The following is a 288,358-nucleotide window of genomic DNA, read 5'->3' as shown; positions in this document are numbered from 1 at the left end:
GGGCTGGGTGGGGAGAGGGGGCTGGGGAGCATGATGGCTGGGGAGTAAGACTGCTGGGCATGGTGGGGTCTAGGTGGGGAGAAGGGGCTAGGGAATAAGACTGCTGGGGACTGGGTGGATAAAGGATCTTGGAAGCATGTGCATGAGAGCCCAGGATGTGCGCTGTGTGAGCATTTGTATGTGTGTGAAACAGACAGAGAGAGGGAGTGAGTGAAATCATGTGAACATGTGTGTGGGTGAGAGAATAAAGTTTGTATGGCTCCCATCCCCAATTCATGACAACCTCAGGGTGACTGGGAATCAAATATCCCATGTAAGGAGAGCAGGAGATTTTTTAAATTCTTATTTGTTTCATTATTGGATGTTTCATGCCTCTACTTTTTAAAAATATTTATATTGGTATTTTGTAAAATTTAAAAACATTTTTTATGAGGGTTAAATGATTGTTCTATTCATCAGCTGTCTTGAAATATTTATTATTTTTATTAGTATGGTTTTACTATTATGATTTTGTTTTATATTTCTGTCATTTCATTATTGGATGTTTCATGCAACTGCTTTTTAAAAATATTTTATTGGTATTTTGGAAAATTTATAAATATTTTTATGAGGTTTAAATGATTGCTCTATTCATTAGCTGTCTTGAAATATTTATTATTTTAATTAGTATGGCTTTACTATTATGATTTTGTTTTATATTTCTTTCATTTTATATTATGACTAGCCGTTAAGCCCGTAACAACGGGCTACATTTTAAAAAAAATTTTCGGTCCATTTCCTTCCCACTCCCTCCCCCTCATTCTCCCTCCCTCCCTCTAGTGTCCCTCCCCCCTCCCCACTCGATCCTCCCTCCCACCTCTCCCCTCTATTCTCCCTCCCTCTCACCTTCCCCCTCTATTCTCCCTCCCTCTCACCTTCCCCCCTCCCCTCCCCCTCTCCTCCCTCCCCCTCACTCTCTCCTCCCCCTCTCCTCACTCTCTCCTCCCTCCCCCCTCCCCTCAGCTCACTCTCTCCTCCCTCCCCCTCTCCTCACTCTCTCCTCCCTCCCCCCTCCCCTCACTCTCTCCTCCCCTCAGCTCACTCTCTCATCCCTCCCCTCACTCACTCCCCCTCTCTCATTCCCTTCCCCTTTCAGCTCATCCACAACCGATAACGGGGGCTGTCCCTCCCTCCCTTGCACGCGCCGCCACAGCCGCCGCTACTGTTCCTCCCGCTCCTGCTCGTCGTTGCTGCTGCTACTGCTCCTCCCGTTCCTGCTCGTCGTCGCCGCTGCTGCCGCCGCCACCGCTCCTGCTCCTAGCGACCCAGCGCCATTTTTTTTTTCGGGCACTCTGGCCGACGTGCTCACCCGCGCATGCGCGGTAGAGCTGCTCTCTACTGCGCATTTGCGGCACGTCGGTCAGGGCTCCCTTATCTAGTAGATTACATTTTATATATATATATATATTTTTTTGTTGGTCGTCTTCCAGTGTTCTGCATGTGAGACCAAGAGGAGGGATTCTGCTAGAGTTTCTGAGTAGGGATCTATAGCAGTCTGGCTTGTTATGTTTTCAATAGGAGGTGTATTGTTTTTTTAGGGCTTGTTGTAATATTTGTAGTGCTGCTCTTTCCAGGGTAAGGTGGTAACTATTCGAATCCTGGGAGTTAATGTTGTTTTGATACATAATATTTGTTTCTTGGAGTAAACTGTAGCCTTGGCAGGCTATGATAACTTATTGGACTGTGTATTATCCGAAAATACTATATGTGAACTATTGAGACAATGTAGAACCTGTCTTGTGAATGTCTCTATTCTGACATCTGAAGAAGAGATCTATATTGTTTTAGAAGCGTTTGTACAATGGTTTTAGATACATGTATTTTTATTTTATAGGTATTTTTAGGCAGCCTGACATGTTCTGTTTTCCTAACAGGAGGTGTATCGCTGTTTAGGGTCTGGTATAATATTTGCAGTGTTGCCTTTTCATAGATAGGTTAGTGTTGTTTTAGTATGCAAGGTTTATTATATTGTAATTCCTTATTCATGCCTTTCTGAGGGTTAAGTTTGCACCTAAAGCATGTTAAAATGGCCTAATGCCGTATGTGTTCCAATTCCAAATATCTTCTGTGTCTTGGGAAGACGGTGTTAAGGGAGTGAGACTGCAGGAGACATGGGGAGGGAGTGTGGAAGGAGAGAGGAAACTGAATAAACAAGAGTGCTGGTGATTCGAGGGGGGGTGGGTGCAACAGGAGGAGACTGAATCCTCTGCTATAAAAGTTATTGCACACCACTGACCCCACTCCCCATCTCTCAGCCTCTGCTATAAAAGTCACTGCATGCCACTGCCCCCACTCCCCGTCTCTCAGTCTCTGCTATAAAAGTCACTGCACGCCACTGCCCCCACTCCCTGTCTCTCAGTCTCTGCTATAAAAGTCACTGCATGCTAATGCCCCCACTCCCCGTCTCTCAGTCTGTGCTATAAAAGTCACTGCACGCCACTGCCCCCACTCCCCATCTCCCAGTCTCTGCTATAAAAGTCACTGCACGCCACTGCCCCCACTCCCCGTCTCTCAGTCTCTGCTATAAAAGTCATTGCACGCCACTGCCCCCACCCCTTCTCCCAGTCTCTGCTATAAAAGTCACTGCACGCCACTGCCCCCACTCCCCATCTCCCAGTCTCTGCTATAAAAGTCACTGCACGCCACTGCCCCACTCCCCGTCTCTCAGTCTCTGCTATAAAAGTCATTGCACGCCACTGCCCCCACTCCCCGTCTCTCAGTCTCTGCTATAAAAGTCACTGCACGCCACTGCCCCCACTCCCCTTCTCCCAGCCTCTGCTATAAAAGTCACTGCACGCCACTGCCCCCACTCCCCGTCTCTCAGTCTCTGTTATAAAAGTCACTGCACGCCACTGCCCCCACTCCCCGTCTCTCAGTCTCTGTTATAAAAGTCACTGCACGCCACTGCCCCCACTCCCCGTCTCTCAGTCTCTGCTATAAAAGTCACTGCACGCCACTGCCCCCACTCCCCATCTCCCAGTCTCTGCTATAAAAGTCACTGCACACCACTGCCCCCACTCCCCATCTCTCGGTCTCTGCTATAAAAGTCACTGCACGCCACTGCCCCCACTCCCCATCTCTCAGTCTTTCTCCTTTGCTCCCTTATCATCTCACACTTTCTCTCCTATATTTGTGTCCCAGGTATTTTTACATTGTTTTCCTCTCTTGAGCTTGTGGCTATATATTTATAATAAATGAGTGGAAGAATATATTGTTTAGGGTGATAGTTACAATTTTGCATTGAATTTGAAGTTTTATCTGCCAGAAAAAAACCCAAATCACCTCAGTATTATGCTATATTTTCTTAATGAATGGGTATTAATGATAAGTGATTATAAGTAAGTGGACAGAAGGTCAGCACTGTTTTCTTGAATAATTGGGAAGCAGTCACTTGACAAGAACACACCACTGGCATATATGATACAATTAAATTATTAGGTATGTTTGGTGCTTCAACATACAGAAAAATCCAGTTTCTAGTTTTGTCATTAGGGTAAGAAATTGCCAGCATATACATTTTGTTCTCTCTTGGGCAAGGGGGGCTGACTCTCTTACTCTAGGCTGGGGAATTGCCAGATCTGTGATGAAATTCTTATTCTACAGAATGCAGAAGTATATTTGTGGTTTTTCCTCTTCTTTGAGACAGAGAAAAAGCATCATCACCACATACTGGTTCTTCCCTCCTGCAAGCCCTGGAAGGGAATCCCCAGTCCATGGTGATTCTCTCTTCGGCAAGAAACAGAAAGTCTTGGTCTCTATGATCTCAATCTTTTCTCTCCTTCAGGCTAGAGAGAAATTTGGGAGATCTGAGGACCTCATTGGGAGATGGTAGGTTAGACCCTGAACCAGGGCTCTATCACAAGACTTAGGCTTTTGGAATGTACACCTTAAACTAAAAGTCACTGAGGTCCATATTACTGGCAAGGGGAACAGGTAAATAATCCATGGAAAGTTACCTGGATAATTGTACTTGTACGTTCAACAGAATGCAGCCAGTTATGTATTCCACTGAATATACTCCCATAAAATCCAAGTTATCCCGCTAGAACTGCTCCCTGGTTAAAGTTATCTGAATAACTTACCCAAATAACTTTGAATATCTGAGTTATCTGACTAACAGGACCATTCATCAAGCCGCGTTAGAGCTCTAATGTGCATGATATCGCATATATCGTGCGATATACACAATATTTTGCATATCCCCGTCCCACATCCCCACACCTATTACAATGTCCTTCTTTGCATGTTATTTGCGTATATGAATAATGCAAAGGGATGGCAAAGGGTCATTAATAGGCAATTTGATGCAAATATTTTATCGCAGCCGACTGAGAAAGTGGTCAGCCACAATAAGATAACACTTCCTTGGAAAGAGTTAGATTTGCGGCAGGATGCTCAGGATCCTAACGTGGGTCCCAAGGCTCCCACTGTACATTTAAAATGGCCAAACGGGGAGGTTGAGTGGGGTCAGTGCCAACTACCTGTTTCAATCCGGGGCCAGCAACACCCCCAAATTTGAAAATTATGCTGAAATTCTACGCACAGCAGTGGTGGAGGTGGCCCCCCCCCCTGGAAGTCAAAGCCCCCCACACCTGTTCCTCGAAGTGAAACACCGCCCCCAACCCCCCTGACAGCAACCACTACCCACCTCCCGGACCTCCCAACAGCAACCACCCCCACCCTCAGCACCCCAAAGTTTACCACCACCTATCCCTCTGTCCCCCCCCCCCCCCACCCAGACAGCAACTACCCACCTCCACCCCACGGGCCCCACAAAGTCTACCACTGCTACCCTTTTCAAAGCACCACTTACTTACATAAAGCAGGGTATTAGTGCATAAATTACTTTGAAAAGTAATTAAAGATTATGGTTCTTTTGATTTCCACACTTAATGCTAGACAATTGTTCCTTATTTCATATTTGGCCTTACACTTATTTTCTGTAATTCTGTTTCAGTCTTTGCTTTTCTAATTTGTTAACAAGCACAAGATACATTGGGGATCAGCTTCGCTCAAGCTTTTATCCTATAGACACAGAATGGGAAAAAATCATTAATGAATCAGTGCCTAGATTAGGTCAGTCTATATCACTCTATATCATTAGTTGCAGTAGGATTCCTCGCTTTCTATCCTACATTATGTCTCTCTATAGCCCTCTAAATTATGGGAAGCTATATTTGTCTTCCAATTCTGGTACTGCAGCAATTTTGTGCATGCACCAAGTGAACTTTTACAACCCATTTGCTGATCTGCAAAGCAATGTGACTTACTGGGCTCTACTTTCCAGTATCTCAGTTCTATGAGTATAGGCATCTATTCACACTTTCTTTTTCTATAGTAGTCATACAAATCCTGTGTCTGAAAATGCATTCAGACTTTCAACAGTTTAATATTTTATTACCAAATTAAAATTTTGAACATACAAAATGTGTATCCATATTAATATAACTTAATGTAAATTAAACCTAACAGATATACTATAAGAATCTAAATATCACCTTTCAAGTGTAGCTACATCTAAAATGTTCTGTACATAAATGACTTATTCAATATCTAAACATATACTGGGTTTCTGTATGGCATGCTTCTGATATCATAAAAACAATCTTTAATTTATATTAATACCAGGCAAAATACTATGCAGTGAATTCAGACGTCAGTGTATTCTTGTGGGTCTAGCATATGTGAAGTTGGGAGCTAGACACCACCAGTAAAAGATTATGAATTAACATCAACAGTAAGCTTGCTCCTTTGGTTCTTTATCATATACATATACCAATCCATACAATATTGATTGTATAAATTCAAAATTCACAAAAAATGTACTGAGTGGTTTTTCTACATTCTGTACCTCTTACAGTATTATTTTTAAGTGCTCTGAAAAAGATAGCAAGTGCAATATTGTTGCTTCACATGAAACGTTAACGCACAAGCTTTTGTTGTATTTTCTCATTGTCTTTATTTTGTAGTTCAATACTGTCTTGTCTTGAAAGCCTTCTTCGGAACTCATCAGTAGTAAAGTAGTAGATGATTGGATCTAGACATGAGTTCATACTAGCAAGGCACAACGCCACTGGATGAAATGTCAGTATTGTCTTCTTACTGGAACAGTCTTTTATTTGATTTGATTTAGCCAAGAAGTGCAAAGGAAAACTAATGTGATAAGGTGCAAAACAAATCAAAAACACCACAGTGCAGGTCAAGATCATCTTTAAAGCTTTCTTCTTCTCTCCCAGATCATGGGAAATCGAATTTGTTTCTTGTAATAAGCGTATAGTCTTCCAGGAACAATACAAAACTGTTAGGAGAGGAGTCACAAACCCAAACAGTTCACCTAGAGTCACCATCATAATGGAATTAACCGTTCCAACATTCTTCAGAGGAAGGTCCACAAAACATGTCTCATTGTTGTCACTTTTGAGTCTTAAAAGAGGGAAAGGCAAGCAGGCGACACAAACAACCACCCATCCAGCAATGCTAATATATACATCATATGTGCGTTTGCAATCACAATATTTGAAGGGGTAAAGAAGGAATAAAAGACGTCTTATGCTGATGCAAACCAAGAAGTAGATGCTTGCGTACATGTTTACATACTTCAAGTAGAAACAGAACATGCAGAGCACTTCACCAAATGGCCAGGAGTGATTCAGATAGTAAAAGATTCTCAGAGGTAAGGACAGAATTTGTGCTAAGTCAGCAACAGCTAGATTCATCATAAATATTACAGCTCTTTTAGTCTCTTTAATATAAGCATAAAATACCCACAGAGCTAATATGTTTCCAATTAAACCAGGGACCAAAATGATAGTGTAAGTGATTGCATATAAGAAGTTTAGAAAATGTGCGTCTGCTTCACAGATTACTGGAGATATTGTACTGTTACTAGTTGGCATTTTCATATAGATTTTTTTATGATAAGGTAATATAAATAATGAGGTTTTCCATGATTCTTCTCCTCTTTCTCCTAAACGGGTCTCCCACTCATGTGGGGTCTATGAAAGGTTTCCCATCATTGTTTTACCTAAAAATATTAAGAACTTTAGAAAAGTTATATCCAGTGAAGAATACTAATTGGCTTTGTTTATTTCTATGTATCGCCATGTTTTCTGGTGTGCCCATTATCAAGGACTTCCTTCCTATGTTAATTGGGATGCAGAAGCACATACACATTCACATGGCATGAGCGGATCTTTTCTAGGTGTGCTCCAGCACAGAAATCACAGTAATTCTGATTGTTTGGAGGTTGCCAAATGCATTATTACATTTTCCATTAAAAGAAACTCAACATTTAGTACAAAGGTCTCCTGAAATCTTCAGTTTGTGAAAGTCATTTCAGGCTTTGGTGTAGACTTCACCTTGGGATAATGCTCTTATACCATAGCCTTCTGTATTTCCTGCTGTGATTTTTTTTGTTGTTGTTGGTTTCTGATTGATGGCACATCCAAAATAATTCTAATTGTTGTTGGAGCTTGTAGACCATGTGTGATGATCAGAAAGAGAGACACTATCCTTTCCATGGAAGTTGTGCAGGATTATCACAGCATTAAACTGCATCATCTTAATGTCATCTCTAGAAGACCAAAGTAGAAAAATGCCAACAGAGCGAGACTGAAACAAAATGAAGGAAAATAATTGTCATTACAACTCATAATGAATTTTCTTGAAAATCAAAATAACTGTGTGCTAACAAACTTAACTTTGTTTAAAATTCAATATAAAATGAAATAGTGTGGCTGCCATGTTAGCCCACTTACAGGGTCATTTATCAAATTGCATTATGGCGTTTTCGCATGTGTTAAGCACCATAACGCATGGTGTGATGCAAATTTTTAAAAGGGGAGGGATTGGGGGTGGGATTTTCTTAAAAGTGAGCTGGCTTTGTGAAGACATAATGCATGGTATTGCACTGTTTCAATGCTGAAAATAACTACACCTTTTTCAATTGCTTTAAGCTGTGTGACTTCATGTGATATGCCCATAATGCAATTTGTGATGTTTAGGCTGGGGAAAGAAGGGAGGGAGAGGGAGAGAGAGAGAGAGAGAGCCTCTGGGGGGAGCACCATAGTAAGCAGCTATTTATGCTACTATAGGAGGTCCACCTAGTAACTCAAGGTGAGGTTTAGGTAATAGTGTAGGGGTTAGGGACCACTTTTACATGCACAGTGAAACGTACGAACAGAACAGTGCACTCTTGTGAAAATTTGATGTTTTTCGAAGTGAAGAAACTCACACAACAATGACATTTGTACAATGTTCTCTCAACCTAGCTTGATAGACTCTCTACCTGGGTAATAATCAAGCTAGGTTGAAAGAACATTGTACAAATGTCATTGTTGTGTGTTTCCTCACTCTGAAGGACATCAAATCTTAACAAATTGCACTGTTCTGTTCATACGTCTCACTGTGCATGTAAAAGTGGCCCCTAACCCCTACACTACTACCTAAACCTCACCTTGAGTTACTAAGTGGGCCTCCTATAGTAGCATAAATAGCTAACTACTACAAGGGCCTTGTAGATAGTCTCTCTCTCTCTCTCTCTCTCTCTCTCTCTCTCTCTCTCTCTCTCTCTCTCTCTCTCTCTCTCTCAATACTTTATATGTATATTCATTTAAATCTTACTAAATGTAGTTTTAACAAATACTCAATGCCCAAGTGTACTAAATTCAAGCAATCTGCTGTCTCTTATAATCTGACATACTGGTTTGCTGATGTTCAGTAATAATTATTTTATAACTAATTTAATATTTTGGGTTTTTATTACTAGCATATGAAAACAGTTCTTGTTATCAGTGTGCTTTGAACTAAGTCAATAGATTCAATGGTACAATTCTAACTTTGCTGTTCAGCACACGCCTTCCATTCACTGGAAACATAGTACTAATGGGTTGATTAGATGTTTGGAATATAAATCCTCACTTTCCAGGACATGTGAACTAGCCTGCAAAGTTAGTACTGAACTGAATTAATTATTGATCAGCCGATGAAGGCTGAGAATGCTGGAATCACAGATTGCCATATCAGAGTCAATTGCAGATGAGAAGGGAGAAACACCTGCAGCTTTACCTTCTGCTTGACCATAAGGAAACAAAGTATTAGGTAATCCAGTCACAAGTGAAACGGAGATACTCTCAGCACATCTACTCAGGGCACCATCTTGGATCCTTCTATGCATTTATAATAATGGATTTTATATGAAAAACACATTCAAAATACAGTTTTCTGAGGTAAAAATATCACTTACAGCAGTGAATGTAAATATAATATACATATTGTATATCAACTAGAAAATCCTGCTAAAAGGCAAAATGATCTGGAAAGGAATATGACGAGTGAAGTTATCAAATTTGCAGATGATACAAAATTATTCAGAGTAGTTAAATCACAAGCGGATTGTGATAAATTGCAGGAGGACCTTGCGAGACTGGAAGATTGGGCATCCAGATGGCAGATGAAATTTAATGTGGACAAGTGCAAGGTGTTGCATATAGGGAAAAATAACCCTTGCTGTAGTTACACGATGTTAGGTTCCATATTAGGAGCTACCACCCAGGAAAAAGATCTAGGTGTTATAGTGGATTATACATTGAAATCGTTGGCTCAGTGTGCTGCAGCAGTCAAAAAAGCAAATTATTAGGAAGGGAATTGTGAATAAAATGGAAAATGTTGGGAAATGTTTTTATTCTCTTTGAGGTAAATCAATTGCAAGATTTTCTGAATGCTAGGATGCAGATATCTACAAAAGATGGAGGTGTAAGTAATTAGTATTGTTGAAACTTCCATGAATATCCAAATTATTTTTGATATTAAGTTTCTTATAAAAAATCTCTTCATTTACAAATTTCGTTCTCTTGGGATTACCCCTATGATGTTTAGTTTTGAACAATATGTATATTTCTTATTTATATTATTGTATAAGGATCTGAATTCAGAATGAATTGTTCAAAACTTTAATATTTCGTTTGCAAAGTTGTTTATTACTTTGTAATATTTTGAAAAAATTAATAAAGAATTTAAAAAAAATGGAAAATGTCATAATGCCTCTGTATCGTTCCATGGTGAGACCGCATCTTGAATACGGTGAACAGTTCTGGTCACCACATCTAAAAAAAGATATAGTTGCACTGAAGAAGGTACAGAAAAGGGCAACCAAAATGATAAAGGGGATGGAACAACTCCGCTATAAGGAAAGGCTGAAGAGGTTAGGACTTTTCAGCTTGGAGAAGAGATGGCTGAGGGGGGATATGATAGGGATCTTTAAAATCATTAGAGGTCTAGAACGAGTAAATTTGAATCGGTTATTTACACTTTCGGATAATAGAAGGACTAGGGAGCACTCCATAAAGTTAACAAGTAGCACATTTAAGATTAGTCGGAGAAAATTATTTTTCACTCAATGCACAATTAAGCTCTGAAATTTATTGCCAGATGATGTGGTTAGTGCAGTTAGTGTAGCTGGGTTTAAAAAAGGTTTGGATAAGTTCTTGGAGGAGTAGTCCATTAACTGCTATTAATCAAGTTGACTTAGGGGCGGATTTTCAGAGCCCTGCTCGCGTAAATCCACCCAAAACCGGGCGGATTTACGTGAGCAGGGCCCTGTGCGCCGGGAAGCCTATTTTACATAGGCCTCCCGGCGCGCGCAGAGCCCCGGGACTCGCGTAAGTCCCGGGGTTCTCCGAGGGGGGCATGTCGGGGGCGTGTCGGGGGGCGGGCCCGGTCGTCGCGGCGTTTCGGGGGCGTGTCGGCAGCGTTTTGGGGGCGGGTACGGGGGCATGGCTACGGCCCGGGGCGGTCCGGGGGCGTGGCCGCGCCCTCCGTACCCGCCCCCAGGTCGCGTCCCGGCGCGCAGGAGGCCCGCTGACGCGCGGGGATTTACGCCTCCCTCTGGGAGGCGTAAATCCCCCGACAAAGGTAAGGGGGGGTTTAGACAGGGCCGGGCGGGTGGGTTAGGTAGGGGAAGGGAGGGGAAGGTGAGGGGAGGGCAAAGGAAAGTTCCCTCCGAGGCCGCTCCGATTTCGGAGCGGCCTTGGAGGGAACGGGGGTAGGCTGCGCGGCTCGGCGCGCGCCGGCTATACGAAATTGATAGCCTTGCGCGCGCCAATCCAGGATTTTAGCGGATACGCGCGGCTCCGCGCGTATCTACTAAAATCCAGCGTACTTTTGTTTGCGCCTGGAGCGCAAACAAAAGTAGGCTATTCGCGCTCGTTTTAAAATCCGCCCCTTAGGGAATAGCCACTGCTATTACTGGCATCAGTAGCATGGGATCTTCTTGATGTTTGGGTAATTGCCAGGTTCTTGTGGCCTGGTTTTGGCCTCTGTTAGAAACAGGATGCTGGGCTTGATGGACCCTTGGTCTGACCCAGCATGGAAATTTCTTATGTTCTTATGAATTAGTAGGAATGATTTTGTAATATCAGTTCATTCTGCCACAGAGTCTTTACCACTTTTAGCTCTTATTAATTAACACTTTGGGCATATGCTCATTGCTCACTAGGAATTCAATTGAAAGCCACAAACTAGAAGAAAAGTCTTGAGGCTTGATCCAGACTTTTTGGTCGTGGGCATATCCATAACAAAAACATGATTTATATATTATTGAACAATTATTGAAATAATTTATATATTATTGAACAATTATTTATATATTATTTATATATTATATTTAATAATTTATTATTATAAATAATTATTTATATATTATATTTAACAATAATTTATATATTATTGAACAATTATTGAAACTGAAATATCCATAAAGAAAAAACCTACCACCAACATCACCAAATCCACGATCCAATTAAGAAAAACGTGCTCCATAGAAGCTCTCAGCAACACGCTCACCGAGGATCTAACTAACCTGGACCTCTCAAATGCGGACACCGCCATGAACTCCTGGATAACTATCACCCACTCAGCAGCTGATAAAATATGCCCCTTGACATCCAAAAATATCAATCCTGCCTGTTCCAACAAAAAACCCTGGTTCTCATCAGAATTAAGAACACTTAAACAAAACCTTCAACATAAAGAACAACAATGGCGGAAGAATCCCACCAACTCTGCACGGGACTCCTACAAAACCACAATGAGTCACTATAGGGCCACTATTCTTCATACCAAAAGAGACTTCTATGCCAAAAAAATACACGGCTTCCTATACGACCCTAAAACCCTATTCTCATATGTTGCCACACTCACCACCCCCATTCCTCCTATCATCCCGGAAGAAGAAGCACAAAACAAATCCACCGAGCTGGCAGTCTTCTTCGACAACAAAATAAAAAAATCTACTTATCCCGCTAACATCTCCTAACCCCATTCCCAACCCCAGTCATAACTCCCAGCCACCACTCGACCAAAACCACACCCCATCGACACACAAACGGTCTCTAGAATCTTTTGATACCACATCATCCCTGGAAATAGAATCTATCATCAAGAAAATGAAGCCTTCCTCGCACCCGATAGACCAAATCCCGACCAAACTCCTTCTCACAATGTCCAACATTATCGCCAAACCTTTGCCGACATCATAAATTGTTCTCTCACTAATGGAACAGTCCCAGATGCTTTAAAAACTGCCTCGCTGAAACCTTTACTAAAAAACCCCACCTTGGACCCATCTAACCCCACAAATTTTCGCCCTATTGCTAACCTCCCATTCATAGCCAAGCTAATGGAAAAATTGGTCAATACTAGGGATGTGAATAGTGTCCTCGATCGTCTTAACGATCGATTTCGGCTGGGAGGGGGAGGGAATCGTATTGTTGCCGTTTGGGGGGGTAAAATATCGTGAAAAATCGTTAAAAATCGTTAAAAATCGAAAAATCGAAAAACCGGCACATTAAAACCCCCTAAAACCCAAGCTGGCCAAAAGTTCCTGGAGGTCCAGCGGGGGTCAGGGAGCGATTTCCCGCCGCGAATCGTTTTCGTACGGAAAATGGCGCCGGCAGGAGATCGACTGCAGGAGGTCGTTCAGCGAGGCGCCGGAACCCTCGCTGAACGACCTCCTGCAGTCGATCTCCTGCCGGCGCCATTTTCCGTACGGAAAATGGCACCGGCCATACGCGTATGGCCGGCGCCATTTTCCGTACGAAAACGATTCGCGGCGGGAAATCGCTCCCTGACCCCCGCTGGACCTCCAGGAACTTTTGGCCAGCTTGTGGGGGGCCTCCTGACCCCCACGAGACTTTCCAAAAGTCCAGCGGGGGTCCGGAAGGACCTCCTGCCGTCCAATCTTTTTCGTCTATGGCCGCCGCCATTTTTCGGCGCCATTTTGGAAAATGGCGCCGGCTGAAGACGACAAGATTCAGAGCAGGAGCCCGTTCCGGACCGCTGCCGTTCCGGACCGCCGCTGGACCCGCAGGTTATTTAAGTTATTTGGGGGGGTTCGGGAGGGTGGGGGATTTAATTTAAAGGGTCGGGGGTGGGTTTTAGGGGGTTTTAGTGTGCCGGCTCACGATTCTAACGATTTATAACGATAAATCGTTAGAATCTGTATTGTATTGTGTTCCATAACGGTTTAAGACGATATTAAAATTATCGGACGATCATTTTAATCGTCCTAAAACGATTCACATCCCTAGTCAATACTAGACTAACAGACTACCTTGAATCCCACAACATTCTATATCCATCGCAATTCGGTTTTTGGAAACGCAGAAATACAGAAGCTCTCTTACTCTCATTAACTGACAACATTCTGTTGGGTCTCGACAAAGGTCAGTCATTCTTACTAGCGCTGCTAGTCATCTCAGCAGCGTTCGACACAGTCAACCACACAATCCTTATCAACCGCCTGATGGAAATAGGCATCTCAGGTGTCGCACTCCTCTGGTTAAAATCCTTTCTAAGCGATAGATACTATAAAGTAAAAATAATCAACAAAGGGTCTCACCCTGTAGCTGCCAAACAAGGAGTTCCCCAGGGTTCCTCACTCTCGCCAACCCTATTCAACATATATCTTCTCCCCCTATGCCAACTCCTCAATAATCTCAACCTCACATACTTCATCTATGCAGACGACGTGCAGATCCTAATCCCCATCAAGGAACCCATCTCCGACACTCTAAACTACTGGAACAGTTGCCTCCACGCCATCAACCTCCTTCTCTCAAGTCTCTGCCTCGTTCTCAATACGTCCAAGACCGAACTTCTAGTCATTTCTCCTAATGACAATAACCCACTAGCTTTCAATACCAATACACCTCTAGTAAACCAAGTGAGAGACCTTGGAGCCTTCCTAGACTCCAGAATGAACTTTAAAAAATTCATCAACAACACCACCAAAGAAGGTTTTTACAAACTACAAATATTAAAACAGTTAAGACCTCTCCTACACTTCCACGACTACCATTCGGTCCTTCAAGCCATACTATTCTCAAAGATTGATTATTGTAATGCGCTGTTGCTTGGTCTCCCGGCCTCTTCTACCAAACCTCTTCAAATGCTGCAAAACGCTGCAGCCAGGATCCTCACTAACTCCCGCCGCCTGGACCACATCACCCCGATTCTTAAAATACTTCACTGGCTACCCATTCGCTACAGAATTCTCTTCAAGACACTTACCATTATCCATAAAACATTATTTCAGGAATCCTCGCTCCAACTTTCCATACCCCTCAAACTACACTCCTTTACAAGACCCACCAGATCTGCTTATAAAGACTCCCTCCAGGTTCCCCCCAAAAAATCCGTTCTTCACAACACGATTGAAAAACGAGCACTATCAATTGCTGGTCCACATCACAGGAACTCTCTCCCGCCAGATCTCCGCCAGGAACATTGCCATATAACTTTCAGAAAAAAATTAAAAACTTGGCTGTTCACCCAAGCATACCCTTGAAGAAACCTTAGGGTCACCCACACAGTCACATACCCCACGATTGCTTCCCTTTCCGGAACTCAAAGGAACTGTATTCCGGAATTCAAAGGAACTGTATTTCGGCTAACTGCACTTTCATAAAAATTGCTTAATCATAATACACTATGTAAATTTGTAGATATTCTTACCATGTAAGCACTTGCTCCTACTTACATGCCTTGCTCTTCCAGTTAGAAATCGTTTTAACCTATCCTTTTCTAACAGCCCAGTTCCACTTTCCCTGTTATAATGTAACTTTTGCTTTCATTGTTTAACTGGTTCCCCCTAGTTTATTGTAAACCGGTACGATAAGACCTGGTTCTTGAGCATCGGTATATTAAAAGAATTAAAATAAATAAATAAATAAATAAATAAATAAATATTAAAAATGGGGAAAACTGTCAACAAAATTTCCCAATTCAGGCTTTTCCAGCCTTTTATTTGGATTTATACAGGGGATTTGGCCCTGCCATGAGTTAATAGTGGGTTAATCTAAAAACTACTGTCATAAAAAGGGACAGCAAAAATTTTGTTTCAAGGATCCAAATAAAGATATTTGGTGCGAGCAAGAGGCAGAGCCCACTCGAACTTTCCATTCGGGTGCTTTGCTCCACCTCTCCCCCTGCCCACAAATGGCGATTCACCCACCTAGATATGGCACTTTTATTTGCCTCCTTGGGGGCCTCTAGCTGAATATATTTAAGTCCAGCTGGCCTCCGGTTTCTCAGTGTAGTTCCCCATTATTTTCAAAGGAAGAAAACACTTATTTTTTCGTTTTATTTTTCCTCCCATGCAAAATCATCGTAGCTGGCCCATGGATTCAAGAAGAAAAATCTGTTTTTAAAGAGACAGCGTTGCATCGGTTACAATCCCTATGCCAGTCTTGGTCTGAAAAGAACGGCTGGAGAAAGAGCGGTGATCACTTGAGATCTCAGTTCTGTGAGAAATTGGGTGGCTGTAAGCGCTGTCATATAGCAATAATGCAACCAAAGCAAAATTAGATCAGTGTCAGGAAATTCTTTAAGGGTAAAAACCAGTGCCCGACTCAGGCTGAGTTTCGCCCATACAATGTGGGCTTCTTTAGGGGATATATATATATAAGAGCAACGTGAGAAAGAAGATGACCGTTCAAATAATGTTAATTCCTTCACAGTAACTGGTAGTGCAGCTACAGACATTAGCTAAGGCACAATAGCTCAGCGCACAGTCTGTAAACCGATTAACATCTCAGCAAACAGGAAGTCTACTGTATTTCATAGAGGTCACCCTGTGAACTTGTCTTTTAGTTTAATTTACTTGATAAATCGCTATTTCTTACTAAGGCAAATCATAGCAATGTACAATAAAACATTACAGCGTGCAGAAAATAAAATAAAAGTGATAAACAAATAGTGTACATAATAAAAATAAACTAAAACAAATTATACAGTAAGCCTGTAACATCGGAACTAAAAAATGGTAAAAATTGTCAATTAAATATAAATGAAAACCAATCAACCTAATAAATGAAGGTTGACCGAGGTGCCGCAAATGCACAGTAGAGAGCAGCTCTACCGCGCATGCGAGCACGTAGGTCACAGTGTGCCTCTTAAAAATAAAAATGGCGCTGTAGGAGCGGCGGTGGCACCGGCCCGAAGAGCTGGAGCGGCGGCAGACCAGGAGCGGCAGGAGCGGCAGCGGCGGCGGCCTGAAGACCCGGAGCGGCGGCCCGAAGACCCGGAGCGGTGGCGGCCCGAAGACCAGGAGCGGCAGGAGTGGCGGCGGCGGCCCGAAGACCTGGAGCGGCGGCGGCGGATAAAAAAAGTTTTTTAAGAGATTTTCTAAATTTCATATAATCTTTCTCTAAATGCAAGCTGAAAAGTAAAGAATTCCAAAATACTGGGAGCAAGAAAGGCAAAACAGCTATTTCTAGAAGTTTCCAGCCTAATTTCTTTGTGAGAAGGAATTGTCAGTAATTCTTGCTGACCGGAGTGCAATTAGGACAGTAAGGACTAATAAAATTAGAGAGATAGGGAGGAGAGCCACATCTGAAAGCTCTGAATGTTAGGCAGGCCGGTTTAAATGTGATGCATGCAGAGATGGGTAGCCAATGTTGCTTAAAGAGAAGCAGAGTACCATGATCAAGTCATTAATTTTCAAAAATGAGTTTGGATTGATGTATTCTGCATTACTTGAAGTCTTCAAACAGTAGCAACTGACAAGCCAGGAAAAAGAGTAGGGGAGGGAAGGGGGGGGGATTTTGTTTTCATTTTTCATTTTATTATTGGTGAGCTTTTTCCCCCACAAATTTAGTTTCGTGTAATGTTTATTGTGTTTCTTTAGTTTAAAAAAAAACCAAAATAAATGTTGAAACCCTACTTAAAATTGGGGAAAAAAAGAAATTGGGCCTCCCAGGGCTTCCTGTGCCCCTCATCCATCCCTCCCACCTGGAAAAATGCCAGGGCTGGGATCCTCCTGGTACAAAGACTGCACCCAGGCTCAATGCTAGGGCTCAGCCCGGACCTCCTCTTCTGCATCTTCTTTCTTCGGCTCTTCTTTGTCACTGATCCTATCCACTGAAGTTGCTGCACTGGAGCACACCATTTTCATGTACTGTAAATACTTCTATGACCCCAGCAGATGGCACTAGTTGACGAAGAAGAGCCGAAGGGAAAAGACACAGAAGAAGAGCTCAGAGGCCTATATTCCAGGCCTAGGCCTGATCCTGGGCTAAGGCCCAAGCATTGGCACCTGGCCTTTAGTCCAGGTGCAGTCAGGCTCTGGTGTTAGGTCTGGGTCTTTGCTGAGGACCCGGTGTCGGGACCTGACCTCTGGGCTGGGTCGCTGCATCGGGCCTGGGTCAGGATGGGGGAGGAGGATCGTCGTGAAATTTCCCAGACCTGGATCTTTGCTCGGATTCAGCCTAGGGCCTTGTATCCAGCCAGTGCCTAGGCTGAAACCCCAGCATCACGCTTGGGCGTAGGCACATGCTCCTTCGTTGGGCTGTGGCCTATGCCTAGGCAGCACTGGAGTCATGCTCAGGCGTAGGCCAGGATCCCTGATTTGAATCTCGGCCTTCTACCTAGGCAAGGCCCCAGCTTTGGGATTAGGTCTAGGCCCAAATGGCAACTTATTCTTTTTTTAAGTAGGTTTTCAAAACGAAATGAGATTCTGACTAAATTTCATCAGAATTTAACTCATTCCATTTTGAAATGATCTGAAACAAAATAAAAAATGTCATCTCATTTCCTATTTCTTTTTACCTGAATCCCTAAAAAAGAGCATTGCAGTAGTCAAGTCTACTGAGAATGAGTGGATGTACTAAAGTTTTGAGGTCTTGGCTTCCTGAAAAAGGTCACAATTTCTGAATGAATCTAAGAAAATATAAGAGGTTTGCATAAGATGAGAAATGTGAACTGAAAATTTCAAATCTTTGTCAAGCTTAACATCTAGAGTAGTGACTACTTCTTTGGGATTGGATGATTGTTCATAACCACACATGGAAAAGAAGAAGAACATTTGTTAGTGAGCATTAGAGCTATTAGATCATTCCAGAGGGTAGAGGGAGAAATAGCTAGCTTTAATGAGTTCTCTGTCTTCAGCTGTATCAGCTCTTATCTGGAGGCCATACTTGCCTATATGCCTGACTATGTCCAATATTCCTGTACTGTGCAGGTGAGGAAGAAGGTACAAAGGAGCTCATAATGTCATGGGGGAATCGATTGCACTCCAATGGTTTTGGTTCCTCCAAGGAGCCATACTAGAACCAGGGACGATAACTTTTAATTGGGCATGTGGGAATACATGCACATCGACGTGCACCCAGAGAAGCGGCAATTTTATAACATACTCGCACATACATGCGAATGTATATTATAAATACGCCCCTGGTTCTTTAGCCTGCACGTCCCCAGTTACCCCAGATCCCTTAAAACCTTCATGGATGTCTGTATTTTGTTTTGTTTTTTTGATTTACCCCTCTTCCATAGCAGAGGTAATCTTACACAACATTGGAGCTGGGTGCACTCCCAGGTGCATAGGGACTTGCGTGCACATCTCTTGGCCCAGCCCAGAATGCCCACATTCCTCCTACACTATGCCCATACCACACCCCTTTTTTGTTCGCATATCGAGAGATGTGGGACATGTGGGAGGCTTAAAAAAATCAGGTGGACACACGCATGTCCCAATATGCGCACGCATCTCCCAATTTTGGCTTGTGCCTGACTTTTCAAATTCACCTTATAATCATTACCACAGTTTGAACACCCAGGTGTTTAGTGGCCATTGATTACTAGGGATGTGCAGAGGGACAGCATACATTGCATTCGTAATTCGTATTCATCGGGGGGCAGATACGTTCCATTCAGCAAGAGGGGCCCCTGATACGTTCATGCATTCATTCTTATTCGTTTCCCAGCTAAAATTGAATTAACTACAACCCCCCACCCTCCTGACCCCCCCAAGACTTACCAAAATTCCCTGGTGGTCCAGCGGGTGATCTGGGAGCCGTCTGCACTCACGCCGTTGGCTGCCGGTATTCAAAATGGCACCGATAGCCTTTGCCCTTGCTATGTCACAGGGACTACCGATGCCATTGGTCAGCCCCTGTCACATGGTAGGAGCACAAGATGGCGCCGGCCATCCATTGCTCCTACCATGTGACAGGGGCCGACCAATGGCACCGGTAGCCAACGGGGTGAGTGCGGGAGTGCAGGAGATGGCTCCCGGACCCCCCGCTGGACCACCAGGGAGTTTTGGTAAGTCTTGGGGGGGTCAGGAGGGTGGGGGGGGGGTTGTTTAAATTTGCTCCTTTAGATGGCCGAATAATTCGGTGAAGATTCATTGTATTTGTGGGGAATCGCGAAACATTTTGCTTCCCCACGAATATTGCCCTATAAGTTGCGGATTACCAATACGTTGGAAATGAATGCACACCCCTATTGATTACCGATGATAGATGGGGGGGGGGGGGGCAAGTTTCCTAGTTGTGCCATGATACCCATGTATTAAGTCAGAACCCCTCTATTACTTTGTGTGCAAGATCCAGGAGACTGAGTTCTTCTGGATAAGTGCTGTAACTATTGTAGCCTTTGATGGTGCTAGTGATGTCTTCATACCTCCTAGCATTAATGCCGTGCCACTTTAATTCTGTGCTTATAGGTGATAATGGGAAGGTTCCCTTGTTGGCATGACTGCTAACTAGAGATGTGAATCGTGTCCTCGATCGTCTTAATGATTGATTTCGGCTGGGAGGGGGAGGGAATCGTATTGTTGCCGTTTGGGTGTGTAAACTATCGTGAAAAATCATTAAAATCGTGAGCCGGCACACTAAACCCCCCTAAAACCCACCCCGACCCTTTAAATTAAATCCCCCACCCTCCCGAACCCCCCCAAATGCTTTAAATTACCTGGGGATCCGGCGGTGGTCCAGAACGGCGGCGGTCCGGAACGGTCCCCTCAGTAGAATCGTGTTGTCTTCAGCCGGCGCCATTTTTCAAAATGGCCGCCGCAAAATGGCGGCGGCCATAGACAAAAACGATTCGACGGAGGAGGTCGTTCCGGACCCCCGCTGGACTTTTGGCAAGTCTTGTGGGGGTCAGGAGGCCCCCCCAAGCTGGCCAAAAGTTTCCTGGGAGTCCAGCAGGGTTCCGGGAGCGATTTCTTGCCGCGAAACGTTTTCGTACGGAAAATGGCGCCGGCAGGAGATCGACTGCAGGAGGTTGTTCAGCGGGGGTTCCGGACCGGGGGTGGGTTTTAGGGGGTTTTAGTGTGCCGGTTTTCCTGCCCTCCCCCTTCCCCCAATTTACGATTTTTTAACGATAAATCGGGGGAATTGGTATTGTATCGTGGCCCTAACGATTTTTTGACGATTTAAAATATATCGGACGATATTTTAAATCGTCAAAAAACGATTCACATCCCTACTGCTAACTTCCTTCTTTCATTCCTCCTCTGCCTCTGAAAAGTGATACTACTGTACCTTTGCTCCACCAGGTCCTTGATCAAGCAACACCTTTGGGCTAATGAAAAGCCATTCTCACTCTGTAGAGCTCACTGTAGGCTTCCGAACTCTTATGCCAGTAGAAATCAGCACGATGTTAATTTGTGTTTCCATTACCATCTTTATTGGCGAGAGGAGGTAACTGTGGAGGCAGAAGAGATAGATACTGATGAGGGAACTTGGAATGGAGAAGAGGCCACTGCAGATGCAGCATCAGAGAGAGCTTGCATTCTATCCCAATACTTCAGCTAAGAGCTCTTTGGAAGGTGTGTGGTGTGTAATAGGGATGTGCATTCATTTCTTATGAATGCCAAAAATGAGGGAGAGGCATGGCGAAGGTCTCCGGGGGCCAATACATTTGCATTGCTTCCCTCTTGTGCCCCACCCCCACATCCTTCTTATAATAATGCTTAAGGTTACAGAAAGTCATACTAATACAACCCCCAAAAGAAATTAGCTGACAGACTGTTGTGAACAGCCTATAGGGTGAAAGCTTCCCTGAGCTCAAAGTGATAGGGCTGCTGATGAGAAAAGGGGATCACTTCCACTCCTAGGGTGAAGGTTGACCTCACCCTAGAAATCCCTGGTTGGTCACCCTGTAGGGGTCCACATAAGAAACAATTCCCACCTTCCAGCTGGTTAATGAAACATGGAAAAATCCTACTCAGCAACTGGTGCCTCAGAGGTTGGGAGGGAGGATTGAAATTTGAAAAGAAGACTGGAGAAAAGATAATGGGGAGTGATCCCCTTGAAATAAGTGAAAAACAAGACCCATCAAGTTCAGCCTCTGTGCACAGAGGGAGCGCAAGGGGCCACTATTAGACTGGGCCACTGCTAGGCAGAACTAGATACTTCCCAATATTAATGTATCATTAAGTCACTTAACAGTACTCAGATAAGATGAATTTTATTATTTTCCAGAACAGGTCTCTGCCACTGAAAAAAGAAGTAGTGATTTTTCCCCCCCCCAATAAAACAAGGAATGTTCAGTGTATGCTGTTTATTATTAATCTAATAATGATTATACCATGACCCACACAAGCCACAACCAATAAAATCATTCCTGGAGGTCCAGCGGGGGTCAGGGAGCGATTTCCCGCCGCAAATCGTTTTCGTACGGAAAATGGCGCCGGCCATATGCGTATGGCCGGCGCCATTTTCCGTATGGAAAATGGCGCCGGCAGGAGATCGACTGCAGGAGGTCGTTCAGCGAGGGTTCCGGCGCCTCGCTGAACAACCTCCTGCAGTCGATCTCCTGCCGGCGCCATTTTCCGTACGAAAACGATTCGCGGCGGGAAATCGCTCCCTGACCCCCGCTGGACCTCCAGGAACTTTTGGCCAGCTTGTGGGGGGCCTCCTGACCCCCACGAGACTTGCCAAAAGTCCAGCGGGGGTCCGGAAGGACCTCCTGCCGTCCAATCGTGTTCGTCTATGGCCGCCTCCATTTTTCGCCGCCATTTTGGAAAATGGCGCCGGCTGAAGACAACAAGATTGAGGAGCAGGAGCCCGTTCCGGACCGCTGCCGTTCCGGACCGCCGCTGGACCCGCAGGTTATTTAAGTCATTTGGGGGGGGTTCGGGAGGGTGGGGGATTTAATTTAAAGGGTCGGGGGTGGGTTTTAGGGGGTTTTAGTGTGCCGGCTCACGATTCTAACGATTTATAACGATAAATCGTTAGAATCTCTATTGTATTGTGTTCCATAACGGTTTAAGACGATATTAAAATTATCGGACGATAATTTTAATCATCCTAAAACGATTCACATCCCTAACGGCTATGTTCAAAGGCTACACTTAGCCAGATAAGTCACTTATCCGGCTATTTTAGATGTATAAGTCAGGAGCAGGGAATGGGCAGAGCTATTTATCCATCTAACAAATGGATAAGTGCCAATGTTTGGATTTATCTAACTTAGACCTAGATTTATCAAAAAGCTATAAATATAGCAAAAATAGCATCCATGATTAAAAAAGGGCGGGTTAGGCTAATTTCAGGCTCCTGCTTTGCATAGGTAAATAACACACAGCACATTGTGTCAGTGCGTGCCGCGTCATTTTATGAGGCTAGCGTAAATTAGTGCATTGTGTGTTATTTTTCAGTTTATATATCCCGGCTTCCTGCAGCTGCCTCTTTGAGGGTTTGTCAAGTGTGGGAGAGAGAGGAGAAGAGAGATGGTGAGTTGGATGGTGGGAGTAGGAGATTTTCTGATTTGATTACCTGAGTGCATTGTCGGGTCTTCTGTTGCCATCTGTTTCCCTTTACCTTGGTCTTTTGTCTTCTTTGTTGGAGTAAAAGTTTTTGTTTGTTTGTCCAATGTTTCTGTCTTTTGGTGTGGAGGAGTGGTGGAGTGAGAAGGAGTGGTGTAAGTGGAGGACTGGTGGTGGAGGAGTGAGGAGGGAGGAGTGAGGAATAGTGTGAGTGGAGGAGTGAGGAGTGGTAAGGAGTGGTGTTGGTGGAGGAGTGAGGATGAGAGGTGTGAGTGAAGGAGTGGTGTTGTGGAGGAGAGAGGAGGAATGGTGTGAGTAGAGGAGTGAGGAGTTGTGTTGGTGGAGGAGTATGGAGGACTGAGGAGTGTTATGAGTGGAAGAATGGTGTTGTGGAGGAGTGAGAAGTGTTGGTGGAGGAGTGAGGAGGAGTGATATAAGTGGAGGTAAGGTGTGAGTGGATGAGTGAGGAGTGGTGTTGGTGAAGGACTGTGGAGGAGTTGTGTTTGTGGTGAAGAGGTTGGAGCAGGAGAGGCGTGGGGAAAGAGGAGAGGAGAGACATGAGGAAAGAAGGTGGGAAGACGAGGGCAGGAGGAAGAGGAGGAAGAGGAGGAGTAAGAGAAGGGACAGACGTAGAGATAGGCAGGAGGGAAGGGATAGGAGGAGGTGTGAGGGGGAAGGGGAAAGAGGATAAGCAGGCAAGGATGGAGGGAGGAGGATGGCAGGCTAGGGATATAGAGAGGACAGAAGTGAAGGAGTTGGCAGGGCAGGGGCAGGGGCAGGAGGAGGGAGGAGAGGAGAAGGAAGTGGGAGGGAGAGTGAGAAAAGGGAGGACACCTCTCCAGAAGCAGAAGTGCCACCCCCTTCTGGCAGGCAGGCAGCAGGACACCCTCATCTCAGGGCTATCAATTTCAGTGTGCAGGATAATGAGATGGTTATTGCAAGGGTCCTGAAGTATTATGCCATGCTGTTTGGCAACCGGGTGGCCAAGACCTCAAAGGCATCCAAGGGCCAGATCTGGCGCAACATAGCCCAGGCATCTCCAGGCACAGCAGAGTTCAACAAAGCAGAGAGCAGGTGGCCCACAGGTACTGGGAACATCAGGGCACAGTTGAAAGCCAAGGTAGTGGCCAGAAATAAATATATATGGCAGACAGGAAAAGGAGTCCCTTGTCCCATCATCCTCACCCCCATGGAGGAGCGCCTTGTGCAAAGGCTGGGACCGGATGTCTTCGAGGGCATGGCCGAGTGGCTGGACACCACGCAAGTCACAGCCGGTAAATTCACCTCACCTGTAAATGGGCAGGCTGCAATGGGTGTACACATCATTTGGCATAAGATGCTCACAATGCTTGAGAAGCAAAGTGCACCTCTAATGCCAAATGAACAAAGGATACTTGCTGCCATTTGTATTTATGTTTTATGTTTTGTTTCCACAGTTCTCGCCCATGAAGCTGCTGGTCCCAGCCAGGAAGCCCCAGGGTCCAGCCAGCAAGCCCCAGGTACCAGCAGCACAACAGCCCTTTTGCACAGGGCCTTCCTGATGGATGCCCAGACCCAGGTGAGCGAGGAGGAAGATGAGCAGCAGTAGCCACAGGCTCAGGAGGCATTGCACATGCTGCAACCCCTGGGTTCATCCAGCCCACTCAATGTGTCCCTCAACCTCTCTGGCTTCATTGAAGAACCTAGCCTTCAATGGGAGCCAATAGATTCCTCACAACCTCGAGCCAGCACACCACAGCACCAGCCTGAAGCACCACACCCTCAGCAGGAGCAGCCCAGAAGCCCCATCATGCCACATTTGGAGGCCCAAAGTCCTTCACTCTGCACTGCCACCCGCACCAGCACCAGGCCCAGCACTAGCACCAGCATCAACAACATCTCTGCCACTAACAGAGGAGTCCATGCATAAGCAGCTGGACCAGCTGGAAAGGAGGCATGGGGTACACCTCCAACGCATGAAGGCAGAGCTAGTGTGCCTCAGGAGGGCTAGTGTGCCTCAGGAGGTAGAACCAGATCTTGCGAGATCAGACAGCTGCAAACAATGATGGCCACAGCAAACAATAGCATGACGAACATGCTGATGCAGATCCTGCAAAGGATGCCTGAGCAGCTATCCGAGTCTTCCCCAGCATCACTGGAGGTCATACCCTGCAGCAGTTACCAGGCTGACAAAAGCCTGAGGGGTAGGACCCCAAAAGACATGACCCCCCCCCCCCCAAGTGGCAAGCCACGACATGGCAAGAGGCCATAAAGGACAAAGGTGATGGCATCGAATGCCAAATTAGAAGAGTTATACCAACAATCCTGGGCAGGCCCCCCTACAGAGTACCTGTGCCAGCTAGATGGAAGAAGCCTGCTGGCTTGTCCTCACTACAGGAAATCTCGCAAGGGTTCCGGACCTTGCTGAACGACCTCCTGCAGTCGATCTCCTGCCGGCGCCATTTTCCGTACGGAAAACGATTCGCGGCAGGAAATCGCTCCTTGACCCCCGCTGGACCCCCAGGAACTTTTGGCCAGCTTGGGGGGGCCTCCTGACCCCCACAAGACTTGCCAAAAGTCCAGCGGGGGTCCGGAACGACCTCTTGCGTCGAATCGTTTTCGTCTATGGCCGCCGCCATTTTGCGGCGGCCATTTTGAAAAATGGCGCCGGCTGAAGACCTCACGATCTAGTGTGCCGGTTTTCGTGCTCTCCCCCTTCCCCCGATTTAGCCACGGACCGCCGCTACGGAGGACTCCCAGATAATTTAATGCATTTGGGGGGGGGGTTCGGGAGGGTGGGGGATTTAATTTAAAGGGTCGGGGGTGGGTTTTAGGGGGTTTTAGTGTGCCGTTGGACCACTAGGTAATTTAAGGCATTTGGGGGGGGGGGGGATTTAATTTAAAGGGTCGGGGGTGGGTTTTAGGGGGTTTTAGTGTGCCGGCTCACGATTTTAACGATTATGACGATACTTTACACACACAAACGGCAACAATACGATTCCCACCCCCTCCCAGCCGAAATCGATCGTTAAGACGATCGAGGACACGATTCATATCTCTACTATGAATGATGTGTCGGCAGTTTTTCACAAACTCACGTGCCACACATGCTTCTTTTAGTTTCACTATGAGGCAGAACATATTATGGCAGCTACATATATTTTATATCATCTTTACTTTCAGAACTGTTTTTCCAATACACTGAATGGCTCCATTGTCAAAGCGAATCCAGAGTAGGCATACCGTATATTTTGCTCCATAAGACGCACTTTTTTTCCCCCAAAAGTGGGGGGAAAATGTCTGTGCGTCTTATGGAGCGAATATAAAAAAAAACTAAAAATCTAACAACCCCCCCCCAAGACCTGCCAAATTAATTTACTATAACCCCCACCCTCCTGACCCCCCCAAAGACCTGCCAAAAGTCCCTGGTGGTCCAGCGGGTGTTCAGGAGTGGTCCGGGAGCGATCTCCTGGACTTGGGCCGTCGGCTGCCGGTAATCAAAATGGCGCCGACGGCCCTTTGCCCTTACTATGTCCCAGGGGCTACCGCTGCCATTAGTCGGCCCGAGTGACATAGTAAGGGCAAAGAGCCATCGGCGCCATTTTGATTACTGACAGCCGACAGCCCTTTGCCCTTACTATGTCACAGGGGCTACCGCTGCCATTGGTCGGCCCCAGTGACATAGTAAGGGCAAAGGGCCATCGGCGCCATTTTGATTACTGGCAGCCGACGGCCCAAGTCCAGGAGCTCGCTCCCGGACCACTCCTGAACCCCCGCTGGACCACCAGGGACTTTTGGCAGGTCTGAATTCTAGGTGCGTCTTATGGTCAGGTGCGTCTTATGGAGCGAAAAATACGGTATGTGTTTTCTGTTACACAGTGACCCAGACAGAGAAGCAATGAGAGAAAGAAAGATGACAGTGAGGAGAGCAGCAGCTAACAGACTACTGGCCTCCCTTCCCTGGAAGAGGATGTGGTAGATGAGGCCTATCAAGCAAAGTAGCTGCCACTCAGCGGGCTGTCCTCAGCATGTGCAGGGACATATGGGGGATCCGAGGGGAAATCCAGAACTATATCCATTCGTAGTCCATGGCGAATGGCGAGATTATGGAAGACACAGCAGGGCAGCACTATATCTGCAACTTTGGGTGGGGCATACATTAAAGTTCCACCCGTCTTGTCCAAACAGCAAAATCTACTTTTGAGAATTCTGAAGGTACATTTGATAACACAGCGGGTAGCACATAAGGCCTCATTGTACCTCATCTCTGACAGCATGTTGGGAATGTCAAGGGGGTTGAGAAGCCAGGTCCTGCAACTGTACCCAGAATCTCCTGCGGCAAAGACAGATTTAATCATAGCATTGTCACTTGCAGATCTGGCTGCAAACCACAGCATCCTATAGGACTGTATAAAGTAGCCTGTACCTTTCCCTGAGCCTTAAAGGCTGATTTTCCTAGCCTAAGTGCATGTCACATTGTTCTGGGCCAGCATATGTACAGCATAGCAGTAGCCAAAAGTAGCTCAGCTCTTCAGGACTACTAAATCACATCTGGGTATTCCAACAATTGTGTGCCAGGCCCTCGCAACTGACCTAAGGCTTCTGGTGTGTAGCAGGCTTCCGACCTTGAAGCAATATATAAGAGCTGCCACACCAGTGTTATTTGAAAAAACGGTACCTCATGGTGTGATTGTGAATATCCCTGCCGGCTCTGCAGTATGTCTTCCATAGAAACCAATTTGTGAGCCCTGACACAGGGAATAAGCCAGGCCCCCAACTTGCACAGACCATTGCTTCTGGTTCAGCTATGTGAGGGTCAAGACAAACTGTGGCAGACAATCTGGATGATGCGTCATTAACCAGCCACACGTGATCGTGCAGTACCACAGTATGGACACTTCAAGCTTGTCATTATCCACTGAGTTTTATAGTGCCTGCTCACACACCAAGCTTTAGAGTAAGTGCATTGTTTCACCCTCACAAGATTAGCAGGCCTCTGCAGCATGGGGAGAAAAAGCCAGGCCCCAGGGCAATGGCCTACAGTCGTAACTGTTCAAGCCACTTGTCATGGCAGCGATGCTGTTACTTTCCCCCCCAGCTACCTCCCATGTCCATGCCATTTGCCACAAACACATAGCCAGAGATGGAATACAGAAAGAAGCGTCTCTCTTACCTATGAGCCAACTGTCACCATATAGGCTGTCCTCAAAATTTTCACACAGGCCCAATTGCCTAAGTATAAAGCAATTGTGCGCTGTTCCCGGGTACCTGGCCACCATGTCAAGGATGCACATTCGAGTGTCGCTGACCACTTGCACTTTGATGGAGTGGAAGAGCTTTCTGTTGTGGTTCATCTCCTCCCTGTCACGGGGTGAAATGAATGCCATGTGAGTTCATTCGAAAGCTCCCAAAAACAGTGGGAAAGTTTGCAGAGGCATAAAAGCCTCTCTTCAAGTCCATCAAGTCCTGCCTGTCCTGAGGAAATGCGATGGTAGCACTTAATGCGGTCAGAGACTGCTGGGATGACCTGGTCCAGACAGCGGGAAAATGTGGTTTGGGACATTCCCCCCACGACCTCTACTGTTGTTTGGAAGGAGCTGGTTGCCATGAAATGCAGGGTGGCCAACAGTTTGGTGAGGCCAGGCACATCATGGGACTTTTCTGTGACTGGATCCAAAAACCCCTCGGATTTCTTCATATAATTCCAGGATAGCCCGAGAACTGAGGTGATACCTGCAAAGCACATAGTCCTCTGGCATCCCCAGCAAGGATTCATGGAGGAAAGATACACTCCCTATATTTCTTCCTTGGTAGCCATCTGTGCGCCAGGCGCTGCCCTAGGCCCTGACCCTGCAGGACCCGTGCCTCTGCCTGCGGTGCAGGGACATCCCTAGGAGGGCTTGGAACTGGCCTTGCCTGCTCTTAAGGTTGCTGTTGTTCCGCTTGTTGTCTGCGGCGGGCCTTCCGAAGCATCCAGTATCCCCCAACAATTAAACTTGCCACAAACATTATGGCTTTAGGAGGCCAGACCAGGTAAGAACAGGTGTTTTTATTGGGGCAGGAAGGCCTGGTAAGTTTGTCCGTTATCATTCCTCTTTTTATCGCGCTTGAAAAATCGCTGTGATAATATCCCAGCCGTGGGAGTGCGAAAAATATTTTTTTCACTGTATTTTAAAAAAAGGTGTTTTTTTCTGGCGTTAAATCCCATGATAGAGTAACGCAAACTATCGCACTCCACTCCAGAAGACCCTGATTTCCATTTAAGAACATAAGAACATAAGAAAATGCCATACTGGGTCAGACCAACAGGATGCTGGTCATCAAGCCCAGGATCCTGTTTCCAACAGTGGCCAATCCAGGCCATAAGAACCTGGCAAGTACCCAAAAACTAAGTCTATTCCATGTTACCATTGCTAATGGCAGTGGAACTTAATAGCAGGTAATGGACTTCTCCTCCAAGAACGTATCCAATCCTTTTTTAAACACAGCTATACTAACTAGGGATGTGAATCGTTTTTCAACGATTAAAATTATCGTCCGATAATGTTTATATCGTCTTAAATCGTTATAGAACACGATACAATAGAAATTCTAACGATTTATCGTTAAAAATCGTTAAATCGTGTTAGTGCGCACTAACTCGAGTTAGTGCGCACTAACGGGGAGTTAGTGTGCACTAACTCGATTTAGTGCGCACTAAGGGGTAGATTTTCAGAGCCCTGCTCGCCTAAATCCGCCCAAAACCGGGCGGATTTAGGCGAGCAGGGCCCTGCGCGCCGGGAAGCCTATTTTACATAGGCCTCCCGGCGTGCGCAGAGCCCCGGGACTCGCGTAAGTCCCGGGGTTCTCGGAGGGGGGCGTGTCGGGGGCGTGTCGGGGGGGCGGGGCCGGTCATCGCGGCGTTCCGGGGGCGTGTCGGCTTCGTTTTGGGGGCGGGTACGGGGCGTGGCTACGGCCCGGGGGCGTGGCCGCGCCCTCCGTACCCGCCCCCAGGTCGCGGCCCGGCGCGCAGCAGGCCCGCTGGCGCGCGGGGATTTACGTCTCCCTCCGGGAGGCGTAAATCCCCCGACAAAGGTAAGGGGGGGTGTAGACAGGGCCGGGCGGGTGGGTTAGGTAGGGGAAGGGAGGGGAAGGTGAGGGGAGGGCAAAGGAAAGTTCCCTCCAAGGCCGCTCCGATTTCGGAGCGGCCTTGGAGGGAACGGGGGGAGGCAGCGCGGCTCGGCGCGCGCAGGCTATACAAAATCGATAGCCTTGCGCGCGCCGATCCAGGATTTTAGTAGATACGCGCGGCTCCGCGCGTATCTACTAAAATCCAGCGTACTTTTGCTTGAGTCTGATGCGCAAGCAAAAGTAGGCTGATCGCGCTTCTTTTAAAATCTACCCCTAACTGAAAATGATACAAATAAACACTTTCCAGGTCACTGAAGGTCAGTTAGGAATGAATATGTGTTCCTATTGGCTGGCTGCCCTCTTATCTATTGATATTACCAAGGTTACCACTGAGGTGATGGTTGGGGGGATGGGAAATGGAACTGGAAACTAACGAACACCAACAGAAAATGAAACAAAGTGTTCACACTTCCCAGGTCAGTAAAGGTCACTTAGGAATGAATATGTATGTATGTATTCCTATTGGCTGGCTGTGCTCTTATCTATTGATGTTACCAATATGGTTGGGGGGATGTGAAATGGAAACAGTTGGAAGCTTGACAAAAAAAGTAATGTAATGATCAGCACTCACGTGACTAGAACTTGTTTGTTTATTATTTTTGTTAGCAGGCACCTGAAATGCTAGTGCATGTTGAATTTGCCAATCACTGTGCATTTTAGAAAGGTGGTCCTGGCTGGAACTGTACACAGTTCAAATATATGTAATTGATTGTTGGTAAGTGTATTTTTTAAGTAGCCACACTGGCACCAGTATGTTTACTTTTCCTCCTACTTAACTCACTAGCTCAGCTTTGTAAGAAGGGCTTCTCTGCTTGTGTGTTGTTTTTGTTTGGTGTGAGGAGAGCAGAAACATCAGATCTTTATTCAATCTACTACAGTCATCTCTTACAGTGCCCTATCCCTATTAATACCAGGAGTGTTGTGATCTTCCTGCACACAGTGCCCTAACCCTGATACCAGTCTGAGACAGCTCCCTCCCTGCATTACTAGTGAGAGGCTGGCTTCACAGACAGGGGGGAGCTGCCTGACCCTCACTCCTGACTTCCCCCATGTCCCAGCTAGTGAATGGTGTGTGGGTGAGGGGGGGGGGGTGGATGGTGAAGTCTGAGACAGCTCCCTCCCTGCATTACTAGTGAGAGGCTGGCTTCACAGACAGGGGGGAGCTGCCTGACCCTCACTCCTGACTTCCCCCATGTCCCAGCTAGTGAATGGTGTGTGGGTGAGGGGGGGGGGGGAGGATGGTGAAGTCTGAGACAGCTCCCTCCCTGCATTACTAGTGAGAGGCTGGCTTCACAGACAGGGGGGAGCTGCCTGACCCTCACTCCTGACTTCCCCCATGTCCCAGCTAGTGAATGGTGTGTGGGTGAGGGGGGGGGGGGAGGATGGTGAAGTCTGAGACAGCTCCCTCCCTGCATTACTAGTGAGAGGCTGGCTTCACAGACAGGGGGGAGCTGCCTGACCCTCACTCCTGACTTCCCCCATGTCCCAGCTAGTGAATGGTGTGTGGGTGAGGGGGGGGGGGGAGGATGGTGAAGTCTGAGACAGCTCCCTCCCTGCATTACTAGTGAGAGGCTGGCTTCACAGACAGGGGGGAGCTGCCTGACCCTCACTCCTGACTTCCCCCATGTCCCAGCTAGTGAATGGTGTGTGGGTGAGGGGGGGGGAGGGGAGGATGGTGAAGTCTGAGACAGCTCCCTCCCTGCATTACTAGTGAGAGGCTGGCTTCACAGACAGGGGGGAGCTGCCTGACCCTCACTCCTGACTTCCCCCATGTCCCAGCTAGTGAATGGTGTGTGGGTGAGGGGGGGGGGGGAGGATGGTGAAGTCTGAGACAGCTCCCTCCCTGCATTACTAGTGAGAGGCTGGCTTCACAGACAGGGGGGAGCTGCCTGTCCCTCACTCCTGACTTCCCCCATGTCCCAGCTAGTGAATGGTGTGTGGGTGAGGGGGGGGGGGTGGATGGTGAAGTCTGAGACAGCTCCCTCCCTGCATTACTAGTGAGAGGCTGGCTTCACAGACAGGGGGGAGCTGCCTGACCCTCACTCCTGACTTCCCCCATGTCCCAGCTAGTGAATGGTGTGTGGGTGAGGGGGGGGGGGGGAGGATGGTGAAGTCTGAGACAGCTCCCTCCCTGCATTACTAGTGAGAGGCTGGCTTCACAGACAGGGGGGAGCTGCCTGACCCTCACTCCTGACTTCCCCCATGTCCCAGCTAGTGAATGGTGTGTGGGTGAGGGGGGGGGGGGGGAGGATGGTGAAGTCTGAGACAGCTCCCTCCCTGCATTACTAGTGAGAGGCTGGCTTCACAGACAGGGGGGAGCTGCCTGACCCTCACTCCTGACTTCCCCCATGTCCCAGCTAGTGAATGGTGTGTGGGTGAGGGGGGGGGGGAGGATGGTGAAGTCTGAGACAGCTCCCTCCCTGCATTACTAGTGAGAGGCTGGCTTCACAGACAGGGGGGAGCTGCCTGTCCCTCACTCCTGACTTCCCCCATGTCCCAGCTAGTGAATGGTGTGTGGGTGAGGGGGGGGGGGTGGATGGTGAAGTCTGAGACAGCTCCCTCCCTGCATTACTAGTGAGAGGCTGGCTTCACAGACAGGGGGGAGCTGCCTGACCCTCACTCCTGACTTCCCCCATGTCCCAGCTAGTGAATGGTGTGTGGGTAAGGGGGGGGGGGGGAGGATGGTGAAGTCTGAGACAGCTCCCTCCCTGCATTACTAGTGAGAGGCTGGCTTCACAGACAGGGGGGAGCTGCCTGACCCTCACTCCTCCGGGGTATTGTGATCTTCCTGCACACAGTGCCCTATCCCTGATACCAGGGGTGTTGTGATCTTCCTGCATGCAGTGCCTTATCCCTATTAATACCAGGAGTGTTGTGATCTTCCTGCATGCAGTGCCCTATCCCTGATATCGGGATGTGTGCAAGAAGATCACAACACCCCCGGTATCAGGAATAGGGCACTGTGTGCAGGAAGATCACAACACCCCCAGTATCAGGAATAGGGCACTGTGTGCAGGAAGATCACAACACCCCTGGTATTAGGGATAGGGCACTGTGTGCAGGAAGATCACAACACTCCTGGTATTAATAGGGATAGGGCACTGTGTGCAGGAAGATCACAATACCCCTGGTATCAGGGTTAGGGCACAAGTTCTAGTCACATTGACTGATCACATTACTTGTTTTGTCAAGCTACCAACTGTTTCCATTTCCCATCCCCCATATACTGTCAGTAGGAAACTTGGTAACATGAATAAATAAGAGGGCAGCCAATAGGAATACATATTCATTCCTAAACTGACCTTAACTGACCTGAAAAGTGTCAAATTGTATCATTTTCAGTTAGTGCGCACTAACTCCCAGTTAGTGCGCACTAACTCCCGTTAGTGCGCACTAACTCGAGTTAGTGCGCACTAATCGGAAAAAACGATTTTTAACGATTTTTTAACTAAAAAATCGTGCCTAAGACGATTTTCTTGCCCTGCCACACGATTTCTATCGTTAAGACGATATGGAAAACGATTCACATCCCTAATACTAACTGCACTAACCACATCCTCTGGCAACAAATTCCAGAGTTTAATTGTGCGTTGAGTAAAAAAGAACTTTCTCCGATTAATTTTAAATGTGCCTCATGCTAACTTCATGGAGTGCCCCCTAGTCTTTCTACTATCCGAAAGAGTAAATAACCGATTCACATCTACCCGTTCTAGACCTCTCATGATTTTAAACATCTCTATCATATCCCCCCTCAGTCGTCTCTTCTCCAAGCTGAAAAGTCCTAACCTCTTTAGTCTTTCCTCATAGGGGAGCTGTTCCATTCCCCTTATCATTTTGGTAGCCTTTCTCTGTATTTACTCCACCCAAACTCCGCCCACTCGAATATTCAATTTTTAATTTGCATGCGCATTTTGCATTACATTATTTATCGCGTGTGTTATGGTGTGCTTGCACACATTACGGTGTTATCGTATGCGATAAGGCCCTACCGCGAAATAATAAATGACCCAGTTAGATGGATAAGTTAGACATGCCCTATAGCAGGTCTAAAATTAGCCAGGTATATTCAGAGGCATTGCCGTGCCACTGAATATCCCATGTAAGCTAGTGGGATAAGTCTTATCTGGCTAATATACATAGGGCCTTATTTTCTAAATGTATCGCACGCATGTGATACCAAAATGGGGGCAGAGTCGGTCCCGGAAGAGGAGGAGTTGGGGCGTCACTGGGGCTGACTCCGTGAAGCCGCCACGGACGACGAAAAGGTAAGGCCCTTTTCGCATCCTATTTCGCTCCCAATAACTACACCTCCTATGGTGGCGCTACTGGATACGAAATCGGCAGCGATCGCACCGCGACAGTGCGATCACTGCCAGCTAGTGCAGGCCCACCCCCCATTTAGGCCCCCCACCCCTCATTTCCTAAAGTATCGCAGGCCTGTGATACTTTAGAAAATGAGGCCCATAGTCGGCTATCTTTAAATATTGAGCTCCTAATGATTTCATTTAACTAACAAAGGACTATTAAAGACCTTTTATTGCTTCAATAAGAGTAGTCTAGATTTGTAAACTAGAGTAAGAATTTGATGATGCCATCAGAATTTTTACAGTGTGATTATTACCAAAGCCAATTTTTTTTTTATTTTAAAGTGAATGCTTCCTGAGCAGACTTTATCTCAATATAGGATCCAACAAGAGGTAAAGCATGGTAGCAGTCATCCTTTCCAAATCATATTCAATACCAAAGAAGAACAGATGATGAGTATATTCTGGTCACATTAGTGTTACGAGCGTGACCTCCGTCGGCCATCACGCTCCGAGGCACGGAGGCGTGGTCGTCTCTAAACAGGGTTGTGAGCTCTTGGGCCATGGCATAACCCAGGGAGGAGCCCCAAGCCAAACCGTGGGAGGTGAGCTGGTGCGAGCATGGGTACATGGCAAGACATGGCAGACGCAAGGACTAAGATATAAGGTCTGACCCTCAACCAGACCTGCAAACCCCGGACAACCAACAACGTAATGTTGATTGATGAACAGCGCTCTGACTGTTCCAAGCCCTTTCAGACCTACCACTGGGTACGGCAATGGGCAGCAGGCCGGAACGAGGATGAGAGCAGACGGAGTCCTTGGAACATAGAAGACTTGAGACTATGACTGATGCGAAGACATCACACCAAGGCTGATGCGAGACATCACAGATGAGGGACTGATGTGAAGACATTACAGATGAGGGACTGATGCAAGATATGACACCAAGGTTGAAGTGAAGACATGACACCAAGGTTGATGCGAAGACATCACGGATGAGGGACTGATGCGACGGCATCACGGTCCAGCGTCGATGCGACAACATCACAAACGAGGGACTGATGCGAGACATGGCACCAAGGTTGAAGTGAAGACATGACATCAAGGTTGAAGTGAAGACATGACACCAAGGTTGATGCGAAGACATCACGGACGAGGGACTGATGCGAAGACATCACGGACAAAGGACTGATGCGACGGCATCACGGACAAAGGACTGATGCGACGGCATCACGGACCAATGTCGATGCGACGACATCAGAGACAAGACGAGGAACTTGAGGAAGTCTTGACAAGACGAGAAGCTAGGAGGGTAGATATTGGCACTGTTTCCCAGGGCGCCCTACACAACCCACCTTCACGGGCGGAACAAATGGGCTGGTCACGGACCACCCTGTCCCACTGTGTGCCCTACACAGCCTGAGGAGGCTGGTCATGGACCACGCGGAGAGCAGGACAAGCGCAGGGAAGAATCCAGCTGAGGCAGAACTTCGATGACGGAGCCATAAGTCATCTGGAGCTCCACAAAGGCTGGCAGGACAAGACGGCTCAGGAGCATAGGACACCAGTCCACTGCCGGCATCTCCCATGACGAAGCTGTGTCACCCGGAAATCCACGGCCAACAGAACAGAAGGCTCCGGAGCAAGCGCGAACACCAAGGCAGGCTGAACACCAGGAAGGCTGAGACATGAGGAAGCCTGGACGAGGGACCTCTGGAACATGAAGACATGGAACATCAGGTACCGGGAACTTGGAGACATCTGAAGACAAGGACAGGAGACGTCAGGAACCTGAAGACGCTGAAGAGCAGGACAAGGAACATCTGAAACATGGAAACAGCTGAAGACTCGGACATCCGGACTCGGCCGACACCAGGACTGGAAACAAGAAACATGAAGACACTATGAGACTCAATCCGAAGACCACGAGAGACTGCTGAAGAATCCCTTTTATAGGCCTGGAGCAGGAAGTTATCATGAGGTGGAGCCAGCAACACTTCCTGTGGCTGGCCCGTTAAATACTGTGAAGAGGCGCATGCCGGCGCCTAAGGAAGGCTGAAGAAAAGAAGCAGGACCACGGACAGCGGCACTATCCTGCACGCTGCAGCGGCAGAGTAGGGAAGGCAGACTGGATGCAGGCAGGCCCCGGGGCAGCCTCAAGGCTGCCGAACGAGAACCCCATTGATGGCATTGCAGCTCCCGGCCACGGAGGCAGGCTGAACAGGCCCCAGAAGCAGCCTCCAGGCCGCAGACACTCGCGGGACGGCCGCGGCTACCCCGGCTGCAGGGAAAGGAGCTCAGCGGCGGCACTCGCCGCAAGACACAGCTCCCGACAGTGTCAGCCCTGCCAAGCAGGGCAGAAGATGGTCGCGGCCTCCAGGCCGCAGCAAACGGTGCCAACAGCGTCCTGCCACAAGGGAAGGGAGATGGCCATGGCCTCCGGGCCGCAGCAAACGGAGCTGGCGGTGTCCAGCCGCATCAGGGGACCAGGTAAGGTGGCGAGGCCTGCTCACGGAGAGAAGCTCCACGGGCAGGAATCATAACAATTAGAAGACACTATTATATGGAAAATAAGAATATCACAACTCTCTTCAGCTGACAAAATGCTGTAAAGTGACTCAAGCCACATGGTTGTGTTATTGGTACACATTCCTGTTGCTGCTTCTTCATGGTCACTCACAAGTCTCTTCAGGAGTTTTGAAAGCTGTTTCTGGTGTTCAGCAGCATCTTTTAGATGCATTCAATTTTAATCACTGAAAGCACCCATTGGCATTGCCATGTCCGTCCATCCATCCATACATTGCTAGCAGCTGGGCTGCACGAGGATAGATTTTGATGAAATTGAAGATCAGACACTCAGTGCAATTCCCTGCTAACATGATTGTTTGGAGCTCTCAAATAGTAGATGCTGTTGCCTACAGAAGCAGGTTTTTTTTTCTATCATAAATGCACCTGCTGCTGGAGGCCATTAGCCTGCCACTACTGCAGAAGTTTCTGTGCTCCTCTGTTTATGGTGGAAAGGAATCAGCTTCTGTAGCCAAATATAGAAACATAGAAATGACTGCAGAAGAAGACCAAGTTGCCCATCCAGTCTGCCCAGCAAGCTTTCACACTTATTTTTCTCATACTTATCTATTACTCTGACCGCTGAGGTCAGGGCCCTTATTGGTAACTTTTTGGTGCTAATTTCCTTCCATCCCCGCCTTTGTTGTAGAGAGCAGTGCTGGAGCTGCATCAAAGTGAAGTATCAAGTCTAATTGGTTAGGGGTAGTAACCGCCACAATAAGCAAGCTACTCCCATGCTTATTTGTTTACCTAGCCTGTGCAATTTAGTCCTTGTTGGTTGTTGTCTGAATATAAATCCTCTTTTCTTCATTCCCCCCCCCCTTGCCATTGAAGCAGAGAGCTGCTTGAATATGCATTGAAAGTGAAGTAGCAGGCTAATTTGGTTTGGGGTAGTAACCGCTGCAACAAGCAAGCTACTCCCACACTTATTTGTGAATGCAAATCCTTTTTCCCACATTTCCTCTTGCCGTTGAAGCATAGAGCAATGTTGGAGTTGCATTAATCATGTGTATGTTTATTGAATAAGGTTATTAATCATCAGGTAGTAGCCGTCATTTCCGCGAACCACCCCCATGCTCTACTCTTCATTCACATCCTGAAGACTTTTTATGGATCCACAGTGTTTATCCCATGCCCCTTTGAAATCCTTCACAGTTTTGGTCCTCACCACTTCCTCCAGAAGGGCGTTCCAGGCATCCATAACCCTCTCCATGAAGAAATACTTCCCGACATTGGTTCTGAGTCTTCCTCCCTGGAGTTTTAAATCATGACCCCTGGTTCTGTTGATTTTTTTCCAACGGAAAAGCTTTGTCGTTGACTTTGGATTATTAAAACCTTTCAAGTAAATGAAAGTCTGAATCATGTCACCCCTGTTCCTCCTTTCCTCCAGGGTATACATATTTTGATTCTTCAATCTCTTCTCATAAGTCATTCGATTAAGACCATCCACCTTTTTGGTCGCCCTTTTCTGGACCGCCTCCATCCTGTCTCTGTCCCTTCGGAGATACGGTTTCCAAAACTGAGCACAGTACTCCAGGTGAGGCCTCACCAAGGACCTATACAAGGGGATAATCACTTCTCTTTTCTTACTCGATATTCCTCTCTCTATGCAACTCAGCATTCTTCTGGCTTTAGCTATCACCTTGTCACATTGTTTCGCCAACTTCAGATCATTAGCCACTATCACCCCAAGGTCTCTCTCCTGCTCCGTGCACATCAGCCTTTCTCCCCCCATCGAATACAGTTCATTCGGATTTCCACTCCCCATATGCATGACTCTGCACTTCTTGGCATTGAATCTCAGCTGCCATATCTTTGACCAGCCTTCCAGCTTCCTTAAATCCTGTCTCATTCTCTCCACTCCTTCTGGCGTGTCCACTCTGTTGCAGATCTTAGTATCATCTGCAAATAGACAAACAGATACCAGCCTTCCTTTTTTTCTGCAAAAGTCATCAGTAATAAACTTGAAGCCTGATTTTCTAAGGCTTCCCCCCCCCCCCCCCCCCGTGGGGAAAATACTTAGTAAAGCTGACCCTTGCTGTTTACCAGAGGCTTCAGATGCTAATATCTCTGTGAAACCTGAGTGGACAGATGTGTGCTGGTCTACGCTCATAAAGTGTTTGCATCACCAAGGAGGACAATTCACCATTTCTCCAGGGATACACCACTTCTCTGGGGGTTTTTTTTGGACTTTCAGTTACCACTTTTTAAAGTTACATACTACAGAGTCATGAGCTATTCAAAAGACATTTTTGTCACATTTAATTCATTAATATTGCTATATGTTTGTTTTAAAAAGTATTTCACTTGTAATGTTTATAAATTTCAAACCCTGATGCAGGCATAACTTGCCAAAACAAAGCTTTTAAAGTTCATTTTTCCATTTTGTATTTTTTTGTGTGTAATTTAAAAATTGTATTTTATTTTCATTTCCCATTTTTAGTGTGCTCTGTATTCGAGCCGCATGCACTAAAATGTTTTAATGTTCAATATTGGCACCAAAAGCTGACTGCTAGCCCTATCTTCCTGCCAACTACAGGTGCTGCAAAACAAACCAAAAAAGCTCCCCCACCAGGCTTGCCCCCATCCCTCTGAGAGCCTCCCTAGCATCTTACCCCTTCCCTTCCTGAGAGCAGAGTTTTGTTTTCATTGGTAGAGCTATTGCAGTTTGAGTCTTGGAGGTTAGAGCTATAAGGATACACTAGGTTTTTATAAGGCAACAAGCACCAATTCGGAATACGACCCAGACTGGGCAGGAGCAGCTGGAATTCGCTCCTGCCTCTCTTGGATCTCACGCATGGGGTAAGATGCTGGGAAGGATTCTTGGGGGGGGGGGGGGGGTTGGGGGTAAGCCCTTGGGGTGATGGGTGCTTTAAAAATATTTGGCACATTTAGTCAGCAGGAGAAGGGGAGGTTTTGTAAATGAAACAAAATGAAAAACAATTTCATTTGTTTATCCTTCATTTTATTTACAAAGGGGCCGATGCAATAAATTTTGCGGAAAGCGGGCGCTGACTTTTCAGCGCCCGCTTTCTTAGCGCATGCATGGCGCCGCAAAGGGCAGCAGGTTAAGAAAACTGACGCCGAGTTTACCGGCATCAGTCTTCATAACTCGGCGGTCTGCCGAGGTTTTTGTTTTTTTTTTTAATTGAAGAAGTACCGAAAAGCAGTTTTTTCTGCTTTTCTGTACGTATTCTATGTGCGCTCAGCTATTAACGCCTGCTCCAGGCAGGCTTATATATCTGAGCGATAAATGTGCGTTTGAGATGCACATTTATTTTTTTTTTAATGCGGAGTGAATGAGTAATAGCCTCATTCACATGCATTTGCATGTGATGAGCGCTAACTCATTAACTCCGCGTCGGACGCACATTAATTAGGCGCTAATCCCCCTATTATAGGGGGGGATTAGGGGGTGGATTAGCGCCTATTTAACCCGCGTCTGACAGCGGGTTAAACAGTGTGCTCATGTGAGTGCACTGTATTGCATCGGCCCCCAAGGAAATAGAAGGAAAGCACATTCCTACTTAGTACCATCAACCCAATCACTCTACTACTAGGCACCTGATGAAACAACCCAAAACCCTGAAAAAAAAAAAAATACCCACCACACTCTGCACCTATGAAGAAAACCTATTGTACCATAATAACACTAACACTCAGGAATCAAACTGCAACAGCCCTACTAATGAAAAAGCAACATTGCAAACTTGCAGATATTACAACAGGCACTAGAACGTCAATGGATCTCCTACTGGGAAAAGCACATTGGAAAACAAAACAAGCTGGATTCCTACTGCAACTGCGATCCCCAGTCACTCCTACCCTGCCAGGTCCCATTTTGAAAATGGCACCATGTGGCCCTCAGAGTGGAACAATGAATCTTGTTGAATGGTCATATATTGTGAGGCCACGCAACAAAATGGTGCCAACCTCCGGGCCAGCCGGCCCCATTTTGAAAATTAGACCCAGCAGAGCAGGAGCAACTGGGGATCACTCCTGCCTCATTTTGACTTCTTCTTGTGCTTGTGACCACAGGGATGAGGTATGAATGTATCCAGGGAGGGTGGGAGGATACAGGAGGTTTAATTTTTTTAAATTTGGTGGTGTCTAGAGTTTTTTTTTCCCTCACTTCTGAAATGAAACAGGGAAAAAAATGAATTTTGGTAGCATTCATTTTTGGTTTATTTTCCAATGAAACAAAAACCAAATGAGGTTTTTCGTGGCACATTTAATTTGAGAATAAATGCACATCTCTAATAGACTGTAGTGGAGAAAGATCTACTGGGAGACCTGTGAGGTGCAGGTTGCAGTGGGATGTAATGAGAGCGTGGGTAAGATTTTTGGTAGTGTGTTCAGAAAGAAAGGGACAGGTTTTGGTGATGATATAGTGAAAGAAACAAGGTTGAAATTCAGTGCTACTTTGCTAGATAGGTAGCAAAGTATCCGGTTAAGTGGTGACGGCTAAATGTAAGGTCCCATTCAGCAGCTGTCACTTGGTCGGATAAGTGAGTGGGAAATGGGCATTTCAGGGAAGAGTTACTTATCTGGTTAACTTAGCCAGATAAGTGCCGATATTCAGACTTATCCTGTTAAGCTAAGTTAGTCTTGTTTGGTGGAAGGTCTAAAGTTAGCTAGCTAAAACCTATCTAGTTAACTAATAATTGTTTTGAGCACATTCAGCAGCATAGCCAAGCTGCTGAATATCCCTTGTAAGTTAGCCAGATAAGTCTTATCTGGCTAGCTTACTTAACCGGATATCTTTGAATACTGATCCCAGAATTTTTAGCAGTTTTGGATGTGTATAGAAAAGAGAGAGGAATTGAAGATGTCCCTCAAGATTATGAGCTGAGGGGACTGGGAAGATGACAGTGCTATTAACAGAAAAAGCAAAAAGTGAGAGAAGGGAAGTGAGTTGGGGGGAAAGATGGCCACAATAGCACATCTTATGTTAAGACTACTGTACATCCTAATACAGAAAGTACACATTTGCAGAATGCCTCATTTCATGTAACATGTACAAAACACAGACAAAATCTCATCAAATGTGATATAAGTAACCACAAATTAGAAATGGAAACATGCAGATGAAAACTGAAATGGAAACCCAAGAAGTCAAGCCACAACCTGCCTCCTGTACTACACCAGAGAAATAGAAACAGAAATGTATTTCCTCCTGTACTATGCAAAATATAAAAAATGATAGAAAAAAATACAAGATTTTCCACAAAAGAATGGGCAGGAAAATGTTCTGTATGTTTTTTTTAATTTTTTTTTTATTTCAAGAAATAGGAGAAACAACCATTATTGTGTTGTATCTTGCTGCCCAGCTATAAACATAATTTGATCAATTTTTCAGTAAGCTGCCTAAAAGCAATATTCACAGGCACTCTTGCAATGAAACGGGGAGAAGATAGAGAGAGAAGTATGGAAATGTTATGTTATGTAATTTATTATTTATATTCTGCCCTTCAGCACTTCAAAGTGGTTTACATTCAGGTTCTGTAGGTATTTCCCTATCTCCAGAGGGCTTACAATGTGTGTATGTGTGTGTGCGGATGTGTGTGTGTGAGAGAGAGTGTGTCTCTGTATGAGACAGCGTGTATAAATGAGTGTATACTGTATGTGAGTGGGTATGCGAAAGAGAGAAATAGAAAGAGAGCAAGAGAGCGAAAATGATAAAGAATGTGTGTGCAAGTCCCTCTCTCCCACTAATCCATACCAATCTGGGGGAGAGAGGAAGTTCACGCCCAGCCCTCTCCCCTGCTAATCCACACCAGGGGAAGCCGTCGTTGCAAGTGGAGGTAGCAGCAGCAGGACTGCTGCAGGGATTGTCAGCATACATAAACATGTGCTCACTCATCGTCCCCACGGTGGATACTGTGAGCCACACTCTGCTTTTATCAGCTCCATGGTTTTTTGTTGTAACCCTGGCAGGTAGAGCTAACTTTGGGATGGTGCGGGCACTAAGGTGAATCAACTCCATCTTGCTGATGGGCATGACTCCACCCCAAAGCTGACAGGAAATTATAATGTTGGAGCACCCTTATTCATCCTGCCCCAGGATGGCCCTGCCAGTAGCTTGGATCAGATTGGTTGGCAGACCAGTTATGACTCATGGGCCTTAGTTTATGAACTCTGATGTACATAATGATGGGAATGGCTAAGTAGTAGGATCTTCTAAAACATTTCTCTTGTCTAACTCATCTATCATTTGCCTTCAAATAACTAGGCCAAGGTCTTATATTTGCCTTCAAATAGCAAGATGGGGTCTTTATGTTATTAAATAAGTTTGGCAAAGTGCATTCCTTTGGGAATACAGAGGAGAGACAAATGCCTTCTTGTAAGTCCTCCTCTCCAAACTTGGAAACTGGCTTTCTCTGGGTGCACATGAGTCAGTCTGCCTACACCTAGGTCAACTGGTACAACAGACTTACATGCAGAGAGGTTGATTTGTGTGTGCACGGAGACGAAAGGACACAGTGTACCCTATATGTGTTCTCTTTCTGAATTGCACAAACAGGCCGATGTAATACCATGCGCTGGCTACAGCACACGACTTAACATGAGATTGGACATGCAAATGTCCAAAAAACTATATGAGCGCCCGACATGCATATTTAAAAAATTAGCATCTGCCCCAAGCAGGCCTTAAGTTTTGAGGAGCCCAAAATGTTGACAGAAAAGCAGAAAATACTTACTCTGACTTAATATCGTGTGAAAAAGTGTGCCAGGGGTCAGGTTAAGAAAAAGGATGCTCAATCATGAGCACCCCTTTTCCCGCGCAGATACTGCATCTGCCTGAAAGAGCATATAGGAAGTATGTCTTATTTTCCTAATATTGTCTCTGATTTTCTCCTCTCTCTCTCTAGCTGTTTGTTTAGAAACGTCCAGAAGATATAGGCTGCCCTTTGCCTTCCTGGGCAGTTGTTTCTGTTGACAGGAATGGAGAACCTCTATTGTAAATAACAAAAAAAACCAACTGTAAAATAATGTGTGCTCCCAGGGTCTCATTTGCCTGGTCTTTTGAAGTAAGGAAGAAAGACACTTGGAAACGGCCACTCTTTTTTCCTCCTCAGGAAGTATTAGTAATTGGTTCTGTTAAGTGAGCTATTTAAAAATATCTTGTCAGCCCTGCTATTATGTGCTAACACAGACTGGAAACAATTTTACGGCTCTGGAATTAAAAAAATGCATTAAAATATATAAAACAAGTGTCTTCATTTTCATCAGCATATTCTTTCTAAATATCCAGTAGTGGTGTGTTATGGAAGAATGTAGCTTACAACTAGAAGAAAAGTATACTTCCATGTACATTTATTCCAAATAAGGTCTTTAAAAATGGTTTTAAAAAAATGATACCTTCTAAGTCACGATCTGTATATTAGACTTGTCGGGCACGCTTAAGAGTGCTGAAGCCCAATCTGACAGACTGAATCACACCTGACATACCCCAATCTGCCTAGGCAGCCATCTATTTATTATTGAGTAGAGCCGTTAATGCAAAAAAAAAAAAATAATAATAATATTATTAGGTTAGTATTTTTTTTAAAAAGTGCTGCTTGTAAAAAAAAAAAAAAAGTTCTTGTGTACGAATAGAAGAAAATTTGTAAAAAGTCCTCTAAAATCTAACTTTGCTACCTTTTAGTTCATAAAAAGTCTAAAAAAGATACAGTCTAATTATTATATAGTACTTAGTTACTCCCCCATAAAGCTGATTTCAGCCTCCATTTTCCTTTGTCTAAGCAAACACTGTAGTGCACGGCCCCACTGCCCATCAAGGGCACACTGAAACACCAGAATTTAATACTATTGAGCCATCCTCCACGTGCTCTCTTTTCTCATGAGAGCTGTTATCTAGGAGAAGCAGCTTGACTCGCTGGGTCTCGGTTTTTCATGTGCAACAGAAAAGCTTCAGCTTCACGGGAAATACTGTACTTGCTTTCATTGTCAGTGTCACTGTTGTGTAAGGTCGAGGACAGATATTTTAATGAATTTAAAAATATTTTACATGTTTTCTGTCAGGTCAAATGTCTGAAATGTGTTTTATTGCCAGGAAAGGGAATAGGTAGGTGATGCTGGTAACTGTAATGGGCGAAAACTCCGTTTCCTTCAGAAGGGAGTTGTGATTAAGTCTAAACGCCCTGGTTTAACTGAGCAGCTGTGTAGTGTCCGATCCAGCTGCCATCCCTTATCACCTCTGTCTGGAATGTATATCTTACAAGATCATTTCAATACAAATAACATTTTGCTTTCATCTTTATAAACGTATTATGGGCTGCTTTGAAACAGCTGTTGATCACTAGTGGCTCTCACGTAATCCAGTAACCAACACAGCATTCATCTTTTGCAACACAGAAAAAGCATCTGCTGACAGATTGGCAAAACTGTCTGGACCCCTCGCCATGCGTCTGCCAAACTCAAAAAGGAGCCCTGCGAGGCTTGACTGCCTTGGCAGTCAGTTACTGAACGTGAAGTCAGGCCGGTGTTAAAAATGTGTCATCCGACTATCGGTGCAGAACAAAAGTGTAACGGTATGACCCAAGGCTCTCTTACCTGCTCAGAGTCTCCCTTGTTGAAATCCTTGATCAACTTCCGCAGTCGGCGCCCTGGTCGCTAGTCCTCACGCGAAAGAAACTGCAAGTGCTGTGCACGCACAAGCTTCTCGGTTACACCCAGCAGAGTGAAAACGCAACTTCGCTTCAGCACGGAATCTGAAAACAGCTCAGGAGCTGCACAAGTCTACGTTTCCTTTTTCAGTAGGCAGCAAGGGCTGCCGGCACAATTCTGACAGCCTACAGTTCAAAGGATTTACGGTAGACGACATGCATGAAAATTTGACATAGAGAATTAGAAAACCACATTCTTTCCATTGACAGACCATTGTCTTTCAATCCCGCATACGTGTTCAATGCATAATGTCCTTGAGGGAAGAGATTGCACGCGCGCTTATGATAATTGTGATGCGATGATTCACTATGTGGTATCACACAGATTTATATACATTTTGATTGATTACACAGGCCATTGTCTGTCCAGCTGTTCCTGGACTGAGTATATATTATTTGGCAAGGACTGTGGGTCAGAGCAAAGAAGACTTAAAAAACAAAAAATAAATAACGTAGAACACTTTCTACTCTTTGCTTATGTGAGCAGTCTGTGATCTTTGATATGGAAATCTGAAGCTAGAAAAAAAGAATAATTCTGATAGACTGTATATTGGACAAAGTTCTCTTTTCCTTTCATTCATTTATCCTCTGCGCAGATAGATTAAGCAGTCCCTTCCGCAGAGAGGCTGAAGAAAAGTGAAAGGGAATTTGCATCCATTGTAATTACGGGTAATTGGAATAACAGTTCCTTGAGGTTTTTCAAAGTGCCTGTTCATTGTTATTTCTTTATTATTGTGAATATATTTGGGGACTTAGGAACACTTTTAATTTTGACAGTTGAAAAATAAACTTTTGTTAAACCTCCTTTCTAATAAGGGTGTGTGATATAAAGACAACCTGAGACAGCAGTAGTTTGCAGAGAACACAATTCATTTGGTTCTGATTATAGGTGATGGTGCCTTATTGCCTGTTCCCATAGACTAGAATTTACTTCTCTTCACTTGCAAAAAGGGGAGCATTTCATGAGTCATTGTTCACTAAGAGCTGCTGACTGTAATATTAAATCAAAGTGATGATTATCATAAATCTACAGAGGAAGGAAAACAATCACAATAACTATAAGGTAGGGGTGCACAGTCCACCCTGTCGCCAGTAACATGGTGGCGGGTGGGCATTTTACCCTCTACCTTATCAGCAGCGGTTTTGGCAGGGGAAGGACAGGCAGTTTTCCCTGGTGCCAGGGATAGCCTAGACGTTTTGGAAAAGGCTTGTGAGCCGCCCGATTGGTGGCACTCGTGAAGATCATCGGGTCAGTGGGCGGGTGGAGCACTGGGGTTTTGGTGCTTTTTTTTTTTGTACTTGAAGGAGGTGGGAAGGAGCTCTCAAGCCTTCATCGGTCAGGGTGCAATGTGTGCGGGATTTTCCTTTTCTGGTGTTTCGTGGCATTGAGGCAGTTCGGGAGCTGGCCCAAGAGACGGCAGAGAGCGGCTCGGGCTTTGGAGCGGTGCCCCATGTTGAAGCAAGGGGGCAAGTAGTGGGAGAGAGGCCTTTGGGTGGCTCTGGGTGCATCGTGCAATGCACGAGTTTGGAAAGGGGGGAGGCCTGCTGCGCGGGAGGGAGCGCTCATGTTGATCAGGTGGCAGGGGTAGTAGGATTGGATTCGTGGGAGAGTGCGGGAGGTCGGGGGGGGGGGGGGGCGCGTCAAAGGGAACAGTTAAAGAAGGAAGGAAGGGTAAAAGCAAAGCCATGAATTGAATATGAGGACCGGTGCAAAGATGGAAGATGAAGAGTCTGCTGGGGTTCGGGAAGTTGATACGGGGGGGGGGGGGGGCATCTCACCAGGAGAAGGGCGGCCATCGGGTGGGTAGCAGGTTTGCAGGAGTGTAAGAAAGGGGGAGGCCTACTTTGGGGTGAGGGGACAGCAGCCACTCCAGAAGAGGTGTTAAGAGAAAAAAAGGGGAAGAAGGACAAAGAGAGAGAGAGAGGCACCCAAAAAAGATCCCACATCGTTAATTGGATATTTTTTGAGGTTGGCAGTGTAGTGGAGCATTTTGACCCCTCCCAGTATGGTGCTCCTTTAGCGTATGCTAACAGCATATTAGGGGCTTTTAAAGATTACAAAGATTGGGCTTGGATCCCTAAAAGCTAAAGGATGGAAATGAAGAAAAAAGTGCATGGAGTAACTTGCTGATGCAGCGGTTACTACCCTTAACCAAGAAAACTGATACTTTGATGTAACTCAAACACTGCTCTCTGTTTCAAGGACAAGGCATAATGGGGAATTGGATTCAATAGAACCAAGGAGGGGCCCTGCCTTTTACCATGTGGGAAACTGATAAGCATGGGGTAACCTACATGGTGCAGCAGATACAACCATAAACTTACTGGGCAGACTGGATGGACCATTTGATCCTTTTCTACCATCATTTCTATGTTTCTAATCATGATGAATGGCTTTGGGATAAAATGGAGGGAAACAGTTTCATAGCTTGGGGCACACAGGACATCAATTTGTGGTTGGCACAAATGATGAACAAGGGGCATAGTGGGGAGAGTAAAGTAGAAGGAGGGGTAGTAAAAATGAAATCCTTTCGGGAGTCAGGGAGAGGTGGAAGGAGTAGCAGCAGTGCTAAACTGCAGTTGGGCAACTCCGACATCTCTTGGCGATTCAGTAAGACCTTGAGTTTGTTCTCTGATTGCAAATTCAGACATGCATGTTCGGTCTGTGGAGCAGGTCACCCCACTAACAAGTGCATCAAGCATCAGCCTGGGGGAGCACAGTTTGGGGGAGTGGTTAGGGGAACCAAATTGTGAGTTTTTGGTCTTGGTGGCATTGACATCGGTGAGGCTGAAGGCAATGTTGGGATGGTTGCAGAGGTACACTAACAGAGCGGCAGCGGATCTATTAACAGTCGGATTTGTGGGGGTTCATAATTTCTTATCGGGGCCAGGAAACAGGAGGTTTGCCAGGAATGCCCAATCAGTGAGTCGGTTAGTGGGATGAGAGCAGCAGTTCGAGAATATCTTTGGAAGTTTGCCCTTGGGAGAATGGGACATATTTAAGATGTCAGTGGTACCAGCAGCCTGGGCATCATATGTAAAAGGTAGAGGTGTTATTTCCTGTTTTTTATAAGCTCGCAGTGGAATGGGAGCCCAGTTCCAGAGGCAGCCGTTATTCAGTACATCCTTTGGATGAAACGGACTGGTTACTCGCTGCCGACAGTGCGGATACATTTGGCAGGTTTTTCTTTCTTCCAGAAGATATTAGGTTGGAATAATTCAGGGGTGAGATTCACTGTGAAACAGATGTTAGGGGGGAGAGGAGGGGATGCAGTAAAGGACAAATGGAGACCCATTCAGAATTGTTAGTTATTTCAGCACATTTAGTAAAGGTTTGTTGGTCATAGTACGAGGTGGTACTCTTCCAAATGGTGTTCGTGTTTGCCTTTTTCAGGGCCATGAGGGTAGGAGAATTATTAGCTGAGTTAGCTTTGTATCTAGGAAGAGCAGGGCTGTTGTTGAGGGATAATGTGTCAGTGATGGAGGATCAGGTTTGATTTCACATTCACAGATCCAAGATGAATCAGAAGGGCAAATGCCAGACAGTCATGCTGGGTTTTGCGGACCATGTGCTGGCCTGCCCAGTTTGTAATGCTCATGCTTTTTTGTGGGTTCAGCCGCAGATGAGGGGTCATTTCTTAGTGCACGATGATGGATCTCTTATGACTCTCTCAGTTTGCCAGTGTGCTTCAGGAAGTGATGATGCACCTGGGTTGGGATGCGGATGTTTATAAGACTCATTTATTTCACCTTGGCATGACCATGAGCGCAGCTGAAGTGGGATTGGTGGAAAGCCAGATTCGGGACATTGGGAGATGGCATTCAGGGACATTTGCCTCCTATGTTCATACAAGTTGGTGACAGCTTTGTCCCAGGAGTCTGTCTTGCTGCTGGGGGCTGTTAACATTTATATCTATTGTGTTTTTTAGGGATACAGGAGGGTTGCATCGACTGTGGGGATGCCTGGGCAGTGGGCCACTCATTTGTGCACTGGGCTCACAGGAGGGCACTGCTGAGGTCTTATGGCAAGTACTTGGGCATGGTGTTGGTGAGGAAGAGGACATGCTGGCTTAGGCTGCAAGCATGCACTGGAACCAGATGGTCCCTGTCCTGCATGACCTGCTGAGGAGTCTGTGTGTCCCAAAAGTCTTGATTCTTCATTCGGTGGTGGTGGTGGTGGGGGGGGGGGGGGTCAACGATCTGGGGGCTTGGTCCTGTAGAGATTTCGTAGGTGCAGCAAGGAAGGATTTGGGCAGTTTAATGAATACCATGCCGAACACCATATTTGGATGGTCTGATATAATTATTCAGTTCAGATTCCAGGATCTGCCTCTTTAGAAGTGAGGGGTTAAGAAGGTTAACAGACAAGTAGGTGGTTGGGTGGAGTCTCAGGGACGTTTTCGGATAAGGCATGAGTGGGTGGGGATGCATGCTCAGGGCTTTAGGGCTGAAGGAGTGCACTTGACTGATGTCGGGATAGACCTCCTTAACAATTCCCTCCAGGAGGCTTTAGAAATATTTTTTACCTAGGGGTAGCAGGAACATGATGTGGCAGATATAGCTGGGGGGGGGGGGTTTGCTACACATTGCAGATTTGTGCTGGGTGGTCTTCCTGCTTGGATGTGGCAGGGAGGACAGGTAAGTGGTCATCTGACTGCTCTATGGGGGGGGGAGGGGGATGGCTTGGAGAAGGGGCAGGGAAAGAGGGTATGGTGACATGCTAGGATGCGTTGGGATGCAGGGGGGGGGTGATGGGTATGGAGGGGGATTCTTGTGTTGATGCTAATGGCTTGGGTTACTTTATTGTTGAATAAACTGCAGCCTTGTGAAACCCCAATTTAATGTCAGTGTGTCTTATTGGGCTGAGGAAAAGGAGAGAATGCCTGTCGAGTCCCTGTTATGTATAATTTTAAGACTTTGCTTTAGCAAATCTTCAAGGCCCTTCCTCAGAGATGAGAGTAGCTTAAAGCCTGTCAGTGACTCTCTTCCTACCAATTTCTTACCTTCCTGTCACTTTCATTCCTTCTATACTATTATCTTCTGTGTCCCCAGTTTTCTTTCTCCTCTGTCTGTCATCCCCACTTCTCTCTTTTTCCCCTCAGCAACCAATTCACACAAATATACTGTATATCTATAACATTAAAGAAAACTTTCTCTGTTTTTCACAAGGACATATTTTATACAACCATTTTTTTAAATAGATCATTCATATTGTAATAGTAACATAGTAAATATGGCTGAAAAAAAAACTGTTTGATCTGTCCAGTTATTCTCTCCACACTGCTAAGGATACATCCTTGTTTGCAGGAAAATATCGGCCCTGGGATTTTTTCAAAACTAGCCCATGGGGTATAGGACGCCCTCATGCACCTTCCCTGCAGCGCATGTATCTTCCGGCTGCAGCAAGATGGGCTCTGCCATGGCCTCACAGGCCTCCAGGGACGGTGCTAGCTTTTTAGCTGCCCCATGTGAACAATTACTGGGCTGCCTCCCCACCCCGGCGTCATTCAGTCTAAGTCCCGCGCCCATCAAAAAAGCCCAGCTCCCTCCAGCAATCTATATTTTTAAAAACTGACACCCCCCCCCCCCAAACGGAGCCCATGGTCAAGCAAACCTTACAGCCTTGCACACATACCCTCTGCAGATGCACACGAACAATTCAATTATGCATTTATAACAGATTTTAAATGAAAAAAAAAACATTCAAAAGTACAGTCTTCTGAGAAAAAATATTACTTACAACATGCATATTATATTTGTATGTACTGCTGTGGTGCCAACCAGAAAATCCTGCAAAAACGATACTTGGAACTCCTATGGAATTACATTTTTTGTAAGGTGTGCTGGGTGTGGGCTTGGCCCTCAGAAAGCCATGAATAAACGGAATTACATTACAATACAGTAAACCTCCCATACCAAAACAACCCTAATTGCCAACACTCAAACAGTAACAATCTTTTCTATAAAAAGGTTACACTGCACATATTACACCATGCCCTAGAACACAAATACACTTCCTATTAGGAAAACGGATCAAATTAGACTGCTATAGATCACTTCAGAGCAGAATACCTCACCTTGGTCACACACGGAGAGCACAGACAGACCCTGACCAAATACAGAATAAAGAGACCAGAAAGTATAAATAGAAACATGCTAAGAAGAGCTGAACTGGAACCCACAATAAGCCAGCTCCTATATGCAGAGCAACAATGGAAAAAGAGAAACATTATCATTCTTCATAAAACATTAAAAAATAAAATCAAGAAATATAAAACATGAGCCAAGCCAGCGATGTAGCCAGAACTGAGTTTTTGGATGGGCCCAAGGTTAACAAGGGTGGGCAGTAAGCAAGCATACAGGTCCAAACCCTACTAGCAGTATTCTTATTGATAAATATTAAATAATGCCTTAGCATGCATCTTACAGTGGGTTCCTAAGTAGTCTACAACAGCTCTTATGCATCAAGAGTGAAACTTTTTAGAATATTTTAACTATTATTTCCAGCACTTACCAACATTAACAATTCCTTATTAATCTGTATTAATTTATTTTATATTTACTGCAATTAATTAAATAAACAAGAATATCAGGTAAAAAGCAAAGAAGACAAACATCAGATCCGATCAATTATGTCATAAAATAAATATCAATGTATTATTTCTCGAATCCTCTTTCCAGAATGGCAGAAATCACCATAACTGAAATACAATAGCAATAATCATGATAACTGGTGCAGAGCAAAACTACAACAGTTCGCAATACAACCCAACATGAAAAAAGCTATAGACAAATTCTGGGGTCACCTCACCAAAAAAAAAAAAAAAAAAGACCCCCTCCACTGCTAAACATTTTGGGGGTAATTTTCAAAAGGAGTTACATGCGTAAATGTAGCTACTATTGTAGCAATTTTCAAAAGCCATTTACTCAAGTAAAGTGCACTTATGTGAGTAAATCCTATAGGCACGTCAATGGTATATATTGTAGCAATTTTCAAAAACCCACTTACTCAAGTAAAGTGAATTTACTCCAGTAAACCTGGTTTTTACTCGAGTAAATGCTTTTTAAAATCAGGCCCTTAGGGCCCTTAGTGAAGTAACACAAACTCCTGCAAAAAAAAAAAAAAAAGGCACCTAGAACCTTTGCATACCATATAACAGAACTGATTCTTAGGACTCAAATAACAGCAACCTTATGAAAAAGAAGCAATGCAAATACTACACCAGTCCTAGAGCATTAATGCACCACCTACTGGGATAACAGAACAAGCAGATTGCTACAAATTTCTACAGAGAATCTACACACTAGCAGTAATACTGCACCTCAGTCACACACAGGCAGAACATAGACCGACCCTTACCTTCTCCACCATGGGGACAGGCTCCTGTGGTGGCCTTGTTTCGGCAGCTCTTCTTCACCACCACAGGGATGGGCTCCTGTGGCAGCCTTGCTTTGGCGAGTCTTCATTGCCCTGTGGCCTCACCTGCTACTGCTGCTCCCCTCCCAGGCGTGCCGGGAATTAAAAAAAAAAATCACGTGATGGGAGCGACCGGCCCACCAGAGGAACCCGATCCCCCAATAGGGCAATCCGCCCCGCCAGTGTGACCATGTGAGATTTTGGAATATAATGTCGTTTGGATTTGTCATGAAAATTTTAAAAAGTTCAAATCTTTATTATTACATCAACAAAGTAAATTGTTTAAACCCTTGTAAATTTTTGAATTTTTAAAATTTTTAATTTTGAGAGAAAAGACCTCAGAATTTGCAAAGTGTCTGATCAACCCAGATGCTTATGGGCCAGTAAGTTCAGTCACTGGTCAGTTCACAGGCCATCCATTGCTCCTACCATGTGATAGGGGCCGGCCAATGGCACCGATAGCCCCTGTCACATGGTAAGGGCAAAGGGCCACGGGCGCCATTTTGATTAGTGGCTGCCAATGGCCCGAGAATGGGAGATCACTCCTGGGACCCCCGCTGGACCACCAGGTACTTTAGGAAAGTTTGGGGAGGGGGTCGGGAGGGTGCGGGATTGTAAATAATTAGATCTAAAGGGTCGGGGTGGGTTTGGGTTTTTTTTCTCTGTGTGCCCTTTCTCTCCTCCCCCCCCCAAAACGATAAGAAAACCACACGAAAATTTCGTGGGGTTTTCCTATCATTTTTGGGGACCCCCAATATATGACGGATTTGAAAATATCGTACGATATTTTCATCTGTCAAAAAAATGATGCACATCCCTATTAACATCTGACATAGGCACAGCCTGTGAGTGTGAGGTTGTTTAGAATGACAGGCACAGGAGGGTGTCTGTGTTATTTGGAGCCTGTGTGCCTGAGTGAGGGTGAGTTTTTGTGTGTGTGAGAGAGGGAACCCATGTGAAGGGATGTATATGAGTGAGAGAAAGAGCCTTTGTGCAGGGGTTCATGAGTGTGCAAGAGAGAAATGGACCCTGTATGAGTGCCTGTTTGCCAGAGAGAAATGGAGCTTATGTGAGGAGGGAGAGGTATGTGCAAGAGAGAGAGGGAGTCTATGTGAGGGTGTGTGTATGTGTGAGAGGACAGAGGAAGCCTGTGTGAGTGGGTATGTAAATGTGACAGAGAGAGGGAGCCTGTTTGGGGGGGGGGGGGTTGTGTGTGCGAGAGAGGAAGCCTGTGTGAAGGGGTGTGTGTGTATGTATGTGTATGGGAGACAAATGGAGGGAGCCTGTGTGCAAGGGTGTGTGAAAGTGTGTGCAAGAGAGAGAGGGAGCCTGTTGAGGGAGAGGGGAACTGGAGATCGCTAGGGAAGGGGAGAACAGAGAAGTGAACCTTGGTGGGGGGTGCCAAAGGAGGTATCCACCCTGGATGCCAAATACTTTAGGCACAAAATTTGCACCTTTTTTGTTTGAAAAGAAACAATAGAATTAGGGGTCATGAAATGAAAATCCAGGGGAAAGACTCATAACCAACATAAGAAATATTTTTTCATGGAGAGGGTTGTGGATGCCTGGAATGCTCCCCCAGAAGAGGTGGGGAGGATGAAAATAGTAAACAAATTCAAAAAGGCATGGGCTAAACACTATGGATCCCTATAAGCTTGAGGATGATAATGAAGAAAAGGGTGCATGGAGGTAACCTTCATGGAACAGCAGTTAGTACCCTTAACCAATAGGCATGGAGGGATTACTACTAAGGATGTGAATTGTGCTTCTGACGATTGAAAATATCGTATGATATTTTCAAAGTTGTCAGAAATCGGGGGCTCCCCGAAACCGATAGAAAACCCCACGAAATTGTTCGTGGGGTTCTCTTATCATTTTGGGGGAGGGCGGGAAAAACGGCACACCTAAGCAATCCCTAAACCCACCCCGACCCTTTAAAACTGATCCCTTAGCTTCCCCCACCCTCCCAAACCCCCCCAAAACTTTATACAAGTACCTGGTGGTCCAGTGGGAGTCCCAGGAGCGATCTCCCGCTCTCGGGACGTTGGCTGCCACTAATCAAAATGGCGCTGATGGCCCTTTGCCCTTACCATGTGACAGAGTATCCGTGCCATTGGCCGGCCCCTGTCACATGGTAGGAGTAATGGACGGCCGGTGCCATCTTTAAAAATGGCGCGGGCCATCCATATACATATCACTAGGTCATGCCTTCTACTCTCTCCATTTTTAGTAACTAGACATCCTCTGTGTTTATCCCAATCTCTTACATTGTATTACAGTTTTAGCTACCAAAACCCATACCGGCAGAGCATTCTACACTTCCAGCACCCTTTCCATGAAAAATATTTCCAAATGTCTTTCCTCAGTCTGCTTCCTCAGATCCTCCTATCACGAGCCCTGGTTCTAGAATATCCTTTTCCTTGAAATTGGCTTACTTCCTATCCACTGCTTTCAGATACTTGAATGTCTCATTATGTCTCCTCTGTCTTGCCTGTCCTCTAGGGTATACATATTTAGATTTCTAAGTCTCATCTCATTGGACTTCTGATGCAGACCCTGTACCATTTTGGTAGCCCTTCTCTGGACCACTTCAATTCTATCTATATCCTTTTAAAAGTAAGTCATCTAGAATTGGACAGAATACTCCAAGTGAGGTCTTACTAATGACTTGTACAACGGCATAAACACCTCCTATTTTCTATTATTTATACCCCTTCTTATGCACTCTAGCATCCCTCTGGTTCTGACCAGCAGCTTGTCACACTGTTTCCCTATCTTGAAATGATAGGGTATCATCACCTTCAGGTGTATGTTAACACAGCTCTGATTGGCTAACAAAAAGCATACTAACCTGCATTACACTCATGGTATCTGACACATTAGAATCATCCCAAAAGGCTTCACTATGGGGTATATTTCCTAAGCTGTGATAGGGCTATAACACTCATTAAACAGCATTTATCACGTGATATCACTTGTTTTTTTAAACTACAATCTGCCCCCTATTACAATTAGCTGCTTTGCATGCATTTGCATGCATAAAATTGCATAATGCATGCAAAGCAGCTAATGCATAGTACATTTTTTATAAATAAAATAACACAGGACATTATTTTATCTTCACCTTTTCAGTTTTCATTATTCTAGTGTAGATGCACCAGGACCCTAAAGTGAGCCCTGATGCCCCACAAATAGAATTAGAGGGCCATGCAGCCTGACATGAACCCCACCCCAAAAGTGATAAAACAGCCACTATCCCAGGGCCAATTTTCGAGGTGGCCCCACAAACAAAAATTTTAAAAACACAGTACCCCCTCCTCCCCAAACTACCTCCCCATTAAATGAAATGTCGCTCCAGGTAAATAAAAGGCCCCCTCCTTTAATAAATCATCCACCCCCAAGACCTACCCCCACCCTCCACTCTTCATTAATAATATCCCAATGCAAGATCCACCTTTCTCCAATCCACAAAAGTGGCCCTGGTGGACTAATGCCCCCAAATCCTCTCCCCCCAAACCTTTAAAATGCTCATTGGTGGTGGATGAAAAGTCCAGGGTACCCCCTAGCCCCAGGCCAATGCAGTGCCATTTTCCAAAATAGCATTTTCCAAAATGGCACCGACTGGCCTTTGCCTCTACCACTTGGAGAGGCAATAGAAGGTTGGGAGAAGAAAGGGAATGTCTAAGACAGAGTGAAGATTCATTTAACGGTGGTTAAAGAGGATTGGTAATTATAGCTTTCAGAAATATTTGGGCTTATAAAAGTTTGGTGAAAGGTGAAATTAAGGGATATATTATTTAGAATTTGTGTGTGTCTGAGGTAATAAGCAAGCCAGAGATAGTTAATTCTAGTGTCTGTCTTTCCCACCCACTCAACCCTTGATTTTTAGGCACGAGACACTTTCTCATTAAAAATCAATCAGGATCTTATCTAAAACATACTATTGTACCAGCCTTTATTGAAAGTTTAATCATCCCCTTGTAGGACACTAGCTGATTAATTAGTAAATTCACCTGTAAATTTAAAGTACTCTCATTCCAATGCCCTTAGTATCCTAAACTTAACTAGGAATAAAACTAAGATGAAGGCAGCAGTCCAGCAGCAAGAGGGGGGCTTTCCAGTCTTTTGCATTGAGTGTCACATGTATGATTTTTTACCTGCTGGTGAGAGATTGATTGTGTGCACTCGGTGCAAAGAGCTCCTGGCTCTCAGGGAACAAGTCCGATCTCTGGAGGCTAGAGTAGCAGACTTGGAGCTGAGGGAGACAGAGAGGTACATTGATGAGACCTTCAGGGACATAGTAGCCAAGTCCCAAATCCAGTCTGGCAGCCTCAGTGCTGCCTTGGATCAGAAAGGTCTCCCAGTAGGAGAACATCACCCTGGTGTAGCAGGAAGTGATCCTGTAGCAAGGACCTGCTCTCCAGGTGATGTATTGTCCTCTCACACTGAGGACAAGTCTCCCAGGGCTACTGCCCAGGAGGGAAGGGTTAGGCCGGCCATCATAGTTGGTGATTCGATTATTAGAAATGTAGATAGCAGGGTGGCTGGTGGACATGAGGACCGCCTGGTAACTTGCCTGCCTGGTGCGAAGGTGGAAGACCTCACGCGTCACCTAGATAGGATTATAGACAGTGCTGGGGAGGAGCCGGCTGTCGTGGTACATGTGGGCACCAATGACATAGGAAAATGTCTCCCATAGGAAAATGTGGGAGAGAGGTTCTGGAAGCCAAATTTAGGATTTTAGGTAGGAAGCTGAAATCCAGAACCTCCAGGGCAGCATTCTCTGAAATGCTTCCTGTTCCACGTGCAGGTCCCCAGAGGCAGGCAGAGCTCCAGAGTTTCAATGCGTGGATGAGACGATGGTGCAGGGAAGAGGGATTCAGTTTTGTAAGGAACTGGGGAAAGTTTTGGGGAAAGGGGAGACTTTTCCGAAAGGATGGGCTCCACCTTAACAAGAGTGGAACCAAGCTGCTGGCACTAACTTTCAAAAAGGAGATAGAGCAGCTTTTAAACTAGAACAAGGGGGAAAGCCGACAGTCACTCAACAGTGCATGGTTCGGAGAAATGTATCCTTGAAGGATACTAATGAAACAGGAGAGTTACTGCATCCCAACAGAGAGGTTCCATATGCAAACATAGTCCATATGCCTATATGTAAAAAATCACCAAAGCTAATGATTTCTGAATTATCCCAAACAACTGAAAAGCAGGTTGTTAATACAAACAAAAAACACACTTTGAAATGCCTGTATGCCAATGCCAGAAGTCTAAGAAGTAAGATGGGAGAGTTAGAGTGTATAGCAGCAAATGATGAGATTGTCATAATAGGCATCACAGAGACTTGGCGGAAGGAGGATAACCAATGGGACAGTGCTATATCAGGGTACAAAGTATATCGCAATGATAGGGAGGATCAACTTGATGGGGGTGTGGCACTTTATGTCCGGGAGGGTATAGAATCCAATAGGATAAAGATCATACAAGAGACTAAATGCTCAGTAGAATCTATATAGGTAGAAATCCCATGTGTGTTGGGTAAGCGTATAGTGATAGAAGTATACTACCGTCCACCGGGACAAAATGGTCAGACAGATGATGAAATGCTAAGAGAAATCAGGGAAGCAAACCAATTTGGCAGTGCAATAATAATGGGAGATTTCAATTACCCCAATATTGACTGGGTAAATGTAACATCAGGACTTGCTAGAGACATAAAGTTCCTGGATGTAATAAATGACTGCTTCATGGAGCAATTGGTTCAGGAACCAACAAGAGAGGGAGCTATTTTAGATTTAATTCTTAGTGGAATGCAGGATTTGGAGAGAGAGGTAATGGTGGTGGGGCCACTTGGCAACAGTGATCATAACATGATCAAATTTAAACTAATAACTGGAAGGGGGCAATAAGCAAATCTGAAGCTCTAACACTAAACTTTCAAAAGGGAAACTTTGATAAAATAAGGAAAATAGAAAAAAACTGAAAGGTGCAGCTGCAAAGGTTAAAAGTGTTCAACAGGCTTGGACATTGTTTAAAAATACAATCCTAGAGGCGCAGTCCATATGTATTCCACACATAAAGAAAGGTGGAAAGAAGGCAAAATGATTACCATCATGGTAAAAAGGTGAGGTGAAACAGGCTATTTTAGCCAAAAAAACATCCTTCAAAAACTGGAAGAAGGCTCCATCTGAAGAAAATAGAATAAAACATAAGCATTGTCAAGTTAAGTGTAAAACATTGATAAGACAGGCGAAGAGAGAATTTGAAATGAAGTTGGCCACTGAGGCAAAAACTCATAATAAAAACTTTTTAAAATATATGCGAAGCAAGAAACCTGTGAGGGAGTCGGTTGGACCATTAGATGACCGAGGGGTTAAAGGGACTCTTAGGGAAGATAAGGCCATTGCAGAAAGACTAAATGAATTCTTTGCTTCCGTGTTTACTAATGAGGATGTTGGGGCGATACCAGTTCCGGAGATGGTTTTCAGGGGTGATGAGTCAGACGAACTGAACAAAATCACTGTGAACCTGGACCGGATGGTATGCATCCTAGGGTACTGAAGGAACTCAAAAATGAAATTTCTGATCTATTAGTTACAATTTGTAACCTTTCATTAAAATCATCCATTGTACCTGAAGACTGGAGGGTGGCCAATGTAACCCCAATATTTAAAAAAGGCTCCAGGGGCGATCCAGGTAACTATAGACCAGTGAGCCTGACTTCAGTCCCAGGAAAAATAGTAGAAACTATTCTCAAGATCAAAATTGTAGAGCATATAGAAAGACATGGTTTAATGGAACACAGTCAACATGGATTTACCCAACGGAAGTCTTGCCAAACAAATCTGCTTTATTTTTTTGAAGGGGTTAATAAACTGTGGATAAAGGTGAACCAGTAGTTGTAGTGTATTTGGATTTTCAGAAGGCGTTTGACAAAGTCCCTCATGAGAGGCTTCTACGAAAAATAAAAAGTCATGGGATAGGAGGCGATGTCCTTTCATGGATTACAAACTGGTTAAAAGACAGGAAACAGAGAGTAGGATTAAATGGTCAATTTTCTCAGTGGAAAAAGGTAAACAGTGGAGTGCCTCAGGGATCTGTACTTGGACCGGTGCTTTTCAATATATATATAAATGATCTGGAAAGGAATACGACGAGTAAGGTTATTAAATTTGCGGATGATACAAAATTATTCAGAGTAGTTAAATCACAAGCAGACTGTGATACATTACAGGAGGACCTTGCAAGACTGGAAGATTGGGAATCCAAATGGCAGATGAAATTTAATGTGGACAAGTTGCATATAGAGAAAAATAACCCTTGCTGTAGTTACACGATGTTAGGTTCCCAGGAAAAAGATATAGGCATCATAGTGGATAATACTTTAAAATCGTCGGCTCAGTGTGCTGCAGCAGTCAAAAAAGCAAACAGAATGTTAAGAATTATTAGGAAGGGAATGGTTAATAAAACTGAAAATGTAATAATGCCTCTATATCGCTCCGTGGTGAAAACGTACCTGGAATACTGCGTACAATTCTGGTCGCCACATCTCAAAAAAGATATAGTTGCGATGGAGAAGGTACAGAGAAGGGCAACCAAAATGATAAAGGGGATGGAACAGCTCCCCTATGAGGAAAGGCTGAAGAGGTTAGGGCTGTTCAGCTTGGAGAAGAGACGGCTGAGGGGAGAGAGGTCTTTAAAATCATGAAAGGTCTTGAATGAGTAGATGTGACTCGGTTATTTACACTTTCAAATAATAGAAGGACTAGGGGGCATTTCATGAAGTTAGCAAGTAGCACATTTAAGACTAATCAGAGAAAATTATTTTTCACTCAACGCACACTAAAGCTCTGGAATTTGTTGCCAGAGGATGTGGTTAGTGCAGTTAGTGTAGCTGGGTTCAAAAAAGGTTTGGATAAGTTCTTGGAGGAGAAGTCCATTAACGGCTATTATCGCGCGGGCATACCTAATAGAGCCGTCAACATGCATTTGCATGTTGAGGGCGCTATTAGGTGCTGCGGGTTGGACGCGCGTTTTCCTCCCCTTACTGAATAAGGGGTAAGGGAAAACGCAATTCCGTCGGAGTGCACTGTACTGTATCGGCCTGTTAGGGAACAGCCACTGCTATTAATTGCATCAGTAGCATGGGATCTTCTTAGTGTTTGGGTACTTGCCAGGTTCTTGTGGCCTGGTTTGGCCTCTGTTGGAAACAGGATGCTGGGTTTGATGAACCCTTGGTCTGACCCAGCATGGCAATTTCTTATGTTCTTATGAAGGAAATTTGGACCAAATCAGAAGGAAAGAGAGAGAAATACAATGAGAAAAATATAGATCCAAACAGAAATACAGTGCACACTTAAAGGCTGGTTCACTAAGATGCAGTTAACATTATAATATGGAAGGTGCATGTTATATATAATAGATTACATGTTATTCCATGAGCTCTATTCACCAATAAAACATATTTTTCCATGTTAAAAACACAGCTGACTAGTAAATCAGCCACAGAGAGCCTGCAGAAAGAGGAAGGCAAAAAAGAGGCTGAAGAAAAGAACAAAAGAAGGGAAGACAGGAACTTGAGAAGAAAAGTTACAATGGAATGAAGAAATAGAACTCAGATATCGAAGACCAAGAAATAAGAGCAACTGAGGCAAGGGTTGGAGCAAATGAGACATGCAACAAGGCTGGAAACAGTTATTTTACTGTTTAGTTGGGATTAAGTTCTTTTACTTTTTTACTTAATTTTTCTCTGATCCTGCTGAGCGCTGGGAGCCAAGCCAGGCTTCTCACTTTGATTCTGATTAAATCCGGCACCTGTACTGCCACTGCAAATCTCCCTTTCATATCCTCAGGGAAGTCACTGGACAAAATGGCACCTTGGGCAAGGATGGCGTTTGGCACCCCCTTATCTTTCGGGCTTGTGTGCTGACAGACTTGCAAAGTGGCTCAAAGGGCGGAGCCTCCTCTCCCTCCTCCACTGATTAGGCACCCAGGATGGTTGCCCTAGCAAGAGCATGCCACTTAATCCTTACATGCTTTTTTATCCCCAAGTTGTTGTTTTTTTTTTTGATAATATGACATTTCAGTGTGTAAGTAAGTAATTGCATTTATTAAAATCTCCCTCACGGGCATCATTTAACTTCATATCAACATTTGACATCAGAAGACGGTATTAATAACGTGTGTTCCCAGCACACCCTAACATGTCATAGCCCTTAAAAATCAAAACACACAAGCATTCAACAGTGTCTATTGACAACACATGCAAACGTTACTACAATATTAAGTCATATAATGCACGCTGCCAAATGCCATCTCATCATCAAAGTAAATCCACAGTGACAGTGGCTGAAATACTTCTATAGGACCTGAATGTAATCTGTTTTGAAGTGCCACAAAGCAGAAAATACTAAATAACAGCTGCACTTTTTTTTTCCAGTACTGATTCTGATTATTGCTCTTCACCATGCTGATTTGATATTAGCTACTAAAAGTGAAAATGTGAAGGCAACTTGAGACTGCAAATAAGCATGAACTACCATGGGACAAACATCCGTTTAGCTGGAGTGTGTGCATTTTCTTTTCTTTTCTTTTCTTTTTTTTTCACATGCACATCTACTGCTGCAGGTGCAGAATGGTGTTTTTATTTATTGAATTTGCTATTTTGTTTTCTTGCCAAACAAAAACACAGATCCCACATGATTTGGTTTTCAGGAAACAAAACAATGTTAGCTATTTTTCTCAACTAAGTCTAAACAGTTTTTATATTAAGCTCTCAACAATTGACTCAACAAGCATTCTCTACCTGGTATTAATAAAAATGCTTTCTGTAGACTTTTATGGCCTATTTCATTAATCATTTTACATTGTGAACTTAAATTCTGGACAGTTTCTGTAAATAAAGCAGTAAAATTATTTCAAATTATTGAATTATATGAAGAAAGGACATTTGTGGTCTCAAAAGCTTATATACAAGACTTCTTTAGCTTATTCATATGTTGGGCTCATAAAATCTATCACAGTTTGCAATGAATAAATTAAAAAACCAGGGACTCATAGCATAATTCCTATATTGTGATACATGATACTGAGTACCTGATTTTGAAAACATTTTGAACCATTTTGTGCCTAAAGAAATATTTTTTGCAACTGGGGTTCTGGTATTCTGTTTTGGCAGTTTTAACTTTCTCTATTATCAGAAAAGCTCATTGTAATACAGTGTGAAGAAAGCTAAACATAGTGGGCCGGATTTTCAAAAGGTTATGAGCGTAAATGCGGAAGTTTTATGCTCGTAACCGGAACTACGCGTGCCGGGCCTATTTTAAAAAGGCCCGGCGACGCACGTAAAGCCCTGGGATGCATGTAAGTCCTGAGGCTCACTCACCATGCTGTTCCTCTTCAGCCGGCGCGGCAGGACGCTGCCGTCGGCCTTCCCACGTGGCCGGAGCCGCGGCTTGAAGTTCCTCATGCGGCCCGGAGGCTGCCTGTGTTTCTCCTGGTCTCCGCGGTCGGAGCTGCGGCCTTCTTCGGGGCTGGGACCGCCCCCGATACTGTTCCCATCTTCGTGGCGCCCAGGCTGCCCTGGGGCCTGGTGCAGCGGCTGGAGCCGCTGCCGTCATTGAGGCCTGCTTCCCAGGCCAGCCCTGCGCTTCTGACATTGTGTGTCGGTGCAGGCCGCTGTCCGCGGTCCTGCACAGCTTCCTGCTCTCTCCTTAGGCGCCGGCACGTGCCTCTCTGCAGAATTTAAAGGGCCAGGCACAGGAAGTGTGCTGGCCCCACCTTCAATGGGACTTCCTGCTTCAGCCCTATAAAGGGCTGCTCCGTCAGTCTGTTCTTCGCCTTGTATTGGAGTTACTTCACTCTGGAGGTTCCTGCCTGCCAGAGCTCCGTCAGGTCTTCCATTGTCTTTGTGGAGCTCCTCATCTCGTCTTGTCTTCTCGTCATGCCACGTCATGTCTTCATAGCCTGAGGTCCTCGTCCAGGTGTCCTGGTGTCTTGATGATCTTGTACGTCCTGGTGTTCTTGCCTTCCTGGATGTTCGTTCCTGTGTCTTTGTCTTCAATGCTCCTGAGCCTTCTGGTCCTGTGGGCCGGACTCCCTCGGACGACGTCTTTCCCGGGTTGGAGTGGCCTGCAGGTGGACTGATGTCCTGTGCTCTCGAGCCATCATGTCCTGGATCTTTCCTGCGCTGTCCCATTCTCCTCATGGTCCGTGACCAGCCTGCAAGGGCTGTGAAGGGCGCGCAGTGGGACAGGGTGGTCCGCGACTCAGTTCCATGGGTGGCCTGAGTAGGGCGCCCTGAGAGACAGTGCCAATGGCCGCCTTCCCTACTTCTCGTCTTGTCTGGATTCCAAGTTCCTCGTTATGTCTGCACTTCAGCGTCATGTCTCTGATGTCGTTGCATCGACCCTGGTCCGGGATGCCGTCGCATCGACCACTGGTCCGTGATGTCTTCGCATCAGCCTTGGTGTCAAGTCTTCATCTGCGATGCCGTTGCATCGATCCTGGTGTCACGTCTTCAATAGTCCTGGTGTCATGTCTTCAACCCAAGTCTTCGTGTCATGTGATGCCGTTGCATCAACCCAAGTCTTCGTGCCATGTGATGCCGTTGCATCAATCTTCATAGTCTTGTCTTCGTGTCAAGGCCATCTGCCCTCAACCTCAGGCCAGGCCTGCTGCTCCATGCTGCTCGCAGCAGGTCCGAAAGGGCTCGGAATGGTCGGAGGACCATTCACCTTCCAACATCCTTGGATATTGGCCTTGGGAGCTTGCCGGCCTGGCAGAGGGTCAGACCGTCAGCCATGCGGAGCCACCGTCAACCCTTGGCTCGGCCCTGAAGGTCTGGGTCGGGCTGAGGCCCAAGGACATACTAAACACCCCCGTTCTCAACACACATGTTTATTAACCCCTTCAAAAAAATGTAGCAGATTGGTGAGGCAAGATTTCCTTTGAGTAAATCCATGCTGGCTGTGTCCCATTAAACCATATCTTTCTATATATTCTGTGATTTTGTTCTTTAGAATAGTTTCTAAAAGTTTTCTCAATACTGAAGTCAGAATCACTGGTCTTTAGTTTCCCAGATTACCCCCAAAACTCTTTTTAAAGATCAAGGTTCCACTGACCACCCTCCAATTTCTGATGGTAACTTTTAAACAGCCATGTGGGTATACATGTACGAGCGTATGCCGGCTCAAACGAATGGACATGGCTATTTTATAATGTGTATATGTGTGCATGTTATAAAATTGGCTGTACATGCATACATGCATGCGCAATTTTATATGACTGCGTGTATATTGACACAAATTCCGCCTCTACCGCGTAAGTGGGGGAATTTTGCTAGGCAAGTGCACTGATGCAAATACCTGTTTCTCCAATTTGTTCCCAGTTCACCCCGGTAAAGGATTGGACTTTCTATCCCTCCTAACTTGATAGCCTTTCTTTAACCTATTAGCCCCAACCCTTCAAATCCCGCTGACTAACCCTGATTTTTACATTTTAAAACTTACATGCCATCCATAGCAGAAGTAAAGTTATGCAGTAGGGGACCCCAGCATGTATCTGTGGGTGTAAATATTTTCATGTATACTTCAGGTTACAGAATGCCCATGTACTGTCCATACCCTGCCACTTTTTTGACTTCCTGATTTGTACACATACCAGGAGATATGCGCATTCTTGGGCGTTTCTTAAAATCCACTTGACGTGCGCTGGCCTGAGAGACTCGTGAATCTCCCGGCTTTGGTGCGCATAGGGCTTTAAAAATCTGCCTGTTTGTGGACAATGGATGATTTTCATGATAGATTACAAATTACTATTAATAGATATGCAGTTTCATTTTTTAGTTCTTTCATAAATCTTGGGTATATACCATATGGAATAGGTGATTTGCTACTCTTTACTTTGTCAATCTACCTGATTACATCTTCCAGCTTCACCATTATTTGTTTGTTTTAGTTCTTCTGAATCACCACTGAATACAGTTTCCAGTACAGATATCTCCCAAACTGTTGTGTTTGTGGCATCTTGTGGACCCTTAGTCGCAGTGGAGATGACTCCTCCCACGGGGAGGGGCCCCGTGGGGAACCACAGTGATAGGCTAAACTCAGAAAGCAGACACTTGTAGGTGGAAAGCTTTATTGTACTGCTCTAGATAGCTGGTATGAGGCAGGAAGGAAAGGCACTGAAGTCCGGCAAGGTGCCAATACATTCAGACAGTCTCAGATGAAGAAGTCTCACCCAGATGTTCAAGGTAGATAGGAACCCGCAGTGCGGGAAACACCAAGCCTGGTGTGTGGAGTTGGAGAACCGGATCGTAGAGGTATTCACAGGAATGTAGTGCGGGTGTCTTCCTGGTAATGGAGATGGTGGGACCGAAGGTCCATAGTGCAGGATATCTGGACTGATAGGCCCTCGAGGAGCGAGTACCTGATATCACAGGAGATCCTGAAAGAAATAGAGAGAGGCCCCCGAGGAGCGGTTGTCTAATTAGTAGAAACCCCGAAGGGTTGGTGAAAGTGAGAGGCCCCCGAGGAGCGGGTGCCTAGAGCTTCATTAGGAGCAAGATTCCCCGGAGGGTAGCGAGGTGTCTAAGCGAGCAGCTTAGAGCGGTCAGAGTAGCTAAACCGAAGTTCTTGCTAACTCAATGATGGTAGCGTAGTGGAGGCTTTAAATATCCGGAGGTATCAACGTCATGCGGTGGGGATGCCCCCGAGGTTCCTGCTAAGACGTGAACTTAAGCGTAGGCAACGTACGCGCGCGTACCCTAGGAGGCCACGGGATGGAGCATGGTGGACTGGGATGCCCATACTGAGTTGGAGACGCTGAGGGTTTCGGCACTCGGCACTGGAGGCAGCCATCTTGCCTAATGAGGAGGAAAAGGGTAGAAAAGAGGTAAGGCAGAGCGGTTGCAGCCGTCTGCAACCGACGGACACAACACAAACATCATCATTACAGTCCTTCAGCACTTAAAACTGCATTCACAATGGCATATCATGCTATCTATCACCTTTTTTCCACCCTCACATGCCCTCTGGAAAGATATACTTTCCCCTACTTATAAATTATAATCTCCCTTCTTCACTCAATCCTTAAATAATAGGGGTGTGCATGTAAAATATTTTGTCTTTTTTTTTTACTTCCTTAGTTTACCTTTTTTTATTTTGTTTGGTTTTAATAGCACACTTGGGGGTAGATTTTCAAAGGCTACATGTGTAAAATACGTGCGTAACCTGAGAAAATCTGTCCCTGCGCGCACCGAGCCTATTTTGCATAGGCTCGTTGGTGCGTGCAAGCCCTGGACGCGTGTATGTCCTGGGGCTTTCAAAGACGGGCGGGCCGGGGGTAAGGCAGGGGGCGTGGTGGTGGCTCGAGGTGGGGCCTGGGGCATGGTGCAATTTGGGGACAGTCCGGGGGCGGGGCCGAATCCTCTGGCACAGCGGCCTGTGCAGGGGGATGGCAAGCTGGCACGTGCAAGTTACACCTGCCAGAAGCAGGCATAACTCAACGAGATAAGGTAGGAGGGGATTTAGGTAGGGCTGGGGGGTGGGTTAGATAGGGGAAGGGAGGAAAAGATGGGGGGGGGGGGGGGGGCCTGAAAAAAGTTCCTTCCAAGGCCGTTCCGATTTCGGAGCGACCTTGGAGGGAACAGGGAAAGCCATCGGGGTCCCCTCTGGCTCGGCGCGCGCAAGGTGCACATGTATGCACCTCTGAAGTTGCTATTCATTTATGCTTCACTGTAATTCTGTCAAAACATTTTCTAAGGAAAGGAAGACTTATATTGATTCTTATGGAGCTATGTGGCAGAAACTGCTCCTAAAAGGGTTAAAATGAATATGTTTGGCATGAAACGTCGTTATCTGTTCTTGATTTCATATCCTTTCTCCTTGCTAGCATCAAAGTCTGAGCATGACCAGCTTGATTCCTCCACCTCATTCAAGATGTCCATGGTTTCATCTGGGAAATACACATTCTCAAAGAGCTAGAAATGGGTGGTAGCGTTGAAATAAGGATGACATGTATTGCATGGCTCCTAGTGGGAGCCTTCTCAATATTGAATTAACTCCATTTACAGTATGTTGCACTTCCCAGGAACATGCCTCCCTCTGACCAATGTATTTTTTTTTAACATAAAATACAAATATAAAATCTAGAAGAGCTAACTTTGAAAGAATGTCTTCCCAATGACACTGCAAAGACATTTATTTATCATTGCAATGAAAGTGCTTGTATTTTATGATTTTTTTTTCTTTGTCCTCTCTGTCAATATATTGTCTGATTTGCTGTAACATATTTCGGATTCATGATGGAAAAACTTGTGAAAAATACACCATGATGATGAATAAAATGAGAAAGCATATGAAGATTTATAGCTAACCTAAGACTTACGGACAATAAGATGTGCAAAATGACTATGTATTCAATGAACATGCTCATTAAATGTGTCCTTAGAATAAGTGTCCTGCCTGTCATCTAGGAACTAGCTGAAGCAGAATTGTAGATTGATAGGATAAAGGAAATCTTCAGGTTTGATATTAACTAATCAGTGTAGGATCCGTGGAGTTTCTATTTACCTGGCAATGGTGGATGCAAGATAACTGAAGATTAAGTCCATTGTTATTCCACAAATACTAGATGTGATTTTCCAGGTGATTTACAATGTAATTAATATTAGTATTTAAATTATCCAGATCAAATAGAAATAAAGAAATCTTTACAAAGGACAATTTAGAATTCAGAAAAATGCATTGGTGTGATTATTGAATAAAGGTATTACAATTGGATATATATGCTTATATTTTAAAATTTACCAAATGTTAATACCCTCAGTTGCTAAAAACGCCTTGAATTAAGGGCATTTTATTGTGGGGATTTTTAGTATTCTTTAATGTTTTGCTTATTTTGGTCAATATATTTCTGAGATATATAAGTAGGCTGATCTGATTTTTGGTGGTAAGTGAGTTTTAATGAAACTGTCACAATCTATGTGCACTTTGCATATACTATAAATGAGTCATGTTCATTCAACCTAGTCACTTATGACAATGTTTCCTTTTATGGTCTATAAAAAGGAAACAGAAAATGTTAATGTTCATATTGAAACATTAATCATACATAAAACTGACATACTTTACTTTTAAAAATATCAGAAAACTGGATGGGAAAATTTAGGGGAAGTAGAAGAGCAGTGGGCAAGACTAAAAAGAGATATTGTAAGGGTAGTAATCTTTTTGTTAGGAAAGTAAATAAAAGTGAGAGAGGAAAAAGGCTACTATGATTTTCCAAGGAAGTAGTTGAAAAAGTAAGAAAAAAGAGGTTGGCATTCAGAAACTACAAGAGATTGCAGAAAGAGGAAGACAGGAAACAATATCTGGAAAAGCTAAGAGAAACTGGGAAAGTAATCAGGACAGCGAGGATGCAAATGGAAGAAAAATAGTTAATAAGGTAAAATAGAGAGACAAGACTTTTTGAGATATGTTAGTGAAAGGAGGAAATGCAATGTGGTATTGTGAGACTCAGAAGTAAAGGGAGGAATATGTAGAGGCTGATGAGGAAAAAGCAGAATTGCTTAAAAAATATTTCTGTTCAGTGTTCATTGAAGATGGGCCAGGAGTAGAACCATATGAAAATGGACACAAATAGAACTGGAAGTTGGGCAAACCTCAAATAATTTTCAGAAGATTGTGTTCACGATGAGCTAACTAACCTAAATATAGATAAAGCAATGGGGCCAGACTGAATACATCTAAGGGTTTTAAGGGAATTTGGAGACGTTCTAGTAGCTATACTGGCTGACGTTTTCAATGCTTCTTTAGAGTAGGGAGTAATTCTGGAGGACTGGAGACAGGTGGATGTGGTTCCTTTTCACCCAAATGGAAGTAGGAGGAAGCCTGGAATTACTGGCTAGTTAGTCTGCCCGCAGAGGTGAGTAAGTTAATGGAATCACTGTTAAAACAAAGTATAGTGCAGTATGGCTTTACCAGAGGTAAGTCTGGTCAAATGAATATGATCAATTTATTTGACTAGGTGACCAGAGAATTGGATCAGAAGAGAGTACTAGTTGTAGTGAACTTAGATTTCAATAAGAGTGCCATTGGTATAATCCTTAAAGGCCTGGATTTATCAAAATGCACTAAATATCACATGTGATAGGAAAAGGGGTATGTTTTATGGTAATAGGCTGCTTATCACAAAGTGCACTATCTTAGCATAGGTATTAGTGCAACTGCAATAACTTTTTCACACTTTGTGATAAGTGCCAGAATTGTTGTATTTCTGAGAGAGAGAGAGAGAGAGAGACTAGCCATAATGCTCTCACCCTAGATAGATATTTATATCTCTATGGGAGGCCCACCTAGTGACTCGAGATGAGGATTAGGTATTAGTGTAGGGGTTAGGGGCCACTTTGACATTCAGAGTGCGATGTACGAACAGAACAGTGCACTCTTCTGAAGATTTGATGACCTTCAGAGTGAGGAAACTCACCCAAAGATGAGATTTGTGCAATGTTCTCTCAACCTAACTTGATAGACTCTCTACCTGGGTAACATGGCTTCGCAAATTGTGAAGCTGGCCCACTTTGCCAGAAATCCCGCCCCAAACTCCTCCCCTTTTCCTAATTTGCATTGCACCATGCATTATGGTGTTTTCGCATGTAATAAAGGCGTTTTCGCAATCGTTAAAGGTGCTTTTCACATGCGAAAATGCCATATAGCACTTTGATAAATGACCCCCTTAGATAGAAACTAGTTGAGTGGGAGTAGCAAAGTGCAGTACTAAACAAAGTTCACTATGAGGAGAAGGGTGTTACTCGTGGTGTGCCGTAAAGATCCGTTCTTGGACCAGTTCTTTTCAACGGTTTTGTAAGAGATATTGCAGAAGAACTATTGGGAAAGATTTTCCTTTGTGGATGATGCTAAAACCTGCAACAGGGTAGACAGCTAAGAAGGTATGAAAAACATGAGGAGGAATTTACTGAAGCTTGAGGAATGGCCTAGAGTCAGCTGCTAAGTTTAATGCTAAAAAGTGCAGAGTCATGCATTTGGGAAGTGAAACAATATAGGGGATGAAGTTATTCTGTGCATGAAACAAAAGCAGGATCCAGGGGTGATCATATATAATCATCTCAAGTGCTCAAACAGGTGGATAAGGTGACAGCAAAAGCCAGAAAATTGCTTGGCTGCATAGGAAGAGGAATGGTCAGTAGAAAAAAGGAGGTGATATATATTATTGCCCCTGTATAGGTTTCTGGTGAGACTTCATTTAGAATACTGTATACAGCTCTGGAGACCGCACCTTCAAAAGGATATAAACCAGATAGAATGGGTCCAGAGGCTGGCTACTAAAATGGTCAATGGTGTTTATTATAAAGCATACCAGGACAACTTAAATATCTAAACATGAGTATTCTAGAAGAAAGAGAGGATACTTTTAACCAAGTTACAAAAAGAAGCAATACCAGAGGCGTGTTTAGGTCCTAAGATGCATTTACAATTGTATGTGCTCTGTTTTGCTTGATCACTCATTCATCCACACAAGTTGCATTTGTACATGCATATTTGAAGTTAATTGTCAATAATTGTAATTATGTAGGTAGTTTCTCTTTCAAAATTAGCTGCAAGATGGATAAAAGTGTACATATACTTTTCATTATGTGGACTATTCAAAATTCCCCCATAATGGTTATAGTGACCTCCAGGATCAGAAATTTGCTTTTGTTAATGTCTTTGCAGGTTAAACACCTTCATTTTCCCTTGGGCTTTCAATTTCTTCTATTAGTACATTAAACTGATAGAACATGTCCTCTCAGTTGGTCAATGCTATTTTAAAGAAGTTAATAGAGAGAAATGAAAACTTAAGAAGTTGTCATACTGGGTCAGACTGAGGGTCCATCAACATCCTATTTTCAACAGCAGCCAATACAGGAGTCAAATACTAGCAAGTACTCAAACATTAAATAAATCCCATTCTACTGTTGCGTGCCCTGTCTGTGCTCAGCCCGCGCAAGGGCCTGCTCACCTCTCCAACTCCTCCGCAGGTCCTGGGTCGGCCTCCCCAGCAGCAGCCGCAAGCTTCTCCAGGCCTTGGCGTCCCACGTTAGCGGTCCTTGGGCCTTCCTCAGCGCACCAGGCCTCACGGCGGGGCTCGGCGTCCTCCGTGGTGTCGGCCCCGCCCCTAGGCGCACGCGTGCGGACTGCCCAGTCCCTTAAAGGGCCAGGGGTATGTCCTAGCTCCGCGGCGCATCCTGATTGAACGCAGTACAAGAGGAAGTGCCTGCCTGCACTTCCTTGCTTTGGCAATCTGGTCGACACCGAGTGTGTGCTAGTTTGCCTCCACGTGTTATCGCTTGTTCCAGCCTTGTTCCAGTCCTGTTCCAGCATCCTCCTGTTCCAGCGTCCTCCTGTTCCTACATTCCCCCAGGTAGTACCTCTTGGACCGACTCTCTGGTACTGACCGCTGCCTGTTCTTGACTACATTGATCGCCGCCCGGATACTGACCCCTGCCTGTTTACTCGACCACGTCTGACCTCTGGAACCTGACCTCTGCTTTGGCTGACTACTCTCAGACTGACCTTTGGAACTTAACCTCTGCTACTACTGACCTTGCTTCCTTGATTCTGGTCTTGATCCTAGCCTTGTCATCTCAGACACTGTTCTGGCCTTCTCTGGTCCCTCGGACCCCTAGCCTTGAAGTTGACTACCCACCCTTGATCCTGGTGGGCACACCACTGAACTTCCTTTCTGGGAGACCCTGTGAGGCCCACCTAAGTCCAAGTGGCCCGGGTCCTCAAGGGCTCAACTCGGGGGGGGGGGGGGGGGGGGGAACCGCGGGCTTCCAGTCGTGAAGCTCTAGCTAGCATCTGTCTCCTCATATGCTCTGCCTCCTGGTGGCAGGCGCTTCCTGGGCCTGACCAGGGAGTCTACCAACCTTGCTCCAGAACAAGGGTCCACCTCCAGGCGCAACATCTACTAATGCTGATAATAAGCAGTGGCTATTTCCTAAGTCAACTTGATTAATAGTAGTTTATGGACTTCTCCAGGAACTTGTCTAAACCTTTTTTTAAACCCAGCTATTCTAACTGCCTTTACCACACCCTCTGGCAATGAATTCCAGAACTTAATTGTGCATTGAGTGAAAAATAATTTTCTCTGATTTGTTTTAAAAGTGCTACTTGCTAACTTCATAGATTGCCCCCTAGTCCTTGTATTATCTGAGAGAGTAAATAACTAATTCATATTTACTCATTTTAGTTCTCGCATGATTCTTTTAGACCTCTATCATATCCTACTTAATGAATACTGTAACATTTGTGATGTTTATAATTTTGCATCAGGGTCAATGGGGTTTAAACCCAGGGCTCTAGGATTTTCTGGCAGTGAATCTGCCACAGCTACAGAGGCTGCTGGTTTGTCTAGACGTCCTAGTATTTGTATCTTCTACACTATGAAGAGCTAAACACACCTCTGCAGCTATCCAATTGGATCAGCACTGGGTGTGCCCCAAATTGACACCAACATGTAAGGAATGCTCCGAAGACACACAGTGCTGGTCCACCCAACCTTCTCAGCATCTACCTTGTGGAAGTGCCATCTATTTGGCCTTTAATCTTGCCTAGTGATCCTGTAACAGTGCTCTTGGCTCTTGTCCAGCCCTTGGGCTTTGCCATTGTGCCTTGGCCTTGCTTCTCCAGGTATGTATCTTCCCTTTGGGGAGGCCTCTGATTTCCAAGCCTTGATAACCCTGGCACTCTGGACCAGCCCAAAACAGAGGCAAGGTTTGGACAGAACAGTCCTGAAAATTCAAGAGACTTTATGGAAAGAATTTCTGGTCCATTCCCCTACCTTTCAGCAAAAGGTGATCCTACCCAGTAAATAATAGGGATGTGAATCGTTTTTTGACGATTTAAAATATCGTCCGATATATTTTAAATCATCAAAAATCGTTAGAGGCGATATTTAATAAGAATTCCCCAGATTTATCGTCAAAAATCGTAAATCGGGGGAAGGGGGAGGGGAAGGGGGAGGGCGGGAAAACCGGCACACTAAAACAACCCTAAAACCCACCCCGACCCTTTAAAATAAATCCCCCACCCTCCCGAACCCCCCCAAAATGTCTTAAATTACCTGGGGTCCAGTGGGGGGGTCCCGTTGTGATCTTCCACTCTCGGGCCACGGGTGCGTTGATGGAAATGGCGCCAGCGCCATTTTGGTTCCTGTCCCCTGACGTCACGAGCGTAGGAGATCGCTCCCGGACCCCCGCTGGACCCCCAGGGACTTTTGGCCAGCTTGGGGGGGCCTCCTGACCCCCACAAGACTTGCCAAAAGTCCAGCGGGGGTCCGGGAACGACCTCCTGCACTCGAATCGTGTTGCCGTAATGAAAAATGGCGCCGGCCGTACGGCAATATGGCCATATCTTTCCAGATTATGCCCCTGTTACTCAGAACAGGAGGCGTGAGTTTCTTGCGTTGAGACCCCAAGTTCTTGCTCTAGGTTTTACATATATCCTAAAATACCCGTGTAAATGTATGGTAAAATCTGCAACAGATACCTTTGCTTTCCAATATCCTGAGCAACTGAGATCTTTTTTAAACGCAAGGAAAGTAATTAATTTTACTAATACATAATATTAACATCTAAAGATGGATCATAAGAATATTAACACCTATATCTATGTTAAGCCAATACATGCAGTTTTTCTTTTTTCTTGCAAATTCTTCCTAAAATTTTCGTCCTCCTCACTGCTGTTTCGAGTGGGATACAATGTATAAATTGAATGTTGGAGAAGTTTGTTTTTTTTTTCTTTTACCTCTGTGTCTATGGGGGGTTAATTAAGATCATTGTATTCCTTTTCCTTTTTCTGAAAGTAAGTGATGGCTTGCTGTAAATTTTGAAAATTTAAAAATTAAAAAAAATTAAAAACAGTATACACATATATGATTATCCAAACAATCATATAAATGGTAACCCCAACCCACTTATCAATTAGAGTATATTACTGAACTATGTAACCGCAAATATTGGCACACCATGGATAACTTATAAACCAAACCTATTACGTGCCTAAATGTAAACCGTTGTGATGGTACATTACTAAACAACGGTATAGAAAAGCTTTTAAATTAAATTAAATTAAATTAAACCCAAGCTCAGATCCGACACCAGATCCTGGCTCAGAAGCCTCAGCCTAGGCCTGATGCCTGGGCCTGGTCTGGAGATCAGTTTCCATCACCAGGGCCTTGGCCTAGGCCCAGGCCTAAAACCAGGCCCTGGCCCAGAAGCTGGGGACCAGGCCTTTAGACTTCTTCTTCCATTGTCAGCCTCTTCAAAATGGCACCCTCTGCTTGGAGGATGTGCTAATGTGACGTTTCTCCACTACTTTCCTTCTGAGTGGAGGGTGCCATTTTGATGTACGCCTGTTAGAATGAATGGCCTTATATCAAATTAGCACTCTCCACTCAGGAGGAAGGTATCAGAGAGGCATCACACCGGTGCGTCCTCTGAGGAGGAAGTCAATGGAAGAAGATGTCTGGAGGTCTACTCCCTGACTTCTGGGTTTGGGCCTGGTTCTTTGCTGAGGATGAGGCCCCAGTAAGAGGACTTGGCTTCTCAGCCAAACTCTGGTGTCAGTCCTAGGTCAAAGCTGAGGCTTTGGAATTGGGATCCAGCTCTGGGTGAAACCCCAGCATCAGGCCTGGTCCCTTTTCTTTGCCTTGCCATTGGGACAAGGCCTCTGGGCCAAGCACTGGCATCAGACCTGGGCCAGGGCTTAGGCCGAGGCCTCAGCATTGTGTCTAGGCCTTGGGTGGGCTGCATCAACATGACACCCCCCCCCCTCAATGGATGGGTTTCATGGGGCTCTGGAAGGTTTCTAGCCCCAGCAATTATTTGGAGGTGGGAGGGATGGGGTACAGAGGTGCCTGGGGAGACCCATTTCATTATTTTTTGGTTTATTTTGGAGGGGTTTTTTTAGTGTTTATTTTGTTTCTGTGGTTTGTAGAAATGAAATAAACATTAAATGAAATGATACCCAGGACTCCCCCCCAAAAAAACAAACAAACAAACAAGAAACACATTTTTTTTTCCCTGCACATCCCTAGTTATCATGTCTAAAACCTGCTTTGTTTCATTCTTGTGGTAAAATAGGTTTTACCATGCTATTACTTTTCTGTTTCAACTGTATTGCATGGTATTATCTCAAAATCAAGGTAATTATCATCTGTCTGTTTTTATATTCATTATTTATAAAAGTCACTTTCAAAGTACATTTTCTTTAGAACTTGAGTTTAAAACCACAGTCTCCACTTCTCAGCATTAAAATGACCTAATGCTTGTTTTCTAATGAAAGATCAATAGTAATACGAAAGAAAACCTCAGAAGCAGCAACAAACACAATCAATCTCTATTATTCCTGGAATACAGTGTTCTGGGAGTCAATACTGGTCTTGAAGAAAACTGAATTTTGCAAAGAAACAAAGAACTTTCCGCAAGGGCTAAGAATGGAATAGAACAGCAGAAGTGAAAAAAAAATAAAAATAAAATACTGCCCTAAAAGTCGCTGCAGGTAACATGACAATGGAAGCATTTTTTTTTTTGAGATTCATACTTCAATGATCTGTACCACGGTCCACCACCAAGTCCAAGCTGCTGCAAATTTGTAATCAAATACCTATTCTATTTGTGCAAACCATGTAAGCAAATGTCAAAAATACAATAAATGCATAGCATATATAATCTTAGGGGTAGATTTTAAAAGCCCTGCGTGCTGGCGCGCCTATTTTGCATAGGCCGCTGGTGCGTGCAAAGCCCCAGGACGCGCGTAAATCCCGGGGCTTTTTTTGGGGGGGGGGTGTCGGGGGCATGTCGGGGGTGGCGGGTTGGGGGCGGCGCGGAGTTTGGGGCATGTCCGGGGGTGTGTCCAGAGGCATGACGGCTGTCTGGGGGCAGGGCCGAGTGCTCCGGCACAGCTGCCTGTGCTGGGGCAGGGAGCCGGCAACGCGCGCAAGTTACGAAATAAGGTAGGGGAGGGGGATTTAGTTAGGGCTGGGGGATGTTTTAGATAGGGGAAGGGAGGGAAAGGTGGGGGGGGGGACGGGGGACAAAAAAAGTTCCCTCCGAGGCCGCTCCGATTTCGGAGCGGCCTCAGAGGGAACGGAGGCAGGCTGTGCGGCTCGGCGCGTGCAGGCTGCCGATTTTGCGCAGCCTTGCGCGCGCCGTCCCCGGATTTTAAAAGATACGTGTGGCTACGCGCGTATCTTTTAAAATCCGGCGTAATTTTGTTTGCGCCGGTTGCCCGGACAAAAGTACGCGCGCGCGTACTTTTTAAAAATCCGCCCCTTTATGAATAGCAAGGTAGAGAAACTGTAGAATATGGCATGTCAAAGAAAAGGGAATGTATCACCCAATGGATCAAGTCGTGTCCCAACGCTGGCTGCTGTTTTGGTATTTAAGCACGCCTTCCTCAAGTACAGGTAAATCCTCTTCACAAGACTTCGGAAAGGTCATTTTCAAATCTGCTTTGTGCGAGAACTGGACTTTTTGAAAAATGCCTGCATACAGAAGTTTTACCCACAGTGAGAAGGTGTGCCTGGGGGTGGGATAGGAGAAAGGTTTGTATTTACCCTCAAGCTTCTGGAAATTTCACAAGTATGTGTGTATTTTTTTACATTGGAAAAACTACATGAATTAGCAGGTGTAAGTGTTCATTAAACCGTGTACATGTTAATGCAGACCCATTTCTGCAAAACGCTGACACTTTGGAGAGGTACAGTTATGGGGGTTTTTTTGTACTGTCTGCATTAATACAGATTTTAACAGATTTGTTTTGCCAAACTGGGCTGTTATTGTTAGATAAATGACATGCATGTTATCTCATTTTTTAGTACATTGACCTCTAAATTTGCTTTGATAGAAATGTCTTGCCCCAGGGAGAGCTTATTGCCTGGAGTAAATGGACAAAAGAGCTTTAGGAAAGTGATATTGTATACAATTACCCTTTCATTTAGGCAGCCTTTCCTATAGACTACCATCGCAATGACCTCAGAGTATATACACAAGGAATTTACAACCATATTTTACTTTGTGAAACAGAACCTTATGTAACCCCTGGGTGGAACGGATCCTTTTACTTTCACTCAGGGGCACATAACTGTTACGATTCCTCTCACCTTTGCGCTGGAGGCCGCACCAAAGCCGGGGACTTGCCTGGACAGTCTATCCCGGTTTTGCTCCCTGGCCTTTCCCCTATGAGGAAAGACTAAAGAGGTTAAGACTTTTCAGCTTGGAGAAGAGATGGCTGAGGGGGGATATGATAGAGATGTTTAAAATTATGAGAGGTCTAGAACGGGTAGATGTGAATCGGTTACTTACTCTTTCGGATAATAGAAAGACTAGGGGGCACTCCATGAAGTTAGCATGGGGCACATTTAAAACTAATCGGAGAAAGTTCTTTTTTACTCAACGTACAATTAAACTCTGGAATTTGTTGCCAGAGGATGTGGTCTGACCCAGTATGGCATGTTCTTATGTTCTTATGCTCTTCAATTTGGAGAACAGACGACAGAGGGGATATGATAGAGTTTTATAAAATCATAAATGGGTGGGACAGGGAATGATTATTTACCTTTTCAAAGAGTATTAAGACTAATGGGTATGCTGCAGATTTAAAACAACTAATCACTAATCTATCTATGGAATTTCTTGTCAGAGGATATAACCAAAAGGAGTATACAGAGTCAAAAATTAATTTCAGTTCATTCATTCATTCATTTTATAGGTTATAGTCATTTGTCAGGTTTGTCTCAAAGGAAAATACATTTTCATTTTTTCGTGTCATTATTTTTTTTTTACATTGAAGTCCATGGGGGAAGCAATCTATAGACACCATGGACTTCAATATAAAATAAAAAATGGCCTGAGACCTATTGCCGAGGTCCGAGCTTAGGCCCAGGCCTGACACTGGGGCCTATGCCATCATGAAGGCCTGGGCCTGATGCCACGGCCTGGATGAATGCCGGGTCACTTTGCCAAGGTCTAGGCCCAATATCAGGGCCTGGCCCAAGGGTCCTGTTGCCAAGGCCTGAGCCAAGGCCTAGGCCTGAAACCAGATTCCTATCACTGAGGCCAAGGCCTGATGCCGGAACCTGACCTGATGCCAGGTCTTTGCCTAAGGCCAGGTCTGTTGCAGTGGTCCAGGCCTAGGCCTAGGCAATGAGACCCAGGCTTGGACTGCACCCCACATCAGGCTTTGGGCAGGGCCCCAGCATCAAACCTGGGCATAGGCCAGGTCCTCAATGACCGGACCTAGCCTCGAACTGGACCCTGGCATCAGGCCTAGGCCTCGGCCAGGGCGTTGGCAAAGGCCATGGCCAACAGCTGCACCTGCTGGTGGCCTGCTTTTTCAAAAATTACCCGAATACCAAAATACCTGAAAATTTGAGGTATTTTAAGGCTATTATCAGTTTGTTTCATTTGTAACAAACCAAAAATGGCCTAATTAATCATGTTTTACTCATTCACTTAAAATGAATGCACATCCCTACTGATCTAGTATAGCTTGGTTTGAAAGGTGTTTGGATATGTCCCTAGTGGAAGAATCTGTAAACAGTTATTAGCAAGGTAGACATAGGATTGCCACCACTTATCTCTGGGAGTGAGCAATAAGGAATACATTAATTTTTCCTGATCTTTCAGGAACTTCCTAATGACCCAGATTGGCCACTGTTGGACCCTGGACTTGATGGACTTTTTAGTCTTAACCAACATGGCACATCCTGTGTTCTTATGACTGAGACTCCTGTCTCCCATCAGGGACTGTAAGTGTTGCTTATGTGACTTGACCTGCCAGGAGAGCAGAAGACCAAATCTGGGAATAAAACCCATGTACTCCGCATGGCGGTGCAAAGCCTTACCAGTGAGCAGTTTCCCTTTTGAAATACCATTATCTTTATTGGGTGGCTGCAAAACTCTCTATATATAAACAACAACATCTGAAATGACAGGTGCACAGGATGTGGCCAGACACCACAAAATCACCAGTTCCTACATTATTCCAGTACAGTTTGGAGAGTGACATATGCATATGTAAAATAACTCTCTCTTCATTTGGCTAAATGAGTCATTTATATTATTAGGTGGAAATAGATCATAGATGCCTCACATATAATTTGGCAAACTTTTATTTTCTTATTGCATTATAATGTGATTTTTCCAGTAGACTGTTTTTGATCATTTAGTTTATCCTTTGGATATAGACCATTCTTTTGCTTTCCAGTGAGACATTTATAGATATATTTCTTTGTTGCAACTGAAAGGATATGAAATACTTTATACAGATACTTGTTGAGTTGGCCCCTGATCTGATACTGGCTGTATGCCCAATTTATAGCAGCATGTCTCTTTCTACTTGATTCACCCAACTTTGAGGCTTAGAAAAAAATCTGCCACACAATGATATTCATTGAGCTCAGTGATTATTAAGATGATTCACTAAGGCTTTTTTTTTTCCCTTTCTATACTTTGCCTATTACAAAAAAGCTTAGCAAATCTGTCCCTAAACATATTAATATACTCTGTAAAAAAAAAAAAAATCACTGACGACAAGGGGGAGGACCCAAAATGGCCGCTTGGTAGCAGCGCGTTTCAGCAGCTCCTGTTCAAGTTTATTTGTTGAAAGCTTTCTGACTCTACAATATGCCCCCTAAGCAAAAAAGGAAAGTAAGGGTCTTTCCCTCAACACCTTCTCTCCCACCGGGACAACGGACCATCGCTGAATGTGCTCAACCTTACCCAAACAGGAGAGGCCGATCCCCGCTAACGAGTCTGGCAAGGAAGTCGCCATCTCGCCTGGGGAGCTTTCACTGAACCCTCCTTTACTAAGGTCTCCACAGGTGATCTCGTCAATTTTGCAGCTAGAATCTGCGTTAGAACCGCCGAGAGTATCAAGCTCGGGGGAAACCATGGAGGGAGCAGCAGTGAGCAAGGTGACTGGTGGAGAAACAGCAGAGCAAGGACGCACTACAGCTATGAGTTCACTGGAAAATTTGAATTCTGATCAGCATGGTGGTAAGACTGTTCTGTCTAATCCTAGAAATGCTGCTTTATTACTGGGGTCAATACAGGCACAGGAACAGCGGCCAGAACTGGTTTAGCCTGCCAAGCCACCTGTGGTTACTTTGGACTTAATTTGGGAGTTAATGACACACCAGAATCTGGCTCTTCATAGCTGTTTGGCACAAATAACCCAGATATCGTTGAGATTGGATATCGTGACTCAAGATCATAATATTAAGTTAACTGAACAAGGAATTAAGATACAGACGATGGAAGACCAACTTAAAGATATTCAAAAAGTACAGTTAGCCACGATTCAAGATTGTACGACTCTGAATAAGAGAACTGAGCTGCTGGAAAATCGTTTAAGACAACTTAACCTAAGATTACTGAATTTCCTCAAGGTAGTAGGAGAATTACCTAGGATCACTCTTCGAAGATACTTGAGCGAGACTTTACAAATTTCCTCGGATGATATTCCTCCCTTTAATAAGGTTTATTTTTTGCCTTTTTCTCGCTCAAGGGATAGTAATATGCAAAATCAACTTGATTTGGGGAATTTAACTCAATTATTAGAATCATCTACAGTGGAAATTGTGGAAAGAGCTACCTTATTAATCTCATTTATATATGAGCAAGATATGGGTCTGATTATGAGGAATTACTTCCAGAATATGGGAGCCAATTTTATGGGCCAATTTGTCTAGGTCTTTCCTGATCTGGCAAAAGCCACACAGGAGAGAAGGAAAGGTTTCCTTGCGTTAAGGCAGGAAACAAGATCTTTGGAGGCCTCTCTTATCAACTACGCTACCCGTGTAAATGTGTTATTAAATTTAATAACAATACATATATCTTTTTGACTCCTGAACAGCTTAGAGTATGGCTTAACTCCCAGAATAGGTTGATGAATATTTCATCACCTATTGAAAGTCCAATTACTTAGTTTGTGAATGAAGGGGTAAAGTCATACAAGCTATTGGCATTTACTTCTGTTCTTTTTGAATGTATATAGAATGTATGGCTTCCAAATATTTATTTTCCTTCTCCCCCCACATTATACTGGTGGACTGTTATAGAAAATTGTTTCTGAAGTAATATATGTGAAATGATTTAAAGATCTTTATGATCTGTTTTCTTTTATTTCTGTGCAAAGATATGAATGCTTTGTAATTATTTGAAAACCTAATAAAAAAGAAAATTAAAAAAAAAATCACTGACAATAATACATTGTAAACTAAAGGAATGAGGGGTAAGTTTGCAAACTGGAGGCCTTTTAAAGACAAGGCCTCTGGTTTGCAAACTTTTGAGGTGTGTACACAAAAAAAAAAAAATGATGCTCAGAAGTAAATCTGCACAGGAGAGAGATGAATTTCCTTTGAATCAGGCTGGATCTAATTTTTTGAGGAGGGGAAAAAAAGAAAATCCTCTGCGCTCAGCCATTGTAGATAGCCAATTTTGTAACTCAGAATTTTCGCAGAACTGAAGTCGAGAAGTTTCTATCAGTATCCAAGAAAAAGAAGTTTCAGCTCCCTGCAGATTGATGTTGAGTGTGAAACTGGCAGTTAGGCTGCAGCAACTGCTTTCCTCCACACCTCGTTGCAGGGAGAGAAGACTTGTGCACATGTAGGCCTGGGGAAATCCCTTCGCCCTCTGCCTTTTCCAGTACTTGTCATGTACTCCCACAAGCTGAAGATTTTAGACAAGACTGCTGTCATTCCTACATTGTTGGATTATCTTTTTATAGCTGGGTTTTTTTTTTAACCCAGCAGCTTCCTGATGCCCCTTTAGAGCTTCCTGCTGAAACGGAACTGCCCTTCCTCCTCTGCAGTGAGGTTATAACACGATAAGTCTTCAGCTGCAGCTATTTATAGGGTTTTCCTTCATTTTTATCGCCCTTCTCTCTTCCATCTAGCTCAGACAACACAATAACAGCCCTTGCTGAGGGACTGCAGACTGCAGTGTTCTTTGGTATCTGGGAAGCATGCAGCCTTAGCCTGGCCACTAGGTGTAACTGTTGTGCAATGACTGAGATCTGCTTCCTTCCAGGGAATGTGAACACCTCTTTGGCAGTATCCCTTGTTGTGCTGGTCCTTGGAGAAGGAGTCAGTCTCACGTGTGGAACCTGAGGTCTCCCACATGGGGCTAAACTCTTCCACTGGGACAGCCTCTTATGCTCATACTCTCACGCATCATCGGATGCTATGCCTCTCAGAATCTATCAGACACTCATATTTTACAGATTCTCATTATTAGAATCTGTCACACTATCTACTGCATGTATTCTCACAGATGCAAAACAAAGCTTCTTTCTCACAGGGATAATCCCTGTTTCTCAGTGATAGTATTCTCTCAGCTGTTAGCAGACACTAGTTATCCTATTTTTTGTCAAAGGATCACAATATGTGGGTATTCTAATCACTTCCTACTGTCTTGGCACATTCATATACAAGTTTATATGTTACCATTTTATTTGTTGTCTTAGATGTTATGTTTTTAATTATTATTTTTTAATTTAGTTATATATGTTCGTTTATGTATTTTAGGCCCTGAGGCAGCCCTAAATGTGAGGAGCAAAACTCGACCAGAGTCGGGCTCATTTATAGAACTACATCTCCATTGAATAAAGTATTCTGATTGGACATCTGACATCTATTTCACTTTGTTACTCTCAAGGCCTAGAATAGGCCACAGAGTCAAAGCAAGGAATTGCCTAGATAAGCTGCAAGGCAGGGTGAGGCCAGAGTAGGCTACAGAGCAAGGACTAGGAGTAGGAAGGCCTGAAAGTTACAAGGCAAGGCAAAGCCTGAGAAGGCCACAGGACAAGGTATAAGGAGCAAGAAGGTCCATAGGCCATAAGGCAAGGCAAGGAGCAAGAAGGCCTGTAGGCCACAAAACATGGAACAAGGAAACAAGGGCCAGGTCAGACAGCCAAGGGAGTCGCCATGAAAAAGCAAGGTTACACTGGCAAGGCTGGATTACAGAGGGCTAGAGCTTGGGTGTAGTATAGGCAGTGAAGAGGAGCTTAGCAAGGCTGAAGGCTAAGCTCTGTGAGGATTCCTGGTGGAGCAGAGGTTGTAAGACAGGCTGAGTCAAGTGGTCATTGAGGAGGTGGCTCGAAGAAGAGCTTGTTAGAGGCCTCTGCGAGTGGGTAGGTATCATTGCAGGATGCAGCAGGATGAGGCTGCATAGCAGGCAAAATCCTAACAGATGTCCTACAGTTAGCTAGATAAACTTATCCAGGTAACTTTAAGATAGCCCGGTATATTCAGTGGTGATGCTGTACCACTGAATATACAGCACTAGTTAGTCAAATAAGTTTATCCAGCAGAGTCGCATAGTGGCTGAATAAGGACCACATAGACAACTATGCACTTAAGATTAGTATGCTTAATAAGAACATTTACGTTGTACAAAAATTAGCATGTTATGCACTAAGGGGCAGATTTTAATACCTACGCGCGGGCATAGATTTCTGCATGGATCCTGGCACACACCAATCTACGCCCTATTTTATAACATGCACGCGCAGCCGCGCGCAAGTTATAAAATCCAGGGTCGGTGAGCTCAAGGGGGTACACACTTGTGCACCTTGCGCGCGCCGAGCCCCGATGGCTTTCCCTGTTCCCTCCACCCCCACCTTCCCCTCCCTTCCTGTACCTAACCTGCCCCCCCAGCCCTACCTAAACCCCCCCCCCCCCCAATCTCTGTTTTGCAAGTTGCGCCTGCCTCTGGGCAGACTTAGTTTGCGCGCACTGGCTGAGTGCCTGCGCACGATCCCAGCCTAGAGGCCCTACGGAGGCCTCTGGCCATGCCCCCGCCCCGGACCGCCCATGCCCACCCCTTTTTTCAAGCCCCGGGATATATGCGCATCCCGGGGCTTGTGTGCGTCGCTGGACCTATGCAAAATAGGCTCAGAGCGCGTAACTCCCCTATGCGCGTAAATCCAGCTGGATTTACGCGCATAAGGCTTTTAAAATCTGCCCCTAAGGTACTACCTGCATATAATGAAGGAATGTCATATACAAATTAGGCTTTAGCAGGCAAATGGTGGCCAATATTCAGCCATTATCTTCCTGAGTACGTTAGTTGAATAAACCTATCCTGTTAAATTGGTTGAAATATTCTGCAGCACAGCTGTACCACTGAATATATTCATCTATTTTTAGTTAACTGGCTAACTACAGGAAAGCCAAATAGCTGGATAAGGTTGAAAATCAGCATTTATTCAGCTAAGTTAGACGGATAAGTAACTTCTCTTCAGAATGCTCCTATCCCAGCTCGGGAGGAGAGAAAGTGAGTGTTGAAGGAGGTACTCTCCCTGTACCGAGTCCAGTTTTCGAATTAGTTCAACGATGCCCCGAACACCGATTCCTGACCCCGCCCTGTGACATCAGCAGCAGGGGACCAACAGAGGGGCTTTAAAAACAGCTCTATTGTGGCAAATAATCAGCTCGGGAGAAGAGAAAGAAAGTGAGTGCTGAAGGAGGCTTTAAAAGCAGCTCTATTGCAGCACGATAGACGCCGCCGGAGCATTGCCTAAGCCGCGCGTGCCAAAGGGGCGTACAGCTTTGTCTGGAAAACCGAAAAAAAATCTTCGGTAATCATCTTTAGAGGATATGATGCTGGATTGATACTAGGGGTGTGCATTCGTATTGAACATAAATGTAAAACGCTACTTTTTTTTTTTTTAACTTAAAAAAGTGATAAGACATAAACGATCGGATTTCCAACTTATTCAACATAGCTATGTTGAATAAGTTGGAAATCGCGATTGTTGATCCAAAATAAAAATTTAAAACCCCTCACCTTCCTTAATCCCCCCCCAAAGACTTACCACAACTCCCTGGTGATCCAGCGAGGAGTGAGGACGCCATTTCTGAAAGCCTTTCCGAGGAGCAAGTGACGTCGGCGCCACGTCGGAGTGACGCGGCGTCACGTGATTCCCCACGGGTTCATGCCGGAACGCTCGTTCGGCCCAAAAGAAACTTTTGGCCAGCTTGGGGGGGTCAGGAGGCCCCCCCAAGCTGGCCAAAAGTTCCTTTTGGGCCGAACGAGGGTGCCGGAGGGAACTCGCGGGGAATCACGTGACGCCGCGTCACGCCGACGTCACGTGATTCCCCGCGGGGTCGCTTCCGGGATCCTCGTTCGGCCCAAAAGGAACTTTTGGCCAGCTTGGGGGGGCCTCCTGACACCCCCAAGCTGGCCAAAAGTTCCTTTTGGGCCGAACGAGGATCCTGGAAGCGACCCCGCGGGGAATCACGTGACGTCGGGGCCACGTCGCAGTGACGCGGCGTCACGTGATTCCCCGCGAGTTCCCTCCTGCACCCTCGTTCGGCCCAAAAGGAACTTTTGGCCAGCTTGGGGGTGTCAGGAGGCCCCCCCAAGCTGGCCAAAAGTTCCTTTTGGGCCGAACGAGCGTTCCGGCGCGAACCCGCGGGGAATCACGTGACGCCGCGTCACTCCGACGTGACGCCGACATCACATGCTCCTTGCAAAGTTGGTCAGAAATGGCGTTCTGACCCCGCTGGACCACCAGGGAGTTGTGGTAAGTCTTGGGGGGGGGGGGGGATTAAGAAGGGTGAGGGGTTTAAATTTTTATTTGCACATATGGACATATACTCAACTCATTGAATTCTGTTTATGTCCATATTGACCGCAAATGGGACCCCCTTTGGACATATGGACATATGAACTTAAACTTTTGCTCTGCACATCCCTAATTGATACCTCCTCAAGCGAACTCCTTCAATCTCAGAAGAATAAGGAGACTTAAGAAGCGGTGTGCAAGCTGCAACTGCCCTGTCCTAGGTAAGCTTCTTTAATTATTTCCTTATTAGATATGCCCTCGAAAAGGAAAGGGAAAGTTAGAGTTTATCCCTCCACTCCAACGATCCTTCCAGGGCAGCGGACAATCTCGCAGTATACAGCATCCCACTCACAAATGGAGGGGGCAAATATCCCCATTGATGTGACTGGTGAAGGAGCCTCCGTCTCATCCAGGGAGGTCACCTTGAGCCCCCCCAGTCCTGAGGAAACATTTGTCAGCAAACTTGCAAGAATCCCCAGAAGTTGTTTTGCTAACTAATGAGCCAGTGAGCTCTGTTAGCAATGTAGAGGGAACAACTGGGGTGCCTGAGAGTTCAAAATCAGCGACAAATTTGGAGGATATGGTTCCTACAGTACAAGAATTGTTACCTCAATATACAGTAATGGAGAATCTCTATATTAAATCAACTGTAGTGACTTTAGACTCCATATGGGAGCTTGTGGCATAGCTAGGATCGGAAGTACAAAAGTGTTCTCTTCAAATTGCTGTTAGTGCACAAAAAGTGGACACTCACATTCAAGATTGTAATGTTAAATTAGAAGAGCAACAAAAACGTATTCAAGGGCTTGTAAATGGAGTAAAAAAAGGGCTGGAAGTACAATCCATAATAATACAAGAACAGTCAGTATTAAATAAAAAAATTGAATTTATGGAAAATCGTCTGAGATGCCTTAATCTCAGACTTCTTAATTTTCCTAAAGTTATTGGTGAACAGACCAAGGTGACATTAAGGAGATACTTAACTGAGGTCTTGAAAATTCTAGGGGTGTGCATTCGTTCCCTACGAATTGGGAATCCGCAACGTATAGGGCCATATTCGTTGTATTCGTGGGGAAGTGAAATGTATCGTGATTCCCCACGAATACAACAAATCTTCGCCGAATTATTCGGCCGTCTAAAGGAGCCAATTTAAACAAACCCCCCACCCTCCTGACCCCCCCAAGACTTACCAAAAGTCCCTGGTGGTCCAGCGGGGTCCGGGAGCGATCTTCTGCACTTGGGCTGTCGGCTGCCAGTATTCAAAATGGCGCCGATAGCCTTTGACCTACTGTGTCACAGGGGCTACCGGTGCCATTGGTCAGCCCCTGTCACATGGTAGGAGCACAAGATGTTGCTGGCCATCCATTGCTCCTACCATGTGACAGGGGCTGACCAATGGCACCGGTAGCCCCTGTGACATAGTAGGTCAAAGGCTATCGGTGCCATTTTGAATACCAGCAGCCGAGGGTGTGAGTGCAGGAGATGGCTCCCGGACCCCACGCTGGACCACCAGGGAGTTTTAGTAAATCTTGGGGGGGTCAGGAGGGTGGGGGGTTGTAGTTAATTTAATTTTAGCCAGGAAACAAATAAGAATTAACGTATAAACGTATCGGAGGGCCCCCTTGCTGAATGCAACCTATCTGCCCCCCCGACGAATACGAATCCCGATGCAACATATGGCGTCCCTCTGCACATCCCTAGAAAATACCACTAGAGAAAATACCATCTTTTAATAGGGTTTACTTCCTCCCCTTTCAAAATGTGAGAGGAGGAGATATTCAACATCATCAATTGGATTTACAAAATTTAACACAGTTTCTAAAATCCTCCACAATTGAAATTGTGGAGAGAGTCACCCTATTAGTATCATTTGTGTATGAACCAGACCTGTTTCGTAATGTGTACCTATTTTCAGAAATTAGGAGTACATTTTCATGGTGAATTTATACAGATATTTCCTGACCCAGCCAAATCCACTCAGGAGAGGAGGAAAGACTTCTTGTCTTTACGACAGGAAGCCCAAGCATTGGGGCAACATTCCGATTGAAGTTTCCGTGTAAGTGCATTTTGAAACTGAATAATGAAGTTTATGTTTATTTTTTCCCCGAACAATTAAAAATGTTCATAGATTCTCATAAAAGAATGCTCTCCTCCTCCTCCCCTCAAGTAAGCCCCATTAATCAGGTATAAAAGGAATTTGGGTTGGTGCATGTTATTGCTATTTCCTTGTTTAAACTTTTCTTTTATAGCTCCTTTATATTAGCTTTGTCTCCTAATTTCTACTCCCAGCGAATTGTGGTCTAGGTACATAATTATTGTTTCTATGTAACAGAAATCTATTCCTTTGATAATCCTTTGGATATTCCTTTGTTAATCCTTTGGATTTTCAGAAGGCGTTTGACAAAGTTCCTCATGAGAGGCTTCTAGGAAAAGTAAAAAGTCATGGGATAGGTGGCGATGTCCTTTCGTGGATTGCAAACTGGCTAAAAGACAGGAAACAGAGAGTAGGATTAAATGGACAATTTTCTCAGTGGAAGGGAGTGGGCAGTGGAGTGCCTCAGGGATCTGTATTAGGACCCTTACTTTTCAATATATTTATAAATGCTCTGAAAAGAAATACGACGAGTGAGATAATCAAATTTGCAGATGATACAAAATTGTTCAGATTAGTTAAATCACAAGCAGATTGTGATACATTGCAGGAATACCTTGTGAGACTGGAAAATTGGGCATCCAAATGGCAGATGAAATTTAATGTGGATAAGTGCAAGGTGATGCATAAGGGAAAAATAACCCATGCTGTAGTTACACAATGTTAGGTTCCATATTAGGTGCTACAACCCAAGAAAGAGATCTAGGCGTCATAGTGGATAACACATTGAAATCGTCGGTTCAGTGTGCTGCGGCAGTCAAAAAAGCAAACAGAATGTTGGGAATTATTAGAAAGGGAATGATGAATAAAACGGAAAATGTCATAATGCCTCTGTATCGCTCCATGGTGAGACCGCACCTTGAATACTGTGTACAATTCTAGTCGCCGCATCTCAAAAAAGATATAATTGCGATGGAGAAGGTACAGAGAAGGGCTACCAAAATGATAAGGGGAATGGAACAGTTCCCCTATGAGGAAAGACTAAAGAGGTTAGGACTTTTCAGCTGGGAGAAGAGACGGCTGAGGGGGGATATGATAGAGGTGTTTAAAATCATGAGAGGTCTAGAACAGGTAGATGTGAATCGGTTATTTACTCTTTCAGATAATAGAAAGACTAGGGAGCACTCCATGAAGTTAGCATGTGGCACATTTAAAACTAATTGGAGAAAGTTCTTTTTTACTCAACGCACAATTAAACTCTGGAATTTGTTGTCAGAGGATGTGGTTAGTGCAGTTAGTATAGCTGTGTTTAAAAAAGAATTGGATAAGTTCTTGGAGGAGAAGTCCATTACCTGCTATTAATTAAGTTGACTTAGAAAATAGCCACTGCTATTACTAGCAACGGTAACATGGAATAGACTTCGTTTTTGGGTACTTGATGGACCCTTGGACTGACCCAGTATGGCATGTTTTTATGTTCTTAATTTTTCTTTATTTCTGTGCAAAGTATATACTTTGTAATTAATTTGAGAAAATTCAATAAATAAATAATAAAAAAAAGAATGCCCCTATCCCACCCTTTACTTATCTAGCTAACTATTTAGCTGGTTAAGTGGTGATTGGCCAGTGCAGCTGAATTTTCAGACAGTAGCACTTAGCTAGCTAAGTGGCAATGAATATCAACCTCATAGAGACTAGTGTGGTATGCTCTCCTCCACACCCTATTTACTTTGCACCTAATATAGACTAAATTATAAACCTGTGTTAGTCCTGGTGTTAATTTTTTCATTCACAGGCTCAGCTAGCAGAAGCACTGGGGCTTAAAGATGGAGGAGATGTACAAGATATTTCACTTTAAAAGTTTACCTACAGATCTTTCAACTATAACACATCTTCTTGCACTTCCTTTTGGAAAAGGAAAAGACACCACCAGAAACGTTCACTTTAAAAATAAATCCACATTTATTTATACAACATAAATGTATTTCTAAGCAAAAGGGTCATAGAGGACAATTGTTTTTCAAACAGTGTTGTACATTCCAACATGTATAAGGCACAATTCTATCACCAATGGAAATAAAGGGTCATTCCCCAGGATTTTTGTCATTGCTATGATTGTCAACCAGCGTTTTACTGCAAGTATTCTATGTCCTGCAGCGACTCAGATGATCCCCACCATACTCAAGACAGGTACCACTGTGGAGATAAGATTACAGCAGGTAAGAGCTAAATCTCTGTCATGAATGTAAGCCCTTGGGCTGTGGCATGGTTGACACAGCCTAACCTGTGAACTGGCTAGGCCCATGCCGACTGCTGGATGGATTTGCTCTTACAGGGACTAGAACTAGAGCTTCACCTATACCAACCCTGTTCCCCACACGTTGAGCCTTTGGGTTTCAGGAGCTGGCAGGGCTTAGGTGAGAGTCCTGTAAGGAGTGGTCAGATGAAGTCAAGAGGAAAGCAGAGGACAGGGATGGCAGCGGGTTGAGGCAGTCCAGGTCCAGGCCAAAGGTCAGGGCAGACAGTGAGCAAGAACAAGGCCAGGAACAAGCAGAGGTCAGGCCAAGACACACAGGCCAAGGAGACAAGGGCAAAACTGGACAATGGGGGGCAAGGCAGAGGAACAAGAGGACTAGGATAGGGCAAGGCAAGACAGCAAGAGCACAGCAAGCAAGGAGCATGATAAGACAGACAAGCACAGGGCAGACAGCAAGGAACACGACAAATAGCAACACACACTGCAAACAAGGCAGGAGGACTCAATGTTGAGACAAAGATTGGGAGCGTGGCTGGGGTTTATATATCCAGCCACGCCAATGTTATCAGAGGGCGCCTGCCGGGTCTTTCCTGCCACGAGGCCTAGATAAGATGGAAAAACATGCATGCCTAGGGAAAGGCACTGGGGATGCCACCATGCCTTCTTTGATCAAGGAGGCGTGGCGGCTTTCCCAGTGCGATGGATCTGAGTGGCGCCTTCAGGGCTTGGTGGTGCTGAGCGTAAGTGCAGCCAGTTGCAAGCCTCCCTGCTGAAACATTACAGTCTCTCATAGAAGGTATCAAGAGGGAACTATGAGAGATGTTCAAGAGGAAGTCTCTTCCCACCAAAGCTGGGATGTTCCTCTACAATATTTCCACTTCTGGATAGGAGCTCCCAGAGATGGTCGCTCTCATGTGGCATGGAAGAAGCAGACATGGTGGAAGGGGTTGGAGTAGTTTTGGTGGCTAGGGCACACAGTGCAGTTGATAATTGCTTTTAATCTGTTAGCTGACATACAGCCATGGCCATTCCTGTCACTTCTGTGATTAGCGTATCCAATGACCACAGAAGGTGTTCAGAGCACTTCAGTATGAACAACTGTCAGAGTATCTATGGTTTCTTTCATCCCACCAAGTCTTCCAGTTGGGTGGGTTTGTGAAGTTCCTTCTCTAGATCTCTGAGGCCCTCACAGATTATGTCATCATACCATTTCTACACCAAAATTACAGGACGCTCATAAAGGAAGAATGCTCAAATGACTTTGCCCTCTTGACTCAGGGCTGGCAGGTTCCTTACAGACATCAATGGGTCAGATATGACGGGTCAGGGTCACACATGCACATATTCAGTTTGCCCCTTCCATGCTCCATTCTCTCCCCAACCACATCCTCTCAATTCACTCTTTCATGTCCCAAACCTAAACAGAAGACTGAAGGATAGAAACATGTACCAACTCCTTCACGCTCTCACCCATAGACCTATAACAATGGACAAACAATAGGAAAGTATTACATACAGACAAGGAATACAAGACATAAGACAAGCCTCTCAGGCATCATATTTATTCCCCTCTACTCATCCTCTCTGATCTCCTTCCACCTTCCCTCCTGTGATCCCATTGATCTTCTGCTGCTCCCATCAGCACTGACAACTAGTCCCCTTGATGTGCTTTCATTTATACTGTTTGCATGAAGGAGAAGGTGTAATGAGGAAAAGAGGACTGAGGGTGCCCTGTTTAGTGCATGCATTCTAATCTGTGCAGCTTCCACACATTATTTAGCATTCAGGCTAGATACAGCACTGAGATGCTATACTTTTTTGAAGTAATGTGTAAGCTAATACCGTGTACATATTATGGAGGCTATTTCTTTGCACCTAAATTTAGTGCACCACCCATTAAGTGGTCTTTTTAGTGTGTATGTTATATTTTTATTGGTGTGCATGCTAAACCTTTTTTAGCTTGAGTTTCAGAACATAGGCTCCATAATACCTTAATCTCTCACCGATATACAGGTACTGCACTTGTCAGATACTGATACTCCCTGAGGCTCCTGCCGTCCCTGAATACTTTCAGAAGTTGGTGGAGTTTGACTCATAGAATTTCTCCAGTCCACTGCTGAGCGTTCTGCCTCTTTATCACCAAAGACCAGCTGGATTTCTCGTTCCCTCTCCCTGATTTTACTGTCTTTCTCTGACCTGCACAAAGTGGGCAAGTTTAAAAACAGCAGCTATTCTGGATCTTTTAAGATCTTTCATTTTCAACAAAAATAAATAAACTGATTCTTACCAATAAATACCTGGGTTCATTTAAAAAAACAAAACATAGCTGCAGGCCCACAATATTTTCCAGTATCTCCTTCCCTAGAAGACTGACAGTGGGACATGCACAGAAACCAGGCCTGGGCTGCACATGCTGCAAAAAAAAAAAGGGGCAGCATGCACATGCATGCTTTAGTCATGACCGTATGCCCACACACCAGAAGGAAAAGGGAAGTTACTGGTTGACGAAGAAGCCAGAGTTACCAGTCGAGTTGCACCTGCCACAGCTGCTGGGGAAGAAGGCCAGAGTAACCACTGGAGCTGCACTGGAGGAAATCCCTGAGTTACCATTGGGAAGGAAAGCCAAAGAAGTCACTGCTGCTTTAAGGGGAGGAACAGGGAACTGTGCCCTTCTAGGAGAAGGGAGAGGGAGAGGGGGATGAAGGAGAAAAGGGAAATGCTGGGGGGAGAGGGAAGGAAGAGGTAAGACACTGGAGGGGGGAGGGAGGGGAGACCCTGGGCAAAGGTGGAAAGGAGAGATGCTGGAAGAGGGGAAGGACTGGGAGGAGAGGTTGGGAGAGACAAGGGAAGTCGATGGAAGGTGATTAACATTTTTTTTCTAGCTCTGTCAAGGATTTTGAAAGTTATGTGGCCCTCTTTGTAAAACGTTTGGGAGTCCCTGCTCTAGGATCTTAATCTGCTTAATTTATTGTTTTTACTGTCCTGCTTCTTTCTACTAAAATAAACTCTGATATTAATTCAGAAAAGTGATACCCTTTTGTTCTTGTAGTGAACACTAAAGGGGCCGATATTGAAAGACATGTACCCATTTCTCCAAAGACATTTTGAGTTTGTTTGAATATCGTTGGCATTTTTCGGCTTAGAATTTAGAAAAATAACAGTGGAGTATTTCAGAGGCGTTCCGGGGTGGAGCAGAGTTACCCAAATAACTTAAATGGCGAAGCACAATGTTTGGAGTTAGCCGAATACGTTTTTCAGCTGACTCTAACCATGCCATGAGCAGGAGAGTTCTCTGCGAATTTGCCCCAGAGAGATCCTGATGTTGGGGCCAGTGGGCCTGTGCCCCCCCCACCCCCAAAGTCCCCCAAATCTTAGCAAAACTATGGCAAGCCAAAAGGCACAAGGAGGCAACTCAGTCCTCTGTCGGCAGATCCAATTTAGTAAAAATTGAACAAGGCACCCCAACCCACCCCTTCCCCAAGCCAATCCCAAACATGCAGCCTGGCTGAATGGCCCCAGCTGCCGGCGCTGTGGTGCAAGCTTACCGCTCCTGGTGGCATCATGTGCTCTCATGAAAGCAATGCTGGTAGTGTAAGCTACCAGTGCTACTATAGGAAATACTCCTATAGCTTGCATTATTTATTGTTTTATCCTCTTTGCTAGTTTTTCTGCTGTTTGCGTCTTTAAGTGACTGCTGTCCCAACTTCTCTTAGATTTTACAGATATTGTCTCTGATCTCATTTAGTTTACGAATGCTAACCCTTTTTTTCCCTACTGTTTCAGCTGTATTTTAGAAAACCTTAGTGGCCATTTTTTTTCTCTTACCTTTGTTTACTTTCCTAACAAAAGCTATAGCCTGAGGCCTGGAGGCAGCCCTCGTCTGAATTTCATCAGGCCCGCGGCAGCAGTGGCCAAAGGAGCTTGATCCAGCGCCCAGCAGCAATGATGGAAAGAGCTTGATCCGGCCTGCAGGGGTTGTACTGGGAGCGCGTTCCACAGCTACCACCAGCTCAGAAACGTGACGTCAGACTCGCAAGAGGTAGCATGTGGGCAGAGCTTACTGTTGCAAGGCTGCTGTATGTGCAGATGGAGCCATATGGGCCAAAGACAAGGAGAGAGGCGGCAGCACAGCCACAAGGAGTTTTTTTGGCCTCTGTGAAGGACGGTGCAGGCCATGGGGAGGAAGGCACTGGGGTTACTAAGCCATAGGTTCTGCGGAGCTGCCAGGGAAGCCTGATAAGGATGGTGCTTCCTGGAGCTCCCAACCCTGCTGCCATATCTTCAAAACTGTAGGATAGGGGGCATGGACATTATCTTCTATGGATGCAGGCTCTGGAGGTGCACAGTGCAGAAATCCTCATTATTATAACCCAAATATCAAGTCTGAGTGCCTGTCACTTCCTGGATTAGAATCTCCAGAGGGGATTGTTTTGCTTGTACCTCAAATCTGGCATGTTGCAGGAAAAGGGAGGAGTGGGGGAAAGGAATGAGAAAGGAAAAGGAAGAAGAGAGTGAACAAGGGTGCATGGAGGTGTGAGTGAGAGAATGCAATACACGCATGCACACACATACACACACTCCCTCCTATATTCCCTCCTCACCCCCTACTTCCTTCGGGGGCGATGCAATAAATATGCGCAGAAAGCGGGCGCTGAACAGTCAGCGCCTGCTTTTTTTAATGCGGCCCAGGGGTCACCATGCAATATTTAAATTAGGGGGTCGCGTTAGTTAGGAGGTGCTAGGGTTGCTTGTGCACCCCTAGCACCTCCTTGCTAACGAGAACCCAATCGGCGTCGGCGGTCCGCTGGTTAGGAAAACTGACGCTGAGTTTATCGTCGTCGGTTTTCCTAAACGCAGCACAGACACACAGCCAGGGGGTTCAGGAAACAGACGCTTGTCATTCGAGCGTTTGTTTCCTGCACCCGAGTGCAGGAGGTCACTCCCGGATCCCCGCTGGACTTTTGGCAAGTCTTGTGGGGGTCAGGAAGGTCCCCCAAGACTTGCCAAAAGTCCCTGGTGGTCCAGCGGGGGTCCGGGAGTGACCTCCTGCACTCGGACCGTCGGCTGCCAGTAATCAAAATGGCGCCGATAGCCTTTGCCCATACTATGTCACAGGGGCTACTGGTGCCATTGGTCAGCCCCTGTCACATGGCCATCAGTGCCATTTTGTGCTCCTACCATGTGACAGGGGCTGACCAATGGCACCGGTAGCCCCTGTGACATAGTAGGTCAAAGGCTATCGGCGCCATTTTGATCGAGGCAGGCCTGAAAATCAGACGGCAAGGAGGGAGAAATCTCTCGCGGGACCCCGCTGGACCACCAGGGATGTTAGTAAGTCTTGGGGAGGGATCGGGATGGTGGTGGGGGGGTTGTATTACAGTGAATTTTAATGCTTTGGGTGTTTTTTATTTAAAAAAATAAAATGTGCTCCTCCCCCCGTACAAACCCAAAAAACTAATTTTCCTCATAGTTCGGGGAAAATCAGTTTTGGGGTTCGGGGCCCCCGACCCACGACGAATTAGGCAATTTTGTTGAAATTGCCTAATCCATGATAAACGAACCACATCTCTAAATGCTAATAGCCTCGAACACATGCATTTGCATGTGATTAGTGCTGTTAGACTCACTCCGTGCTGGAGGCGCGTTGAATAGGCGTTAATCCCCCTTATTGCATTAGGGAATTCATTCAACCTGCATCCGACTGTGGGTTATATAGTGCGCTCGGCTGAGCGCACTATATTGCATTGGCCCCTTAGGCAGGCAGATACTGGGGATAGGGGCAAGTAGGGGCAAAGTTGTTGGGGAATGTGGCAGGGAAGCCAACCTTGGAGAAATCTAGAAATATTGTCAACCCTCTGTCACACCCCTGCACGCTTGGGAACCCTGCCCCCTGCCTCCCCTCCTTTCCCAGCATTTCAATTCACCAAAAGGGCCCAACATGTTTCCTCCTTGGGAACCTTGCCCCCAGTGTTTGGGGCAGAGGCAATGGAATGCCTTTTTAGATTGGGTGGCCAAGCCAACTAAGCTCAGCCCCCTCCCCACCCTCTTCCCTCTCCTCCTCTACCTCCCCACTGATCTCTCTTCCCTTGCTCCTACACTGTTTTGCTCTTCTCCTGCCACTACCCCCTCCATCTCTCTCTTCCCCTTCCCCTACCCTCTCTCTCTCCCCCTCAGTACCTCCCTTTCTCTTCTCCTGTCCCACCATCCCCACCCTCTCACTCTCTCTGTTCCCACACCCTCTCCAGGAACTCCTTTCCCCCTGATCAGTGGCAGTGGCTCAGGCCACGTCCTCCTTCTCTTCTGCCACCGGCTCCGACTCCTGCTTTGGCCCTCATGGCTGTAGAGTCCCTTGCTGTTCAAAGAAGCAGTTGGGCCCAGAGCTGCAGAGGTAGAGGACGCGACTGATGACTCACCGCTTTCCTTCTTCTGCTGCCGAACAGCTGCTGCCTGCCTGACCTGGCACCGGATCACCTGCAGTGATTCTGTAGCAAGGGTCAGATTTTGGTGGGGCCATGTTCCTTACGGCCCACCCCATTCTGTTTTTGGGAGGCATCTGCATACAGGCACCAAGGGGCCGATGCAATAAATTTTGCGGAAAGCGGGCGCTGACTTTTCAGCGCCTTTCTTAGGGCATGCACGGCGCCCGCAAAGGGGGGGGGCGTGCCAAACAATATGCAAATTAGGGGGTCACGCTAGCAAGGAGGTGCTAGGGTCACTTGTGCGACTTTAGTGCCTCCTTGCTAACGCGACCCCGTGGCAGCTGCCGGTTATGAAGACCGACGCCGGTACTTTTCTGTACTACTTCTTCTACGTGCGCTCAGCTATTAACGCCTGTTCCAGGCAGGCGTTAATATCTGAGCGATAAATGTGCGTCTGAGATGCACATTTATTTTTTTGAATGCGGAGTGAATGAGTAATAGGCTCATTCACATGCATTTGCATGTGATGAGCGCAAACTGATTCACTCCGTGTCAGACGCGCGTTAAATAGGCGCTAATCCCCCTATTGCATTAGGGGGTGGATTAGCGCCTATTTAACCCGCGCTCAGAATTCAGATTGAAACCAACAGAGAAAGAGACAGACACAGGTGGGAGAAGGGAGGGAGTGGGGAGAGGATCATGCCAGCCAGGGAAATGAATGTACTGCAGTGTGGTGGGGGGAGGACTGTACTAAGGAATAATGACCATGCAGTGGGGATGAGGGTAGTGAAGAGGATCACACTGGGAGGTAGAGGGGGCGAGAAGGGGCAAGGCTGGGTGCACAGGATCAAAAAAGGGGGTGGAGGAGAAGATTGCCCTCGGGAGAGACAGAAATGATTGAGTGAGCTGGGGGGAGGGGGCCTGGCTCTGCAAAGGCTAATCTGCCCTAGGCTTCGCATTTCTAGTTGACCCTAATCATAGTATAATATCTGAGCTACTAGACTGCTCCGATTACATCTTTCCATCTACAGAATATTCAGTGTAAAGATGTCATCAATATAGGATCTTGTCTGAAACACACAGGAAATACTGAAAGAAGTAAATGCATCTACTAAGCAAAAAAATATAATATACAACAGCCATACAGAAAAAGACAATAGTTTCAGACATGTTCTAATGGATTGTGTAGCTACAGACTGCATAGGATAAATTAGATAATATGCTTCCAGGAAACTGTAATGTTTGTATAAATCAAATTAAGGTATAAGATGCTATTACTAATACAAATAACATGACATTATTGGGCAAAGCCCTCAGAGCTCAATGCAGAGTTTAGCAGCATACAATTATGCGCTGTAGGGGAGGGAACTGGACCGTCTTGTGCTACAAACAGGGTTCAAATTCTTGTTGCAGAGGCCAGTTTCCAGGCTCATCGCCTCTGCAGTTTCTGTCATGCACTGTTTTCAGTATGTGTGGGTGTGTTTGTTATGGAAGCCTTAAGAAAAAGGGCTTTGGTAAAAAGTAACCGAAATGTAAACATGCCTGCAATGCTCTGATGCCTCTTCAAGCCGCTAGATGTCACTGCTCCTTCTTTGTAATAGTAAAAAAAAAAAAAGCACATTTGAATGTTAAGCTAAGTACAATAGTGCTTATGCATCCTAATATACGGGGGTCTAAGGTAGCCCACGGAGAAAGTTCCTGGCTGAAGCGTTTGGGGACAGCACGCGCGTCCCTCGTGCTCTAGAGTTGGACCCTGCAGCTGTACGGGGTGAATGAGATGCGCTCACTGATTTGCATGCAGGAATTTCCCTGATACACATAACTGCACTCACATCCCTTTTTTTTTTAATGTACGTTTACCCACATTTATCGAACGCACAAAAGGAAAAAGTTTAAATGGTTTCGAATTATTTGTGTGTACAAAAACACTCTTGCCTTGCATTCACTGTGCCAACCTAAACTGGACCAAATATATTCATTTTTATTGCGGACCCCCTCAAATTTGTAAAAATGAAAAAAAAAAAAAAATCATAGCAGAGGCTATGTTTAGCTCTGAATATTTATTTCTTGGTGGCGGTGGTCGGACTGTAGGCGAGTTTTGCACCAATAGGTGACTCACTATAAACAAAGCAGCTGGTCCCACTACTTTAAGACGTGAGAGAGATCATGCAAAGATGAGAGCTCATGAGACATGCGCCTGCTATTGTGTCCGCTCAGCCACCCACTCAAACAGCAGCTGCAAAGCTCGAGGGCCTGTTTTAGAGTGCACGCTGTGCAACTGCCAATTTCATTTTTACGAGGAAACAACAGTGTGGGTTGAAAATCTGCAAAAAAAAGTCACATGTTAAAAGTACCCACATAGCGTGGCGCTCCATGTGCTATGCGAAAATTTCCCCTCAAAGTTTATTTTATTAATATGCATAGCTCTGCTGATCTTGAGAACGCAGTGTTTTCTCTGATAGTCCAATCCAAAAATAAATCTTAGGCAATCCGTGGTGCTTTAGGTGTGTTCAAATAGATTAGCTACCCAGTGATTTAGGTAGGCAGCAAGCAGGCATAGGATGGAAATCCATCTGTTTGCCCGCTGTCACCCGCCCCCACCCTAAACAAGCAAGCGGGAGCCTCCCTTTAATGAGGATAAATGTGTGCAAGCGGATGGAGCTGCCACGTGCTTGTAGCCGCATTTGAGGGCGGCAGTACTGAGTCAGCCTGGGTAAATACTAAATGTATATTGCCTTCTTCAAGAGGGGCTGCCAAACATTCAAAGATAACTAAGAAAAATAGCTTTTTTTGGTAAATCATTATCTTCATAAGGTGGTTTTATTGTGTTATGCAGAACTTAATTAAAGGTCCTACTGAAAACCAGTTTTTATGGTAAAAATCTTTAATGGCTCGATGCTAATGATAACAATAATGATATACCTTTAGGAACAGTGCTATAGATGTTCAGGTCCCATGGTGCTTTAGAGACAGGCTCTGTAATTATTAATACTCAGTGACAAACTCTCTTGGAAGAACAAAAGGCTTGGGTGATCAAGCTGGGATGGGAATCCATGAAGCTATGGTTTCCCACAGGTTATAGGTAGATTCTTTAAACAGAAGCCTCTTCCTTTCACCTCAAGAAATCGCATTAGCCTCGATTCTGGAAAACCCTCTGGCCTGTGCAAACGAATGAATTATCTTGAAATATTCAGCCCAGGCCATTTCTTCTAATGCTATGGGAAAAAAAGGTAATCGGTTCAGATATCTGACTCCGTTCTACAGAGATTTACTCCGGAGTATAATTCTTAGCGCACCCCAGAATTTGACATAATAGAGGCCAATGGAGCTACAGTTAGTGTTTGTGTAGCAAAGGTCAGAATCCGTTTTCTAGCCTTTCAGTTTCTCAGCGTCTTTTTCTGAAAATTTCTCTTGGGGGCTACATGTAGGAATTGTTACAAGACAAATCTCTGTGATCAGTACACTGCATAATAATTTACTCATGAACCTTTTTAACAGATGTTAATAAATTGTGATTTTTATTCCATGGGGCAGTTGTTTTCTTGCCTGATCACCTATTCATCACTGTGTTCAGAGTTGGATTGCCATGTCAGCCACCTTCCCACCCGTCCAGAGTCTATACCCTTGCGATGCATGCTAACAAACCTTTATAAACAGAATGGCGCTCAGTAATGCCAAAGCTTTACAGAGTCTTAATTTGCATCAATCATGTGCTAGGAAACATCTCTGTTGTCCTTAACAGGAAATACATGTAAAATTAGGACTCTTATTCCTTGACGGATGATGCACTCTCCTTGCTCATTAGGCGTCTACGCATTACAGTGCTTCCATGTCGTGAGATCTCGTCTCGAAACTCTGAGGCCATGAAGTAGTACAAAACAGGATCCAGGCAGCAGTTTATGCTTGCAAGGCACAAAGAAAAAGGATGAAAAATTATTGAGCTGTTACTTATCAAACAGTGTGTAATAATATTCAGGTTGACCAGCATATAGAAAATAAAGTTTATGTGATATGGAGTAAAGCATATGAAGAAAACTGCGGCACACATCAAGACCATCTTCAAAGCTTTCTGCTTTTCATTGCTTTGTTTAACAAGGTGCTCCTCATTTTTTAAAAACTGTCTTGTCTTCCGGGTACAGTACACAATGACGATGAGAGGAACCACAAATCCTGACAATTCAGCGACTGTCAGCATGGTGACAGAGGTTAAGGTGTTTATTTTCTTGATACCAAGATCTGCAAAACAGGCGGTTGCATTCTTTGATAATCCTGAGCTTCTCATGATTGGAAAAGGTAAACATGCTGCCCCCACCACTATCCATACAACAGTAGAAATAGCTACATCATACCTACGTTTCCAGTCTTTTGCTTTGAAGGGATTCCTGAGAAAGACGCAGCGCTGAACGCTTATGCAGGTGAGAAACACAATGCTTGCATACAAGTTGAGATACTTCAGATAGAAGCACAGTAGACAAAGAAAGTTTCCAAAAGGCCATGTATGTTTTATGTAATAGAAAATTCGTAGCGGCAATGACAGGACATGGGCCAGATCAGCCACAGCTAAATTTATCATGAAAATGATGGCTTTGTTTTTCTTGCTGATAAATCTGCATAGAATCCATAGTGCAATACTGTTTGCAAGAAGACCAGGTATGAATATTATAGTAAAGGTGGCTGCATAGAGGGAGGACTGAAATCCCACATCAGGAGAACTGCAGCTATTTGAAGATGTGTTGTGTGGCATCTTGGGCACATGTGTTCATTCATCTACACCAGTCTTTGAAGAATGAAGGATTTCTGTAGCCAACAAAGAGAAAAGAAAAATCAAGAACAGTGTAAGAACATAATGTGATGGTTCTGTGCAACCTATTGTGGCCCCTCCCCCCCCCCCCCCCCCCCCCCCCCCCCCCCCCCCCACACACACACACACACACTTGGTTCGGACTACAAATTACCCCTATGCTTAGGGTGGGGAATACAACACGAGAAATTATATTTACTAATGTGATTTATCTTCAGGTTCATAGTCTGAGTGGGGGATGAGACAGGGTCCTGGTCACCCTGATATCACAATTCTGTGTCCTTCCCAAGCAACCTCTCACTTGTGGCACCACAGACCAGATAAAATCATCAAACCGGAATACAACAGTAAGTAACCTTTTTACTAGTACTGTATAAGTAGACAGTAAATCCAACCAGGAAATTAAATGGGAAAAGTACAGTAGTGAAGCATAATATATACTTGCAGTTTTCTTATTTTATAGCAAGCAATGCAAAAACAACGCTGGGTATGGCCTGTTAGCCAAGGCAACCAACATACTCGTGTGGATAGTAAAAAGAATAAGGAACGCTAATGGAGAAAAGGCTGGAGAGAAAAGCAGTGAAGTACACAGGTTTCATAAATTCTTTACATCTGAGTACTAAAACAGGGGGTGGGGGGAACTGATCTACCCCAATGTCACCAGTTTGTAAAGGGTGCATCTTGTCCCAAACACAAAATTGTGTGGGGAAAAAAAAAACAAGCAAGAAAATGAAGAAGTCCCTCTTGTTTGTGGAGCTGGCTAGATGACAAACCAAATGGATGAGGATTGCGGTGTGTGAAAGCTCTCTCTCTCCTGGGGAGCTTCCCCAAATGGTTTACTTGGTACTAAACAGAAAGCTGGCCTGGTTTCAGTCTCTTGCAAAAAGATTACAGTCCACCAGTTTTTCTTCCCCAGCAAGGATTTATGCTTGGCTGAAAAACTGAAATAATTACAATGAGATATTGAATTTGGGGACAAAAGACAAGGAAATAAACCTTCTCCCTCTTCTGCTAAGATGCTCCCTGTGCAAAGTTTAGATTACTTAACTCAGTCTCTTAGGAGAGTGATCCATCCATGTGCTCCTGAGCCTGGATCGGAAAGGAAGTCTCTCAGATTCCCATCTCTTGGCTCTTCTATCTCTTGTTGGAATTTTACATGTAACTTGGCTATGAAGCAAGAACAGCTGTCTGTCTATCTATTTCCCCAGAGTGCAGACTTCTTTCTCTCCCTCTCGATAATTAGCTCTCTAGAACTGATTGCAGGGTTGTCAGATGCACTCTTCTCTTCCTGGCTCCAACTCCTGGCCATCCTTGCCCCCCACACACAGACAGAGACAGCCAAATTGTGCCTTTTATACCTTAAACGGTCTCCCAGCATTCCTTTAATTTCCTCCTCCGCTAGCTATGTAGTGCTGTTCTCTGGGTAGGCTAAATAGTACAGCCCTTTTCCCCATCTTGTATAACACTGTGAGTGCTGGATGCTGGTTCTTACAGAACATTTCTCATTCACAGGAGAGCACACAGGGTTTTTTTGATGAATTTTTATATTCTTTCACCTTGACTGCAGTGGCTTGCAGTTTCTGTAGGGTTGAACAGCCTTTTTTTGACAAGTCCAAAACACATCACTCAGATCCAGACACAGCTCGGTACACATTGTAAGGCTCCAACACATGATAAGCTCAAGAGGGTAGGAATCTGGTTTATAGTAGCTAAGTATTTATTTTTATTTTATTTAACATTTTTCTATACCGACCTTCATGGTATACCATATCAGGACGGTTTACATCGAACAGGGATAAAAATAATTAGGTAAAGGAAGAGACAAAGTTACATTAAACGAGGACCGTGAACTTGGAAGCTTAGGTAGCTGGAAGAAAAGAGATAAAGTTAAGTAAAGAAAAGAGAAATAACAAATTCCGGACTAGAGATAGTTCAGAATAGAATTAGTCCACATGTTAGAGTTGGTATCCATGCTGTCCAGGAATCAGATGAGGGGAGGTATAATTGTTCGTATAATTGTTCGTGAGTAGATAAAGTCTAATGTGTATCCCAGGGTTCTGGGAAGGCTAGGCGGAACAACCACGTTTTGAGTTTTTTTTTAAAAGTATCATAACTTAGGAGTATTTGTAGGTAAAAATATGTTACTGAACTGAATAAAAGTCCAAAGCCCCTTAGAACTTGTGTCTTTGGATATTTGTAAATAGTTTGTATCTGCATAATGATAACCTACAAATCATTTTGCTGGATTTGTATATACATTGCTATTATGTGTTGAAATCAGCATAATTTTTTAAAGTTAAAATGTAGAGTTTGGATAATATGAATGTAAACATGACATCATTTATATTAACTAAGAATTTTTCTGGGTAAAGTCAAATCTTTACTTTAGTTGTAACATATGTACACCTAAGATTAAGCCATTCTTTAACTCTTGATGAGATCCCTAACCATTATGAGATGAATGCAGATCTTTATTATGCAGAAATCCATATTATACTCAGAGACCTCATCGAGTGTAAGAGAATAAAATATTAAGACATAGTAGCTATGAAGCTCTCTTTTTTCTCCCCCCATTCCCTCTCTTCCTCCTTCAGTCTAGGAATGATGAACCAGGAATTATTCTCCAGTATTTGTGACCCGTGAATCAATGGCGACTAGGATTTTAAAAAGATATGGGCACTGTCACGGAAGCTATGCTCTATGGACAAAATGGCTTCCTGCTTTCTCAATAATAATTCTCTTTTTCTAAGAACATAAGAACATAAGAAATTGCCATGCTGGGTCAGACCAAGGGTCCATCAAGCCCAGCATCCTGTTTCCAACAGAGGCCAAAACCAGGCCACAAGAACCTGGCAATTACCCAAACACTAAGAAGAACCCATGCTACTGATGCAATTAATAGCAGTGGCTATTCCCTAAGTATAATTGATTAATAGCCATTAATGGACTTCTCTTCCAAGAACTTATCCAAACCTTTTTTGAACCCAGCTACACTAACTGCACTAACCACCTCCTCTGGCAACAAATTCCAGAGTTTTATTGTGCGTTGAGTGAAAAATAATTTTCTCCAATTGGTCTTAAAAGTGTTACTTGCTAACTTCATGGAATGCCCCCTAATCCTTCTATTATTCGAAAGTGTAAATAACCGAGTCATATCTACTCGTTCAAGACCTCTCATGATCTTAAAGACCTCTATCATATCCCCCCTCAGCCGTCTCTTCTCCAAGCTGAACAGCCCTAACCTCTTCAGCCTTTCCTCATAGGGGAGCTGTTCCATTCCCTTTATCATTTTGGTTGCCCTTCTCTGTATCTTCTCCATCGCAACTATATCTTTTTTGAGATGTGGCGACCAGAATTGTACACAGTATTCAAGATGCGATCTCACCATGGAGCGATACAGAGGCATTATTACATTTTCCGTTCTATTAACCATTCCCTTCCTAATAATTCCTAACATTCTATTTGCTTTTTTGACTGCTGCAGCACACTGAGCCGACAATTTCAAAATATTATCCACTATGTTGCCTAGATCTTTTTCCTGGGTGGTAGCTCCTAATATGGAACCTAACATCGTGTAACTACAGCAAGGGTTATTTTTCCCTGTATGCAACACCTTGCACTTGTCCACATTAAATTTCATCTGCCATTTGGATGCCCAATCTTCCAGTCTTGCAAGGTCCTCCTGTAATGTATCACAATCCGCTTGTGATTTAACTACTCTGAATAATTTTGTATCATCCGCAAATTTGATAACCTCACTCGTCGTATTCCTTTCCAGATCATTTATATATATATTGAAAAGCACCGGTCCAAGTACAGATCCCTGAGGCACTCCACTGTTTACCCTTTTCCACTGAGAAAATTGACCATTTAATCCTACTCTCTGTTTCCTGACTTTTAACCAGTTTGTAATCCATGAAAGGACATCGCCTCCTGTCCCATGACTTTTTAGTTTTCGTAGAAGCCTCTCATGAGGGACTTTGTTAAACGCCTTCTGAAAATCCAAATACACTACAACTACCGGTTCACCTTTATCCCCATGTGTTTTTTAGTTCTGAAGGAACTAAAAAATGAAATTTCAGACCTATTAGTAAAAATTTGTAACCTATCATTAAAATCATCCATTGTACCTAAAGACTGGAGGATAGCAATTGTAACCCCAATATTTAAAATAGGGCTCCAGGGGCGATCCGGGAAACTACAGACCGGTTAGCCTGACTTCAGTGCCAGGAAAAATAGTGGAAAGTGTTCTATTTATTTATTTAGCATTTTTATATACCGACATTCTCGATACAAATATCAAATCAGGTCGGTTTACATAAAACAAAACAGTCGCGGCGAGGCGTTACAATAAACGGAGTTTCAGAACATGAGGATAAATATTAAATAGACAACAGTGACTCATCAAATAACGAGAATATATATAGTAAATAACATGTAATAAAATAGATAATGGCGTAAATAACTAACTTGTAATAAAATAAATAATAAATAGAATAGTATAAAATATATATATATAGACAACAGTAACTCGTCATGATACGTGAAAACGTGTAGAAAATAACTAAAAATAAATGATGTGTTAATTTGGGATATACAGGTAACAGGGACCAATGTTTATGGGCTTGGTTATGAGTAATGCATGGGCTAAAGAGTTAGTGCATCCACAGGGAACAATCAAAACAGGTGGGCTGTCAAATAACGTGGATTCATGTAGAAATAACTAAAATTAAATGATGAGCTAAATTGGGATGTACAGGTAACAGTGTCCAGTGTTTATGTGTCTAGATATCAGTAATGCATGAACTAAAGAATTAGTGCATCCACGCGGGAGGTATTCACTACAAGTGGGTTGTAAGTGGGTTGTCCAGATGAGGTGTAATCGGGCCTTGAAGAGATGTGGGCGGTCGTGGAACTTGAGGTGAGGTCATGGAACTTGTAGTGAACTATTTTGCTCTTTGGCCCGTGTCAGAGTGTTCCTGCGATTCTGGAAATGCTTGCCGGAAGAGCCACGTTTTCAAATTTTTCTTAAAAGTTATATGGCAGGTTTCTTGGCGTAGATCCAGTGGTAATGAGTTCCAGAGGGTGGGCCCAGCTGAGAACAGTGCTCGTTTAGATCGTGAAGTTTTGATCGGGAGAGCATATAAGGAACCTTTGTAGTTGAATCTGATAGGTCTTTGTGATGTGTGAGGTCGGAGTTGCGAGTTTAGGTTTAGGTGTGCGATGCCCGTAATATCCTTGTGGATCATTGATAATGTCTTGAATGTGATTCTGGCTTTTATGGGTAGCCAGTGCAGACTGAAGAGAATTGGTGTTATGTGGGCTCTTTTATTTGTGTTGGTGAGTAACCTCGCGGCAGCGTTCTGCACCATCTGTAAGGGTTTTGTAGCTGTGATCGGTAGACCTAACAGGAGCGAGTTGCAGTAATCTAATTTGGATAGAATTATAGACTGAACTACTAGACGGAAGTCACTGAAGTGGAGGAGAGGTTTCAGATTTTTGAGCACTTGAAGTTTAAAATAACATTCTTTAGTTGTGTTGGAGACGAAGGATTTAAGGTTAAATTGATTGTCGAGACGCACCCCTAAGTCTCTGACGGAAGGGGAGTGGTTAATGGATGATTTTGCGAATTGTGATGTGCTTTGGGAGTTGAGGAGAGTATGGTTTTTGTCTGGTGAGATGATGAGGATTTCTGTTTTATTTGAGTTGAGTATGAGGTTCAGGCTGGATAACAGAGTGTTGATAGCTTGTAAGCAGTTGTTCCAATGTGCCCACGTTTTTTGTAGTGATTCTGTGATGGGAAGGAGTATCTGAATGTCATCAGCGAAAATATAATGCTTTAGCTTAAGGTTGGAGAGTAGGTGGCAGAGTGGAAGCAGGTAGATATTAAAAAGAGTAGGGGAGAGAGATGATCCTTGTGGTACTCCTCGGATTGATTTAATGGGAGGTGATTCTTCGTTGTTGATCTTGACTTTATAGAATCTATTCTCCAGAAACGATTGAAACCAGCTATGAGCCTCTCCTTGAATTCCTATATCGGATAGCCGCTCGAGAAGGATGGCATGATTGACTGTGTCAAATGCGGCAGATAGGTCGAGAAGAGCGAGAAGGTATGGTTGTTTTTTTTTCAAGATTGAGGAGTACGGTGTCAGATAGCGATGCTAGTAGGGCGATGCTAGTAGGGCGATTTCCTGAAGCCGAACTGGAAAGGGGAGAGTATATTGTTCTCCTCTAGGTATTCAGACAGTTGCTTGTTGACGAATCTTTCCATCACTCTTGAGATAAGGGGAAGGTTGGCGATGGGGCGGAAGTTTGCGGGGTCAGCTGTGGAAACATCAAAATCACAGAACATATAGAAAGACATGGTTTAATGGAACAAAGTCAGCATGGCTTTACCCAGGGCAAGTCTTGCCTCACAAATCTGCTTCACTTTTTTGAAGGAGTTAATAAACATGTGGATAAAGGTGAACCGGTAGATGTAGTATACTTGGATTTTCAGAAGGCGTTTGACAAAGTTCCTCATGAGAGGTTTCTAGGAAAAGTAAAAAGTCATGGGATAGGTGGCGATGTCCTTTCGTGGATTGCAAACTGGCTAAAAGACAGGAAACAGAGAGTAGGATTAAATGGACAATTTTCTCAGTGGAAGAGAGTGGACAGTGGAGTGCCTCAGGGATCTGTATTGGGACCCATACTTTTCAATATATTTATAAATGATCTGGAAAGAAATATGACGAGTGAGATAATCAAATTTGCAGATGACACAAAATTGTTCAGAGTAGTTAAATCACAAGCAGATTGTGATAAATTGCAGGAAGACCTTGTGAGACTGGAAAATTGGGCATCCAAATGGCAGATGAAATCTAATGTGGCTAAGTGCAAGGTGATGCATATAGGGAAAAATAACCCATGCTATAATTACACAATGTTGGGTTCCATATTAGGTGCTGCAACCCAAGATAGAGATCTAGGCGTCATAGTGGATAACACATTGAAATCGTCGGTTCAGTGTGCTGCGGCAGTCAAAAAAGCAAACAGAATGTTGGGAATTATTAGAAAGGGAATGGTGAATAAAACGGAAAATGTCATAATGCCTCTGTATCACTCCATGGTGAGACCACACCTTGGATACTGTGTACAATTCTGGTCGCCGCATCTCAAAAAAGATATAATTGCAATGGAGAAGAGAGAAGGGCTACCAAAATGATAAAGGGAATGGAACAGCTCCCCTATGAGGAAAGACTAAAGAGGTTAGGACTTTTTAGCTTGGAGAAGAGATGGCTGAGGGGGATATGATAGAGATGTTTAAAATTATGAGAGGTCTAGAACGGGTAGATGTGAATCGGTTATTTACTCTTTCGGATAGTAGAATGACTGGGGGGCACTCCATGAAGTTAGCATGGGGCACATTTAAAACTAATCGGAGAAAGTTCTTTTTTACTCAACGCAAAATTAAACTCTGGAATTTGTTGCCAGAGGATGTGGTTAGTGCAGTTAGTATAGCGGTGTTTAAAAAAGGATTGGATAAGTTCTTGGAGGAGAAGTCCATTACCTGCTATTAAGTTCACTTAGAGAATAGCCACTGCCATTAGCAATGGTAACATGGAATAGAATTAGTTTTTGGGTACTTGCCAGGTTCTTATGGCCAGGATTGGCCACTGTTGGAAACAGGATGCTGGGCTTGATGGACCCTTGGTCTGACCCAGTATGGCATTTTCTTATGTTCTTATGTTCTTATGTTATCTCTTGTGTTGAAGGCGGTCTTCAATATGTCTTCTGGTTGGATTCGTATAAGGTTGTACGCCCCTCGGAGATCCAGTTTCATAAAGATTTGTGCGCCCTGCAGACATCAAATAGTTTGCTAATAAGTGGCAGTGAATAACGGTCCTTACGAGTTACTGCGTTCAACCTTCAGTAGTCTATGCAGGGTCTCAAGCTTCTGTCCTTCTTCTTTACGAAGAAGAACCTGGCTCCTGTCGGGGAATTAGAGTGTCTGATGAATCCTTTATCTAAATTCTTTTTCATGTACGCTGACATGGCTTGGGTTTCAGGAAGTGAAAGGGGATAGGTTCTGCCCTTGGAGGGCCTGGTTTTAGGAAGTATTTCTATGGGTCAATTAAATTCTCGAAGTGGCGGCAGGATATTAGTGTTTACTTTGGAGAATACATCCTTGAAGTCTGAGTATTGAGCAGGTAATCCAGGTAGGGTTGTAGTGTTGAGAACGGTCACGGATGGAGACACTTGCCGTAGACAGTGGTTTCAACATTGAGGGCCCCACTGAGTTAGCCATGACAGATTCTTCCAATTGTGTACATATTCTCTCCATAGAAGAAGCCAACGCTTCTAAGATCCTTTGTTGTTCTCGGACACGATTAGCCAGACAAAGGATGGCCTGCAAGTCCATGGCCTTGGCAACCTGTTGTGCTGGAGGTGGACCCTTGGCCTGCTGCAGGATTGGTACAGACCTCTGGTCGGACCCAGAGTGCCTGCCACCAGGAGATGAAGCACACAAGGAGAAAGAGGCTAGCTGGAGCTTCACCGATAACAGTCCAGGATTTCTGCAGGTTGAGCCCTTGGGTACCCGGACCGCCTGGACTTAGGTGGGCCTCTGTTGGTCTCCCGGAGAGGTAGCGGAGAGGTGTGCCCACGACAAGCAAGGGTGCGTGGCTGATTCAGAGTGGATGAGCTAGACTTGAACCAGAAGCTCCTGAGACCTCAGGTAGGCAACAGTTCATGGATGTCCTCCGGGCAAGACAGGCAGCGCCTGTAGGTCTAGCCAAGTGGAAACCGCAGTTGGATTCCAAACAGGTTGGCCCAATGGTAACAGGAGGCCAGAAGAGAGTGTCTGAGTGAAGCGCAAGGGTCAGAACCAGAGTATCAGTCCAGGAGAGGTTAGCCAAAGCAGGGGTCAAAACCAGAATCAGTCCGGGCATAGTCAAGGCAAGCGAGGGTCAGTTCCAGGCAGCAGACAGTAGAATGGTCTGGCAGGTAGTGGTCAGTTCCAGGCAGCAGGCAAGAGAATGGTCAGGCAGGCAGTGGTCAGTTCCATGCAGCAGGCAGGAGAATGGTCAGGCAGGCAGAGGTCAGTACCAAAGGTCAGTCCGGAGAGGTACTACCTGGGAAGGATACAGGAACACACGGAGTCACTGGGAACGGAGGACACAGGAACACGGAGTCAATGGAACGGGAGACACTGGAATGGGAGACATTGGAACACAAAGGCAAACTCACTACACCAACGGTGTTGACCTGATTGCCAAGGCGAGGTCCTGGGGAAAGGGCCTCGCTTTAAATAGTGCATCTATGTGATGTCATCGGGAGGCACCCCCGCAGGTTTTTCCGCCCTGGGCCCTTTAAAGGGCTGCATGTCGGCCGCGCGCACGCTTAGGGGCGTGTCCGAGGACGCCGAGGCCGCGGAGCCGCAGCGGGAGCTCCGTCGTGAGGCCTGTGAGGAGGATGGAGAACTGGGAGCCCGAGGATGCCGTGAACTGGCTGCGGTCGCAAGGGAGGGGTGCCCGGAGCTGGTTGACGGAAGCGCGAGGTGAGTAGGGCTGGCCGCAGTGCCAAAGAGGCTGGGACGCGCAACACATCCAGCAAGTCACACACTCCAAACTGTTTCTGGATCATGTTAATCTTAGCCTCCTCTGTTCGAAGGGAATTGGGTTAGTTAAAAAAAAAAAATCACAGTCATATCAGCTTAATTCATATTTTTAACAAATGTGATATGAAAAATAAACCCCAGTTTGGGGCGAAATTACAATTCTTGGTTGTAAATCACCAAAGCTGGATTGATCTGTTTTTACTGCTGGCACAGTTGTCAGCTAGGAAAGGGCAACCCCCTGTTTCCTATTCCATTTCTCCTATCCAAATCTTGCTTTGAATGCATTGCTGATGCCGTCATCTTCTTGACTTTAGTCAACACGAGTGCATACTAAACTTTATTTATAAAAACTTTTCATCATAGATACAAAATGGAAGAAAATCCTTGATAAATTAGACCTACACTATGGAGGAAGTAATTTTAGAGGGATACCAAGTATCAGAGAAATATCAGTGCCATTATTTGACCTTTTATTATCAATCAGAATCATTTAAAGATTGTGTTTTTTAAATATTTACTACCTGAATAATATCTATTGAACTGAAAAGAATTGAATTGGTTTTACTTATTAAAGGGGATGAACTATTAAACACTGCTCAAAAAACTCTTCTTACAAATTTCCCAGAATGATCTTTGAATTGTAATTCAAAATGAAAATCACAGGGAGGGTTGGTTGTAAAACCCAAAATGAATCATGGATTGTTAGTCTGGAGGTTTGCAACTCACTGTCTTTGTATTGCATATTTTGGATGGGCACACAGTTTATTAAGGAACTGATAACAAAACACATTAAAAGTGCTAGCATAGAGGAAAATACCATTGAGGTGTTTGCTGATGAGGAAAAAACAAAATTGCTTAACAAATATTACTGTTCGGTGTTCACTGTGTAAAGGCCTGGAGCAAGACCACATAAAACAAACACAAATACGATTGTGTGGTTGTGAGGAGCTAGCTAATCTTATAAGACAATAAGGCTGGATGGGATACATCCGAGGGCGTTGAGGGAACTTAGAATCTAAGTCCTGGCAGCATCACTTGCTGACTTTTCCAATGCTTCGTTAGAATCAGGAGTAGTTCCGGAGGACTTGAGAGGGGCAGATGTGGTTCCTATTCATGAAAGTGGAAGTAAGGAGGAGGCGGCTGGGAACTATAGGCCAGTTAATCTGATCTCTGTGGTGAGCAAAGTAATGGAATCGAATCGCTGCTAAATCAGAGGAAAGAGCAGTTTCTGGAATCTAATGGATTACATGATCCTAGGCAGCATGGTTTTACTAGAGGTAAATCATGTCAGACGAATCTGAACAATTTCTTTGATTGGGTGACCAGGGAGTTGGATCAAGGAAAAGTGCTAGATGTAGTGTACTTGGATTTCAGTAAGCCTTTGACACAGTTGTGTACATAAGACTTATAAATAAACTGAAACCTCTTGTTATGGAACCTAGAGAGATTGATTGGATTAGAAACTGGCTGAGTGGGAGGCGAGAAAGGGTAGAGGTAAATGGAGTTTACTCTGAGGAGAAGAGCATTACTAGTGGTGTGCCTCAGGCATCAGTGCTGGGACCAGTTCTTTTCAACATTTTCATGAGTGACATAGCAGAAGGTTTGTTGGGAAAGGTATTTTCTTTTTGCCAATGATACCAAAATCTGTAACAGGGTAGATAGCCATGGGTGTGGAAAACATGAGGAAAGATCTAGTAAAGCTCATGGAATTATCTAGAGACTGGAAGCTAAGATTTAATGATAAAAAACATACAGCAATGCAAAAACCCAAGGGAGTAGTACCGTATTGGTGGGAAAATTCTTCTAAGCACATCAGAAGAGCAGGATCTGGGGGAGATTGTATCTGATGAGCTTAAGGTAACCAAGCAGGTGGATAAAACAACTGCAAAAGCCAGAAAAATGCTTGGCTGCATAGGGAGAGGAATAGGCATTAGAAAAATGGAGGAGAAATTGCTGCTGTTGAAGCCCACACCGTCAAAGGATATAAACTGGTTGGAGTCAGTTCAGAGTGTGGCTATTAAAATGGTCAGTGGTCTTCATTCTAAAGCATATGGGGATAGACTTAAACATCTAAACATGTACACTCTAGAGGAAATATGAGATCGGGGAGATATGATAGAGACATTTAATACCTTAAAGGCTTCCATGCCAAGGAGGCTCTAGAACAAGAGATCATGGGATAAGGATGAAAGGGGGCAGACTTAGGAGTAATCTTAGGAAATATTTCTTTACAGAGAGGGTAGTGGATGAACGGAATGGCCTCACAGTGGAAGTCATAGAGGCAAAAATGGTATCTGAATTGAAGAAAGCATGGGATAAATACAGGGTATCTCTGAGGGGGTGAATGGGATTGTAATGGCTACATAAATTGGATGGATGGGGAGACTAAATGGACGGGATGGTCTTTTGCTGCCATCATGTTTATATGTTTCTAAAATGATGGTGAAAACACAAATGTTAGTATTTTCTTTTAACATAGAATTTGATGGCAGATAAAGACCATAAGACCCATCTAATCTGTCCCATTCCATTGAGATATTTTCTTCCATCTTTCTTCCATTTCTCTATAATCTCACTTTGACACACAGCACCTCACATCTCTCTCTCACTTACTTTCTGTAACTGTTTTCTGTATGGAGTATGTATGTATATAAATAAATATAACACAGAAACAGAAAATGTCACCAGATAAGGATGGCAAGGCCCATCTAGGCTACCCCCTTTCTGATACAGCAACATGGAGATTCCCCGAGCTCGGCCTTTGTTCACACTTCCTGGCATCCAAGGACCCTCTGTGTTTATCTCACACTTTCTTGAATTAAGTTCCTGCTCTGGCTGATTTCCAAGTACAGTACAGACTATTTTGAGATCATTATGGGGCACATTTGAAATGCAGAGTGGAGCAAATGAAATGGAAAGTGGAGCAGTGCAAGTACAATGTGTGAACATGTCTGTGTGCGCACGCAAATAATAATTACGGTATTCCTTAGGGAATTTTACCACACAGCCAAGTTAGAAAGCCTTTAAAAAATAAACTATCCAGAAATAAACACTGTGGATCCATAAAGGCTAGAGGATGGGAATGAAGAGAAGAGCCAGGGGGTGGCTTACTGGAACGGAGGCTACTACCTGGTGATTACTACCCTTATTCAATAAGCCTTCACACGGTTAATGCAACTCCAACATTGCTCTCTGCTTCAACGGCAAGGGGAAATGTGGAAAAGAGGATTTGCAATCAGACAACAACCAAAAAGGACTGAACTTCGCAATCTGGGTAAACAAATAAGCGTGGGGGTAGCTTGCTTATTACAGCGGGTATTACCCTAAACCAATACATCACTTTGAATACATATACAGTGTTGCTCTCTGCTTAAATAGCAGGGATAAATGTGGAAAAGAGGATTTACATTAAGACAACATCCAACAAGGCATTGATCTGTGCAGTCTGGATAAACAAGCATCGGGGTAACTTGCTTGATGCGGCGGTTACTACCCTTAACCATTAAGCCTTATGCTCACCGTTGATGCAACTCCAACATTACTCTCTGCATCAATGGCAGGGGATGGCAGGAAATTTGAATCAGGGCCCTGAACTTGGTAATTGGTGAAACAGATAAGTATGGGAAAATAAATGTGGGAGCTTGCTGGGCAGACTGGATGGGCCGATTGGACTTTTCTGCTGTCATTTCTATATTTCTATGTTTCTATGTAAATGTTGCCTCTGTTTTCAGTGTTATAGAGAATGAGGCTCAAATTAAAAAGAAAAAAAATCAATCATTCCATAGCTTATGTTCTTAAGCTATGGCAAAACTCTTTTGCACATAGGATTCCAAGGTATTAAGTAAATTACCTTTCCCTAAGTAAGCAATTATTTGTGGATCCATTCTGTGACCTTGTGGCAATACTGGAAAGTAGATGTAAGTACAAACAAAAAATCATTAGGAAGTTAGAAGCCTGGCTGTCAGGTGACTCTTTAGCAACTTGGGGATCTTTTCCTTTAAAATCCAAGAAAAAAGTAGGGCTCAGTTAATAAATAATTTAACCCTCACCCCCACCCCCAACTAAATAGCGTCATAGTTTTTAGGAGCTGTGGCACTCTGTTGGGCTGCTGCCACTGCATTTGTTTCATGTTCTTCCAGTGGGAATCTGGCATCCTGGTCTCCTGACTTATTATGAGCTGATTTTATATTAGGTCACCTCATCGAGGTCTGGCAAGCTTTCTGGCAGCAATACTAGAGGACTTGTGCACTGAATACTAATTTCTAGCAACAAGTCAAAACTGTAGTTCATTTGTCTATGTGAAGCAGCCCAGTCTGCACAAAACATGGGCCATCAAGATTAGTTCTGCATTACTGGCAGGGCTGGTTCTTCCTTTAGGCAAACTAGGTGGATGCCTAGGGCACAGCAAAACTCCTGGAAAATTCCAGGGGCTGGGTACCCATTTTTAAGGCATGGATGCTGGGTAGAGGTGACAGAGATAAAGCTAGGTGGATAGGGAAGTTGTGAAGAGAAGGTGCTGGGCAGGGGAGGGTGGGGCAGAGAGAAATTATTCAGGGCGGCTAGGGACTTGAGGGATGGAGAATGCTGAGCACTGCAAAAAGGGGGCAAAGAGATTGAAGTCATTCTGGTGTTGCTGAGCAGGGAGTGAAGGGAGAAAGGGGAGGATGCTGGGGCGAGAATGAGCGAGGAGAGATGCTGATCAGAAGGTTAGGGAGAAGAGATGCTGGGCAGGAATGTGCATTCATGTTAAACAAATGTGTTTCTCGAACAGAATCAGGCCGACATTTTGTTTGTTTTGTCAAACCCCAAACAAATCGATAATGGCCATGAAACTTCTGAAAATGCTTATTCTTTTTTAAAAATAGCATGCACTATTTGAAAAGAGTGTGTGCTATTATCTAATGGCACACAGTATTTTCCAAAATGGATAAAATTGAACAATTAAACCCCCAGAAATGAAATTCACTCAAAAAATGGCCCGAAAACAAATGCAAGCTCCAAACTGAAAATGCTGGGCATTGTGGACAGGGGGCAAAGGGAGTGGGATGCAAAACTTGGCAGAGGGTGAGAGGAGAGTGGCATGTGGATGTTGAGTGGGGAGAGAGGGGGGGATGCTGTATTAGAATTGCTGCCAATAGGCAGGTGTGTAAGAGTGTGTGCAAGATTAAAAGTTCACCTAGGGTACCTAACATAATTGCACTGGCTCTGATTATTGGCGCAAAGTAAACATTGTTGCTTCTGGTACATGCAACTCTGAAGGAAACCCTGTTAAGGTAATCCTTGGAACAACCCTGTTGACCTTTGTCTATGCCAATGGGTGATCTTCAATTCTATTTTTTTTTTCATTTCAGTTTCTATGTGCTGACAGTCTGTACTCTAAGAAGTGCTTTCTCTGTAGTAATTTGGCTTGATACCCTGCACGCTCAGGTTTATGTCTGGTTTTCTTTGTGCTTAGTTATATGACAGCAAGACCATTATTTTTCAAATATAAGGCACTATTGAGTTTGAGATTCATAGCTCTGAGTTACAGTACAGAAAATTACACAGGATCGATCTGCTAAGGAGAAAACTAGCAGCTACCATGGTATAGGTTAACTTTTCTTCAAATGAGTTTGAAATGCATTCCATTTGAGATTGAAACACATTTCAGAAATACAGAAACATCAGAACACAGATATAATAAATCTATGCAGTCTGGCCATTTTCTCTGTCTGCTGCTGTACCTCAGACTCTATGGAACATAAGAAAAGCCATCGAATCCAGCATCCTGTCTCCCTTCCCTGTTGCTCATTCCCAGTCATAAGAGGTGGTGATCCCCATGCCTGCCTGGCTAATAAGTGTTAATGGGCAGTGTCTTCTGGAAACTTCCCCAAACCTTGTTTCAACTCAGCTATGCTGTTAACTTTGATGACATATTCCAGCTACAAATTCCACAGCTTAGTTGTGCATTGAATGAAAAGTTACCCTCTTAAATATTTTACCAGTTAGTGTCATGGACTGTCCCATAGGAAACTTGGTCCCTCACTGTGAAGGATTTTCTGTCCTGCTTTCTTGCATTCTGATCCCATTTTCTATTCCCACGTCCTCCATTTTAAGGCTGTTCCATGCGTGCAACCATTCTTTCTATGAATAATTACTGGTCACATTTCTTCGGAGTCTACTCCCTCTCCAACACATTTCAGACTTACTGTATGTGAAAGGAAGTTATTCTTTTACTTTTAAAATTTAATTATTCACCTTTTTCCAAATATGAGCTCAAGGCAAGTTACAATGCAGGTACAGTACTTATTTCCTTGCCCGAGAGGAATTACAATCTAAATTTGTACCTGTGACAATGGAATACGAAGCGACTTGCTCAAGGTCACAAGGAATTTCTGTGGTAGAAGCAGGATTCAAACAGTTGCCACTCTGACACTTAGACTACTCCTCTATCGTATGCCAAATAAAGACTATAGACAGATACAATGTCTAATGCTAATATTTTGAACGCCATACCTCTCACTTTAGATTGTATCACCTTTGAGACATCATTTTAGCAAGCTTAGTATCACTGAACTAATAAGTATTCAAAAGTACACAGTGTTACTTTGTGTTTGTATGTGTGACGAGAGGAAAGAAATACTGACATTATTTCTTACTATTATTATAACTATTATTATTAGCACTAATAATTTTCATCTTGATTACTGTGCTTTAATTCCTTTAAGCTCCAATATACTTATCAAGTATAGTTTTACTATTTATACAATTAGATTGGTTAAAATTAAGGCAAGATGTACTGCATATAATAAATTGCTAAGAAAAAGATAGTAAACTATCTCTGTCCCAAATTAATTTTGGTATAAAATGGCTCATAAAAGACTGAACTACCTCTTTTAACTTCTAAAATATACCCATCACTGCTTTACAGGGCTAATACTCATCTTAACTGTGGCATTTTCATGAAATAATTGCTTACTGTTAAGAATCATTTTGCTTGTCCCCCAAAATGCAAACATGAAACAAAAGTACATTTTTCAAAACTCCGCTCATTTCTCTTTCAGACATATGCAATGGTAACTATGTATTAGACTTATTCTTGTGCCCCACCCTGTTCCCTGTTCAGAAGAATTTGCTTCATATCTTTATAGACACAGAAAACTGGGCTTCCGAGCAAGAATTAGGAAATGTCCTTCAAAAGGGTACAAATTTCAAACATATTTTAGAAAATAGAATACCTTGTGATGGTTAACAAAGTTTGTTCTGACAACTTCATTTTGTCACCAAGCACCCTCAGATATCCCATATCTGTATGCTTTCAGCCAAATGGAATGGGTACGTGAACAACCTGTATGAATGGCAAGAGCACAGAATCCATTTCTTTAGGATACCAGGGCACCGTGTTGAAATTCTTTCTACCTTATTCCCCTGTAAGTTTAGAAATAGAGAGAGAAACCAACCTACTGCATCCTGCACTTCATTTCATCAGCACAGGCTGGTCACATATGCAACACATCCTAGCTGAACCACTTGCTTCAAAAAGCACACATTTTCCTTAAACTTACATTTTCTAAAGAAGCCATGCATCTTACCTCATCACAGTTTCCAGTCTTTCATAAAAGCACATCCAGTCCAAGAAGCAAATAGTAAAAATGCAACAAAAGCACAATTTGATGTTTAATTGCGGCAAAGTAGAATCATTTTGTTGAGTCTCAAGATATCCTGGCCATGCAATACTAGATGTTTTAGCATGACCTGAAACTTTAAGTAATAGTTTTCTGTGCTTGCATTATTATCTTCCTGGTAACAGTTGCAGATCAAAGGGGAAGTGTTAACGCCTGTTAGCATCTAACCACAGGAACCTAATATATGTGTTGTCGTTCAAGCTGTCTGCATGATTACGTCACTGGCTGAGTTTCATGCATGGGAGAACTGTATTGAGAGACAGACCTTGAGTTGTGGATACAGATTGTGATATGAGAGCTCATTTTAACTTACATGGAACTTGTAATTGGGATTGTTTTTACATCCATATTTTTCTTCTTTTGGTTTGTCTGAAAACAATCTCTCTGCTTTTTTTTGCTATTGCCAAATTTTTCCTTGCAAAACAATTTTCAAGGAACATGGAGAGAAAAACCAAATCAAGTTCAAGAAATAAGTTATTGAGAAATGCCATTCAGTATGTTACCAATAATAATCATGGTCAATGTCAGTTGATCAAAGCTGAACAGTGTAATTTTCAAGCATTATTTAAATAAGATGCCCACCATGGACGGGCCTAGTGGTTAAAGAAGCAGGGAAGCCAGGGTTCAAATCAACTTTCAGAAAGAAATTGAAAACCTGGCTTTTCGCAGAAGCCTACCGCTGAAGGATCTCCTCAACCATCACTGACTCTCACTCCCCTCCCCTCCCCTATCCCTTCCCCCCACCCAACCTCACCCTTTCCTTCTCCCTCTGGACATACCAGGCTAACAACTGCCTAGGACAAACCTATGTTTTGTATCTTACAGTTTTTGTTGATTTATATAGTTATCTCTCTCTAATTGTTTCTTAGTTTAAATTCTGCACTTTCTTCCATTGCCCAGGTTTTATGCTCCCTGTTTAATGTAACTTTACTTTCTACCTTGATGTTAATTGGTTTCCCCTCAGTTACATTGTAAACCGGTACGATAAGACCTAGTCTTGAGCATCGGTATAGGAAAAGAAATTAAATAAATAAATAAATAAATCCTGCTTCTCCCACTGATGCTTTACTTTGAACTTGTCCACATTAAATTTCGTCTGCCATATGGATGCCCAATCTTACAGTCTGTGATTTAACTACTCTGAATAATTTTATGTTATCTGCAAATTTGATCACCTCACTCGTGCCTCTTTCCAGATCATTTATAAATATATATATATATTAAAAAGCATGGTCCAAGTACAGATCCCTGAGGCAATCCAATGTTTATCTTATTCCACTGAGAAAACTGGCCATTTAGTCCTATTCTCTGTTTTCTGTCTTTTAATCAGTTTGCAATCCACAAAAGGACATCACCTCCTATCCCATGGCATTTTCGGGTTTTTTTAGAAGCCTCTGATAAGGGACTTTTTCAAAAGCCTTCTGCAAATCCAAATACACTACATCTACTCTACATGGTAAGAGAGAGATCAGATCTTGAAAGCCAATCACAGATAAAATGTTAGTCCAGTAGAGTGAAGTCACTTACCTGTAACGCCAGTCCTCATGTGAGTGAAGTCATCAAATGGAGCCTGGCACAGAACTTTGAATTCAAAGCTTCCAGAAGATTGAGCATGCCCTATTGGGCAAGTACAGTCATTGCCACCTCCCTGCCTCTCAAGCAGGGCCCCTTAGTCCATGAGAATGCTAAGACTTGGAGAAAATAACTTCAAGGAGAGTTGGGAGGGATTTTGTGAGGATAGCATCCTGCTGTCTATTGGAGAAGCCATGTTATCGGTAAATCTCCTTCTCTGAGGACGAGCAGGATAGGATGACAGTCCTCACATTGGGGGGGAGGGGGGGGGGGGTGTCCCAAGCCACAAGCCTCATACAAAAGGGGAAAATTAAACAGTGTCAACTAGTTATTAATATATATAATATATTAATAACTAGTTGACTTTGTTGTTTTGATATTATACTAGCTATATTCCCTTATTTTTGGTTGAAAATTAAACAGTGCCAAAAGCACTACTGTTTTAGGTGGCATCAGGCCAACCTCACATTTCTTTTTCCTTCTTTTTTTTTTTGTTTCTTTTGTTTTGTGATAGTTTGAACCAAACAACGAGTCCTAGGCGGGAAAAGAGTTGGGTTCTATATCTCAAAGAGACTTCATAGGATACACTATTTAAAATTCAGTTTCACATTGGGAACTTCTGCCAAAACAGGGAAGTGAGGTGAACATGTGGAGAAAATCCCACATTACAGCTTTGTTTCCGACACAGTTAGAGTTCCAGCATAGGGAGCTTTGATATGCCTTACCAGACCCAGGTCCTCCTGGACGACAGAAAAGGCACAATTCATTATGCAAGAGAATAGAGCTCTGGGCTGTGGTCATGCCAGATTTATTTATGTCAAGAAGAAAACCTGAGCAGACTATCTGGGACCCAGATCGCTCCATATGGAAGGCTTTGCATTACTTGTATCCAAAGAGTAATGAGAGATTGTCTTTACAGACTTATGCATGATGTTAGGCAGTGACTAGAAATGTGCATAGAGATAACTTACTACCTGATCAGATGTTATGCTAATAAGAATGCAGAGGCTCAAAACAGCTTCTAACCATTGGGTGAGCGCCATGTTGAAATCCCATGACAGAGAGCTTAGACTGAAGCCCACCCCAAATTAAGCAAAGAAAGAATGCCATATAGAGATGGATTTACCGTCCACATGGTCGTAAAAACACCAGCTGCATTCAAATAAAATTGAACCAACATGGGAATGCTGAAGGCAGTTGAACAGATTTCCCGTGAAACAGGGGAAAATGTTCAAGGACCCTTCCCTCAAGTCATACGGCAAGATCTTGTCGTTCCAAACCATGTACTTCCCTCCTGAAATCCCTTCTGAATCCCAGAAGATTAGGAGATATGTTACCAGATAAATTCTGGGGCTGCATGCTATGCCACTGCATCTGGGTTAAGAGAGCCCAAACCCAGTGCTGGGACAGAGTAGCATTCCCTAACCCATAAAGATCAATATTGGGGTATTCCCCAACCTGATGAGATCCCTGATGAACGTTCACCCAGGGAGCTCCTCCTGAATCATTTTCAGTCAATAAGGAGCTATGAGAAATGTAACATCCTAGATTCTTTTGGTATACATATGGCCTTGTAAACTGAGTAATTTGAAGAGAAATGTATCAAAATCACAGACTTTAGGGTATTGATATGCTGAAACAGAAGTCCAGGAATCTCTCCATTAAAGAGATGAAAACAAAACAGTACAACAGGATTTGCACATGTGGAATATCTGAACTTTATCCCTGAACAGGGATCATTGAGGGTTCCAGGCTTAGGTAAGGGGTCTGACCATCAGGACAGACTCCCTATCCACTTGATAGAGAACTTTGAGCTCTAGTGCTAAAAATTTCCCGGTTCTTCAACATCATAGCCTTCTGTTACATAAAGTAGAATTAATGTCTGTTTGGGGACAAGGAACAATTTGTCAGCCAAATGAGCCATCAAAGATTTTAGGTTAACACCTATTGTCCTTCTCTGAAGAAGGATAATGAAATTCCCTAAGCGATCCTAGGCACCTGGGTGAGGAGCCCCTTATGCGAGCTCCCAAACCAAAGTTGGACACATCCATAGTAAGGACAAGTTGTACTAGACAACTTTGGAATGAATCAGCCACCATGACAGAGTGTCCCTTGTGACTGAGTGCTGTGGATGTTGCCCAAGATACAGAGTGGATGGAACCATCAACATGTTAGGGGTCAGTATACAACTTGACCCTGATGATGACCTATCTTAAACAGACATCAAGTGACATGTTTATGCTCTACATAGCAGGTATTCCATTTACTATCCCCTTACATGGAAAAATTATATTTCCAGCTCCTAGGGAGTGGATTGCTAGTGGAGGAAATTCACTATCAACAGTGTGCTGCTTTCATCTCATGGCAGCACCCCATGTTGCTACAACAGTAAGGAACATCTGGATGTTGGTGCCAAGCTTCCTTATCTCTTTTCCTCAATTCAATGCTGTTTCCAAAAGGAAGGATGATTCAGGTAGAAAGCATCTATTCAGCAGGTAAGGTGCTTAGGGGGAAAACACCGCAAGCATTTCCTTAGCAGGCCATCTCGGATGGGACTGAGTCATTAACTTCTTCGGGGCCAGTGGCATATATGTGACCAGATTCCATTCCCATACCTGTGATGTAACTTATCCAGGCTCCATGAGCCTCCGACAGGGACATTCCCCAACACTGAAAAGCTGTAAAAGCATTTATCAGAGAGTGATTTGGAGGACTATCGAATATGAGTACTCTCCTCTTGATAACTCAGATAAATCTGATATTCTGGTTTTAGCTAAAATCTCTCATCCCCACCTCGACTGGGAGGTACAGTATTACAGAGATGACACTGGAATCTGGATAATGATCCCCTAATCCAGTCAAAACTCTGGGTCTGCTCCCAGCTGGGCTATGCTGTAGTTCTTAAGCCCTCCACTCTCTATCAGGAGAGTGAGCAACAAGCTGCTGATGGGGGGAGACCCACTCCCCTCACTATTTTGCCCTACCCTTATGCTTTGGCTGTGGATAGTAGGGCTATAGTGACAGTAGAATGGACCAGTAGAATGGACCTTAACACTAAGTCACATCTGCCTCCAACAAAGGAGTTCATTAATGCCGGGAACTAAAAATACTAAGGGTCTAACCGATCCTACGATTCCACTGCACATAGGGAGGCTTGGAAAGAGCTGCTCTAGCCCTCTGGCTGACTGTAGACTGTGCCATCATCAGATATAGCCACCAGTAAGAGAAATTTCACCTTAGAGAGCTCAGAATAGTAAAGTTCTTGGGAGCTCCTCAGTAAGTGGGAATCCAGGTCGTAGCTGACAGAGAAGAAATCTTCTGGAGGCCTTTCCACTACTTGTAGAGAAGGTGAATCAAGGCTCTGATCCATACCTCTACTCCCCTGATAATCCAGGCATGATTAGGACCTCACTCTTCTATCCAGGGAGCTCGGCTGAATATCTGCTGCCATGCCCAAGAGATGTCTCGGCACACTAGTAGTTAATGTTTTATGAGCACTAGTGCGCAATGAGCTGATGATGGTTTCCAATAGTGCAGCAGTATCCAACATTTATGCCCTGGCATCATTCTCCATCTGTGCAGCTGTGCACAATGTCTGCGCCATGGCCTCAGACACTGATGCACTGGTGACAGTGTACTGTGGCGCAGTCATGCCCTATGTTGATGCCTCCTGCGTGGCAACACATCTTCATTGCCAATGCTGCAGTGGTGCCAAATGCTGCTGGTGGCACCCAATGTGAATTCCATGGTGCCCGTCATTGATTCTGCTGGTCTCTTCTGGACTATATATACTTCAGGACTATATATACTATTCCGTCAACCGTGGAACCAGATAAGTGCTTACACAGTAGTTGCTTCGCACACAGTGTCAGCATTATTTGACTTCTCAGCAACCGATGATTAGTCAAGCCCAGTAGCTCACGGGCTTGCACATATAAGCCACATAGCTCACTGTGGCCAAGTATGATGGTTGCTTGAGAAAATATACAGAGTTCTTTATTCTTCTTTTGCCAAATCCTTATTATTTTGTTTGTTGTGTATTTTTGGCTATTATTGAGTCCTATTATATTACTATGGTCTCTTCTGTTCAGCATCAAATCTGTCCAGAGCTGATTCCATCACCACCAACAGCACCCAGCGCCCATTCCACAGTGCCAATGGTGCCTGGCGGAGACCAATACTATTGGCACCCGATGGCATCCCCCTGATGGTGTCCTGCATCTTAACTGCCTGGTGCCAACTCCGACGGCATCCTATTGTGCCTATTCTCATAGCACTGATTCCATCACCATTAAGAACATAAGAACATAAGAAATTGCCATGCTGGGTCAGACCAAGGGTCCATCAAGGCATCAAGCCCAGCATTCTGTTTCCAACAGAGGCCAAACCAGGCCTCAAGAACCTGGCAAGTACCCAAAACCCAAGAAGATCCCATGCTACTGATGCATTTAATAGCAGTGGCTATTCTCCCTAAGTCAACTTGATTAGCAGCAGTTAATGGACTTCTCATCCAAGAACTTATCCAAACCTTTTTTGAACCCTGCTACACTAACTGCACTAACCACATCCTCTGGCAACAAATTCCAGAGCTTAATTGTCCATTTCTTCTGGTGTCGTAGTGCCTCGTGTCAATTCTGCAGGTGCCACAGTGCCTGACATTGACTCCACTGCTGCTATGGTACCCAGTGTCAATTTTCATTGGTAGACTGTTCCTTGGATGTGCATAGGCATCTGATCAGTGTATGAGCACCGCTGATGCTCCTATGCTCAGCTTTCCATCTTCTCCATGAAGACTGCATTATGAGGCTGATATTCAGCACCATTTGTCTGGCTAAGGGGGTTATTTTCTAAAGCTAGCATACGTGTGCGATAGCTAGCTCGGGGTGGCGTCAGCCCCGGAAGAGGAGGAGTCAGGGTGACACCGGGCCTGATGCCACGAAGCCTGCGCCAACAGCGAAAGGTAAGCACCTTTATCGTTGTCAGTTTCGCGCCGAATAATACACCTTTTCTGGTGTAGTTATTTGGCGCGATGCCAGCAGTGATGGCACCGCGGAGGTGCGATCGCTGCCGGCTATCACAGGACCGCCCCCCCGTTCCCCCCCCCCCGCCCCCTGTTAGTGCATGATTCAGGGAGCCCTGCGTCATTGGTAAATCTAGGCCTAAGTTTGGAATTAAAAATCCTGCCACACTGAGCTGCTCCAAGTTAGCCAGATAACTTTTTATCCAGCTATCTTGCGGGTTGGGAAGGGGAGTTTTGCAATGGAGCTGGCTATCCAGCTAAATTAACCAGATAAACATTGATTTTCTGCATTATTCTGTAAACATAGCCAGATAGCCTTAGGATAGCTGAAGAGCTGTTGTAAAGTTAGCCGGATAAACTTATCCAGCTAACTTTAAGATAGCTGAGGACATTCAGAAGAGTGCACTCACCACTGAATATCCTTGCAGTTTTAGCTGGATATGTTTATTTGGCTAACTTTACTAGTCAGCCAGTTGCTCATTATGGATCTCTGTGTGTCTCTGTGCATACATCTGGTATGCACGTTACAAATGATTTATTCATTTTATTGATTTATTTTTGTTATTTATATTCTGCCTTGCATCTTTTCAAAGTGGTTTACTTTCAAGTAGTGCAGGTATGATAATAATACTAACTTATTTCTTCACCTTTATGTTATGCCATCAATGTAAAGTGCTGAGAATTTCATTTAAGTTTGCAATTCTCTGCCCTGAAAATTTATTTATTTATTTATGTTAAGCATTTTATATACCGAGATAAGTTGGGAACATCATCTCGGTTTACAGATAACTCAACATAGCAAAAAGCTTCACAGGGAATGGTTGTCAACAGAATTAACAAGGGACAGGACGGGGGGGGGGGGGGCTGTGAACAGGGTGAGAAGGGCAACATGTGCAAATATATACAAGAGATTTACAAATATATACAAGAAATTAACAATAAATTACCAATTTTCAGGGGGAGGAGGAGGTGAAGGGCTGAGGAGGATTAGGTGTAGGTGTCTTTAAAGAGCCAGGTCTTCAAATATTGTTTAAATCTTTTTGGGAAAGGCTCCAGGCGGAGGTGGGGGGCAACTTGTTCCAGAGGGAGGGACCAGCTAGGGATAGTGCACGTTCTTTGGTAGACTTCAGCTTTGCGGTTTTAGGGGAAGGAGTATGTAGCGTTGCACAGTGTTGTGCTCTGATAGGTCTGTTAGAGGTACGGATTCGAAGATGTTCTTTGAACCAGGGCATGTCAGGGTTGTAGATTGTTTTGTGCATAATAGTGAGGGATTTGTATAAGATCCAGGCACTGATGGGCAGCCAGTGTAGGTGTTTGAGGGCTGGTGTGATGTGCTCACCCCGATGGGCATTGGTGAGGATGCGTGCTGCTGAATTTTGGAGTATCTGCAGAGGTCGTAGGGTGTATTTGGGGAGGCCAAGGAGCAAAGCATTGCAATAATCAAGCTTGGATAGTATAGTGGCCTGGAGAACTGTACGGAAATCAGATATGTGAAGCAATGGTTTCAGTTTTTTTAGGGTGTGGAGCTTGAAGAATCCGTCTTTCAGGGTGGAATTAATGAATTTTTGAAGGTTGTGGTGGTTATCTAGTATAACGCCAAGGCTGCGAACGTGATGGGCGAAAGAGACAGTGGGGAGTGAGGGATTAGGAGTGGGGCTGTAGCAGTTGTGTGTGTGGGAGATGTATAGGAGCTCTGTTTTAGCTGTGTTGAGTGCGAGGAAGTTGTCTGCGAGTAGGGAGTTGATGGTGGTGAGGGTGGAATTCCATGAGTTTAATGCCTCTGGAAGGGTATTGGTTATGGGTATGAGTACCTGAACATCATCTGCATATATGAAGTGCGGAAGGCCAATTTTGGATAGTAGTTTGCAGAGGGGAAGGAGGTAAATGTTAAAGAGGCTGGAGGGGAGTGAAGAGCCTCGGGGAACACCTTGCAGTAGGTTTACAGGTTTAGATACACAGTGACCACTTTTTACTTGGTATTGTCTGTTGGTGAGGTAGGACTGGATCCAAAGGAGAGCAGAGCCAGAAATCCCAATTTCTCTAAGGCGCTCAATTAATATGTTATGGTTGACAGTGTCAAATGCTGAGGATATGTCCAGGAGAGCCAGAATATATGATTGTCCTTTATCCAGCGCCCTCAGGATATGGTCGGAGAGGGAGATGAGAAGGGTTTCAGTGCTGTGGTGTCTGCGAAAACCGAATTGGGATGGGAATAGGATGTGGTATTCATCTAGGTAACTTGTAAGTTGCGTGTTGATAATTTTTTCTAGAATTTTAGATAGGAAGGGTAGGTTGGAGATGGGACGTAGTTGGCAGGATCAGATGGGTCAAGGGTAGGTTTTTTTTAGAATGGGTTTGATTATGGCTTGTTTAAGTGGGTTGGGAACCGAGCCAGATGAGATAGAGCAGTTGATAATGTCAGCAATCGGTTTGGAGATGGTATTGGGGATGGTGAGAAGGGTTTTGGTGGGGATGGTATCTGAGGGATGTAAGGCGGGTTTGATTTTCTTGAGAATGGATTCTATCTCAATGTATGTGGTGGTTTCAAATGATTTGAGTGATGCTGGGGGATCGGTGGACTGGGATGATGTAGAGGTGTGTGAAGTGGAAGCAAGGAGAGTGTGTGAGGGGGAAGAGGGGTTTGTAGTGGAGTAGATGGTGGATGTGGGGGAAGGGGTGAAACGTGCCATGATGGTTTGAATTTTTTTGTGAAAGTAAAGGGCAAGTTCTTTGCATTTAGTGCTATGATCAAATTCAGGGGAGGGGGTAGTGGTGGTTTTAGTAAGGGAGGTAACAAATTCGAAGAGCGCCCGGGCATTGAATTTAAGTTGGTGGATTTTTTGAGCATGAAAGTCCCTTTTAGATTTGTCTATGGCTTCCTTATAGGCGTGGAAGTAGGAACGGAAAGAGGTACGGAGTGCGGGGGTTTGTTCTTTGCACCATCTTTTTTCTAATTTCCTGAGATGACATTTCATGGTTTTAAGTTTGGTTGTGTACCAGGGCTTCTTTCTGGTGTCAGTGGGGTTGAACTCTCGGGATTGCATAGGTCAGAGAGAATTAGCCACTGTGTTGGTGAGCTGATGCCAAGATGAAAGAGCAGACTCGGGGTCAGTGAGATCTAGATTGGCAAGAGAGTCAGTGAGGGCAAGAATGAGGTCTTCTGAATTGCATGTTTTCCGGAAATGGATAGTTTTTTTTTAGGGATGGTGGGTGTAGAGGTGTTGTTAATAGAGCATGTGGTTTCAATTTGGTAATGGTCCGACCAGGGAATGGGTTGGCATGTGGGTGTGTCCGCTTGGATCAGTGTGCTAGTGAAGATGAGATCAAGGATATGTCCAGCTTTGTGGGTGGGGTTGGTGACGATCTGTTTGAAGCCAATTGCATCAAGGGATGTGAGTAGCAGTTCGCATGGTGCTGTGAGGGGAGATTTGTCAACATGTAGATTAAGGTCCCCGAGTATAATGGCTGGGGAGTGTATGTCTAGGTGTTTGGTAATGTATTCGATCAGTGGGGATGGGTCTTGTTCAAGTAGCCCTGAGGGTGCGTAGATGAGACAAATTTGGAGTGAGGGTGATTTGAATAGTCCAATTTCCAGTTTGTGGGGGGGGGGGGGGGGTAGTGGATTGGAGGGAGAGATTTAGATTTTTTTGGCTGCTAGGAGGAGGCCTCCTCCTCTTTTTTTAAGTCTGGGAATAGAGAATAAGTTGTATAGGTCGGTTGGGAGTTGGTTAGTTAGAACTGTGTCAGAATTTTTTAGCCATGACTCCGTGATCGCGCAGATATCTGGGCTGTCATCAGAAAAGGATGTTGTAGAGAAGGCTGGTTTTTTTGACTATGGACTGGGCATTTAAGAGGAGGATTGTGAAGGTTGTTAGGCCTATTAATTGGATTAGGGGGCTGATCATGATGGGGATTAGGGATCGGTGGTGCTCATGGGGGGAGGTGAGCACCGGAGTGTGGATTGGAAGATGAAAGTGTTTGAGGATAGGAATGCAGTGTGGCAGCACAGTATAGGAAATAGTATAGTATGATGGAATGGGATGGGATGCAGGTGTGGCAGAACCCTGGGAGAGGGGGGTAAGGGTGCTGAGAGAATTGGAAGGGGGGAGATGGATAGGGGGAAGCTGACCAGGCCACAGTAGAGGGTAGGGGGAAGGGGGAGGGGGGCTGTAGATTTTATTGGGGAGGAGAAAAGAAAGAGGATGGAGAAGTATCTGGTGGAAAGGATTGGGAGGTCTAGGGGTAGGATACTGACTCGGATCCCGATGGGTCGCCCCTGCTGAAAGCAGCGAGCTGGGATGGCGAAGGCGGCGTCGAATCAGCTGGAAGAACGCATGGGGCGTAGAAGCTTGGTTGGTGGTCTCTGTAGGGGCGGAGAGGTCTGGTGGGCAATGGACTGGAGAAAGCTGATTCTGGGAGGAGATCAATGCCTTGGAGTGTGTGAGGATGTCAGGTAGCAAGAACCAGATTTAGGGTGAAAGTGGAGAAATCAAACTGGTCGCACGAAGGGGCGCACTAAGGGGCAGGCCCCTTAGGTCGCGCTCCTTCGTGCGCACGACGACCTCAATTTAAAGTCTGTGAGGCGGGCAGGAAGTGACACTGGCCGGAAGTGATGTTTGCGTCAGGCCGGCACGGGCGTTGGAGGGCCCAAGGTCCTGGACAGCGGTGGCGGTCGACTCACCTCGTGGCGGGAGGGAGGGCTCCGGGAAGGCGGAGGGCTCCGGAAGAGGCAGCGCAGTCGGGTCCGGTAAGGTTGATGGGCTGCGGTCGCAGTGGCAGAGGCGGGCCATGTTCGTGGCGGCGGCGGTGCAGGTGAGGCACAGGCCACGGTCGGGCACCCAGTTCCTGACCCCGGCGGGTCTGCGCCGATTGTGCGGAGCTGTAGGGAAGGTATGAGAGCATGCTGGGGCCGCCGACCTCAATTTAAAGTCTGTGAGGCGGGCAGGAAGTGGCGCCGGCCGGAAGTGATGTTTGTGGCAGGCCGGCGTGGTCATTGGAGGGCCCAAGGTCCTGGACAGCGGCGGCAGTCGACTCACCTCGCGGCGGGAGGGAGGGCTCCGGGAAGGCGGAGGGCTCTGGAAGAGGCAGCGCAGTCGGGTCCGGTCGGGTTGATGGGCTGCGGTCGCAGTGGCGGAGGCGGGCCGCGTTCGTGGTGGCGGTGTCACAGGTGAGGCACAGGCCGCGGTTGGGCACCCAGCTCCTGACCCCGGCGGGTCTACGCCGATTGCGCGGAGCTGTAGGGAAGGTAAAATTTGAGTTCAGAAAGCTTAAATAAAGTGATCAAGGTCACCCAGTCAAATCATAGGGGAACCAGACTAAGGTCTCCATGTTTCTTTCCAGCTCTGTACTCACAGCTCAGAAAGAGAATGAATGACATCCAGCAAATGTACTAATGAATTACAGATCCCTGGCTCTCCCTTCTCTCTATTGAGCTGCTGTCATATGTCACTTAGTATTTCTCCCCATTCATGCCATAGAGCAGGGGTGACAAACTTCGGTCCTCAAGTGCCACAAACAGGCCTGGCTTTCAGGATAAGCACAATGAATGTGCATGAGATAAATTTGCATGCACTGCCTCCATTGTATGCAAATCTATCTCATGCATATTCATTGTGAATATTCTGAAAATCTGGCCTGTCTGTACCTCTCGAAGACTGGAGTTGGCCACCCGCCATATGGGCCAATACAGTAAAAACATGGGAGAGCGGGCAAACCCGGTGCACGCACAGGCCACACTCCTGTGCACGCGATACAGTATCCTAATTTATTTAAATTAGGCCTAGCGGTAAAAAGAGGCGCTAGGGACACTAGCGCGTCCCTAGCGCCTCTTTTTTGATGGAAGCGGCGGCTGTCAGTGGGTTTGACAGCCAATGCTCAATTTTTCCGGCGTTGGTTCTCAAGCCCGCTGACAGCCACGGGCTTGGAAACCGGACACCGGCAAAATTGAGCGTCCGGTTTTCGACCCAACAGCCGAGGGCCCATTTTAAATTTTTTTTTTTTTTACTTTTTTACTTTTTTAAACTTCAGGACCTCCGACTTAATATCGCCATGATATTAAGTCAGAGAGTGCACAGAAAAACAGTTTTTACTGCTTTTCTGTGCACTTTCCCGGTGCCCGGAGAAATTAGCGCCTACCTTTGGTGTTGATGTAAAACATGGCTACCTGGTTGTCTGTGAAGACCATTACCCGATGACCCCGAAGGTGGGAAACAAAGGTCCTTAACGCGTATCGTATCACTTAGAGTTCTAGGAGGTTGATTTGATATGACTGTTCCTGTTGTGTCCACAGGCCTTGTGTCTGCAACTGGTTGAGATGTGCCCCCCAGCCTTTGCGGGAGGCATCCATAGTGAGAACGGCATTGTGAGGTAACAGTAAGAATGGAGCACCTTTGCTGAGCATCCGTGTCCGTAGCCACCAGGCGAGTTCACTGGACATGGCTGATGTTAGGGATACCACCATCATCAGGGACTGGGAATGTTGTCGCCATTGGCGTTTGAGATCCCATTGAATGTGGTGCATGTGCAGTCTGGTCGTGGCTACTGCATGGATGGCTGCTGCCATGTGTCCCAACACTGTGAGAATTTGCCGGGCCAAAGGCATCAGGGTGCAGCGCAAGCGTTGGAAGAGCTGATGCATCGTGATTCTTCTGTCATGTGGCAGGAAAACTCTGTGTTGCTTCGTGTCTAAGATGGCTCCTATGAACTGAATCCTTTGGGTAGGTTGCAGGTTGGACTTTTGGTAGTTGCTGTTGAGGCCCAATTGACCCAGGTAGGAAATCGTTTCGTGTGTGTTTTGTAGGAGCAACTGTGGGTCAGACACTATCAGGAACCAATTGTGCAAGTAAGGAAAAATTATAATTTCCCTGTTGACGGAGGAACGCCACCACCACTGCCATGCACTGGATGCTGTCGAGAGACCGAAGGGAAGTACCTTGTATTAGAAGTGCTAGCCATGAACTTGAAAGGATAGGTATTGCCAGGAAGAAGGATGCATTGGAATATGAGAGTACGCATCCTTGAGATCTATAGAACACATCCAAGCTATGGGTGGAATCTGGAGTAGTATGGACTTGAGGGATAGCATCTTGAACTTCTCCTTGACAATGAATTTGTTGAGGTCTCGGAGTTCCAAGATGGGACGCAAATCCCCCAACTTCTTTGGAATGAGGAAGTATGGGGAGTAGAACCCCATGTTGTGGTTGGAGGGAAGGAGGCGCTAGATTGCCTGTTGGTGAAGTAAGGATGATACTTCCTTTTGCAACTGCACGAGGTCAGATCTGGGCCCCCTTGATGTCAGGTGGGGAAGGGGCGGTGAGCTCTGGAAGGGGATTTGATATCCGGACCGGATGATGTCCAGAACCCACTGATCCGATATGATTGTTTCCCACTGCTGAAGATGAGCTGTTATGCCTCTGGCCAGAACCTGTTATGATGGTGGCGGAGCGAAGTCTAAAAAGATGGGTTGGACTTCGCTGTGGTAGCTGGTGGTTGTGCTGCTGGATGCTGAGGTCGTTGACGGCCCCTATGGTTTTGGGGAGCTTGCTTTTGCTGTCATGGAGGAGGTTGATACAACGGCGCCCTATAGGAGGTGTACGGACTGGGTAGCGGTGAGAGACTGCACCGCTACCGACTGTTCTTTGAGTTGCGCGATTGTCTCCTGGAATTGGGAACTGAAGATATTGTCTCCCTTGCAGGGCAGATTGGCCAGTTTGTCATTGACATCTGGTCTGATGGAGCTAGCATGAAGCCATGCGACTCTGCATGCCGCAATAGCTCCCGCCGAAACCCTAGAAGAGACCTCAAAAACTCTCATACACGGTACGCAGGAGATGTCTTATAGCCTCCTCGACATCTTGTATCAAGACTGGATCTGCTGGTGTTACCATGGTCCATACCGGCAAGGTTGCTCCCCGCGGCCCGCGGGATTCCCCTGCTGCCACCTCTGATCCCGCGACGCCAGCAGCGCGTCTGCGCTCCGCACGGGCTCGGCGTTCCCCCAGGACGTCAGCAGCCTACACTGACGCCGGAGGCAGCTCTCGCGCGAAATCGCGCCGTGGACACGCCCCCTGACGTCAGACGCCGATCAGCTGCGACTTTGCGCGGGAAGGAGGGAGATTTAAGCAGAACCTTCCTTCCAGCCCATCGCTTCGGCCACAGTGCGTTTTGGTGAGTGTCTTGCTGCTCTTCCTGCCTGTTGCTCTGCTCCTGACCTGGATCGCCGTTTTGGACTTTTCTGCCTGCTGCCTGCCTACCGGATCTGTTTGCCTTGGTTCTTTGTTTGCTGCCTGCCCTGACCTGGACTGCCTTATTGGATTACTCTGCCTGCTGCCTGCCTACCGGATCTGTTTGCCTTGGTTCTTTGTTTGCTGCCTGCCCCGACCTGGACTGCCTTATCGGATTACTCTGCCTGCTGCCTGCCTACCGGACCTGTTTGCCTTGGTTCTTTGTTTGCTGCCTGCCCTGACCTGGACTGCCTTATCGGATTACTCTGCCCGCGGCCTGCCCTGACCTGGACTGTCTATAGGATACTCTACAGACCGCTTCTCCAGCGTTACAACTCCTCGCTCCCGGAGAGGGTCACCTTCCGTTCCTGAGCGTCCCGGGTACAAGGTAAGCGGCCTCAACCTAGGTTCCACCATCCTGAGTAACAGTTGGCCGAAGCCATGGAACCAGTTGATTTGGCCGCACTTCAGGCAATTCCCGGAATGGCCAATCGCATTCAGCAACAGCAGGGGGTCCTGGATCAAGTCACGGGAGTGTTGGATCGTCTGGTTGCTCGAATGGATGCGTTAGCCCACACCCCGGCAATCCCCATAACCAATACTACAGCGAGTCCTGCTCCCATCAGGATTCCTCCTCCGCCTCGATTTAATGGCACTGCAACACTATGTAGAGGATTCATCAATCAGTGTCGGATGCACTTCTCGCTACAACCTGCTTCCTTTCTCAATGATAAAACCAAGACTACTTTATCCTTTCTCTATTGGAGGGACCCGCTCTGGCCTGGGCTTCTCCCCTTTGGGAGAGAGATGATCCTCTTCTCTCTAATCTGGAGCGATTTTTAAAAGAGTTCCGCCTCATTTTTGATGAACCTGGACGTTCGAACTCTGCAGCGAATGATTTACTTTACATCAAACAAGGGTCTCGATCCGTGGGTGAATACGTCGTCCAGTTCCGGACATTGGCCTCTGAACTTGCTTGGGGAGAGGATACTTTGCTGGCAATTTTTCGACAGGGCCTTGCGGAGAACATTAAAGATGAACTCGCTGGCAGAGACCCTCCAGAAACCCTGGAGGGTTTAATCCGTCTATCTATTAGACTGGATTTACGTTTCCAGGAGAGAACACGAGAGCGTGCGGCTTCCCGAAGAACGTTTCGTCTAGCTCCAACCTTTCAGCAGCCCCTTTCCGTTCCATCTGCGGCAGAGCCTTCAGGCGCGACTGAGGAACCCATGCAGATTGACAGGCTTTGCCTGACGCCCGAAGAACGTCACAGAAGGAGAACCAAGAATCTCTGTTTATATTGTGCTGGGGCAGGACATTTCGTCAATAAATGCCCCAATAAAGCGGGAAACTCCCGGACCTAGGACAGGTAGGAGATGCCTCCCTGGGTCCTACTGTTTCCTCTCCGCAATTACTACTTCCCGTTACTCTTTGGCTTAAGGAGCACGCACATTCTGTCCAGGCATTCATTGACTCGGGAGCGGCCGGTAATTTCATTCAGGAGCGGCTGGTTAAGTTATATCAGATTCCGGTCACACCCTTAGACGTTTCCCTCTCAGTCACTTCTGTCTCCGGACATCCTGTGGGTATGCGGATCTGCTACGTCACCGAACCTATCTTACTATCTACAGGGATATTGCATCAAGAACGCATTCAGCTGTACGTACTACCGTCCTCTGTCAATCACATCATCTTAGGCCTACCCTGGTTACGGATTCATCAACCCCGGTTGGACTGGGGGTCTTTGCAACTCACCTCGTGGAGTCCTTTTTGTTTTCAGAACTGTTTAACCGCTTTTCAAAAAACCGCTATCCAGACCACGTAACTCTCCCCCGATATTCCTGCTCCATATCAAGACTTCAAGGATGTTTTCAGTAAACAACAAGCTGAGACTTTACCACCTCACAGACCTTATGATTGCGCGATAGATCTTCTTCCGGACAAGATCCCACCTAGAGGGAGGATTTATGCGCTGTCAGAGCCTGAATCCGAGGCTTTACGACAATACATCAAGGAACACTTAGCTAATGGCTTTATTCGACCATCTACATCTCCTGCAGGTGCAGGGTTCTTTTTTGTCAAAAAGAAGGACGGGTCGTTGCGACCTTGCATCGACTACCGAGGTCTCAACAGCATCACTAGGAAGAATAAGTACCCAATTCCGCTTATTTCTGAATTATTCGATCGCATTAAAGGAGCCCAAATTTTTTCTAAACTGGACTTACGTGGGGCTTACAACCTAATTCGAATTCGCAAAGGGGATGAATGGAAAACGGCATTTAACACCCATGACGGCCACTACGAATATAGAGTCATGCCGTTTGGGTTGTGCAACGCTCCTGCGGTCTTTCAGGATATGATCAATGACATTTTCCGGGATATGTTGTACTCTCATGTCATTGTCTATTTGGATGACATTCTCATTTTTTCTGATACCTTACAACAGCATCTACTCCATGTTCGCCAAGTGCTTCAGCGTCTTCGGGAGAACAAGTTGTTCGCCAAATTAGAGAAATGTGTTTTTCATGTCTCCAAGCTATCGTTTCTTGGATATATCATTTCCAATAAAGGACTGTCCATGGATCCCGACAAACTGAAGGCCATTCTGGCCTGGCCACAACCTGTGGGACTGAAAGCCTTACAACGTTTCTTGGGTTTTTCCAATTATTATCGGCAGTTTATTCCCAACTTTTCATCATTAGTGGCTCCCCTCACGCTGCTCACCAGGAAGGGTGCCCCGACCCAAAATTGGCCCGAGGAGGCGGTACAGGCTTTCCTTCGCCTCAAACAGGAATTCACCAAGGATTTATGTCTCCGGCGTCCTGACTCCACCAGGCCTTTTATTCTGGAGGTCGATGCTTCCGCTGTGGGAGTTGGGGCGGTCCTTCTTCAAGAAACCAACGATGCTCATCTGGTGACCTGTGCGTTCTTTTCCAAGAAATTTTCCCCTGCTGAAGAGAACTACACCATCGGAGATCGCGAGCTTCTAGCCATTAAATTAGCCCTGGAGGAATGGCGGCATCTGCTGGAAGGCGCTCGACACACTGTTACGATCTACACAGATCATAAAAATTTGGCATATCTGGCTACAGCACAACGTCTGAATCCTCGGCAGGCCCGATGGGCACTTTTTTTTAGCCGATTCGATTTTGTACTCCATTTTCGACCGGCCCACAAGAATGTTCAGGCCGACGCTCTCTCCTGAAGTTTTGATCTGGACGAGACTCCGGACTCTCCTCGTTATATCATCGATCCAGCTCGTATCCAGTTAGCAGCTACTTTTACGGTTCCGTTGGGACGGACTGTTGTCCCTAAACGCTTACGCCTACGTGTCCTTCGCTGGGCCCATGATGCGCGCTTAGCAGGTCATCCTGGTATTTCCCGGACCAAGAACCTCCTCTCCAGACACTATTGGTGGCCACGTTGGGAGTCTGATGTCAAACGCTATGTGGATTCCTGCCCAGTTTGTGCTGCCCAGAAGACTCCTCGTCGAAAACCCTTTGGGTTGTTACAGCCTTTACCCATTCCCGATTCCCCTTGGACGCATGTTGCCACGGATTTTATTACGGATCTCCCAGCCTCGGAAGGCAATACTGTTATTTGGGTAGTTGTCGACCGTTTCTCCCGCATGGCACATTTCATTCCTCTACCGAGCCTACCCTCTGCGTCCCAGTTAGCCCACCTTTTTCTTCCCCTGCTGCCACCTCTGATCCCGCGACGCCAGCAGCGCGTCTGCGCTCCGCATGGGCTCGGCGTTCCCCCAGGACGTCAGCAGCCTACACTGACGCCGGAGGCAGCTCTCGCACGAAATCGCGCCGTGGACACGCCCCCTGACGTCAGACGCCGATCAGCTGCGACTTTGCGCGGGAAGGAGGGAGATTTAAGCAGAACCTTCCTTCCAGCCCATCGCTTCGGCCACAGTGCGTTTTGGTGAGTGTCTTGCTGCTCTTCCTGCCTGTTGCTCTGCTCCTGACCTGGATCGCCATTTCGGACTTTTCTGCCTGCTGCCTGCCTACCGGATCTGTTTGCCTTGGTTCTTTGTTTGCTGCCTGCCCTGACCTGGACTGCCTTATCGGATTATTCTGCCTGCTGCCTGCCTACCGGATCTGTTTGCCTTGGTTCTTTGTTTGCTGCCTGCCCCGACCTGGACTGCCTTATCGGATTACTCTGCCTGCTGCCTGCCTACCGGACCTGTTTGCCTTGGTTCTTTGTTTGCTGCCTGCCCTGACCTGGACTGCCTTATCGGATTACTCTGCCCGCGGCCTGCCCTGACCTGGACTGTCTATAGGATACTCTACAGACCGCTTCTCCAGCGTTACAACTCCTCGCTCCCGGAGAGGGTCACCTTCAGTTCCTGAGCGTCCCGGGTACAAGGTATGCGGCCTCAACCTAGGTTCCACCATCCTGAGTAACAGCTGGCATCTGAGGCTGAGACTTGGAACCTTGTTTAAGGCACTGTATACAGTCGTATATGTAATGAATGATGTATATGTACTGAATGATGATGGCCTATTTGGGTGGCTAACATCGAGGCCTGAAAGGTTCTCTTGGCAAAGTTGTCCAAAGATTTCAAGTCTCGTCCTGGTGGTGTGGATGAGTGAATCTTTGATTTTTTGGCTCACGCCACGGCGGATTCCACTACCACGGAGGCATGGGGTAGCTGAAAAGGTGTGCAGTAGGACAACTTTTGCATTTTAAACTTAAGGTCCGTTTTACGGGAGACTTCCAGCAGTGTGAAGGGTGACTCCCACGAACGTTCAAGAACCGAATCCAGCACCTTATGTGTTGGTAATGCTGTTGGTTCTGCCGGAAGGTAAAAATTTTTTAGCAACTCTAGGGTGTCAGCTCTAGGGTCTGGTATCTTTTGTATGTCAAGGTTGAGTGCCTTTTCTATCTTTTCTAGAAATTTGGGATAAGTAAGGTCCTCGGGCAGAGAGTACGGTTCAGTCGGCTGTTCTTCTGGCTCTGAGGGATATCCCGTCGACGAGTCGGGAATTGTAGTGTGACCCGTAGGTGATGTGGGATGGGAAGGAAAATCCTGTGGTGTCGGTATTATGGTGGGAACGGTAACCTTCACTGGAGTCGGTGGTGAAGGTGTCGGTGAGGCCAGTCTCGAGCATTGCGGAGATGATGGTGGTGTACTGGGAGAACTAATCGGCAACTTGTAGGTAGCTTGCATGACTTCAAAAAATCCCGCCAGAGCGGTTGATAAAGTGGAAAATGCCTCCTGTGTCTGAGGAGGCATGACCGGTCGGCATTGTGCCCTGATGCGGCAATGCTGCTAATAGTATGTCTGAGTCTGGCGAGGGCGTATGAGTATCCCTGATATGAGGCGAGTCTAACACCTTCCGTTTCTTTGCAAGCGGTTCCTGTAAACTGTGCCTGCCCGAGCGGGCTTTTGAGATGGACAACAGGTCCGAGTAGACCCTGAGAGATGAGGATGATGAGGAGTAAGAGTGGGGAGTCGGTACCAGAACGAGATCCTCACTGGAATCCGCCAAGAGCTCCATGGGAGGACATTCCATTCCATGGGAAGCATGATGTCTCTTCCGAGGCGGAGAGTTAATTGAATGTCCATCCTTTACCTTCTTCCGTGTCTTAGCATCTCCCAAAGGTGCTTGTTGCTTTGGTGTGGTAGACGCAATGGTTTGTGATGTTAACTGCGTCGATTGCATCATGATCTTTTTTGAGGTTAACTCAGAGGGCCTGCTTTTGCGTTGATGTGTCGACGCGGTGAGATGTGTCGAATGCGTCGATGTCGGTTGCGTCGATCGATGTGTCGACTCACGGCATGACTCTTCCGGCACCGTGGATGCATGTGTCAGTGGACGCGATGTTAGAGAGTGCATCGGCTGCGGCGCGTCGATGGAGGACATAGACGCAGGCTGCACCGTGGCCTTGTGCAACGCAGGCCTTTGAGCCCCATGCTCGATTAATGGCCGCTTCGTCAACGCAGACGACTCCTTCCGACCCTTCACTCGGTCCCGAGTGGGGTCCCTGCCTCTGCACGTTTCCAGGCGCGTGTCCTGTCTGGGATGGCCCTCAGGCCTCGACGTGGCCGGCTCAACCAAGGCCGCTCAGCGTGGCTGGGGTGGCGCTGTGGACACCGGTCCCGGTGATGATCGCACCTTGGAGGGGGCGTATGACCCTGCCCGGCTCAGTTTTAGGGCCTCTATCTTGTCGGCTCTCTACTGATGCGCCAGCGGAGACATCTTACTGCAGTGGGCACAGGTTGCTATCGGGTGGTCTGTGCCCAAACACCGATAGCACCTGTCGTGTTCGTCCATTAGGGACATTACCTTCCCGCAGGTGTAAGGCTTAAATCCCGAGGGATGAGAGTCCTTCCTATCGTTCATGTCCGATGTTGATTTTATGATTATCTTTCTTTTTTTTTGTCACAAAAACTGAGAAGGTCTGGAGCTCCATGTGCGATCCCTCGCGCGGATAAAACAGACTGAGCATTGCCGATACAGCTCTAGACTGGTTTACCTCCTACCTCACTAACAGAGAATACCTGATAAAACTCGATAACTTTGAATCTGCTCACGTTCCCCTCATGCAAGGCGTCCCCCAGGGCTCTTCCCTTTCCTCCACCCTTTTCAATATCTACCTCCTCCCACTCTGCAACCTGCTCTCTGACCTAGGTCTGGACTTTTTCTTATATGCTGACGATGTGCAAATTCTCATCCCTATTCAAAAAACCCTCAATGAAACCATCCTCCTCTGGGAATCCTGCCTAGTCGCTATCAACTCCCTATTAACTAACCTCCACCTTGCACTTAATGCTACCAAAACCGAATTACTCTTCATATCCAAGCAACCTCTGCATGCCTCCCCCTCTACACCTACCCCCTCCACCCCTCACCCACGCCCTACCCCCCTCTGTAAGAGACCTGGGAGTCACCCTTGACCAACACCTCAGCTTCAAGCCACACATCAAGTCCCTGCTTAAAGCAGGCTTCTACAAACTCCAGATCCTTAAAAAACTCAAGCCACTACTCCATACACAAGATTTCCGTCTAGTCCTACAGTCCACAATATTTTCCAAAGTGGACTATTGCAACGCCCTATTGCTAGGCCTCCCACAATCCACCATCAAACCACTACAAACATTACAAAACGCCATGGCAAGAATCCTTACTAACACACGCAAAAGAGAGCATATTACCCCCATCCTTGCGCAACTGCATTGGCTGCCCATCCAATTCCGCTCTCAATACAAAACCCTAACCATACTTCTCAACACTCTCTACAAAAGCAACCCCGCCTGGCTCAAGAAAATGCCCCACTTTCACACTGCCCATCGCCACACAAGATCCTCCCATACAGGCGCCCTACACACGCCCCCCCTAAAAACAGCACATCTCTCCACCACCAGGGAAAGAGCGTTCACCATCGCAGGCCCTGCCCTCTGGAACTCTCTTCCCACACACACCTCCGCCTTGAACCCTCCCTGACCAACTTCAAAAAAGGCATCAAGACCTGGCTCTTCAGACAGGCCTACCCTGAAACCAACCCCCCTGTAAACAATCCCCCCCTGAAGCATTCTCCCCCCCCCCCCGCCGCAATCCATTGCACGCCCACCAGGAATTATCGTTACCATGCCGCCTTTTAGACTGCTCTGACTCGCAAACTGCTGTAAATAAGTTACTATGTATAGAATTCAGAATGTAAGTAAGTTACTATGTATAACCCTCTCTTAGTTATCACACCTCTGCAGCCCTTCTGCTGTAACTACCTCTTCCTGTAAATACCTCCACCATATCTATGGCTACGTTCCTCTACTTTCACAGCTGCTATCCCTTCCTCCCCTTTCCTCTCCCCCCCACACCCGCCCCTTATTTTCTAGGCTACTCCCACACCCGCGCCCTGTTTTTTGTAACTTTCCTCCTTTCGCAAGTTTTACTGTAAACCGGCGCGATGTGCCCGCACGAATACCGGTATATTAAAAGCTGTTAAATAAATAAATAAATCCGAGCACGGGAAACCTCAGAGCATAGCTCAGACATTGCTTTGGAAGCTCCGCCTCCCGGACCTGATTGACAGTTCCCATGACAGCATGGCTAATTCAGCCCTGCTATCGACGGGAAAACTACTCCTTTATCTCTTGATTATATTCTATGTCATTTTGTCCATCTTGCCAGTGAGGAGGGCTATAGGCAGGAAAAATCAGGCCCACTGAGAGAGCCCCAAAGATCCAGGGTCCTATTCTCCTCCAATAGTCCATCTCAAGTTTATTCTAGCTGACATAATTACGCAATTGTCTTTGTTCTTACCATTTTTACAAACCTAAACAAAAATAGAACTGTGCCATCGCACCATTTAAAAATCTTCTGGCAAATCATATGGATACACCTTATTATTCTAGCTTGTATATTAAATTTCTTTTTGTATTCATTCAAAGCTATTCTCTTTGTTAGCATACTTAACAAGACTTGCATTCATTACTCAAATTGTATTTATTTTTTAAATTAATTCTGGAGATAGATGGGGAAGTTTATATACACAGATAATATTTCCAAGTATTATTTCACCATTTTAATATTTACAGTATTTCTCTAAATATATCCCTGAAATTTAGAACTTTCATATTGCTTATGTAAATGTAAATAAACAAACACTAATCATGCTCACAGGTCATCATGAGGTTGGCTCCTTGCCTCCCTCCCATGTTCCATTGTATATAGTAATTTATCTTCGTTCTCCCCCTCTTTTTTTCCTTCTCCCAGTTAAGGCTTCCTTGTTATAATGTAACTTTATGCTCCTTTAAATTGTCACTTGTTGATTGGTTGGTTATAGTTTCTGCTTAGTTCAATGTAAACCGAGTTGATTTGATTTGTATCAAGAAAGTCGGTATATAAATGCCTTAAATAAATAAATAAATAAATAAAATAAAAATTCAGGGGCCACATGATCTTGAGCCCCCGTTCAGCAAACCTATGAAAAATTCCTTCCTTTTAAAGCAGCAGTCCCATCCAGCCTATGCTTTTGGGCAATAATGTAGTATCAGATGTCACATGAGTATTGTTAAAATATAAACCGATCCGATATGGTTATCTACTATGAAGGTCGGTATAAAAAACTGCTAAATAAATAAATAAATAAATACCAATAAAGAAAAGTGTGTATGCACTCAAAATCCAAACCCAATCGATCGACCGTCATGCTAGTATTGCACATACTATTTATATTTTTGCCTTACATATAATCATTGGTCGACTTTAGCAATAGTTTAAACTTGCTGTTCTTAATCTCACTTCTACGCCTTGACAACAGTAGAAAAGATGGCAGAAGTAAATTGCGAATTCATATAGTGACCATCCCCCTGAGGAAAAATCTTATATTTGAAAATTAGAACTGTGTTGTGCATTTAAGTCAAGGTCACAGGCATAAAAGAAAATGCAGTGTTTAAGTATGGTGAAATGACATAAAACACCATCAAGATTAGGTGAGGAGCTCACAGAAGATACGTTACATTTGGATTTAAAATGGAAGGATAAATACTCAATCATGTATTGTATTTTAAAATTGTAATTGCATAAAAAATATTTCAAAAATAAATATAGATTAAGAACAGCAAGTTTAAAATGTGATTGAAGCAGACTACTGATTATATATAAGGCGGAAATATAAATAGTGTATGCAACACATTTTGTTGATACTTATTATGATGATCATCAAAGAAGTGGTTTGAAAAGGTTTTGATCAATTTGGTTTGGATTTTGAGTACATGAGTATCTGGGACATAAGTCATTCTAAATACTTATGAGTCAAGTGAACAATGGAAATTGATGCTGAAACAGAGTTGGCTTTGATTTTGGCAAGATGGCTTAAACCAGTTCAGATTTAATCCAAGCAATATGGGGAATGGAACCAGCCATGGCTCAAATTAACTCTGTACCAGATCATTTTCCTCACAGACCAGTTCTGATTAAATTTGAACAGATTCATCCTTTCTTAGGCTCAATTCCTGTTTATCCTTACTGGGATATAATCTGTAGTGATCAATTTTCTCTTACCTATTTCCCTCACATATATCTCTTTTTTGTTTTCAGTTAGGAGGTAAGATCATGTAGACTGCAAACTAGAGCTGGTGTTTCTGCCAATGTTTTACTAGTATTAGTAATCTATTATAGCTATGATTCAGTTTGTATTGTATTTTTATTGCAACATGGTTGTTTGATTTGGCTTTCATCTCTAACCAAACAGAGTAGTCACTATTTGGAAATTTTACATATATGTGCAATCAAATTGTGTTTTGGTTTCAATGTTTATGAAGATGATGAAAGAAGAGTTTTGATTCGCTTGAACATAGAAGATATATGTTGCCTGTTAAGACTATATTAGCCATTGTTTACAATTCAGATATAAAAGTATAGGAAATAATGAATTAGTCATATGGATAGGGTTGAAAGAATCAAGAGGAAAATGTAACTTTTAGTCATTGACAAAAGCAGTATTGTTAAAGTGCTTTCCTATGAGTAACTAGTAATACATTATAGTATACTGTATATTTAACTATTTGGTACAATACAATTATTTTAAAAGCATTTATTCCCTTTGAAGGTAAAAATAACTTTAAAAAAATGATTTAATTTTAACAGTTTGAGGGTACAGCACATCTGGAAGACAAGCATCCCTACCTGATGATAAGATAACTCACTATCAATAATGCCACATGCTGAAAGGTCCATGATAAGGACACCTGGCTGGGGAGCAAATCTAGTTCTTCATCCCATGTTACTTTTAAATATGGAAGCTAATAGATGTTTGTAAATGTTGTTTCTACCTTCTCAGGTTGTACAAGACAGCCCTACACTCCCACTGAACCACTTCAAAATGAGTCACATGAGAAAATTAGCTAATTGTAGGACTGAAGGATTCAGGAATTCAGGAAGAGCTTATATTCAATTAAAGCAGCATTTGAACAGCTAAATTTAAGCTCAGTTATACAAAAGTGCTTTTTTTATGGGGATGGGAAGGGGGTTCTTGTTTTTATTCTGCTCGGCAGCTTCTTTTTTTTCCTACTGAGTATCCTGGTAGGAAAGCGAGTAACAAACTCTTGTAATCAACAGGTCTGGATTTGCCAATAGGCACATTAAGCCCGTGCCTAGAATCACAAAATCTGGGGGCCGCAGGCTGGCTGAGGGGTTGCTGCCTTTCAGTTGTGCTGAATCTCACTCAGCAGAGAACAGACCTCTGCTTCGTGGTCCAGCTCCTGCCCTCCCAGCAATCATGTAGGGAATAGGAGGAGAGGGGGTAAGCCTGGAGCAGACAGAGTAAAGGAGGATCACTTTGGGGAGGTTAAGAGGGTCTGCATGGGGGATCATTGGGGAATGAGGCTGGGGTTTGAGAAGGGGTCTGTATGTGAGATGAGGGGAAGGGAGCAGTGTTTGTGTGCGCGAGAGAGAAGGGATTGGTGCTGGGGTGTGCTCGTGTATGTCAGTTTGGGTGGGATGCTAAAGAGGGGGTGAAAGGAGGAGCAGCACGGGAGCACAGCAGGGACACCTGCATCCTCCTCCTCCCCTGTCCCAGCTATACCTCACATCCTCTCCCTTGATCTTGAATTTTGTCACCTAGATCCTGGAGCCTTCCATCCTTCTCACCTCTCCCTTCTCCCCAGATCCTGGAAACCTCTTCTATTCCCTCCTCCCTTCTTCAATTCCAGAACCTCCCTCCCCCTTCCTCCTTATCCTACATCCCAGATTCCTGACCTTCCCCCCCCCCCCCTTCCTCGATCTTTCCCATCTCCCTTTCTCCCCATTCCTGGCCTTCTCTCTCCCTCTCCTATCCCCATCCCCAGACCCCTATCCTTCTCTCCCCCTCCCCCTATCCCAAGCCCTCTCACCTTCTGCTCATGCTCACCCCATTCCTGGTCCTCCTCCCGCCCTCTCCCCATCCCTGGTCCTCTCACTCACCCTTTCCTTCTTCTCTCCTCCTCCCTGAGATTTCCTCCCAATACTGATTCTTGACATCCTTTTTCCTCACACAATAAAAAAAAATAATTATTCAGACACAAGCAAGGTTGGAACATGACTTTACTTTTATAAAGTGAAATAAAAAGTGGACATTTTTGTCAGTGTGCTTCAGGCTTTTCAAATCCTTGGTACATAATCTACCCCTGAATGGTTGCAGTAAATTGTAGGTGCCTTACATAAGAACATATGCCATGCTGAGTCAGACCAAAGGTTCAGGAAGCCCAGGCTCCTATCTTTGACAATAGCCAATCAGGGTAATTAGGAAGTATCTGGCCGATCTTAAAGAGTAGCTCCATTCCTTGTTGCACACTCTCAGGGATAAGCAGTGGCTTCCCCAGGTCTTCCAGGCTAATAATGGTTTGTGGACTCTTCCTTTTAAACTTAGCTATGCAAAATGCCTTGACAACATCTTCTGGCAACAAATTCCATAGCTTGATTGGGTATTGAGTGAAAAAATACTAATATAACACCCCATTTTTTTGGGAGGGGGGTGTCTGTCACTTTCAAGCCCTGCTGAGCACTGATCCATTCTTTGTAGGGGACCTGGGTTCTGTGATGGGAACATGTTTAACCTGTAGGACTCTAAAGAGTATCACTCTTAACACTAAAATAGTTCTCACCAAATGTTGTGTTCTAAATAAACAATGGATTTTACTGAAGAGAATCAAAAGTTCAACAGGTACAAATATAAACCTAGTCCACAATACAAAAAGTCAAAAGCAGGAAACAGTTCTTTGAATTCTAAAATCACAACAAAACAAATTCAGTTCCCTGTGCTGCTTAAGTCACATTCAAAAGCATACAGGACTCCCTGGGTATTCACGGGGATTCTATCAGGGCCGGTGCTAGGATTTTTGCTGCTCTGTGCAGAAAAGTACTATGTTGCCCCCCTGCCCTGCCCAGATTCATTCAGTGTCTGTCCCGGGCCGATCAAATAAAGCCCAACTCCATCCTGCACGCCCTCCCCCCACAGAACCCATGGATAGGGAAGGATATGAGGGACCCTATGCAAACCTTACAGCCTTGCACACATGCCACCCACCTCCCACACACTCCCACACCCTTTGCAGACACACAGTATTAAATTATGCATTTATAACAAATTGTACATGAAAAAGAACATTCAAAAGTATAGTCTTCTGAGGCAAAAATATCACTTATAACATATATATTATATTTACATGCAGTCCTGTGGTGCCAACCAGAAAACTCAAAAAAAGACCCTTGGAACTCCTGTGGAATTAGACTTTTTGTAATGTGTGCTGGGTGTGGGCTTGGCCCTCAGAAAGCCATGAATAAACGGAATTACCATTGCAATACAGTAAATCTCCCATATCAAAACAACCCTAACAACCTTATCTTTGAAAAGGCAACATTACACATATTACACCAGGTCCTAGAACACCAATAAAACTCTTATTAGGAAATCAGGCTTTTATAGATCCCTTCACAGAAATTACATGCCAGCAAAATACCTCACCTTGATTACATATGCAGAACACAGAGAGACCCTGACCAAATTCGGAGTAAAGAGATCAGAAAGTATCAACAGAAACGTGCTGAGAAGAACTGAACTGGAACCCACAACAAGCCAGCTTCTATATGCAGAGAAACAATGGAAAAACAGAGACAGTACCAGTCTTCATAAAACATTAAATAATAAAATAAAAAAATATAAAACATCATTCATAATTGTAAAATCATATTCATAAAAAGAACATTTCAAACCAGCTAATGAATAGAATATCAAAATTTTGCCAAACAATAAAATATTTCTAAACATCTGATAAATAAAAAATCCAATAATTAAAAAATGTTCTATTCCCCCCCCCCAAAAAAAAATAAATTAAATATTTCAAAAGAGCAGATCATCAAATTACTTGTAATAATTAAACTAATAAGGATTAAAAAATATCCTGCTCTCCATACCTGGGATTTTCTGATTTCCAGTCACCTGAGACTGTCGTGGAATAGGGGAGGTAGGGCCGCACACATTTTATCTTCTTTCTCATACACATGGACAATAACACATTCATTCTCTCACACACTCCCTCTGTCTAACATACACAGACTCCCTCTCCCTTACCTTTACAGATACATTATGTGTGTGTGTGTGTGTGTGTCTGTGTGCATGCCTGTGAGAGCCTATATGTGACACACAGGTTATCACAGGCACACAAACATATACAAACACATAGGCTCTCACACAGACACATAGGCTCCCACATAGTCATATACACACAGGCTCTCATGTAGAAACACATACACACATAGGATCTCACACAGACACACACAAACTCTCAAACACACAGATTCTCACTCACTCATACACACATACAAGCTCACACACACACATACGTAAATGGTTTCCTGTTGTCATCGGGCTGGGTGGGATGAGCTCCACCATGGCCCCACGGCCTCCTGCTATCTGTGAGCCATGGTGGGATGACCTTCATCATAGCCCTGCGGGCCTCCTGCTGTCTTCGACCATGGTGGGATGAGCTCCACCACAGCCCCACAGGCCTTCTGCTGTCTTTGGGCTGTGATGGGACGAGCTTTACCATGGCCCCATGGGCCTCCTGTTGTCGTGGGTCATGATGGGATGAGCTCCACCACAGCTCTGCAGGCCTTCTGTTTTCTTCAGGCCGTGGTGGGATGAGTTCCATCATGGCCCTGAGGGCCCCCTGTGGGCCTCCTGCTGTCTTCGGACTATGGTGAGATGAGCTCCACCATGGCCCCATGGACCTCCTGCGTCTTCAGGCTGTGGTGGGATGAGCTCCGCCATGGCCACATGGATTTCCTGATGTCTTCGGGCCATGGTGAGATGAGCTCTATTACACCCCACTGATCTTCCTGCTTGGGGGGGAGGAGCGGAAGCTGTGCATGGGCGCACGCGTCCAAACAGAAGATGGGCCTCTCCTTCTTTGTCCACCGGTGGCCCCATGGCCTCTCCTGTTGCTGCTGACCTGCCAACAACCCCCCGGGTGTGCCGCCCCATCCTAATGCATGGTATGCATACCCTGTTGTGCTGGGCCTGGATTCTATATGCTTCAGTCTCTCTGAAATAATAGACTATTCTTGTTCTTCCCCAAAGATATTGAAAGATAACAGGTGTGACCAGACCAATCCTTTCCTTGAAATCTAAGATTTGGTTATTCAAGGAACTCTCCTTCCCTACAAATGCAATGGAGCCCCATAAGTCACTGTCTATCCTGTTTATGCTTATTGTGATATATGATATTAACATTTTTTAAAGATTTGTGTGACAATTTTTGTTTTTTTACTGTACATTTAAATATATTATATATTTATTATTCATCTTTTATTACTACCTTTAGTATCAGTATTTATTATTATGTATTTATTTTTTACCTCTTATCCTATATTGTTTTTTTTACTATTCTTGGTACATTTTTCCTTTGTGTATGTGTACATCACTCCTTCTCTGTTCCTTGTTACTGTGGTGTTTGGCATCTTTTGCTTTGTAATTTATTTCTGGGTTGAGCATTCACATGCAGGAAGGGACTTGGCTCTCCTATGAATACAATGGAGCACCAAGGCAGAGCACAATCCCCTTGTGCCTCTCTCCAGGCTGCCTCTAAGATGTCTTTATTGTCAATGTTTACTCCAAAAATTCCCCCTGGTTACTCACTGAAGAATCCTTTATTGGAGGCTTCTATATGTTCCAACTATATACCTGTATCCAATATTCCATTTTTTGCAAAGCTTTTAGAGAGAGTTGTTCAATCACAGCTGTCATCATTTTTAGAAGAGACTGGTGGTGTGGATCCAAACCGAGCAGGGTTTTGGAAGGGTCACAGTACAGAGATGGTTTTAGTCTCTGTGATGATGTTATTTATTGTTTGGATAAGGATCAGAAAGTGCTACTGGGGATAAAGTTAAAAGGAGCTACACGTGTAACATGCTATAGTAGCAGTTTTAAAAAGCCATTTACACGTGTAATGCGCACTTACACATGAATATCCTATGTACAATTCAATGGCATATATTGTAGCAATTTAAAAAAGCCCACGTACACAGGCAAAGTGCATTTACACGTGTAAAACCCAATTTTAAGAGTGTAAATGCTTTTTAAAATCAGGCCCTTAGATTTTATTTGATCTTTTTTTAGCTTTTGATTGTGTAGATCATGCCATTTTGTTAGGTACTCTGAGTTGGGGATAACTGTGACATTTTGTATTGGTTAATCTCCTTTTTCAAGGGTGGGACCTCTAAGGTTTGTGTGGAAGGCACCTTTTTTGCTCCTTCTGCCTTGACAATTGGGTTCCACTGGGGTCCCTGATGTTCCCTGTTCTGTATAATATTTTTCTGCAGCCTTTGGGTGCCTTATTTTGCTCTCTTAAATTGTGAGCATATATGTATGTAGATGATATCCAAATTGTTGTACCATTGGGTGCTGAATGCTGAAAGGTTGAAGACAATTTTGGATTTGAAATTGAACGTGGTAATGATATCTGCTGCAATCTGATGGGAGGGAATGCTAGGGGGCGCTCCCCAATGCAGGACAAGATGAGTGTGCCCTTGCGGAGAGACATACTTCGTCTGGGAGTGGAGAAGACCAGGAGAGAGTGAGCAAGAGGAAACAAATGGTCAGGTGTGGTCAGTGAACAAGCCGAGGTCAGTACTGAGATCAGTCTGGGTAACTACCTGGAGACGAGGTCAATGGAGAAGCAGTGGTCAGTACTGTGAGATCAGTCCGGGGCTACTACCTGGAGATGTGGTCAATGGAGAAGCAATGGTCAGTATCGTGAGGTCAGTCCGAAGGGTACTACCAGGAGACGTGGTCAACAGAGAAGCAGTGGTCAGTACTGTGAAATCAGTCTGGGGGTTCTACCAGGAGACGTGGTCAACGGAGAAGCAATGGTCAGAACCACGAGATCAGTCTGGGAGTACCACCAAGAGACGTGGTCAATGGAGAAGCAATGGTCAGTACCGTGAGAACAGTCCGGATGGAACTACCAGGGTAAGACATGAGGAGGAACTTTGGCCCCGTGATGGAGGAATCCCACCAGCACCCTACACACCCAGCAGGGGTGGTCGTGGACCACTGGACCGAAGCACAACCTACTCAACCCAGCCCGGCTGGTCGCAGACCATGCTGGGATGGGATGGCAGAGCCACAGGGAATCTCTGGACGAAGAACTTCAGGACATGAAGACATCAGGACGTGGAGACACTGGAACGAAGACAAGGACTTGGAACTTGTACATCAAGGAAATGGAGGCAAGTGCAAGGAGCTCCTGAGACGGGACTCGGAGGAAGCTCGGAGATGGGACTCGGAGCCAGGAATCCAGAGACGGAACTCTGGCCGGAGCACTGAGGCGGGACTCAGTGGAGGAAGGTTAAAAGCCGGGATCCACAGTAGACTTGAGCAGCCAAGGAACGGAGACTTCAGTAACACTTGGAACGAAGACATCAGGAACACCTGGAATGAAGACATCAGGAACACGGAACGAAGACATCAGGAACAAATGAAAGACGAGACGTGGAGTCCATGATGCGGAGGTGTCCTAGGGAGGACTAGTCCCTGATGACTAGCTCCTTGCCAAGGCAAAGATGAAGTGAGCTCGGAACCCTTTTATAGGGCTGGGAGACCAATGCCCAGGGAGGAGTCTCAAGGGGGGCAACACCTGGCTGGCCCTATAAGTATGGAAGAGAGCCGCGGGCCTGCCCCTTAGGAGGAGCAGGAAGAGAAAGTCTGCAGGACTCTGGACAACGGCCCTGCAGATGCTGAAGCAGGGAGGAGCTGGAGCTGGGCCGTGCAGGCCCCAACATGGGAGGCGGAGCAAGGCGGCATCCCTGCTGCTGCAGAACAGGCATCCAGGCCTGTCCTGGGGCAGCATGGGCGGTGGTGGCCCAAGCCACGAAGAGGACGCCAGGGGCCTCCTGCTGCAAGAGAGCATGGCGGGCAGCTCTTGCCGCTGAAGAGCAGGCCTTGGGCCTGCAGGAGGATGGCGGCCTCTGGGCCGCGGGGAGCAGTGTCGGGAGCTCCGGCCACGGGAGGAATCTCAACAATATCGAATTGTTTTTTGCAGAATAAGTTAAAGTTGAATATGAAGAAGACAGAATTATTGGGAATTGGGGGCCCTAAGATGGATTTTCTGTCCCTTACTCTTGAGGTTTGAGCAGAAAAGATGAACTTATTGGTGGAGGTAAGGTATTTAGGAATTACATTTCAATGGTATGTAACATTTCAATGGAAGATCAGGTATCACAATTGTTTCATAATTAATATTATAAGTTGAAAATTGTAAAGAGACATCACCTAATTTTTGAGACATCAGTATTTAAGATAGTGATCCAAGCTTTGATTACTTCTCAGTTGGATTACTACAATAGCCTATATATGGATCTATTGGAAGGACATATGGGTAGGCTACAGGTTATTCAAAACACTGTGTCTTGAGTAGTTACAGGGGCGTCTCGTAGGACTTCCATTCGACCAATATTGAATAGGCTGCATTGGTTGTCGGTAAAATTATGGTCTCATTTCAAGATTTTGACTGAATTTTTGAGTAAAAAGGGGCATGGGTCCTGATTATTTGGCTATGAAATTGAAGTGGTTTTGCCCACATAGTCATTATGATCTAGTCAAAGGGTTTTATTAGTAGTTCCAACTTTTAAAGAACTTAGGCATATTTGTTTGCAGGCCAGGATATTTTCTATCATGGCCCCTATATTGTGGAATTTTCTGCCAGCTGATGTTAGGATGGAGGGCAATTACTTGGATTTTTGAAAAAAAAGTAAAAATGTGGTTGCTTTCATAGGTATTGTTGATCTTTTGATAGGAGGTTGAAAAAACTGGGAATAAGATGGGAGCAGTGTATAATGTGGCAATGATATGATCTGTTGATTGATGTATGTTTGTATTTATGATTGCAAATGTTTATGTTTCAATGAACATTATACATGTCATTTGTGTATACCGCCAAGGGTGATATTGTATTGGAGAGAGGGGGTACTAAATTATGTTAAATACATAATTAAAAAAATATACTTCAGAATACTGACCCACCATTTAGGGAATGGACCCTCCTATCACTCCTACTTTCAATATACTCTTCATGAAACCCCTGTTATCCGAATGATCCTCTGTTAACAATATAGTGAGGACTAGTCAGCCCTACACTTATTTTTTTTACTCCCTGATGTCCAGTCTTATTGGGGTGAGGGTGAGAAGGGGGACACCGCCATCAGTGCCTAGGGGCAGCAAAATCCTAAATCCATCACTGGTAATAAATATATAAAATGATGCTATGCAATGAACTTTCATTCACAGCTATCCAGGGGTTTTATTCAATTTTATTTTGTTTCCCCAGCTATTTCTCAAACAATCCTCTGACTGAGAAGCACAAACTGCAATTTCCTTGAGGCACTCTTGTGCTAGCAAACAGGTATTGCTATAGAACAGGGGTGGCGAACTCTGGTCCTCGAGGGCCACAAACAGGCCAGGTTTTCAGGATAACCACAATGAATATGCATGAGATAGTTTTGCATACATTGGAGGCAGAGCATGCAGATCTATCTCATGCATATTCATTGTGGATATCCTGAAAACCTGGCCTGTTTGTGGCCCTCGAGGACCGGAGTTTGCCACCTGTGCTGTAGAATGATGTGATGACTGGGGCATGCTCCTTTCTAGAGACTGTGAATGAGTCCTAGTGACTTCAGGAACAGGATCTGGGTCGGAGAATTAAACCCAGGATTTTTGCTTGGCGATATATAACTCTGCTGGGTCAGTTCTTGAAGTACTGTTTCAAAAGATTTTATGTAACCCCTGGTTGGGATAAAACCCAGATACTGGACCCAAAGGTACACAATCAAGGATTTGACCCTACTTTCAATAGTTCTTCAAGATAGCTTATACTTTTGAGTAGTCCATAGCTCCCTGTGTGTGTGAGCGGGGAGGAAAGCAAAACTTCAAGGTCCTTGTGAATGAATCACAAATACGCAGTCCAGTATGTCCCTCTGCAAACAGCACTGATGATCTCTAAAGTCTGTGACAACAATTAACACTCTGGAAGCTGAATGGTTTACAACACTCTGGAAGCTGAATGGTTTACAACTTCTTTTACTGTAATAGCAGTTTATGGATTTATCCTCTAGGAACTAATCCAAACCTTTTTTAAACCAAGTTACACTAACTACTGTAACCATATCCTCTGGCAATGAATTCCAGAGCCTAACTATGTGCTGAGTGAAAGAATTTTCTTCGATTTGTTTTAAATGAGCTACTTACTGACTTCATAGAGTGCCACTTGGTGCTTCTATTATCTGAGAGAGTAAATAAGTGATTTACATTAACTTATTCAATTCCTTACATGATTTTGTAGACTTTTATCATATCGCCCCTCAGTCATCTCTTCTCCAAACTGAACAGCCCTAACTTCTATAGCCTTTCTTCGTAGGACAGCTGTTCCATGCCCCTTATCATTTTCATCACCCTTCTCTGATTTTCTCCGGTGCAGCTATATCCTTTTTGAGATGCGGTGACTAGAATTGCACACCATATTTAAGGTGCAGTCTAACCATGGAACGACAGAGGCATTATGACATCCTCCGTTTTATTTTCCATCCCCTTCCTAATAATTCCTAACATTCTGTTTGCTTTTTTGATAGCCACTAGAGATGTGAATCGTGTCCTCGATTGTCTTAACGATCGATTTCGGCTGGGAGGGGGAGGGAATCGTATTGTTGCCGTTTGGGTTTTAAAAATATCGTGAAAAATCGTTAAAATCGTGAGCCAACCCCCTAAAACCCACCCCCGACCCTTTAAATTAAATCCCCCACCCTCCCGAACCCCCCCCCCAATGCTTTAAATTACCTGGGGATCCAGCGGTGGTCCAAAACGGCGGCGGTCCGGAACGGCCCCCTCAATTGAATCCTTTTGTCTTCAGCCGGCGCCATTTTGCAAAATGGCCGCTGCAAAATGGCGGCGGCCATAGACAAAAACGATTCGACGCAGGAGGTCGTTCCGGACCCCCGCTGGACTTTTGGCAAGTCTTGTGGGGTCAGGAGGCCCCCCCAAGCTGGCCAAAAGTTTCTGGGAGTCCAGCGGGGTTCAGGAAGCGATTTCTTGCCGCGAATCGTTTTCCGAACGGAAAATGGCGCCGGCAGGAGATCGACTGCAGGAGGTCGTTCAGCGGGGGTTCCGGACCGCCGCTGAATGACCTCCTGCAGTTGATCTCCTGCCGGCGCCATTTTCCGTACGGAAAACGATTCGCGGCAAGAAATCGCTTCCTGAACCCCGCTGGACTCCCAGAAACTTTTGGCCAGCTTGGGGGGGCCTCCTGACCCCCACAAGACTTGCCAAAAGTCCAGCGGGGGTCCGGAACGACCTCCTGCGTCGAATCGTTTTTGTCTATGGCCGCCGCCATTTTGCGGTGGCCATTTTGCAAAATGGCGCCGGCTGAAGACAAAAGGATTCAATTGAGGGGGCCGTTCCGGACCGCCGCCGTTCTGGACCACCGCTGGATCCCCAGGTAATTTAAAGCATTTGGGGGGGGGGGTTCGGGAGGGTGGGGGATTTAATTTAAAGGGTCGGGGGTGGGTTTTAGGGGGTTTTAGTGTGCCGGTTTTCCTGCCCTCCCCCTTCCCCCGATTTACGATTTTTTAACGATAAATCGGGGGAATTGGTATTGTATCGTGGCCCTAACGATTTTTGACGATTTAAAATATATCGGACGATATTTTAAATCGTCAAAAAACGATTCACATCCCTAATAGCCACAGCACACTAGACTGATTATTATCTACTATGATGTCTATATCTCTTTCCTGGGTAGTAACTCCTATGATAGAACCTAACATTGTGTAAGTACAGCAAGGGTTATTTTTCCCTATATGCATCATTTTGCACTTGTCCATGTTAAATTTCATCTGCCATTTAGAAGCCCAATCTTCCAGTTTTGCAAGGTCCTCTTGCAATTCATCACAATCTGCTTGAAATTTAACTACTCTGCATAATTTTGTGTCATCCGCAAATTTGATCACCTCACTCATCATTCCCCTTTCCAGATCATTTATAAATATATTAAAAAGCACTGGTCCAAGTACAGATCCCTGAGGCACTCCACTGTTTACCTTTTTCCTCTGTGAAAACTGGCCATTTAATCCTACTCTCTGTTTCCTGGTTTTTAACCAACTTGCGATCAACAAAAGGAAATCGCCCCCTATCCCATGACTTTTTAGTTTTCTTAGAAGCCTTTCATGCGGGACATTATCGAACACCTTCTGAAAATCCAAATACACCACATTCACCCCTTCAAAAAATATAGGAGATTTGTGAGGCAAGACTTCCTTTGGGTAATAGGGATGTGCATTCGTTTGCAACGAAATAGGGAATAAAGACGATATTTCCTATTTCGTTGCATTTTGGGGGGGGCTGACAAAACAAAAGGAAAACCCATGAAATTTCATGTGGTTTTCCTATAGTTTTTTTTGGGGGGGGAGAAAGGGCACATAAAAACAACAACCCCCAAACCCACCCCAACCCTTCAAATTTAATTAACTACAAACCCCCCCACCCTCCTGAGCCCCCCAAGACTTGCCGAAAGTCCCTGGTGGTCCAGCAGGGTCCTGGGAGCAATCTCCCCCTCTCAGGCCGTCGGCTGCCAGTAATCAAAATGTGCCGGTGGCCCTTTGCCCTTACAATGTGACAGGGGCTATCAATGCCATTGGTCGGCTCCTGTCACATGGTAGGAGCAATGGATGGCCCGGGCCATTTTTTAAGATGGCGCTGGTTGTCCATTGCTCCTACCATGTGACAGAGGCCGGCCAATGGCACTGATAGCCCCTGTCACATGGTAAGGGCAAAGGGTCACCGGCTCCATTTTGATTACTGGCAGCTGACGGCCCGAGAGCGGGAGGTCGCTCCCAGGACCCCCGCTGGACCACCAGGGACTTTCAGCAAGTCTTGGGGGGGGGGGGGGTGTAGTTAATTAAACATTCGGGGTGGCTGAAAAAAATCATCCCGAACTGCAGGAAAACAAAATTTCCCGTGGCGGGCTGATAATGAAAGCTGAACCAAAAGGTTCAGCCGAATCACATCTCTATTGGGTAAATCCATGTTGGCTGTGTCCCATCAACCATGTCCATCTAAATGTTTTGTGATTTTATTCTTTATAAAAGTTTCCACGATTTTTTCCAGCACTGAAGTCAGGCTCACTAGTCTATAGTTTCCCAGATCACCCTTGGATCCCTTTTTAAATATAGGGGTTATACTGGCAAACTTTCAATAATTTTAATGATTGGCAACACATTTTTACTTATAGTTCTGAAATTTCAATTTTTAGTTCTTTCAGTACCCTGGGGTGTATACCATCCGGTGCAGGTGATTTACTACTCTTCAGTTTGTCAATCAGGCCTACCACATAAATTTGCAATTTTACTCTTCCAGTAAAAGTCTTAATTTAATCAAGCCAGTTCCTTAATAATTTTGATCTGTTTTTCAGTTATCTAGTTTGAAGAAAGCATAGTCCATCTTCCACCTCCCAAATGTTTATCAGAGTCTTTCCATTGTGAAATGGTCAGATTAGTGTTCCTAATTATTTAATAGAATGAAAAGTCCCAATTTTCATACCTCTTCTGAATGTCTTCTCTATTCCCCTAAATCTACTTCTGGTAAGACACTTCAGTCAGTAGTGAAAATACTTTTGAATGATATAACGCCTTCTCTCTTGCAATGAATGTGAATCTATTCCTCTGTTGTTATGGTTCAGCCTGCTGCACAGCCTCCCATTCCCTCAGTGCCGCTTCATTGAGTCATCTTGGCTAGTCGACCTGGCTGTCCTTGCCTTGTTATCCTACTTTGCCTTGTGGCCTACCTTAGCCTCCTGCCTTGTTTTGTTATTCTGTCTTGCTTTGTGGCCTACAGCAGCCTTCTGCCTTACCTTGCGGCCTACCTTGGCCTTCTGCCTTGCTCTTTGCCTTTCCAGGCCTTCTGGCAGGGGCGGATTGGCCTATTGGGGGATCGGACATCCCCAGGTGGGCCGGTCGTGCTAGTTACGTGGTCTGCCGAGCGTGGCCGTGACGGAGCCGCGCTCAGCAGACCACGTGGTATCTTCTGGGCCGGCCTGGGCGGCGAATCCCCGGGCCGGTCTTCATTGGGAATCTGCCGCTGCCTTCTGGCCTTGCTCTGTAGCATTTCAGGCCTGCCTGCCTTGCTCTGTGCTTTTCCAGGCCTTCTGTCCTTGCTCTGTAGCATTCCAGGCCTGCCTGCCTTGCTCTGTGCCTTTCCAGGTCTTCTGGCCTTGCTCTGTAGCATTCTAGGCCTGCCTGCCTTGTTCTGTGCCTTTCCAGGCCTTCTGGACTTACTCTGTAGCATTCTAAGCCTGCTGACATCACTCTGTGTCCTTTCCAGGCCTACCTGCCATACTCAGTGCTCTCTTGGGTTTTCCTGTCCAGCCTTGCAGCTTTACAGGCCTTCTAGGTTTGCCTAGCTAGCCTTATGCCCTGTTGTGCCTTCCTGTGTTTCGTTGCTTGCTCTTTCTAGACCTTGTCTTGCCCTTCCCAGTCCAGTCCCTTATATGCTATCCCAAGCCTTGTCCTTGCCTTTGGTCCCAGCCTGTACCATGTTCCAGCTCGCAGCCTGTACTGTGTTCCAGCTTGCAGCCTGTGCCATGTTCTAGTCCTGCCGATATCCAGCTCCTATCTGCCATCACTGCTTCCAGATTTACCTACATTCAGCTCCTGTTTGTCTTCAGTGGCAATGAAGCCTCCAGCACTGCCTGTATCCAGCTCCTGTCTGCCATTAGTATCAGCCTTGCCTTCAGCTCCTAGCCTGTGCCTGAATCCAGCACCAGCCATGATGTTCTGCAGAAGGCAAGTCCTACTGGACCCCATAACCCATGGGCTCAACATGCAGGGGAGGGGGCTGGTTAGGCAGAAGACCACCTACAGTCCTGCTCTGCAGCTCTGTGCTGCTTCTGCAGTGATGATCCCTGACTCCACCCTGCCAGACTGTGACCTTTGTGATGTTACAGTTACTCCTCAGTTCCCTTCCAGGTGAAATACACATCTTCTTTGTGATGATCCCAAACTGGGGCTCTGGTACCACAGGCACTTAGTCCAGGGAAAAAAAAAACAAAATATAAAAAAAATGTTACTCAAGGGGACAAACAAACAAGAGACAGGAAGGGTAAACCAAAAAACTTCCTTCTCCTTTAAAATGAGACAATTAGTCATAGAAGAAACAACTCAAAACTGGAAACTCCTCTGCATCGGGTCACCAACTGGTCCATGTACTGGAGGTGGGATAGAGAGCAGTGGATCAACATGCCTAACCGTGCACAGAGACTCCCTGAAGTCCTCTGGCAAGATGGGCTCATGCTTTTACAGAAGAGGGTTTCTAAAAACGGGCTTCAACAAGAACAAAGCAAGCAAAAAATAGGTCAGACAGGCTGAATACAAGAGGGCAACTCAGCAAAAGTATAACTTAGAATCCACAACTGTGGCCAAACTGAAATCCAGAACTAAAATCTACAACTTAAGTTGGTAGCAAGGGTTTAAATATACATTGCTAAAGCATACCATCAGCTGCTCCCACATGGGGGTGGCAAACCCCTATCCTCTATCACTAAATTCTTTGAACTCCTGATGAAGTTAGTACACTCCTTCTGGTAAGGAAAACCAAAAGTTTGGCTACATCTGTGTAATGAACTCATACTGCTCTCTTATATGTTTGTCTGTTATGTATCTTCAGGATTCTTTCATATTTAATTGGTTTTATTATTTCTGTGCTCAATTCAGCCCTGCTCATGATTCAGAAACCTTTTCAGGAAAAATGTATTCACTGCTCTGAGTAAATGAAATTACTCATTTATTGAATTTGAAAAATGTTGCCTAGAGGCTTCACCCTGAATAAACCCTATTTAGCAGGCTGTAAAACCTGCTTCCATTTTCTGGCACATAATCCATTATCAGCTTCATTACAATAGGTATATAGTTCATTATCAATTTTCAGATGTACAAAGGCACTCCACTGACATCAGCAACATAAAAAATAGGACAGAAGACCATCAAGCATGTTCAGAATCATGATGTCTGTATGAAGTATGATTAAAAGGCCAAAATCTCTTTTCCAAATGTCAATCTCATTAAACCTCATTTCAGTATCATTTGAATCATTTACGTAGTTCGACTCCATAAGAAAAAATAGGGAAAATCACTACAGTAAAACACATACAGAAAACCTTTTTATACAAGGCAATGGCTTAGAAAGCACAAACAACTACAATCTTGATAAACAGCTATATATCCAGACTCCAAAAGAAAAAAAAACCCCTCTACTTTCTCTTTATTTGCTGAATATCTCTGCTGCCCATAAAGGTATATTATCACTGGCTACTTGGATGGAAAAGCATACCTTCCTCATGCTCATAATTCAGTCAGCTCTTGCAGTGCTTCATCTGTTTGAACATGTTTCATGCTGCTGATCATCCTTAACCTCTTCTTCTTGTTCTGGAGTAGGTGCATTCATTGGCCTGCTTTATTAGCAAAAAAAATGCATCTAAATACATCTGCTTTTAATGCTCTTTTCCCTATATCAGTTAAGCATACCAGATACAGTTACCCCTCTGTCAGGCTTTCACTTCCAGAAAAGGCTTGTCCTGTCAATACTGAAAACTTAGAACATAAGATATGCCATACTGGGTCAGACCAAGGGTCCATCAAGCCCAGCATCCTGTTTCCAACAGTGGCCAATCCAGACCATAAGAACCTGGCAAGTACCCAAACTTTAAATAGATCTCTCAAGCTACTATTCCTTATTGATTAATAGTAGTTTATGGATTTTTCCTCTTGAAACTTATCCAAACCTTTTTAAAACCCAGTTACACTAACTGCCATAACCACATCCTCTGGCAATGAATTCCAGAGCTTAACTATATGCTGAGTGAAATAATTTTCTTTGATTTGTTGTAAATGAGCTACTTGCTAACTTGATGGAGTGCTCCAAGTCCTTCTGTTATATCTAACAGAGTAAATAACTGATTTACATTAACCTGTTCAAGACTTTTCATATTTTGTAGACCTCTATCATATCCTTTGTTCTGGTTTGCACCCTGTTCTTCAATGATTTTCTTCAGTGGCTTAGAATACTCAAGAGCAATGATGTATCAACATTAGCTCTTTCTCTCTTCCTCCTGGTCTTCTGCAAACTCAGTGCTGCCTTTTAAATCCCTCAAACCACCCTTTACTGAAAGAAAAAGAAGTTAAGTCTTACCTGATATTTTCCTTTCCTTGAGACCCATCAAACCAGTCCAGATGAATGGGTTATGTACCCCAACAAGCGGATGGGGACAAACAGCCTTGCTGATATTTATTTATTTATTTATTTATTTAAAATTTTTATATACCGACGTTCATCAGGGATATCACATCGGTTTACAGTGTAACTGAAACGGGCGCCTGGGATGGCGATTTACATCGAACAGATATAACGAATTAACATATGAACAAATGAGGAGGGGAGATAAAGGCGGGAACTAATCAAACAAAACTTATGAGCAAAATTTACAAATATATATAGAGTATCAATATATACAAAAAGTATTCATAAACAGCAATGCCATAGAAAGACAATTGTGTAGAGTTAGAAGAGAGAGGAGGGGGGGCGGGGAGGGGGTGGGGGAGGGTAGGAGTGGAGGAGGGGTGGAGAGGGGGTTAAAGGAGAAAGCGAGCTGAGAAATCAGGAGCAGGTAGGAGGACTGAACAGGTTGGGGGCGAAGGAGGAACCTAAAGGTGGGAGTGAGGAAAGGGGGAGAGGGTAGGAGAGGATGGGTGGGGAAAGTGGGGAAATTAGGTGTATGCTTTGGTAAAGAGCCAGGTCTTTAGCTTGCGTTTGAATGTTTTTGTGCATTCTTCTTGTCGTAGTTCGACAGGCATTGCATTCCAAAGGGTGGGCCCGGCGATAGAGAGCGCTCGGGCTCTCGTGGAGGTAAGTTTGTAGTGTTTGGGAGAGGGTGTAGGCATGGAGGCGAGATGATATCACCTTTTTAAGCATCCATACTGTCCTCAGCCTGGTTTAAGACAGATTCTATCTTTCTATCCTGTACATCTTTCAGAGCAGCCCCACCTTCCACTGGTATTATATCCACTTTCTGATACCAAAGCCTGTTCCTTTTCTTGTTACCCAGAGGATATAATTTGGCCAGGGAGTGACCTACCTTAAAGTTTGCCACTGGAGAGATCCAGTCCAGATCAACCAGATCTTTCACTGCCTGATGTAAGGGAAAATTTTGGAAGCCTTCCTACTACAAACCATAATAGGATCCTCTGACCGACTGAGCGTTTTCTCTTTTTTTCTCCTGTGCTATATTCAGTGTACTCAAGGACTGGGCAATCAAAGCCACTAACTCCTCCCTTCAGGGGATACTCCTCTTCTTCCAGATCCTCTACAGGAGCAGCATCTGGCAATGTCTTACAATCATCCAGAGAATCCTATGATTCAGAAAATTTCTCCTCCTCCAAATCCCCATAGGCCTTTTTTGACTCAGGTTTCTGCTCTGGAAGGAGCTGGAAAACCTGAAGTGGAACCAGGGATTGCATCCCGTGCTACCGAAAAGGCCTGCCGGAAATATTTTAAAACTTTCCAAGAGAACGAAACCCAGGCAACAGAAGAAGCATCCATTACAGGAGGAGCAGCTGCACCTATAAAGGCTGCAGTTTAATGGGAAGTCACTACAGAGCCCCTCCAAGAGTCTGTGATTTGGCACTAAAAGAAAGAAAGCTGAGCTCCCCGTCATTCCAATGCCGTCGCAAAATGGCCAATCCCTAATCCCCAATCCCCAAGGCCCAAAATAAATTCTTTTTTGTAGGACTTTCAAGTAGTCAGAATGTTCATACTACAATTTTATTGATAATTTCTTCTTTTTGTATCTTTTTAAATATCTTAAACACCCCAACTTTAGAGAAAAACCTTTCTTGCAGCAAAGCTCTCATTTCAATCTTGAAAGTCCTTTACTTCGCAAACCTTGTTCCACAAACCAGTCTTTTTTTCAGCAAACGCACATTTATATAAAGAATCACCCGCTGTCTTAATCAGCTCTTTTGTGCCCCGACATGAATCCACGTTTCGATTGTCTGCATCAGGGGGACCTTACTGCTTTCAAGACCGCGATAAAAAAGCTTCGTTTTAAAAAGGTTTTCGGTGTTTTATGGATTGGAGCAAACAGTCTTTCGTCTTACAAGAAAGTTTTGAAAGCACTTTTCATTGCTCCCTAGCCATACATTGCTTTGCAAACTTACTGAAACACTCCTCGGGATTTTAATACCATTCTTCATCCATGGGATTCCCTTTCTTGCCATCTCTTGCTCTTGCCATGGCTGCACCACTCCATGAACTGATTTCATTGCCCTCTCGCAGTTCCACTGCACTGTGCACTTGGGTAACTACCTACCTATGACATGCGGGACTTTCTCCGTGATACAATCATACCCTACTTGACTGCTGGAGCAGCCAGGTGTAGCCATAGTTTGACAGGAAGCGGCATCTCCCTCTACAGTTGTCTATATGTCCCAACAGAATGACTGGCATCTCCCATGCCACTCTGCCTTAATGCTATGCCCCTCATCCTACGCCTTCGGATCATTGGGCTGCTCGGCCTTGATGCCATGCGCAGATTTTACACTTTAGGGTTCTCAACATCTTTCTGCCTTTATATCTTCCTGGCATAGGAGATTTTCTTGCCAATCTGGGGTGCTGCTGTGCACCTCTTCTACGCCTTTGAAATCTTGATACCACCCTTTCTGATTCTTGGTCCCTTTATCTGTACCGTGGCATTTTTCCTGCCATACTTACTGCTTCATTCCCCCTTCATGTTGCCTTAAGGTGCTGATGCCACGTTGCCTCTCATAATGCCATCAAGTGTTCATGACACTATTGCTGGGCTGGTATCCTCTTTTTGCACCTTGGGTGTGTTCTTCTTCCTCTTCCTCCTTCTTTACTCCATTCATGTTGTTTTAGAGAACTCCTGCCAATCCTATAAGCCTGGTACCCCTTTGTCCCTTTGTGGGGCCTTGGTCTATTTATGCCACTTTTGATGCCACTTTGCCACATTCTAAATAGCTTGCAGTTCTTTCCCCTTTCTGATGATTTCTTCTCACAAGTTTCATTAGAATTGATTTAAAAAATAAAAATCACTATTCTGAAGCCCTAAATAGACTGTAATGCTTCCCCCATAGGCTTTAATGGAAAATGAATAAAACTAATGAAATGAATAAGCAATTTTTTTTCATATTAAAACTAATGAAATGAATACAGGACCCAATGAACAAAAGGAACAAACCAAAATTAATGTTTTTTCTTCTGCACATCCCTAATAGCCAGATATTTAGCAGCTACCATTATCCGGATAAGTCCGAGTTATCCGGCTAAGTAGTGTTTGAATATGTATCCCATTGTTATTTTTTTTATAAGGTGACCAAAATTCATCCCTTCCTTTCTAAAAGCATTAACAAACCCCTTATCTGTTGCCTCATCACCTTCCTCTTGTTCTACTGCAACCCTTTCATCTCCTACTCACCTACAAATGCATTCTCTCTGAAAATCCTCATTAATCCTCTCCTATCCCCCCCTACACCCTGCCTCTAAACATGTTCAACTTGCTTCTATGTATGCTCCTCTTCTCCATCATCAGCTCTCAGCTTTGTGCTTTCCACCTCGCTGCACCGTATGCCTGGAATAGACGTCCTGAGTTGGTGCACCATGCTCCCTCTCTAGTCATACTGAGGTCCTATTTAAGAGGTTGACATTCAAAAGAGCTAGGCAATTAGCTTAAATGATTAAGGCAACTAGATCTGCAGAAATACAAAGTTTACCCACTATGTGCTTCAATTTAGCCACCTGTTTTTACTAGGTACCTAAATTTGGAGCCTAGAAAGTGGTTAAGGACAGGATTGGGGGCCAGGGAGGTAAAGCAAGTTAAGAACTCAGCCCAAATTTACAATGCTGGGTGCCTAACCTTTCAAATGATTAAACCACATGGTATGTGAAAAAAAATCATATATTTATACGAATAAATATTTGTGCCTAAGACAACCCTCATATGTGAGCCAACATGCATGTATTTGCAACGTGTTTCGTGGCGTTCACTGTTAAGAATCAGTTTTTCCAAGAATAAGTGAACTGCTCACTACATATAATCATGGGGTTTGTCTTGTTAGAGTTCTTGGAACTCAATGCATGTTAACTTTTTTGTGCTTGTTTTCAATATTTCAAATCCAACACTTTACAGACACAGAAGAAAGCCACTTATCTTAATTATGCAGCATATGTTGGCAGCGATGAATTAAGTGTCCTGCCTGTGATTTCTGGTAAGCAGTAGGGATGTGAATCGGGCTTCGGACGATTGAAAATATCGTATGATATTTTCAAAATCGTCAGAAATCGGGGGCTCCCCCAAAACGATAGGAAAACCCCACAAAATTGTTCGTGGGGGTTCTCTTATTGTTTTGGTGGAGGATGGGAAAAATGGCACACAAAAATAACCCCTAAACCCACCCCGACCCTTTAAAACTAATCCCTTAGCTTCCCCCACCCTCCCGACTCCCCCAAAAACTTTTTACAGGTACCTGGTGGTCCAGTGGGGGTCCCGGGAGCGATGTCCCGCTCCTGGAACGTCGGCTGCCACTAATCAAAATGGCACCAATGGCCCTTTGCCCTTACTATGTGACAGGGTGTCCGTGCTATTGGCCGGCCCCTGTCACATGGAGGGAGCATTGGATGGTCGACGCCATCTTTAAAAATGGCGCGGGCTATCCAATGCTCCTACCATGTGACAGGGGCTGGCCAATGGCACGGATACCCTGTCACATGGTAAGGGCAAAGGCCATCGGCGCCATTTTTATTAGTGACAGCCGATGGCCCAAGAGCGGGAGATCGCTCCTGGGACCCCCACTGGACCACCAGGTACCTGTAAAAAGTTTTTGGGGGGGGTCGGAAGGGTGGGGGAAGCAAGGGATGAGTTTTAAAGGGTCGGGGTGGGTTTTTTGTTTATCGGCTCAGGCGCAGCCAATAAACAAAACTGCGATCGGTTACAGCTGAAATGTCGCCAAACTTGGGGTGCTTAGGTCAGGTGCTCAGTTTCTTTTCAGAATCATCCTCCATAAGCCTATCATTCGGAGGTTGCTTTTAAACCTTAACCCTGGCTCTCCCTGATGAGAACCATGCTGATTTTAATCATGTTTTCTGGATTTGGCCTTGCCTGTATGTTTTCACTAAATAGGGACGGTAGCTTTAAACAGATGTGCGGGCATACATGTGCACGCGTTTGCTGGCTTGCGCCAAGGGATGCAGCCATTTTATAACAAACGGGTGTATATGCTCACATGGTATAAAATAGGCTGAACACGTGCGCATGTGCACGCAGTTTTAAGTAGATGTGCATATGCGTACAAATGCTGCTTCTACCATGTAAGTGGGGAGATTCTAGTAGACATGCGTGCCAATGCAATAACCGGTTTTCCCAGTTCGTTCCCTTTTACTCTGTTAACCCCACTCACCTCTACAATTTTTTGTTTTTTTGACTTACACGCCATCCACAGCCGATGTAAAGTTATGCAACAGGGGCCCCCGGCTTGAGCTTCTGCGCGTAAGTATTTACATGCTGCTTTCATTGAGAGATCCAGGAACTCACATGCCCCACCCAGACCACGCTCATGCCCGCCCCTTTTTGAGAAAATGTTTTGTGTGCATAGCAGCAGATTCTCACATACATGGGAGCCTTTAAAAATCCATGTGGCACGCACTGGCCCAACTTGTGCTCATATCTCCTGGTTTTGGCATGCACCGCACTTTTAAAATTCACCTTTATAAGCTCCATGTGTTACGCCTGTCGGTTGCAGATGGCTGCGATCTCTCATGCTCACCTCCTTTTTCCCTGCACCGTCAATCCTAGGAAGAATGGAGGCCTCCGCCAACCAACGCCGACCTCCCCGGCGTCCCCGGGATGGTGTGGGCACTACCGACCGCCATCTTGTCTCTGGAATCACCTAAGGCGGGCGCAAGGGCCTCCTTTGTACACGTCATGGCTGGAACCTCGGGGGCGTCCCCTCCGGATGACATCAACTCGCTGCTGTACTTAAGCCGACCAGCCCTCTGCTGCTATGAGTTAGCAAGGAGTTCCCTAGTTGCTGAATCCACTCCATTCTTGGACTTCCAGTACCAGATTCCTCGATTGGCGTGTGGACGCTCTGGGTACCTGCTCCTCGGGGGCCCTTCCGCATTCCTGGCTATCCACTCCTCAGGACACTCTCCTGGAACTACCACTTGTGAATACTTTACTACAGACTTCAACGATACTAGCATTACTGAAGCTTCTCTATGGTGTACCCGTGCCTCGGGCTGCTGCTGTTTCCTCTTCAGTAAAAGTTGTTCCAGTATACCTTGAGCTGCAGGGTATTGCCGCATCAGTTACAAGATCCACTTCTGGGTTCCTGCACCTCAACCTTCTCATCATCATCATCTTCAGTACAGACATCCTCGGCGTACCCCGCTCTGCAGGTCACTACCAGATCTGTACTTCTGAGGTAATCTCTACTCATCTGAAGGGACTTCCTGGCATACCCCGCTCTGCAGGCCACTACTGGATCTGCACTTCTGAGGTAATCTCTAATCGTCTGAAGGGAATTCCTGGCATACCCCGCTCTGCAGGCCACTACTGGATCTGCACTTCTGAGGTAATCTCTAGTCATCTGAAGGGACTTCCTGGCGTACCCCACTCTGCGGGTCATTACTGGATCTTCACATCAGTGGTATCACCTTAGATATACCCCATTGCTCAGAACTGTACATATTTGCATCTCCCGCTCTATCTTTTCTTCCTTCTTAATAAAGTCTCTATCATACAGCTGAGACTGCGCCTACCGACGGTGATGCCCACAGAGCTCCTCCCTGTGGGTGAAGACACCTCTCATCTCGGCCCAGGGTTCACATCATTACAAAAACATAACACCATGGAGCAGGTACTATCTCTTATCTATATCCAGAGGGTGGCTACTAAAATGGTCAGTGGTCTTTGTTCTAAAGCATATGAGGATAGACTTAAAGATCTAAACATGTACACCCTACAGGAAATGTGAGATAGGGGAGATATGACAGAGACATTCAAATATCTCAAAGGCTTCCATGTACAGAAGGTGAGCCTTTTTCAGTGGAAAGGAGGCTCTAAAACAAGGGGACATGAGATGAGGGTGAAAGGGGATAGTTTCAGGAGTAATCTTAGGAAATACTTCTTTACAGAGAGGATGGTGGATGCATGAAACAGCCTCCCAATGGAGGTGGTAGAGACAAAAACAATTTCTGAATTCAAGAAAGCATGGGATAAATACAGGGGATCTCTAAGGAATTGATGCTAAATTAATTGGATTGATGGTGAAACTGGATGGTCCATATGGGCTTTTTCTGTCTTTCTGGTTTTCTGTTTCTGAATATTTGTGCCGCTTTGCATATGCCTAGCAGTGAGAAATGAAAAGCAGTAATAGAATGTCATCAACATAGGCCATTATTCTGAGAAATAAGAAAACCCTGAAGCTTTCCCACATGTATGTCAATAAATTCACCATACATGCAGCTCAAAGTTTAACATTTCATTGCAGGAGGTAATTTTCAAACAGCCTGAGAGGTTGTAAAGCATGTAAGTGCTATTAACACATGTATTTTAGGACCATTTTCATGTAAATGGCTTTAAACCTTTCCTCATAAATCCCACTCTTTGAATATTAGTTCAGCTGAAACAAACAGGCTACCTGTATTCTAGCACAAATACCTTGTCTTCACTTAGCCAAAATGTTTTCTTCTTACTTGGCAAAAGTTCCAGTACGAGACACCCCGGGCTTTGTAGTTTTCCTTCATTAGGGAAAACTGTCTTAAACAAAACTCTCCCTATTTTCAAAACCTTTAAAGTCCTACACGTGAATGTATGTTGGAACTGGCAGCATTCCAAGCCAAAATTAGGAGCTTCGTTCTCCACCCCTTGAATTAAGAGTTGTATTTATTTTTGTTGGAATAATGTGCACTCACTTTTGCAGGTGCATGCCAAGCAGCCTCTAATGGCTCGAATCGCCCAAATTCTGTTTTTTGCTTTTGGAGAGTGAATAGAACCAAAAACGTGAACAAAAACAGGAGACAGTCACAAAAAGGAGAGAAAATGGTCATATAGAACTGAAATAAAGATATTTGGAATACGCAGGAAGAGTTCCTACAGTTGTTCCATCAATGTCCTCCATGCCACTAACTAACCTGCTTACAATTAAATACCTGTTCACCCACATACATATACATTTTTTATTCACTTCTGGCAAACCTCAGATGAATGTATTTGCTTATGCCAGAGGCTGGTTTAACTCATGGAGGTCAGCTCCTATCTATGGGGTCTCATCATGGGTAAATTTCCATTATGTAGCCAGTGTTCCATTTCAGGACTTCTTTACTGCATGATAACAATAAGTCTTTCAATTTTTTTTTAACTTTTCAGGATTTTATTTAAAGGCCTGCATCCTCTCATAATGTCAATCATGCTTTTTGTCTATTTTGGTGCATTCATCCTGCCAGGATAATCACACAATCAATTTTTGCCATCTTCTTTCAAAAGACCTGATTTACTAAGCTTTTTTTTTCCCCAAAAACACAGAATGGGAAAAAAGTCTTAGTAAATCAAGTCCAAAGTAATGCAAATAATGCAATTGTTCAGGGTAAAACAAAATTGAAAAGGCACCCTTTGGTGTTTGGCCTTTCAAGTAGAGGCACCCACTAAAGCTACCTTTATTACAAACAAGGACCTAAAGGTTCAACACACCAATTAAAAACTACGGAAAAAGTTTGATTAATGCATAATTCCAAATTTTCAGAATGTATTTGTTTATTTATTTATGAATATTTGAAATTCCACCTTTTCCCAAAGCTGTTCTCAAGGCAGATTATGATAAATTTAAATGAACAGAGGCATTAGAACAGCTTACAATCAGATCAGAATTTGCAAGTAATGCAGCATTGGGATCCAGCATAGGAAATTCCATTTCTGAATAGTTTCAAGACCCACTTGTGTCCCTGTTGTGTATAACCTCATCAGGAGATCAGGAAGTTGGGCTGAAGATGTGAGTCTCTGGGGTAGGCCTAGTGGAAAATCCATGCCTTGACATTTTCCTGATCTTCAGTTAGCATGACTCCAGGCTTAGGGGTTAATGGTACTTTGTTCTAAATTTTTGGTGCATAACAACTGAAAGCATAGAATCTCATTCAGAATAATCTGGCAACGATCAGTTGAGAAGATCTTCAATAGGGCAACTATACAATATATAAATTGTGCTTTTTGTGGATGATATGAAAATCTGCAACACTTAGGGCCGGATTTTAAGAGGTACGCATGGGTGTACATTTGTGCGTGCAACCCGGTGCGCATACAAATAAAATCCAGGGACGGCATACGCAAGGGGGTGCACAATTGTGCAACTTGCGCGTGCTGAGCCGCACAGCCTTCCTCCGTTCTCCGTCCATGCGCGTGCACTACCCTGTGCACGCCCATGGACTCTTGATTTTATAACATGCGCCTGCAGGCACGTGCATGTTATAAAATCAGGGGTCAGCGTGTGCAAGGGGGTGCACAATTGTGCACCTTGCGCACGCCGAGCCACGCTGCCTTCCCCCGTTCCCTCACCCCTAGCCTGACATTCCCACCCCTTCCCCTAACCTTTCCCCGCCCTAGCCCTACTCTAACCTCCCCCCTGACTTTTATCTTGCCTTTTGCGCCTGCCTCTGGCCCCGCCCCGCCCCCGGACCGCCTCTTTTTGCAAGCCCCAGGACTTACATGCGAAGCAGAGCTTTACGTGCGTCACTAGGCCCGGCATGCATACCCCCCCCCACCACCACCACCACCACGCGCGTAGGGCTTTGAAAATCCGGCCCAAAATGTTTATTCTCTTTCTTTTTTTTAATTAACGCGTTAAATGTAAATACTATTATTCAGCTGTGGGGCTTCCAGCTAACTTGTACTGGATGTAACTTAACTGGATAATTCAGGGGTGGTAAAAGCAGCTGAATTTTCAAGTCCCACTGTTACTCCGGCTAAGTCCAGAATAGGAACAAACTGTTTTCATATTGACCCCTGCTGTTTCCAGCAAGATTTTACAACTTGCACTGCAGTCACTCCAGCCTTTCATAGCATCTCAATTCAGCAGTCAGAAAAACATGAAATATTCAGCCCATTAGTCTTGGTGAGCCTGGTAAACTGAATTAAGTCTCTGTGCATGTCTAACAAACTGCCAATTATATCATCTTCAAGATCTGACTGCCTTACAGGAACTTCTTTTGGCATATCACTTCTGCATCTGATAGATTCACAGAAATATAAAATGTGACGGCAGATGAAGACAAAGCCCATCTACTCTGTTTCTGTTCCTCTTCCTGTTGTATACCACAGGCTATTTGCAAACCACTTGGGTTTACTTTCAGTTCTATCCAGCTAAGAATTCTCTGTAGCTATTCCGTGCACTCTTACATTCTGATACTGTTTTTGCCTTCAGCACTTCCAATGAGAGGCTGTTCCACTACCTTCTCTGCGAAGAAATATTTCCTAATGTAACTCCTGAGTCGACCTTCTTTCAATCTCAGATAATGACCTTTTCCTTTAGAATTCCTTTCCACTAAAACAATGCTTGCCTTTTCAGTTTTTACAGTTTTTAGGTATTGGCATGCCTGTGTCATAACTCCCCTTTATCCTTCTGCCTTTGGTTTTTTTTTATAACTCTTTATTTAAAGGTACCACAGTGCACACATCACTGCGTTAACCAGCTAACATATAACATGTAAAACACATCTCTGTCTCTGAGACTATTACAACAGCACACAACTCACCTCTGTACAGCATTATAAAACTCCCAATAGTGTCCCCAAACTTTGTCATACAGCATAACTTTATCCTGCAATTGAGAGGTTAATTTTTCAATCAGTGCTAAAGCATGCACTTGAGTTCTTCAATGTCCCAATGTTGGCGCTGACTTCTACTTGGCTGCAGTAGAAAACTGTGCAGATGAATCATGTTCTAGGGATATGCATTCATTTCCTACGTATTGGTAATCCGCAACATATAGGGCAGGGGTGGGCAAGTCCGGTCCTCGAGGGCTGCAAACAACTGAGGCAGTGTGTATGCAGGTCTCTCTCATGCATATTCATTAAGGATATCCTGAAAACCCGACTGGTTTGCAGCGCTCGAGGACTAGAATTGCCCACCCCTGATATAGGGCCATATTCGTTGTATTTGTGGGGAAGCGAAACGTATCGCGATTCCTCACGAATACAATGAATCTTCACCGAATTATTCAGCCATCTAAAGGAGCGAATTTAAACAAACCCCCCACCCTCCTGACCCCCCCCCCCCCAAGACTTACCAAAACTCCCTGGTGGTCCAGCAGGGGTCCGGAAACCATCTCCTGCACTCACGCCCTCGGCTGCCGGTATTCAAAATGGCACCGATAGCCTTTGAACTTACTATGTCACAGGGGCTACCGGTGCCATTGGTCAGCCCCTGTCACATGGTAGGAGCAATGGATGGCCGGCGCCATCTTGTGCTCCTACCATGTGACAGGGGCTGACCAATGGCACCGGTAGCCCCTGTGACATAGTAAGGTCAAAGGCTATCAGCGCCATTTTGAATACCGGCAGCCGAGGGTGTGAGTGCAGGAGATTGCTCCTGGACCCCCCGCTGGACCACCAAGGAGTTTTGGTAAGTCTTGGGGGGGGTCAGGAGGGTGGGGGGTTGTAAATTCAATTTTAGCCAGGAAACGAATAAGAATTAACACATGAACATATCTGGGCCCCCCCCTTGCCGGCTGCAACGTATTTGCCTCCCCCCCGACGAATCTGAATCCCAAATGCAACATATGGCATCCCTCTGCACATCCCTATCATGTGCATTGTAAGCTTCTTTTTATATTTGACCCTCTCACTAACCCAACATGCAAATAACTGGTGTGAAAACAATTGCAGAAACCAGCACTTTGTTCACCATCTTACCTCATAAGACTGATGGCTCTATTCCCTAGGAAATGGGGTTTTGGCTGTTATGAGTTTCATCTCCATGTCTATTCATTCTTAGATTGTGAGCCCTCTGGGGATAGAGAAATACCTACAGTACCTGAATGTAATTTACTCTGAAGTGCCTGAAAATGCAGAATATAAATCAAATAAATAATAATAATTAATAAACACATTTATAAATAATCATAATAATTCTGCAGCTGATAAAGGTGTGAGCAGGACTGGCAACTGGTTTATTCCAAGCCTCAGTGGTGTCAGCATTTGCCACTGCTTCTTCAGCAGACTTCCGTTACAACTGTCTTCCTAGATGAGCCTTCTCTGCTGCTTCCTCTCTTCTGCAGGTCTCTGCCCTTACTTGCTGATCTTTTATTTGCTTTAATAAGGGTGCCCAGTTCTGACTGCTGCCTGCAGCTATGTCTGTGAAAACGAGGACTGTGAGATTATTTCCCAGTACTAGCTCTGCTCTTACCCCTTCCTGAGGGTAACTTTTTCAAACAAGAAGCCTGCCAAGGTATGAGAGCAGTAGCTTCATTGCCGGTTCATTACAGGGACTATGAGTAAGTAGCCAAAGCCAGGACCACCTAGCACAGCAGAGAAAAGCTGAAGAGGTAAGGGAAGCAGGAAGGATGCCTGCAGAAGGGATGATTGAAATGGATGCCTGCTAAGAGAGGGGGCAGGGATAGTAGAGGCCCGGGGGGAGGGGGGGGGGGGGGGCATTGTTTGCCAGCCTTTTCAACATGTGACCCTGTGCAATTGCCAGTGTTGCCTTATAAGCCATTCTGGTCCTGGGTGTATGCAGATAGCTGTTACATTTAGTCAACATCCTACGAAGTCACTGAAGCATCAAATTGTTAACATAGTGATATTGCCGATGTTTTCTTGTTTTGTGTACACTACTTAGCTTCCCTTTATAATTCCCTTATTAATTAGTTGTTGAGAGATTCTTAAATAGTTTCCATGGGTCTGAGCACAATGAAAGAATGATATTCCTTTTCCAAGTTCCTTTGCTTTTATCTAATTAGTTTTCTGTTTCCCTTCAAATTTGCAAATATAACAAATTTGATATTGGGGACTGATAGGTGTTTACACAATTTTGCAGTCCTGGCTTGAGAACATTATAATTTATCCATTGCTTTCTAATGAGATGAGCTATGTACATGATTTCTACTATACCACTACTGTATTTATCATTTTTAAAGCACTAATAGACAAAAGCAGTACTAAACATAAGAGTCAGCCCATGCTCCATGAAACTTACAATCTAAGGGCCGGATTTTAAAACACCTACGCGCGTAAAACCCGGGGTTTTACACGCGTAGGTGGCCTTACATGCGCCGGGCCAATTTTCAAAGGCCCAGCCATGCGTGTAAATCCCCGGGATGCGTGTAAGTCCTGGGGTTGCTGAAAGGGGCAGTCCAGGGGGCGGGGCAGGGAGGTCCAGGGGCAGAGTGGGGCTAGAGGAGCCCGGCAGAGTGACCATTTGCCGCTGTGCCGGGGGATCGCGTGCCGGCAGGGTGCTGTTTGAAGCAGGCGCAAAAGGTAGGTTAAGGATTTTGGGGGGAGTTTAGGATAGGGATAGGGGAGGGCAGGATAGGGGAAGGGGAAGGGAGGGCAGGATAGGGGAAGGGGAAGGGAGGGCAGGCTAGGGGGTTGGGAAGTTCCCTCCCAGTCTGCTCCTTAATTGGAGCGGACTGGGAGGGTACTGAGGTAGGCCCTGATACGTCGCCGCGCATATCTGCAAAACTGCTCCCCCCCTTGTGTGTGCCGACCTGGCATTTTATAACATGTATGCGCCAGCACACGCATGTTATAAAATCGCATGTCCATGTGTGTGCACTGGGTAGCGCGCGCACATCCATCTAAGTATTCAAGAGAAGAATACATGACAAACAAGAGTCTATGAGAAGTGTATTTCTGATAGAGAAGTACTTAGGGTTTAAATGTAGTTTCAAAAAGGTGAGTTTTTAAACTGGTTTTGATTATGGCTAGAGAGGGAGCACAACGAATCAACTCAGGGAGTCTATTCAAGACATAAGGAAAACACAGAGTTGGGAATTGGGAGTGGAGAAGGACACAGATAAGAGCAAATTGCCTGACGAGCAGAGTTTACAAAACAGGGTGTAGGAACAGAGAAGATAGGTAGGTAATAAGGAGCAGCAAAGTGAATGCATTTATAAAAGTCAGAGAAGCTTGACTTGTATATGGAAGCAGACAGAGAGCCAATGTAGCAACTTGATAAGAGGGGTTCACATGGTTATAATTAAACTGAAGATAGATAAGTTGTGCAACTTATCTATTTTCAACTTATCCATCTTCAGTAGTTTCCAGAATATTTAACTGAAGTCTGGGCAAGCATTTTTAGCTTCTTGCCTATATCTCAAGCTAAAATCATGCACTGTAGCAGATGTTGCTTAGATCAAGAGAGTGACTTTGCACATCAGGAAAGGGATAATGAGGCTCATACATATTGCAATGAGGCTGCTAAATGTATTTACATATTTTAAACAAAGAGGCAATGGAGCATGGACTGGTGTAAAAGCCCGTATTAGAGGACTGTCATGAAATCTACATGCTCCATAACAGAGGGGGGTGGGGCAATTTTAGGGCCAAAGAGAATCCATATAAGAAACTGTAGCACAACCTCAGGGACAGGAGACTGAATCCTATGAATAAAGTTAGACAATAGAAAAAAAAAGAAATGTATGCAAATTTATTTTCTACATATTCATTATGGATATCCTGTAAAGCTGACTGATTAGGTCTGCCTCCAGGAGAGGGTTGGGAAGCACTGCAGTAAGTTTTCAAGACCCAGTGAAGCCTTCCTGAAGTAAAGGAACTAAGAGAAGAGGAACCATGTGGGATAGAGAGGGAAAAGAGGGGAAAGAGGGGTGGTAAGGCTAGTGTAGAGGACCTCCTGGATTCTCCACCAGATGACCCTACTTCCCAGTCCTTGGGTAGAGAACTGCAGAGGGGCGTACCACTCGTTACAGCACCTCCCCCCAGAGGATGTCTGAAATGGAGAGTCCCTGAGGCACAAGGAGGACTTAGACTAGGTTAGAGTGTGGCAGTATAGGTTTGATATCCAAGGAAAAGCAGCTGTTTCAGTGTTTTCCAAATTAGGCCCCCAGTCTAGCAAAGAGAGGGAGAGACACTGCTCTGCCAGGTCCTCTGATATGACTGGTTGGGAAAGAGGGAAACAGAAGGAGTTTTTCTGGGTTTTTTTTATTTATTATTTTACAGTTGTGATCTATACCATTCCTGGCAGTGTATCCTGTGTACCTCTTCATCCAGACTGAGAAGAAGTTACAGTGACCATTCAAGTAGAAGAGAGAACTAGAACTGAATTTTCCACCTAAAGGGAAGGAAGTTTTTTTTTTCTGCTCCCTTCCTTACACAGAGCTGGAAACTTAAAGGACTGCTTCCTGTATTTAGACTTTCCTCCTGGAGGGCTGCAGAGCCAGCAGCTATTCAACTTGAAGAGGAATTCAGAGGCGTAGGACATCAGGTTGGAGTTTGGGATTCTAATTGGACTCCAGGTATTGTGGGAAGGGCTCCAGTCAGAGTTAGGATACCCCTGCCATCTTGGGATAATTATCATTCCAACTCATGGATTCCAAGCCCCTGCCTGGAAGGACACATTCATAAAGGTAGAGATCTTTTATATCCCCAGTCTTGTAAAGCTGAGGATCCTGGATGTACTTGGTTTTTCTGCATCTAGTCATTATTCTGAGATCAATCATTGTAAATTTTGATTTGAACACCTATCCAGTGAGTCCAGCCTGGTTTGTAGCTATGTCTGTCCTGAAGAGCTATGGCATCACACTCACACGGGAGTTCAAGTATGTCCTGGGCCTAGAAGGTTATCCTTCCCCCCAACAGAAAGGACCTACCCCTTGGGAAATGAAGATGGGGAAAGTGAGAGAAGAGATAGCCACAAGAAATACATTATCTTATAGCCCCTTGAGATACAGCTTGAGCTTCTCCTTCAAAATGGAATTACACTAACGACAACCGTCTCCCCTTTTCCATGGAGAGGGATCAGCTTTGCAGTTACTCAACATTTTATGAGGTAGGTTTTTGTTTCACTGTTTAAGGATCATTTGACACTTTTTGACTGACAGCCAAAAAGAATGTAGTCTTTAGGAATATAGAAACTCCTTCGTTTGCTACCCCCAAAAGCCTTCTGTTTGCGAGTTATTTCCGCTTAATCAGGGAGGATCTGGAACACAGTGGAAAATTTTGAAAAGATATACATTACTTTTCTGAGATATGCAGGTCCTCAGAGCGGCAATATTTTTAATATAGCATATGATTATTTTTCTTCAGTATAGTTTATGAACATCTTTGTTCCAGAACTTTTTCTATTTTCTAAATCTGAATGAATCAAACTTTAAATCTTACTCTTTACCAATCTTTTAATATTGATGAAGTGAAGATGCCTTATTTTGGTATTCTTAAATGTTGCATTGCCTTTTAAGATAAAGTTAGAAAAGTATGCTTTCTTATCCAAATATCAAGATATCATAAATGGACAAACATGAACATATTTTTCTAACTGAATAAGAATGGGTCCAAGTGTCACGTTATGAGGGAGAGTTCTTTGCTGGCACAGTTTAAAAACAAAATTAAATGTTTTCTTGATATGACCTTGTGTGTTCCGTACCATAAATAAAGGTGATCATTGCATTTTCTCACCCAATCTGGAACACTGGACATTCCCAAAACAGACTGCTCTTCTTTTGAGGGTTATATGTATGGCTCATATTTAATAGTCAAACTAATCACTTTGGAGCCAATTAATATCTCTCGAAGTCATGTGTATCCTTACTCTATGTGCTGGCAAAGGTCAAATAATCCAATCACAGGCCAACTTGGCTTCTTCTGAGGTGCTCAGCCCTTCCACTACAAAGGGAATATGTGCAGGCCACAAAGCTAGTTGTTTATTTAGAAAACCAAAACTGTAATCATGTTACACTATTGCCTAAGCAAGAATGATTAAGGAAATTACAGCGGCTTCTGTGTAATATCTATTATGTTTAGTCAAGCATGGGCAACATCCTTCCTCTCACGTTTATCTAAAATGTAGCCTTCAGAAGTTGTTCTAAGTTTATTTTCATTTACTTAGAAAGATTACTAATTAAAAAAAAACCATTCCTTACTACAGCACTGAGAAAAAGTTTGTGAACCCCAAGAATAATAATGATAATAACAAGTTCTTACCATGATAGCCTTGTTTAATTGAAGCCAATCTTTCCTTCTGCAATAAAACAGTATAAATTAAACAATTCCTTGTTTCTTGAGACACAAAGTACAAAGCAGGAACAAAGAGGACTTTAAGAGTTAAACGCATTTTGAATTTAAACATTTTCATGGCCTTACTGCCTAAATTTAGATGCATTAAACTATAAGGTCTTATAAATTATGGTACCTAAAAATTGGACAAGGGCAGAGACAGGGTGAAGAAACAAATTTAGGTGCTCAGAACTGATATTTAGCACTGAACACCCAAATCAGGCACCTTTATTTACGTTGTCCCAATTGCTGTACTAACTTTAGGTTTTGCAAGTTAGGACACCTAAAGTTACATTTATGCTGCTTTATTCATCTATTTAAGTTGCCTTAAACAGCTGAATATAGGAACATATATTAGGATCCTAAGTAAAGTGCCTTAAATAAGGTGCTGAATCCTCTTTTGAAAATCAGCTTTAATAAGACAAATTCAGAATCAGTACGAGTGTGAAATAGTGATTGAAATTCTAGTTTCCTTAGCACAGTTAATCGGCTAGTTAGAATCAGATGCTTACATAAATCGATAAAAAGCAATCCATCTTTCAGAGTGAAACTGCATGACTGACTTTGGGCTTCCTGTCCTATATAAAGGTCCAATAGATTTTGAGTTTGGTCTTCATCATAAAAATTAGTGGGAACTCATCGTGCCATGATCAAAAGAAATTTTAGAAGACCTACAAAAAAAGAGTAGTTGGTGCTTATCTATCTGGACAGGGTATAAGATCATTTCTAAACACCTGGGGCTCTGGGTCTACTTTTCTTATGTAGTCTTCCACTCCTAGTTAATTAGCTTCAATTACGTCTGCCATTACATAGTAGTTCCTTACAGCTCAGATAATAAGAACTTAAATTGTCTTCCTATTATTCTCTACTAGCTTCAAATACCTAATAAAAATCCTTGATAGAGCCTAAATTTTATATTACCTTATTTATTTGATTTAAGGAATTAGTGATAAATTAACAAAATGTATTTCATTCAATGAAACAGTTGTGGAGCTTATGTCCCAAGGCCTATCATTTAGAGAATTAAAGGCTGTCCCTTTTGCCTTCAGTTGTCTGCAATTATAGTAGAGCTCATTCATCGAAGGGAGGAATTGTCTAGATTTCAGTTAAACTCCTTTTCCTTGAACCATTCAGTATCTCACACCCATCTCCCACATGGAATGCAGAAACCCAAGAAAAAATGGTTTACAGTGGGCTCTGGTAGAACAAGACATGTGACAAACAGACACCCACCTTCCCTAACTTTATAGCATCCTGGGCATCAACCCCCACTCCCACAGAGATGTCAGACATCCAGGACTGAAAAAACAAGGAATAATTGGATAACAGTGGGCTCTGGTAGAATAAGGCCTGTGATAAAAAGACACCCACTCTCTCCACTGTTACTCCTACACATAATGCTTTTTCTGCATTGGGGAATGAAGAAACCTCAGCAATAGATATGGAAGTGATTTCTAAAAGTGAACTCACCCAGTGCACCCAGAAACCCTACAACAGAATCAAATGTCATAAGACAAAGCTGCTTCTGCTGGGAGACTCTGTCATTAGAGGAACCTATTTGGGAGCATTTTTTGATGGTGACACGAGTTAAATGAATTCCAGGATCCTCAGCAAGTAGAAATGCAAACCAGAGAGTCCAAGTCATTGAAGAAGAAAATAGAAATTTTGATATCAATGTTAGCATCTATCTGGGGACCAATGACACCAATAGAAATGGTATCCATGAAGTACAAAAAGATTTCCAAAATCTATGCAAGATAATAAGACACATTGCAAAGACTATTGCCTTTTCGGAAGTATTACCTATTCATGGAAAGGGAAATGAGAAGATATGCCATATAAATAATTTCAATTCCTGCCTCGAAACCTGGTGTACAGAAAATGGTTTTGGATATATTGGAGGCTGGGGTTGTGTATGGAGCAGTAAAAGGTTATATGGTAAGGATGGCCTACATTTGTCTGTAGCAGAAAGGAGGGTGCTAAGTGGGAAATTCAGAGCATATATAATCAGACTTTTAAAATAAAGAAGGGGGTAGCAGGAGATGGCCAATGAAATGGACATGTCACCCCCAAGCAATACAGGACATGGGAGGAGAAAATAACAAAAATCAATCAGCACAAAAAAGCAGAAAAGGTAGAAACGAAGTACAACAAATCAATGGAAATAAATTGGTAAGCTATGATTAGAAATGCTTGTAGTTTGAGCAATATAATCCCAGACCTGCAGGCCCTAATGGTGGAGGCAGACTTGGACATTGTTGCTGTCACAGAGACATAGTTCATGGATTCTCATGATTGGGATATGGCCATACCAGGCTATAACTTGTTAAGGAAGGACAGAGAGGACAGAGAAGGGGAAGGAGTAACTCTTTATGTCAAGAACAATATCCAAGCAACTGAATTGTAAGGAAAGTGGGGAAGAGAAAAAGCATTATGGACCATCCTAAAAAAAGATGATGGGTCATCCATTTTTACTGGTGTGGTTTACAGGCCTCCGACTCTAATGGAAGACCTGGACAGAGATCTGGTCGAAGACATCCAAAAGGTGGGAAAGAAAGGAGAAGTGATGATTGTTGGAGACTTTAATATGCTGGACATAAACTGGAGAATCCCTTCTGTGGAATATACCTGAAGTAGAGAGATAGTGGATGCACTGCAAGGGGCTCTCTTCAAACAAATGGTAATGGTAAAGTTCCTGGATGTAATAAATGACTGCTTCATGGAGCAATTGGTTAAGGAACCAACAATAGAGGGAGCTATTTAAGATTTAATTCTTAGTGGAACGCAGGATTTTGTGAGAGAGGTAACAGTGGTGGGGCCACTTGGCAACAGTGATCATAACATGATCAAATTTAAACTAATAACTGGAAGGCGGACAATAAGTACATCTACAGCTCTAACACTAAACTTTCAAAAGGGAAACTTTGATAAAATGAGGAAAATAGAAACAAACTGAAAGGTGCAGCTGCAAAAGTTAAGTGTTCAATAGGCATGGACATTGTTTAAAAATACAATCCTAGAAGCGCAGTACATATATATTCCACACATTAAGAAAGGTGGAAGGAAGGCAAAACGATAACCATCATGGTTAAAAGGTGAGGTGAAAGAGGCTATTTTAGCCAAAAAAAAAATCCTTCAAAATTGGAAGAAGGCTCCATCTGAAGAAAATAGGATAAAACATAAGCATTGTCAAGTTAAGTGTAAAACATTGATAAGACAGGCAAAGAGAAAATTTTAAATGAAGATGGTCATAGAGGCAAAAAATCATAATAAAAACCTTTTTAAATATATCCGAAGCAAGAAAACTGTGAGGGAGTCGATTGGACCATTAGATGACCGAGGGGGTTAAAGGGGCTCTTAGGGAAGATAAGGTCATTGCAGAAAGACTAAATGAATTCTTTGCTTCCATGTTTACTAATGAGGATGTTGGGGAGCTACCAGTTCCGGAGATAGTTTTCAGGAGTGATGAGTCAGACAAACTGAACGAAATCGCTGTGAACCTGGAAGATATAGTAGGTCAGATTGACAAACTAAAGAGTAGCAAATCACCTGGTCCGGATGGTATGCATCCTAGGGTACTGAAGGAACTAAAAAATGAAACTTCTGATCTATTAGTTAAAATTTGTAACCTATCATTAAAATCATCCATTGTACCTGAAGACTGGAGGATGGCCAATGTAACCACAATATTTAAAAAAGGCTCCAGGGGTGATAGGGGTAATTATACACCAGTGAGCCTGACTTCAGTGCTGGGAAAAATAGTGGAAACTATTCTCAAGATCAAAATCGTAGAGCATATAGAAAGACATGGTTTAATAGAACACAGTCAACATGGATTTACCCAAGGGAAGTCTTGCCTAACAAATCTGCTTCATTTTTTTGAAGGGGTTAATAAACATTTGGATAAAGGTGAACCAGTAGATGTAGTGTATTTGGATTTTCAGAAGGCATTTGACAGTCCCTCATGATAGGCTTCTAAGAAAACTAAAAAGTCATGGGATAGGAGGCGATGTCCTTTTGTGGATTACAAACTGGTTAAAAGACAGGAAACAGAGAATAGGATTAAATGGTCAATTTTCTCAGTGGAAAAGGGTAAACAGTGGAGTGCCTCAGGATTTGTACTTGGATTGGTGCTTTTCAATATATATAAATGATCTGGGAAGGAATACGAGTGAGGTTATCAAATTTGCAGATGATACAATATTATTCAGAGTAGTTAAATCACAAATGGATTATGATACATTACAGGAGGACCTTGCAAGACTGGAAGATTGGGCATCCAAATGACAGATGAAATTTAATGTGGACAAGTGCAAGGTGTTGCATATAGGGAAAAATAACCCTTGCTGTAGTTACACGATGTTAGGTTCCATATTAGGAGCTACTACCCAGGAAAATGTTCTAGGCATCATAGTGGATAATACTTTAAAATTGTCAGCTCAGTGTGCTGCAGCAGCCAAAAAAGCAAACAGAATGTTAGGAATTATTAGGAAGGGAATGGTTAATAAAATGGAAAATGTTATAATGCCTCTTTATCGCACCATGGTGAAACCGCACCTTGAATACTATGTACAATTCTGGTTGCCGCATCTCAAAAAAGATATAGTTGCGATGGAGAAGGTACAGAGAAGGGCAACCAAAATGATAAAGGGGATGGAACAGCTCCCCTATGAGAAAAGGCTGAAGAGGTTAGGGCTGTTCAGCTTGGAGAAAAGACGGCCGAGGGGGGATATGATAGAGGTCTTAAGATCATGAGAGGTCTTGAACGAGTAGATGTGAATCGGTTATTTACACTTTTGAATAATAGAAGGACTAGGGGGCATTCCATGAAGTTAGCAAGTAACACATTTAAGACTAATCGGAGAAAATTCTTTTTCACTCAAAACACAATTAAACTCTGGAATTTGTTGCCAGAGGATGTGGTTAGTGTAGTTAGTGTAGCTGGGTTAAAAAAAATTTGGATAAGTTCTTGGAGGAGAAGTCCATTAATGGCTATTAATCAAGTTTACTTAGGGGCGGATTTTAAGAGCCCTGCTCGCGTAAATCTGCCCGGATTTAAGCGAGCAGGGCCCTGCGCGCCGGTGCGCCTATTTTACATAGGCCTACCAGCGCGCGCAGAGCCCCGGGACTCGCGTAAGTCCCGGGGTTTTCCGAGGGGGGCGTGTCGGGGGCATGTCGGGGGGCGGGCCTGATCCGCGCGGCGTTTTCGGGGCGGGATGTAGCGTTTTGGGGGCGGGCCCGGGGCGTGGTTACGGCCCGGGGCGGTCCGGGGGCGTGGCCGCACCCTCCGGACCCGCCCCCAGGTTGCGTCCCAGCACGCTAGCGGCCCGCTGGCGCGCGGGGATTTACGTCTCCCTCCGGGAGGCGTAAATCCCCCGACAAAGGTAAGGGGGGGGGTTTAGACAGGGCCGGGGGGGTGGGTTAGTTAGGGGAAGGGAGGGGAGGTGAGGGGAGGGCAAAAGAAAGTTCCCTCTGAGGCCGCTCCGATTTCGGAGCGGCCTCGGAGGGAACGGAGGTAGGCTGCGCGGCTCGGCGCGCGCCGGCTATACAGAATCGGTAGCCTTGCACGCGCCGATCCAGGATTTTAGCGGATCCGCGCGGCTACGCGCGTATCTACTAAAATCCAGCGTACTTTTGTTGGCGCCTGATGCGCCAACAAAAGTACGCCAAATCGCGTTGTTTGAAAATCTACCCCTTAGGGAATAGCCACTGCTATTAATTGCATCAGTAGCATGGGATCTTCTTAGTGTTTCGGTATTGCCAGGTTCTTGTGGCCTGGTTTGGCCTCTGTTGGAAACAGGATGCTGGGCTTGATGGATCCTTGGTCTGACCAGCATGGCAATTTCTTATGTTCTTATGTACAGATTGGATTGCCTATCTCCCAAGGGTCTTAATAATGAAATAGAGTGGCATTATTTTGTTTGATACTACCATTCCTCCTGATGGACTGTAACATTCATCTGTGATTGGTCTAAAACCCACCGTGTTGGTGGTTTCCCATTGGTCGTCTGTTTTTTCGTACCATAACTTCAGACCTTTAAATTCTTGTGTTTGTCTATACTGTTCGCGCTCCTTGCTACTTGAATGTTGATCTGCATTAAGGTATGTACCGGCAACTTGTTCTACACTATGCCCCGGTAATCTATTAGTCCTTATGTATTAAGACATTGTTATTTTCTTTCTATGTTTATATCCTAGCCTTGGAATACATTTTGTAACAGTCCCTCCCGACGCAGCCTTCTGGCGAAACACGGGGTCCGTGTCGGGGGACCAGTTTGTTTATAGAGGATGAGCAATGGAGTTGCCTTAATGAGTAAATAATAAAAAATGTATTTCACCATAAGCTGATTAACATATGGACTGAGTTTATTTTCTGCATCTCCTTTTTTTTTTTTTGCCACAGCTAAATATACTTGCTTAGTGACACTAGAGTATATTTACCTGCTCTGAAGAGGAACATTTTCAACCAGGGGATTCAAACGAGATTACTCTTTAGCCTGATCTCTCTGAAAATTGTCCTGATATTGAACACACACTGAAAAAAAAATGAACATGAAAGATTTAAACTGAACAAACACCAGAGGGCAGTAATGAACCAAGCAATTTTTTTGCTGATTGCTAGTGTTTGAGAGAAAGGTAGGGGGACAGAATGTTCATGAGTACTGTCAGTTACAAGGTTCAAAGCCTGGACAATGGACTTACTGCTTTGAAGTTTCCAACTTTTTCCTTATTCAAACACTTTTCTATGTATGTTTTTATAACTGGATTAATCCACAATCGGAATACTCAGAGTTGACACATTTTGGATTCCACAATACTTTTTAGCTTTTTAAAATAGAGGTACATAGAAAATAGAATGGATGCATTAAATATACAGCAGTATATGATATGAATACCGGTTTAACCCTTTCTATCATTCTTTATCCTATGTTCTCTCTATTATTATTATTATTATCATCATGATTTGTGTACCACATACCAGATATATGCACACTATACAAAAACACTAGAAGCCAATATTCAGCTAGGGGCATCTAGCTAAGGCCCTGGAATTATCAAAATGCACTAAATATTGCATGTGATAGGAAAAGGGGTGTGTTTTATGGTAATAGGCAGTTTATTGCAAGGTGTGCTATCTTAGTGCTTTGGCATAGGTATTATCACAAATTGTGATAACTTTTGCATTAAGTGCCAGAATTGTTGTAATTCCTACCTCCAACCACTGGGAGGGAGGGAGGGAGGAGAGAGAAAGAGCACCTTGCCATAATGTGCTCCTACTACGTAGGTATTTATACCTCTATATGAGCCCACCTAGCTACTGGAGGTGAGATTTAGGTATTAATGTAGGGGATGGGGGCCACGTTGACATTCAGAGAGAGACATACGAAAAGAACAGTGCTCTCTTGTGAAGATTTGATGACCTTTGGAGTGAGGAAACTCACCCAAAGATGAGATTTGTGCAATGTTCTCTCAACCTAGCTTGACGGACTCTCTACCTGGATAACATCAGTTAGGTTGAGAGAACATTGCACAAATCTCATCTTTGGGTGAGATTCCTCACTCCAAAGGTCATCAAATCTTCACAAGAGAGCACTGTTCATATGTCTCACTCTGAATGTCAAAGTGGCCCCTAACCCCTACACTAATACCTAAACCTCACCTTGAGTAGCTAGGTGGGCCTCATATAGAGGTATAAATACCTATCTAGTATGAGGGCATTATGGCAAGGTGCTCTCTCTCTCTCTCTCATATTCATTCAAAACATTAAATTTACTTCACAAAATCAAGTGGACACCTAATTGTAACTGTATTCTCAAACATAGAATGACTAGCTACATGTATAACAATTCCCAGCTAGAGAACCACCTGTATCCCTGATTTTTTTTCTCTGAGCATGCTGTAATAACTAACATACAATCACCAAAACTGTCAACCGTTGTGATAGAAATCTTTTATGATGATGTTTAACTAACTCTTTTCTAATTACTGTAAACTGTTCTGATGGCAAAACCGAATGACGGTATACAAAACACAATAAGTAAATAAATATGAAAGGTGTAGTTAATGGCTTTGCAAAATTGTGAAGCCAGCCCCAAACTCCTCCCCTTTTCTGATTTGCATCGCACCATGTGTTAAAGGTGCTTAACGCATGCAAAAACACCATGTAGCACTTTGATAAATGACCCCCTTAGTTAGCTGGATAAACCTATCTGGCTAACATATTAGAAATTCAATGGCGTGGACATGCCAATGAATAAACCCAGCTATTTCAGGCCAGATAAGTGACACTGTTCCTGGAATGCCTCCAGGTTATCCAGTTAAATTTTAACCTGCTAACTACTTACCAGATAACTTGGAGGTGTTCAGTGTGCCAGAAATTTAAAACCCTGCCATTTGTCCAGCTGAGTGCTGAATTTAGCCAGACAAAAACGTTGAATTGCTCCTAAAATATGCAGTCCTTACTCCTTGGAGCTCCTGTGCACATCCTGCGTTCCTCTAGTCAGGAGTGATTAAATGTTCCATCCCTGCAAGAGGGCTTTTCCACAGCTGGCACAATCCTATGGAATTCTCTACCTCTGTGCATGCATCATGTTTAGGTTAAAAAGGCACTAAGAATCTTCCTATTTAAGGAGGCCTTTGAACCAGCTGGCTAGGTGACACTCCATTTTTCCTGACCATAGAAGTTACCATCTTTGGCAACATGCAGTTTATGATGCTTTATGTTCAGTCTATTGTTGAGTATTTTTTTATATTTTTATTTTTTATTGTTTAAACTATTATTATTATTTTATGTATGTTCTATTGTACCCTGCCGTGAAATTTGCAGTGTGCAGGTAACAAACATTTTAAATTTCACGGCGGGGTACCATAGAACATACATAAAATAATAATAATGTATATTGAAACCAACACTTGAACTAACCTCCTTCTCCCTCTTAGTAACCAACTAATTATGGCCCTTAGTGACCTTTGGCAAGTCACTTTACCCTCCATAGCCTCAGGTACAAAACTTAGATTGTAAGCCCTCTGGGGATAGGGAAATACCTACAATACCTGAATGTAAAGCGGTGTGATATCTCAGATTGAATGTCGGTATATAAAAATTGTAAATAAATAAATAAATAAAATAAATAAATCTAGTCAAGACACAAAGGCAGGGCATAAAACAAAAACAAATAGAAACTTGGAGTTAAGACAAAGGACCATAAATCCATATCTGTCCAAGCCATGCTCTGTCTCAATGCCCGGCACTAATGTTGGCTTTTCTGTGTAAAGATGTGCACTGCTGAAGTATCCATAGCAAATGTGAAAACATAGTACACATACTATTGGCCTGATTTTTAATCCCTTGCGCGCGGGGAAAACGGGGGTTATGCGTGCGGTGGGCCCTTGCGCATGCTGCATGCATTTTAGAAGAGGCCCGGCCGTGCGCTTAACCCCGGTTACACACACAAGAGCCAGGCCTCTTCCAAGGGATGGTCCTGGGGGCGAGGAGGGGGTGGTCCGGGATGGGGAGGGGTGGTCCAGGAGGTGGGGCAGGGCAGAGCTGGAGGCCGCCAGTACAGTAGCCATTTGCCGCTGTGCTGGGGTATCGCGCCCCAGCAGCCTGCCAGCGCAGGCAACTTACGCCAGCTCAGGAGCTGTCGTAAGTTCAAAAACAAGAAAAAAACCAAAAGGTAGGGCTTTCAAAGGGGTTGGGGAGGAGAGGGGAAGAGGGAGGGAGGGTAGGTACGGGGGTAGGCAAGTTCCCTCCAGCGAACTGGTAGGAAACTGGGGGAGGCCCGATCTCATCGCCGAGTGTAAAATTGCTATTTTCAAAACCCCCTTGCTCACGCCACCCCGGATTTTATAACTTGCGCGCACCAGTGCGTGCAGGTTATCAAATCGCGCGTCCATGTGCGTGCGCCAGGTAATGCGCACACATGGACGCGTGCATGTAGCTTTTTTAAAATCTACTCGTAAGCTTTTTACCTTTTTGGCAAAAATGTTGTGAAATATTTTTTAAATATTTTTTTCTGTTTTTTGGTCTTTTTTGACCAACTCAAGCACAGTTCCTGACTTGTCTGCAGGGGCATATATGACATTCTTGTGCATGAACAAACAAAACTTGCTTGGTTTGAGAGCATGCAATACTAATCATACCTGTCACTGACAGCAGCATAGGGCAGTCCAGAAGGAGCTGGTTAAATTCTCTGAAAAGATCACACACACATTCAGCAATAACTGGACTCTGTCACTGAAGCGGTACATCCGCCAGAACACCAGCTCACACAGTCTCACTGCTTTTCATCCTGTACTAGAGAAAGACATTAGATACCCTTCTCTCAAACCTCAAAGCTACAAAATACCACAGAGATCCCTGCCTCTCCTGGTTAATCAAGAAGGCCGATCTAAGTTATTCTACTGCCTCCTGCACATATACGTATCGCAAACGTAAGTTGGCTTATTTGTCAAGCTTTGCTCACTGATCATTGAAATACTGTAGGAAATTGTTCCTGTAAGAGCTTGGGGGGGGGGGGGGGGGGGGGGGGGACATGCCTAAGTAATTATCTTACAATATTAAAACACTAAAACAGTAGCTAAATGCTTTCATTACTCTTCTACTTCGCAGTGCCTAATTTCTTTATTGCTCTACCTCATGGTTCCTTACTCTAATATACGTCTCTGACGTATTTCCTATGATATATTTGTTTTGGAGTCCTTATGATGTATTACTGTGCATTAATTTATTTGAGATATTGAGAATATAAATTTTGACCTGCTGTTACACACTTTAAGTTTTCCTATTGGAAAACCGTGAAATAAACGATGACGATGAGGCCATCATATTTCTCAGCTTTGCAGACTGATTTCTTGCAGAACAGACAGCTGTAATCATTAATTTCCCTTGCTGTAGAAAACTTGTATCCTACAATACATGAATTCAGAGGAAATATGTTCCCAGATTGCCAGATAAGTCCACAGATATTACTTAAAATCTTTGAATCTTGGCATTAACATTTAATACTAAAAAAATGCAGTTGTGCTTTTAGGATGCAAAAACCCAAGGAAGAGGTACAGTACAGAAATAACATTCTTCTAAGCATGAAGAAAGAGTAGCATCTGGGAGTGTAAGAATCTATTGCCAAGTGCTCCTCCAACCTGCAGGTGGCACTGTGGGCTGCCTGGACTATGTGACCTATTTTTCCTAATTCAGTGCTCCCCACTTCCCACTGGCAGCTATTTTGGTTCCTTTATACATTTGTATTTGTACTGAGGCATTTTCACCAGTCAGTTGACAGAGCTTAGTCCTACGTTCTGGTCCTCGTAATCTGGCTCCATTTCTGCATGTGGAAGACTATTGCACTTTCGAATTCTACTTTCTGTGCTCCTGCTTGTTCTGCTTCTTGAGTTCCTGGATTCCTGGCTTGTTCTTGCCCCCTGCCCTACTCCAGGTCTCATGCTGCCTGTTTGTGCCAGGGTCTAACCCCGTTTTTCATGCCTCGCTGGCCACGAGCACTGGAGGGCTCAAGCCGAAGGAAGGTGGCTGACCTAGGCAGAAGTCTCTGTAATGATGGTCATATGGATTTGACTCTCCTAGCACTTGGACGCTCATTTCTGGGGCAATTAGCAAGTGAGCACATTTAGCAAGTTAGCAAGTAGCATATTTAAGACTAATTGGAGAAAATTCTTTTTCACTCAACGCACAATAAAGCTCTGGAATTTGTTGCCAGAGGATGTGGTTAGTGCAGTTAGTGTAGCTGGGTTCAAAAATGGTTTGGATAAGTTCTTGGAGGAGAAGTCCATTAATGGCTATTAATCAATTATACTTAGGGAATAGCCACTGCTATTAATTGCATCAGGAGCATGGGATCTTCTAGGTGTTTGGGTAATTGCCAGGTTCTTGTGGCCTGGTTTGGCCTCTGTTGGAAACAGGATGCTGGGCTTGATGGACCCTTGGTCTGACCCAGCATGGCAATTTCTTATGTTCTTATGTTCTTAATTCAGAGATGACAACCATCACAGGGGGTGATAGTATCTGATAATCTTAAGATGGCCAAGCAGATGGATAAGGGACTGCAAAAGTGAGAAAGATGCTTAGGTGCATAGGAAGAGAATGGTCAGCAGAAAAAGGGACATATTGCCCCTGTATAAGTCCCTGGTGAGACCTCATTTGGAATTCTGTGTACAGTTCTGGAGGCTGCACATTCAAAAGGATATAAACCAAATGGAGTCAGTCCAGAATGTGGCTACTAAAATGATAGGTGGTCTTTGTTCTAAAGCATATGGGTTTAGGCTTAAAGATCTAAACATGTATACTCTAGAGGAAGGGAGAGATAAGGGAGAAGTAATAGAGAAGTTTAAATACCTCTAAGGTTTCTATGCACAGGAAGCAGGCCTATTTCAACAGAAAGGAGGTCCTAGAATGAGGAGTAGACTCAGACAGTGTTGATAATGGATCCATTAGGGGTGTGCATCCGTTTTCCACGTATTTGTAATCCGCAACTTATTTTTTGCAATCTGAAAAATACGTGGGGAGGCGAAACGCATCGCAACTCCCCACATATTCAACAGATATCCATTGTATTCGGCCTCCTAAATAAACATTTAAACCCCCCACCCTCCTGACCCCCCCCTCCAAGACTTACCAAAACTCCCTGGTGGTCCAGCGGGGAGTCAGGAAGCCATCCCTGCACTCGTTTGCGGTTTCATAGAAACATAGAAACATAGAAATGACGGCAGAAGAAGACCAAACGGCCCATCCAGTCTGCCCAGCAAGCCTCACACATTTTTTCTCTCATACTTATCTGTTTCTCTTAGCTCTTGGTTCTATTTCCCTTCCACCCCCACCATTAATGTAGAGAGCAGTGATGGAGCTGCATCCAAGTGAAATATCTAGCTAGATTAGTTAGGGGTAGTAGGGGTAGTAACCGCCGCAATAAGCAAGCTACACCCATGCTTATTTGTTTTACCAGACTATGTTATACAGTCTTTATTGGTTGTTTTTCTTCTCCCTCCGTTGAAGCCGGGAGCTATGCTGGATATGCGTGATGTATCACGTGATGTATCACGCTATCCTCGTGATACATCACGTGATGTATCACGAGGATAGCGTGATGTATCAGTTTCCTCACGGCGCCGATAGCCTGTGTCACAGGGGCTGCCGGTGCCATTGGTCAGCCCCTGTCACATGGTCACCGGCGCCATCTTGAGCTCCTACCAAGTGACAGGTAGGCCATGTGGCAGGAGGTCGCTCCGGGACCCTCGTTGGACCCAACCGGAACTTTTGGCCAGCTTGGGGGGGCCTCCTGACCCCCACAAGACTTGCCAAAAGTCCAGCGGGGGTCCGGGAGCGACCTCCTTTCACCCCGTCCGTCCGATCCCAATACTCAAAATGGCGCCGATCGCCGCCATTTTGAGACTCAAAATCGCCGTCCCACCAATACTCAAAATGGCGCCGATCGGCGCCATTTTAAGTATTGGGATCGGACGGACGGCGTGAAGGAGGTCGCTCCCGGACCCCCACTGGACTTTTGGCAAGTCTTGTGGGGGTCAGGAGGCCCCCCCAAGCTGGCCAAAAGTTCCAGTTGGGTCCAATGAGGGTCCCGGAGCGACCTCCTGCCACATGGCCTACCTGTCACTTGGTAGGAGCACAAGATGGCGCCGGTGACCATGTGACAGGGGCTGACCAATGGCACCGGCAGCCCCTGTGACACAGGCTATCGGCGCCGTGAGGAAACCACAAACGAGTGCAGGGATGGCTTCCTGACTCCCCGCTGGACCACCAGGGAGTTTTGGTAAGTCTTGGGGGGGGGGGGTCAGGAGGGTGGGGGGTTGTAGTTAATTTAATAGTAACGTATTTACAGATCGACAACTTATTGAATTCGCCATACGTTTGCATTGAACGGAATTGACCCCCCATGAATACGTATCGCGTACGCAAAGAAAACCTTTTGCCTGCACATCTCTAGGATCCATGGAACAGCCTCCCTATGGAGGTGGCAAAGACAAGACCACTTGATTTCAAGAAAGCATGGAATAAGCACTGAGGGAGTGGTAAGGTTTGTAAAGCTGAATTAGTTGGTGTGGATTGGCAGAATAGATAGGCCATATGGTCTTTTTCTTCGTCATGTTCTATGTTTCTAATCTAATATTTGCTTGATTTTATTAATTCACTAGGGATTTTACTATAATCAGATAACATTTTTTAAAAACTAACAGGGTTTAGCAATGGATTTTAACAAGATAAATCCAGAATGATATCTACATGGTTTGATTTTGCAACAAACAAATCTGCATATCCCTGCTATTGTCTTCCTGGGCCTGCAATTCTATTATGAAATGGTAGAAAGGATACCTGGGATTGATTGCCTAGAATTCAGGTCTACACCAGTATAAAGAGCATTGTGAATGATAATTTACTTAGCTCTAGTAACCTTACTCTGAAAATCTTTCATTCTGAGCTGGAGGACAGGGAGGTTAAGAGACTTGTTCATATACACACACTGAGTGGAAAATAGGAATACTAAGCTCCTATTTGTAAATTCACAATTTTGTTTTAGCCACAGGGCCCCCATCCTACCCACCACCACCAATTTCTTTCAGCAATTCAAGGGTAGATACTGCAATAAACTTTCTGACATTGTGATACATGTGCACAGATGCATGCCAAATGCTGCAGATTGTTTTTAACTTTGTACACATTTTCCAACCTTTCTTATTTTGTGGATAATTAATTTTTCCATTTTTTCAGCGTGGGGAAAGATTTTAGTGATCAGTGCAGAGAAAGAGAAGGAGGAAAGGGGATTGGCATGGGAATGGGATGCCAGGAATGGGGGTGGGAGAGGTGTGGAGAAGAATGAGAAGGAGAGGTGATCTTAAGGATAGGGGAAGGGAAGGAGAATGCATCTCCCGGATGGGGAGGAAAAGGAGAGGGCATCTCAGAGATGAGGGGAGAAAAGTGAGGGAGGAGAAGATCAAAGAAGGGGGAAGAAAGAGGGGAAGAATAGGATAAAAAATGGGAGGGAGGATCGTATTTTGGGGGAGGGGAAGGAGGGAAGAATTGAATGGGTTCCAGGACTGTGGAGGGAAAGGAGATTGAAAGGAAAGGAAGGGTCCCTCTCATGTCTCCAGTCCATCTGGTGCAGATCCCATTTCACACAAACACACACACACACACCACAACACACACACAACAAAAGCCTCCTCACCACTCGCGCCACACACACAGAGAGCAGCTGTCCTCAATCCCCCCGCTCACCCTCTGCATACACATATAGCAGCTGTCTCATTCCCCCCTCTCACCCTCTCTCACACACATATATCATCTGTCCTCAATCCCCCCTCTCACCCTCTCTCACACACATATACATCTGTCCTCATTCCCCCCTCTCACCCTCTCTCACACATAGATCATCGTCCAATCCCCCCTCACCTCTCTCATACACATATATCTCGTCCTAATTTCCCCCTCTCACCCTCTCTCACACACATATATCATCTGTCCTCAATCCCCCCTCTCAACCTCTCTCACACACATATATCATCTGTCCTCAATCCCCCTCTCACACACATATGTATCATCTGTCCTCAATCCCCCCTCTCACCCTCTCTCACACACATATATCATCTGTCCTCAATCCCCCCTCTCACCCTCTCTCACACACATATATCATCTGTCCTCAAACCCCCCTCTCACCCTCTCTCACACACATATATCATCTGTCCTCAATCCCCCCTCTCACCCTCCATCCTTCACCACTGCCAATTTTCACACATCCTTCCCCCAAGGAGTGCTGATTAGCTGGCAAGAGGCAGTAAATAGAAATGCTTTGGGCCACATCTTCCTCCTCTGTTGCCTTTGACCTAACTCACAGTTTGAATTCTATGGAACTATGTACGTAGTGCTATGTGCAGGGCTGATGGAAGCACTAGGCGAGCTAGGCCTGGGCCTAGGGCGATGACAATTAGGGGGTGCGAGCAGCAACAGCAAAGAGGAGTGGAGATTTGAATCCCTGCTCCTCTTTGCCGCCGCCACTCTCGAGAGGTAGAAGTTGGGGCAGCGACTGGGGGGGGGGGAGGGGCAGGGTGGCAGAAGGTGCCTAATCCCCTTGCACTGGCCCTGGCTACATGGTTCAGACCCCAAGTTAGGCCCAAGGCAGCAGAGGGGGAGAACATGTCTCAAAGCACTGCAGGGGTGGGAGGAAAGGAGGCAGGGACTGTGTGCAACCGCTCATGCACTTAGCTTCCTTAACTGCTATCTTCAGGCCCTTGGTCTCCTGCATATACACAGGGGATTGCACAATTCCACAGCATGGGTCAAATTTCACAGCCTTTACTGTGGCTGTGGAATCACAGTAGACCAGGGGCCCTGGCTATAGCCGCTAGCTAATTTTGCAAGATTTTTGCATGACCCTGATGAGTGGTAATTAGTGTTCCTTAGATCCTTACAGCTCGTTTTTCACCTTTCTTAGCAATGACAGCAATTTGGCAGCAGTTGCCTGCCCAGCACTTGGCTGGCTATCCTGCTAGTCTAGCAGCTGCAGATCCAAGATGTACAAGGACTCAGCCTCTGTATCCCCTCCTTTCTTGTTATTTATCCTGTTTCCTCTCTTGCAGCTGGGAAAGTGGATAGACATTTCCCTTCCTTCCTTGCTTCTTAGGAAGGATGTAACATGACTCAGGCTCCAAGGCTGCCGGAGCACCTGGAGACAAGACCCTTAGTTCTGGGAGTGCTGTGCTGTGCTCTCTTTACCTCGACTCTTGAATAATTTTACCTCCAGAATCTAGCACATTATAGTATTTTTGAACACATGCAGACTAAAGTGTAATCCTAGAAAATGTTTAGAGTTTATCCTCTGCCTTGATTTCTTGCTCCTGTTCTGTACAGAGCTACTATCTAATGCCAGGCCTTGAGTAACACTCTCAGCCGGTCCTAGTTTGCTGCCTCTAGTCCAGTGTTCTTCATTGTAAGGCCTGAGAGCCAGTGGCAGCTCCCATGGATTCTAAGTACTGATCCTTGATTCTCTTCCCCCAAAATGCACTCTTCCTCACCCCCACCTTCTCCAGATTGTTGACGGCGCCTGCCTTGGAACAACTCTTCTGTTTTCTTCCCTCACCGCACAATTCTTGATGAGCTTGATCCATGCGGTGCTTAACTCCTGTACTCTTCTCTTCAGATTGTGAGAGCAGCGCAAGGGTTCAGGCAGCCCACAGCTTCTACTCACTGAAAGTCGTGCAGAACCGGAAGGGAACAGCTGTGCCACCGGTGGTGCTGGCAGCAACATGCCTCGGGAGAAGGTAAGGGTCGGGGACAGGACTAACAGACCAGGCGAAGGGTGTGAATTGATGGAAGTTGGCATGTGGGGGAGGGTAGCTGAGTGAAGAGTGTGTGTGTGTGGGAGGGGAAGGGCGGAGGAAGAGAGAGTATGAGGGAGCAAACTTCATTTTAGTTACATAAGGTGCTTGGAGTGCACCTGAGAAGCTGGACTTGCTGCATTATCAGGTCTCAGGGCAGCAGAAAATGTGTCCAGTGATAGTCCTGGTTCTCACACTGAAGGTTTTTTTTTTTTTTGGGGGGGGGGATTTGCCAAAGTGGTCTCTGCTTGAAAAATAGTGAAGAAAATTATTTTTCACTCAAGGCACAATAAAGCTCTGGAATTTGTTGCCAGAGGATGTGATTAGTGCAGTTAGTGTAGCTGTGTTTAAAAAAGGTTTGGATAAGTTCTTGGAGGAGAAGTCCATTACCTGCTATTAATCAAGTTGACTTAGAAAATAGCCACTGCTATTACTGGCATCAGTTGCGTGGGATAGACTTAGTGTTTGGCTACTTGCCAAGTACTTGTAACCTGGATTGGCCACTGTTGGAAACAGGATGCTGGGCTTGATGGACCCTTGGTCTGACCCAGTATGGCAATTTCTTATGTTCTTAGCACTGATCTAGTCACTCTGGGTAGAGAAAAGAAATTAAAATGGATCACTCTTGACTTGTAGTTAAGTAATAGTTTTGTTTATAAACATAAACATATGAAAAGCAAAAAAAAAAAAGCAACTATTTAGCAGGGTACTGGATATTGGGAGAATTCCATGTGCAATCTGGAGATAGCTGTGAAGCTAACAGGAGGTAGAGATTGATATGGCATCTCCTCTATGGAAACAGATGAGGGTGGCCATGGATATTGGGTGAGCAATCTCTGGCCAGTCCACCTTTTACCATTTTTTTTTTCACAAAATATATTTATCTTTATTCTATTCCTTCCTATTTTAACTATCTTCTTGCCTTCTTCACTTTTGCTAGTATTGTTTCCAGCCGTGGACATTAGGCCGTGTAGGCACCTGCCGAGGGGCACTGTATCTCGAGGGGCGTCGTGCTTACAGTTCTGTAACCAGACACACCAGAATGAGGTTGAGAGAAGCTCCTGCTACTCAGCTTCCAGAATGTATGTGTGCCGTGCTCGTCACCCCTGCACCCCAACATGCAACCAATGCTTGAGAAGTGGGCATTGACACAGGATTACTTCCAGGGTGAATCTTGCTGGCTGATACAGCATGCATCCATCTGCTCCTCTAAGGGTGAGCTTTGAAAATTTGGGCCAGCAGAGAATGGAGCAGGTGCAAATGTACACATGCTAAATATGCCCAGAGATTTTAAAATGCAATCCCGTGCATACTGTTCTTCTCTCATCCTAACTCTGCCTCTTTTTTTGCTATGGGAAGGGGGAATTTTCACTGCCTTTTTTTACTCAGGTAAACAGCTGTTCACCTGTGTACAAAGTTTTGAAAATTGCCCTGGTAACACACGATGAGATGAACAGTGGACTCGAGGAAACAGATGTTTTTAAAAAAATAGGGAGTTTGATTATAATGAGAGATGTTGATCTTGTTTTTTAAATTCATACAAACATAAGAAATAAATTGTACTAGGGAACAATAATGGAGAAGAATGCATACTAGGGATGTGCTGTCATTTGAAGCAACAACAGAAAGATCATTTCGTACCTCAGTTTATATCATTTAATAAATGAAGCAACAGAAAAACAAATTACATTTCCATTATCTGTCATTTTATTTATAGCCAGATCTGCCAATTAAACCCACCCTCCCTAAACTTAAAAAGCGCTCACTGGCTTACCATTAACCTCTCCCATCCCCTCAACACCACCTCCTGCATTACCTGAGCCCCAAGGTTGAAAGGGGGCAGAAGCAATCGCCAATCCCTCCTGCCCCACAGGGTGCCGTACTCAAAAATGGCACCCGCTGACCCGGGATAGGAGGCAAGGAGTGAGATGATCAAATTTGCAGATGACACAACATTATTCTAAGGAGTTAAATTACGAGTGGAGACCGGGGAATTCGGCATCAAAATGGCAAATCAAATTTAATGTGGACAAGTGCAAAGTGATGCACATAGAGAAAAAGTATCTTATGTGTTCATGATATTGGATTTCTATAAAAGCCACAGTTATCCAGCATAATTCCTTCACATACAAGGCATTACCACTAGGGATGTGAATCGTTTTCCATATCGTCTTAACGATAGAAATCGTGTGGCAGGGCAAGAAAATCGTCTTAGGCACGATTTTTTAGTTAAAAAATCGTTAAAAATCGTTTTTTCCGATTAGTGCGCACTAACTCGCGTTAGTGCGCACTAACTGGGAGTTAGTGCGCATTAACTGAAAATGATACAATTTGACACTTTTCAGGTCAGTTAAGGTCAGTTTAGGAATGAATATGTATTCCTATTGGCTTCCCTCTTATTTATTCATGTTACCAAGTTTCCTACTGACAGTATATGGGGGATGGGAAATGGAAACAGTTGGTAGCTTGACAAAACAAGTAATGTGATCAGTCAATGTGACTAGAACTTGTGCCCTAACCCTGATACCAGGGGTTTTGTGATCTTCCTGCACACAGTGCCCTATCCCTATTAATACCAGGAGTGTTGTGATCTTCCTGCACACAGTGCCCTATCCCTAATACCAGGGGTGTTGTGATCTTCCTGCACACAGTGCCCTATTCCTGATACTGGGGGTGTTGTGATCTTCCTGCACACAGTGCCCTATTCCTGATACCGGGGGTGTTGTGATCTTCTTGCACACATCCCGGTATCAGGGATAGGGCACTGCATGCAGGAAGATCACAACACTCCTGGTATTAATAGGGATAGGGCACTGCATGCAGGAAGATCACAACACCCCTGGTATCAGGGATAGGGCACTGTGTGCAGGAAGATCACAATACCCGGAGGAGTGAGGGTCAGGCAGCTCCCCCCTGTCTGTGAAGCCAGCCTCTCACTAGTAATGCAGGGAGGGAGCTGTCTCAGACTTCACCATCCTCCCCCCCCCCCCCTTACCCACACCATTCACTAGCTGGGACATGGGGGAAGTCAGGAGTGAGGGTCAGGCAGCTCCCCCCTGTCTGTGAAGCCAGCCTCTCACTAGTAATGCAGGGAGGGAGCTGTCTCAGACTTCACCATCCACCCCCCCCCCTCACCCACACCATTCACTGGCTGGGACATGGGGGAAGTCAGGAGTGAGGGTCAGGCAGCTCCCCCCTGTCTGTGAAGCCAGCCTCTCACTAGTAATGCAGGGAGGGAGCTGTCTCAGACTTCACCATCCTCCCCCCCCCCTCACCCACACACCATTCACTAGCTGGGACATGGGGGAAGTCAGGAGTGAGGGTCAGGCAGCTCCCCCCTGTCTGTGAAGCCAGCCTCTCACTAGTAATGCAGGGAGGGAGCTGTCTCAGACTTCACCATCCTCCCCCCCCCCCTCACCCACACACCATTCACTAGCTGGGACATGGGGGAAGTCAGGAGTGAGGGTCAGGCAGCTCCCCCCTGTCTGCGAAGCCAGCCTCTCACTAGTAATGCAGGGAGGGAGCTGTCTCAGACTTCACCATCCTCCCCCCCCCCCTCACCCACACACCATTCACTAGCTGGGACATGGGGGAAATCAGGAGTGAGGGTCAGGCAGCTCCCCCCTGTCTGTGAAGCCAGCCTCTCACTAGTAATGCAGGGAGGGAGCTGTCTCAGACTTCACCATCCTCCCCCCCCCCCTCACCCACACACCATTCACTAGCTGGGACATGGGGGAAGTCAGGAGTGAGGGTCAGGCAGCTCCCCCCTGTCTGTGAAGCCAGCCTCTCACTAGTAATGCAGGGAGGGAGCTGTCTCAGACTTCACCATCCTCCCCCCCCCCCTCACCCACACACCATTCACTAGCTGGGACATGGGGGAAGTCAGGAGTGAGGGTCAGGCAGCTCCCCCCTGTCTGTGAAGCCAGCCTCTCACTAGTAATGCAGGGAGGGAGCTGTCTCAGACTTCACCATCCTCCCCCCCCCCTCACCCACACACCATTCACTAGCTGGGACATGGGGGAAGTCAGGAGTGAGGGTCAGGCAGCTCCCCCCTGTCTGTGAAGCCAGCCTCTCACTAGTAATGCAGGGAGGGAGCTGTCTCAGACTTCACCATCCCCCCCCCCCCCTCACCCACACACCATTCACTAGCTGGGACATGGGGGAAGTCAGGAGTGAGGGTCAGGCAGTCCCCCCTGTCTGTGAAGCCAGCCTCTCACTAGTAATGCAGGGAGGGAGCTGTCTCAGACTTCACCATCCTCCCCCCCCCCCTCACCCACACACCATTCACTAGCTGGGACATGGGGGAAGTCAGGAGTGAGGGTCAGGCAGCTCCCCCCTGTCTGCGAAGCCAGCCTCTCACTAGTAATGCAGGGAGGGAGCTGTCTCAGACTTCACCATCCTCCCCCCCCCCTCACCCACACACCATTCACTAGCTGGGACATGGGGGAAGTCAGGAGTGAGGGTCAGGCAGCTCCCCCCTGTCTGTGAAGCCAGCCTCTCACTAGTAATGCAGGGAGGGAGCTGTCTCAGACTTCACCATCCTCCCCCCCCCCCCTCACCCACACACCATTCACTAGCTGGGACATGGGGGAAGTCAGGAGTGAGGGTCAGGCAGCTCCCCCCTGTCTGTGAAGCCAGCCTCTCACTAGTAATGCAGGGAGGGAGCTGTCTCAGACTGGTATCAGGGTTAGGGCACTGTGTGCAGGAAGATCACAACACTCCTGGTATTAATAGGGATAGGGCACTGTAAGAGATGACTGTAGTAGATTGAATAAAGATCTGATGTTTCTGCTCTCCTCACACCAAACAAAAACAACACACAAGCAGAGAAGCCCTTCTTACAAAGCTGAGCTAGTGAGTTAAGTAGGAGGAAAAGTAAACATACTGGTGCCAGTGTGGCTACTTAAAAAATACACTTACCAACAATCAATTACATATATTTGAACTGTGTACAGTTCCAGCCAGGACCACCTTTCTAAAATGCACAGTGATTGGCAAATTCAACATGCACTAGCATTTCAGGTGCCTGCTAACAAAATAATAAACAAACAAGTTCTAGTCACGTGAGTGCTGATCATTACATTACTTTTTTTGTCAAGCTTCCAACTGTTTCCATTTCACATCCCCCCAACCATATTGGTAACATCAATAGATAAGAGCACAGCCAGCCAATAGGAATACATACATACATATTCATTCCTAAGTGACCTTTACTGACCTGGGAAGTGTGAACACTTTGTTTCATTTTCTGTTGGTGTTCATTAGTTTCCAGTTCCATTTCCCATCCCCCCAACCATCACCTCAGTGGTAACCTTGGTAACATCAATAGATAAGAGGGCAGCCAGCCAATAGGAACACATATTCATTCCTAACTGACCTTCAGTGACCTGGAAAGTGTTTATTTGTATCATTTTCAGTTAGTGCGCACTAAATCGAGTTAGTGCGCACTAACACGATTTAACGATTTTTAACGATAAATCGTTAGAATTTCTATTGTGTCGTGTTCTATAACGATTTAAGACGATATAAACATTATCGGACGATAATTTTAATCGTTGAAAAACGATTCACATCCCTAATTACCACCCAGGAAACATATGTTGGAATTACTGTGGACGAAATGTTAAAATCTTTAGTTCAGTGTGTTCTCCTGCAGCCAAAAAGTAAATGAACGCTAGAAATTATTCGGAAAGGAATATAATAAAGTCTCTGTGTCGTTCTATGGTGCATACAAACACAGCTTGAGTTTTGGAGTGGAGAGGCTCCCTTACAAAGGAAGGCCTCTTTAGCTTGGAGAAGAGACAACTGAGAGATTTAGCAGATGTTTATAAATGTATTTGTGGTGTGGAACAAGTTAATAGAGATCAGTTATTTAATCTTTCAAATAGGGGACATAAAATGAAAATAAATGATAGTAGATTTAAAACAAATTTTGGGAATTTTTTTTTCACTGAACCTAAGCTATGGAATTTGTTACCAGTGAATGTGGCCAAGACTAGTAGTACAGCTAGGGATTCTTAGGTGTTTATAAATTGTAAATTTAGATGTTAATTTTCCATCTAATTAAAGGTTCTTTGAGACTACAAAAAATCAGTGTTAATCCATGTTTTCGTGGCACAGGTATTATTGCTGGGTACCTATTCCATTTGAATTAAATATATATATTTGTGTGGTAGAGGAATCATTAACATGCATAAGGCACAAAAACAGAGGGGAGGACAAGGCAGGGGAGAAAAGGAATAAATTAATACTACGAGAAGTTGTGTTTTTCTAGTATTTATCCAATAAACATCTTTTTCTTTATTTTGCTGTTAATCAGTTAAACCCTAAATTGTAATGATAATTTATTATTTAATATTCTGCAATACAAAATTCTATCACAACAGTATACATTCAAATATTTTAAATATCTCAATAACATAAATACATAAATCATCATAAAACAATACAACAATATGCACACTATAAAAACTTAAGTTTAAATAAACTAACTATACAGATAAAAATTGACCAAATCAATAAAGGGCAATCAATTACAGGTATTCAGAAGTCATGAGTTTGTTTGAATAGCCAGGTGTTTAATCTTTTCGGAATCTGCGCATTTGATTTTAGATAAAGATCTAATGGGATTTCATTACAGAATATTGGCCCCAAATAGCTGAAAGATTGGTATGTATGTTCAATCTAATCTGCACATGAGCAAGAATCTAGTGAAGCTCAAGGAATGATCTAAGGTATGGCAAATAAGATTTAATGCCAAATAACACAGAACAATGCATTTAGGATGCAAAAGCCCAAAGGAAATGTACAGTATTGGAGGTGAAATTCTAAGCACAAGGAAAGAGCAGGATCTGTGGGTAATTGTATCTGAAGACCTTATGGTTGCCAAACAGATGGATAAAGCAATGGTAAAAGTCAGAAAGATGCTTGGCTGCATAGGGAGAGGAATGGTCAGCAGAAAATGGGAGGTGATATTGCCCCTTTATAGGTCCCTGTTGAGATGTCCCTTTGAATGCTGTGTACTATTCTGGAGATTGCACTTTCACAAGGATATAAACAGGATGGAGTCAGTCCAGAGGATGGCTACTAAAATGGTCAGTGGTCTTCAGTATAAAGCATATGAGGATAGACTTAAAGATCTAAACATGTACACCCTAGATGAAAGGCGAGACAGGGGAGATATGATAGAGACATTCAAATATCTCAAAGGTTTCCATGCACAAGAGGTGAGCCTTTTTCAATGAAAGTAGACTCTAGAACGAGAGGTCATGAGATGAGGTTAGGCTCAGGAGTAATCTTAGGAAATATTTCTTTACAGAGAGGGTGGTGGATGAGCCTCTCAGTTGAAGTGGTGGAGAAAAAAAACCAGTATCTGAATTTAAGAAAACGGGATAAATACAGGGGATCTCTAGGGAAGTGATGAGAATTATAATGCTAAATTAATTGGTTGGATAGACAGACTGGATGAGCCATATGGTCTTTTTCTGCCATCATTTTTCTGTTTCTAATCTTTGTAGGAGATGAAATAACCAAAAGTGCCTGCTGAGATAAACATAACGCTCGAATAGAGCTATAACAGATTATTAAATCGGTTACTAATACTAAATAGGATAACTTCTGTGCAGACATTTAAGAACAATGGTTACAACCTTAATCTTAATTTGTGAAGCTATGAGTAACCAATGTAACTTGTGCAACACTAAAGTCACATGGTCAAATTTTTTAGCACTAAACCGAAACCCTAAGTATAAGGTTTGGACAAGTTTCTAGAGGACAGGTCCAGAAATAATTATTAGATAGACTAGGAAATTTAAATTGTAGCATATTTTTATGCAGATGATGTGCAGTCATGGTTCTTGTGGGGAATTAGATAAAGGAAAATAAAAAGGAGGGGTTGAATCACTGCCTTAGAGATGTTGTAGAATGGCTATTAAAAAATAGATTCAAACTTAATAGCGCCAAAACAGAGATACTTTGGGTTGGATGGGTTATCCATTCTAGCACGGGTGGAGGATATACCCTGCTTCCCTTCTGAGGGATGTGGGAAGCAGGTTGGATTTTGTGGAATCTCTGGAAGGGTAGATTAAACAAGTTAGTAGATGGGCTTTTGATAGGCTTCATATGGTTTGTCAGTTGCATTGTTTTCTGCATCAAGAATGCTTCGCGGAAAGTGCTGAGGACTATTGTAATGCACTTTGTATAGAGCTGCCAACGAAGCAGTTGTATAGGCTTCAGCTTGCGCAAATTATGGTTAACAGGATAGTGTTAAGAAAATCACAGAGGGTCGAGGCTTTGCTACATTTGCATCAGTTTCACTCATTACCAGTGGAATCTAGATTTAAAATTCTAATGCTGACTTTTCAAGCATTGCAAAGAAACGGTCCTTCATATTTGAGAGAACTGATGATATGGTACTACTTTCTACGTTCCTCTGAGGATCAATTATTAGAAATGCCTACACTTAGAATAGTGAAGCGAACTGGGTTTAGAAAAGAGCCTTCTCTTTCATAGCTCCTATGCTGTGGAGCAAGTTGTCCAGAGACATTAAGACAAAACTGAATTATTTACAGGTTAGAAAAAAAGTTAAATCTTGTATGTTACCTTATGGCTAAGTGGGATAATAGGTAGGTGTGGATGTGGAATAGTTCAATGAACTACTGCTATGGGGAGTTAATTTATTAAGCAGAATGCTAGTTGTGGTTAGTAGGGGCAGGTGAGGTGCTCTGATTATATTGGGCTGGAGGCAGATAATGCAAGCATATGGTAGTTCCTTTTAACTGGGAAATAGGATAGGTCATTTTTTAAATTTGCTTCAGAGGAGCTTTGGAAAGGTTAAATAGTTGGGCTGAGCTTGAGGAGGGATGAAATGATGTGATTTGGCAAAACCTTATGATAGTTTGGGGTTGGGAGTCGATGGTTGGCCTTTTAGGGTCGGCCTTAGCCTTGATCATGAAGGACGTTATGAGGGCTAGTGGCTGACTGTTTTAAGATCAGGCATAGTCCCATGCTCTAAAGATAGGCGCCTCAGTTTGTTTTTATGTTTATGCTGAGATGTATTTTTCTGCTTATGCTTTATTATTCTTGATTAGATCATGCATTAATAAAATGCAGCCTACCAGTATAAACAAAGGAAAGGAAGAAAGAGATCAGATGGGATTAAAATGAACTAAAGTGTTTATGTTCATAAAAGGTTTCTCTGCTTTTGTTGTGTGCGCTCTGTGCCGGGGTGACAGCTCCTTGTCGAGGTGTTCGTTCCAATTTATTTAATTTTCGATATCCACAAAGGCAGTTTGATAAAAGGCTGCATTCATCTCTGGCTTTTGCATGGTTCTCCTAGTAATCCTGTTCATCTGCTGCAAATTAGTATCCAAAATCAAAGCATCTGAGCCTGCACAGGGATTTACAATAGGAGAGCAGCTGCAGTATACAGTGCACAACCTCAGAAGTAAACAGGCCAAGTAGGACAAGGATTTGCTAAAATGTTACTTTATGGGTTTCTGAAACTGAGTTTTATTTTGTTTTTTGTATTTTTCGGAGTTTAGACTGTTCTCCTATAATGTCCTTGAACTCCCTGTTTAGAACAGCTTCACAAACTATCTCACACCATATCTCATTGCTCTATACTGACTAGAGGGGACAATTTTCAAACTATCCATGTGCTTACTTTTACTTTGAAACTTGCCATGGGTACGAGGCCTCCACTGGCATTTGCACCTGATTTCTCGGTGGGCACTTCTTTCATCGAAAAGTTTGAAAATGCAGTCAATGCAGCGCATAATTTTCTTCCCCGATGTAAGCATGCCCCAAAAATGCCTCTTCTAAACGTGGCTAAAAATAATGCAAATGCGTCCGCAGTGTGCAGGCTTGGAGCCACATTGAGGGAGGGCCATTTCCAGACAGCCGAGTCACATGCAGAAATTGCTGTTCACCTCTTCTCCGGGAATTTCGACTTTCTTAGAGGAGTCAATTGATATTATTAATAAAAGAGCTACTCTTTTTATATCATTTGTGGCTGAACAAGATAAGGAGAATTTATTCAAAAAATTTTTTTAGATCTAAGGATTTATTATTTTGTGGACATAAACTGCAGATGTTTCCTGATGTGGCTAGATCCACACAAGCTAGAAGAAAGTATTTCTTGTCATTGAAAGCACGTGTGCTTGCAATTGGTGCGACCTTTTTTTTTAAATTCCCCTGTTTATGATGTATTAATTATAGAGGGAAGAGATTTGCATTTTTAGATCCAACACACTTAGAAACTTTCTTGGTTGATAAAAGTCAAGTGGAAATATCAAGTGAGCATGCCCAGTAAAGAAAGCCTACCCCCCCTTCTCTTCATATATTGTTTCATTGTTTTGTTGTATAGAATATAGTAAATTGCCTTTCAGAATTGATGGATATATGGTAATGTTTACTTTAAGTCTCCCCCATTTATGGTATATGTAACAACAGTAGTAATAACGGAATTGTTTGATTTCTATATTGTTTTCTGTGTTGAGATACATATTTTCTTTTTCATGGTGTAAGCTACTAATGAAAAATTTAATAAAGATAAAAAAAAAAAAGAAATTGCTGTTCACCTGCAAAAAATGGCTTTGAAATTTGTCCTCATGGTGTCAGGGCTTCACTTTCAAGAATGGCATCCCCTTCATCCACTCTGTGCAGAACGAGGCACGGATGAAGCCTGAATGTACAAACGCCATTACAGCAGCAGTTTCTGTTTACAAAGGAACAAAAACTGGCCAGAGGGTTGGGTGGAGGGAGGGAGAGCCTGAAATGGATGTGACTGAGTGCCCTTAAAGGTCGCTACATTTGTTAACGTCTCTTTGCTTGTTTAAATTTGCAACAAACCTAAGCGTGGCTTTCCATGCTGATTTGAAAGTGACTGGAAACGTTGACCTTCACATGCTAAAAATGTAAACTGTTCGTACCTCCATTGCTTGTATGAAGCAGGCACAACGTTGAAGAGAGAAACAAAAAGAAAATGTTTACTGTGTTTCCTTCTGCCTCCCCCACTCTCGCTTGCCCATCTTCTGAGAAACAAATTGGTGTAATAGTTCTGAATATGCCGCTCTCGTTCCTGTGGTTAAGTAGTAACAGGACAGCAAAGCAGATGCACGTTGCGCAGCTGTAAAAGACTGACCACAGCCTGTGAGACTGTAAGGGAACACAGAGGCGTGCAGTACACTTTGGCAGGGATAGCAGGGACGTCCTGCAAAGGCAATACTCCCATGCATTACCACTGCCGAACGTCAGAGCTCGCTGCAAGCTGGCTCCAGTATCATGCTGCTCACCTTCTTCTATAATCGGGGCATTTTATTATACTGTCATTCAGTAGAAGACCTTTCAAGGAGCCGGAGTAGTGTCAGGACTTACATATATATAAAATAAAAACCCTGTTCAGCAGTGGGAACATTGCCTGATTCGGTGTGTGAAGCCTCTTGGAAAGGAGTCTCCAAGGTGGTTACATAGAAGCACAAAAGATAGTCAGGGCCATCAAGTCTGCCCCATTTGATTCCTGATGAATTGACATAGAACTCAATTAAGCTCTGGAATTCTCTTCACAATGAGGAATCCTCGGTGCCTCTTCTATGCTTTCAGGAATTCCATGACCTCCACTACATCCACTGTGAGGCCATTCTCTGCATCCACCACTCTTTGGTGAAGACACACTTTCTGATGTTACTGCTGACCTCATATGATGACCTCGTGTTCTAAAGCAGTTTTCCTCTAAAAAAGGTTTGCTTCCTGTGCATTATTTACACCTTTGAGGTATTTGAATGCCTTTATCCTATTGCCCTTGGCTTTTTTCTCCTCTAAGGGGGTACATAGTTAGGATCTTAAGTCTCATCTTGTGGAAACCTTGTTGCAGACCTTACACAATTTTCAGGCCCGGCACGACTGGGTGTGCATACCATGCATTTGCACACCCGGAGAGGCTGCAGGCCACCAGCGGAGCCTAACCAGTCGGCAGCCGAAGAGAGAATACTGGCAAGAGAAGGAGAGGCCCATGTGTGCACACACGCCCATGCACAGCTTCCACTCCCTCCTCCCCCCAAGCAGGAAGATCAGTGGGTTACAGAGGCTTACTAAAGGGTGGGGGGGGGGGGGTGCAAGGGAGCAGACGCATGGGTTCTGTGGCAGCACGAAGTAATGTGCTGGCAGGGTTCCTACTCCTCGCCAGCAAAAGCGATGTCCTGTGGTGCCACCGGCGTTTCCTCCAAGCCGGCAGCAGATGAAGAAGCCTTGCCATGCTGCTGAACTTTCCCCAGAGCCAGCGGCAGATGAAAAGGCCCTGCTCTGCAGTCAGCGGCTGAAGAAGAGGTCCAAAATGTGTGTGGGAGAGCAAGAGGTTGGCCCTGTGCGAGCCATTGCCTGTGTATGAGATGGTGTGTGTGTGTGTGTGTGTCTATGTGTGAGGGTGCCTGTGTGTGTGTGTGTCTATGTGTGAGGGTGCCTGTGTGTGTATATGTATATGAGAGCGTGTGTGTGTGTGACTGTGTAAGAGCTTCTCTGTGTGTCTGAGGGTGTCTGTGTGTGTGTGTGTGTGCATGTGTATGTGTGAGGGTGCATGTATGTGTGTGTGTGAAAACCTATGTGCCTCTGAATGTGTCTGTGTGAGAGCTTGTGTGTTTGTGTAAGTTTTGTGCCTGTGAGAGCCTGTGTGTCACATATAGGCTCTCACAGGCATACACACACACAAACATAATGTATATATGAGGGTGAGGGAGAGGCAGCCTGTGTATGATACAGAGAGGGAGTGTGTGAGAGAATGAATGTGTTATTGTGCATGTGTGCGAGAGAGAAGATAAAATTTGTGCAGCCCTACCTCCCCCAAACCACAAACAATCTCAGGGTGGCTAGAAAGCAGATCCCAGGTATGGAGAGCAGATTTTTAAATCCATATTAGTTTTAATTATTGGGTGTAATTTGATGAATCTGCTCTTTTGAATATTTTTTTGGAGGGGAATAGAACATTTTTAAATTTGATTTTTTATTCATCAGAATTTTGAAATTTTGTTTGGTGTGTGGTAAATTTTTCGATATTCTATTCATTAACTGGTTTGAAATATTTTTTATGAATATGACTTTACTATTATGGTTAATGTTTTATATTTCTTGATTTTATTATTTATGTTTTTTGAAAAATTATAATGTTTCTGTTTTTCCATTGTTGCTCTACATATAGTACTCCTGGGGGAATTCTTTTTTTTTTTTTTTATTTATAATTTATTAATTTTCTCAAAAAACATTTACATGTAATAAGAAAAGGAAAATAGTGTGTTACAAACGTAATACATAATTCCATACACTTCAACCATTAAAAAGAAAAGATAAATTTTTGTAATTAACACATACAGACCCAATAATCATTGGGGAGCCTTTCTTCTAGAATTATTTTAAGGAAATTATAGAAATTACAAGAATTCCATAAACTTGAGAGAAAAATCTATTCCATTATACCAAACTTTAACTCCTAAATAAGGGCTTTAAACCTCTCGGCCACTTTTGTCTTGAAGAAAAGTTTCTAAATGCCCTGGGTCCACGAAAATAAACTTATTCCTTTGATAGGAAATCATACACTTGCATGGATATTTTAGAAAAAAGGTGGCCCCTAGGGCCAAAACCCTCTGTTTCATTAACAGAAATTGTTTCCTTTTGTGCTGGGTTACCCTAGACCATCAGGAAACATTTGCAATGTTTGTCCACAAAAAACATAATTTTTATTAAGGAAATATTTCTGGAGAACCAAGTTCTTATGACTCTCTAATGCAAATACAACTACTAATGTAGATCTTGATTGGATGTTATCCTGGGGGAATTCTGCGCAAAAAAATTTAAAATTCTGTGCACAAAAACTTAAAATTCTGCAAACTTTATATTGGTCAAAATAACACAATTTACATGACAGTCTTTAAGTAATTACATTTTAAATTAATACAGAAAAATGATATTACTTAAAGATGCAGAATTTTAAATATTTTGAGCAGAATTTCCCTGTAAGAATGTCCCTTCCACTCGCTCTCCCTACTACCCTGGCCACTTTGCCTTCTCATGCCCCAACTCCTCCACCTGCCAGTATCTCTCCCCTCCACCTCTAGGCTCAACCCCTTCCACTCTATTGCCAGTCCCAGAGTTTGACCCCGTTCTCAATACTACCCCTCACACAGGCTCCCTCTGTCCCTCCCTCTCTCTCACACATGCTCCCTCTCTCTAATACACATACACAGACCCTCATACAGGCTCCCTCATTCTCTCACACACATACACATTCCTTCATACAGGGCCCTCTTTCTTGCATACACACCCACACAAGCTCCCTTTCTCTCTCTCACATACATCCTCACATAGGCTCTGTCTCACACATTTATTTATTTATTTAAAAAATTTATATACCGTTTTATAAAATGAGTTTTTGTCAAAACGGTTTACATGATTAAATAAAATTATTCAAAGAAATCAAATTAAAATAAGTTAAATATACAAAATTAGTTAATAGCTAAAATTAGCTTAAAGATAAATCAAATTAATTACTCAAAAACAAAATAATAAAAATATGTTGCCTTGACTTACTTATCAGGGGAAGGTAGGGAAGGGGGAGGGGTATGAAAAAATGGAAGTGTAGCTAATAAGAGGGGAATAGGGAAATGGTTAAAAGGGGAAGGAGTGAGATGATCTGATGGATGTGGAAATGAAAATGATGTGAGCAATTAAACTTGTTCTTGAGTGGATGTTTGAAATGCGAGTTGGAACAAATGTGTTTTGAGTAATTTTTTGAAATGAGATGGATTTGATATAGATCGGAGAGGATTTGGAAGTGAGTTCCAAAGGATGGGGCCAGCTACCTTCACCCTTACATACACATAATCCTTTTTTCATACACATGCGCTCCCACTCTCTCACACACATACACACGGTTTCACAATCTCCTCATATCGGCTTCCTCTCTCTGAAACCCACACTCAAGCATCCCCTCCCCCTGCTCTCTTACCTCCCATGCTCTCTCTCACCCTCCCCCCACACCCCTCCCCTCATATATGCTCCCTCTCTCTGAAACCCACACTCAACCATCCCCACCTCTCTTACCTCCCATGCTCTCTCTCACACCCTCCTGATCTCTATCACCCTCCCCTCCCTCACACCCCTCCCCTCTATAGGCCCCCCCCCTTATGAAACCCACACTCAAGCATCTCCCCCTCTTACCTCCCATGCTCTCTCTCACACCCTCCTGCTCTCTCTCCCCCTCCCCTCCCCCTCTCCTCCCTTTCACACACACACACACACACACACACACACAAACACTCTCTCTCTCTCTCTCTCACTGGGGCCTTCCATCTTTACTGCGAGCGGAGCAAACTCCATTCGCGGCACACAGGGGCTTTCCATTTCGTCACGAACGGCAAGCTGGGGCCTTCATTTTCGCCGTAAACGGAGACTGTCCCGCAGCGCATGTGGGACGTGTCCATTCGTGGCATGCCGGGGTCTCCTCTGCTATTTTCTGCGCAGAATTTGGCAGGGGGGGGGAATTATGCGCAAATTCTGCGCTCCACAGGAGGTTGGCTTGTTATGGGTTCCTGTTCAGTTCTTCTCATCATGTTTCTATTTATACTTTCTTATCTCTTTATTCTGTATTTGGTTAGGGTCTCACTGTGTCCTGCATATATGACTGAGGTGAAGTATTTTGCTAGGATGTAATTTCTGTGTAGGGATCTATAGCAGCCTGGTTTCCTAATAAGAATTTTATTGGTGTTCTAGGACCTGGTGTTATATATGCAGTGTTGCCTTTTCATAGATAATGTTGTTAGGGTTGTTTTGGTATGGGAGGTTTACTATATTATAATGGTGATTCCATTTATTCATGGCTTTCTGAGGGCCAAGCCCACATCCAGCACACATTACAAAAAGTCAAATTCCATAGGAGATCCAAAAGTCTTTTTTTGCAGTTTTCTGGTTGGCACCACAGGATTGCCTGTAAATATAATATGCATGTTGTAAGTAATATTTTTGCCTCAGACTGTACAATTTGTTATAAATGCATAATTTAATTATGTGTGTCTGTAAAGGGTATGGGAGTGTGTGTGTGTAGGGGGGGGGGGGGGGGGTGGCGTGAGTGCAAGGCTATAAGGTTTGCCTAGGGTCCCTCATAGCCTTCCCTATCCATGAGTTCTTGGAGGGGGGGGTTGTTAGTTTTTAAAAATATAGCTTGCAGGATGGAGCTGAGCTTTATATGATAGGCCTGGGACAGAGATTCATGAATTTGGGGGGGCAACACAGTAATTCTTTGCACAGAGCAGCAAAAAAATCTAGCACCGACCCTGACAATTTTGATAGCCCTTCTCTGGACCACCTCCACCCTGTCTAAATCCCAGTATGCCTGTCACTAAATGTAATCCCCTAATTTTTCCAGCTATGGAGTAGGAATGAGTTTGCATTTTGGACTCCTCCCCTTGCCAGAAGCCCACCTTTTTGGGGGATAGGCTTTAAGGAGGTATAAAATCCCTTGGAGCATGCTCAGTGCTTTAGCGAGTTAGGCGTAGCTGAAGAGGCCAAGAGAAAGGAGCTAGAGGTCCTCTTCCCTGGATCTCAAGAGAGAGGGCAAGGAGCTGGAGATCACCCCTTGATCTCGGAGCAGAGAGGAGAGCTGTGTTTGAGATTCATCCAAAGTCTCAACTAAGGAGAAGTGTTTGATTTTTGAAGATTTTTTTACTTCTTGGTCTGAAGGGAAGGGTTGTCCCTCTGTCTACCTGAGGATTGAGCTTCGATATCTTTTTGCCCAAGTGAACAGGCAAGCAAGGGTGGCGAGAGAATGAGAGACTTTTGAAAAGAGAATCAAGAGCCTTGATGTTGGATAATGGGATTTACAGTTTAAAGTTTCAGGAAGTTTGGAACCCATTTTTGATATTTTTGTATTGATGATATTTTTTCAACAGATTGGCTGATGCTGGAAGCCGCACTCTAGCTGTCCTGCCCCACTGGCGAGGAGACATTGGCTGAGGATGAAGATGCAAGAAAAGCCTATGTTTTATTTTGGTTATCTGCTGACTCACACTTTTTGAGGTTTTTGCCTGGATCCTGTTCTTTAATTTGCAGGAAAGGATTTATGTTGAGCACCACTTCTGAACTCCTTTTGAATTTTTTTTCCTGCTGATTCCACTGCAAGGGCTGAATGGATGGATATTGGATTGAGCCTTATTTTCTGCCTATTCTATTAAATATGTTTCCTTGCTTGTTTTCTGGATAGCATTGCCCCTTGGTGAGATTTTCTACCTAAGAGTGTGAGCCGTGCGTGAGCCAAAGAGTGATTGCGCCTAGGGCCCTGAGAGAGAAATTGTCCTCCCCACCCAGACTTGGACTCAGCCGCGTGGCTCTCCTAGATATTAGGATAAAGCACCAGACAGGGGACCTACTACACCAATGTCATATCCAAGAATGAAGTTTTGACAAGGCCTGAGATTGGCATAGATGGGCACCAGGTGGAGCAGATGTGAGAAAAGGGGGATGAATTCTTTGCCTTACACACACACACACACACACACGTTTTCACACTCTCATATACAAGCACAATGACTCTTACACATAAATTCATTTTGTCGCCTTTCCTTTCCGTTTCGTCTTCCTCCGCCCAACCCCAGCACACTCCCCATCCACTCCCTAGCCCTTTTCCAGCATACTTCTCACTCAGTGCCTGCAACCCAGCATCCTACCCCCTTCCTTCTCTGAGCCCTGCATTCTCCCCCTCCTGTTCCATTCCTCAGCCCCCAGGACTCCTCCCCTCCCTCCCCTGCCCGCCCTCTCCTCAGCTCAACCCCAGCACTTTCACCCACCCTATCTCTGAAGCTGTGGCCTTTTTCCGGTCCAGAAGTTTAAATATTGCTTTAATGTTTGATCATAGAAGTCTTATTTATGATATCATCCTTTCAAATGTGATTTCATATTACAATGTCTTTAAGTCTTGTGTACTACAATAATACAGTAAAAGTCATTTATTCAACCACTTTTCAAATCATATAGTGAAAAAGAGGGCTTTATTAGAGTTTTGTTCCAGTGCAAATATTGCTCCAGGTTTATCAGTGGATACTGTATATCCCAGTATTCTCAAAGGGGAAAACATAAGTGCAAAACTAACTCATTGATTATACTGAAGGAAAACGGGGGCAACACTTTGGGAAATAACACCTCCAGCAAGCACTACATTGTGCATTGTATAAACAATTAAAAAATAACTTGAAAAGTTCTTTAAAAAGACAAATATTGTTAGAAAAGATTTGCTCTCCATTTTTTGGATCCTACAGTAAAGTACAGTGGAGCTCTGTATACTCTGAATATTTAATTTTGAATGTTTACTGAATAGGTTATACCAGCTTTAGCTTCTTAGAAAGCAGTCATTGTATAGAGAATCCCACCCTTTCTTCTGTTAAATTGGCACTGGAATCAGTCTCTTTTCTCTGACAATCAAAACAATGTTTGGAAATGACTATAATCCCAGTAGAACTATCATGTTTTATCTCCCACCACTTCCATTACGCCCTAGGAAAGTTTCATAGCATTTGGTTGTTTGATTAGAAACAAACCTGCTGGAGAGCTTTTAGCATGACAGATATTGAACTCCAAATCTGTGCTTCCCTGTGCATTGGATTGATTTTCCTTAAACAGCATTTTGAAAGTTTCAGCGATCTTGGAAACAGTCCAGCTGTGCTGTCTTTTGAAGTCATAGTTTAACTCCATTTAGATCCTAGGTGCTTCATTTGCATTTGAGTCCCTTGATGTAATCCTCAAAACCCTCTCCATGTTTGTGTTTCATTTTCAATCCTCCTTGAGCACACTATCATACTCTCTCTCCTTATATATATATATATATATATATATATATATATATATATATATACTGGGGAAGGCAGATATTCAGTGCTACTTAGCCATATAAGCAATTTTCTTGCTAAGTACTTAGCCGGATAGGTGCTGGGCGAGGTGTGGGCATAACAAGTAGGAGTTACTTATCTGGCTAACAGGCATGGTAACTTTCAAACTGGCAGGCGGGTGTACTTTGTCGCGTGTGCACCGGCGTGCGCCCAGATATACGGCTATTTTATAGCTTGCATGTGTATGTGCACGCATGTTATAAAATAGCCTGACCATGCGCACATGTGCGCTGAATTTTAAGTCAGTGTGCCTATGCGCATAAATCTCACTTCTATGATGTAAGTCGGGGAATTTTAAAAGGGGCGCACAGTTTCACCAGTTCATCCAGCAGTTCACCCATTTAACAGCTAGGTCCTCCGAATTCCCCTGGATGAATAGCTGACACCTCCACAAACGCACTACTTTTAAATATTGAAAAGTATTGAATGCTGGATCTTTTCACACATTGTGAACTTGGTATGAAAGTGTACTTATTGCTGGAAGCCAAGCTAATATTGCGAGAGCTTCAACCCAAATAATTATGCTTAGTATCAGCAGCAAAGCTGTGGCGTGCCGTGGAGTATAGTATGCACTTGTGGAGGTGTCAGCAGAATTGCTTGACAAGAATATGCCGTATGCATTACCTGCTTTCTCACTGAGTGGAATCATTCCACTTAAAGTTCTTTCACACAGTAGCCCCTGAGACAGCTCCTTGAAGAGCGAAACTCGACCAGAGTAGGGCAAGATTTAATAAAAGTCCTTTTATATACCGATCCTCTTCTTCGTTTTTATCGCTGCATAGTTATCTTGGATCGGCTTCCACTTTGTTTTTTGGAACATACCCATGGGACTGCAAGCCTCATGCATAATTTAAAAATGGTATCCTGATGCCTTACTTTTTAGTTATAGCTGCTGCTAAAAAAAATTGTTTGTTTATTTCATTGACAATAACTTTATTTAGAATATTTAGCTGTTAAATCCCAAATTCCTGCTTTTTAGAAGATGGGATCATTTCTCAAGCAAACAAAGGAGAATTGCTTAAATACGTTTCTGCCACTCATTTGTACAGTCAAATTATAATGATTTTTCTGTTTGTTTGTTTTTTAATTTTGCATTAGATTTCATGATCCATTGCTCCCGACTTGGAGAAAACTCAGTTTTAAATCAATTAATTATGTTGCAGTTGAGCACAAAACAAATCAAAAAAAGTAAAGAATTTCACTTTCCATCCTTGCCCATGTGACATTAAAAAAAAGTTTGAACTTTCATCAACATAAATATTAATAAAAATTGGTAAAATGCCACTGATTAACTGAAACATGATGCTTATAGCGAGCATTACAGTTTCACAAAACGTTTCTATATCAACTGTGTTGTGTATGTATTAAAATAAAAAAAAATAACATTTTAGAAAATACTGACAATCTATTTTGATTGCACTCTTGTTAACTTTTTTCCAGTCATAAAATAGGTGCTGGTTATCACCAAAACAGATGGAAGGTCTCCTGGATATAATGCACCATGTGTCACTGAAGACCAATAGCCACACTTATTAAAGATTTTACTCTGATGCAAAACCTGTCCCAGATTTAGCAACAAAAACCTCCTGTTTCTCTCTACTAATTGCTGTTCTTTTCTACCCATCTAACTGCCAGAGCCTCATGATGTGGATTTTCAGTATTACGGGGTTATTTTCTAAAGGCTTATCACATGCAATACGGCCGCATCATGTGCGATAAGCCTCTATCACATGCAAATTTGAGTCGGGGCGGGGGGGGCGGGAGGAGTCGGCGGTGTCTTTGCTGCCGAGATTAACATTACCAACGTTATCGTCGGCAGTAGCACGCCGAATAGCTCCACCTTTCATGGTGGTGCTATTCGGTGCGAAAGCCGGCAGCGAAGACACCGCGGTGGTGCGAAGGCTGCTGGCTTTCGCAGGCCCGCCCCCCCCTGTTTTCACTGGATTCATCATTCTGTGATGAATGATGAATCCAGGCCTTAGCTTGGCAATTGAGAGCATCAAAGTGTGTCATGAGACCCTGGAGGCTTTGGATGGTAGTGAGGCATTGCCTCAGAAACAAAAGCAAATGACCACAGTTCCATGGTAATGTTTACTTGCACATAATGATTTGGGGTTTTTTTTTGTAATTAGCCTCAAATTATAGTTTTCATTGTACATTTTTGTTTCTCACGTTGTAAAGTGATTTTCTTTTCCCCTAATCATTCAAAGAAAGAAAAACATTCCAATACTGTCTAGAAGCTTTTGTCATACATGTTCTATATACATACAGTGCATCTTGTTAAACACATTAAAAGTATGATAATGCAATATTACAGAATTTACATATGTACAGTAATCAAAAGAATTCCACAGGCAAAGACCTGATAAGACAGTATTTTTCCTAGATATGAATTTGGGCCAGATATACTAAGCTTTTTTTCCATTGACACAAAGGGCTTTTTCATGCACTATGGATTTTTCCCTTTATAGAAAAGCCCGTGCTGCTTAATCAGGCCCAAAATGGGAGAAAACTCCTTAGCACGTTCTGTCTAAATAAAGTGTACCCTAGTCACACACATACCAGGTGCACAATCCTGGTGTAAAGCACATTTGTCTTTTTTTTCTCAGTCGCAGGTTTTCTCTGTATACGTTAAGCGTGTTTTTGCTGAATGCTTAGAACGCTGTGTTTACCAAGCCCAGGCTACCCCTAGGTATGATTATAAAGAGACTGCAGTATAAACAACGAATCTTACCTTCAAGGATAAACGCTTATTTGTAGTGATGCCCAACCTTCTTCAAAATTGGTTCTTCGAACATTTCAGCTAATCTGAAAATATTCTGAAGGTGCCTTGAACTACTTAGATGAGCCTTTCTGAGGCAGATTTGAAAAATCTTGATTTGAATGTTTTGAAAACCTTTTGAAATGGAATTTCATCGGGTGGCAGATGCGTGGCAGATTATTTGGAACAATTCAAATCAAGTTTTCAAACTCTGCTTTTGGATTTTTCTGATTTTTTTTTTATTTGCCCCAGTTTTCTTCTCCCCAAACAATCTACTTAAAAGTACAATTATTATCCTCACCAGATGGGGAAAATACCAAAATTCTGTCAAACTTGATTGGAACTAAAATCCTCCTAGTCCGAGCTGGACTTACTTATAAGCTGCTATTTATTTGAGCTAAAGAGCATTGTACTAAATTATCCAAGACCATTCTGTACTTCTTGTGCCATAGTCACAAAGAGTCACTGCATTTTATCCATCTTTTTCTAAAATTTAGATTATGGTCTAGATCGTTTGCAGCACTTTGGTTAAACGTTATGCAGGCATGGCTTGGTAGACTCCGCTAACTCCCTAGTGAATTGAACAAACCACATTATGCCAGCCCTATTGTCTATAACTCAATGTTCTTTCTCAGATGACACATAACCCAGAGGCTGAATTATCCCATCTTCCCACGTCAAGGTCCCACTAGGGAAAGTTCATGCTATAGCTCCGTGCATCATAATTAGTTTATGCACAACTACATTTGTTTTTACTTTCTTATGACTATAATCTTATACCGTAAAAACACAAACATTACATTTCTCTTTCAGAGCCAGATGTACTAAGCGCTTTCTTTCATTTTGTGCCTGGTTTCCTAAGGCTTTTTAGTCATTCTGGGGGCAATTTTCAAAGCTATTTACATGCTTAAAACATGGGTTTATGTGTGTAAATGGCTTATTATAAAATTGTGCTGGGGCTGTGCACATAAAGTGTGCATGTAACCCAATCCTGTGCATGCAGAAAATAGGCCTCCTGGGGATGGGGGTGGGGGTGGAACTGGGATTTCTAGGCTTGATTTTTAAAAAGCATTTACATGTTTAAAATTGAGTTTTACATGCGTAATAGGGGAAGGGAGGGGAAGGTGGGGGGGAACGGAAGAAAAGCCATCGGGGCTCCCCTAGGGCTCGGCATGCGCAAGGTGCACAAGTGTGCACCCCCTTGCGCGCACCGACTCTGGATTTTATAACATGCGCGCGGCAGCGCACGCATGTTATAAAATCGGGTGTACATTTGTGCGCGCCGGGTAGCACGCACAAATGTACCCCACGCGCGCTGGTTTCAAAATCTGCCCTATACGTTTCAAAATCCAGTTACACCATGCAAAGCGCAGGTGTAACTTTTCGTGGTTAGCTTTTGCATATTCTTGTGGATAATTTTTAAAGCAAACATGTGCATGAGTTCGCTTTGAAAATTAGCAAAATTTAGGAGTTTTGTGAATACATAGATTACGTGGATTGTTATAAAATGACCCTCTCTATGTCTATGGGGAAAACACTCAGTACATATGTATCTTAAGGGCCATTGTATTAAGTCATGTTAATATGGTACTTAAATGTGCCCTTTTAATATGAGTTATTTCTCATGGGATTTACTAAACTGTGGTACATGAGTACTGCACTTTAATAAATCTTGTAGCTGAAACTGTATGCCCATTCCCAGTGGTGGCAACATGCTATTGTGACCAAGGGCCACAATCTTTAAAGGGACACCAGTCCCAAGTAGCTTACTCCCCACCATCACAAATGTCATAAAGGAACCATGGACCAAATACCTTCAAAACCAGATTTATTCCCACCCCTACAGGAGCCATATTCCCAGCTTCAAACAAACCCCAGCTGTAAGCCACCCTCCCAATACACTGAAAATTGTGCCCCTCCATGAGGTTAGGCACCCCCATGTCCCCTTCCTCTGGATCCTTCCATATGGTAACGGGATAGCAGCAACTGGGACTGTGCTGCTGTTTGCTTTGTTTAGTGTATAACTTTTTTTAGCGTGGACTAAATCATATATGCACACACATGATTAAATATGTACCTACACATTTGAATTTATTGCACAATAAGAGGTCTGTATTCAAAAGCATTTAACCAGATAACTAAGAAGTTATCCGGCAAAATGAAAATTTAACTAATTATCTGGCTAAATTCCAGTTGGATAACTATTCCGCTGACCAGAATTTGACCAGATAAGTCAGGGACATATTCAGAGTTAGTTGGATAACTTATCCAGCTAGCTCTATACACCTGCGCTCTACACCTGCTCTATACACCTGCGCTAAAATTAGCCGGATAAACGTATCTGGCTAATTTTAGGTAAAACAGGTATATTCAGATGTGCAGCTGCGCCAGTGAATATACAGTGCTGGGTGGCCAGATAAGTTATCCGGCTAACTAGCAGAACTGCACAGCGGCTGAATATGGACCTCAACAATTTTTTTTATGTGCACAAAACAATTTAGTGCACTAAAACTAAACAACACAAAATGAAAAAAAAAAAAAGAAGAAATGTAAGTAATGCCATACTGATTCAGACTGAAGGTCTATGAAGCCCAAAATCTGGTCTCCCACAGAAGCCAATCCAAATGACAAGTACCCGGCAGGTTCCCAAAGAATAGATACTTATAACCAGGAACAAGCAGTAGGGATGGGCAATTAGAAGAAACAAAATAGGAAATGATCCGAAATGTCCTATTTTGTTCCAGATTATTTTCAAAATGGAACCAGTTAAACTCCGACGATTTTCATTGGAATCTCATTTTATTTTGAAACCCAATTAAAAAAAAGTCAAAAGTCGCTGGTCGAGCCTAGGTTTAGGCCCAAAGCTGGGGACTTGGCTAAGGAATAGGCTGAGACCCAAAGCAGGGGTCCTGGCCTAAGCCCGAATGCAACTCCGGTGCCTTGACCTAGCTCCCCCTGGACCAAATACCCCCAAACCCAGATTTATTCCCACATTATTTATAAATATATTAAAAAGCACTGGTGCCACTACAGTTGCCTGGGGCAGTCCACACTTTACTTTTCTCCATTGAGAGAAATGATCATTCAGTTCTTCTCGCTGTTTCCTGTCTACTCGCTGTTTCCTGAGGAGTCATTCATGAGGGACTTTGTCAAACATCTTCTGAAAATCCAGATACACTTTATCATCTGCATTCACAAATACACAAATTATCATCTGCATTCACAAATCTGCATACTTGTACCAGCTAGGAAGAAGGCAGGGGATTGTGGTAATCTCCAATCAGTAGTGGCTTTTGGATCCCATGTATATGCCTATGCATGAAGTACTGCTGAAGAAAAGACTTTGGACTTCTTAACTTCCACACACAAATGTGCAAACTTTGAATTCAAGATTCAAATTACATTAATTGGCTGAAATGTAAATATTGCTCTGTTCTTTCTCTCCCCTCTTCCAGTTCCAAGTTAATTTTTCCCTGTTTTATTGTAACTTTCTCACATCCTTTTTCTGATTCCCTGTATTTAAAAGTTCAAGGTTCTTATTGAGAATATTGTTTATTATGCTACGTTATGCTTTTCACACTTTGTTAATTGTAAACCGGGTTGATGTGATGCCTGTCATGAAACTCGGTATAACAAAAACAATAAATAAATAAATAAATAAAAATCTGATTTTCCCTTAACCATTTGTTTGTTAATCCCTTCAAAAAACCTTGCAGATTTGTAAAATAAGTTTTTCCCTTTGCTAAATCCATGTTGGCTCTGCCCTGTTTGTCTGTATCTATCCAGATGGCCAGTAATTTTGTTTTTCAGAATAGCTTCTACCATTTTGCCTGCTCACCAGTCTGGTTTTCTGGATCACCCCTGGAGCCCTTTTTAAAAATGGGCATTACTTTGGTTTCCCTCAGATCCTCAGGTACCGTCGCTGATTTCAATGACTAGTTAGAGATTACTAGCAATAAGTCTGCAATTTTATTTTTGAGTTCTTTTAGAAGTCTAGGATATATACCATCTGGACTCAGTGATTTTTTACTCTTTAATATGTTGATTTGCTCTATTACATCTTCCAGGTTCAGTGATTTTATTTAGTTTATCTGAATCATCACTCTCAATGTTCCATCACAGATACCTCCCCAAACCCTCCATTGCAAAGAATTTAGTTTTTCTGCTATGGCCTTGTCTTCCCTTTTATCCCATGGTCATCTAGTGGTCCAAACAGCTCCCTCACAGGCCTTTTGCTTTGATATACCTTAGAAAAAATTATTTTGAGGTTTTGCCTATCCAACAAGCTTCTTTTAAAATTGCCTTTTGGCCTACCTTATTAATGCTTTACATCTAACTTGCCAGTGCTTTTGCTGTTTCCTATGTTCATTTGGATCTACCTTTCAGATTTTGAAAGATATCCTCATGGAGTTAATAGTCTCCTTCATCTCACAATTTAACCATGCTGGCAGTCTTGCGGTCTTTTTTAATACATGGAATGCATTTAGTCCGGGCTTTCAAGATGGTGTTTTTAAATAGCATCCATGCCACATGTGAACGTTTAAACTTTGCAATCACCCCATCTAGGTTTTTTTCTAATTTTACCATAGTCTCCTTTTTTTAAAGTTAAATGTTGCTGCAGTACTTTTCCTTATTGTTCTCCCTTCAGTGATTATGTTAAATTTGATTACATTATGATCATTATTGACAAGCAGATCCACCAATTTACCTTTCACATCAAATCCTGTGTTGCGGTGAGGATTACGCTCTAGAGAATTCCCCCCTCTTATCTTTTCTAGGACCAGCCGTTCCATGAAGCAGTCATTTATGTGACCACCCTACCATGTCCCAATGAGACATTTACTCAGTCAATATTGTGATGGTTGAAATCTCCCATTATCATCCAAAAGGAACTCAAAAAAGACCTCAAAATGTAACAAACAAAACTATTTCAGCTGTGTATCTCTAGGAGGAATCTCCAATTGCTCCTGCCCCACTGGAACCAGAATCCAAAATAGTGTTGGCTGACCCGAGGCTCCGCTATGCCCCACATGGTGTCAATATTCTGTGGCACTGTGCAATATATTGGGTAAGGGCTCCTTCATTACATTCTAAAACTTGACTTAAATGCATGGAGACAGAGGACTGACATAAAAAAAGGGATTGTATCTCTCAAAAGCTAGTCACAAATAGATTTGGTTAGCTCAGTCGAAAGGTGAAATCTGCTTGCTGATCTGCAAATGAAGTTATTCAGAGAGAATGAGATTTACGTCTTGCATAAAAGCAGGGCTGAAAGAGCTTTCAAATCACTTTTGCTGGCACAGTTTTGAAGTGGTGCATCTATGGTCCAAGCAATCTAGGGAGCAATATTTAAACAGTCCAGACCACTGCAAACTACAAGCATACTTTGAACATGCCCACTTTCTGCAAAATTTCAGAGAGAAATTATATACTTTGTTTCTTATTGAAAATTTAGCAAGTACAAAGAATGCATATCAAAAGGGTTTGTGTACTTTTCACCTGGTCCTTTGTACACTGGCCTTGGAAGTGACAAAATAGCACATATACATTTGAAAGTTAACCATCCACACATTGTTTTCTTCCCAACCCAAAACACTCATAGGAACTCCTCTTCTTAATGCAGCTAAAGTACATGCACTATGCAACCATACAAGTTTTAGCGCTGGGCAAAAGTTCCATAGCGCTTCTTGCATAAGTCTTGGAATGCCACATTTTTTTCTGCTTAAAGTTGCAGGAAATTAAATTATGGGCAAAAGTTGCATGATATTTAAACTGTGCCAGAAAACTCATGTGCAGACTGTAGGACCATTTGTTTTTTTTTACTCAAGGCTTAAATCTGGTGCACAGCTCTAAGACACCATCAAAATGTGTGCTTCTTCTTCACAAATCAGAAAATTCAAGTTAAAGGAAATAGTGAACTGCTTCATGGGAACAACTGATGCTACATATATTGGGAAGGTGATTTTCAAAAGCATTTCCTTGGGTAGAACGCGCTTTATATGGAAACGGCCTGTAGCAAGACTGCCCGCCCAACATGCAGGCAAACTTCTGCATGTACCGGCAGTAAGCGTGAAATTTAGCCATAGTGAGCAGAGGTGTACCCAGGGATGGATCTGGAGCAGGGTTTGCACTTGCACCCACACTTTTGCATTTTCAAAGTTATGTGTGTGGATTTCCTTGAAAGAATTATGCGCATAAATTAGCAGATCTAATTGCGTGGGGATAGTTTTGGTGGGATCATTTCCAAAGGGAAGTTTATGCACATACTTTCCCATTTTGAAAACTGATGCTATATATATGCATGTATTGGAGAGAAAACTTGTGCAGACTCTTAACAAATTTACCTGCTGTATGTATAGATGTACAGACAGTCAAACTCAGACCAGGTTAGTTCTGATATAAAAATGCAGATTTCCCTGAGGTCTCCAGGAAAAATTCAAGAGATTTCATAAGTGAATTTCATAAGTGAAACTCCATGTCAACCTGAAGAAATCTACCAATATGGTAATGTGCATAGTAAACTGATGGCAGATAAAGACCAATTGGCCCATTCAGTCTGCCCAGTTATCTTTCTTTCCAGTTTTCTACTACTTTGGAAGTTCACACTACAGAACAAATGAAGTGTGCCTAGCAGGGAGGAAGATATCAGTGGACCCCACACACTTTGCATGGAATACTGCTGACTGCTCAACCCTGTTCCCCCACCACTGCCTGCAGTGCTAACTCTCCAAAACATGCTTATTGATATTAGGGTTACAACCATGTCCACTCCATGTAGGTTACTCTAGCTTTCTTGGAATCCTAGTGCAGCTGTATTGCTCATGTTAAGGTTGTAACCATCTGAAGCAGATTTGAAGAAATCTGCAGTGTATTTCATGAATCCATTTCAGAATTCACACAGATGCTGCAAATTTTGCTTTTGCTATAAAAGAGGTGGAATACATCTCTAGTTGTATTTAGAGGAGATGTAGAGGTCAGTCTTCCCTCCTCTACCCTTACTGTCATGTCTCTGAGATCCAGAGGCAAATTCAAATTGATCCTACAATACAAATGAAAGCTTTTACTTTCTAAGCTCATTCATGTCCAGTTGACCTTTGTTAGAAAAGTGCTGCTGCATATTATGTGGAATAACTTTGGATCTTATTTTTATTTACTGTCTAATCCTTTAGTTTTCCACTCTGCAAGAAAGTGCTTTTCTCTGAACTCATACTTAGGTTATTTATATATACAAACCATAAAAGCATCTACTCAGTATACACAACCTTGAAAATTAAAAAAATAAAAAATAAAAAAAACAGATGCAAGTGTTAGTCTGCATCTGATCTTTGTGGAATTTAAAAGCTTATTAAATTACTAGATAATGGATCCTTTCAGTTGGTATTTTGGCATATGATGATCACTTTTTATTTTTATGTGAGGATATCCACCACAGGTCTCCTGCTTGCTCTGAATGCAAATAGAAACTTGTGAGCATTGGCAGTGGCTACGCTTAGAAAAAAGACAGCCATTATATTCTCATCACAGTTAGGCTGTGTCCATGAAGCTTGGATGTTATTCAGTCATGCACACGCTATTTCCCCTTCTTTTTTTTTGCCGAACCATGAGGTGACTAGACAGTGGTCATTGAGTGATTCCTATGGAAAATGCATTCCGTATTATGCAAATGCACTGGCACAAGGTCACTTTAAGTAGAATGAGATCTTTCAGGACCATTGTTAATAAGCTTAATTACGTGATGCTTGGTGTGTGCTACACAGAAAGGAGCAACTGAATACTTGACTAAAGACCAGAAATTTAACATTTCTATGTATTTCCTGAATAAGCAATATAGCAGTTTCTGAGAACTGGAAATTGAAAAAAACTAAAGCTCTCTAACATCTGCATTTCTGCTTTTGCCTTTCTTTCTTTTTTTTTTTCGCGATCCTGGTATAAAAATAAGGCATCATTGACAAAACAATACTTAGCCATGGATTCAGCTGCATTTCATTCAAACCTAACTTGAGTTTTTCGCTTTTAAATAATTTCACTGGGATGGGTTAATCAGGAACACTGCTGGCAATTTTATTTTAATATTAGCTTAGAATTATATCTATTATATTATTAATTTGATGACATACAAGGTTTGAGGTTCCTTGGAAAAACACAAAGGGATATTAGGGACAAAGGGAAAGGATCAAAGATAGAGTAAACTTGAGACAGCACAGGGCCTTAGGTAATGAGACAGGAGTAGAAAAATGTGTGCTGTATTTCAGCACACATTTTCTTAATGCACTCACTAAAAAATTTTTATGCCCGATGCAGTAAGCAGATAGTATGGAAAGGCATTAGGAATTAAGAAAAAGCGTGTAAAATGTAAGCAAAAAAAAGGAATCAAACTCACCATTCACATTTAATATGCACAAAACATGGTTTATGCGTATAAACATGATTTATGTGCATACAACATACATTAGGAGCACAGATATCCATATTCACTAGGCCTAGTGGTGGATAAACATCCCGCTGAATACACTTGCTTAAAGTTATCCTGCTACATGTAGCCTAATAACTTAAAATCCTAACTGGCTATCCCCCTCATTTATCAAAATGTGCTAAGGCCGAGAGAGAGAGAGTGAGAGAGTGCCTAGCCATAATGCCATCACCCTAGATAGGTATTTATATCCCTATGGGAGGCCCACCTAGTAACCTGAGGTGAGGTTTAGGTATTAGTGTAGGGGTTAGCGGCCACTTTGACATTCAATGTGATACGTACGAACAGAACAGTGCTCTCTTGTGAACATTTGATGACCCTCGGAGTAAGGAAACTCACCCAAAGATGATATTTGTGCAATGTTCTCTCAACCTAGCTTGATGTTACACTTTTCCCATCACATGTGATATTTACCGCATTTTGATAAATCCAGGCCTATGTTTGAATATAACAGTTTTAGGTCTTTAAGTTATCCAGCCTTGTGTGGAAACATTGAGGACACAATGGGCAGCCACAAATGGGCAAATAGGAGGAGCAAGTGCTCTTTAACTGCTGACATCTTCTGTTTTAGATTATTGCCAATAAGATGGATTAGCATCACAGTAACAGTGTCATATACCTAGCCATTTTTGGTGAAATTTGAGTGAGTCAGATACTGATTTTCTTTCTCTATAGATAAGTAATTCAGTTAATTCTTTCACTCACATTTTATCATAATTAGTGGAGAAAACACATTCAAAATAATCTCTAGGGACCACTTTAAATATTACTACTAGTGCACTCCTCAAATGTTTTGTTTGTTATTGTTTTGGGTTTTTGGGTTTGTTTTTTTTTTTACAATTTCTAGCCATGTTTAAATAATAATTAAATAATATAATTTGATGACTGGGAAAAACAGATTATGCCCAATGCCTTGTTTCTAACTGGGTCCTGAAGGCACAAAGAGACTAATATAGGACTACAGAGAGCCAGTGACAAATTTTTAGCTCATAGCCCAGAATTTCTCCTGAACCATAGGCTACTTCTCCTTATCTTCTGCATCACAGAATCTCAGTTTCTATTGATCAAACAAGAAGAACGGAGAGAGTTGTTCTGAGATATTGTAGACATTCTAGTTAAAGATGAGAAAGATGTCGAGAAGCCCTGATCCTAGGAAGACTTACTAGGCTAAGACCATAAGGCTAAAGATATATCCCAGCTACCACCCATAGAGTGACCAATTAAAGATATCAATTATTATCCAAAGATGTCATCTTCCTCCTCTATATTTCACCATCTTGCATACATAAGCAAACATTTCCTATTTAGTCCACACCTATCATCCATTTCTTCCCATGTCTAACCACAAACATTTGTAACAATTGAAATGTCTGAAAACCTGGCCTGCTAGATCCTCATATCCTTTCCAGTTGTTATTCCACGATGACCAACTTGCCAGACTAACTCAGTAGGCTCTGGGGAATTCAGCTTTATTTATATAATTGCATAATCAATAGTTGTCAGTAATAACCATGCAACTAACTCCATCTTTCAATTCAAAGATTATTGGTCACACTCTCACAAATGTAACTATTTGCGAGAGACAAAATCATGCAATAGTCAAAATTTGATAGCTGCTAATACAACAAATTCATTGTGATTAACTTTAAAAGTTATCTACGCAGCTTCTCACAGATCTCCATATGCTTGATTTGTTCTTATATTAAAAAAGTCCCTAAAACACAACCAAATAGGAAACAATAAAAATAATCCCAAATTTAGAAGGCAATTTTCAAAGCCATTTACCTGGGCAAATTGACCTGTTTTAAAATTGCCTTCCTCATACTTTTAGTGTTGTTAAAAAAGGTTTTACTGTTACTGCTTAAGTAAAGGGAGGAAAGCAGTGATTGTACATTTGATTTTCAAATGTAGGCACACTATTTTATCTCCACTGGGCCACATATACAAATACCAGGCGTAAAGCCTACTTTGTCCTAGCTTATTTTCAAAGAGAACCTACCCATTTAATATTCCCATGCAATTTGAAACTAGGCTTCCATATTAAAATTGTTCCCTAAGAGAATAACTTGTAAAGGAGAGTGGAGGAGTAGCCTAGTGGTTAGAGCAGCAGGCTTATAAGCAGAAGAGACCAGCATTCAAGACCCACTGTCATTCCTTGTGACATTGGGCAAGTCATGCTGCCTCAGGTACAAACTAACAGAGTCATTTTTCAAATGGCATTAGGGTCCTAACATGTTATTATCTCACAATGCAAATTTTGAAAATGTATTCAAAGGGGAGGATTTTGGAAGGAGGTTATGAAAATTAGGGATGTTTAACATTGCATGCAGTAGTATAACACACATTTTAACAGGGAGAAGGAGAAAGGAGGGAGGGAGAAAGAGGGAGAGAGAGCACCTCTAGGGTGGCACACATATTAGGCAACTATTTATACTACTGTAGGAGGGTCAACTAGTACCTTGAGGTGAGGTTTTGGTGGTGGTCTAGGGTTTGGGGGGCAGTTTTACATGCACAGTCAGATGTACAAACAGGACAATACACATCAGTGAAGATCTGATATGATCTGGAATGAGGAAAGACACAAAGATGAGATTCCTACAATGCACTCTTGCCCTAGCTTGAAACCTCTAACTGTGCATGTAAAACTTCCCCCCAAACCCTAGACCACCACCAAAGCCTCACCTTGAGTTATTAGTTGACCCTCCTGCAGTGCTATAAATAGTTTCCTAATATGTGTCCCACCCTAGAGGTTTTTTCTCTCTCTCTCTCTAGCCAGGAGCAGCCCAAAACAAGGACATTTCTGGACACTTCACAAGCTACAAAGTGAAAATATCACGAGTGAGAGAAATTTAACACTAGTTGCGGTATCTCAAAAATTACCCTAACCACACCCCTTTCATGTGAAATTTATAGCAAAATGATAAATCTAGGCCATTGACTGTAAGCCTCCGGGGACAGGGAAATACTTACATTACCTGAATGTAATCTGCTTTGAAGTGCTGAAAAGCAGAATATAAAAAATCTAAATAAATAACTTTCAAACAAAAGCATGCAGCGGCATATGTGCGTGTATATGGCCATATATCATTTTACCACAGTATTTTATAACCCACACATTTCATACGTGCATGTAATATAAAATACTCATAGCTTTACCCCTCAACATAAGTGCGCATGTAGGTTTACGCATGAATATATGCAATGCATTGAAATTGAGTATTTCAATAAATTGAATGTGCATACTTTTCCTACCTATTTTAAAAATATACTTGTGTATATTTTATGGGCAAAAGTAAAGTAGGACTTACTTGTGTATATCAGGCTTTACGCACCAAGTCAGCCAATTTTAAAACATGCAAATGTCAAGGAAATTTACCAGTTTTACCAACTACTCCACTAGTTCATCCAGTCCTTTTCCAAGTCATGGAGACCTTCCTGGTTCTTTAGCCTGGACTACTCCCAGTTTACCTAGATTTCTCCTCCCCATTTGGCCAAAAGTACACAATAAACATACAACAGATAATTAGCAAGTGTAAAAATATGTGAGTACGTTGGCAAATGTTTTCACATAAATCTTCAGAGGGATAGCTGTGATAGTCTGGTGTAGCAAAAATGACAGGATTCAAGTGGCACTTTATAGACTAACCAATTTATTAAAGCAAGAACTTTTGAGGACAGAGTTCACTTCATCAGATGCATGAAGTGATGTACAGAACAGAGAGAAGGCATTGAATTAGGCAGGGCATGGTGTGGAAAGAGTGTTAATAGAATTGTTGTATTGCCTACTGACAACTGAGGTAAGTGTGAAAAGATAGAATGATCTGATAATAGTTAAGTTCATAGTGAGTCATGAAGCCAATAAAGCCATTGCCTCTGTTCAGACCTAAGGTGATGGTGTTAATTTTTTTTTATGAGTTCCAATTCTGCTTTTTCATATTGGAGTGTTCTTTTGAAGTTTCTCTATAGGAGTGGCAAAGCTATCCTGGTTTACCGGCAGCCTCCCAACCTCAAATGGATACTCACCAAAACCCACAAATTATACAATAATGAAACCAACTCAGGAACCAGGTCCTGCCAGAAACCCAAATGCCAACTCTGTCCACATATTAACCCAGACAACACTATCAAAGGACCCAACAACATCGACAACATCCGGGGCTCATTCACCTGCTCTTCTTCCAATGTAATGTAGGCCATCACCTGTCAGCAATGTCTCTCTGCTGTCCACATAGGACAGACAGGTCAATCTATAAGGAAAAGAATAAATGGACATAATTCTGACATTAGAAATGGCAACATTCAGAAACCAGTAGGAGAACATTTCAACCTTCCTGGACATTCTCTATCTGACCTTAAGGTTGCCATACTCCTGTAAAAGAACTTCAAAGGAACACTCCAGTGTGAAACTGCTGAATTGGAACATAAAAAAATGTAACACCATCACCCTAGATCTGAACAGAGACAATGGCTTCATGACTCATTACAACTATCTATGAACTTTACTATTATCAAATCATTCTGTCTTTTCACACTTACCTCAGTTGTCAGTAGACTATACTATAATGCTATTATCACTTTCTCCACCCCATGTCTGCTTAATCCAATGCCCTTTCTCTGATCTGTATATATTTTGCCCATCTCTTTATGCATCTGATGAAGTGGACTCTGTCCTTGAAAGCTCATGCTTTAATAAATTGGTTAGACCAGTGCTTCCCAAACCTGTCCTGCGGACCCCACAGCCAGTTGGGTTTTCAGGATATCTACAATGAATATGCATGAGGTACATTTGCATACCATGGAGACATAGCATATTTATTTATTTATTTACTTATTTATTTATTTAACTCTTTTATATACCGACCTTCATGAAAGATATCATATCAAATCGGTTTACACAGAACAGGGGTATTAAAACATTTACGATAAACGTGAAGCTCAAAGTTACAAAAAACAAGGTGTTTTTTGTAAATTTATCTCATGCATATTCATTGTGGATATCCTGAAAACCCGACTGGCTGTGGGGTCCCCAGGACAGGTTTGGGAAGCCCTGGGTTAGGCTATAAAATACCACTTGACTACTGTCATGTTTGCCCATAAGTGTCTTTTAAAATAATAACTTACATGTGTAAATGTTGGCCCCACCCTGGAACACCCCTAAACAGCCCTATTTTTAGGCATGTATATGTGCATGGGAAAGTGAATAAATGCATGCATTTTCTACTTTTATAAATAAGGAATACGTATGCAGAGGCTACTTACATGCATATATGCTAATTGTTATATTTGTAAACGTTTGAAAATTCACCCGTAAATGTCCAAATCAGTTTATCAGATAAAGTATCAATAGAATTGTTTTTGGGACTAGAGAAAATTAGCATGAAAATGCAAATTTAAACTATTGGAGCAAAAATACCTTCAGTGCATCATTCTAATGTGCTTTGTTAGGTTATGGTCTTGCTTGCACAAGTTTACTTTTCTAAGATATGAAAAAGAGGAATTCTTTCATGAATCTCACATATTCAATAATTTATTTATTTTTTAATGTTAACTTGGTTAACATTCCCTATACAATGCTGAAGTGTTTGACACCTAAGGAATTATAAAGTGGCATGTGCATTTATTGTTCCATTTGTTTCATTTGTTTTGGTGGTATGCGAGTATCTGATGAATGGATAGTGGGCGTGCCAAAACAGATGGTGTGTGTATATGTAGTCCACACATACTTCCATGCACACCATCTGTTTTGGCACGCCTACTATCCATTCATCAGATATATGCATACCACCAAAACAAATGAAACAAATAGAGCAATGAATGCATGTCTAAAAATGCATATGTATATATAACCTTATCTATTTATATATGTACCTCTAATAGAAATGTAAACTATACATTAATTTAAGAGGCAGTTTTGAAACCTAAAGAAAAGTGAGATGCTGACTTCAATTTAATGCTATTAAATAGAGGAATGAAAAAAAATTATCTGACATTAATCAATCATATGAAAATATATTTTGAAAAAAAAGAACAAATATGGAATAAAATGTCTATTTTCATTCCTAGGCACTAATTTGACTGCTACAAACTGGTGAGTGTATTTTCCTCATCTCTAGCATTCAAAGATAATCTTTTAGGTTGTTAGAAGAGGAAACAGAGGAAAACTCCATGCTGCCTGTTGAAAGGAGATAGCCTTCTCATCTATGTGGAAACCAGAAGCTCTGGTGAAAATTAATTGCCATAGATAGATAACTCTAGCTAGTATGTCTCAGCCAGAGGTTATCATTTTTCACTGTCTCACATGTCAATTGTAGCTCCCTTACAATATGAAAAAATCAGTGGTAGAATCCTATGCTAGAAATGTTTGTGTACCCTGTATAACTGCAAAGTGCTCGGACATTTTTATCAGCCATCTCTCTGTGCAGTGTTGCAGATTTGATAATAAGGTAACTTGAACCAGTTCAGCATCATTGATTTGTCTCGCTTGCTTTCATGGCCAGGTCATTATTTATGATTTCTCCCTTTTCTACAATAAACAAATACATCCTATGTTTAACTAATGTTGGTCCATACCAGAAATCATTCATGTTTCATCAGCTTTGGACAGCATGCACTAAATCAGAGAGAAAATCTGGAGTCGTGACCACTTTATGCAATCTGTACTGTCAGAAGATGGGACACCTTTTATAATCGACATGTATCTTTCTAGAGAGTAAGATAGAAAATCTGCAAGTTCCTGGTCCCATCATTTAATTTAAAAAATAATAAAAATCACCCACGGTTGCAATATTTTCTGATGAAGCATTCAGCTTTAAATCTTCATGGCCTGTTTCTGGATTTATGTTTTAGATACATCTGCCTCAATTCCACATCTTTATTTCAGAAAACAAAATACCAACAATCAGTTGGAGGTTATAGCCTTGCACTAGAACTTGGATTCAGACATGAGATCTCTGCCATTTGTAACCGCCTGGTCACTGAGTTCATCCTGTATTGTTGGCATGGTGTTCTTCACTGTTAATGGTGCATCAGTTTTGAAGAGCGAGTCCATTTTGAGATGGGCATTTATGTTAAAAGACTTCTGAAAAGATTCTGAGGTGAAGTAATAAACAAATGGATCAAAACAGCAATTCAGTGTTGCAAAGCACAGTGTGATGGGATACAAAGTCCTGGCAAACTTCTCTACGGAGCAATCTGCTATAGCCTGTGACCGTACCAGAGCATACAAGAAAAGTATAGAATTGTATGGAACAAAGCAGACTATGAAAATAAGCACATGCACAACAATCATCTTCAGCACTTTTTCTTTGTTTGTTCCGATCTGACACAAGGTAGCAGGTTTCCGTAGAGTCCTCAGAACCAGGGAGGAACAAGTAAGGTTTAGCAGTAAGGGAATCAAAAAGCCCACCACTTCAATGAATATGGTGATCTTTGATAAGTAAGTTTTCCAAGTGCTCTTGGAGAAACCCTCAAAGCATGTTGTGCTTGTGTTGGAGACATTGGTGGTGGAAAACAAGGATGCTAAAATGCCTCCACTCAGCACTAAAATCCAGACTCCTATGCACACCACAACAGAATTTCTTCGTGTCCTTATGGTGCGAGATCTGAATGGGTAGACAATAGCAAGAAACCGGTCCACACTAATGCAAGTAAGAAACAGCATGCTCCCATATATGTTGGTCAGAAATGCTGTCCCTGAAATCTTGCACAGACCATCTCCAAAGGGCCAGTGCCTGTTGAAGTTATAAAAAATCTTGAAGGGCAAAGTGAATACAAAAAGCAGGTCAGAGACAGCAAGGTTTGTCATGAAAATGGCTGTTTCGTTTCTCATTTTCATTCTGAAGCAGAAGACAAATAGGGATGTACAGTTTGTGATCAGGCCCAAGACAAACACCACACTGTACACTGCTCCATACAGGTTGTACTTAAAGGAGTCATCTATGAGACACGTTTGGTTATCACTGTGGTTTCCCATTCCAGATCTGTGCCAGTTTTGTGACGGAATCCTACGAAACGGAGCTCAGCAGCATCCATGAAATAGTACAGCGAACATGCGGACGTGAGCAGGATAGGTGCTCCAATCATCTAAGCTTAAAGAATGTTGTGGCTGCATCTCCAGTGCACTCAGATCTATGCCTTTATCCTAAGAGAAAGACACAACAAGTACAATTAGCTCTGCAGATAGTTTACAATCATTTAGCATTGTCACAGCAGCACTTAAATCCTTCCCCTGAAAGTCCAGTTCTCTACTACAGTTTAAAACAGAGGAGCTGTACGTGGTAAGTACTATCACCAAGAAGATGACCCTTAACTTATGTATTGCTCCAAAACTACAGGACTTTGGGATTTACCAAGTGCAGGATAGATATGAAATGTTATGATGGATTAGTGCTGACCTTTGAAAGTTGGGAGGTGAGTTATGATTCCATTTGATCACTGATGGGATGATTTACCCAAATTCATTTTGGTTTCAGAATGGTAAGCAGCGGGAAATATTTGGGGTTAGCTGAATGGCAAATGCTGTAAAAGGAGATATTCACCAAATAAGCAGCTTCCGCAAAAAGATATTCAGGATGGCTTCAAATGTGATTCTCAACCTGGAGGGTGTGACTCCCTTCCCAGGGGGATACAGGCAAGTTGCAAAGGGAGGCTCAAGATAGCTGTCTGCCTCCTTCTTCCTTCCCACCTGGGAGGAGGTCTCTCTAATTCCTTTTTTCCTGTCCACTCAATCGACCTCAGGAGATGAGTAGGACATAAGGAGGGAGGACAGTAACAGAGAAGGAAGGCAGGGGGCCCCAAGGAAGGAGAAAGGTGCTCATAAAGAGTAGGTGGGGAGATGACCAAAGGGGAATGAGATTAAAGAAAAGATGAAAAACACAAATTCTTAGGTATGGGTATGGTGTGTGTGAAAGAGAGAGAGAGAGAGACTGCACAATAAGGGGTCGATTTTAAAAGGTGTGCGCATCCATGTGCCCGTGGTTCCCAGCACGTGCACATGGATGTGCCGATTTTGTAACATGCGTGCGTCAGCTCATGCATGTTATAAAATATATTTCGCATGCTCACATGTGTGCCGGATTTTCATGTCCATGTGCATGTGTGGGCGGGTGGCCTGCTCTGCGCACAGAGGGGGAGTTTTAGAATAATAGGCGTGGTGATGCGAGTAGAGTTTCCCCAGTTCCCTCCCAGTCCACTCCTTTATTGGAGCGGACTGGGAGGGAACTTCCTTACCCCTAACCCTATCCTTACTCCCTCTTCCCCTCTCCTCCCTGACCCCTAAACTAACCCTACCTATCCCCATTTTTTTATTTTTGTACTTACTGCTCCTCAGAACAGAAGTAATCTCCATGCACTGGCTGGTGCTGTCCCATCCCGCGCCTCCCTGCCCAGACCCCGTTCCCGGCCCTCCCCTTTCAGCAGACCCAGCACTTGTGCGCATATTGGGGGTTACATGCATGACTGGGCCTGTTCTAAAATGTGCATGGCATGTACAAGGCCCAGCCACGCACATAATGTCCGATTTTTACGCACGTGGGCCTTTTAAAATTTGGGCGTAAGGCATTAGCATGCTTGCTCAACAGGTCCCCATTGATATTAATGAGAACATGGATGTAAATGAAGGCATGTCAGATGCAAATTAAGCTTTAGCGGGAGTAAGCAAAATAGCATGGTATGCTCTCCTCCATGCGCTATTTAATAACATGCTTGCTAAGGCCTAAAATTTAACACCTGCCTTGGATCAGCTGTTAACTTTTTAGTGTGCACACTATTTCAAGGGCTGAGCTACCAGAAAGCACTGTTGCTACCAGATAGAACAGCTTTGCAAAGGTTATCACTCCAAGGAAAGGGGGGTTTACCAGTAGTGTATCGCAGGGATCATTCCTAGGTCCTTTTCTACATTTGTGTTAATGATATTGCGTAAGGGCTATCAGGAAAGGTTTGTCTATTTGCAGAGAATACCAAAATCTGCAACAAGTTAGACACCCTGAAAGGCTTTTAAAACATGAGGAGAGATCTAGTGATGTTTGAGGCATGGTCTACAGTCTGGCAGCAATGAATTAATGCTAAAAAAATGTAAAATTTTGCCTTTCAGTTGCAAAAACCTGAGGGAGCAATATTATATGGTGGTGAAGTTCTGTACACAACACAAATGAGGGATCTGGGGGAGATTGTATCTAATGACCGTAAGATGGTTAAACAGAAATGTTGATGAAAAAAGCCAGAATGATGCTTGCATGCATGGGGAGATGATGATCCAGCAGGAAAAGGAGTGACATTGTCGCTGTATAAGTCTCTACTGAGACCTCATTTGGAATATCGTGTACAATTCTGGAGCCTACACCATGAAAAGGATATATATTGAATAGAGCTGGTCTACAGGGCAGCCACTAAAATAGTCAATAGGGATGTGAATCATTTTTTAACGATTAAAATTATCGTCCGATAATGTTAATATCGTCTTAAATCGTTATAGAACACAATACAATAGAAATTCTAACGATTTATCGTTAAAAATCGTTAAATTGTGTTAGTGCGCACTAACGGGAGTTAGTGCGCACTAACTCCCAGTTAGTGCGCACTAACTCGAGTTAGTGCGCACTAACTGAAAATGATACAAATTGACACTTTCCAGGCCAGTAAAGGTCAGTTAGGAATGAATATGTGTTCCTATTGGCTAGCTGCCCTCTTATCTATTGATGTTAACCAGGTTCCCACTGAGGTGATGGTTGGGGGGATGGGAAATGGAAATGGAAACTCAGGAACACTAACAGAAAATGATACAAATTATTGACACTTTCCAGGTCAGTAAAGGTCAGTTAGGAATGAATATGTATTCCTATTGGCTGGCTGCCCTCTTATCTATTGATGTTACCAAGGTTCCAACTGAGGTGATGGTTGGGGGGATGGGAAATGGAAACTGTTGGTACTTGACAAAAAAAGTAACGTGATCAGTCAATATGACTAGAACCTGTGCCCTATTCCTGATACCAGGGGTGTTGTGATCTTCCTGCACTCAGTGCCCTATCCCTGATACCAGTCTGAGACAGCTCCCTCCCTGCATTACTAGTGAGAGGCTGGCTTCACAGACAGGGGGGAGCTGCCTGACCCTCACTCCTGACTTCCCCCATGTCCCAGCCAGTGAATGGTGTGTGGGTGAGGGGGGGGAGGATGGTGAAGTCTGAGACAGCTCCCTCCCTGCATTACTAGTGAGAGGCTGGCTTCACAGACAGGGGGGAGCTGCCTGACCCTCACTCCTGACTTCCCCCATGTCCCAGCTAGTGAATGGTGTGTGGGTGAGGGGGGGGGGGAGGATGGTGAAGTCTGAGACAGCTCCCTCCCTGCATTACTAGTGAGAGGCTGGCTTCACAGACAGGGGGGAGCTGCCTGACCCTCACTCCTCCGGGGTATTGTGATCTTCCTGCACACAGTGCCCTATCCCTGATACCAGGGGTGCTGTGATCTTCCTGCATGCAGTGCCCTATCCCTATTAATACCAGGAGTGTTGTGATCTTCCTGCACGCAGTGCCCTATCCCTAATACCAGGGGTGTTGTGATCTTCCTGCATGCAGTGCCCTATCCCTGATACCGGGATGTGTGCAAGAAGATCACAACACCCCCGGTATCAGGAATAGGGCACTGTGTGCAGGAAGATCACAACACCCCCGGTATCAGGAATAGGGCACTGTGTGCAGGAAGATCACAACACCCCTGGTATTAGGGATAGGGCACTGTGTGCAGGAAGATCACAACACTCCTGGTATTAATAGGGATAGGGCACTGTGTACATGAAGATCACAACACCCCTGGTGCCAGGGTTAGGGCACTGTGTGCAAGAAGATCACAACACTCCTGGTATTAATAGGGATAGGGCACTGTGTGCAGGAAGATCACAACACCCCTGGTGCCAGGGTTAGGACACTGTGTGCAGGAAGATCCCAACACTCCTGGTATTAATAGGGATAGGGCACTGTGTGCAGAAAGATCACAACACCCCTGGTGTCAGGGTTAGGGCACTGTGTGCAGGAAGATCACAACACTTCTGGTATTAATAGGTATAGGGCACTGTGTGCAGGAAGATCACAACACCCCTGGTGCCAGGGTTAGGGCAATGTGTGCAGCAAGATCACAACACTCCTGGTATTAATAGGGATAGGGCACTGTGTGCAGGAAGATAACAACACCCCTGGTGCCAGGGTTAGGGCACTGTGTGCAGGAAGATCACAACACTCCTGGTATTAATAGGGATAGGGCACTGTGTGCAGGAAGATCACAATACCCCTGGTATCAGGGTTAGGGCACAAGTTCTAGTCACATTGACTGATCACATTACTTGTTTTGTCAAGCTACCAACTGTTTCCATTTCCCATCCCCCATATACTGTCAGTGGGAACCTTGGTAACATGAATAAATAAGAGGGCAGCCAATAGGAATACATATTCATTCCTAAACTGACCTTAACTGACCTGAAAAGTGTCAAATTGTATCATTTTCAGTTAGTGCGCACTAACTCCCAGTTAGTGCGCACTAACTCGAGTTAGTGCGCACTAATCGGAAAAAACGATTTTTAACGATTTTTTAACTAAAAAATCGTGCCTAACACGATTTTCTTGCCCTGCCACACGGTTTCTATCGTTAAGACGATATGGAACACGATTCACATCCCTAATTATTAGTCAGTGGTCTTTGTTATAAAGACTATGGCGACAGACTTAAAAATCTAAACATGTATACCCTGGACAAATGGGCCTGATGTGATAGACATTGAAATATATTCAAGGAATAAATGCACAGGAGGCAGGCCGCTTACCACAAAAAGGAGGCCCTGGAGCATGGTCATGGTATGAGGGTGAAAATTAGTAGACTCAGGAGTAATCTAAGGAAACATTTCTTTATAGAAAGGGTAGCAGGAACATGGAGGTGCTCATGGATTTGACAAGAATGGTATCAGAATCCAAGAAAACATGGGACAAGCAACAAGGGACAGTGAACGGATGTGCATGGTAATACTGGATGGGCCATACGGTCTTTCTGCCATCATGTTCTATGTTTCTATCCACAGGCCTTTTTGGTGTAACACATCTGTCTGCATTTCTCTTTGGAAAAGAAAAAGATATCAACACAGACTTTAGACCAGGGCTTCCCAAACCTGCCCTGGGGACCCCACAGCCAATCGGGTTTTCAGGATATCCACAATGAATATGCATGAGATAAATTTGCATACCAAAGATACTCAGTATATGCAAATTTATCTCACGCATATTCACTGTGGATATCCTGAAATCCCAGCTGGCCTCGGGGTCCCCAGGGCAGGTTTGGGAAGCCCTGCTTTAGACTTTCCTACTCAAATCCACATTTATTGATATCATGAAAATGTCTTTTCTAACAAAAGGATATGACATGAGAATTGGTTTTCATATACTGTTGTATACCCTTGAATGCATAAGGCCCAATCTGCAAGTTGCTATAGGATCAAATGTCATGATTGAGTGCTGGTGAGATACTGTGCCAGTGCTAGTATTAGGTACCCTAGGTGAACCTTCAGCTTTGCAATCCCCCTGTGCCTACCCCCCCACCCCGAGATTTTGTTAGACTCAACAATCTTGATGATCTCCACAATAGCTCTTCCTAGAACTATCTTGTAAAGACCCATAATTGGACATCATACATTTTAATATTAAACATTCTTCCATATATTCGCACAGTATATACAATATATATATATCCCCAATGCAACTGTGTTTTAGAAATCATGTCACAGTTTCTGATGAATGTGTTATCTATGATTTTAGGGGGTAAATGCAAAAAAAAATAAAAATCAAGAAATGCATATATTTATAAATTAAAAGAAATCCATCTTTCATTGGCTGCAGCTAATCTCGGAAATGGCTGGCGGCTGAACTCAAGATGTTTCCCTCTTAGTACTCACCATAAAACAAATTCAAATTCTGTTGCTACCTTAGTAAAAATGACACAAACCCTTTCCATTACCAATCATTTTGTGAAATAACCTAAGACTGCAAGAAATTCACTCAGAACCTGTAGTAACAAACTTGCTATATCAAAACTGCACTAACTCCCAGAACAGCAAAAACTGTACTTAAGAAAAGGCAACACTAAATATTACAACAGGGCCTAGAACACCAATACTACTACTACTATTATTATTATTATTATTATTAAGCATTCACAAGGTGTATGCAGCACTGAAGAGAGACACATAAGAGATAGTCTTGTCTCAAAGGAGTATGCAATCTAATCAAGCCAGACAAGACAAATAAGCCTTTGGAGAGAATGAAGGAAAACATTTAAAGTCTCAAAGGTGGGTTAATAGGTGCAGTTTAATTGAAGGCAGGGGCCATTTTATCTCTTTACAGACACTCTTAACACAACATTCTGCAAAAAAAGAAACAGAACCCCACACCTCATATGCAGCACATTTCCTGTTGGGGAAAATGGAACATGCTGCACTGCAACAGATCCCTACATAGAAACCCCGTGTTAACAGAATTCTTCTTCTCAGTCACACATGTGGAACACAGACGGCCCATCACCAGATACAGATTAAGGGACCAAAAATTTAAAGTAGAATTCTGCAAACAAAAACTTAATTCTGCTCTGCTATTCCAGCCTCACCCCTCCCCTCCTGTTGTCTTGCGCTGCCTGGGAGAAGAAAAGAAGGGGAAAAACAACAGGACGGGAGAGGCGGGATTAGGGAACAGAAGAACTCTTTTCTACTGTCTGTTCCAGCTTCACACCCTCCTTTCTTGTTTTCTGCACCACAGGCTAAACTTTGGAATCAAAGCTGAAAGCTCAGTTCTTGTCAGATGTATAGATTCAAAGTAAGTCAAACCCTTAAAAAAAGCAGAAAACCTAACACACCAAAATAAACAAATCCCTGGTGAAAAGCAATACCCGAAGTGGCTGTTTATCTATGCACATGAAAGATGTGAAGACAAAAAGTGATGAAAAACACCCATGCCTCTGTGAGGGGGTCTGGCTGTCAGGATATAGTGTTTTGCTGTCACCGCAGCTGCTCTTTTGCTGCCCTCCCCCCTTAACCTCTCCTAGAAACCTGCACACCAAGGGATCCCTTAGTCTGCTCGACGGTTAAGCTGGCCCAGTTCTCTGCCGTACAGAGGGACATAGATTTGATTCCTATCTAACAGTCCGATGTAAAAAGGTGCATGCAGCCGAATGCACCTTTATGCTTGCACTTACTTGAATGCACATTTTCTGTGTGCAAAACTTACTGCTGATGCAGCAAGAAATTTTGCGCACAGAAAATTTGTGTCCCTAAATGGGAGTACTGCATAGCACTCTCGCATGGAAATCCTATACGTTTGGCCAGAGCTAGAGTTAAGTTTCCAGTGCTACAAAAAAAATGGAAAAAAGGTAAAAAAAAAAAAAAAATAGAGTCAGGAACACTCTGGATAAGTGCTGGCAGCCGAAAATATGTGCCAATGGTGTTGGATGGATACCACTAGATGAACAAGTCTGCCTACATAGCATCTTCTATCCAATGCCATTGCTCAGTTTATTGCTACATCAAGTTTTTAGTGATCTGTCCATTATAGCTTACTCTCGTGGTGCTAATATGAGTGATAAGATAATACATGCTTGCTTTGAAGGTTAGACTCTTACCAACAATCATTTGAATACTTTCTCTCATTCAACATGCAACATCTGTGACTTCTGAACAACTACTTTTTTGGTTCAGTTTGAGAACCTCCAAATACTCACATTAGGATTGTGCATAAACTAAACACAGTTTTGTTGTATATGCACTCATCTGTCCTTGTTTCAAGATATATGTAGGACTTATCTGGAGACCTCTGAAAATATGCCTTATTGAATAGTTGCAACAGATTGATAGCTCCGGTTGTCCAACATTGTGTAGACATTTTACACACTTTTAAACAGTTGTAGTGGACTATTATTGAACATATCGCCCAAACTAATCACGGAGGGGGACAGAGAAGCTCTCCTCAATTCCCATGAACAGTTTTGGATTTTCCAGCTTAGCACAGTGGCACCTAACGGACTGAACGAGGAACTTGAGTGGGCTTCTCTCATTCGATATTGGATACATACACTTACATTTACACTTGTGTTGAAGTTCTTTACATTATCTCTTTGCTATCACTGCTGTGCAATATTAGGATAGTTCATTCATCTACTAGGGTTGGTTTCTCATCCATAATTTTTTTGGCTCTTGTTGCAGCTCGGGGAGTCTCTGTATACATCGTTGACCATCATCACAGCATTTCAAACTGGTGCTTCATTTTTGTTCGGCTCCCAGCAATGCACCATGTATAGAAGAATTTAGCATCCCCTGGTGAAGATATCTATTCAAAATGCTGGCACCGGGCTGCTTTCCCAAGGCATTTAACTATAGCACGTATTGTTTCACTTTGGCAGTTCAGTGCAATGCCAATACAGATAAGTTTTTAATTGCATTTAAATGTCTCTAAAAAATATGTTCGTTTTTAGAGCCAAGTAGTGGATCGCAATGATTTGATATGGCTCTTCTTTGATCCCATGGCTTGACATCTATGAGCCACTGATCATAAAACCAGTTCTGAGCAGATCCATTTCAATAAAATCATTTTTTCTATTGCTTGTATTGATTGTAACACTTATTTCCATTGAGCAATTTTTTATTAATGATTCTTTTTTTTTTTTTTCACTTCTGAATGTGGTTTTCCTTGAGACTACAAGGTTCCTACACTTTATTCATTAGCATGCACAATACATACATTTACCTAGCATTTTTTTGCTGCAATTTTGTTTAAGTTCCAAATATAGGTGAATCAAGCAGCACATGGATCTGAAAAAAAAAATGATTAAAAGCAACAGATTGCCTTGGCTGAACTCCTTTCCTCTTGCTGATGCCTGCAGTACAATAGTGAAATGATGCTCCCTTATAAGGAATAGAAGTCATTGTGCTGCTTTCTCTTGGCCTCTGAAAGAAAAGCCTGAGATTTGATCCCTGAAACCCAGTGATGCACCTGCTAGTTTGTCACTGGAGCCATTTTTATGTAAACTTTAATGCTATGTTTAAGTAATTGTGCTTGCAGTCAATAAAAACAGTTATTTGAAATTTTTTAAAGTAGTTTTGTAAAGCACTAACATTAAAATGCTTACTCTTAGCTGTATCTTTTGAAAGCCAAAGGGATTTGAAATATCACCCAGCTGCTTTTAAATGTCTCTGCATTTTATAGGTACATTAAGAACAGAAGCTGAACTGGTAATTTCTGGGAGTGATTTAATGATCACATGCAGTTTGCAGTAGCTGAGAGAAGCTGGAACTGTGGGGCAACGTTAGAGCAAAGTGTGGTAGAAAGAAAACTTTTATGTAATTCAGAATAAACAGCAGAGAACATAATAACAAGGCACTTTGGCCTCATATTTCTTGTGGTGCTGTAATCTCAGACCTGGCAAAAACTGTGAAAACCCACAGGGTTTTCTGGAAGAACAAAACCAAATCCTGGGTAGGTCTTGGAGCTATATCAAGAAGAGCTGCTGTAGCAACATGGATAAAATTACACAGCAAATTTGTCATATGCTAGGTAGTATTACAAATTAATTCAAAACAAAAAAAAGATGGAGTAAATTAAGGACACTTTAAAATTCATTAATATTTCCAAATTTGAATTTAAAAAACTGGGTAAATAGATTGTTAATATCCCTCCCTCCTTGTTAATATCCCTTCCTCCTCCCTGTTTATATCCCTTCCTCCCCCTGACTTTAACCACTCTCCCCACCTCCTTCTTCCCTATTGTCTACCCGCAATACTTTCTGTGCCGTCATAATAGTTCCATTTTGTTAGATCTGCTGCAATTTTACTATCCAGTTGTTCCTTTTGACTACCCTTCCAAATCTTCCCACAATATTTTCTGTCCCTTCATAATAATTCCATACTGTTAGACCCGCTTCAATTTTTTTCTGCTCAATTACTACATTTCACTACCCCCCTATTTGAGCTTCCCCCTGTTCCATGTAATTCATTTTGTTCCATTTGACTACTCCCCGCCCCCCCCCCCAAGTTGAGCTTCCCCCTGTTCCATGTAATTCGTTTTGTTCCAAGTAAACCGATATGATGTATCTACGAATACCGGTATATAAAAGCTGTTAAATAAATAAATTAGACAAAGCATCTGTACATTATAGGCCTAAGCCTTTTAAAATGTACCCCTGTGAGTATAACATTATATATAAGTGTTAATATACTTTAGGGTGTATTTCAGGGCAGCTGAATTTTTGAATCAGCTAAGCTGAAGTGCTTGATTTAAGTAGCATTACAAGTTAGATTCATATATCAGTTTCCTAACTTTACTTCCTCTTTTGGTCTCTGGGTTTCCCCTCCCAAGCAGACTCATGTTTGAAGGGCTTCACCCTATGTAGGAGGAGTATTTTATTTATTTATATTTTGATATTCTCCTTTTCAGCACTTCAAAGTAGTAATTTGAATCATATTGGGAGTTTGAGACTCCCTGGGTTGGTTCATTCCAAGGTTCACCAGGTTATGTGGAATGACATTTCCCTATTTAAAGAAAGTATGGTCCCATACCATCATATTCCCCCTCCTATTTTGGCTTTCTCAGTTCCTAGTTTTTTTCCCACCCTCTCTCCCTTGTTTTCTTGTTGGTTACTGTTTTGGTTTTTTTTGCTCTATTGTCACAGTGGCGTTTAACCCGGACCCTCGTTAATTATTATGTGCATTTGCTTGGTTAATTTTTTAAGTGTTCTGTTGGGTTCATGTTGCTAGCAGTAATTTTGTTATGAGTTTGACAGTTGCTTGGTTTTGATTGTAAATATCACTACCCTTAACATAAGGCTTGGAGGTAGCCTGCACAGAGTGGCAGTTACTACCCTTAACAGAAACATAGGGGTAACCTACATGGAGCGGCAGTTACTACCATAAGACGTTTGCTGGGTAGACAGGATGGACTATTTGGTCTTTTCTGCCGTCATTATTATATTAGTATGATACTATGTCATGGGAGGGAGGTGCTATTTACCCAGATGGGGTGGAATGGTATGGTCACTAGTCCTGCTGCGGGATCTCCTGTTGGGATTGTGGCAGGGAGGGCCTGGGTGCATGGAAGTGGTTATGCTGGAGTAGCCTTGGAATTTGGGATTGGCTGTTTGTGTCAGTAGCAGCCTCTTGGCTTGTGGGGGTGGAGTAATTGATGATGAAAAGAGTTTATTTATATTTCAGATCACTCTGTATTTCAAGTTCAGATTGATTTATCAATAAACTGCGGCCTTGATTAAGTCCATTTGAAAGTGTATTGTGTGTTTCTTCTGAGGTGGTGGGAATGGGAGAGGGAATTCGAGATTGTCTCAAATGCCTGTTAGTCTTTCTTACCTGTTTGTGTTGTATTAATAGTTCAAGGAAAACTATTTTTATTTGGGTATTTGTATTAAAAGACATGGTAAATTCTAAAGTGAACTTATATGTATCAAACACCACTTCAGTACATCAATGAAAAGATGTGATACAGCAATCTAGCAAACTGCTCCATAGAGCAAGAATATAAAAGCCAGTGCAAGTATTGAATGATATCATAGTACTAAAGATGAGAGAGATTATCATTTTATAATGACTCCAAATTTTAACTATTACTTCTATAGTAATCCTTAAGAATATGGCTTTACTTTTGTAAAATAAATAAGTAACTTTGTGTATTTGTTATAGCTGGTAAAATCTCCTATGAACAGTCTTTGTAACAAATGCATTGATTTCTGACCTGCTGGTTGTAATGAAGGCCCACTGTTACTGATTTATTTTCAGGTCATCTGTGTTAAAATATTGCCTTAAAAAAGTTACTCGAACAAATCCCACAGAATCTAATGCAGCAACATGCTGGCAACCATTCTAAGTTCCAGGCTGAAACATTTTAAAGCCAAGTTTACATAGCTAACCAAAGCAGACAAATAAATGGAGACACATCTGTTTCAAACAAACAAAGTCATTTAACTGGGGCATTCTGGTTGAGCAGAAGGCAGGGTTTCTTCACATGGCAGGTCTTTTCAATTTCTAAAGTCTTGTAATATGGAAAGAGGAGAGACTGAGCTTAAAAAAACAATTTTGCATTTTAGAAAATGTTGTTTTTAAACCAAGGCGTAAACTATATTAATGATGATAGCTCTGGGTCAAAGAAGACTCTCCATTCCCTGGTTATATCAGGGTGAGGGTCTGTAACTTCCCGCATTCCTTCCCAAAACTGGAAAGCTTACTGTAGCTTTAACCTTATTTTAAAGGTGGTGAGAGGGAGCAGACAATCAGGTGGACTTTCTTCCTTCCCTCTGAGGCTGGTCCTGAGAACAGAACAGCTCTACGGAGAAGCCTTTTGATTCACTAATTCATTTCATTGCATTGAAAAATTTGAACAAACTAGATTTAATCTTTATGGGTGGTATCTCCACACAGGTTTATTTTGTGAATGACATAAAAAAAGAAATGTTTGGTGTTCACTGTCAACAATATAAATTCAAAGCCTTTGAGAAGATTCACAAAACAATATAATAATAGGACGGGAAACCCCTCATATAGCTGAGAAATACTGAATAAGCCAGACACAAAATAGCAAAGGCTATAGATTGGCCATTTTTTTTTATTGTTTCTTTTGTGCTTGCGATATGTGTCCCACATTGTCCTCTTTTCCCTGCCCATTATTGTATACATAATGTTGGCATATGTTTTTGTTTTTTCTTCCTTTTCTCTTTCCCTTTGTAATATTGTACTATTGTCCTATGCGATGGTTTACTTGTGTGGCAGACTCTCCTAGTCAGGCCACCAGATGTCATTATCCCTGAACTTAGAACACAGTTTGTAAGATGCCATCCATCCCTCTCAGTCCTTCCTATCAGGAGGCTCTGGATTGGATGTCTCAATGCTTTTAGCCCAGTCAGTCAAGGAGTAAGGATGTATTTTTTGCACACGCTGGTGGGGCCTCCATGCTTCACCCAAAGGAGTTTATTTTAGAAGTGATACCTCTCAGTACACTCCCTGCATGAGGGTCCTTCTTAAAATTTACAGAGAGATAGATTGTTAAGCCTGATACCCTTTAGGGGCAAAGGGGCTCTAACTGGGGGACCAAAGACCTGTGAGCCTATTCTAAACCCTAGGTAGGTAAGCACCAATGATGGATCCTGCTGCGACAGACAGTGAAGACAGACGAGATAGCCAGTTTAAGCTTTAAAGTATTTTTTGGACTTTAGCAGAGTGGGGAGCTTTTTGGATCCTCCCCCCTCCCCTTCCCCACTGGGATTTTAGAGCAGAAAGCGTGCCTGATCCCACTGACTTTTCCCCAAGAGACATCCCTAGAAAAAAAGATGAAAGGAATAACTAAACTAAAGAAAAGAAGAACAAGAATCAGGATATCCCATCCGTATTTCTTCCCAAGGGACCATGTGATGCTGGGTGTCCAAGGAGAAGATGTCTAAAGGTAGGGTTTTTGCAGTAAGAACATAAGAACATAAGAAATTGCCATGCTGGATCAGACCAAGGGTCCATCAAGCCCAGCATCCTGTCTCCAACAGAGGCCAAACCAGGTCACAAGAACCTGGAAATTACCGAAACACTAAGAAGATCCCAAGCTACTGATGCAATTAATAGCAGTGGCTATTCCCTAAGTAAACTTGATTAATAGCAGTTAATGGATTTCTCCTCCAAGAACTTATCCAAACCTTTTTTGAACCCAGCTACACTAACTGCACTAACCACATCCTCTGGCAACAAATTCCAAAGCTTAATTGTGCATTGAGTGAAAAAGAATTTCCTCTGATTAGTCTTAAATGTGCTACTTGCTAACTTCATGGAATGCCTCCTAGTCCTTCTATTATCCGAAAGTGTAAATAACCAATTCACATCTACTCGTTCCAGACTTCTCATGATCTTAAAGACCTATATCATATTCCCCCTCAGCCGTCTCCTCTCCAAGCTGAACAGCCCTAACCTCTTCAGCCTTTCCTCATAGGGGAGCCGTTCCATCCCCTTTATCATTCTGGTTGCCCTTCTCTGTAACTTCTCCATTGCAACTATATCTTTTTTGAGATGCGGCGACGAGAATTGTACACAGTATCCAAGGTGAGGTCTCACCATGGAGCGAATCAGAGGCATTATGACATTTTCTGTTTTATTAACCATTCCCTTCCTAATATTTCCTAACATTCTGTTTGCTTTTTTGACTGATGCAGTACTCTGAGCTGATAATTTTAAAGTATTATCCACTATGATGCCTAGATCTTTTTCCTGGGTAGTAGTTCCTAATATGGAACCTCACATTGTGTAACTACAGCAAGGGTTATTTTTCCCTACAAGCAGCACCTTGCACTTGTCCACATTAAATTTCATCTGCTATCTGGATGCCCAATCTTCCAGTCTTGCAAGGTCCTCCTGTAATGTATCATAATCCACTTGTGATTTAAGTACTCTGAATAATTTTGTATCGTCCGCAAATTTGATAACCTCACTTGTCGTATTCCTTTCCAGATCATTTATATATATATATATATATATATATATATATATTGAAAAGCACCAGTCCAAGTACAGATCCCTGAGGCACTCCACTGTTTACCCTTTTCCACTGAGAAAATTGACTATTTAATCCTACTCTCTGTTTTCTGTCTTTTAACCAGTTTGTAATCCACGAAAGGACATCGCCTCCTTTCCCATGACTTTTTAGTTTTCTTAGAAGCCTCTCATGAGGGACTTTGTCAAACGCCTTCTGAAAATCAAAATACACTACATCTATAGGTTCACCTTTATCCACATGTTTGTTAACCCCTTCAAAAAAATGAAGTAGATTTGTTATGCAAGAGTTCCCTTGGGTAAATCCATGTTGACTGTGTTCCATTAAACCATGTTTTTCTATATGCTCTACAATTTTGATCTTTATAATAGTTTCCACTATTTTTCCCAGCACTGAAGTCAGGCTCACTGGTCTATAGTTTTCTAGATCACCCCTGGAGCCCTTTCTAAATAATGGGGTTACATTGGCCACCCTCCAGTCTTCAGGTACAATGGATGATTTTAATGATAGGTACAAATTTTAACTAATAGATCAGAAATTTCATTTTTTTAGTTCTTTCAGTACCCTAGGATGCATACCATCTGGTCCAGGTGATTTGCTACTCTTTAGATTGTCAATCTGGCATAGTACATCTTCCTGTTCACAGTGATTTAGTTCAGTTCATCTGACTTATCACCCTTGAAAACCATCTCCGGAACTGGTATCTCCCCAACATCCTCATTAATAAACACGGAAGCAAAGAATTCATTTAGTCTTTCTGCAATGGCCTTATCTTCCCTAAGAGCCACTTTAACCCCTAGGTCATCTAATGGTCCAACCGACTTCCTCACAGGTTTCTTGTTTCGGATATATTTTAAAAAGTTTTTATTATGGGGATAGCTCCACTAGGATTCCATTACAGCTGCTGGGTGAGTATGCACAGTAAAAATCACCATGGTCTGAATTAAGGACACCTACCTACATGTACCATCAATCAGATGTAAAGCTTAGCTCACACTTCTGGATAATGGACTTTAATTTATTATTTCTAATCAGTAAACTTTTATTTAACACTCAGACCTGGTGCTGTTTGCTTATTACAGTCTCTCACCTCAATAGAAAGGCCTTTTTTCATTGTTTGAGCCATAAGCTAGAACTTCTCCACATAAAAAGAATTTCCCCCAGGGATTAAGAGTCAGCATTGGATGTAACATGATAGCTGGAGAAGCCTCAGAAGATATAAATTATTTGCAATAATTGATACCCAATGTGGGGCTTGAGGATGGTATGTTTGTTTTGAAGTGTGTTTTGAAGTGAAATGTAAGTTCGGTGCTTGTTGTTAGCGATCACCCCGCCAGGGGGGCGGAGTTAGCAATCTGTTATGAATTAGGCTGCTGAGTTAGCAATCTGCTAGCGTTTACCCTGCCAGGAGGGTGAAGTAAGCAATCTGGTATGGATCAGCTACTCCCAAGGGGAGGAGATAGCAGTCTTATAGGCTTGGCTCCTGTAGGAGGAGGAGTTTAGCAATCTGTTATGGATTTTGCTAAGGAGTAGCAATCTGTTAGTTCTCTGCTTCCCCAGAGGGAAGGAATAGCAACTGTTATGCTTTGTTCCTGTAGAAAGATGAGCCAGCAACCTGTATGATCCCCATGGGGAGATAGCTATCTGATATGGATCAGCTTCTGCAGAGAGAGGAGTAATGGTCTGATGTGGTTGGCTCCCACAGAGTGGCAGATGATAATACCACTCTATTAGTGTAGGAAGTAACACTTAGTAGAAATAGTGAATCCCTGGGCCGATGGCAGATGACAGCACCCTCAAGTGGAGATCCTGAGAGGGACCACCGGCTAGGCTGGATTATTGAGACAAACACAGATAGTTCTTTATTAGACTGGAAGTAGAACCACCAGAGGTGGCAGTAGAGAGTTGATGTGCCCGGCAGGGCTGAAGTCCCTCTGATACTGGAACTACGATCTCTGAGTTGCTGAGCTGTAAGGAGAGATTATAGGTAGTGAGTAGACAGGGTATGCAGGGCATAACCAGTGGTAGATGATACACTCATAGTTGTAGATATCTGTAATGTCTTCTTATGCAACAGAGAGTCTTCAGTATTCAGGGACAGGAGCCGCAGGCGAGTATTGCTTCCTATAGACAGTCTGAAATAGAACTCACAATAACTGTGTATGGGATGGCTTCTGGAATAGAAGAGAGGCTAGAAGAGATTTAGGAACATAGGCCCTCATGGAGCAAGTACCGGTTCCTATCTGTTAATCTGTAATAGTAATCCATAAGATATAGGTATGCAATATCTTCTGAGGAAGAAGAGAGTCTGAGAAAGATATTAGGAACATAGGCCCTCTTGGAGCGAGTACCAATTCCTATCTGCAATGGTAACTCACGATCTCCGTACCTGCGATAACATCTTAGACTGAAGGGAGCCTTAGAGATTAGGAACAAGGGCCCTCGTGGAGCGAGTACCGGTTTCTGCCTGTAATAGGACTCACTGTGTTCTCGTCTGCGATCACCTCCAGGCAATAGGAGTCTTCGGGAACGTAGGCCCTCGAGGAGCGAGTACCGGATCCCGTCCAACAATCTGAAATCAAGAAGAGAGAGAGTGGAGCCCCTGAAGAGTGGGTACTCCTGGTAAGTTTGAAAAGGCCGAGCAGTGGAGAAAGACTTCCCCTTGCTGACTCGGAACATAGTTGCAAGTAGAGTGGACTGCTGAAGCAAGTCCCATTGGAGTACCTTGCTATCTCCTTTGTATTTAGCAAACAAAGACCTTTTAAATTGAAAACGGATGACGTCACTACGGGGGGACGCCCCCGAGTTTCGCGCCCTTGCAGGTACAAAGTCTGGAGCATGCGCGCGCGCCCTTACATCATCAGGAACATGGCGGATCCGTAGCGTCAAGCCAGCCCGGGGATTCCGGGACCAAGAGGCGGGGAGAAGCCGCGGCTGCATCTGTCCGTCTGAGCCGAAGGGAGTCGCCACAAAGGTAGAGAGGGTGGAGCGAGGGCGAGAATAGGCATGAACGCAACACTTGTACAAAGTAGCTTAGTAAATTAACAGTGATGTTCATTAAAAAACAGCAGTCATTCCCGCATTCGAGGGAGAGGGGTGTGCCAGAGAAGAATGCACATGCAAATTGTGCAATTGACATCACCACAGCATATGTGATATACAACCAATAAAGTAGTATAAAAGCAGTGGCACGCTTGCAATATTATCCTCAGTATGAGGGATTGCATGACGTGAGTGTGGTGCTAAGTGATCTGTGAACAAGGCCATGACTCCTAACTTCAATAGGATAGCCAAGCAAACAATTGAGCTCTACAAAACTACTTCTATATATTAAAAATAGTAGGGACCATTCCAATTTTCATCTGTGAAATTTGCAAGTTGATTTCAAATGCTTGTGCGAAATGACAATTAAAGTGACAATGTTCCTTGAACCAGCATGACTGAGAAGCCGATTCAAAAGCATTCAAGCTCTAGCAACAGCAGCCCTCCTAAATCTCCAACAGAGGAAGTGTATGCAATCCAGAATGCTGGTAGACAGTGGGTGAAGGAAGCAGTCATCCTGATATGTGAGCCGGGTCAATACTTTGGCCTTACGCAAGCTGTGAAACCTGTACAACACTGAGCCGGCCTAAGGATGTCTTTTGCTGGTACTGGAGAAATTCTAGCCATTGAGTGCATTGTCTGCAGTGCTGTTCAGTATCCCAAGCATGTCTTTACCCGCTGTTACTGATGGAAGGGACCCCTGTTTCAGGACATCGGCATAGGATCCAACTTTACGGTGGGATGGCAGGCTGGTCTATCAACATTGAGTGCATTTTGCTGCCTGGCACTTCAGCAGAGGGAAGTGTCAGACACTAGCAGGAGTAGCACTGCGTGGTCTAAACCAGCATCATCCGAGAAGCCTCCCTCGCCGATGGCATTGGCAGTACCTGAAGTGGCTCCTGCAATGAAGGTCGAGATGGACTGGGGCCAAGCCCTTGCAAGTGGAGATGCCCCAAATGTGGTGGTGGAAGCCATTGTTGAAGAATTCCAGTGGGAGGGGCTAGTTGAGATCCCAGTACTCTCTTCTGGGCTGAGCAAATGGAGGACCAGGAGTAACATGAGTTGGAAGCAGCCATGATCCTGTCAGTGATTGGGCGAGGTAGGCAGGTAATGAAATTGGTGGAGTCAGCGTGACCGTCACCCCCAAAGAAGGTTTATCCACACCTTCTTAGGTCAGTACTTTACACTGGTTGGCTAAAGGCAACAATAACACAATGAACACAGTTTCAACCAGTTTGGTGTAATTGGGCCGCCTGTGGCCAGGGTTGCAACCATGCCAGATGGAGCAGAGAGAAGGTCCACAGCGATAACTCCAGAGCAAGCTGAGGAGTTGTATGATGAGGTAGTGATGCCAAAATGTTATCTCATGGCAAGGAGTCCAAAATACTTTCAGAAGTTCTGCTGGATGGTCATGGAGCTGCCATCCTGACCCTCCAGCTCAGGCTTTTCTAGCGGAGCAGAGTCCATCTCCGGGAGTGAGACAAAGTGATCAGCAGGAAGAAGAATGACTATACTGGAGGGCCTGTATCCATAGTTACCTCCTGATTATCTACCTGATGTATCTGGGAGAATGACTGAATATCTACAGATTTTCACAGGCCCAATGGATCATTGACTGCGGGTCTAGGGAATCTTTGGATTACAATACCCATATGTCCCAGTATATAACATGAACTTTGTAGAAGAAAATCGGGATGCGTAGATTGCAGAGTGTGTGGACAGATTGATTGTAAAGGATTCCATGACCCTTCATGGTATACGGGAACACCCTGACTACTGACAGGTTCTAAACCAGAGGATAGCTGACCTGCAGCTTGGCCATAATATCTTCAAGAATGCAGTAATCTACTACCTGAGAAATGGGGATCAAAAGTCCTATTCAATTAACTGTTTGCTTCCAAATGGAGTGACTGTTAAAAAACCCAGCCCGGAGCACTTTGAATGCTGAAGAATCTCCAAGAATGAAGATCCCCCCAAGTGAGGACCTGATATCCCTTTAAGGAGGAGTGCAGCTACCTAAACAAAGACTGTTCAAGTTGTTCTTGTTTCTTCAGAAGGGATTTTTTCTTCTTTCTTTCTCTCTGTTGTGTTTGTCCTCTGCTTTGTTGAGGGCATTCTGTCAGTGCGTGGCAGTTCCAGTCACAAAAATCTCTGCTGCTAATCCTACGTACAGAAACATTTTCTTGCCCTCCTTGGGAGGGTGAAGATTGCTATCCTCTCTGGAGAAGGTGGTCTGACTTCTACAGAGACAGCTCTTCCATCAAGAAGGAAGATTCTACAGTATTGAACTGTATTAGCCCTTGGGAAAAGAGACTTATAATAAAGTATATGTATTCTCAAAAGAGAAATCATTATGCCAATTTGAATGCATTCTTTACATAATTATTGATGTGACATATTTAAATGTTTTCTCTCTTTTGGAGTTTATAAAGTTCTAAAACTTCGTTAAAATGTGTTTGATTTATTTATGTCAATTTTGTGATTAACTATTGTTTTCTCTTTTAGGTGGAGTCTCCTAAAACGTTTCAACACCTCTCACACTAATTCAGTATTTATTTGCAGGAGCCTTATACTGGAAAAATGAAACAAAAACCTGTATCCCAGATTTATTCAGAGCCTGTCACTCTATATGTGATGGGAAGGAATTTAAAGAAAAGGAGATTAAGGAGAGGAGAAATTTAAGGGAAATAATTTCTAATTGAGAATAGGATATTCCAATGTATTCTGTTTTGAGTAGTGTCTCCTCCTGGTGATATATTTGTATTACTGGGTGACATATTGAACAAAAAATTGTTTAATGGCTTTTCATTGCATGGACAGTGATCAGGCATGCTACTATTAATGGGATATTTGCTGAATTTATGATTAATCCAAAGAATAGTGAGAGCATTCCACCTCACTTCTGGGTGGTGGCAGCACCCGTATATCTCTAGCAGTGGCAATACTGGCCTCATTCCAGATTAACTACTATTCAGTTAAAGAAATTTGGGCCCGGAGTTAAGATGGCCGACCTGACTGCTGGTCGGTGAGAGCGTTCCTCGGTGTTTTCCTCCTTTTTGTGCTTGAATATGCCACATTCTGAGCGAAAGCGCAGGGCAAAAGAGTGCGAGATATCCTCAGCGCCTCAAGCCACAATTACAATTGGACTGATGGACGCACACCTAATCCGGATAGGATAGGATTAGAATCGGAGAAGAATGGCTCGCGGCGAGATCACTAGGAGGAAGTAGGAACCGGGGCCTTGCAAGAGCTCCAGACATCTCTCTCCCCGATACAGCGTATGGCCCCAGAAAATCCTGCAGAGGCACGGCTAGTGGAGAGATTCCGGGAAGAAGAGCGTGGACCGGAAGGAGAGGGAGCTGTTGGAGGTCTCCATGTAATGGAGTCCACACCCGGGAGAGAAGGACCATAGTGCCTAGCATGGGAGAAACTGCAACCGACGGGGAAACTCTCACAAAGTGTGCTGAGCCTTTGATTCTGGTAAGACCAGAGAAAATTACACTTGAAACTATTTGGCTAGGAATTCAGGCACTGACTGAGAGTTTAAACCTGAGAATTAACTCTGTTCTAGAAGCTCAGAAATTAATAGAACGTCTGGATAAAATAGAAAAGATTGTTGTTGAGAATTGTGAAAATGTGGAGGCTTTAAAGAAAGAAAATTTGGAAACAAAGACTCTACAAGTGAACTTGGTCAAGGAGAATAAAGTTCTATCTAACAAGGTAGAAAAGTTGGAAAATGTTATATGGAGTAAGAACTTGCATATATTGAATTTTCCTAAGGAACCTTTAGTATCTGCTAAAGATGCTATCAAGAAATATATGCTTCAAAACCTGAAGATAACAGAGCAAATGCTACCAATAATTGGTAAAGCCTATTTTATACCACCTTTTAAAAAAGGCTCTGTTAATCAAGAGGGATTACAAGTATATCTCCTGTTTCACCACCGTTGGATGTAGCGAGAATACTGGAATCAACACAAAAGGAATTGTTGGAGCCATACACTATTATTGTAACATTTCTTATACAATCAGATAAGGAGTGGATTCTGAGACTTTATTTTAGACATCGACAGGAGTTGTTCTTGGGACATAAATTAAGTATATTCCCTGATGTATCGCAATCTACGCAACTTAAAAGAAAGGAATTTCTAAGATTGAAACAGAGAGTATTAGAAATTGGGGCCTTTTATTTGATAAAATTTCCTTTTATTTTGAAATATCAAGGGAATACATATATTTTCTTTACTCCAGAGCAGGGTTCTGAATTTCCTGGCAAATAAATCACCAGAAATAGTAAGTCAGGCATGATTGTGTGAGTACCATAAAAAAGATTGCAGTTACATACACATAAACAATATTACCTTTCTGTGAAGTAGACAGGTCAGCCTTGTTTTTCTTTTTTTTTTTAATTCTTTATTTATCAATTTTCAAATAATATACAACATACAAGAATTTCTTGCATTCAGAATTAATACAGAATATTGTAATAAAATAAAAGAAAAAAGTAGATATACAAATATTCAAATACTATTGCTTATAATATTCTGTATATCAAGAGGAAAAATAAGAAAAGCACTGTTACCCAGTGAGCGCTAACAAACTTGCAATAAGACTAAACAAACAAATAAGAAAAGTAAGGTTCCCCCCCCCCCCCCTTTTACTTTCCTACTGCCTGCTCTTCAATTCCCAACAAAGATTTAAGATGATCAGGATTAGTGAACTGATAATTTTGCCCTTTAAATTTCACAGCACATTTGCAAGAGAATTTTAGAAAAAATTGTCCCCCACTATCTATTACATTTTTCCTGAAGGCTAAAAATCTCTCTCTCTTAATTTGTGTGGACCTAACCAGGTCTGGATATATCCAGATCTTTTGTCCATAAAAAGTTTTTCCTCTATTCCTGAAAAAGTACTTTAGGACATTCTCCCTGTCTGAGACAAATGCAAAAGTTATTAACATTATACCATGATTTTCAACATGCATTTCTTCTTGTGATTTCATTAATAAGTCTGATATATTCATAGCCTTGTTTTTCTAAGAAATGTTAAATGTGTTATAGGTTGAGATCCTCCTCCCCCCTTTTGAGGACTTGAAAGGAGTAAATTCATTGAAAATTTATGTTTTGAAAATTTCTATATGCATACTGATTTTGCTTTGTCTTTGAATTTTTCACTTGCTGTAAATGCATTTCTGAAAATGAATGTATTGATAATTTAAAAATAAAATAAAAAAATAAATAATTTTGGGCCCAATTGGCTATACGTGTAAATCACTGTTTCTATCTGTGTCTTGGTTTGTAAGTAAATCCCCAAGTCTCCAGGTTTTGCAGGCCATAGCCTCCACAAGAGAAGAGTTCCTCCTAGTGGCAAGATTTATTATTACATCTGCTTACTAATGTATATTTTCTATATCCATGTGTCAAATGTTTGTAAATGTTCTTCCTCAGACCATTATTTTTTATGGGGGGGGGGGGGGGGGGGGGGAGAGTATGGCAGACTCTTCAGGTCTGGCCACTAGATGTCATTGTCCCTGTCCTTAGAACACACATAGTAAGAACATAAGAACATAAGAAAATGCCATACTGGGTCAGACCAAGGGTCCATCAAGCCCAGCATCCTGTTTCCAACAGTGGCCAATCCAGGCCATAAGAACCTGGCAAGTACCCAAAAACTAAGTCTATTCCATGTAACCATTGCTAATGGCAGTGGCTATTCTCTAAGTGAACTTAATAGCAGGTAATGGACTTCTCCTCCAAGAACTTATCCAATCCTTTTTTAAACACAGCTATACTAACTGCACGAACCACATTCTCTGGCAACAAATTCCAGAGTTTAATTGTGCGTTGAGTAAAAAAGAACTTTCTCCGATTAGTTTTAAATGTGCCCCATGCTAACTTCATGGAGTGTCCCCTAGTCCTTCTACTATCCGAAAGAGTAAATAATCGATTCACATCTACCCGTTCTAGACCTCTCATGATTTTAAACACCTCTATCATATCCCCCCTCAGTCGTCTCTTCTCCAAGCTGAAAAGTCCTAACCTCTTTAGTCTTTCCTCATAGGGGAGTTGTTCCATTCCCCTTATCATTTTGGTAGCCCTTCTCTGTACCTTCTCCATCGCAATTATATCTTTTTTGAGATGCGGCGACCAGAATTGTACACAGTATTCAAGGTGTGGTCTCACCATGGAGTGATACAGAGGCATTATGACATTTTCCGTTTTATTCATCATTCCTTTTCTAATAATTCCCAACATTCTGTTTGCTTTTTTGACTGCCGCAGCACACTGCCATCCATCCCTCTCAGTCCCTTCCACCTGGGGGTTCTGGATTGGATGCCTCAATGCTATTTAGCCCAGCCAAGCTAATGTTCAGGTGGGAGTGGGGGGCTGTGGGGGGGAGGGAGGGCTCAGTTTGAGGATATAGACAAGGAGTAAAGATGTATTTTTTTCCATACTGTTGGGGGGGGGGGGGGTGTCTTCCAGTTTCACCCATGAGAGTTTATTTTAGAAGTGATACCTCCCAGTGCACTCCTCCTGCCTGAGGGTCCTTCTTATAATTTACAGAGAGATAGATTGTTAAGACTGATATCCTTTAGGGCAATAGGATTCTCACCGGGGGACCAAAGACCTATGAGCCTATTCTAAACCCTAGGTAGGCAAGCACCAGTGATGGATCCTGCTGCGAGAGACAGTGAGGACAGAAGAGATAGCCAGTTTAAGCTTTAAAGTATGTTTTGAACTTTAGTAGAGTGGGGAAGTTTTTGGATTCCCCCTTTGTCACTGGGATTTCAAAGCAGAGAGAGTGAGAGATTCCACTGACTTTTTCCCAAGAAAAGTCCCCAGGAAAAAAGAATAATTAAAGATGAAAGGAACAGCTAAATTAAAGGAAGGAAAAACAAAAATCAGGAGATCCCATCTGGATTTCCTCCTAAGAGACCAGGACAGGCTGGGTATACAAGGAGAAGAAGATGTCTAAAGGTAGGACTTTTGCAGTAAATCTTGTGATACCTCCACTAGGATTCCCACACAGCCACTGGGAGCATGTGCACAGTTAGTCATCATGGGCTCTACCCAGAGGTGCTGCCTTGGATCAGAAAGATCTCCCAGTTGGAGAGCATCACCCTGGTGTAGCAGGAAGTGATTCTGTAGCAAAGACCTTCTCTCCGGGCGATGCATTGTCCTCTTGCACCGAGGACGGGTCTCCCAGGGCTACTGCCCAGGATGGAAGGGTTAGGTCAGCCGACAAAATTGGTAATTCAATTATTAGAAATCTAGGTAGCTGAGTGGCTGGTGGACATAAGGACCGCCTAGTAACTTGCCTGCCTGGTGCAAAGGTAACAGACCTCACGTGCAGGTCCCCAGAGGCAGGCAGAGCTTCAGAGCCTCAATGTGTGGATGAGACAATGGTGCAGGAAAGAGGGATTCAATTTTATAAGGAACTGGACAAACGTTTGGGGAAGGAGGAAACTTTTCCACAAGGATGGGCGCCACCTTAACCAGAGTGGAATCAGGCTGCTGGCACAAACTTTTAAAAAGGAGATAGAGCAGCTTTTAAACTAGAACAAGGAGAAAACCAACAGTCACTCAGCAATGCATGGTTCGGAGAGAGGTATCTTCAAAGGATACTAATGAAACAGGAGAGTTAGAGGTTCCAATAAAAGCAAAAGTAGTCCATGTGCCTACAAGTAAAGAATCATCTGAGATAAAGGATTCCATATTATCCCTATCAACTGAAAAACAGGTAGTTAATACAAACAAAAAAATGCCAGAACTCTAAGAAGTAAGATGGGAGAGTTAGAGTACATAGCAGTGAATGATGAAATAGACATAATTGGCATCTCAGAGACCTGGTGAAAGGAGGATAACCAATGGGACAGTGCTATATCAGGGTACAAATTTTATCGCAATGATAGAGAGGATCAACTTGGTGGGGGTGTGGCACTTTATGTCTGGGAGGGCAAAGAGTCCAACAGGATAAAGATCATACAAGAGACTAAATGCACAGTAGAATCTATATGGGTAGAAATCCCATGTGTGTTGGATAAGACTATAGTGAGACTACCATCCACCTGGCTAAAATGATGAGATGGACGATAAAATGCTAAGAGAAATCAGGGAAGCTAACAAATTTGGCAGTGCAGTAATAATGGGAGATTTCAATTACCTCAATATTGCCTGGGTAAATGTAACATTAGGACATGCTAGAGATGTAAAGTTCCTGGACTTAATAAATGGCTGCTTCATGGAGTAATTGGTTCAGGAACCGAATAGCGAGGGAGCTATTTTAGATCTAATTCTTAGTGGAACTCAGGATTTGCTGAGAGAGGTAATGATGGTGGTGGGGCCACTTGGCAAGAATGATCATAACATGATCAAATTTGATCCCCCCTAATGACTGGAAGGAGGACAATATGTAAATCTACAGATCTAACACTAAATTTCAAAAAGGAAATGAGGAAAATAATTAGAAAAAAACTGAAAGGTGCAGGTGTAAAGGTTAAAAGTGTACAACAGGCATGGACCTTGTTTAAAAATACCATCTTAGAAGCACAGTCCAGATGTATTCCATGCATTAAGAAAGGTGGAAGGAAGGCAAAATGATTACTGGCATGGTTAAAAGGTGAGGTGAAAGAGGCTATTTTGGCCAAAAAAAATCCCTCAAAAATTGGAAGAAGAATCCATCTGAAGAAAATAGGAAAAAGCATAAGCATTGTCAAGTTAATTATAAAACATCGATAAGACAGGCTAAGAAAGAATTTAAAATGACATTGGCCAAAGAGGCAAAAATTCGTAATAAAAACTTTATAAATATATCCGAAGCAGGAAAAACCTGCGAGAGACAGAAGGGAGTCTTCAGAGATAAGGAACATAGGCCCTTGTGAAGCGAGTACCGATTCCTATCTGCAATAGAACTCACAGTGTTCACGTCTGCGATCGCTTCCAGGCAGTGAGGAGTCTGAGTATTCAGGGACATAGGCCCTTGAGGAGCGAGTACCAGATCCCATCTTAGCAATCTGAAATCAAGAAGAGAGAGAGAGAGTGGGGCCCCCAAGGAGCGGTTACCCCTAGGTAAGTTTGTAGAGGCCGAGCAGCGGAGAAAGGTTTCCCCTTGCTCACTCGGATCGTAGTTGCAAGTAGTATGGACCGCCGAAGCAAGTCCCATTGGAGTTCCTTGCTAATTCAGTTTGTAGTAGCAAACAAAGACCCTTTTAAATTGGAAACGGATGACGTCACTACAAGGGGACGTCCCCGAGGTTTGCGCCCCTGCCAGCACAAAGTCTGGAGCGTGCACGCGCACCCCTACGTCATCAGGAACATGGCGGATCTGCAGCGTCAAGCCAGCCCAGGGATTCTGGGGCAAAGAGGCACAGGGAGAAGCTGTGGCAGCATCTGTCCATCAGAGCCGAAGGGAGTCACCACAAAGGTAGAGAGGGTGGAGCGAGGGTGAGAATAGGCATGAACGCAACAATAGGAGAACATCACCCTGGTGTAGCAGGAAGTGATCCTGTAGTAAGGACCTGCTCTCCATAAGAACATAAGAAAATGCCATACTGGGTCAGACCAAGGGTCCATCAAGCCCAGCATCCTGTTTCCAACAGTGGCCAATCCAGGCCATAAGAACCTGGCAAGTACCCAAAAACTAAGTCTATTCCATGTTACCATTGCTAATGGCAGTGGCTATTCTCTAAGTGATCTTAATAGCAGGTAATGGACTTCTCCTCCAAGACCTTATCCAATCCTTTTTTAAACACAGCTATACTAACTGCACTAACCACATCCTCTGGCAACAAATTCCAGAGTTTAGTTGTGCGTTGAGTAAAAAAGAACTTTCTCTGATTAGTTTTAAATGTGCCCCATGCTAACTTCATGGAGTGCCCCCTAGTCTTTCTACTATCCGAAAGAGTAAATAACCGATTCACATCTACCCGTTCTAGACCTCTCATGATTTTAAACATCTCTATCATATCCCCCCTCAGTCGTCTCTTCTCCAAGCTGAAAAGTCCTAACCTCTTTAGTCTTTCCTCATAGGGGAGCTGTTCCATTCCCCTTATCATTTTGATAGCCCTTCTCTGTACCTTCTCAATCGCAATTATATCTTTTTTGAGATGCAGCGACCAGAATTGTACACAGTATTCAAGGTGCGGTCTCACCATGGACTGATACAGAGGCATTATGATATTTTCCGTTTTATTCACCATTCCCTTTCTAATAATTCCCAATATTCTGTTTGCTTTTTTGACTGCCGCAGCACACTGAATCGACAATTTCAATGTGTTATCCACTATGACGCCTAGATCTCTTTCTTGGGTTGTAGCACCTAATATGGAACCCAACATTGTGTAATTATAGCATGGGTTATTTTTCCCTATATGCATCACCTTGCACTTATCCACATTAAATTTCATCTGCCATTTGGATGCCCAGTTTTCCAGTCTCACAAGGTCTTCCTGCAATTTATCACAATCTGCTTGTGATTTAACTACTCTGAACAATTTTGTGTCATCTGCAAATTTGATTACCTCACTTGTCATATTTCTTTCCAGATCATTTATAAATATATTGAAAAGTAAGGGTCCCAATACAGATCCATGAGGCACTCCACTGTCCACTCCCTTCCATTGAGAAAATTGTCCATTTAATCCTACTCTCTGTTTCCTGTCTTTTAGCCAGTTTGCAATCCACAAAAGGACATTGCCACCTATCCCATGACATTTTACTTTTCCTAGAAGCCTCCCATGAGGAACTTTGTCAAACGCCTTCTGAAAATCCAAATATACTACATCTACCGGTTCACCTTTATCCACATGTTTATTAACTCCTTCAAAAAAGTGAAGCAGATTTGTGAGGCAAGACTTGCCTTGGGTAAAGCCATGCTGACTTTGTTCCAATAAACCATGTCTTTCTATATGTTCTGTGATTTTGATGTTTAGAACACTTTCCACTTTTTTTCCTGGCACTGAAGTCAGGCTAACCAGTCTGTAGTTTCCCGGATCGCCCCTGGAGCCCTTTTTAAATATTGGGGTTACATTTGCTATCCTCCAGTCTTCAGGTACAATGGATGATTTTAATGATAGGTTACAAATTTTTACTAATAGGTCTGAAATTTCATTTTTAGTTCCTTCAGAACTCTGGGGTGTATACCATCTGGTCCAGGTGATTTACTACTCTTCAGTTTATTGGTTGGTTGGATCATTAGATGACGAAGAGCTAAAGGGGTTCTTAGGGAAGATAAAACCATTGCAGAAAGACTAAATGAATTCTTTGCTCCTGTGTTTAGAAATGAGGATGTTGGTGAGATACCAGTTCCGGAGATGGGTTTCAAGGGTGATGAGTCAGATGAACTGAATCAAATCACTGTGAACCTGGAAGATGTAGTAGGCCAGATTGACAAACTAAAGAGTAGCAAATCACCTGGACCAGGTGGCATGCACCCCAATATTCCGATAGAACTCCAAAATGAAATTTCAGATCTATTATTTAAAATGTGTGACCTATCATTGAAGTCATCCTTTGTGCATGCAGACTGGAGGGTGGCCAATGTAATAACCCCAATATTTAAAAAGGGTCCAGGGATGATCCGGGAAACTATTAACCAGTGAGCCTGATTTCAGTGCGGGAAAAATATGGAATCCAATCTAAAAGATCAAAATCACAGAGCATAGAGAAAGACATGGTTTAATGGAACACAGCCAGCATGGATTTACCCGAGGGAAGTCTTGCCTCACAAATCTGCTTCATTTTTTTGAAGGGCTTAACAAGCCTGTGGATAAAGGTAAACCAGTAGATGTAGTGTATTTGGATTTTCAGAAGGCATTTGACAAAGTCCTTCATGAGAGGCTTCTAAGAAATCTAAAACATCATGGGATAGGAGGTGATGTCCTTTTGTGGATTACAAACTGTTAAAAGACAGGAAACAGAGAGTAGGATTAAATGGTCAATTTTCTCAGTGGAAAAGGGTAAACACAAACAGTGGAGTGCCTCACGGATCTGTACATGGACCGGTGCTTTTCAATATATATATAAATGATCTTGTTGTGTTCCGCGGCCATGGTAGGCCACAACCGCGGTCCCCTACCTTGCCTGCGACGGCGAACCGCCGCGGGAGTCCTGGGGGAAGGTCCTGACTCAAGGCCCGTCGCTCCATCCCTGCTCCCCCCTCGCGGCGTCCAGCAGCATTTTCCTCCATGGAGGAAATCCAAGATGGCCACCGCCATCTCTAGGTGCGAGGCCACGCCTCCTTGACAGATTTAAATGGACCTGATCCCTTTAACTAGCTTCAGCTGTTCCCTATCAGTCAGAGCAAGGGAAGTATAAAGGGCGGCTCCTGTGCTCATTCCTTGACTTGGCAACGTCTCTTGTAGCGCTTTTTAAGTCTGCTTGCTCTGGCGAGTTCATTGTGCTTTGGATCCTTGTTCCTGTTTCGTCTTGGTGTTCCTGGTTCCTGACTTTGGATCGGCTAGCGGTGATTCCTGGTATTGACTTCAGACTGGCAAGCGGTGATTCTCTGGTGTGTGACTTCGGACTGGCAAGTGGTGATCCCTCGGTGTGTGACCTCGGACTGGTAAGCGACAACCCTCTGGCACTTGACCTCGGACCTCTTCTTGACCATCATCTCCAAGGGCCCGCCTAAGTCCCAGCGGCCCGGGTCCCTACGGGCTCCTCCCGGGGGGACCGCGGGCTTCCAGGGGTGAAGCTCCAGTCGGCCCTTGCACTGAACTTCTTGACCTCTCAAAGGTCCATCTATGTCCCAGCGGTCCGGGTCCCTACAGGCTCCTCCTGGGGGGACCGCGGACTTCCAGTGGCGAAGACACACTTCCTTTCTTCGATGTCACAACTCTTCGTCTGCCTCCACAGTCACCTCTGTCTCCAGTGCCGAGGGTCAGCTGGTCACGTCTTCTGTTCCTGCCTCGCCACCCGATGGGAGAACCTACAGACCTTCCTCCTAAGGTATTCCATCCTCCCGTCGGCCCAAGGGTTCACAAGCCTGAGCATAACAAATCTGGAAAGAGATATGATGAATAAGGTAATCAAATTTGCAGATTATACAAAATTATTCAGAGTAGTATAATCAGAAGCGGATTGTGATAAATTGCAAGAGGATCTTGTGAGACTGGAACATTGGGCATCCAAATGACAGATAAAATTTAATGTAGACAAATGCAAGGTGATGCATATAGGGAAAAATAATCCATGTTGTAGTTACACAACATTAGGTTCCATAATAGGAGCCACCGCCCAGGAAAAAGATCTAGGTGTCATAGTAGATAATACATTGTGTGCTGTGGCAGTCAAAAAAGCAAACAGAATGTAAGGAATTATTAGGAAGGGAATGGTGAATAAAACAGAAAATGTCTTAATGCCTCTGTATTGCTCCATGGTGAGACTGCGCCTTGAGTACTCTGTACAATTCTGGTCGCCACATCTTAAAAAAGATATAGTTGCAGTAGAGAAGATACAGAGAAGGGTGAGCAAAATGATAAAAGGGATGGAATGGCTCCTCTATGAGGAAAGGCTAAAGAGGTTAGGTCTATTCAGCTTGGAGAAGAGAGGGTTGAGGGGGATATGATAGAGGTCTATAAAATCTTGAGAGGTCTAGAATGGGTAAATGTAAATCGATTATTTACTTTTTCAGATAATAGAAGGACTAGGGGGCACTCCATGAAGTTAGCAAGTAGCACATTTAAAACTATTTGGAGAAAATTCTTTTTCACTCAATGCACAATTAAGCTCTGGAATTTGTTGCTAGAGGATGTGATTAGGGCAGTTAGTGTAGCTGGGTTTAAAAAAAGATTTGGATAAATTCTTGGAGGAGAAGACCATTAACTGCTATTAATCAAGTTGACTTAGGGAATAGCCACTGCTATTACTGGCATTAGATCTACTTAATGTTTTGGGTAGGTGCCAGGTACTTGTAACCTGAATTGGCCACTGTTGGAAACAGGATGCTGGACCCTTGGTCTCATCCAGTATGACAACTTTTTCTTCTTATTTTTTTTTTTATATTCTGACATTCAATCTGAGATATCACATCAGTTTACATTCAGGTATTGTATGTATTTCTCTATCCCCAGAGGGCTTACAATCTAAGTTTTGTACCTGAGGCAATGGAGGGTAAAGTGACTTGCCCAAGGTCACAAGGAGTGTCAGCAGGACTTGAATGCTGGTCTCTTGGTTTGTAGCCCACTGCTCTAACCACTAGGCTATTCCTCCTCCCTAAACACACGCTGGCAACCTTTTTTCATTGTCTGGACCATAAGCGAGAGCGTCCCCCATAAAAAACATTCCCCCTAGAGATTAAGAGTCAGTGTGGGATGTAATATGCTTGCTGGCGCGTCCGCCAGAAGATATACATTAGTTGTGTGCTCTGAAGGGAGTTACTATTCCTATAAAGGGGCTATACTTGCATTAATTTATTGCAGAATGATTTAAATGCTAATAAATAGGAAATAAATACAAAAAAATAGGAACAGCTGTCACTAACAAATATATTGATAGTAAGATTCCTTCCTAATAGCTGTAAGAATAAAAAAAAACAATTTTTAACAAAACTATATAAAAAATGAATAAAAATATCATTGCTGCGATGGGACGGAGCGCTACTGGGAGCTCTCCAGCACGGGATGAGGAGAGTGTGTGCCCTTGCGGTGAAACCAGTCCAAGTCTGGGAGGCTAGCACAGGCAAGGAAAATCCCTGAAGATTTGGAGCAGGCGTGAAGACTTGGACAAAGACACAGAGGGGGGCAGGCAAGGCCCTCAGGCACCCTACACAGCCCGGAGGCTGATCGTGGACCATGCTGTCCCCAATATGCCCTACACAACCCGATGGGCTGGTTGCGGACCACATGGGGAGAGGGACAGGCTCAGGAGGTCTCAAAGCACAGGAGTGAAGCAACCCCTTCGAACCTCCGGAGTCAGGACTGGATTCAGGAGCAAATAAAATCTGGAACTTTGAACTCTGATTAAAAGCAAGGAATCTCCGGAGGCACGGGTTGTTCAGGACCTGGAGCATCAGGATCAGGATGAGACATCAGACATCAGGGCTGGAACGGAGCATACAAGAAGATCCATGGATGAAGATCAGAGATGCCAGGCAGGAGCTGGAGATGAGGAGTCCTTGGGAGGACTACGCCCCTTGCTGAAGCAAGGACTGAATGAGTGAGAAGCCCTATTATAGGGCTGGAAGAAGGAAGACGCCCAGGGAGGAGTCCAGGTGGAGCCAGTGGAACCGCCCCCTACTGGCCCTTTAAATCTGGGGAGGAGACGCGGGCCTGCCACTAGGAGGGAGCTGGGCAGGACCCTGGACAGCGGCCATGCTGCCGCTGTGGAGCAGGAGCTGAGCTGGGCTGCAGGAAGGCCCTGACACCGGGAGGCAGCTTCCAAGCTGCTGAAGAGGTAGCTGATGGCGGCTCCATGCCGCAGGAAATTCCGGGGGCTGCGGCCTCCAGGCTTCAGAGCGACGGGCGTCACTGGCAGCCTCCTGCTGCATAGGTGAGCCCCAGTGCAGCACCAGGCCTCCTGGCCTGCCGGGAGGTAGCAATGGCGGTGGTCCGGGCCGCGGAGCAGCGAGGGCATTGGCGGCTTCCCTGCCGCAGGAGAAGCGAGGTGAGGGGCGGCTCGTGGCGCCAGCCACGGGCCAGATCGTAACAATCATAACATGAAAAACAGAATCTAACACCGGAAAAATATATTTTTGACAGGATCTCTCTTCAGTTTTGTTTTTTTTCCTTGTTCTGTGGCAGCTTCAGGGCCCACCCAGGCAGGAATGATACCTAGTGGCTCCTGCCTCACCATTGCTGAAATTCATAATGGCATCAGCTGACCTAAAGCTCCACTGGCGGGGGTACTCAGTACAGTTTAGTGAATACTGCGGTAACGAAAGTGCATTAAAGCCACTCATTAATGTGCATCAATCTGCCTCAGAGAAAGGAGGAAGCAGACATGCGATGACAGAAGCTTCAGCTGTGATTGACCTAGCTGCTCAATAATAACTTACAAAGGGCTATCAAATTGCAATATTTTCAAAGTCAGGTCCTTCACCATAAAGTGCCCCATAATAATTTTTTGCAATTTACAGTAGAAAACAGAAATCTCATTAGAGATTTAAGACTACAGTAAATGGATGTCTAGTTTGTACTCCCATTAAAGTGACTGGTATTGCTATGCAGTATTTTTTTTTCTAGGTATCCTGGGAGAATTCTGAGGAATTTCCTGTTCATACTTGCGTTGCAGGTTTTTAGATATATTTTGGATCCAGCTCCTTAATTTCTGGAAGGAGGGTGATCTGACATTACTTAGACTAGATCTAAGTCTGGGCTACCATAGTTCCCTTTCCAGTGAAAGTAGTTGCATTTCGGTGCTTTCTCGCCTTCCTTTCCATATATAATCTACAGTATTTAAAAATGTTTGGTTTGCATGCATGACAAATAATTCACAGAAGATAATTAAGGATCCCGGTTTGCCTCGATGCCACTACAACTACTGCAGAATTCACCTTCTATCAGAGAATCTGCCTCTTCTTCCATAACTGTTCACCACCACTGATTACAAATCTTCCCTTCACCCACCACTGATTACAAGTCTTCCCTTCACTCACTACTGCTCTACCTCTTTGCAGCTTATCCCTCGACTGCTTTTCTCCAGCATTATGTCACTGCTTTCTCTGACTGTCTCCCCGTGCTGCACTTTCTCTCTCTGTTCTCTTTTGTTCTTTCTGCTCCTTCCTCACCTCCACAGGCTGCTTTGTCTCTCTCTCTCTCTCTCTCTATTGTGCCCACTTCTTGCCACCCCTTCCTGCCCCGTCCTCCACCATTACACAGAGGCCTGCAACATAATGGTGTCGCCATATTCCCTCATGTCCTTGTTTTTGCCAGGGGGGGGGGGGCAAATTAAGAGTCACATTGTCTACAGCTGTGGGAAGGATTGCCGCTAGCAGCAGTGCCAGGATGAGGGAGGTGGGAGGGAGAGGGACAGAAAGCATGTGGCTGGTGCAAATAAAGAGATAATTAAAGACACACTTGGGGATGAGTGGGAGCAGAAGGCAGAAATTGGTGGGCTGGAGGCAGGAGAGCAGCAGACATGGTCGGAAAGAGGGAGAGGAAAGGGGGCACATGGTGGGAGAAAGGAGCCGAGGAGACCCTGGAAGGGAGGAGAAGGCAAGCATTCATATAGAAGCAACAGAAGATGGGAAGAAGAGACACATCATGGTTGGGAGGGAGAGTAGAAATATTGGGGAGAGGAGAGAGTCTAAATCTTAGAGGGAAATGCACATTTTATAGTTTTAGGAGTTAAAAGTGAGCATAAACTATAAAATGTGCATTGGCTGAATGCACATTTTAACCTAGGAAAGTAGGGGGAGGCATTCTGCTATTCCTGTTTCTTTCTCTTATTCTCCTGACCAGGCACTTCCACAGCTCTTGCTCGTGTGAGCTGCCACTCACCCGGATCAGTACTGATCTATCCAGCAATCTGGCAATGCCAAGCCGCTGTCACTTAGCCAAATAAGTCAATAATAATCTAGGTATCCGGCACGGGTCATTGCTAGCTAGCCGTATAAGTATCTGGCTAACTAGCGATGACCCATGCCAGATACCGGATAAGTATTTATCTGGCTAATTAGTTATGACCCACACCAGATGCTGTGGCTATGGCCCTGGCTAGAGCTAGTGAACCCCCACAGGGCAGTCCAGGACTTCAGGACAGACGCAGACAGGGCTGTGGATCTTTGGCCCATACCAGCCATCTCCCCCACAGGTTGGGCCCTTGGGTTCTAGCGACTGGCAGGACTTAGACTGTGACTGAAGTAGAAGTGCAGCTGGAACAGGACTGGAGACTGAGGCAAAGTAAGGCTGGAGTCAGAGGCATGTGTGGAACTGTAGTTTGGAATAAGGTGCAGGTAAGTGTGGAACGCTGGAACAGGGTGTGGTAAGACCAAAACTCTCTAACAGACTGAAACACTGGAACAGGGTGTGGGCAAGGATGAAAAACTGGAAGAGAATGCGGGTAAGACTGGAACTCTGGAACAGAGTGCGGGTAAGAGTGGAACTCGCGAACAGATGGGAACAGACAGAACAGGACAGGCTAAGACAAGATCAAGACTAAATAGAACAGAACAAGGAACACAAAAGCCCAAAGGCAACAGGCTAGAAAGCAGATCTAAGAAAACCACAAGGCAGGGCTAGTGCAGAAGACCAGAAAGGCCACAGAGCAAGTTTAGGGCAGAAGGCCTGAGAAGGCCACAGGGCAATACAAAGCAGAAGGCCCGAGGAGGCCACAAGCAAAGCAAAACAAAGCTGGAAGGCTCGGAGGCTAAAGAGTAGTCCAAGGCAGGACAGGGCCAAGCAGAGAGCTAAGGAGACTCAATGACAAGGCACTGAACATAGCCAGAGGCAGGGTTAAATAGGCTGAGCCCTGATGAGTCATGGGATCATGGAGACTATGAGTGGAGTGAGAATAGGAGCACCTTCATGGGGACCTCTGGTGGTTGGGATGCTGAATAACAGACTGGATCACAATATCAGATACCTGGATAAGTACTGACTTATCAACTAAGTGACAGCAGCTTGCTGCTGCCAGATAGCTGACTAGATTGGCACTTATCCAGGTAAGTGTCAGCTAGTGTTGAGCATAAGAGCAAGAGCCGCAGGCTTATGAAAGGTCAGGCGCTTGGAAGATGGAGGTTTGGGTGGCATTTATAAGTGAGAGGGAGGCTCTAATTTTTCCTCTTCAATTTGGCTTTTGAGTGCATTGCCATATCAGTACCCACAAACTATGTGCTCAGGTTGGTTACAGGAAAAATGCAAATAAGTTTACCACTGGCTTTATTATTTTTTAAGTTGCTTTCCAGGCACCATAAACCTCCTACAGGTACATGACGGGAGTTCCTATCTAAAAGAGCTTCCAATGGAGCCCTACACAATCTCACCAGTGGGGTTTCTAATAGCTGTTAAACAGCAGAAATTCATGCATTTAATCCCTGCAGTCGTTCTAATGTGAATCTTGCTCATCTTCCAGAGTCCCATTAAAATCTGTACTGGGAGTGTACTGGGGTTGAAGGGTTTTAAGTGTTTTTAAGTGCCAGCGCATTAGAGCTGGAAACTTAACTCCAGCTTTGCCCTGGAGTTAAGTTTCCAGCGCTAAGAAAATGACAGCCAGCATAATGCACTGCTCTGCATCAAGGAGTAATGCTTAATGCCTTAATTTGCATGGGATTTCTATGCAAGGGAGCTAAGTATTATTCCCGATTAGTAGTGCACATTTTCTGTGCAAAAAAACTGCTTACTACAATGGGAGTAAATTTTGCACGCAGAAAATGCGTGCTGAAGTGCAGACATAAAGGTGCGTTCGACTGAATGCACCTTTCTGCATCCGCCTGTTGAGTTTTCAGTTGCACATGTATAACCCAGAGATTACTACTGAAATTGACTCTGTTATAGAAAGATTAAATGATTCCCCAAGCTGTCTTAGAACTGTTTGTGTTGTAGAGTGGAGGAGTAGCCTATCAGTTAGAAGAACAGAGTGAGAAATATAAAAACCAGGGCTGAAATCGTGTTGGTGCTTTTTAGGATCTTGGATAAGTCACTTCACCCTCCAGTGCCTCAAGTACAAATTTAGAGGATCCTTTTCTAAGCTGTTTTAGACTTTACTTTGCAGTAAATGCCTTAACACAGATATAATGTATACAACATTAGCTTGCCCACAAAAAGCCTGGCACAATGCAAGTATTTAAAAGATCTGATTTCCATGCAAATGCCTGCAAATTAATTAGCTTGTTACTAGTTGATCCTACACAAACCAAATAAAGTGGTTTGCCTCAAAATTCACAAGCCATGTCATTTGATTGAACTTGCCTTACTCCTCAAGAGTTCTAAGTAACTTAACTTTTCCTGGGAGCATGAGAATGTTAATGCATGTTCCAATGCTCCTAGGATGTATCCTTAAAGGGCCTGAGCAACCCGCATACACTCCCCACCACAAGTAGCGTGAAAAACTTTGAAGGTCCATTGAGACCTCCTGTTTCCCCACCACCATCCCTTGAATCAGCCAAAGTTGACAAAGTAATTTTTCAAAGTTTTTAATCTACGTCCCTGGCCTTACTCTCCATTTCCAAACTCTGCTGTATGACTAATTATTCAGGAAGATGATGTAATGCATTTCTCTGTTCTCTCCAGAGCCAGCTTTCCCCATTAAAATTATTTTGAAAGATGATATTGGAGCTTATCAACTCCAAAAGCTACACAGGGAATTTAAGAGGGGGGAAAGGGTCTGGATACCTACATTTCACAAGTGAGAACACCAGATTTAACACAAAGCATATTGCATTTCTGTTTTTAATAGCCACTGTATTAGAAGCAGAATTAGCAAGAAGTTACCTTTATTCTTGAACACAATATTATTGAAACAAAAAGAAAACTGTTTTGCTTCTGGACAACTTCATAAACACAACATGCGAACTGAAAACAATTATGCAACCCTCCTATACTGACGATGTGAAAAGAAAGTCATTAACAATGTTGAATAACATAAAGCATAGATCCAGTATGCTTCTTCTGCTATTCCAAAGGTCTTATAGTTATAAAACAAGTTTATTATAACAGAAGTAATGAAGAAACTGGACTGTGTGCTCCTTTTTACTCCTGTGGATACAGAAGTGTCCAAAACACATCTTTTGCAAACTTACATATTTAAAGGATATTCTTCAGACATGATTTCCTCATCTTATCTCAGGCCAGATCTTGTCTGTCTGACTGCTGTTTGAGAAGAAGAGAGGGAATTTTTGAAAGCACAATTTCAACATTGTGGACTATCCTTCACCACAGACATTCACATTGATGGAGTAAGATTAGGCTACAATGCATCTTAATATGACATAGGTCTAACTCCAACCCATTTATAATATACATAATTTTGCTTTTGCTTGATAGGAATCCATATGATGAACTGCAGCATAATACTGAAAATCAGTAAGTTGGTCAGACGTGCGCCTGGAAGAATGAGTTGAACACCACCGCAAGAAGACGCATTATCCTTTAATGTTTATCGAACAGAAATTAAACAGGTGTACACTGCCTAAATGTAAGAATTATACAGACTCACATTGTAGACGTTTCTTTTTTAAATACTGAAAAATAGGATTGATGCTAGAACTAATGATATTTTACTTTTAATGATCTACGATAGTCCTCATTTGATTAATTAAACTAAATTCAGAATTTATAAACATTTCAGGCCAAAAAGTGTTTGCTAACCTCACCTTGATGAAAGCAACTGAACCCCCTTTAAATGAGAATTTTGTATGGCACCAGCTCAGATGTACTAACAGGATTTTCCCATTTTATGTCCATGAAGAAATGCTTAATAGTTCTGGTCCTTAATGTCTTACCAGTCTTATTACCCTTTCGAAATATGCACTCACTTTCCTGATATCAACCTCTGAAACTAGACAGAGAAAGAGCATGGAGCCTGTAAAAGAGAATACCAAACAGAACTTAAGGAAGGCTGACATGCATAAAAAAATTCAAAAAATGAAAATTAAATGCCTCTTTTCCTTCGTGTACCATGCTTTGCCCTCATGGGCTTATCAGCAGCATCGTATATTAAGGAGAACATAAGAACATCAGAACATAAGAAATTGCCATGCTGGGTCAGACCAAGGGTCCATCAAGCCCAGCATCCTGTTTCCAACAGAGGCCAAACCAGGCCACAAGAACCTGGCAATTACCCAAACACTAAGAAGATCCCATGCTACTGATACAATTAATAGCAGTGGCTATTCCCTAAGTAAACTTGATTAATAGCAGTTAATGGACTTCTCATCTAAGAACTTATCCAAACCTTTTTTGAACCCAGCTACACTAACTGCACTAACCACATCCTCGGTAAACAAATTCCAGAGCTTTATTGTACGTTGAGTGAAAAAGAATTTTCTCTGATTAGTCTTAAATGTGCTACTTGCTAACTTCATGGAATGCCCCCTAGTCCTTCTATTCGAAAGTGTAAATAACCGATTCACATCTACTTGTTCAAGACCTCTCATAATCTTAAAGACCTCTATCATATCCTCCCTCAGCCGTCTCTTCTTCAAGCTGAACAGCCCTAACCTCTTCAGCCTTTCCTCATATGGGAGCTGTTCCATCCCCTTTATCATTTTGGTTGCCCTTCACCTTGTCCATCTTTTTTGAGATGCGGCGACCATAATTGTAGACAGTATTCAAGGTGCGGTCTCACCATGGAGCGATACAGAGGCATTTTGACATTTTCCGTTTTATTAACCATTCCCTTCCTAATAATTCCTAATAGGGATGTGAATCGGGCTTCGGACGATTGAAAATATCGGATGATATTTTCAAAATCGTCAGAAATCGAGGGCTCCCCCAAAACGATAGGAAAACCCCACGATATTGATCGTGGGGGTTCTCTTGTGTTTTGGGGGAGGGCGGGAAAAACGGCACACAAAAATAACCCCTAAACCCACCCTGATCCTTAAAAACTAATCCCTTAGGTTCCCCCACCCTCTCGACCCCCCAAAAAACTTTTTACAGGTACCTGGTGGTCCAGTGGGAGTCCCTGGAGTGATCTCCCGCTCCCGGGCCGTCGGCTGCCACTAATCAAAATGGCGCTGATGGCCCTTTGCCCTTACCATGTGACAGGGTATCCGTGCTATTGGCCGGACCCTGTCACATGGTAGGAGCACTGGATGGCCGGCGCCATCTTGTGCTCCTACCAGGTGACAGGGGCTGACCAATCGCACTGGTAGCCCCTGTAACATAGTAAGGGCAAAGGCTATCAGCGCCATTTTGAATACTGGCAGCCGACGGTCCAAGTGCAGGAGGTCACTCCCGGACCCCCGCTCTCTGTTTGCAATCCACGAAAGGACATGCCACCTATCCCATAACTTTTTACTTTTCCTAGAAGCCTCTCATGAGGAACTTTGTCAAACGCCTTCTGAAAATCCAAATATACTACATCTACTGGTTCACCTTTATCCACCTGTTTATTAACCCCTTCAAAAAAATGAAGCAGATTTGTTAGGCAAGACTTCCTTTGGGTAAATGCATGTTGACTGTGTTCCATTAAACCATGTCTCTTCCCAAACATGTTTCTACTTTTTACTATGATAAAATTTATTCTTCACTCTCCTCTTTCTAAGATAGGATGGCTTCACTGCAATGAACTCAACTGAGTATCCCGAAAAACCCAGCAAAGAAAGGAGAGTGGGAGGGGGGAAGGGAGTCTTCCTTTGCCTCATACAATAAAAGCATCCTCAGTTTTTAATAGTTCATGACTTGTTACACGTAGCAGTAGAGGATAGGATTGTTACATGCTGCACGACTGTGATAATCGCAGTCCATTTCATACTCAAACCAACTGCATATGGACACTAAATCAGAGGTTCCCAAACCTGTCCTGGGGGACCCACAGCCAGTCAAGTTTTCAGGATATCTACAATGAATATGTATGAGATAAAATTTGTATGCTTTGGAGGCAGTGCATGTAAATCTCCCTCATGCATATTCATTGCAGGACAAGTTTGGCAACCACTGCACTAAATCAACTAGGGATGTGCAGTCTAAAGGTTTTTCATTTGGGTAGGGATTTTTTGTTTGTTTTTCTTGTGTTCTCTTTTTTTTTTTTATTTCCAGGCTTTTGCATATGAACTATGTAGTTGCACACACTATGAGGTACATACAAATTGTCGATTTATGCACACTATTTTCAATCAGGCCAATGCAATATGGGCAAACTAAAAATGGGCGCCTTTATTGAGGAAGAATCACAGAAAGCTTTTTTTTTTGTTGAGCTCTTAAGCACGGAATGACAACACCAGCTTGGAGCTGGCATTACATTTTCCAAATTAAACAGGGTGAATCGGGCACCCTGCTTTTTTTGCATCCCAGGGTAATAGCCAATAGCCTCATCTACATGAATTTACATGTGATGAGCACTATTAGCCATGAGCTCGATTGGATGCGCTAATCCCATTATTGCCTCGGGCGTTAGCTTAGCACATCCAAAACGCGCATCCAATACAGAGTTAAACTGCTGCGCTGGCCTGAGCACCCAATATTGCATCGGCCTCAATGTGTGCACAGCTACACACTGCAAGCACAAACTTACAAAAACGGATGGAAATGAAAATATTTGTTGTTTTTGGAACATAGTTGATTTGGTTTGTTCTATTCAGAATGAACAGAAATAGTCTTTTTCATTCCAAAAAAATTATTTCAAATGAATACACATGCCTAATATTAGTACAACTTCATAGTTATCTTCTTGGACTCAGCTGCACTATTAATGCCTGAAGGTTCTAATTCCTCTTCTATCTCCCTTGTATCCAACAGGGCAGCCTTTCCAGCTCTTCATCCAACCAAGGCTGAGAGTGAATGACCAGCGCTTTGTACACTTCGACAGAAGTTGAGGAAGAAAGCCTCCAGTATGATCCAAAGTGAAGCAGGTTTGTAGGTTGTCAAATGCCCATATAAATGTAACTTATTGTGTTGTCTTTGTCTTTAGCATATACTCATATGACTGCTTGGCAGCTACTGCGTATCCATGGGGTGTGGCAGAGTCCTAGTTCAGTTCGTTTTTAACTCACACAGTATATCTAATATCCTGCCTGCATGTCGGTTCTGGTAGGTTCTGATATTTGCCTATAGGGAAAGTTCCCAGTTTGCTGCAATTCTGTGGCCACAGTAACTGCCATAGAATTTGTCTCTTGCCCTGGAGTCTTTGCAAATCACTTCCTGCACTGTAGCTTTTGCTGCCTTCAACTCCCCAAAGGTGTTCTGGAATGTAAGTGCCCTGGACCACCATCAATGCTGCATCTCTCCTGCTTCTTGGACCTGCTTCCTGACCCATCCATTCTCACTCTCTCTGACCTTTACCATTTCTGCCTGTCTTCTGCAGGTCCCACTCTGACTCACAACTGTCACCTTTCTTTATCTATGGGTAGTGTGCAGGGCCTTAATGGAGCATTTGTGAAATCTCCTCCTCCTCCACAAGTTAGGTGCCCCGACCGCGGGCCCACACAGCCAGTCCCCCTCACCTTGAGGGGCAGAAGGCTCGCTCCTGCCCTGTCCTTCACCGGCCCCCATCTCCAACACCGGTTCCTGCTGCCACGGCGTGCCTCAGTCCTCACCCGCGTCTCCCGACGCTGATGCCACTCCCCCTAGGGGTGTGTGTGTGCCACTTCCTGCTATTTAAAGGGCCAGAGGCAGAAAACTTCCCCACGGCGCAGGAAGATGATGTCAGGCAAGGCCCTGCCCATTTTCTCCTCGCTTCAGCAACAGGTCCTGCTCTGTTTAGAGTGCGAGATGTTCCTGCTTCTGTTCCTGGTTCCTGTTCCTGCTCCAGTTCCTGATTCCATGATCCTGTTCCTGTTTCTGCTCCTCATCCCCTCGGATTGCTCTTCTGGTTTTGACCGGTACGTCCCTGGATTCTGCCTTGTCCACCGCCTGTCCTGACCATTTGCCTGCTCACCGACTCTTCTCGCTAGCTGCCTGCCCTGACCTCTGGTATATCTGACTTCACTTCTGCCTCCTTCCTTGTGGGGATCGTCTTTGTCTGGAGACCCATGCCTAAGTCCTGTTGGCACCAGTACCCAAGGGAATGTGGGCTGGTATAGGTGAAGGTCCTGTTGGGTCTCCTCTCCTCGGGCACCCACCTCCCAATGATGAGGACCTACAGGGGGCTCCCTCCTATAGGTAGCATCAACCTCATCTTGGCTCAGGGGTCCACCTTCCTAACACCACACACTGAATATTTTTGAGGTTAGGATGATTTTTTTTTGCAGTCTTTTAAATCTATTTATTTATTTAATTAAAAGTTTTTATATACCGCACATTTGGGCATTTACATGTCCGTCTAGGTGGCTTACAATCTTACGAACCTAATTAAAACAAACTTAACATAATAATTAAACAAAACAAGTTTTAGGCAAAGTGACTTCATAGTGGTATCTAAAAGTGTTAGTTGTTGTTCTTGTAGGCATCATTAAACAGATAAGTTTTTAATTCTTTTTTGAATTCTTTATGGCTTGATATCATTCGGATTGATTCAGGAATAGAATTCCACAGTGTTGGACCTATAATCAAAAAAGCTCTTTTCCTTGTTAGAGCTAGACTGGCTGTTTTGACCGATGGAATCTCTAGTAGGCATTTATCCATGGATCGGAGCTGTCTTGAAGGTTTATATATGTGTAACATAGAGCAAATCCAGACAGAACTGGGATTGTAGAGTAGATTGTGAATGGTATTGAGGATTTTATATTTGATACGGTGAGTTATGGGAAGCCAATGTAAATGCTGTAATATGGGGGTGATATGTTCTTTTCGTGGTACATTAAAGATCATTCTTGCAGTTGTATTTTGGATAAAGTTGCCATGGATGTAATGTGGATAGGGGTAAACCTATCCACTTTTATGGCAATTGCTATATGTGTTGTATCCAGTAGTCATCCTTTAGAAGCCAAAAAGACAATGGCAATGAAAGCTTTGTGTATTTACATAGCAGAGATTTACTAAGCTGTAGTATTTTCTTTGTAGGGAAAAAACCATGGATTCACAAACCTATGATACTCAGGTCCACTGATTAGTAAATCTTGTGGGATTTTTCTCTGCAGTAAAATAACAAAGTGGTACCATGCACTAGTGGCACCACACCCCAGAGCTACCATCTTTTAAAGGGGCTGTGCAGCCCCCAGGATCCCCCCCCCACCCCATCAGCAGTGCTCATACACATGATAGGGATAAAGGTCCAATTGAGGCCAGCTAGTGCCAGTTTGGAAATGGCACGGTGAGACCTAGAGCCCAAAAGAATGCTCCAGGTACTGCTAAACCTCCAGAAAGTTTTAAGTAATGGTCCGATGAGGGGGGGGGGGGGGGGGTCTCTGGAGGTATGAATGGAAGAAGGTCTGAGAGTAGGGGGCTAACGTTTTGGATACACAATGTTTGGCACTGAAGGGGCAAGGCTAGGGCCACCAGTGCCAAAAATGTATTTTTAAGTTTTGCAACATTTGCTATCGTAGGGACAGAGAGGAGGGGGTCTCATTAGACCCCCATAGGTTTGAGTACTATAGCTGGGGGAAGACTGAGTGCCACTCAGTCCCTTTACAGAAAGGCCCAAAGAGCACTGGGATGTGCATTAGCGTCCCAATGCTCCCAGTGGAAAGTTAGCTCAAGAGGTGTAGCTAACTTTCCATCAAATAATGCAACTTGCCAACTTTCCTGCAAGCTGTAGTACTTGATTATCATATAAATGAGCTGATTTGAATGCATGTGCATACAAAGTGGCTCATTTAAATACCTGTGTTGTGCAGGGGAGGGGGAGGGGGAGCAAAATTTGAAATAACCCCTCATAGTTCAATAATTTGAAAGACAACCAGAAGTCCATTCAGTCCAATCTAATTGTTCAGCAGTTATTTCTACATGTAACCCACGAGAAGTTGAAACACTCCATAGGGTTTCTGCAGTCAGTTTTGATTCAATAAAAAGAATTCTTTCCCAACCCTCAACATGATAAGCAGCATCAACAAATTTCCATAACCGTAGCATCATGCCCATCAATATCTGTTTTGAAGAAAATCTTGTTGAATTTGGTTTGGAATTGATCTACCATTTCCATGAATTCCATTATATGATGGCTAGGGGAGATGGAAAACAGTAGCCCACCCAAAACTGCAAATTCTGCAATTGTGAGACTTCCCCACACATGTTTGACTTTTCTGTGTTTTGCTTTCTTGAATATTTTTTTCCCAGCAAATTATTCTTTGTTTGGCAAGAACACATTATCAGGCTGCAAAGTGGCTGATCCCTGAAGCTTACTTCACCACTGTGGAGATGTTAGATAGTTGCCCATAAGGACAGACCTCACAAATAAGAAAGCATAATGAGCAGGGTAAAGAGATGCCAAGTGCCTCACAGAAAGGAAATGGAGACAAGAATCTGAAAACATTGGGATTGGAAGGCACATGGAACACGAACAGCACAGCACTGGCGCAAAATCTGACAGCCCGGTTCGGGTTTCAGGTTCAGCTTCAGTTCTTCTGGTGGCTACAGTTTATTTTTTAGGGAATTTCTTAAAGTAACATTTCAACAGAGCTGACCAAAAGCCCTATATGCTGAAAAGTACTGTCATGGGTGTTCCGCATTAGTGAGATAGGCAAACACTTCAAGTGAAAAATGAGCCACTCCTTTTCCTTCCCTGGGTGAAACAGAGTGTCTCAAAAAAAGAAAATATATCAAGAGGCAAACCACAGAAAAGAAGCAGCCGGAGGGAGGGACTATGGAGTTGGCTGGTGAATTAGAATTCAGCAGGATCTCTCCTCCAGGTTCCCAAAGGAAACTCATAACACTGCAGCCAGGGCTGAAGTCTTGAAGATTGGTAAATGCTCATGACTTGCAAACTTGTGCTAATTCAACCCCTATTTGTATAGATTAATGCAGGCTATTTAAGGGAGCTAAAGAGAAGAGAAAAAAAATGCAGTTTGGTACCTTCCAAGCATTGACGCAACCTGCAGAAAAATATTTCAGAAAAACGTGAAGGTTTCCACAGCGTGTAGGGAAACAGTTCACCAAATCTGAAGTGTGTCACCAGATCGCCGTGGTTCTGCCTTTCGTTTTGGATCATGGGCTTTGTTTGCTGGGTAAATAGTGGAACAAGATCTGGAGTTTTTGTCATAACCCGTACCCAGGCATTATTAAGGTGCCGCTTAATTTTTCACAGTAGCCCTTCCTATGAAAAGAGACAAAACATTTTCTTTTTAATTTAAAATCAATAGAATAAAACTTAGCCTTTTGCTCTCTATTGGATGTTTATTCTTTTTTCCTCCTGATTTCTCTCACTTCACCTCTTTCAAAGCTGTAGCCTGCCCTCCTGTTCTCTCAGAATACACTCACCCACTCCAAATCCCCATCTTTCAGAACATTTCAAGTCTTTCTAACCTCTCATCAAGGGGAGGACTATTTTTAAAGTCGTTTCCATGAGTAAAAGAGTGATTTACTTAGGGAGATAGACCCTCCGAAAATTGTCCACTCTCAATGTTGGTAAAATTTCACCCACATTGTTTGGTTCCATTCCCATGGGTGAGGTTAGGTTAGGGAATGCCACAATATGTGCCTGTTTTTGTTGAGAAAAAATACCCCAACTCTTTGAGGTTACTTTTTTCTAGGGAATTATAAGCAAAGCAAAGCTACCCAACTAGTTGTGCTTTAATTAATGATGCAATCCCTGCAGGTAAAAAACAAAGCAAAACATGGAGTTTGCACCAATGCATGCACTTTGATTACTGTCTCCCCTTAATAAGCAAAAGACAATCAACATTCAGGAACCAATGTGCAAAAGCCATTAAGCGTGCTAATACCCTGCAAGCATGATCAGTCTTAAGTGGTTAACGAGTGTTAATGGTGCTGTTAATATGTGCAAACTAGTTTCTAATAGCATTAATGCAAAATCTATGCTAATGGGGTAATAAGATGAAAAAATATGCAATAGCTCTTTACCTATTAGTGTAGTGAAAAACTAGCAGCTGTAAAACACACAAAATGTATCCCAGACCCATTCATGCAAAAATGTAAACTGTATGTAAGGAACGTGTAGTTAAGATTTTGCATGCACATGTGTATTATACACCTGGACTTTGCCAACTGCAGTAATGTATGCCTCATTTGCATCTCATTGACACTGGCCATTAATACATACTGCAAACACCAAATTTATGCACATTAGTACCTCAGCCCCTAGTTAGAATGGTCACCAAACTAATATCCTGACAGGCTCTGCACTTCCCACATACACCACCTAACAAGAAGGGATGTGCAATCGTTTTTCCCGAATTAGGCAATTTCAATGAAATTGCCTAATTTGGAATGGTTCGGGAGAACTGAAAAATGATTGAATTTTTTCCAAAACTTTGGGAAAAATTCATTTTCAAGTTAGCGTGCGCTAACTCCCCATTAGTGCGCACTAACTCTGCCATGCTAGTGCGCACTATCAGGAGTTAGTGCGCACTAACCCGAAAATCAGGGCCCCCCCCCAAAAAAAAACCCTGAACTGTGGGAAAAACAAAATTCCCACGAGGGGCCCCAAAATGAAACCCGACACGAAATTCTAACCCGAAGCACATCTCTACTAACAAGTAATGAGTCTGAACTTTCATGAAAGAAAAATTGTACTGCTAAGTCCTTTTTTTTTTTTTTTAATTTGCTAAACTACACCCCCCTCCCAATTATCTTCAGATTTTGAAAGTAGCCATCTTAGCAAAGATGTCCCAAATTACCTCATATTTATCAAATCTATTGGTCCATATTAGCTGTAGCATAATCAGTGTTATCACATACTGCAGAGCCAATCAGAACGCATTCCATCTGAAGTAACTGTGATGCTGTTCATACATGACAGGTGCAATAGCTCAGGGGAATTAGTGGGTAACAGCATATGGAGATTCAGAAATTAGAATAGTGATATAGTTATAAAGTTCTTATTTTATGGAGGGGGAATACTAATACTTTTAAAACCTTGCATGGTATATAACAAAATAGAGTCAGCCATTAACACCATCTGAAGCAAAAAAGAAAAACATAAGAACATAAGAAATTGCCATACTGGGTCAGACCAAGGGTCCATCAAGCCCAGTATCCTGTTTCCAACAGTGGCCAATCCAAGTCACAAGTATTGCTTCACAATTATCTTTACACGTATATTCTGCCACACTTATTTGGCTAGTTGTACAGCTGAATATATGGCTAAGCTAACCCTGTCATTTGCACAGATGGCTTTATCCAGCTATAAACAGCTGGTTAGGACTGAATATCATGCTAACAGGCTAAATTTGAAAGCATGCCCCAGGAATTCTGCTGACCTGGCCCCTTTTATACCCAGCGCAGTTTGCAATTTTACCTGCATAAATTTAGCCAGTGAAAGGGGCCAGATTTTTAAATGGGTAAATTTATTTGGCCAAGATCTGATGTTAACCAGGTAAATCTTTTGAATATCGACCTCTCTTTAAAGGAATTAATGGATATGATCCTATTCTTAGTTGTAGTGATGTTACTGATTACACCTCTACCAACCAGGCAGGTTACTAGAGCTTGTTAATGCCTTGGAAATCTGTCTTCTGATTGGTGGATGTAACCTCCAAATCTTATTGTACAATATCTCATTTCTATTAAACTGAACAGTCAATCCCATTAGCCAACTGGACACATTCTACAATGGCAGATAATGGTGTTTTATTAATTTTATTAATTTAATTTTTCATGTATTTTGCAATATCTTTTCTGACTCATCTACTGATCTGGAGCCAGCGGGCTTGACTAGTTCCCCAACCCTTTTTTTGGGGCGAGGATTGTTTATAGTCCCCAAGCAGTGGATTGAAATGTATACTGCAGAGACATGGGTTGTTCTCCTTAGGTTTTTCTTTTCCATCGAACTTGCTTTTAAGCCAGCAGGATGGAGGTACTCCAGCTTCACTGTACAGGCATCAGAATACTCATCAGATGGTCAGAACATTGTGGGAGGCTGAGTATCCTCAGGATCTGAACTTGGAACTTTAACACTTTTCTAGGTGTTGTCAATCATTCTCTATACATATTGAAATAAGAATCTCACAGTGTTGTACACTAGGTTATCTGCTTTTGCGAAAGACACGGTGTCATTTGGAATCAAGATCTGTCTGTTCTTAAAACTATGGTCCAGATACCAAAAGCCAAATAGTGTTTTCAAATATAATTCAAAATCCATCTAATACATAAGTTGATAGTATCCTTGGTGGCTCAGTGGTTGACAAAGTTTTTAATCCAGATATATAAATACACCCCCCCCCCCCGTCCCCATCTAATAGAATCTTACACACACATGTACAGTGAAGTCAGTAAACCAGCTCCACAAATAATTTTAGTAACAAAAAAATTACTGCAGTTATCTGCTCTACCAATCCATGCTACTGCTATACCAGTATTAAAAAAAAAAACCCCTGCAGCGGTTATTAAAATGCTATAGAAAACTTTAGGATTCCAATTTATTTTCCTTGCTGAAAAATTTTAACAATTATGCAAGCTGGAAAGTTTTTATGTAGGTGTTTGTATGTTATTAAGAAAATAATAAATAAGCATTATTCCAGCATTGTAATGGATCAAAACAAAGGAAACTTACCCCTGTGTGTCCCAGAAGGGAAACCATTCCTCTGGCATCAGTCCGTCTCAGAAATCACCAGTAGATTCATTTCCTAAAGCCCATAAATACATTTCCATCTTTGTAACAAATGGAAGCAAAATGTGAGTGGTCTAGTGCTGTACTGAGCTGAGCTAATCTTTAGCTCCGTCTGCTGCTTATAGCTGTGATCTCCATTCCTTTGTTAGAGAAACCCAGGGCTGAGTGTTGGCAGCGAGCACGCCTCAGAGGAAACAGGACACAAGAATGGGCCCAATGTCTGAGCAGGATCTGAGGGCTGGGGGAGCCCTTGGGGGTCTGAATAGGAAATGCATTTCATTGGATAAGGTGGTGTTATTATTCCTTGCGCTGATCCCACCCAGTGCCCCCCCTCTGCTTCACCATTCTGTTAGTCACAACTGCCCGGACTGATAAAGTTTTTCCCTTAAAGAGCATAGCCAAGGGAAAAACAGCTTGCCCAGTCAAGAATTAACGGCTTAAATGCAGCTTCACAATGAATGCAGCCCATTTCCTTACCAATTAGCTGGCAGAGACAGCCTGCTTGAATGTGCTTGAAGCACTCTTGTTTCCTTGTAGCTGAAATAATGAGAGAGGGGCTGGAAGCCAAGATGTGAGAAACTCTGCAGTTTTGTTATTTTTTTGGTCAGTCGTCGTGAACATTCCATCTTCCCTGATGTGAAAAACAACCTTCCCCTTCTCCTTCTCCCCCTTCAAAAACAAAGAATAAAGTGAAGCTCTGTCAGGATGTGCAATGCAAAGATCAGCTGCAATGAGGTTTTTAAAATTTATGTGAGGATTTAAACAAATCCCTGAAATTAAAAATATGCTTTGTATTCATCTTAGTAATATGTGAAAGGAATATAGCTAGTGTTCTTTATACACTGTGGAGGTCAATATTCAAAGCGCGTTCAGCACTATTTAGCTGGATAAGTGGGACTTAATGCGGCTAAGTTGCAGCAACTGAATTTGCGCCCATGTTCACCGGCAGCCACCTAGCCATGCAAGCCCCATATACAGCTAAAATGTACGCACAAAAAAAGTAGGTGTACATGGGGCAGACTGGGGGCGGAGCGAGTTAGGTGTATAAATGTATGTTTAAGTTTAGATGGCCCATACAGCAGGTCTAAGCTTAGCCAGGTAGACTTATCCGGCGAAGTGCGCACATATACGCATATATTCAATGGCTTTGCCATGCCTCTTACATAGTCAGATAAGTTATATCTGGCTATGTTACTTAAACATCCAACTTTGAATATTGACCTCTTTGTGACTGTCAGAAGTAATGGAGAATGCTTATCAATGAATTTATTACTAAATTGAAACTATTCAAACTGAAAATACTTTCTATTTATCTGTTTCAGTGAAACAGTGCTTTTATTACTGCTAATCACATAATACAAACTCGCTTTTTTAGCGACAAAAGTACCATCTATGCTTAAAAAATGTTTTTGAAGTCACATGTCGAGAACAATGACTGTTTTTCTATCACAGAGAAAAATATTGATCTTTCATAGAATGTCACAGGTACCTTGGTAAAAAAGCCGGTTAATACTACAAACTTTCTTGCTATCATATCCAATTTGCTTATCCATATTTCTATCTATCAGTCTATATATGTATACATACTTAAGCACAACTATTTTAGATATAATTATTTAATTACATTGGGGTAGATATCCGTCTAAATGTCTTTTGAATAACTGAAAAGTTATCTGTCTAAACAACTTAGCTGCAATATTCTGCAACTTATCCAGCTAAATTCTAGCTGCGCTGCTGAATATCCCAGTTAAGTTAGCCAGATAGGTATATCTGGCTCACATATCTAGCCACTCAGTGGCTGAATATGGACACCATTATGTATATTTGTATTAGGGATAGGTAGGTTGCTTTGAATACAACTGGAGTTACATCTATATAGGTGCAGACTGGTGTGACACAAAGCATAGTTTTCTCTGTTCCACTAAGACCTGTTTTGCCAAAATATGAAGATATGGTTTCCATTTTTACCAGACTTAATAAGTGGATGAGCTTATAGCCCTGTGAAGGGAAGGGGCAAATCAGTGTAATGGGACGAGGGGAGGCACTAAAGTTACTACTAGTAGAAGTACTAAGAATCTTGGATTCTGAAGATATTTGCTCATTTTTATTTATGTAACATACTTCATCAGCTATAGGGAGGAAGAAACCTGAAGCTAATTCTCCCCAGGAGAGTAGTGTATCCTTAGGGTTTTGCCTGAATTCAAAGGACTCACAAGCTGCTTAATTGCTTGACATCCAACTGCTATAGGGTGAAAGTAAAGCTGTTTTGATTAAAAGAACACTTGTTATTCAACTTCCATTGAAATAGTTCCCACAAAAAATAATACAGAACAACTTGCATTAGAGTTAGACCTGCCTTACATTAAAATTCTGGGATACTTGAGCTCATTTAAAAATTTGAGTTTTGTTGAGTGATTCAAATCCAAACTGGCCTACCCTGTTCAAATTCAAGTTTTCCTTGTTAGTCAAGAATCCAAGCCAGGCTGGCTTAATATGAACAGAGATTGCAACAAAATTTGTGGTTAAACAGATATTGGCAGGATGAGCTTAGAGGGTTGGTGTGGTGATATATCAGAAAATGTGATCTGATTTGACTGATATTTGTGATTCTGAGTGCAATATATATTTATTTTGGATGACCCTTTCATTTGCATTCTTCTGGTCCTTCCAGGTGGGCTTACTGGCTGAATATGTTGACAAAACAGGAGACATGATCAACCTGAAAATTAAGAGCCCGATATTCAAAACGGCACTTAGCCAGTTAAGTGGTACCACTGAATATCCAGCTATGGTCAGTGGGCACTACTTAGGCAGATAAGTGGCTTAGCCAGCTAGGATAGGGGTGGGGAATGGGTGGATTGGGGATTAGTGGAGTTGGTGTTGTGCCTGGATGTGGACCCTTATTCTGTTGCAGGGTTGGTAGGCTCCCTGGTCGGGCCCAGGAAGCGCCTGCCAACAGGAGCAGAGCACAGGAGGAGACAGAGGCTAGCTGGAGCTTCACCACTGGAAGCCTGCGGTCCCTCCGGGTGGAGCCTTTGGGGACCCGGGCCGCTTGGACTTAGGTGGGCCTCACAGGGTCTCCCAGAAAGGAAGTTCAATGGTGTGCCCACTAGGATCAAGGGTGCGCAGTCGACGTCAAGGCTAGGGGTCCGAGGGACCAGAGAAGGTCAGAACAGTGTCTGGGATGACAAGGCCAGGATCAAGGCCAGAATCAAGGAAGCGAGGTCAGTAGTAGCAGAGGTCAAGTTCCAAAGGTCAGTCCGAGAGTAGTCAGCCAAAGCAGAGGTCAGGTTCCAGAGATCAGACGTAGTTGAGTAACAGGCAGGGGTCAGTATCCAGGAGGCGATCAATGTAGTCAAGAACAGGAAGAGGTCAGTACCAGAGAGTCAGTCCAAGAGGTACTACCTGATGGAACGTAGGAACAGACTGACATTGGAACAGAAGGATGCTGGAACAGGACTGGAACAAGCGATGAGACGTGGAGACAAACTAGCACACACACGCTGTTGACCCGATTGCCACAGAATGGCGAGGCCTGGAGGAGCTTGTGGCTGCTGCTGGGGAGGCCGACCCAGGACCTGCGGAGAAGTTGGAGAGGTGAGCATGCCCATGCGCGGGCCAAGCACAGATGGGGCGCCCAACAGTACCCCCCCTTCTAGGCCTCCCTTTCTGTGGGCGAGGTTTCTCAGGGTGAGCCCTGTGGAAGGCCCTGAGGAGTTCCTTATCCAGTATATTATGGGATGGCTCCCATGAATTCTCCTCGGCCCCATAGCCCTCCCAGGACGTCAAGGACTTCTCTTACCTGGAGGGTGGAGTCTGGGTCCGTGGAGAACCGAGGAGGCGAGGGATCTCTGTGAGAGGGCCAGGAGAGGACTAGTGGCTTCAGCAGGGAGACGTGGAAGGTATTGTGAATACCCATGGCATGTGGCAATTACAGCTGGTAAGAAACTGCTCCCACTCTTCGTAGGACTGGGAAAGGACCAATGTACTTGGGTGGCAGACGATGCTGTTATGGTTTTGAGGTGTTTGAGTGGATTCTTGGGTACTGTGGAGATGACCACACCCACAGGGAGGAGCCCCATGGTGAACCACAGTACTAGGCTAGACTCGAGATGCACAGAGATTCGTCTTTTATTATACAGCTAATGTATACCACCAGAGGTGGCAGTAGTGAGGTGATCCAGAGGTAGCAGTCCAGGGACCCTCGGTAGAGGGAACCCGTCTCACAGAGATAGTATAGGGAGATCCAGATGCAGGTTCCCAATGCAGCAGAGTTGTAGATGAGACA

At 43.7% G+C, this 288,358-nt stretch overlaps 3 protein-coding genes and 1 long non-coding RNA gene across 9 annotated transcripts; 1 reads left to right on the top strand and 3 right to left on the bottom strand.

Moving 5' to 3' along the window:
- Positions 1–5,436: 5,436 nt before the first annotated feature.
- GPR174 (G protein-coupled receptor 174) lies at positions 5,437–45,824 on the bottom strand. Of its 2 annotated transcripts, XM_029606536.1 has the most exons (3): positions 45,670–45,824; positions 20,865–21,027; positions 5,437–7,650 (listed from the first exon to the last, which is right to left on the bottom strand). In XM_029606536.1, exon 3 carries the CDS (start codon positions 6,939–6,941, stop codon positions 5,961–5,963), a length of 981 nt encoding a protein of 326 aa, XP_029462396.1. In that variant the 5' UTR covers positions 6,942–7,650; positions 20,865–21,027; positions 45,670–45,824; the 3' UTR covers positions 5,437–5,960. The 2 variants fall into 2 exon arrangements, with proteins under 2 accessions (XP_029462396.1, XP_029462397.1); XM_029606537.1 differs by lacking the exon at positions 20,865–21,027.
- Positions 45,825–99,510: 53,686 nt separating this feature from the next.
- P2RY10 (P2Y receptor family member 10) lies at positions 99,511–185,313 on the bottom strand. 4 transcript variants are annotated; one of them, XM_029606532.1, is made up of 7 exons: positions 185,240–185,313; positions 178,727–178,763; positions 173,483–173,628; positions 172,325–172,389; positions 160,841–160,961; positions 119,216–119,325; positions 99,512–102,396 (listed from the first exon to the last, which is right to left on the bottom strand). In XM_029606532.1, exon 7 carries the CDS (start codon positions 102,341–102,343, stop codon positions 101,366–101,368), a length of 978 nt encoding a protein of 325 aa, XP_029462392.1. In that variant the 5' UTR covers positions 102,344–102,396; positions 119,216–119,325; positions 160,841–160,961; positions 172,325–172,389; positions 173,483–173,628; positions 178,727–178,763; positions 185,240–185,313; the 3' UTR covers positions 99,512–101,365. The 4 variants fall into 4 exon arrangements, with proteins under 4 accessions (XP_029462395.1, XP_029462392.1, XP_029462393.1 ...); XM_029606533.1 differs by lacking the exon at positions 172,325–172,389; XM_029606531.1 differs by lacking the exons at positions 160,841–160,961; positions 172,325–172,389; positions 173,483–173,628; positions 178,727–178,763; positions 185,240–185,313 and adding an exon at positions 119,570–119,802.
- Positions 185,314–189,065: 3,752 nt separating this feature from the next.
- LOC115093982 lies at positions 189,066–216,475 on the top strand. The gene is made up of 3 exons (XR_003857459.1): positions 189,066–189,232; positions 195,958–196,078; positions 213,067–216,475. It is a non-coding gene; the product is annotated as an uncharacterized LOC115093982 (long non-coding RNA).
- A 16,668-nt stretch (positions 216,476–233,143) lies between these two features.
- Positions 233,144–284,369, bottom strand: LPAR4 (lysophosphatidic acid receptor 4). Of its 2 annotated transcripts, XM_029606530.1 has the most exons (3): positions 284,014–284,369; positions 272,546–272,615; positions 233,144–234,426 (listed from the first exon to the last, which is right to left on the bottom strand). In XM_029606530.1, exon 3 carries the CDS (start codon positions 234,256–234,258, stop codon positions 233,209–233,211), a length of 1,050 nt encoding a protein of 349 aa, XP_029462390.1. In that variant the 5' UTR covers positions 234,259–234,426; positions 272,546–272,615; positions 284,014–284,369; the 3' UTR covers positions 233,144–233,208. The 2 variants fall into 2 exon arrangements, with proteins under 2 accessions (XP_029462390.1, XP_029462389.1); XM_029606529.1 differs by lacking the exon at positions 272,546–272,615.
- Positions 284,370–288,358: the final 3,989 nt, after the last annotated feature.

The sequence above is a fragment of the Rhinatrema bivittatum genome, chromosome 6 (assembly GCF_901001135.1).
Source record: "Rhinatrema bivittatum chromosome 6, aRhiBiv1.1, whole genome shotgun sequence".
Classification (NCBI taxonomy): domain Eukaryota; kingdom Metazoa; phylum Chordata; class Amphibia; order Gymnophiona; family Rhinatrematidae; genus Rhinatrema; species Rhinatrema bivittatum.
This window is presented reverse-complemented; position numbering and strand designations above follow the sequence as displayed.

Excerpts from the sequence above, each read along its gene's own strand:
- GPR174 (XM_029606536.1), bottom strand. The coding sequence starts at position 6,941 with ATGAAAATGCCAACTAGTAACAGTACAATATCTCCAGTAATCTGTGAA.
- P2RY10 (XM_029606532.1), bottom strand. The coding sequence starts at position 102,343 with ATGCCACACAACACATCTTCAAATAGCTGCAGTTCTCCTGATGTGGGA.
- LPAR4 (XM_029606530.1), bottom strand. The coding sequence starts at position 234,258 with ATGGGAAACCACAGTGATAACCAAACGTGTCTCATAGATGACTCCTTT.